Raw genomic sequence first — 285,973 nt, 5'->3', positions numbered from 1 at the left:
CTTGCACCCCAATGGGGGCTGGGGATGGACCCTAAACCCAGGTATGTGCCCTTGGCTAGAAATTGAACCCAGGATCCTTTGGTCCGCAGGCCAACACTCTATCCACTGAGACAAACCAGCTAAGGCTCCATTTATTTTTAAATGAAAACCAAGACACCCCCCCCTGCAACTCTTGGTGCTGTTTTTAAAAATCTTCTTAACTTCATGAATTACAACATATACAGGCACACCTCCTCTTTAATCATAAGCATATTTACACTGTAATATCATAATATGACAAATATCATAAGTGTAGATAGGGATGGGAAAATACATGCAATTTTTGTGGGGATGGGTGTGGGAACTCCTCCACAGGGAGAAGAGGTTGTAAGGACTCTGACTCCCACTGAGCAGTAAAATGCTACCAAATTCAATCAAACTCAGTAATTACTTCTCACTTTCTGGAAGTACTAATTTCTTCTGAGAAAAAAGAAAGGACTAAAATCCTAACAAAATTTAAGCCTTCTCAGAGAGAAAGCAACTCACCATTAGAGAACAGTATTGCTGGCTCTTCTGAGGAATGCAATGGAAATCTGTCTGTGTCACTTCCCCCCATCACTGTGCCAGTATGCGAGAATGCATGTGCCAGGGTGTACAAATTCCATGCCAGCATCAAAATAATGGCAAATGCTGTTCTGATCTTAGCAACCCGAAGTAACCTTTATACAATTTACTTATTCAACACAGATTTCTTGAGCAACTATTAAGGGCCAGGCACTGTGTTAGGAGACATAATCATATTTGCCCTGAAAAAGCTTCATCATACCTATCTCTGGAAGAGAAATGTTTCTGGAATAGAATCATAGTTAACATAATGTTGATTTCAGCTTCTGTACTCACACAGCCACTGGTGCCATCCAGTTTGGGGAACTGGAACAATTGACAGTAATTGTCATCTTTGCCAAGTCTACATTTTTGGCCTGACAACTCAAAATTCAGTGTATGACAATAATATAAACCAATGAGATTGTCAGCTATAAGATTAAGTTGTTTGGACTTCTTTATTAAATTCTATAGTCAACTAGATAATTTTTCTACAATCAGAATTTTTATTGTTTAAAGAAAAAAGAACAGATGTCCATTTCTTCTCTTCCCTCAACCTATATCCATGTTAAGGAAAGAAAAAATGCCCAGAGACTCAATGAGACATTCACAAAACCATGGATCTTCCACTGCCCCTTTAGCCAGAAATCCAGGCAGGAGGGTCTTGCTCTTGCCATTCTGCATACCCTACCTCTTCTTTAGAGGCTTTGGGCTTTAAAAAAAAAATTATATATATATATATGTGTGTGTGTGTGTGTGTGTGTGTGTGTGTGTGTGTGTGTTTATTTTTTAGAGAGCAAGGAAGGGAAAGGAAGAGAGAGAAAAATCAATATGAAAAAACATCCATCTGCTGCCTCCTGCTGGCCCTCATCTCCCCGCCCCCTTAATGGGGTTTGAGCCCACAATCCAGGCATGAGCCCCGACTGGGAATCCAATCAACAACCTTTTGGTGCACGGGAACAAGGCTCAACCAACAGAGCCACACTGGCCAGACTGGTCTTCCTACCTTTGGACCAGCCAAGCTCCTTTTCAAACTCCTGTCATTGGGCCCACGCCTTCTGTGGCAAACCAACAGCCTGTATATTTGCAGATTGCAATCTAACTATGTACAACCATATTTTTGCTAAACATTTACACTTGACTGCTCTTTTTCACTAACGACAAGGGGGTGATGATTTGCAGAAGCATTTAGTGTTTCCCCAGTCCCAAGCTCTGAAGCAGAGAAGCTCTGAAGCATAAAGACTCACACCCTTATTTTAGGTTTTCATACTGAAAGAGAAACCAAACTGTGAGGAGTGGTATAGTTATTATGCATGTGTCTGATTATCCCTCTTAGCTTGTGGCACTGTCTGTATCCCAAACAAGTGTCTTGCCAAAAAGTACTGTAAAAGCACTTGTTGAAAAAGAAGTGGTCCTTGGCTTAACCAAATTTGTTCTTATTTAATAAGATTTTGCTATTTGTTTCTTCTTATTGGCTTTATCGTTTTGGCTCCACCTGGAAAACTTTGATACTTCTTAGTTATTCAGACACTTAAGATTTTATTGAGCACCTGGTATGTGCCACGTACTGTGTTAAGTGCTGGAAACACAGCAGTGAACACACTAGACATGATTCCTGCCTTTGCTTCTGATAAACACAAGTTATCATTCCTGCTGTGTGGTTAACTCCTGCTTATTGTTCAACAAGCCTAAATTCAGCTTAAGTGTCACTTTATCTGGGCAGCCTCCACGACCTTCTCTAGGTTAAATAAGGCATCCCTATTCTCCAGGCCTCTGGCATCTTGCCCATATATCACATTGGCAACTTCCCCCAAAACTAAGATCTCCAAAGGGAGATCTCAGTGGGAGGACAAGAAAAAAAACCGACCTACTGAAGGAAAAGGTAAGGATATCTGACTACCTTCACTTTAACTGTGGATGGAACAGAAGAAAACAAGTCTCCTCTGAAAATTCCTAAACAAGTTCCCAGCATACTATGGGAGCCAGAATTCCACACTGCCTAGTGACCCAGAAAACCCTGAGCTGATAACCATAAAGGTGCTCACTTTAGTGCCCCCAGGCACCCTATACAAGCAAAAGGAAATCCTCTCTGGAAATCCTACAGGTAAGGTTCCAAGAAATATGACCTTATAATAAATTATCATCAAAAACACAAGGATATAATGAACTTCAGAATACCTGCAATGTCTGCAAGTATTCTATTATAGTTCAGATTCAGAACATAAAGTATGTGTGTTATTGTGATATAATAAGAAATATGGCCCTCGCTGGTTTGGCTCAGTGGATAGAGCATTGATCTGTGGACTGAAGGGTCCAGGGTTCAATTCCATTCAAGAGCAAGTGCCGGGGTTGCAGGCTCGATCCCCAAGAAACAACCGATCAATGATTCTGTCTCTCTTTTTTTTTTTTTAATATCTATTTTATTGATTTTGTACAGAGAGAAAGGGAGAGAGATAGTTAGAAACATCAATGAGAGAGAGTCATCGATCAGCTGCCTCTTGCACACCCCCTACTGGGGATATGCCCGCAACCAAGGTACATGCCCTTGACCGGAATCGAACCCGGGACCCTTCAGTCCCCAAGCCGACGCTCTATCCATTGAGCCAAACCGGATTCGGCTGATTCTGTCTCTTTATTGATGTTTCCATGTCTCTTTCCCTCTCCCCCTATAAAATCAATTTTTTTAAAATGTTAATATATATTTTTTAAAGATATATATATATATATATATATATATATATATATATATATATATTGTCTTTGTCCCATTTCCCTAGCACAGAATATTGTTATTCATAACAAGTCCCTTTCCATCACACCTGAGTTTATGCTCAAGAGGTTACTTAAGGTGTGGCCCCTAGAGAGCCTCAGGAGTGGGCTGGTGCCAGAAAGACCAAAGGGTTAGAGGGCTGTAACGTTCAGCCGCACCCTTGACTCCAGTGAAAGGAGGAGAGTTCTGTAAAAACAGCCTTCAGAAGCTAAGAGGGCAAGGAAATGGAGTCTGCCCTGGAAGCCCCTAGATTTTCCCCTAGAGTCCAGATTTTAGCCCAGTGAGACCCAAATTAGACTGTGAGATCATAAATTTGTGTTGTTGTTATTGTTTTGGAGTAATTATAGATTTATATAAAAGTTGCAAAGAGCCGAAACCGGTTTGGCTCAGTGAATAGTGTGTCGGCCTGCGGACTGGGGGGGTCCCAGGTTCAATTCCGGTCAAGGGCATGTACCTTGGTTGCCGGCACAGCACCAGTAGGGGGTGTGCAAGAGGCAGCTGATCCGATGTCTCTCTCTCATTGATGTTTCTAACTCTCTATCCTTCTCCCTTCCTCTCTGTAAAAAATCAATAAAATATATATTTTTTCAAAAAAGAGGCAACCAATGAATGGTTGAACTCTCTCTCTCCCTTCTACTCTCTCTCAAATCCTATGTAATAAAGAGGTAATATGCAAATTGACCATCACTCAAACAATATGGCCACCCCATGTGGACACAAAATGGCCAGCAGGGAAGAGCAGTTGTGGGCAATCAGGCCAGCAGGGGATGGCAGTTGGGAGGGACCAGGCCTGCAAGGGAGGGCAGTTGTGGGGGATCAGGCCTGCAAGGGAGGGAAATTGGGGGGGGGGGGGCGCCAGGCCTGCAGGGGAGGGCAGTTGGGGGCGACCAGACCAGCAAGGGAGGGCAGTTAAGGCCAACTGGGCCAACAGAGGAGGGCAGTTAGGGCGAATTGGACCAGCAGGGGAGCAGATCAGGCTGGCAGGGGAGTGGTTAGGGGGTTATCTGGCAGGCAGAAGTGGTTAGGGGCAATCAGGCAGGCAGGCAAGCATGCAATTGGGAGCCAGCAGTCCTGGATTGTGAGAGGGATCCCAGATTGAAGAGGGTACAGAGAGACACACACCAGCCCTCCTCCATGCACAAATTTCATGCACTGGGCCTCTAGTCAATAATAAAAGAAGAAAAATATATTTAGAATAGTTTTAGGTTCACAGCAAAAATGAGCAGAAGCTACAGAGACTTACCATATAGCCTCCCCTCTCCCCCAATATGAATGTGTGTGGTTTTAAACCATTACGTTTGTAGCAGTTTGTTAGAACAATTAAAAAAAAAACACACACACACACAAACACTATTACAATGAGAAATGGCATTTCTAGGAGGAAAAAAAAAAGAGAGAAGTAGTTTACTTAAAATGCTAAAGAAAAATGAGAGAATAATTAATCCAAAATTGAGTATAATTGTTAGTTCTAGTGGAGGTGTGGGACACCACAAGACAGGGCTGCACCAGCTTCTAAGTTGCTTCTATGGGAGCTAGAAAAAGGATCATTCTCTGGGCAGATGATTTAGAAAACGACAGCCCACAGCCTAACAGCAGACAGAGTCTTTGTACCCAAGGAGACCGCCCTCCCCTTAGCAAGGACCGCTGTGCAGCGCACAACTTGCACCACCACAGTCCCGGCAGCCGGACCAAAAACCTTCAGAGGGTTTGTAATATTCTGCTTCTCAAACTGGGTGGAGGATACGTGGATTACTTTTTCAGAATTATCCTTCAAGCTATGCATATACATTACATACTCTTATATAAACATTGTTCCAATTTTAAATGTTAGGATATCAGCGATGTGAGGAAATGTAGTGCCCACCGCACCCCATGCAGACTTTGCCAGTGTGCTGGTGCCGTTCCCCTCTGCATACAATCAAAAACCAGCAAGTTCTGAGTGATGTTTTTCTCAACTCCATGTCATCTCTCCTCAGAGTTGGAGCAAGTTACCCCTGAGCAGGAAAACAGGGTTTCCCTTCTTTCAGCCCATCCCTATCTTAAAAAGAAGTTGTGTCTGTTTTCTCACCGAGATATTATTCACAGAGGTAGGAGATGAATGTGCAAACTCCAAAGAAGGTGGTGGGCACTTGTATTCCAAGAAAGTTCCCTGAGACCTGAATTGGAATTTCATTAGCAGGAATCTGGCCTGTCTGATAAATTCAGACATGCTGCCTCAGAGGAAGCAAAGAGATATCAGGAGTCTAAGATTCTGAGATACAGCAACTCCGCGTTCACCTTGACCCTTCCAAAGAAGTTCAGGACCTTTCTTTCATTTTGTTTTTTTGTTTTGTTTGTTTTTTAACAGAGCACTTTGGGTAGGCAGAAGGCTACTGAAATACCTCTCTCTTGCTCTCAGGCAGTCCTGCCATCTTCAGAAGGATCACTCCAGTTCACTGGTCCAACAATCCAAGCCACAAACCATGAAGAGGAAGTTTTGCTTCTTACATAAGAGCTCTTCCTGCCCTTTCAGACCTAAGATGTGCTTGGCTCTACCCAGCTATTATGTTGGACATCCCGTAAATAAATACTCAGAGAGGGGTTGAGAGATGTCTAATTTATACCACCACCCTTTATAATTTTCTTCAAATATATTAAGTCCTCACTTAACATCATCAATAGGTTCTTTAAGAAAAATGATGTATAATGAAGCCAATTTTACCATAGACTAGTTGACATTAATAAGAGTTAAGTTCCTGTGGCTATTTTTGGTCACAAAAACATCACCAAACTTCTAAATAAAGATCCAAAACCCTTCTAATATTAAGTACTGAAATGTGAGCTATACATACACTTAAGAAAGATTAATAAAAACAAGTAGGATCATTATTTTCCAACCTGCTATTGCAGTTTAAGCTCACGGATGGTCAGAGCCTGACCCGGCAGACCAGGGTGGAAGGTGGGGACCCACCTGGACAGGATGCCTTTCACTGCAGGGCCACTCACACACAGACCCCCCCAGTCAGATGGGGACAGTGTGGACATGCCAGTTTACTTCATGTGCACATCTTCGGGATGTGGAAGGAAATTGGAGTAGCGAGAGAAAAACCATGCAGACATGGAGAGACCCGATTGTGGCCCTGGTGGGAATCCATTTTTTTCTCATCAACGTTATAAAATGACATTGAACAAAATGATATTGAGGACCTGCTGTACAAAATAATAATAGACATCAGGAAAATTCAAAAAATGTAGATGACTAAAGAATAAAAAGCAAAACTCTCTTTTATCCTGTAATCTTACTCCCTTTACTAAAGCTAAACTTTATGAGCTTTTAGAGTCCTGGTGCACGGAATTTGTGCACTGGGGGGGTGGGGGGGGGGGTCCCTTAGCCTGGCCTGTGCCCTCTCACAGTCCAGGAGCCCTCAGGTGATGTCTGACTGATGGCTTAGGCCTGCTCCCTGTCGTTGGCACTGATGCAGAGGCGGGAGAGGCTCCCACCACCACGGCTGCACTCGCCAGCCATGAGCCCGGCTTCTGGCGCACTGACCACCAGGGGTCAGCTCCTGTATTGATAGTCAGTGGGTGTCATAGCAACTGTCATTCCACCATTTGGTTGATTTGCATATCAGCCTTTTATTATATAGGATATCCTCCCACACCTCTTTTCACACAATTATAAAATGCACACACTCACAATTATTTTTCTTAATATAAAAAAAATTCTATATTATCAAAATCTAATATACAAACCGACAGAATGGCAAAATGACCAATCGCTATGATGTGCACTTACCACCAGGGGGCAGATGCTCAACACAGGGGGAGCACCACTCAGCCAGAAGCCGGGTTCACAACTGGCGAGCTCTGAGGCAGTGGCAGCTTCTTCCACCTCCCCAGCAGCACTAAGGATCCCTCTCAGGATGTGCGACTGCTGGCCCTGAGGGGGTCCCAGACTGCAATAGGGTGCAGGCTGGGCTGAGGCCCCCCTGCCACTCTTCCCAGTGCACAAATGTTGTGCACCGGGCCTCATGCTCATATAATGTTCTATAATGTGCTTTTTACAAATAATAATCCATAAAAATATGTCTATGTTAGTAAATTTAGGTTGTTGCCAGTTTTCTATATTAAAAACAGTAGTGCAATAAATGCTTGTACACTGGTGTATATTTGTGTTTAACAGATTCCAGGAAACAAAATTGCTAAGCTAAAGAGTAATACATTTAAAATTTAATAGATACTACCAAACTTACCTCAGAACAGGCTTTGTGAACAGTATAGGAGAATGACTATTTGCTTAAACTTTCACCACCTGTGGATATTATGTATGTTTTCACTTTCTGCCACTTTGATGAGCAAAAACAATAGTACACATTACTTAACTTATAGTTTCCTAATTACAAATGAGACTGTGTATATGCTTCCTGGCTAGTTGTATTTCTTATTTAGTGAGTTACCGACCCATCGCCATTTCCTATTTTTCTGCTTGTAACTTCCTCATTTTGATGGTGAGAGTGGCTACTATATATTGAGCACTTGGTTGTGTGCCAGCTTCTGCACTAGATGCTTTAAAATGTTCTTTTCTTTGAACGTTCTGTACATGAGAAATATGAGAAACATATGGAGATGAAATTCAAACCACGGTCTTTTTCAATGTTCTCTTTTCCTCCAATGGCCGCACTTTCTCCATCGTATCACTAAACCAAAAAGCTTCTTTTACTGAAACACAGAAACTCCAAATGGAGTGACTTACCAAACATAGCCCGTAGCTACATGCCCATCTCAGTCCAGACCACTGGGAAGCTTTTCACCACTCTGGCCTTACTTGAAAACTGCAAAAAGACTCTTCAGGCAAATTTATTAGACTTCACTGCCTATAATATCTGTGTCCTTAGAGATAAAAAAAACCAACCCGCAGGACAAGGGTCGAAGATAAAATAGAAACACCAAAAACATGGAGACCTTGGCCCCTTTCCATCCACATCACAGTCAAAGCAGAGGGCTGATGGCAGGACAAGCCAGCCCTAGAGGCTAGTGTGGTTTTCAGTCACCTCCCAGCACCCACCAGCCATGATAATTTTTAAAAATATATATTTTTATTGATTTCAGAGAGAGGAAGGGGGAGGGAGAAAGAGAAACATCAATGATGAGTGGGAAACATTGATCTGCTGCCTCCTGCATGCCCCCCACTGGGGATCAAGCCCTCAACCTGGGCGTGTGCCCTTGACTAGAATTGAACCCAGGACCCTTCCGACATTCTGTACACTGAACCAAGCCAGCCAGAGCCATATATATATATATATATTTAACACTGAGGATAAATGAACTGTCAATCATAGGCATGAGTAGCAAACAATTTGAAGTTCTGTTCTTTAAAAAATCAAGATGTTTATCTTACAGCCCTTTTATTAATCCAGAATGAAAAGTGTCCTTAAGAATTTCACCTTTTTTTCTCAAATGTGATTAACGTAATGAGACTAATGAGAGGTGTAGAAAATGTAATTTTCCGATTTTATTGTTCATATCAATCATAATCTTCTAAAGAAAAGGAGGATGGAGTAAATCATGTCTGAGAAGCTGCCAAACTTCCTTCCTTCCAAAAGCCTTAATTAAATGCCTGTGTAATTCTATATAATAAAAGCCTAATGTGCGAATTGACCGAACATCATGACTGGTGGAATGACCAGTCGCTATGACATGCACTGACCACCAGGGGGCACACGCTCAATGCAGGAGCTGCCCCAGCCCACAGGCCCCAGGCCAGCCAAGGCAGGTGTCAGTGGGGCCCTACCCCCACTCCCACCATTGCCCTGCCGGTCTCCCCACAGATCGACCCTGATTGCCAGCCAGGCCTAGGGACCATACTCATGCACCAATTTTGTGCATCAGGCCTCTAGTAAATTGATAACAGCTTGAAGTGGGGTATGTGAAGGTGCATTAAACAAGTCTTTCTTCCTTTGTATAATTAAACCTTTCCAACAATAAGAAGGTGTTTTTAAAAAAAAAAAAAAAAACTTATGTGCCAGATACTGGAGGTTCAGCAAATTGAATAGTTTTTTCCAATTCTTCTGAGGATCAAAAATCCCTTTCATTATTATGTCAACATGTTACAAAGCACTTTCACATGTGATATGAGTCATCCTATAAACATATTATGTTAGCAAATTCAGTGGAAGCTTCCCACCTTTCATTCTTTTCTTCCTGATCTTTCTTTGTTTTCTGAAATAAATCTAACCTAGGGAGGGCCCAAACTCTTAACAGGTAGGATTGTGGTTGGGGGTTGGGAGAGGTGAGTGGGACCTTTATCCTATGGGTGGAGTTAGTTTGAGAATGTTTCAGACATTTAAGATTCTAATAATATTATCGGAATCTTAAATACCATCTCCACCCTTTTAAATACTTAGGGTGAGCCTTCCACTCACAAAATCTTCCTTTAAATTCAGGTGATTCTCTTATTTCAAGACAGTTAAACTGGGTCAGAAAAAGAGTCGCTTTACCAGGATTAGATAGCAAAATGGAGTAAAATTTCATTCCCTTCACCTCCCAGAATCTCACTCTAGTGAAGTGCAACCAGGAAGGCTAGAAGCCTGAGGCTTACAACTAAATTATGTTTCAAATCAGATCTCTGACTGTTCCATGGAGCTGACCAAGAAACTCGTTACCTTTAAATTCTGTCAGCTCTCAGAGCCCACAGGATATGTTCTGCTTCAATTCTCTTCTGGAAGTTTCTACCTACTAATGTGGTTGTAGGGTCCTATTCATGTGTACAAAGTTCCATTTCTTAAGTTAGCCAGGAAAAATTCCAGAGAGGTCAGCCATACTGGGTATAGCCTCTTGCTTCTTTGTTGTCTAAATCTTTTTTGCAAAAATTGTTTAAAATATGTTTTTATTGATTTGAGAGAGAAAGAGGAAAGGAGATGGAGAGAGAAAAACATAGATTTGTGAGAGAAATATCAATTGATTGCCTCCTGTACGTGCCTGACTGGGGATTGAACCCATAACCTAGGTATGTTCCTTGACTGGAATCGAACCATCGACCTTTTCACGCATGGGATGATGTTCCAACAGAGTGTGAGTAAAGAAGTTTATGCCCAAAGATAAGCCTGGTTGTCAGAGGTTAGCACTCTCCTATTAGCCCCACCTCACCCATAATTATTACTTCACCGTCCACCCTGTCTGCACACAACCTAGAATCGGATGCTTCCTTCCTCCTTCCCAGGAAATTTAGGTAGATTTCGACGTAAAAGCACCTCCAAGGATTCTCCAGATTCTTTCAGAAACACAGCTGAGCAATCGTTTCTTCCTCAAAAGATCTACACCAGTCACTACAGTACAGACACACAATTTTCCAGAGCTGAGATAGACAAAGTAAAAGGCAATGGACATGCCGAAACCAGTTTGACTCAATGGATAGAGCGTCGGCCTGCAGACTGAAAGATCCCGGGTTTGATTCCGGTCGAGGGCATGTGCCTTGGTTGCGGGCACGTCTCCAGTGGGGGATGTGCAAGAGGCAGCTGATTGATGTTTCTAACTCTTTATCCCTCTCTCTTCCTCTCTGTAAAAAAAAATCAATAAAATAAAATAAAATAAAATAAAATAAAATAAAATAAAATAAAGTAAAATAAAATAAAATAAAATAAAATAAAATAAAATAAAATAAAATAAAGCAATGGACAGAAGTGAGAGAGCTGGAAGGAAGCCCTGGTTTCCCTCAGCACCACTCCTCCAGCTTTGTGGGGGAGCTGTAAAGGCCTTCCTGACTCAGCCAGGGCCATGCTCCCAGGATAAGAAGTGAAACACAGACATTGTATACATAATGGCAAGGAAATGTCAGAGGGCTCTCGCTGGTTTGGCTCAGGGAATAGAGCGTCAGCCTGTGGAGGGTCCTGGGTTCAATTCCAGTCAAGAGCACAAGCCTGGGTTGCTGGCTTGATCCCCAGGAGGCAACCAATCAATGATTCTCTCTCATCATTGATCTATCTATCCCTTCCTCTCTGAAAAAAATAAAAAAATAAAAAAATATATTAAAAAGTAAAATAAAGTACAATTACGTAGTTTCAAACTGAAATTGTACAGCAGAGCAATTTTACCACATTAAAACAGGACTGAAGACCAAAATCCTCTGGAGAGAATGATTCTAGCTTGGGAAAATCCTTGAGATAAATTGAATATGGAGGCTATGAGGAAAGGACTCTAAAAAGATGAATATTCTCTTTTGTGATCATGTCACAAGTACTTCGTAAAAACGTTTATATGCGACACCTTTGTTCATTCAGCTGACCTTTACTCAGCACTTCTCTGGGCCTGGTGCTATTTGTATAAAGATTTGTCGGCCCTGGGGATTCCTCTTCATTCAAGCTTGACTCCCACCACTTCCAGAAATGTGCTGTAAGAAATAGCTCAGCTGGGCCGGCGTGGCTCCGTGGTTGAACATAGACCTATGAACTAGGAGGTCATGGTTCAATTCCCAGTCAGGGCACATGCCCAGGTTTCAGGCTCCATTCCCAGTGTGGAGTGTGCAGGAGGCAACCAATCAATGATTCTCTCTCATCATTGATGTTTCTACTACCCTGTTTCCCCGAAAATAAAACAGTGTCTTATATTAATTTTTTCTCCCAAAGTTGTGCTAGGTCTTATTTTCAGGGGATGTCTTATCTTTCCATGTGCTGGGTCTTATATTCAGAGGATGTCTTATTTTCGGGGAAACACGGTAGATGCAGCCCCTGCTGTGTTCCAGTGATTTTCATTAGCCACCAGCACAGAAAGTCTTGCAGCCATGTTCCAAGTTGGTGGAAAGTTTGGTTCTAGTTGGTTGTCTCAGAATTGAAACCTGAATCAAAACAAATTGATCAAGCCGAAATCGGTTTGGCTCAGTGGATAGAGCATCGGCCAGCGGACTGAAAGGTCCCAGGTTTGATTCCAGTCAAGGGCATGTACCTTGGTTGCGGACACATCCCCGGTAGGGGGTGTGCAAGAGGCAGCTGATCGATGATTCTCTCTCATCGTTGTTTCTAACTCTATCCCTCTCCCTTCCTCTCTGTAAAAAAATCAATAAAATATATATTTTTAAAAACAACACAAATTGATCAAGAATAACAAGGAACAATCTGATATGCCAGAAGTTCCCCAGTAGTTTTTAAAGTCACAGGATGCCAAGCTAGCTTTTGCCAGATTGGGGAAGACTTCCTTGCTGCTTCATGCTGATGTCCACAGCTGGGAACAGAGGGTAACATGTCTCTGTAATGTAAATCCCTGACCTTTCAGAGTTTTATTTCTCTCTCTATTCTTTCCCTGATATCAGTAGCTTTTATTTTACCTTGACTTGACTTGTATGTGTCTGTGGTTATTCTGGGGAGGGAAAGAGCAGACATCTGACTGAGTAGAAAAACAGGAGCCAAGGACACAGAATGAACACGGTTATCTATATTCTCTCAGGACAAGCCATTTTGTTCCCGTGAGAAAATGTTGCAATCAGTGGACATTGTGGCTTGTGGCTTCAGATACCATGGCACCCACTCAAATGAAAGCTGAACGTTTCTGCACATGAGGTTCTGATAAATATTGGGACAGAAACAACTGGAAGGAAGGAAGGAAGGAAGGAAGGAAGGAAGGAAGGAAGGAGGGAGGGAGGGAGGGAGGGAGGGAGGGAGGGAGGGAGGGAGGGAGGGAGGAAGGAAGGAAGGAAGGAAGGAAGGAAGGAAGGAAGGAAGGAAGGAAGGAAGGAAGAAAGAAAGAAAGAAAGAAAGAAAGAAAGAAAGAAAGAAAGAAAGAAAGAAAGAAAGAAAGAAAGAAAGAAAGAAAGAAAGACAGACAAGACAGGGACGCTGTCTAATAGTTTTCATTTCTGACAAAGACTTTGTATTTAATTCTATTGCCAGCAAAACTCCTGTCACATTGGGAAGATTTTTTTCTTTCTGGGCCTCAATTTTTCCTTTGTACAAATTAAAGGGTTAAAATAAATAAATCCCATGGGTTTTAAAAACATCATGAATAACCACCTATCTCTTTGAATAGCTATTCCCAAGAAATAGACTTCCATTTCATAAATATTTAGTAAATGCCTGCCATGAGCTATGCTATGCACAGTGCTAGCCACTGGGAACATATAAGTGAACAAAACAAATTAAAATCCTGGGCTGAAGGACCTGACATTGAACTAGTACACTTGCACAGTGCTTACCTGAGCCAAGCAGGGGTCCTGAGCACCTCACACATACCAACTCACTTGGTCTTCATAACATCTCTATGAGATAGGTACCATTAACATTATCCCCATTTTACAAATGAAGACAGAGGTACAGAAACATGAAGTTATCCTAATTAGTTACAGAGCCGAGATGTGAACCCAGGCAGGCCGTCTGACTCCAGGGTCTAGGCTCTTATGTTACGCCATGGCTAACTCTGGAAAAGCCCAAAGGAATTATTTTCAAAATTTAATTGGTTTTTAATTTCTTGCCAAAAGATGATGACCTTATAAAGTTGGTGTAATAGGCCAATTTCAAAACAGTATGTACTTAGAAAATTTACAAGAGAGAGAAACATTTTCTATTTGACATTAATACAAAGTGAGAGACAGAAAGTATCTATCCTAATAATAGCCTGGGGTTGTCACGACCAGGACGGACAACCGAACAGTGGGCCCCTGGCCCCCGGCACGCAGGCGGGAGGGTCTGTGGGCTCTGGGCCCCTGAGGCATGGCGGGGGGAGAGATGTGTGGGCCCCTGGCCCCCCGGCACGCAGGCGGGAGGGTCTGTGGGCTCTGGGCCCCTGAGGCATGGCGGGGGGAGAGATGTGTGGGCCCCTGGCCCCCGGCACACAGGGGGGAAGCGTCTGTGGGCTCTGGGCCTCTGGGGCATGGCGGGGGGAGAGATGTGTGGGCCCCAGCCACCAAGCACACAGGCGGGAGGGTCTGTGAGCCCCTGGACATCCGAAGTACCGTGGTGCCAAGAAGGGTCTTCAACCCCAAGGCACGGAAGTGAGAAGGATCTGTGGCCCCCAGGCCACCAGGGTGCTGCAGAACTCTGGCTCTCGTGCTTTTAGGGGTGTGCCAGCCTTCAAACTGGAACGTGACAAGAGGGAGGAGGGAGCCCCATTGCTCATAGAATCCACTGTTGGGAGGAAGAAGCCTGCCTGCCTGCCTGATTGCCCTAACCACTCTGCCTTCCTTCCTGCCTGCCCAAGGGTCCCAGATTGCAAGTGTTTAGGCCAGGCTGAGGGAACCCCCTGTGCACAATTTTGTGCACCGGGCCTCTAGTCTATATATATAAAACCCTAACATGAAGATAGACCAAACAGCTAAACAACCCAACAACTGGTTGTTAGAACGTGTGCTGGCCACCAAGGGGCGTGCACAGAACATGGCAGGCATTGGCAGCAGGTGGAAGAGTGTGAAACATGGTGGATATTGGCCACAGCGAAATGTTTGACCAGTGAGTAGTGGCACCAGATCAAGGCAGGGTGCCAGTCATTGTCATCGGGGCGAGCCTCTGGTGGTTACTGAAAATTCTTTGCTTCAACATGCTGCAGTCCCTCCCACCACTTACACCTGCTGCTGGTGCTGGAGCCGCTGCTCACACCCACTGCCAGCGCCCAGCACCAATCCTGATTGCTCAGAGACATCAGTGGGTGGGAGTGGCAGCTGATGGCCCCAATCACCCCTGAGGACTTCTCCAACTCCCTCTGCTCCTGAGGGGCGATTGGGGCTGGCAGCCACCTCTCGCACCTGCTGCCAGCAACAGCCCCAATCGCTCAGCGCCATCAGCGGGTGCCAGGGCTGTCGGCGCATGGGAGCAGCAGCAGCAGCAGCAGTAGCAGCAGCAGCGGGAGAGGGGCTTCCAGCAGACAGGGGCCTGGGGGCTGTGGTGGGAGGGGCCAGGTTGGGGCATGGAGGATGGGCCAAGATCCACCCTTGTGCCCACTGCAGCCTCCCGGCCCACAGTTCCTTTTGAGGTGATTAATTCGTGCACTGGGGCCCTAGTTCTCTTATAAATTTTAAAATCTTTTTTTTTTTTAATCTTCACCCATGGACATGTTTTTATTGATTTTAGAGAGAGAGGAAGGGAGAGAGAAACATTGATGTGAGAGAAACATCAACCAGTTGCCTTCCTTACGTGCCCCAACTGGGGATCAAACTCACCACCTAGGTATGTGCCCTGACTGGGAATTGAACCCACAGCCTTTTGGTGTATGGGGCAACACTCCAACCAATTTAGCCACCCAGCCAGAGCTGTATACGCTATAATTTAAATAAATGTAGTACCAGGCCCTGGATGGGTAGCTCAGTTGGTTAGAGCATCGTCCAAATATGCCAAAGTTGTGGGTTTGATCCCCAGTCAGGGCATATGTAAGAATCAACTAATGAATGCATAAATAAGTGGAACAACAAAGTGATGTTTCTTTCTCTCTGCCTCTGTCTATCTGTCTCTCCCTTCCTCTCTAAAATCAATCAATCAATAATTTTAAAAGTAAATGAATATAGTGCCAGCTGAGAGCTTTGAGACATTTATTTTTAATTGTTTCTTATTTTTGGTTTACACATTCCTTGAAACAATATGACAATTAGGAATGATAATCCTCACATTATTTTGTAGATGACAACCAATAATTATAATACACTCTTTGCTGATATTAACTAATGTCACCCACAGAAAAATCTGTAAGAAAGGATGACCTAAGAACTTTTGGTCCCTGAACCTCTGGCTGCACCCTCTGGTGGTTCTGCCCAAGCTCAAGCCAAGCTGCAAGAGGCAGCCTGGGCACATTTGTTCTATCAGGGCTGGAAGGGCTCCTCAATACCATCTTGTCTAGGTACCTTACTTTATAATTGAGGGGGAAACTCAGGCTCAGAAGGGAAGGGATATAATGACAGGTGCAGAGCTAGAGCCCAGGCCTCCTGTTGGGATACAGTCTTATTGATTTCAGACAGAGAGAGGAAGGGGGGGGGAGGGGGAGAGAGAGAGAGAGAGAGAGAGAGAGAGAGAGAGAGAAACTTCCAACAGTTGCCTCTGTACCAGCACCCTGACTGGGAATCAAACCCACCACCTTTCCTTGCATGGGACGATGCTCCCACCAACTGAGCCACACTGGCCAGAGCACACACAGAATTTTAAAAACTATAGTCTCCGTCCTATTGCCCATTTCTCTTCATTATCTCTCCCATATTTTCTCTGGGAAAGCTGAGTTTGTGGGACAAGCAGAGTTATAGTCATTTAGGAATTAAGAGGGAGTGATTTCATCTCAAGAAAACCAAGAATTCCAACTTGTGCATATATATATATATATATAGTTGATTTTTTACAGAAAGAAAGGGAGAGGAATAGAAAGCTAGAAACATCGATGAGAGAGAAACACCGACCAGCTGCCTCCTGCACACCCACTACTGGGGATGTGCCCGCAACCAAGGTACATGCCCTTGACTGGAATCGAACCTGGGACCTTTCAGTCCAAAGGCCGATGCTCTATCCACTGAGCCAAACCGGTTTCGGCAAACTTGTGCTTCTGAATGGTCAAAATGATATCCAGAGAGTGAACCGTATCCCCCAGATCACATGGAAGGTAAGAGCTGGACTCTAAGCAGGCAGATAACTCCTGGAAAGGTGTCATTTTAGAGGCAGGGATGGTTCTGACTATCTACTCTACACTAAATGCTACTTCCTACTGATTCAAGCCAATAATTTCATCATCAGAGTTTCTTATGAAATGCAAATTTCCCTTGCAAAGGCTAATAAATCAATGGAGAGTCTCTCCAAATGAATGACTTCCATAGAAGCTCCGCCCACTTCCCTAACTTTCCAATACACTCTTCCTAACCTGTGTGTACACAGCTCAGGCTCACATGTCGATGCAATGTTGCAGGGCAGCGCTTCAACAGTCTGCACTTCATCTGCACACATCCCCTTCCGTGTCCTCCACAGGCTGGAGACCGCTCTCCATGCAGTTCTGTTAGAGGGCCACATGAGAGCAGTATCGCATAGGACTATGGTCGACAAAATGAGGCCCGAGAGCCACATGTGGATTTTTGGCCCCTTGAGTGTGGCTCTTCCACAAAATACCACGGCCTGGGCGAGTCTATTTTGAAGAAGTGGCGTTAGAAGAAGTTTATGTTGGAAAAAAAAATTGGCTCTCAAAAGAAATTGCAATCATTATACTGTTGGTATTTGGCTCAGTTGACTGAGTTTGCCAACCACTGGCCTAAACCAACAGGAACGAGCGCTCTGCCCATCTGGGTGCCAAAATCTGAAATCAGGGCGTCTACGGCCCTGCTCCCCCGGAGGGCTGGGCTCCGGGGCAGGGTCCTTCCTGCCTCGTCAGCCTCTAGGGGCTCCTGGGGCTCCTTTGCTCCTGGCCCCATCCCTCCACGGTCCCCTCCTCTTAGCCTGGCCTCTCCCGCCATCCTCACCTGACTCCGCCTCCGCCCTTACAGAAGCCCACATCCAGTTCACAAGTTCACATGTGCGTGCCTCCAGCCTATCGCGGGCCGGCCCGCTGATGACGTGCGCACCTCCGTCCAACCACATGCCCCCACCCCTGATCAGGAGCGCTCCACGTGGCCCTGCCCCTGATCACGTGCTCACCCTGGCTGTCCACGTGCCCCCGCCCCAGATGACGTGCGCACCCCCGGCCAATCACGTGGCCCTGCCCCCATCAAATGCGCACCTCCGCTCTCCGGGTGGCCCCGCCCCCGCTGTGCACCTGCCCACGGGTGAAGCTACCGGCAGCACAGAGAGGGCGAGGGGCTTCTTCCTCTGAGGGTACACAGCAGGAGAAGGACAGAGAGCAAAATGGAAGCCCTGGCTGCCCAGAGCCTCTGTCCCCTTGACCTGTGACCTCTGCCACCCACACCCGTGGCAGCATCTCGCGTCCTCCGGGCCCCCAGCCAGCACACGGCACCTTCAGCGCTCCCCTGTAGCTCCAGGGACCTGCTGGGCCCAGGCCCCAGCCGGTCACCTGTCCCCCAGGTCCTGCCTTCAGCCCCAGGGTCCTCAGACCGAGTCTGGGGATGGGGCTGGCAGTGCGGGTGGGATAGGGGGTGGAGTTTGTCCCAGCTCCTGGAGAGCTCAGCCTGAGCCCTCTGCGGCCCCCGGAGGGGATGGGTCTGCGGGGTGGCTAGGCAGAACAGGCCTTCCAGGGCAACTACTGGGTGCCCAGCCGGCTCCAGAGCCATCCTACAGCCTCCCCGTCAAGGGGAAGCAGCTGTGCTTTCCGCCCAGCCCAGCCCAGCCCAGCCCAGCCCAGCCCAGCCCAGCCCAGCCCAGCCCAGCCTAGCCCAGCCTAGCCCAGCCTAGCCCAGCCTAGCCCAGCCTAGCCCAGGGGCCTGCCTTGGGAGGAGGCAGGGGCTGTCGCCCTCTGCTGGCCAGGTCCTGTTACTGCGGAAAGTAGGAGGCACCCCGCCACCCAGCCGCTGCCCACTGGGAGCCAGCCACACATCACCCCCATGTCCCAGGTCAGAACCAGGCCTCTGCGGGGCTCCCCTCAGCCGGGATGGAGAAGAGCTGTACTGGGAATCGGGACGGTCTCTGCCACGGATGAGTGTGGTCCCCAAGTTCACAGGAGGCTCCGGGGCCTTCTGGGCATCTGTGACTGCCGCTCTATCACCACAGATCCCTTCGGGGCACAGGTTGGGGCCTAGTGGCCGGGACCTGTGAGCAGCCTCTAGGGCCGGAGTTCTCTGCTCTGTCCTCCACACGCCGCTCAGATAGAAGAGGGTGGGTACCTTGCCCACAAATGGGCAGCCGACTCAGGCCCATGGGTATGGACACAGCCTCTGGGCCTGCGGGTGATGGCAACAGGCAGCTGGAGCTGGAGCCCAGGCTCACGTGGGTGCAAGCGGCAGGAAGGGAGTGGGCTTGGCTGTGCCATCTCCCCGGGACCCGACCTGCAGCTACAGGGGAAAGGGCACCCCGGTGCCCTCTCCCAGGCGCCCTCCACACGCACAGCAGGTGCCCCACTTTGCCCCAAGCAGCTTTATTTCAAGGCCATCGGACAAGGAAGGCATTATTTGCGGAAAGGACTGGACGTGGAAGCCCTTTGAAGTCCCCCCTCCCGCTCAAGGCCAGCCCTCAGCCCCTCGCCAGCTTGCATGGCCCTGGATTGCAGAGGAGGGAAGCCTTTCTCCCAGGAAGGAGGGGACGATTTCCTGAGTCTGCTGCTCCGATGGCCACAGACTGGCGGAAACCCGTGGTGGGCAAACTGCGGCCTGAGAGCCACGTTCGGCTTTTTGGCCCCTTGAGTGTGGCTCTTCCACAAAACACCATGGCCTGGGCGAGTCTATTTTGAAGAGGTGGTGTTAGAAGAAGTTTATGTTGAAAAAAAAAATTGGCTCTCAAAAAAGAAATTGCAATTGTTGTACTTTTGATATTTGGCTCAGTTGCCTAATGAGTTTGCTGACCGACCACTGGCACAGGATAACGTGTAAATCCTTCTGCTTACTGTGCAGATCTGTCTGATTTGGTAAAGAATATTCTCTAGAGGACAGGGTCTGGTCTGCTGGTTCACAGATATAGTCCCAGCACTTAGCCTGGTACCTGGTACACATGGGAGCTAAAAATATATGTTGATCAACTGATTCAAGTCTTCCTACACACATTTATCACCTAAGACTTCCTGACTAGAATACTCACAAACTTTAACAACTCCCTGACTTTTGTATATATATGCAGTTGTCTGTTGCACCTTTGTTCCTGTGCTTTTTCCTCTGAAAACATCCTTTATCTCCACCCCCTCCTCTGCCCATCCATCAAGTCATTTCTGCCATGAGCCTTCCTGATTATACCAGGCAACGTGACTTCTTTTGCCATAAGCTACTATATCCATCACTCAGCTGGCACTCCTCCTCCCCTCAGTTTACATTGTCCTGAGGTTCTGCATTGCCCTGGTGCTGCAGTCTTACTCTTCATTACCCCCCTGCCTCTTTTGCTGCTGTCGCTTCACTGAGAACATGTCTTTTGCCCTCTGCTCTTTTCTCTCAATTCCCTCTCTCCAGTGCCTCATACAATCTCACAGCTTCTACTATTGTATTTCCTCTCCACAGTAGATTCCAAAATCTATATCTTCAGAGTTAGTCCTCTCTTCTCAGCTTCTGAGCCAAATTTCCAACTACCAATGGACATTCCAGTTGGCTCTGTTGACATCACCTTTATCATCAGAGGAAGCTCTGACTTCCCAGATGATACTACCATCTTTCTCCCTAATCATACACAGTAGAAAATGCTGAGATTGAGGTGCAGATTGGGAATAAGAGAGAAAGGTAAATTAAGTACCCAGGTTGTCAGTTCTGAGATCAATCTCTCCCCCCACTCCACATTCTCTTCTCTCTCTCTCTCTCTCTGTCTCTGTCTCTGTCTTTCCCTCCCTCCCTCCCTCCCTTCCACTCTCCCTGAAAAGCAATGGAAAATATCCTCAGGTGAGGACTAACAACAACAACAACAACACCAAAATGAGTCAGATTCCCCTGGCTCTCCACACTAACACTTAAAGCCCTGCAACCACCCAGAATATAGGGCCCATATTGTGGCAGAAGACCAAGAAGACCAAGGACGCTTCTGAGGAAGTAGGAGGGACACTGTTTAATAACGCCGGCGGACTCAGGGAACAGCCTTCCAAATCGGAGTGCCGGAACACGTATGGGGCCCTTCCTTATACTCCCCTCCCGGTGGTCTTTGTCCCACAGCAGGGATTATGCTTCCGGTCCTTTTCGCAGGCCCTGCAAGAAGGCCCTCGGGTGTTGGGGTCTCCAGGCCGTATTTGATGGTCTGGCCTGGCGTCAGAGTTAGTAGCCCTCCCTCTGGACAGTGCACTGTCCACACACAGTCCAATGGCCTCTGTAACAGGTTCTGCAAGACCAGTATCTGGGAAGGAGAGAGGGCCTTAATTATAGGTTATCAGGAATGTACACTGAGCTTGCTGACTTGGATTCAGGTCGCTAGCATCCAAATATGAGGGTTACATTGGAATTACCCCTTTTAGCCTCCTCAGTATGATCTGGCTGCAGTTGCTCCCCTCAGCTTTCTCACCTCTCTGCCTCCTGGACCCTGGACTTCAGCAAGGTTTCAGAGCATTTGCCCTTGGGGTTCCTTTGCTCGGGAGCCTTCTCCCCCTGCTCTCTGCATGGCTGACTTTTGTCTTTAAAAACCTGCTTCAGTTTGAACCTAACTCCTAAGTATTTTGAGAAATATCAAAAGGGCTACTTTTTATCTCCCATATACAAAGTTATACTTCAGTTTATACCTAAAGTGACCTGTGTCCTCCTCGCTACTCTGTTCCTCTTTGTCCTTCAAACCTAGCCAAATATCTCCTCCTCCCTGAGGCGAGGCCACTAAAATCACTCCCTGCCATGAATCCCACAGAACTTAGGGTCAGATTCATATTCAATATTTATTAGACCCTCTACCTATTTCAGTATTGCCAATTTTTAAAATGCTCCATGTATTGTTATATTTTCCAGATATAAAATTTATTCTAAGAGCAAGAACCATTCTTTTTTTATTTTATTTTATTTTTTTATTGATTTCAGAAAGGAAGGGAGAGGGGGAGAGAGATAGAAACCTCAATGATGGGAGAGAATCATTGATCAGTTGCCTTCTGCATGCCCTATAATGGAGATCTAGCCATCAACCCTGGCATGTGCCCATGACCGGAATGGAACCCTGACTTCCTGGTTCCTAGCTGAATGCTCAGCCATTGAGCCACACCGGCCATGCAACACAAAAGGGTCTTTTATAAGATTAAAGATATGCTTCACAAACCTGTTGGGAGGAAAGTATATTCTGCATGTTGGAGGGATGTGAATCATTAGGGAGCCAGAGAGCAGACTGTAGTAGGCAGCCTCTAAGATGGTCACCAATGATCTCTGCCTCCCGCTATTTATTCATACTCTTGTGTAATCCTTCCTGTTGAGTGTGAGTTGAACTTATCACACACTTATAATAACAAAATACAGGGGGGGAAAGATGGATGTCACCTCTGGGATTAGGTTACAAAAAGACAGTGGCTTCTGTCTTAAGTGCACTCACTCCCCTGACACCCAGGGGGATCCAGCTGCCATACTATGATGAGACCTTGCACCAGAAGCATCCGGCTAAGCTGCATCCAGATTCTTACCCACAGATACTACGCGACGATAAATATTATTGTCTTAAGTCACTCGTTTTAATGGTAATTTGTTACACTGGATAGCTAAAACAGACTGCCAGGACCTAAAATCTTCAACAGATTAGAGGTGGCGGAGTACAGAGAACAACTACAACAAAGAGGAGCAATGAGTAGTAAAGTTGAACACACGATGCAAAGTTTGCATTAGTGGAGGAGAGAGGAAGAAAAGTCTGGAAGTGTCACGGAGAAGCAGGGAGGTTGTGAGGGCAGGAAGTATGAGAAGTGTAGAACAGTCACTCCTTGAGAAGGTTGCAAGGAACAATGCCCCCATACTGAGCTAAGATCCAGTTAAAGCAAGCAAGAGAAGAGAACAATAGGAGAAGAAAGCTGTGCAAAATGTAGAGCAGTAACTGGGCCAGATTGAAGCAGGTCTGAGAGAAACATCCTGAGAGGTATTTTAGATTAAGTAGCAGAGTTTGGGGTGGAAAGGAGAGAAACTGATTTGCTGTTCCCCAAATCCATCCATTCATTGGCTGATTCTTTTATGTACCCTGACAAGGGGATCGGACCCACAATCTTGGTGTATTGGAACGGCTCTCTAACCTACTGAGCTGCCCAGCCAGGGCCTGAAACTTATCAACCTTATAGAATTACTACTCTTATGAGAATGCCTAATTTTGGTTTAATATAAAAATTAAGAGAAAACAAGATATATTGATATATAGTGTCACTGAAATAAGTTCATGATATAAAATGAGAAATAACAGCATAATTTTATTTTTTAAATTACATATGCAGTCCTAGCATGTTTGACTCAGTGGATTGAGCATTGGCTTGCAGACCAAAGGGTCTCAGTTCAATTCCAGTCAAGGGCATGTACCTTGGTTTCAGGTTCATCCTTGGCCCAGGTCCCTGTTTGGGGCACATACAAGAGGCAACCAATCGATGTATTTCTCTCACATTGATATTTCTCTGTGTCTTTCCCTCTCTCATCTACCATTTTCTAAAAATCAATGGAAAAATATCCTCGGATGAGGATAAACAACAACAATAATAATATTAATAAATACAATAAAATTACATATGCCAAGAAAAAAAACTGTTCATAATGGTTACTTACAAGGGAAAGACTCTCACTTTTTACATTACGTGTTTCCATGTATTTAATCTTTTTTGGTAACAAGCATGAATCACATACTTTTTTAAAAGCCTATTTATTCATGTGTGCACATCAAGTATTTGTTGCTTGGTTGATAAGTTTCTCAATTATATCTTATATCCACAAGTTTTTCAAGTACAATATCATCTTAGAAGCATTACCGTATATCCACCACAATGCCAACTCTGAGCTGGCTACCCATTAGGCAGGGGTTCAACAAAGGCTGGAACTACAGTACTGAATCCCACGTCCCATCAACAAAGAGCCTCTTGTACCACTCGCTGCCACCAGATGGCAGGTCTCTATTAGAAGTCTTCTTCCAAGGAATTGTCTCATTACTTTCAAACCCGTTCCCCCCTCGCATCCCCAACCTTTCCAGAGTACTGTCTCTCACTGGAGTATTATTATAAATTATTTATAATTTTCTGTCTCATACCAGACTGAGAACTCCTTCAGGATAAAAACATAAATTAAGGATAATTCATCTTAGACCCATTAGTGATGGGTACTGGCCTGAACTCAATAGGTAAACATTTTTAGAATGAATAAATAGATGCATAGGTAATTGAAAACTAATAAAATCCTACAATAATTACTATACTTTCTTTCCCAATGATCAATCAAGGATCAGTAATTGGGAATTTCTGTGCACTCTCCAGTGTCCAGAGATGGGAGTTGAGAATGGAGAAAGAATAAAAGATATAATTAAGGGGTTTTCGCCAACTTCTATCTCTTTTGGAGGAGCCCCTCCAACTCCAAACCTCCCTAGGCTAATGGTGAAGTTGTAGCTTCTGCCATCTGGCACCTCTGTCTGGTGGGAGGAATGCTACTATCCTTGGGTAGAGTCTCCAGTAATTGGGATTGAAAAGGCCCAGCCCCGGGGAGCTTCCAGACTGATAAAGGAAACACACCTTTGAACATGAAACGAATTTAGTCATGGCTTGCAGACACCCCCTCTAATGTACCCCAGCCCTCCAGGCCCATGTGTTCAACAGACACCAACTGTTCCCATTTTCCGCACAGGAGTGCCTTCTCCCCACAACGGGAACCCTGGGTCTGAAAGGGACACAATGTTTCTCCTCTTCCTTCTCTGGGCATGCCACTGAGGAACTCTGCAAGTCATTAAGGCTCAACTGAGGGCCAAAGAGAGGGCCAGGAGCCCAGGCTGCTAGGCATTTGGACTGGGAATCAAGTATCCCCAGGGGGTAGGAAGAGACAAGGTTCCCAGGAGGAGGGGTGGAGACCAGGACTGAAAATTCCTGAGCTCTGTTCAGTGTCACAGCTCTGCAGAATATGCAAGGAGGCTCATTCTCCCGCTTCCCACCCTTCTTATCTAATTAGCAGAGTCGTGTAAAAAGTCAGAAATCCTATCTTTTCTGGCATTCTCCAGCCACTCTCCACCCTCTCACTCCATACTCTCCCCCCCTCACAGACTCCAGAATTGTTCTGCCGACTCAAAGCCCTAGAAGGATGTTGAAAAAGAAAAGTGGGGGAACGGGGCTTTGGGGAGTTCAATGAAAGTGCACATTTGGAACGAAGTATTGGCCTGGGATGCACACCATCATCATCACAGGTGACCAGCCATCTTAGTTTGCCCAACACTGTCCTTGTTTGAGTACCTTAGGGCCCTCACCACAGCAGACTCTTCAATCCTGGGAAAAGCAGAATGGTAGGATCCAGGCTCTCTTGGGCCAACTCACTGTGTAACCCTGAGTAACTCCTGCACTTCAGTCACCTCATTGTAAAATGGAACCCTTCACTGAGACACTCTGTTTCTATGAATGGTCTCCAATGGTGTTCTGGGAGGTGGCTCCTGGCTTAGGGAACTGATTGCTAAATTTTCAGGAATTTTGCAAACTGGTTTTTAAACACAGCCATTATTTTTAAAAATATATATTTTATTGATTTTTTTTACAGAGAGGAAGGGAGAGAGATAGAGAGCTAGAAACATTGGCCAGCTGCCTCTTGCACACCCCCTACTGGGGATGTACCCGCCAACCAATGTACATGCCCTCGACCGGAATTGAACCTGGGACCTTTCAGTCTGCAGACCAACGCTCTATCCACTGAGCCAAACCGGTTTCGGCAACACAGCCATTATTAGAAACTAAATTGGCCCTTGCCAGTTTGGCTCAGTGGTTAGAGTGTTGACCTGCGGATTGAAGGGTCTCAGTTCAATTTCGGTTGGAGGCAGCCAACTGATGCATCTCTCTCATATCAATGTTTTTCTCCCTATGTCTCCCTTCCACTCTCTCTAAAAATCAATGGAAAAATATCCTTGGTTGAGGATTAACCCTTGGAGGGGTGTGGGCTGAGTCGGGGAGGGGGGGGCAAAGGGTGGGAAATGGGGGACATCTGTAACACTGTCAACAATTTTTAAAAAAAGAGAAAAAATTTGCCCTACCCAGTTTGGCTCAGTAGATGGATCATCAGCCAGCGGATTCATGGAGCATCATTCATGTTTCTCTCTCCCAGGTTAGATTCCGTCAAAGGCATGTGCCTTGGTTGGGTTGCAGGCACATCACCAGTAGAGGGTGTGCAGGAGGCAGTTGACTGATGTTTCTCATCGATGTTTCTAACTCTCCCTCTCCCTTCCTCTCTGTAAAAAAATCAATAAAATATATATTTTTTAAATGAAGAGAAAAAAATTATTTAGATAAACTTACAATTAACTAAGTTATATTAAAAACAAAGATAATAAGTAATGAAAATTCACCACTTTCAGGGGGGAGCGTGAGAGATCAATAAAAGGACTTGTATGCATGCATATAAGCATAACCCATGGACACAGTCAGTGAGGGGTAAAGGGCATGTCCTGGGGGGTGGGAACAATGTGGGGAAGTTTATATGTACTAGAACCGTAATACTTTAAACAATAAAGAATTTTAAAAAGAAAATTAATCACTTTCTAATTATTTTACATTTTACTTTATCTATACTCAAAGTTACTTACATCTATTATTTCTATGATATGATAAAAATGTTATATAAAGATGTGCTACTGTTCATCTCTTCCTAAATCCACATTGGTAGTTTGAATCAGCCATCATGAGAATACACCATGAAAATCAGTAAATACTACCAATTATGGTTTCTGTCACATTAAGCTAATTGTTAAACATTTATCAGAACACCACTAGTTCAGAGACACTATTCTGTCTGTCTTGTCACAGGCACACTCTATCTCTACTGTCATCTTCTGCTCTAATCTTTATTCCAGATTTCCATTCCAGAAAGAGATAAACCAAGAGTTGGGTCATCATTTAAAAACCAATGAGCCCTAGCCGGTTTGGCTCAGTGGATAGAGTGTCCATCTTCAAACTGAAGGGTCCTGGATTCAATTCTAGTCAAGGGCACATGCCCAGTTGTGGACTCAATCCCGAGTAGGGGATGTGCAGGAGTCAGCCAATCAATGATTCTCTCTCATCATTAATGTTTCTATCTCTCTCTCCCCTCTCCCTTCCTCTCTGAAATTAATAAAAATATATTTTTAAAAAGCAAACTAATGAGAGCCTTGGTGGTGTGGCTCAGTGGTTGAGTATCCACCCATGAACAAAGAGTTCAATTCCTGGTAGGGCACATGCCTGTGTTTCGGGCTCAATCTCCAGTAGGAGTTGTGCAAGAGCAGCCAATTGATGATTCTCTCTTATCATTGATGTTTCTCTCTCCCTTTCTCTTCTTCTCTCTCTATAAATTAATAAAAAAATTTTTAATAAACTAAAATCCTATATAATAAAAGGGTAATATTCAAATTGTCCCCTCGACCAAGAGTTTGGCCCGAGTTGAACCAGGAGCAGCCCCGCCGGCCAATCTCCTGCATCTGCTCCCCTGAGCTGGGCTGGCCCTATCAGCCCTGATTGGAGCAGGCCAGCCGGACCCTCTCACCACTCCCATGCATGAATTTGTGCACCCAGCTTCTAGTAAATTAACAAAACAACTAATGAGATAGTAGAGCTGGGGTTAAGGAAATAAATGCACAGTTTGGTTGCAAATGATCTGTAGACTCTATAGTAGAGCCTGTCTCTGGCTCTTCGCTCCTTCCAGGAAACCCCTCTGTCCACAATGCAGGATTTGGACAGTTCAGCAGAGGTCTTATGTAGACAGAACCCTATAGGACTATGAAGAAGGCATTGGTTGTCCTCCAGGTATCTATCTTACAGGTCTATCTTGATGACCAACTGAAGGATTCAAAGTTAACTAAGATGATTCTCATTCTGACACTTAGGGAAGAGAATATTTCCCCATGTCTGGCCTATACTCACCTCTGGAATTAATAAATTCTGCAAATTCTAAAATTAGAATTAAAGCATGCAAGAGTTGGGAAAATCTTTAGAGTTCATTCAACATTCAACATTTTCCCTATTCCCGAATTTTACAGATGAAGAAACTGAATCCACACAATAGTTAATAGCTTGCCCAAGGTCACACAACAGAATAGTGGCCAAAGTTTAGGGCTCCCAATACCTGGAGCAGAGGCATTCCCTTAATATCTTAAATTCCTTTTAAAAACATTATGTGATCTCTAGAGAATCTGCACAGGAGCAAGCACAAAGTTTGCACACAAAAAGCATACTAATTTCCCCTCTGCTTTCTAGAAAATAAAGGAATATTTTTATAGAGTACCAACTAGATGCCAGGTGCTATGGGGAACAAAGAAGCATAAGACCCAGTGGATCAAACACAAAAAGTGAATTTGAAGTTACTTCTAAAACTCTTTCAAGGGATGTGAGGGGACTTCCCTAGGGCTAATTCTAACCCTAATCTGACCCCACAGTGAGTAGCATGGAGATAAACCCTGCACATACCCAGGTTTCCAGTTCATTCCCTGGTTGTGATGTGTACAAGAGACAACTGATAGATGTTTCTCTCTCACATCTCTCTCTCTCTCTCTCTCTCTCTCTCTCTCTCTCTCTCTCTCTCTCATCATTTTAAAAAACATGTCCTCAGGTGAGGATTAAACAATATGTAATATGTATTGTTTAATCCTCACCTGAGGACTTGTTTTTGAACCCTGCTGACATGGCTTACTGGTTGAGCATAGACCTATGAACCAGGAGGGCATGGTTCGATTCCCGGTCAAGGGCACATGCCTGGGTTGTAGGCTTGATCCCCTGTGGGAGACATGTAGGAAGCAGCTGATCAATTATTCTATCATCAATGATGTTTCTACCTCCCTCTTTCTCTCAATCACTCTCTGAAATCAATATAAATATATTAAAAATAAATAAATTTTGGTAGAGCTATACAATAAAATATTTAAATATATTTATCCAGTGAGTGAAAGAGAGAGGAAGAAAGAAAGCATGGGTAAATTAGTGGAGATGTTTCTCTCTCTAAAATTGATCAATAAATAACAATTTTAAACAAAATTAAATTAAAAGCCAACTAATGCAATGTTTTGGAATATAAAAATAAAATGTCTCACCCTGAAATCCCTTTGGTGAGGGGATTTCTGAGCTGTTTTTCTCATCCAATCAGGCCTGGGATGCTAGGAAGCAACCCATGGGCACAGGGTAATGAGTCAGGACTGTGACTTCCTGTTTGTATTTTCCTCTGAATCTCTCTAGTCTGCCTTCCCCAGCCTTAGGAAAGTGCTTTACCAACCAAGGAAGAAAATATCTACCCCTTCACTGTAATCTTCAGTCCTACCTAACATAATGGTGCCTCAGGTCCTCCCTCCCTCCCTCCCTCCCTCCCTCCCTCCCTCCCTCCCTCCCTCCCTCCCTCCCTTCCTTCCTTCCTTCCTTCCTTCCTTCCTTCCTTCCTTCCTCCAGTTCTGTCATTTTTCATTCATCCAGGCATCATCTTAAGCACTAAGAATACTAAGCAAATCTAAAAGACAGATTCCTGCTAAGGGGCTGATGTCCTTGAAACAAAGTGGTATCAGAAAGAAAGTCTTTTCAAATACAGCGCTGGGTGGTCCAAAGGTTGATTCCCATGGATACAAACAGCTAACAAACTGGAGATCTAACTCTCAAATACAAAATGATAGACCTATTAGAAATTCACTAGAGCTTACTTTGGTAGAATGTGCTAGAAGGAAATGCTGCAGAGGTGATCTCTGCAGTGTTTCTGCTTCCTGGTCCCACAATCTCATGACTTCACAGTCAATAAGGGAGGAGGGGGGGAATAGTGTACCCTTAGTTGGGTACATTATTATTAACACCTTAGGGAGCAAGGCAGGGTAAGGGGTGGAGTCTCATTGACAGATAAGGGCACTGAAGCTCCAAGGGACAGGTGACCTACCTTCAGGGTTAGGAACCCTGCCTTCTCCATGCTACACGATTCTGAGAAATGAGCCCTCAAGCAGGAAGAGACATAAGTTTGATTTATAAAGGAAAGATATTTCCAGAGTATGGAAAGACTTCAGACCCTCTGTCTGCCTGGGAGGGAAGAAAGGCTGGAGGGGCGGAGTGGTGTGAGGTAGGGCGGGGCTGTTTTTGAGGCTTTGGCCTGAGTCCCTCCTCCCTGGTCCCCCATTGGGCCAGTGGCTCCTGCAGCCCTGCCAGTGAGGGACAAATGAGAAGGGCTGTTGATTTTCCCCTCTTGGCCATTCAGAATTTCCCCACATATATACTGAGGAAGAGCCTGCCCTCGCCTCACTTTTTCTCTGGACTTGTCCGTGGGCTGAATCTAGTCCCCTAGGGCTGGGCAGGGCCATGGGGGTCCTGTTTATGCTCAGGGTGGCTGTGGGCATATGCTCTGCCACTTTCAGTGCCTCTGCCTGGTAAGTCCTTTCCCCCACCCCTCCCTCCCTGCCAGGGAAGCCCCATTATCTCAGCCCTGTTCACCAATGCCTCACTTTTTCTCTTTGGCAGGTCAGTGAACAATTTCCTGATAACAGGTCCCAAGGTAGGATGCTCTCTGGCTTCTATACCCATTCAGCTTCCTAAGGGATCTCTTTTGGGGAAGGAAAAGAGGGGAGGGGAGATAATGCCAGAATCCCTCACCCAGAAGAACCCATGATTGTTCCTTCATGGAGAGCTAACCCATTTGAGTTCTGCCTGCTGCTCCCCAGATGACTTTATCTGAGCCAGGGCCGAAGCTCATAGCCCTTTTCCCTTTGCAAGGCCTATCTGACCTACACTACCAGTGTGGCCCTGGGTGCCCAGAGTGGCATTGAAGAGTGTAAGTTCCAATTTGCTTGGGAACGCTGGAACTGCCCTGAAAATGCTCTCCAGCTCTCGACTCACAACAGGCTGAGAGGTGGTAAGTTTGTGCACCTGGACAAGGGGGTATATGTGCATGGAGGTGGGCTTGCAGTATGTGTGCATGTGTAGCATATATGTGCACAGTGAAATGAAAAAGTTATCAATGATCTGTTGACCTGCCACTTCCTGGCTATGTGACCTAAGTTACTTCCCCTCTCTCAGCCCCAGTTCTGTTATTTTGTCATAAGAACAGCTTACCAGGAACACTGTAAGGATTGAATGATATATTTAATACAAATATAGTAATTACGCTATTTTTTTAAATGCATGCTTATATTTCTATGTTTGCACTGATTTGAATGAAATAAAAATGGGGGAAAGACTCTGTGTTTGTGAGGGAATATCCCATTTGCCCACCTACTATAAAATCCCAACAGCATAGAAGCAGAGTGATTACATTGAGATGTGCCTCAGGTGGGGTATGTGTTTGCACCTGTATGTGTTTGCACCTGTATGTGTATCTGTGCAGCATAAAAGTCATTTATATAGGAATAATAAAGAGTTGTCTGGGAAGAGTTGGGGAAAGGAGTAAAGAAGATGAAGACAAAAAGAAATACCCCACTCCCTGTGGGGTATACAGAAAGAATGGGGCGTGCATGGAAATGAAATAAGACAATGTTTATAAAGAGTTAAGATAGAAGCTCATGCCCTAGCCAGTTTGGCTCAGTGGATAGAGCATCGGCCTGTGGACCAAAGGGTCCCAGTTCGATTCCAGTCAAGGGCACATACCTCAGCTGCAGGCTCCTTCTTGGCTGGGCCCTGTTCGGGGCACGTGCAGGAGGCAACCAATCAATGTGTTTCTCTCATATCAATACTTCTCTCTGTTGCTCCCTCTCTCTTCCACTCTCTTTAAAAATCAGTGGGAAAATATCCACTGGTGAGAATTAAAAAAAAAAAAAAAAAAAAAAAAAAAAAAAAGAAGAAGAAAAGAAAAAAAAAAGATACAAGCTCAGTAAGTGGTAGCTATGATCATTATGATCATTATGATTATTACAGGGCTCTAGTTGTATGTCAGAAGGAAGAAAAGGTTTACTAAGACAGCCTCAGGGCATGAGTCCTCAATGCCAGAGGTCCAAAAGCAGTGGGTCATGACCAGAGGCCTAGGCTAGACTTCTGGAAAGAAGAGTCTTGCTCTCAACACCACAGCTGGTGAGGAAAGTGGCCTTGGTCCCATCACTCTTTTATCTCTGGGTTTTACTTCCCTTCTCTAAAGTGTGGTGATACTCATCCCTGCCTGAATGAAGTAACAGATATGTACTGTTCTCTCAAGTCCAAGAACATCCTCTTAAACTCAAAAGGGGCAGGAGACAAGGGAGAGAAACAGCATTGCTTTTCCAAAGCCTCTGTTTTGGGTCATCAGAGTCCAAGTTTCCAGTACCCTTTCTCTCTCCAAAGCCACCAGGGAGACTTCATTCATTCATGCTATCAGCTCTGCGGGAGTCATGCACACCATCACCAAGAACTGTAGCATGGGCGACTTTGAAAGCTGTGGCTGTGATGAGTCAAAAAATGGAAAAACAGGTAAGTTGGGCTCTCTAATGAGAGGAAGGGGAGAGGAGTGCAGAGCTGTGTGCCTGCCAAGATGACCATGACTCTTCTCCTGGGACTTTGTAGGGAACTGTACACAGAACTGTTCTTTTCATATGTATAGGAGGCCATGGCTGGATCTGGGGAGGCTGCAGCGACAATGTGGAATTTGGGGAAAGGATCTCCAAACTCTTTGTGGACAGCCTGGAGAAGGGAAAGGATGCCAGAGCCCTGATGAATCTTCACAACAACAGGGCAGGCAGGCTGGTGGGTATGGGAGTTGGCCAGTCAGCCATCAGACTCAGTATTGGCAACAGCTTCATATCTGTACAGCTTTTCACAACTTACCAAGAGCTATCTCATATCCATGTTTCAGCCTCACATTACCCAGCCAGGACTGAGATGGTTACCCCCATTCTCTGGATGACAAACCTAGTTAAGGCCAAGCCAAGTGGCTTAATTAAGTCAATATAACTAAGAAGCATCATAGCCAGACAATGAACTCAGATCTTTTGGGATCTAGTCCTCTTATCACTAAACCTGGTGCTCTGGCTCCTCCACAGGCAGGTTTCTGAGAGCCCAGAATCAAAGTCTTGCTTCAGTGACTTAAAATTTTTAGTCCTTTGCCCAGCTGGTATGGCTCAATGGTTGAGCACTGACCTATGAACCAGGAGATCACAGTTTAATTCCCAGTCCGGGCACATGCCCAGGTTGCAGGCTCTATCCCCAGTGTGAGGCATGCAGGAGGCAGCCAATCAATGATTCTCCCATAATTGATGTTTCTATCTCTCCCTCTCCCTCATCCTCTCTGAAATCAATAAAATGTTATTATTATTTTTTAAATATATTTTATTGGTTTTTTACAGAGAGGAAGGGAGAGGAGAGCGATAGAGAACCAGAAACATTGATGAGAGAGAGACATTGACCAGCTGCCTCCTGCACACCCCACACCAGGGATGTGCCCACAGCCAATGCACACGCCCCCGACCGGAATCGAACCTGGGACCCTTCAGTCCACAGACCGACGCTCTATCCACTGAACCAAACTGGTTTCAGCTAAAATATTTTTTTAAAATTATTTTTTTAAAAATTAGCCTGCGATATTTGGTCAAACATTTCATTAACTCCACTCTAATGCCTTGGCAGGGCCAGATCAAATGATTTCTCAGACCTTATGCAGCCTATGAGCCAGATGTTCCCACCCCTGCTAGGTATTCTGAACTAAGATCTGGAAGCAAATTGGATTTAGAGCTAAGAGCATAGAAGTTTCCCTTTGAACCTATATCTAGATGTGTTGGTTGCCCAGGGCAAGGGGAAGAGGTCTTAAACAATTACGGATGTGGGTAACTGCTTTGGGTAAGGTTCAAACTCCAGGAGCTTCCTTCCCTCTGGGAGAGGGCCCAGAACACAAATCCAGACCCCACAAATACTCTAGCCCCCAGATCCAAAACAATATCAGTGCCAATGATCATATTTTCCTTTATAATTTACAAAGTGCTTTCGGGATCATTCTTATTCCAGTTGGGCAGATAAAGCAACAAGCTCAATAAGTGATGAATTTGGGGCCTGGAGCCTTGGTTTCCTGACTCCAATAATCGATTCAACACTTGCCTACCTTTCTTTAAGAATCACCCAGGGGAGCTTTAAATTCACCAATACCAAGGCCCTTAAATATTTGAACATTCTAATTGATAAGATCTGAAGTAGGACCCAGGAAAAAAATATTTTTCATGGGCTCCCCCAAGTAATTCCAAGGATCCTCTAAAATTTGGTCTTTCCTATCCAGAGCAATTCTCTCACTTGTACTTTCTTTCTCTGTCTTTCTGTGAAGGCCGTAAGAGCCACAATGAAAAGGACCTGCAAATGCCACGGCATCTCGGGGAGCTGCAGCATCCAGACATGCTGGATGCAGCTGGCTGACTTCCGGGAGACAGGAGACTTCCTAAAGGCCAAGTATGACCAAGCGCTGAAAATTGAAATGGTTAAGCGCCAGCTAAGAGCTGGGAACAGTGCCGAGGGCCACTGGACACCCAGAGAAGCCTTCCTTCCTAGTGCAGAGGCTGAGCTGATCTTTTTGGAGGAATCACCAAATTACTGTATCCGCAATTCCAGTCTGGGCATCTACGGCACAGAGGGTCGGGAATGTTTGCAGAGCAGCCACAACACATCCAGGTGGGACCGACACAGCTGCAGGCGCCTGTGCACGGAGTGTGGCCTGCAGGTGGAAGGGAGGAGAACTGAGGCCATCAGCAGCTGTAACTGCAAATTCCAGTGGTGCTGTATAGTCAAGTGTGACCAGTGTAAGCATGTGGTGAACAAATACTATTGCACACGCTCCCTAGGCAGTGCTTGGTCCCGAGGCAAGGGCAGCACATGATAACACCCCACACAAACTTACTTGTTCAATTGAATGACAATGGAGGGGGACACAGCTTCTCTCTGGGACAGAGTAGATTGGAAAATCACAGGGTTGGTCTCGATATTTACAATACGTGGGAAAATGGAGGCTCAAGATTATATAGCATACTCTTAACAGAGTATGAAATTGGAACCTGGGCCTCCTAATTTTATCTTCCCACAAGATAAAATGGTTTTTGTGCCTGTACTTTTGGAGGTTATTTGGTTTGGTATCCATATCCAGAGAGGCCTTCAAAGTACTGTTTCCCTGTAAGTTTCAGAACATGTTCAACCTCTCTGTGCTGCTGAGAACCAGAGGGAATGGAAGCAAAAAGTAACAGCGTTCTTCCCCTACTCTAGCTAGCTCCCAAAAGACCAGCTCCAAGTTCATGCAGATGAATACAGCAGAAACCACATACCTGCCTAGTGGGAGGCTGGTAGTTGGGTTTTCACCTGTGTATGCACTTTTGGAAATTTCTTCCCACCCAGTCCTGGGGGAGCCAGGATCCAACATGACTGAGGACGTTCCCAGCTCAGAAACCACCTTTGGACCATGCAGAAGTAATAATGGTCCCAGGAAGTGGACAGGTGACTACAACTTATCTAGACAACCCCCACAAGAGAGACAATTCCCCCGCAAAGAGCTGCAAAACGACTCTGTTTTGTTTTACTCCCAGATTGAGAACTCAACTTTATTTTCCAATAAATGCTTCCAGAATGTATATCCAGCTGAGACCTTTTATTTCTCTCTTTGGAAAACTTAAGATCAGAAAGGGAATGATGTATACCAATTATGCACAAAGCTAAGGGAGAAACCAGAACTATCCAATCACTTGACATCAGTGTTTGACAAATAATAAAATTGAGACTGAGAAACTGGCCAATCCAGATTCCCAGATTAAAAGGTGTTATTTTAATGCAACCTAACCAACTTGAGGAACAAGGATGCCCTTTGAACTTGAACCATATTCAAAGTGTGTTTACTCTCTTAACTTTGGCTTCCTGGGGTGTCTGTACACCAAGGAACTGGGCCTCAGGGCAAGAGACTAGGAAAGTTGTGGATTCTACCTTCCTCATTTGCATTTCTACATCTTCCACTTGCAATCTTTGGGGGAGGAGTAGACTCCCCAAGAGTCTTAGGAGCTTAACTGATCTCCTAAATCTGAGCATCTCCACCTTGGGGGTCTCCCCTCTCAGCAAAGGCCACACCTAAGTTATTTTTAAATACCAACCGGAAATAATTTTTTTTTTTTAATGAAAAGGAAGGTGACATGTCCATTAAGAAAGTTGGCATCTCAATAGACACCATGAGTTGGTGCCTTGAGAGGCCACTCCAGTGCTTTTAAAACTATCACAGAGACCAGAGACAATTTAGCCTATGTCAAAAAAGCAGAAACATTTCCTTTACCTCGCTCCTTCTAAGGAAGGTAAAAAACACTACAATTAGTGACAGAAAGGAAGTGTGTGTGTGTGTGTGTGTGTGTGTGTGTGTGTGTGTATGTGTCTGTAGAGATAGTAGAAGGGGGAATGGAAGAGACACTAAGCACAAAATTGTGGTGAATAAATAGGCAACCAAAAGGTTATTTCCCCGTGACTTGGAGAAAAAGAAAACCAAAAACATAAAATTACCTGGTCTTGAGGTTAAACCTCAATAAACATAGATGCCAAAGAACCCATCATGAAACCTGAGTTGTGATGCTGTTAGGGAAATGAACAACATGGACTTTCTCCCTTTATTCCTAACTCAATCTCCATCCAAAGAACCCAAGTACCAGAGGCTTTGACATTTTCCCTGGGGCCTGGCTGACATTCCCAAATAACCCGAGAGGGGATTTTTAAAAAGAAAACCATCCCTGCTACCCTGTCCAAATTGTCACTCAAGAAGAACATGGTTGTATTTTCTGTGGGTTTATATCTGATGTTTTCACTAATGAAACCCAGAGTAATTGGGAATTCTATGAAAAGTTCGTCAACTTCTCCAAAAAGCTCATAGTCCTTCTTCTTCAAGACTCTTCCATCCTCATTCATCTTACCCTCCTGACAATCAATCACATCAACCAATCTTCTCACATGGGCCCTGGGCCAGAAACTAAAGAAATTTGAATTTCTCTACATCCATCACCTTCTTGGCAGGGATTCATTCCAAGGCATTACAGTGTCATTCAGATTCATTCATTTCCATCCTACACCTCTTCCCTTTTGGCTCGTCCTTAACAAACTGGCTATCATTAAGGTGCCAGAACATTAAAACCCCATGCTCAATAGGTTCAGGACCCAGGACAGGAAGATTGTCCACAATCTGGTGGTGGATTTGAAAACCTGCTGAAAAAGGAATCGACTCATTGGGGAAACCCGTTCCTGAGCCTATTTCCATATTTCAGTAAATCCAAGTGCTGTGTTTCACGTCAACTGGAGAATAGAAGCCTGTATTTTCTCAATCTAGATTAAAAAAGGAAATATGCTTATGCTCATCAGGCCCCTACAAAGGTCCCCCCCCCCTCCTCCTTCTCCTCCTCATTCTCCTTCTCTTTCTCCCCCTCCTCCTCCTCTTTCTCCTCTTCCTTCATTTGACTTTTGCTGTGTGTAGAATTAAAGACTCCTAAGAAAATCCTGAGGCCTTTCCCTAGAGTTTCCTCTGGTCTCTTGCCAATCTTCTTAGAGCTCGCTGGTGAGTTATCATACAGGTAAGGGGGGAAAGGAAGTAACTGAACACCTACTAAGTGTCACATGCTTAAAATATATTATCTCCTTTAGTCCTCAATACTATTCTATTAAAAGGTTACAATTATTCCCCGCTTACTACTGAGGAAACAGGCTCAGAGAAGTTAAGCACCCAACCTAAAATTAAACACAAGGAAATGGATTTGAATTCAGGCCTGCTGTCAACGCTGGCTTACACACCACTTACACTCTGGGAGCCCAGATATTCTTAACTGTCTTGACAGCTTTGTAGAGTGACTACCATTCATATGCAGTGAAAGGTGTCCTCTTTCTCCTTCTTCTGCAAATAGGAGAGCCACATTTCTCAGCCCTTCTCCAGAATGAAGAAACCTAACTTTTGACATGCAAATGCCTTCCTTAGAATGATAAAGCCAATAGCCTAACTCCTGCTGACTTGGGGAGGGCAGGGTCCTGGTTCTCAGGGAGTACTCAATGAAAAAGGCTAACTATTATGGTCCATATTAGAGGTCAAAGTTTCAAAAGGAATATCAAAGGAGGGGTGTTTGTTTTAGAGGATAAAGGAAGAAAAAACAGGATCCAGAGAAAGACAAATTTCTAGCCCCAGATCACAAACTACTTATAATTCTTGATCACAAAAGATAGTGACTTAGAACCAAAATAAATATGTTTGTGTTGGGAGAAAATAAAATGAAAGCAAGGACTAAAGCAAATAATTGCAGAGGAAGTTAAAGATATTTGGATAGGACTCTACACCGCCTAATTCTGAGACATTCTCTACCATAGGAGGAAAGCTGGGTTTAGCCCTGAACACTTTCCATGGCTGGTGCTCTGCCCACCCTGTCAGGCTGCTGTTTTCAGCAGGAAAGGGTTGTATTATGACCAATGGGAAGCATTAAATAAATTAGGCCAGTGCTGTAGAAAGCTTCAGACTTTACTTTGGGTAATGAATGTAAGGATGTGGGTAAGAGATGGGTGGGATGAAGGTAAGGGAAAGTCATGGTGGTGCATCATGTACAGGTAGGTCTGCACCATCTCATTTCTTCACCAAGAACTTCTTGCAGTCTATACCAGATCACCTGATTCAACCACCTGCTTCTTAAGAAAAGAGTACTGTACTTAATTCAAAGCTGAAGGAAGAGAAGCACATTGTACACTGCTCTGAAAGACAGTTAGGGAGAGGGAAGCCATTTCTTCCCAACTTGGAAGTGCTTATTAGGACATTTGCTGAATGTCTAGCCTGCTATATTATAAGCCTATCAAATCTCTCATAGAGTAAGGTCTTCAAACACTTCTTTTCTCCAAGCCAAATAACCATAATTACTCCAGTTTTCCACTAGTTCTCTCTCACACTCTTTTTCTTAGACTATCTTCAAATGCACCTTCTTTGGGTTTCTATGAGGAGTCAAGTGAGGTGTGTAACCTTCTCAAACCTCAATTGCCATCATGTCTTTGCCTTCAAGTATCTGGAAAAAAAAAAAAAAAATCTACCTAATTGGCTGTCACGGAGCTTTGATTGCCCTATCAGGCCCCACTTGCATTTCTACCTTGTCCAAGTTCATTTCTAATCTGTAAGAATTTTTATGATTTAATTTGAGCCAATTTGATGAAAACTGTCTGGAAGCAAAATCTCAATGGATTGAGAAAATGCTCAAGAGAATGGCAATTTTGTGCCTTGTTTTATACATTATCAAGGAATATACCAACCTAGAGTATGAATACCAGTGATGATTTGCTTTTAGTTAGGAAGTTTTAATTTCAGACCATTCTATTTGGATACTTTTGGTCTGAGCTTGTAAGGTGGTCATGCAGGCCTCCCACTGAAGCAAGTCCTACTTCATAAGGGTGTCTCCTACACAGCAACTCTTCCACTGTAGTCCTAGCTGGTACTTACAGCAAATTGGCCTAGAGGTCAACTCCTCCCAGTGACGCCAACAGCAATCAAGACTCAACTTCAACAAGACTGTACACATATAGCCATAGCAGGTTCGGCTCAGTGGATAGAGCATCAGCCTGTAGACTAAAGGGTCCTGAGTTCAATTCCATTCAAGGGCACATGCCCAGGTCACAGGCTCAATCTCAGGGCTTGCAGAAGGCAGCCAATCAATGATTCTTTCTCATCACTGATGTTTCTATCTCTTTCTCCCACTACTTTCCTCTCTGAAATCAATAAAAATATATATTTTTAAAAAAGACTGTACACACAGCCCACACAGGGGTGCACCTGGAGTGCCCAGCTCAGGTGACAACTGGGGAAACTGAGCTACTGGGCCCTACAGGAAACCTACTACACAAGGCCACTCTACCAATTCCAGGAGACATAGCAGCTCTACCTAAAACATAGAAACAATCACATGGAAGCAGCCAAAATGTGGAGACAAAGAAACATGTCACAAATGAAAGAACAGAAGAAATCTCCAGAAAAAGAAATAAATGAAATGGAAGCAAACAAACTACTGGGTACAGAGTTCAAAACAATGGTTATAAGGTTGTTCAAGAATCTTAATGAGAGCTTCAAGGGATGCAGTGAGAGCTTCAAGGGACTTAGTGAGGCTTTCAAGGATCTTAGTGAGAATTTCAAAGACATGAAAAAGGACCAGTCAGAAATTAAGCATACACTAACTGAAATAAAGAATAATTTACAGCCCTCATTGGTTTGACTCAGTGGATAGAGTGTTGGCCTGTGGACTGAATGGTCCCAGGTTCAATTCCAGTCAAGGGCACATGCCTGGGTTTTAGACTCGACCCCCAGTGGGGAACATGCAGGAGGCAGCCAATCGATGATTCTCTCTCATCATTGATGTTTCTGTCTCTCTCTCCCTCTCCTTTTCTCTCTGAAATCAATAAAATAATAATAACAATAATTTACAGTGATTCAACAGGAGAAGATTTGAGAATCAAACCAATGAGTTGGAAGTGCCATAGTAATAGTGATAATGATAGGAAATAAGTAGAGTGTTACAATGTTATAACAATCCTATCTAATAAAGATGAAATATGCTAATTGACTATCACACCCTCAGATGGTGGTGCCTTATCCCCTCAGCCTGCCTCATCCAGTCAGAGTCCCTCAGTCCCCTCAGCCCTGCCTCAACCAGCTGAAGTCCCCCAATCTCTTTAGCCTCACAGGGGAAGGCAGTTGGGATGATTGGGCCAATAGGGGAGCAGTTAGGCATAAATCAGGCCAGCAGGAGAGCAGTTAGGGGGCTACAGGCTGCCAGACAGAGTGGTTAGGGGCAATCAGGCAGGATGGATGGCAGGTGAGTGGTTAGGAGTCAGCCATCCCAGATAGTGAGAAGGATGTCTGATTGCTGGGATCAGGCCTAAACTGGCAATAGGAAATCCCCTGAAGGGTCCCAGATTGGAGAGGGTGCAGGCTTGGCTGAGGGACACCCCGCCCCCATGCACAAATTTCATGCACTGGGCCAATAGTAGAAAATAATTAGAGTGTTATAGGAAATGTAGAAAAATTATTTTTTGTGAAATATTAAAGAGCACAGGGAATGACCACTCTGGCCAAGCCCTAACTGCATATAAATAAGACCATAGGTGAATGCTACTCTTAGGAATGATGTATTTAAAACCTTCTGAGTGACATTGTGATTGATAATCAGCTTGTACTCTGATTAACACTGTGTAGTCACCTGGACTGCTGTGGATCAGAATAGGCTTAAAAATGGGTCTCCGACTTCAGACATTGATCATCCTCTTGGTCCAAGCTCCATGATGCCTTGCTCCACACCGGATGGCAGAAGAACAGTCGAACTCTGACCACAAGACTTCGGTCACCCTCCTCCTGCTGACTCGACCTGACCAGACAGATAACCACCCAAAGATGGATCCACTGCTGCCCGCAGAGGACATCACTGTTTCCAAGGGACTCCGTAAGTCTGAGCCCACAGCACCAGAAACCTTGTGAGTAATAAAGTGTGCTGTGTGATTTGCAACTACATATTCTTATGTGGCATAATTTCTCCAGAAGTCTTAACTATATTAATATAAGGTAGATGATAATGCCTACCCTCGATCCTGCTTGCTTAGAGTAGTATCTTCGCTAGCAATGCCTTAATGTCTGAACACTTGCTCGGTTAAATTTATCTCCAGGGATGCCTTGGATAACATCCCATATACTCTACTTGGACAGAAAGCTAAAGATACCCAATCAGAAGAGCAAATAGAAAAGAAAAAAAAAAGGGAAGATAGTGTAAGGAGCCTTGGGGACAGCTTCAGGTGTACCAACATTTGCATTATCAGGATGCCAGGAAAAGAAGAGAGAGTGAGCAAGATATTGAAAGCCTATTTGAAGAAATAACAACAGAAAACTTCCCCTACCTGGTGAAAGAAATAGATGTACAAGTCCAGGAAGCACAGAGAGCCCCCAAACAAGAGGAATTCAAAGAGGACCACACCAAGACACACCATAATTAAAATGTGAAAGTTTAAAGACAAGAGAGAATCCTAAAATCAGCAAAAGAAAAGCAGTTCGTCACCTACAAGGGAGTTCCCATAAGGCTCTGAGCTGATTTCTCAACAGAAACTTTGCAGGCTAGAAAGGAGTGGCAAGAAATATTCAAAGTGATGAATAGCAAGGATCTACAACCAAGATTACTCTATCCAGCAATGCTATAATTTAAAATTGAAGGTCATATAAAGAGCATCACAGACAAAAAAAAGCTAAAGGAGTTCACCACCACCAAACCAGTATTACATGAAATGTTGAAGGGTATTCTTTTTTTTTTTTTAATATTATTTTATTGATTTTGTTTTGTTCTGTTTTGTTTTTTTACAGAGGGAAAGGGAGAGGGATAAAGAGTTAGAAACATGGATGAAAGAGAAACATTGACCAGCTGCCTCCTGCACACCCCACACTGGGGATGTGCCTGCAACCAAAGTACATGCCCTTGACCGAAATTGAACCTGGGACCTTTCAGTCTGCAAGCTGATGCTCTATCCACTAAAGCAAAACTGGTTTTGGCTTGAAGGGTATTCGTTAAGAAGAGGAAGAAGAGCCTGGCCAGTGTGACTCAGTGGTTTAGCGTCAACGTATGAACCAAGAGGTTGCAGTTTGATTCGAGGTCAGGGCATATGCCAAGTTGCAGACTCAATCCCCAGTAGGGGGCGTACAGAAGGTAACCAATCAATAATTCTCTCTTATCGCCAAAACCGGTTTGGCTCAGTGGTAGAGCGTCAGGGGGTGTGCAAGAGGCAGCTGGTCGATGTTTCTCTCTCATCGACGTTTCTAGCTCTCTATCTCTCTCCCTTCCTCTCTGTAAAAATTCAATAAAATATATTTTTAAAAAAAACAAAAACACAAAAAAACACCACACCTCTCTCATTAATACCCACAAGTGCCCAAAGATGAAACTGAGCAACTGAACCTCATTTTGATTTTGGGAACAGATAGGTACAGACTTCTGGCAGGTAAGAAAATAGATAAGCTAACCTTTGTGGGGACCTTCATCACTCTATTCATTCAATGAATGCCTTCTATGGGTCAGGGACTATGTTAGGTGCCTGCTGGGGACATAAAGATGAAGGACATAGTCCCTCTCAATCAAGGAGGAAAAAACACCTTTGCTCAAGTGGTATGATGAACATTCTAATGGAAGTATACAGGGGCGAGGGTAACACAGGGATCAAAGTAACCATTGTGTCTGGTCCAGAAATGAAGCAAAGCTCATCCAGGTAGTGAGAGGAGCTGAATATTACAAGTGTGCTCTGAAGCCAGAGCGGCTCCTTTCCATACACACTCCTGTTTATTTGTTTGTTTTGTTTAAAAACAAGTCTTGTGCTTCCTAGAATAAATGTAAAATCATGACAGGTTGGTGGGGTTAAAAAATGAAGGCTTTGGTTCACAGACCATTGACAATAGAGAACTGCCCTTTCTAATGAGCCTGAATCAGAGGTGGGGTGAGAATGGGGGTTAGAGGAAAACATGGGAGAGTGGTTTATTGCTGTTCACACACAAAAAAGCAATAAAATACTTTGCTCTGAGCTGCATAAGGGTCATAATGGTATGATAAGCTATCATTTAACATGAGGAGGAAATTGAAGTTTCATTTCCTTGCTTTTGTGGCACCCCTTGAATTGGGTTGATGACACTATTCAGTCAGTCAGCATGAGGCCTGCCTTACCAATTTTGTTTTGCAAAACAAAGCCAGTCACGGTCAAACTCAGTTGGTCAATTCCATAGATTAACAGGAGAGCAAGACAGCTGGGATAGCTCTGGCTGGGAACGATGGGGTTAATCCTAGGCCAGCTTGGCAGGGAGTTTCATAAGATTTTTTGGGCCCCTGGCAGCCTGATTTCTTTAGACCCAGAGTATGGTGGGATAGAAAAATCTGGCCAGAATCTATAGAAACACAAACTTGAAAGAACAGATTTTCTTTAGAAAATAACAATAATACAAAATTTCCCTTAAATCCTGGTCTCCAATATACCTGCACAATTCACAAACTAAAGAAAACAGTGAGGATGAAAATAATGTTAAAGTTCTACTGAATAACCCAGCCAGTATGGCTCAGTGGTTGAGCACTGACCCATGCCCATGCACCAAGAAGTCACCGGTTGGATTCCTGGTCAAAGCACATGACTGGGTTGTGGGCTTGATCCCCAATGGGGTATGCAGGAGGCAACTGATCAATGTTGATATTTCTCTCTCAATGTTTCTATCTCCCTCTCCCTTTCTAACATCAATAAAAACATTTAAAAAAAAAAAAACACACACACACACACACAACACAAAATTCTACTGAATACCCATGCATTTTTTGTTGCCTCTGTGGCTAGATATTAGAAAATAATTATTGATTCTCTTAGAACAGTGTTTCCCAAAATGTGGTACGTGTGTACCTCCAGGGGTAAGGGAAGAGTTTGGTGGGGATATGCACTGCACCGTGCTTTGCTGCGCCTAAGTCTACGTTCTCATGAGTACAAGGGGTACTCAGTGTTACGAAAATTTTAGAAGGGGTACACATATGTCAAAAGTTTGGGAAACACTGTCTTAGAGGATGATACAAGCCATTCTGTTTCCTCTCCATGTCCAGAAGTTTCTGGAAAACTGAGGCCACTTTAGAATAGATCACAGTCTGGAGCTTTTCACAGTTTCCATTAGCTAAGAAAATTTCATTTTTCTTTTTTTTTTTTTCTTTTTTTTTTTTTTTTTATATTTTATTGATTTTATACAGAGAGGAAGGGGGAGAGAGAGAGAGTTAGAAACATCGATGAGAGAGAGTCATCGATCAGCTGCCTCTTGCACACCCCCTACTGGGGATATGCCCGCAACCAAGGTACATGCCCTTGACCGGAATCGAACCCGGGACCTTTCAGTCCCCAAGCCGACGCTCTATCCACTGAGCCAGACCGGTCCCGGCGAAAATTTCATTTTTCTCTCTTTCTGAATTCTTATGCTTCTTTAAAAAAAATACTTTTATTGATTTCAGAGAGGAAGGGAGAGGGAGAGAGATAGAAACATTAATGATGAGGGAGAATCATTGATTGGCGCTTCTGTATGCACCCTACTGGGGATCAATCCCACAACTGGGACATGTGCCCTGCCTGAGAATCTAATTGTAACCTCCTGGTTCAGAGGTCACCACTCAATCACTGTGCCACACAGGCTGGACTGAATTCTTATGTTTCTAATGAAAAACCAATTCTGCAATTAATACATAAGGACTATCAGAGAGCCAAGAAAATCTGCACATGCAATGAAGTTGCCTGAACAATAATGAGGTTCAGGTTCCAAAAGGAGATTAAGTTAAGGTTTACTTTTAGTTCCCTAAAGGTTGTCTTATATTTTCCCTAAAGATTCCTGCATCTCCTGTGACTATTGATCCAATTTAAGTTTCAGGTAATCAAAGCAATTCAGTTTTGTGGGGAAAGTGATGGTGATTTTATCACAGTTTTTGTTATAATGCCATCCAATTTACTTTCTGAGCTTCAATCTCTCTATTATTTAAAAAATTGATTGGATTAGATTGTTTTGATTATAATAACTTGGTTAGTATTTAACAATAAAGGAGTAAAGGGAAGACTAGATAATATAGGCATGCCATTTATACAACTTTGCAAATTTAACACTCTCTAAGTTTGTTCCCCACTGATCAATGGGGAAAGGGACTGGACAAAGGCAGTTTGGACATATACACAGTAAGGTCTGAGTAACATGGGAAGGTGGTTTACTTGTCAATCACACTTGGGAACAGGTAATTGGCTAGAAAAGGCATGGCCACTGCAAGGGCAAGAAACCTGAATATTTAAACTTTTGAACAAAAGGAGTTCACCCCTTTCCTGTCTTCCTGCTTGCCTGCACTCCTGTGATTCCTGTTGCAGGGGCACACACCCCTGTACCCACGTGGGACCCTCACAAAGGAGTGATGGTATTTAATTAACATGATGCTGAACTGGATCCAACTGCAACATGGAACGGAAGCTCTGGACACTGGCCCTCCTTTTGGCTCTATTGGAAACCCAGTTGCACCTTTTTCAAGACTGGGTTAAGGAACATGGGACTTTACAACCCAAGGAATATAACTCCACATCAATAAAAACCATTCTGGGGAAACTAAGATGGTAGCATAGATAAACACTTGAACTTGCTGCCTCATACAACCACTTCCAAACTACAACTAAAAGACAAAATGGACATTATCCAGAACCACAGGAAGGCTGGCTGAGTGGAAATTCTACAACTAGAAGGAAAGAGAAAAGCACACTGAGACTCACAGGAGCTGTGAAAGTATAGTGAGAAGTACTGAGGCGCATGCATGGAGAGGGTTGACAACTGAATATGTGGCCAGCTTTTTCAAGTGGGAGGGAGACACAAGCTCCCGATTGCTCTGAACTCCAGTTCTGGGTGAGACTCTGGAGACCCAGACTCATACAGGGAGAAACTGGACTGTCAGGCAGCAGGCAGAACCCAAGGGCAGCTTTCTCTCAGAGGTGCTTGCAGCAATTACTGAGGGACATTGAGACCTGGGGGCCTCTTAGGGCAGGGCTAATGGGGAAGCCATTGCTGTTTGCTCCACCCCAAAACCCCGCCCCACTCAAGCAGTACACAGAGGCTTTTGCATATGAATGGCCTGGACCTTTGAATTCTAAACTTACCTAACAAACTGCAGCTGAGTTACAGAGACCCAGAACATCCAAAAGAAGAGTCAAGGTCCCACAGCAGCCTGCATTGCTTCACAGCTGGGGAACCTCCAAAACCCAAACAAAGAAGAGGAATCTGCAGATCTCTCCATAACTTCTGCTGGGTGGCCTCAGGCAGCGGTTAAATTAGCACCTCCTTAGAGATCCAAGAGCCAGTGTTCCCAGTGGTCAGAGTGTGACCTTCAGATTACAACTACTCAGATTCATAAGGGACACACTTAGGGGGCAGAATCAGTGAGCAGCAAAGCCCCACTGAAGCAAGTCTTGTCTCATTAGGGTGTCTCCAGCACAGAAGTTCTCCCATCATAGACACAGCTGATCCACACAGCCTGGAGTTCAATTCCTCCCAGTGATACCAACAACAATCAAGGCTTAACTACAACAAGACTGTGCACACAGCCCTCAAAGGGGTGCACCACGAGTGTTCACCTCAGGTAATTAGGGAGGCTGAGCCACTGGGCCCTAGAGGACACCTAGCACACAAAGCCACTCTATCAACACTAGGAAGCAGCCAAAATGTAGAGGCAAAGAAACAGGTCACAAATGGAAAAAATGGAGGAAAGCAAACAACTGGATAAGAGTTCAAAACCATGGTTATAAGGTTTTACAAGAATTTTCTAGAAAAGGCTGATAAATTTAGCGAGACCCTCGAGGATACGAGAAAGGACCAATTAGAAATTAAGCATACACTGACTGAAATAAAAAATAATATACAGAGATCCAACAGCAGACTAGAGGATCGCAAGAATCAATACAAAGAAGCAAAAAACACCCAACTGGAAAAGCAAAAAAAAAAAAAAAAAAGAATCCAAAAATATGAAGATAGTGTAAGAAGCCTCTGGGACAATTTCAAGTGTGCCAGAGTGTGTCTGAATTATGGGGGTGCCAGAAGAAGAAAGAGAGCAAGATACTGAAAACCTATTTGAAGAAATAATGACAGAAAACTTCCCCCACCTGGTGAAAGAAACAGATTTACCAGGAAGCTCAGAAAACCCAAACAAAAGGAATCCAATGAGAACCACACCAAAATACATCATAATTAAAATGCCAAGAGCAAAAGACAGAGAATATTAAAAGCATCAAAAGAAAAACAATTACCTACAAGGGAGCACTCATACAATTGTCAGCTGATTTCTCAACAGATACTATGCAGGCCAGATGGGAGTGGTAAGAAATATTCAAAGTGATGAATAGCAAGAACCTATAACCAATATTACTCTACCCAGCAAAGCTGTCATTCAGAATTGAAGGTCTATAAAGAGCTTCACAGATAAGAAAAGCTAAACGAGTTCATCACCCTCAAACCAGTTATTATATGAAATGCTGAAAGGTATTCTTTAAGAAGAGGAAAAAGAAGAAAACGGTAAGGATAAAATTATGAACAACAAATACAGATCTATCAACAAGTGAATTTAAAAATCAAGTGAATAAAAAAATCTGATGAACAGAATAAACTGGTGAATATAATAGAATCAGGGGCATAGAAAGGGAATGGACTGACAATTCTCAGGGGGAAAGGAGTGTGGGGGTGTGGGAAGAGACTGGACAAAAATTGTACACTGATGGATGAGGACAGTGGGGGTAAGGGCAGAGAGTGGGGTGGGAACTGGGTGGAGGGGAGCTATGAGGGATAAAAAGAGGAACAACTATAATAATCTGAACAATAAGATTAAAAAACAAAAACAAAAAAACAAAAAACATTCATTTTCCTGTGGGAATCTTAGAAACTTCATTTTTCTAAAGATATTTTAAGAACCCCATGCCCATGAACAATGGAGCAGTTTGATGCTCTGATAGCAGTATTATATATTTACAACTTCTTTAAAATTCTATTCTGAGCCTCTATGTTTCTCTATCCTGACAGTTCTGGTCTTCAAAGATGCCCATGATAATTGCCATAAAGAATAAATTAGAAGTATTTTTGGTGTCTAGAAATGTATATCCTGTAAAATAGCAATAGTCCGATGTTCCTCATGTACATATAGTCTTACTATTAGGTTTCACTAATCTGAACTTTATGCTGAAAGAAGCTTATTTGTATATTATATTTTTAAAGGGTTTACTATTGTATTAACAAACTAGAGGCCTGGTGCATGAAAATTCATGCACTGGGGGGGAGTCCCTCAGCCTAGCCTGTTCCCTCTCACAGTCTGAGAGCCCTCAGGGGTGGGAGGCAAACTGGCAATCAGGGGAAGGCAATGCCCCATCACACCTCTGCTGCTCCCACTGCCGGCAGCACAAGCCTCGGCCGGCCCTGGTTACCTGAGCCTCAAGCTACCCTGGTCGGCTAGGGGGCTGAGGGGATTGGGGGACTCCGGAGGCAGATGCACAGAGTGGCCACATACCTGCCACCCCGGCAGGCTAAGGGGACAGGGTACCGCCATCTTGTGGCTGTGGGCGCCACCATCTTTGCGATGGCATGAGGGTCAATTAGCATATTCCCTCTTTATTAGATAGGATAAGACTGCAGTTTGAGGTTTTAACTACTTCTCAAGGGGCTAGTGGCATAGTGAGTAGCATTCTGGATGTGACCCAGCCATTAGATTGATGTGTAACCTTGGGCAGGTCTCAGCTAGCCTGAGCCTCATTTTGTCCAAGTATAAATAAAGGGGTTGAATTAAGTGGTTTAAAGCCTTTTTTTTTTTTTTTTTTTTTTTTTTTTTTTAAGCAGTTGGGCAAATACAAGTAGTGGTTAAGAATAATTAAAGGCATTAATACCTTTAATAATATGGAGAATGAAAGGGATTTGGAGGAAAGGAACCTGTGATTATTAGCAACAGAAAACAATAGCGTAAACTGAGTAAAGCTCCAAGTTTCATTCCCTTAATTTATACACAATAAATTCATGAAGTATATAAACTTGATTTGTACACAACATTTAGTTGGCCCTATGAGGAAAATGATAAGTTTCTCAAGTCTGGGGAAAAGCACCATAAAACAATGGAAAGGCTTTAGAGCCAAATATAATTAGTTCAAAACTTTGATGCTAGCCCTGGCTGTTGTGTTCAGTGGTTAGAGTGTTGCAGGTTTGATCCCTGGCCCTAGTTCAGGGTGCATGCAGGAGACCAATCAATGTGTCTTTCTAACATCAATGTTTCTCTCTCTCCCTCCTTTTTACTCTCCGTAAAAAAAAAGGCAAGGCAAAAAATATCAATTTTTTTAAACAAAACAAAACAAACAAAAAAAAACCTGCTCTAATAATTCCTAGATATAACCTTAAGATTGTTTTGACAATTAAGTAAGGTAACAGGTGAAAATGCTGTTTCCAAAGACCATTTCACCATATTGTCTACTACATTCTGTTAAAGAAGTATGTTATTAAGTGCCAAAGAAGTCAGATATTAAGCAAGAAGTCATAGCCGATTTGGCTCAGTGGATGGAGCATCGGTCTATGGACTGAAGGGCCCAAGGTTTGATTCTGGTCAAGGGCACATGACCGGGTTGTGGACTCATCCCCAGTAGGGGGCATGCAGGAGGCAGCTGATCCATGATTCTCTCTCATCATGGATATTTCTGTCCCTTTCTCCCTCTCCCTTCTTCTCTGAAATCAATAAAAATATTTTTAAATATTTTTAAAAGAAATTAACAAATATGTGATGCCTTAATCAATAAAGTAATTAAAAAAAATTAAGCATGAGGAGTTCATAGGCACAAGAAATAGACATGTAGTAGAGCAAGAATACAAAAAATTTTCTAGGTTAGGGATAGTACAAGCATGAAAGAGTAGGAAAGCCTTCCAGTGTTTGTGCTGTGGGGAGAAGGGGTAAGGGAAGAGGGTGTACAGAGGTAGAAATGAGTAAGGTGAACATGGATCACTCTAGCTACAGCAGTATCCAGAAAAGCAGGTTCTGGGGAGGTAATTTTGGAAAGATAAGCACTGGCCAGTCAGTCTACGGGAGCCCTGAAAGACAGGCTAACAAATATAAAATATTTTTTCACCATATTAGGTATACACTAGATACTCAGTAAGTATTTGTTGATTGTCACAAAGTAGAGAGAATTAACTTCAAACCTAGCTACCAAATGGAAGTAGGAAACCTGTTTTTGATATGGGCATTGTACTTTCAATTCAAGTTCTCTGGCTAATCAGAACAGGAAGAAAGCATGATAGCATACTATTTTTAACTCCTTTACTCTGCAATGTGTTCTATAATTTCAAAATGTTTATAGCAGATTATGTGGAGGTCAGGAATACCAAATTCACCTGAAACTAATATAATATTGTGTGTCAACTATACTTAATTAAAAATTGAATTAGTACAGTTTATCCTATGTAATAAAAGGCTAATATGCAAATCTATTAAACAGCAGAATGACAAGTCGCTATGATGTGCACTGACCATCAGGGGGCAGATGCTCAATGCAGGAGCTGTCCCCTGGTGGTCAATGCGCTCCCACAGGAGGAGCGCTGCTCAGCCAGAAGCTGGGCTCACTGCCAGTGAGCACAGCAGCAGCGGTGGCAGGAGCCTCTCCCGCCTCTGCATCAGCTGGACATCCTCCAAGGGCTCCTGGATTGCAAGAGGGCGCAGGCTGGGCTGATGAACAGCCCTCCACCCCCACCCGCAGCCCGCCACCCCCACCGAGTTCACGAATTTCATGCACTGGGCCCCTATTGATTAATAAATGCAAACGAAAATATAATGGTCTTAGAAAAAAGATAAAGGGAAATGATCAAGAAGAGGACAGTAAAAAAGATGAAGAGACTTTCAAAATAATAGAGCTGTAAAGAGGAAGAAAAGCATTATGAAAAGATGCAATGGCATGGAATCCAGTTAAAAGGCCAGCTCAGATGGCTTAGGAGAGCCCAGGATCAAGCCTCAGAAACAGGTAACTATCTCTGGAGCCAAGAGAGGGCAGGTGGGGGCACCCTGACCCTTAGGAAGATTTAAAAAAAAAAAAAAAGAAAAAAAAGGGGGGGGGGTTTGGAATCCTACATACAATGATGTGGCCAGATTGGGGCTTATTATAATAGCAACAGAAAGAGGGAAATAACAATGTGATTTCACCAATAGGATGATGCCCTAACAATATTACATTTTTACTTAATGTAGTATATTGTTTCTCACTACAGAGATCAGAGTGATTTCAAATCTTACTTTTTCTCAAACATCCCTGAGAGGCAGGAAGGAACTCATAATGGTTGGCCATTTTTTAAAAATATATTTTTATTGATTTCAGAAAGAAAAGGAAAGGGAGAGATAGAAACATCAATAATGAGAGAGAATCATTGATTGGCTGCCTCATGTCAGCCCCACACTGGGGATTGAGCCCGCAATCCAGACATGTGCCCTTGACTGAAATCAAACCTGCGACCCTTCAGTCCACAGTCCAACACTCTATCCACTGAGCCAAACCACCTAGGTCTGGTTGGCCATTTATGTGTTGAACCTGTATCTCTGAAAGGTTCAAACAAGTTAAATTAAACTAGAACTTGAGAGTCCAATTAAATATATTTTACTTTAATGGAACTTTGAAAGAATATAGCTTTAAAGTAAAAATTTTCATGTGGGATGCTTAGTCAATAGCCAGCCATCAGATGGCTAGAAGTTCGGCATGACCAATTCTTCACAGTCCATTTGCTAAGAGACACATTCTAAAAACAAGCACCGCTAAGAAGGATGTCCTTGTTTCCAAAGCTTCAACCTCATTGTAGGCTGATTGTTTTATATAGGTCCTTGTCTAACCATTTTATGGGGCAAGAGGCTCTAAACCACATATATATGTTAAAGACTCCTTGAAATGTTCTCACATTGGCCAGGACCAGAAACACTAAGTAAAGTCTAGAGAAGTTGTCATTCTAGCCCCAACATAAAGGCCACCCAGAAGGATCAGGATCTTACAAATTAAGATTTATCAGCCCTTGAGATGCTTATTCTTATACAATAGCTTAACTCTCTCCAACCCACAATTTAAATAAAAATTGTGCCAGATCCTAGTCGAAGAGTTGAGAGTGCTAATTAAGTAAGCTCAGTAGATCTGCTCCAAAATAAAAGAGTTGAACATTGAAAGAGATCCATATTAACGATAAACAGTTTAAAGAAGGATTTAGAAATTGTAGTTTAGGTGGACACATTATTAGTAATTTGTGTCTTTCAAGTGCTTTGTCTAATCAAATTTGTCAAAGATATCCACATAAAGTTGTTCATAATATTCCCTTATTGTGCTTTTAATATCTGTAAGGTTTGTAATGATTTGACAACATTGGGTTGAATGAGCAGAATTGATTTGAGGGGATAAGAAGGGAGTGGGGAATTGGAGGCTTTGATAGACTCATAGGCAACCGTATTTTCCAAGGAGCACTCCCCCCATCCAGCCAAGAAATGCAGATGAGGCAAGTAAAAACAAAGGTGTGGGGGGAGTTTATGATTCTAGTGATGAGGCTGTTGGTCTGATTAGCTGCCCATTTGTCTGCAAGCTGCTTTCTCCTCCCATTCCGTGCTCCCTGTCATCACAATGCAGCCTGCTGTCCAGGAAGCCTGAGGAAGGGGCTCCCTCTGGAGCTGATGGCAGTGGCACTTCGGGAAGTGCTGGCAGGGGGTGGGCTATAAAAAAACAATTTGGCCTAGGAACAAAAGACATCAATCACAGCAGTGTCACCAACTCTATTTGGATGAGGGAGAGTACTTTCTGGCCAGAGAAGTAGGAAAGGAACAGACAACATAATTTTACTTAGTCATTTCCTCTTTCTAAAGGACTAAAAAGTCTACTTAATTTAATAGGAAAGCTATACACGACTACTCCACAAAGGTCTTTTTCTTTAATCATGTTCTTTGGTGAGGTGGGAGAAAGCTATCTCATTTGCAGCCTCTTATGTGAAATTGCCAGAAACCACTAGACCCTAACTTTAGTAAACTTCTCTGTAAACTTGGGAGTTTTTGAGATTTAATTAACTTTTGGAAAGTAATTATGGATCTCAAATGAAAGGTGCAAAATTAGTATAAGGAATGTTATCAGTGAAAGGACTAACAAAAATAACCAAAGAGAAGTACCTGAGGTCACAGAAATAGCAAAGAAGAACAGAGCCATCCCTGAATCAAAAATCAAAGCTTAATCGAAATAATTCTTATAGTTAACTGCATAAGAGAAATTACAATAGTTCTGAGCTGGGAAAGTACTTCTCAAAAGTATCTGTGACTTTCAAATCAAGCTAATGCTTAAACCAGGGCAGATAGGCTATTGCCCTGGGTTCTTTTTTTCAAGCATGATTCTACTCTTCAAACCCCCCAAACAGAAGCTGAGGCAGGTATGCCCAGTTTAGACATATTCCTTATTTCTTGGCTAAGTATAAGGCTGGCAAGAAGCCTGGGAAGAGGGGGGCTTCACCTCAGATCTAAACTTCTAAAGAAGTAAAGAAAAATCTAAACTTCTGCTGTAGAGAGCTTCATATATATCTAATATACCTCAAATTAGTCTTCTCTATTTTTCCTCCCTAAAAAAAAAATAAACAGTCACAAATGGCAGAGATAACTTTCAGTATGAAATTTTTCTGCTATATACAATGCTACTTTTTTTTTCCCACGAGAGGAGGCTATTGTGGCGAAAATGATCTCTTGAAGCTGTCGCATAGAAATCCCATTTAAAAAACTATTTGCTTTATCCTATATGTTCTTGGCCATTGATTTTTTTAGAGAGAAAGGAAGGGGGGTGGGGGGAGAAACATTGATGAGAGAGGAAACATTGATCAGCTGCCTCTTGCACACCCCATACTTGGGATCAAGCCGAAAACACACACATATGCCTTGACAGGGACTCAAAATGGGAGTCAAACCCATGACCCCTGATGCCTGAGACGAAGCTTATCCACTGAGACACACCAGCCAGCCAGTTGGGTGATTTAAACTATTTACCTTCTGATTAGGGAGGAGTGTAAACCTCTTACTCTTTAAAAAATAAAATCTTTATTGTTGAAAGTATTGCATATGTAGCTCTTTCCCCCCAATTGACCCTTTCTATTCTACCCCTGTCCGCACTCCAGGCCTTCACCACCCTATTGTATGTGTCCATGGGTTATGCATATATGCATATAAGCTCTTTGGTTTATCTCTTCCCACCCACCCACCCCAACCTTCCCTCTAAGATTTCACATTTACTCTTAAGTATCTTTGGTTAAGCAAGATAGGATCTTGCAATTTAGTAGATAGCTATAAAACATGGTGTTTAACTATCTTAGTTTCCCTATTTCACTGCCTTTGGCTTACGAACCTGTCTCATTACCAGTCTCAGTGTGGTGTCTTCTTTAATTCCCTAGTTGTAGAACTTCCATTCAGCCAGATTTCTGAATGATGGTTGTTCTGAATGATGGTTGTTTTATATTTTAGTTCTAATTATGATGTGGTTGTGGAAGGAGGCGATGATCATGCTACCATCTTGATCAAAAGCCTCTTTTGTTTTTTGAAGCCTCTTTAGTTCTTTTAAAGCTAGAACAGTTCCTCCCCATTTCAACTTTTTGAAAAGATGAGGCCAGTTTAAGTATTTAGTCTTAATAAAAGTATTTCACAACCTGGATTTATTTAAAAAGTAAATTATAATTTATTTAATAAATAGTTTCACCACATTAAAATAAAAACTAGTACCTTATCATACTGGCCAATGTAGCCCAGTTGCTTGAGCATTGTCCCATGCACCATGAGATTCCTGGTCAGGGTACATGCCTACGTTGTAAGTTCAATCCCCATTTTGGAGCGTGCAAGAATCAGCTGATTGATATTTCTCTCTCTCATTAACGCTTCTCTCTCTCTCTCTCTCTCTCTCTCTCTCCAATAAAAACATAATAAACAACCAAACAAAATAGTGCCTCATCACAAAAACATAATTGGGAAACACTAATCTAAGGACTATTTGATAGGTTGACCAATCATTCCATGTTGCCCTGAACTGAGAGGGCTCTCCTGATGTAGGACTTTCAGTGATACAACCAGGATCAAGAATCAATGACTAGCTGAAACCAGATAGCTCTATCAGTGGATAGAGTGTCGGTCTTCAACTCAAGGGTCCCGGGTTCAATTCCAGTCAGGGGCATGTACCTTGGTTGCAGGCACATCCCCAGTAGGGGGTGTGCAGGAGGCAGCTGATCTATGTTTCTCTCTCAATGATGTTTCTAACTCTCTATCCCGCTCCCTTCCTCTCTGTAAAAAAAAAATAATATATATATATATATATATATATATATATATATAGATAGATAGATAGATAAATATATTATTATTATTATTATTTTTTAAGAATCAATGACTGGTCATCCTTGGAGAGCTCTGATTAATGTCCAGGAAATAGTTATATAAATGACTAGAGGCCCAGTGCATGAAATTCATGCATGGAGCGGGGTTTCCCTCAACTCATCTTGCACCCTTTCCAATTGGGGACTCCTTGCAGGATGTCTGACTGCCATTTTAAGCCTGGTCCCAGGGATTGGGCCTAAACTGGCAAGACATCCCTCTCACAATCTGGAATCACTGGCTTCTAACTGCACACCTGCCTGCCTGCCTGCCTGATTGCCCCTAACTGCTTCTGCCAGATACTCAGTTGCCAGCCCTCTCCGTGCACGCCTCGGTAACCTCTGCCTTCTGCAGCTCCTGTGAGTCTCAGTGTGCTTTTCTCTTTCTTTCTAGTTGTAGAATTTCCACTCAGCCAGCCTTCCTGTAGTTCTGGATGATGTCCGTTTTTTCTTTTAGTTGTAGTTTTGAAATTGTTGTGTGAGGCAGCAGTTTAGGTGTTTACCTATGCCGCCATCTTGGTTTCCCTGGTTTTAATTCTTGGTCTGGCACATGCCTGGGTTGCAGACTCAATCCCCAGTAGGGAGCATACAGGAGGCAGCCAATCAATTATTTTCTCTCATTATTGATGTTTCTATCTTTCCCTCTCCCTTCCTCTATGAAATCAATACAAATATATTTTAAAAAATCATATCCTTTTTACCTTAGATAATATCTGCTGCACAAAACACAACTATTGTTTTTAAAAATATTTTTTTTAAATAGTTTTAAAAACACACAAATAATTTATTCACATGTACTACTTAAACCTTTAAGAACTATGGTTGGATTTTAAAAAATTAATTATTGTCTAAAGTTTTACATATGTCTCCTTTTTTCACAACTGACCCCACAACCCCCCAGCCATTCCCACCCCAGTGTTTGTGTCCTTTGGTTGCTCTCTAACACCTCCCTCCTTGCCATTTCTCTCTGGATCTATTCTCACTCATCAAATTATGTTTATCATTATATCCCACATATGAGTGAGATCATGTTTGTTTTTTAAGTAGAAGCTTAGAATCATGCCTTTAAAATGAGATCATTCATGATTTGTTCTTTGAAGGATTTATTTTAATAAGGTTCTTCTACAACTGGATGGTGACAAAGTTTAGGTTTGTTGGGATTATTTTCCAACAGCCAATCAGCTAGCCAAATCTATGAGGAAAAAAAAAAAGATACCTTAACTTAGTAAACATTGAAATATTTTCTTCAATATATAGCATATCGATTTAAACCTTAAACAGTTTTCAAAATCACTCTAAAAATAATGAGAAAATGACCATTAAAAACTGAAACATTAAATTTAGATTGTCAGTACAGATCCAAATTGGAAAGAAAGAAGTAAAACTATCTCCATTCACAAATGATATGATCCTATATATAGAAAATCCCAAAGAATCCACAAGAAAGCTACCAGAGCTAATATATGAATTTGGCAAATTTATAGGTTATAAGATCAACACATAAAAGTCAGATGTTTCTATACATTGCTAACGAACAATCCAAAAAGAAAATTAAGCTGAAGCCACTTTGGCTCAGTGGATAGAGCGTCAGTCTGACCGGTCCCAGGTCGATTCCGGTCAAGGGCATGTACATTGGTTGTGGGCACATCCCTGGTGGGGGGTGTGCATAAGGCAGCTGGTCCATGTTTCTCTCTCATCGATGTTTCTAGCTTTCTATCCCTCTCCCTTCCTCTCTGTAAAAAATCAATAAAATATGTTTTTAAAAAAACAACAACAACAAAAAAGGAAATTAAGAAATCACTTTCATTTATAATAGCACTGAAAAACACTTATGTAGGAATAAATTTAACCAACTTGTATAACTGAGAACTATTAAACATAGCTGGTATCCTATTTTAGAAGTTGGCTTTTTGCAGATCTTGGTGTTAAAAGATAAAACAAAAACAAAAAAACCACCACATAGTTGAAAGAAATTTAAAGACTTAAATAAATAAATACATGCTGTGTTAATGGAGAGACTTAATACTGTTAAGAAGTTAAATATCAATACTACACAAACTGATATGCATATTCAACACAATACATATCAAATTTCCAACAATAATTTTTGCAGAAATGGAAAAGTCAATTCTCAGATTTATATAGAATTTCAAGAGGGCTCTGAATAGCCAAAGCAATCATAAAAAAGAACAAAATTGGAGGATTTTCTGACTTCATTCTTTCTCATTTCAAAATTTTCTTCAAAGCAATAGCAATCCAAGCAGTGTGGTTCTGGCAAATAAATAGACATATATAGACCAATGAAATAGCACTTTAGAGTCCAGAAATAAATCCTAACACATATATAAAAATTAATTCAAAATGGATCAACAACTGAAATATAAGAGCTAAAACCATTAAAATGTTTTTTAAATACAGTATATTTTTAAATCGATTCCAGAGACTAAGGGAGAGGGAGAGAGAAACAGAAACATCAAAGATGAGAGAGAATCACTAAAAGGTTACATTCTGCAGGCCTCACACTGGGGATCGAGCTCGAAACTGGGCATGTGCCCAGACAGGGAATCAAACCATGAGTTCCAGATTCATAGGTCAATGTTCAGCCAATCAGCCATGCCAGTCAGGCAATCATTAAGATCATAAAAGAAAACATAGAAATAAATCTTCATCACCTTGGCTTTAACAATGGGATTCTTAGATATGATACCAAAAGCATGAGCAACAAAATAAAAAAGATAAACTGCCGAAACCGGTTTGGCTCAGTGGTAGAGCGTCGGTCTGCGGACTGAAAGGTCCCAGGTTCGATTCCGGTCAAGGGCATGTACATTGGTTGCGGGCACATCCCCAGTAGGGGGTGTGCAAGAGGCAGCTGGTCGATGTTTCTCTCTCATCGACGTTTCTAGCTCTCTATCTCTCTCCTTTCCTCTCTGTAAAAAATCAATAAAATATATTTAAAAAAAAAAAAAAAAGATAAACTGATTTTCATCTAAATTTTAAAACTTTTTGGCATCAAAAAACATTATTAATAAAGTGAAAAGACAACCAACCTACAGAAAGGGAGAAAATTTTAACAAATAATATATCTGACAAAGATTTGATACCTATAACATAAAAAACTACAACACAACAACAAAAAATAAAGACTGGGCAAAAAACTTTAATTGGAACAGACATTTCTACAAAGAAAAGATACAAATGGCCAATAAGCACATGAAAAGATGCTCAACATAATTTACATTAGAGAAATACAAATCACTGATAAACTATTTTACATCTACTAGGATGATAATAATGAAACAAAAACAGAAAGGCCTGCAGCCAATTGAGTGTGTGCGGGAGGCAACCAATCAATGTGTCTCACATCAATGTTTTTCTCTCTATGGGTCTCTCCCCCTCCTTTCCACACTCTCTAAAAACCAATGGAAAAAAGGTGAGGATTAACAACAACAACAACAACAACAACAACAAAAACAATGATTCTCAGTACTTACACTGTTTCAAAGAATAAAATATTTGAGATATGAAAACTATATTCAATATTCTTTAATGTGAATAAAAAGATTTCTTACACAAGGATCTGCTGGCTTGTGCTTACAAAGCTCTGTGAGTCCTTTCAGCAGAGTTGGAATGACATACAAATTCAAATAGTCCTTCGCAGCTTGTCCCACTGGAATAGGCTCAACAATCACTGCAAATACAAATGTATCCCCATTAAAGCTAACATAAACGATGAAATATTACACAGTCATTAAAAAGGATACCTTCAAAGAAAGTTTAATGTAATGAGAAATACTTATAAAGGTTTTTAAGGGAATACAACTGATACATAGCATAACAGTTGACTCAAAAACACACAAGCACACACATAAAAAAAATAAGACTACTTAAGACTGGCAAGAAACATATCAAAATGCTAATAGTAATCATGTGTATGATTCTGATTATTTTTCAACTATATCTTTTTCTGAATTTTTATTTCCATGTTTTTTACAGTAAATGTTATAACACAATGTTATGAAAAATAAAAAAATGAACAACATGTAAAATCAGGGAGATTCGTTCAAAAAATTCCTGCAAACAAAATGAAGGCGCTTCACTAAGTGGTATATTTTTACATATACAACAGTGAATAGTATGTAGTTCTTGCTCTCTTTTAGACTACTGAGTATATATGAAGAACTTATATCTGTCTATATAATATTATATGTATTAATATTCCTGCTCTTATTTTTCAGGTTTATTATTTTAAAACTTTGGGAAACTGTTGTCTTTTCAGCCTTATTTGAACACAAAGGAGATGAACCAGATTTGCAATACAAGAAAGAATCCTATATGATAAAAGGCTAATATGCAAATTGTCCCCTTAACCAGAGTTCAACCAGGAGTTTGATCAGGGTACAGGGCCGCAGGCCAACAGCTCATGGCCCCTCCCCCTGGCCAGCCTCACCCCTGATCAGCCCCCTCCACCCCAATCGGGGTAGACTGGCTGGATCCCACCTGTGCACAAATTCATACACTGAGCCTCTAGTATATTTATATAAGAAAGAATGAATTTTATAAGGTTTAGTAGATCTTTTGAGATTGACCTCCATCAATATGCTACTTTTTTAAAAATTTATTGATTTTAGAGAAGGGGGAGAGAGAGAGAAACATCAATTTGTTAATCCACTCATCAATGCACTCATTGGTTCTTTTTTTTAATGGAGGGTTTTTTTTTGTGTTACTTAAAAATATATTTTATTGATTTTTTACAGAGGGGAAGGGAGAGGGATAGAGACCTAGAAACATGGATGAGAGAGAAACTGTGATCAGGTACCTTCTGTACACCTCCTACTAGGGATGTACCCGCAACCAAGATGCATGTCCTTGACCAGAATCGAAGGCCGACACTCTATCCACTGAGCCAAACTGGTTAGGGCTCCATGGTTGATTCTTATGTGCCCCTGACCAGGAAGCAAATCCACAACTTTGGCATATTGGGAAGATGCTCTAACCAACTGAGATACCCAACCAGTGCTCTCGGTCCTATTTTAAAAATGAAAATCAGATTAAAATTCTTCATTGGCTCTTGCTTGCATATATAGTCAAGGCACGACTCCATATTTATGGCCCATAAGACTCTGTAGCATGCCACCTATACTACCTCTCCAAACTCATTTTATTTCTCTTACCAATATCTTTTTTTTAAAAAAATATATTTTATTGATTTTTTACAGAGAGGAAGGGAGAGAGATAGAGAGCTAGAAACATCGATGAGAGAGAAACATCGATCAGCTGCCTCCTGCACACCCCCCACCGGGGACGTGCCCACAACCAACATACATGCCCTTGACCAGAATCAAACCTGGGACCCCTCAGTCCGCAGACCGACACTCTACCGCTGAGCCAAACCGGTTTCGGCACCAATATCTTTTTTGTTTATAGGATGTGCCATGTTATTTCCTGCTCATGATTTGAGCACATGCTATTCCTTCTGCTAGAACATTCTTCCCTTTACTCTGGTTAAGCACTGCTTACTCTTTGGATCTCAGCTAAAAAGTCACTTTCTCAGTCAGACCTTGCTTACAGTCCACAATTGCTTTGTATAGCACTTATCACACAATAACTATGCAATTACTTGGGTAATTCTTGTTTAATGGCTATCTTTCAAACACTAAACTCCATGGGAGAACAGATCTCATCCATTTTTTAATGATTTTTAAAGTTTTATTGAGATAATTTACATATCATAAAATTCATCCATTATGTATACAAGTGATATTTAATAAATACCATGTTTCCCCGAAAATAAGTCATCCTCCGAAAATAAGACCTAGCGCATGGAAAGATAAGACATCTCCTGCAAATAAGACCTAGCACAACTTTGGGAGAAAAAATTAATATAAGACACTGTCTTATTTTCGGGGAAACAGGGTATTTAGTTGTGTTATCATCACCATGATCCAGTTTTAGAACACTTTGATCACTCCAAAAATATTTCCTTGTGTCCATTTACAATTTCCGGCTTCCATTCCTATCCCCAGCAACCACTGTGCTTCTTTCTGTTTCTAAAAATTTGCCTTTTCTGGATATTTCATAAGTGGATTATGTAATATGTGGTCTTTTGTGCCTGGATTCTTTCACCTAGCATGTTTTAAGTTTCATCCATGTTGTGGCATGTATCATGTTCCTTTTAGTTCAGTTGAATTCTGTTTTATGGCTAACAGTTGGGTTGTTTCCAATTTGGGGTACATTAAATAACGCTGCTATAAAGATTCACATGTGTCATTATGTAGATGGATGTTTTAAAAAGTATTGGGTGGTAGATTCTGCCCGGAGTTGAATGGCTAACAGACTTACCTAGTTTCTTAATATTTTAAGAAAAGGCCAAAATGTTTTTCAAAAGTACTATAAGCCCTGGCCGGGTAGTCAGTTGGTTAGAGCATCATTCTGATATACCAAGGTTTCAGGTTCAATCCCAGTCAGAACACATATAAGAATCAACCAATGAATGCATAAATAAGAGGAACAATAAATCAATGTTGTTGTTTTCTCCCTCTCCTCTCTCCTCTCTCCTCTCTCCTCTCTCCTCTCTCCTCTCTCCTCTCTCTCTCCTCTCTCTCCTCTCTCTCTCCTCTCTCTCTCTCTCTCTCTCTCTCTCTCTCTCTCTCTCTCTCTCTCTCTCTCTCTCTCTCTCTCTCTCTCTCCCCCTAAATAAGTAAAAATACAAAAGTGGCTGTAACATTTGCAATAATGTATGAGGATCCCAGGATTGCTATATCCTTACCATTGATTACAGCCGTTCTAATGGAAATGCCATGGTATCTCATTGTGGTTTTATTTTGCATTTCTCCAATTATTAAGTTGAGCACTTTTTCATGTGCATATTAGCCACTCATATACTGTCTTTTGTGAAATACTTATTCAAATTTTGCCCGTGTTTTAATTGGGTTGTTTATTATTGAGTTGTAAGAATTCTTTATACAGGGTGAAACAAAAGTAGGTTTATGGCACTAGCTGGTTTGACTCAGTGGATAGAGAGCACTGGCCTTCAAACTGAAGGGTCCTGGGTTCGATTATGGACAAGGGCACATGCCAGGGTTGCAGGCTTGATCCCCAATGGGGGGTGTGCAGGAGGCTGCCTATAAGTTATTCTCTTTCATTATAGATCTTTCTCTCTCTCTCTCTCTCTCTCTTCCTCTCTAAAATAAATAAAAATATATTAATAAAAAGAAAACAAAAAACACATAAACTGATGTTTGAGATATGCTTCAAAATATTGTAATATGGAAGCAGGAGATATAGGAGCTGGGGTTACAGATGAAATATGATTGACCATAACTATTAAATTTGGGTGATGAGCTCATTAGGGGTTTATTATATTACTTGAGGCCCAGTGCACAAAACTCATGCATGGGGGGAGGGGGGGTGTCCCTCAACCAACCTGCATCCTCTCCAATCTGGGACCTCTTGAGGGATGTCCAACTGCCCATTTAGGCCCAATCCCAGTGAGGCAGTCAAACATCCTTCTCACAATCCAATACTGCTGGCTACCAACTGCTCTGCCTGCCTGCCTGCCTGGCTGATTGCCCCTAACTGCTTCTGCCTGCCAGCCTGATCACCCTCTAATCACTCCCATGCCAGCCTGATTAATGCCTAACTGCTCCCTGCCAGCCTGTTTGCCCCTAACTGCCCTCCCCTGCAGGCTTGATTGCCCCCAACTGCCCTTCCTTGCAGGCCTGGTCCCTCCCAACTGCCCTCCCCACTGGCCATCTTGTATCAGCCATCTTGTGTCCACATGGGAGCAGCCATCTTGTGTGTTGGAGTGATGGTTAATTTGAATATTACTCTTTTATTAGATAGAACTCTGCCTACTTTTGTGTATGTTGCAAATTTTATACAATAAATAGTTCTGAAGAAAATGACACCTTAATACAATGGATATGTGACAGAAATTAGATCAGTAAGATTAAATATAAGTAGACAAATACTTTTGGATACAAATATCTATAACACAGTTTTTAAAAAATATATATATTTTTTATTGATTTTTTACAGTGAGGAAGAGAGAGGGATAGAGAGTTAGAAACATCAATGAGAGAGAATCATCGACCAGCTGTCTCTTGCATACCTCCTACTGGGCATGTGCCCGCAACCAAGTTACATGCCTTTGACTGGAATCAAACTTGGAACCCTTTAGTCCGCAGACTGATGCTCTCTCCACTGAGCAAAACCGGTTTCAGCAAAACAGGTGTTTTTTTTTTAATAATATATTTTATTAATTTTTTACAGAGATGAAGGGAGAGGGACAGAGAGTTAGAATCACTGATAAGGAAGAAACATCGATTAGCCTCCTCCTGTACACCTTCACTGGGGATGTGCCGGCAACCAAGGTACATGCCCTTGACCAGAATCGAACCTGAGACGTTTCAGTCCAAAAGCCAATGCTCTATCCACTGAGCCAAACCAGTTAGGGCTCTAAAACAGTTTTTGTTTAAAAATCAGGACTTTTTTTTTTTAAATATATATTTTATTGATTTTGTACAGAGAGGAAGGGAGAGAGATAGAGAGCTAGAAACATCGATGAGAGAGAGTCATCGATCAGCTGCCTCTTGCACACCCCCAACTGGGGATATGCCCGCAACCAAGGTACATGCCCTTGACCGGAATCGAACCCGGGACCCTTCAGTCCCCAAGCTGACGCTCTATCCATTGAGCCAAACCGGTTTCGGCAAAAAATCAGGACTTTTAAATATCCAAGATAGTTTTCTGTTTTCTTCGAATAAATATTCAATATAAAATAGAGAGGAACAAGTCTAAATGAGTTAGAAAAGAAATAACATGCAAAAAAATTTTTAAAAAACTACCTGATACTTTGCATTTTGTCTTCATAATGAAAATCGGCAAATGTTCTTTGTCTTAAAATTACTGAAACCTCAATGTTGTCCTCATTGTGCCTACTTCTAAAAGATTTATAGCCCTAGCTGGTTTGGCTCAGTGGATAGAGCATCGGCCTGTGGACTGAAGGGTCCTTAGTTCAATTCTGGTCAAAGGCACATGCCCGGGTTGTGGGCCCCATCCCCAGTGTGGAGTGTGCAGGAGGCAGCCAATCAATGATTCTCTCGCATCATTGATGTTTCTATCTCTCCCTTCCTTTCTGATATCAATAAAATTATTAAATAAATAAATGATTTATAGCCTTCACAACAGGATGGAAACAAACAAAAAAGGCCAAGAATTATTAATTTCACAATTGCATGTGTGCTGGACAAATAGTACACTGTTAGAGAAAATGGAAAACCAATAATAATTTCCAAGGGAGATTCTTTTTGTCATGTGTAACAAATTTCACAGATGCATTATAGATAACTCAAAAGTATTACAACACAGAAGGAGAAGAAAAATCCTAAATATTTCTAGTCCAAGAGAAAAGAAAGAAAAAAATTAAACTGTTCTCAAAAGATTTCCTAGTAGGCACAATTTAGTTCTGAAGATAATGTTGAGTTTTCTATTCTTGGCTTTAAGTTAACTACAACTTGAAAATATGACAAAATATATTGGAGAAAAACCATTACTTTTTTCCTAGTTACATCCCAAAATAAAGGAAAAATCAAACAATAAGGAGATGCAATTGACTAATTACTCATCTATAACTCACCTTCAGGAAACATGAATCGAATTTCTCTTTCAGCTGCAGCAAAATCAGAACTTCCATGAAGTGCATTCCTTAGGTCATCTGTGCCATAAATTGCCCTTAGACTAAAAACAAGTTAGAGATGATGACCATCCAATCTGACATCCTTTTTCTTACTTTTTACATATGCATCCTATTTAAGTATTTTACAAAAGCTTTGCCACTTCTCACATATGGTTTTAAGCCTGAATTCAAGCTTTAATCTATCTAGATGAGAGTCAAATATCTTTAAAATCTTCAGGAGGGATACAATGGGGAAACAGTTCTCTGGATGAAAAATAGATGTTTTATGAGAAGTGAAAAAGCAGTATCAATTCAAAAGTGCAAGAACTCACCTGACTGGCGTGGCTCAGTGGTTGAGTGTGGACCTAAGAACTAGGAGTTCATGGTTCAATTCCTGGAAAGGGTACATGCCCGGATTGCGGTCTCAACCCCCTGTATGGGGTGTGCAGGAGGCAGCCAATCAATGATTCTCATCATTGATGTTTGCATCTCTCTCTCCCTTCCTCTCTGAAATCAATAAAAATGTATTTTTTTTAAATGCAAGAACTCAGTGTCCACTGTTTTCTAGACATTAATGATAATGCTGGAAATCTTGAGTTCTGGTCCTGTATTATCAATATTCTTTTAAAATACTACATCAATTTTCTTTTTTTCTTTTTTTTTAATATATATTTTATTGATTTTGTACAGAGAGGAAGGGAGAGAGATAGAGAGTTAGAAACATCGATGAGAGAGAAACATTGATCAGCTGCCTCTTGCACACCCCCTACTGGGGATGTGCCCGCAACATGCCCTTGACCGAAATCGAACCCGGGACCCTTCAGTCCCCAAGCCGACGCTCTTGAGCCAAACCGGTTTCGGCAAAATACTACATCAATTTTCTCATGATAAACCCTACTTCAGTGGTAGTTTAATTCCAGGATAAGCAAATAAGGTTAATCAACCACAGACAGACATTCCCTGAGACCTTTTGTGGTATTTGGTATTAAGATACAGATTTAAATAGTTAAAACATAAAATGAACCTCCCTGCCACCCCAAAAAACCAAACAACAACAGTTAAACTTAGGAAAACTTTAAATAAAAGAAAATCCCTATTACAATGAAATCAGATTTTTTTTTTTTTTTCATTTTCATAGTAGGATGGTATTTTTCCCTAGGAAAGTTACCTGTCTGGATGTGTCTCCTTAGCTACTAAGCTATTGCTTGGTCCCAAAAGTTCTTTCCAGTAAGAGATGGCTTTATGTCTAGCTAATATCATAGCAACAAGTGGTCCAGAACTCATATAAGCTGTTAAGTTGGGGAAAAACATTTTCCCATACTGTTCCACATAAAAGTTACTACAATGCTCAGGGCTAAGTTGTAGTTTTCTTCTCTATAAGAAAAACAAAATCAACAAAAATATTTAATATGACAGTTCAATAATACTGGTTAAGTCATTAATAACTTAAAATTAGTACCAACCTGATTATAAATTTGACATTTATTTTTGTATTTTGAAGAAAGGATTAGGTAAGAAATTTAAATGTAGGATGTAAATAAAATTATAAGAATTATTTAACCAACTTAAGAAAAACTATTCCATCAATATATACTTTTTAAAAATATATCTTTATTGATTTCAGAGGAAGGGAGAGGAAGAGAAAGAAACATCAATGATGAGAGAGAATCACTGATTGCTGCCTTCTGCACGCCACAGTCTGGGGATCGAGCCTACAACCTGGGAATGGGCCCTGATCAGGAATTGAACTATAATCTTGATTCATAGGTTGAATCTCAACCACTGAGCTACTCCAGCTGGGCAACATATGCTTTGTTATCAACAAACTCATCATATCTCCTTCTTAAAATAAAAACATTCTAACCACCAGTATTTTGTTTTTTGTTGTTGTTGTTGTTAATCCTCACCCAAGGGTATTTTTTCCATTGATTTTTAGAGTGAATGGAAGGAAGGCGCGGGGGGGGGAGAGGGAAAAAAACAACATCATTAATGTGAGAGAAAGACACACATCAATTGGTTGCCTGCAGAACATGCCCCGACCGGGGGAAGGAATCAAACCTGCAACCCAGGTAACTGCCCTTGACTGGGAATGGAACCTCTGACCCTTCAGTATGCAGGACAACACTCTAACCACTGAACCACACCAGCCAGGGCAGTATTTTGTTGATGTATACTCTGTGTACATTAAAGTAACAAAAATGAATTTTAGAATATTCCCATTCATTCTTCTTATCTACTTGTGGTATTTTCCTATTTTATTGTGAAATTTTCCTACAGTATTTTAAGGGAGCTGGTCTAACTGTGGCACTTAGAAATATGCAACTAATGCAGTAGTTTCAAGATGGCAGCAGAGTAGGTGGATCTTTCTTGCACTTCCTCCCAGAACCATACTGGAAATAAAACTAAACTGTATGTGGTATTGTGTGGAAGAGCCACACTCAAGGGGCCAAAGAGCCGCATGTGGCTCGTGAGCCGCAGTTTGCTGACCACTGCATTAGCTCATTTAACTTTAGCACCTGTCTGATCCCCAGTAGCTTTTTCAGAATTGCTATCTTCACCATGAAGCTCCATGAGTTTTCCCAATTCAAATTTGAATTTCTTCAGCATTTTGACTTTTCTTACGAAGACATTGTGGAGAGAATAGATAGGTAAGCTTTTTCTGCCTTTTCTAATGCTATCTGGAATCAGTTAATTGACCACTTCTTTCAAGTCATTTGTTTGCACCTCTTGGGTCATGATTCCCACCATCTTCTGGATTTGGTGGACCTGTTGATGCTGAGCTTAAGACTCTTCCAAATCTGCCGAAGCCGGTTTGGCTCAGTGGTAGAGTGTTGGTCTGCGGACTGAAAGGTCCTGGGTTCAATTCCGGTCAAGGGCATGTACATTGGTTGCGGGCACATCCCCGTTGCAGGGTGTGCAGGAGGCAGCTGGTCGATGTTTCTCTCTCATTGACGTTTCTAGCTCTCTATTTCTCTCCCTTCCTCTTTGTAAAAAATCAATAAAATATATTAAAAAAAAAAAAAAGTCTTCCAAATCTGATTGTTTCACTTTAAAAAAATAAAATAAAATAAAAACAACACAGATAAATTAAACAAATAACTATTGCTAACCTTGACATCAACATGAGCTTCTATCATGATCTGGCCCTTTTTTTTTTTTTTTTTTTTTTTTTTTTTTTTTACCATTTTGTCACAAGAAAGATCCATGCCATGGAAATTAGTCACACAGATTTTGCCTGAACAGCCTCAGTAATTTGCTTGAATTTTCTAAATGCAACTCATCTGTCTGCAGATTAGCTAGGCTCATTTCAAAAACATGACACTTGAGACCATCAGATGGTCTCATGACGAGTGTTTTTCCAACGTTTCTTTTTAAAAATTAATTAATTTATTTTTATTTTTTTATTTTTTTAAACATATATTTTATTGATTTTTTACAGAGAGGAAGGGAGAGGGATAGAGAGTTAGAAACATCGATGAGAGAGAAACATGGACCAGCTGCCTCCTGCACCCCCCTACCGGGGATGTGCCTGTAACCAAGGTACATGCCCTTGACCGGAATCGAACCTGGGACCCTTAAGTCCGCAGGCCAACGCTCTATCCACTGAGCCAAACCAGTTTCGGCAAAAAAAATTATTAATTTCTTTATTTATTTTTAACCCTCACCTGATGACATTTTTCCCATTGATTTTCAGACAGAGTGGAAGGGAGAGAGGATGGGGGAGAGAGAAACATCAAAGTGAGAAAGACACATCAATTGGTTGCCTCCCACATGCCCCCAAATAGAGCCAGGGATAGAACTTGCAACCGAGATACATGCCTTTGACCAGGAATTGAACCCTCAGCCCTTTGTTTCAAGGGCTGATGCCCTAACCACTGAGAAAAACTGACGAGGGTTCTATTATTTCTTATATTGAATATAGCTGCTGCTTTCACATCATATCAAGTTTTCTTAGAAAAATGGGTCAACCCCCTTTATTCTTGGGTCCCTTTTTGCCTCCTTTCGTAAGAGACTGGTTCTTGCCCACTGCCATGGTGTTGCTCAGAGAGCCTAAAGGCCAGTCCAAGTTTTTAAAAAATGGTTTACCTGGTTTTCCTAACAACATTAAAAATTTCATTTTACCTGAGTCCTTTCATTACTATATGAAATATTTCCTTATACTTTCCTGTATTATTTCCTTACGCTTTCTTTTATTTCCCTATCTTCAGCCTCCACCTATCCTAAGTTCAACTAATATCCCATTTCTTTCCTGAAGATTCTTTTTCATTTTTTTTTCCTTTTTAAAAAAATTATTTTATTTTTAAAGTATTACACATAGGAGTACATATATCTCATTCCCCCCCACTGACCTTCCCCAGCCTCTCCTACTCCCCCCACTCCCCGTCGCATGCCCTAATCCTACCCCCCAGTGTTTTGTGTCCATTGGTTGTGCTTATATGCATGCATACAAGTCCTTCGGTTGATCTCCTTTCCCCTCTCCAACACTCCCCAACCTTCATGCTGTAATTTGACAGTCTGATGCTTTACTGCCTCTGTATCTATTTTTTTTTGTTCATCAGGTTATAATGTTCTTTATTTTCCATAAATGAGTGAGATCATGTGGTATTTTTCTTTCATTGCCTGGCTTATTTCACTTAGCATAATGCTCTCCAGTTCCATCCATGCTGCTGCAACTGGTAAGAATTCCTTCTTTTTTATAGCAGCGTAGTATTCCATTGTGTAGATGTACCATGGTTTTCTAATCCACTCACCTGCTAATGGGCATGTAAGCTATTTCCAAATCTTTTTTTTAATACATTTTATTGATTTTTAACAGAGAGGAAGAGAGAGGGATAGAGAGTTAGAAACATTGATGAGAGAAAATCATCAATCAGCTGCCTCTTGCACCCCCCCCACTGGGGATGTGCCTGCAACCAAGGTACACGCCCTTGACTGGAATCAAACCTGGGACCCTTCAGTCCATAGGCCGATGCTCTATCCACTGAGCCAAATCGGTTTCAGCTGTTTCCAAATCTTAGCTACGGTGAATTGTTCCTCTATGAACATAGGGGTGCATATATACATTCTGATAGGTATTTCTAGTTGTTTTTTTATATATATATATATATCTATAATAGAAGTGGGATTACTGTGTCAAATGGGAGTTCCATTTTTAGTTTTTTGAGGAAACTCCATACTGTTCTCCACAGTGAGATTCTTTTTCATTTTTTAAAACATTGACTAAATAGGCAATATGACACAGTATAAGAGAATAAAAACAGGAATTTCAAATAAAAATGATACAAAAAAGGAAGATTAAACTTATTCAGTTCTATTTAATATTTTTTTTTACATTCATTTTCAAACCTTTACCAACTGCAGAACAAAAAAGGCTTAAAACATTAAATGTTTGTAATAATTGGGGGAAAAAAATACCAACAGTCTCCAAGTCCATCAATAGAGGACCAAGTAGCCCAGCCAGTGTGGCTGTCCTTGAGCATGGATCCATGCACCAAGAGGTCATTGATTGGATTTCCAATCCGAGAGCCTGGGTTGTAGGCCCAATCCCCAGCAAGGGGTGTGCAGGAGACAATCAATATTGATGTTTCTCTCTCATCGATGTTATCTCTCCCTCTCCCTCCCCCTCTCTCTAAAATCAACCTTTTTTTTTTTTTTTTAAGAGGATCAAGTAAATAAATTGTGGTTCATCCACACAGGGGGATATTACACAAAAGTTAGGAGGAGTAAGTTAGATTCAGATGTAATGATCTGAAATGATATTTGAGGGATTTGTAAATGTAGGTCAAGAGAAGGGGATTGTCCTATTTTACGGGAGAGGGATACTTGTGAATGCACAGAAAATCCTGGAAGAACAGAAAGTGTTGCGGAACCGGTCTGGCTCAGTGAATAGAGTGTCAGACTGCGGACTCAAGGGTCCCAGGTTCGATTCAGGTCAAGGGTATGTACCTTGGTTGCAGGCACATCCCCAGTGGGTGGTGTGCAAGAGGCAGCTGATCGAAGATTCTCATCAATGTTTCTAACTCTTTATCCCTCCCTCTTCCTCTCTATAAAAAAATCAATAAAATATATATATTTTAAAATAAAGTGTTAAGTGGTTGCTTCTTCTGAAGACTGGGATTTGGAGTGGGAGAGGAGGTAAAAGAATTTTATTTTTCATTTTACATATTTTGAAGTGTGAAAAAAAAAACCTTAAAACTATCTCATATAACTTTTATAGTTAGATGAATAAACCTAAATTTAATGCTAAATACTATGGCTCTAAATAAGTTAACACATTTACATAGACATAAAAAAGGATCAATGAGAGAAAATAACATAATCATCGTGCCCCAAAGTTACCTGAATAATGGTGAATCCAGATCTGATAATAATATCTTGTATCTCCTCCTCTTTGTCAACAATATCCGGTTTGATAATGGCCAAAGTTTTTTCTACATATATCTGAAGTGGGGGCATTGATAGTTCCATTCTGGTCTTTTGAGGTTCAAGTTAAAGAGATTCTTGACAGGTATCAACTGCAATGACATGCATTCCCCTAACCCCAATAAAATGTAATTGTGATTAAGAATGGCATTATTAGGTGCTTGATTTTATTAATTTATAAAGTTAGAAACTGCAACATGTTTTTCTATAAGCAGTGTCTGATACAGACATACATGGGAGATATTGCAGACTCTATCTCGAGTATCGAAATAAAGGGTGCAATAAACTTTTTTGCTGTGGGAGGGTCTTGCCTTCAGTTTATAAAACACGCAATACCTATGAAGCGAAGAAAGCAAGTGCAATAAAACAAGGTATGACTGTAATACAATTTCTACTCTGCGGTTGTGCCCTGGGATTTCCTGAACACTTTCTTTTCTTCTCTCCCCCCACTCCCCAACCTTCACCATTTATCCCCTCTATGCTCACTTCCACTTCCACCCCATCCCATCCCTCCACAATCATTGCACTACTGTTTATGTCCATGAGGATTGAGCAAAAAAGAAAAGGAGAGGAGAGAGGGAGGGAGGAAAGAGGAGGGGGAGAGAGAGAGAGAATGAATGAGAAAGGGAGGGAGAGAGGGAGGGAGGGAGGGAAAGAGGAAGGGGAGGGAGAGAGAGGAAGAGGGAGGGAGCCAGAGAGGAAAGGCGAGGGAGAGGGAGAGAAGGAGAAAGGGAGAGAATGAGGGAGAGAGGGAGGGAGGAAAAGAGAGAAAGAGAGAGATTCCTAAATACTTTCAATGAGGTGGAGAGGCCATGGGCAACTTGTCCCCTGGACCTCTCCCAGCCGCAGCCACAGATTCTGAGTCTGACGTAGGTTCTGGCACTCACCTCCGTGCTAACTGGTTTTATGCATCCACTGCTCGTTGCTAGGAGACGTGAAGTCCAGTTTAAGGACGGTGGCTGCAGAGAGTCAATCCCAGCAGTCCGTTTAACAACCTCTGGAGGGCTCCTCTTAACCAAGGAAGCCAGTCACAGGCATTTTTATTCCCCTTAAGAATCTTAGCGTACTAGATGTTTTCTTACATTTTAGTCATAATTTAGCTTCTTTCATCCTCCTACTCATTTGAAGTATGCTTCAATTACCCCCATTTTATAAATGAGACAAAGCCATAAACACTTTACCCACCCCACCCCCCTTCCATGTCATTTTCATTTCACCAAATGATGCTGTCCCCTCTATTCCCAGCTTCTGTAATCATTAAAAAGCAATCTAATACTTGTGAAGTAACATTTATTTATAGAGCAATCGTAAGAGGTCTAATCCAGTTACCTCTAAATTAAGCCTATGGAACAAAGATATGGGTAATGTTTATTACCTCAAATAAGTTTCCCCCTTTTTCTTAAAATTATATCCACAGGCATCTTTGACTCCTAGGTTGTGAGTTGAGGTATTATTATTATTATTATTATTATTATTATTATTATTATGAAAGACAAGAGAGAAGGTGAACAAGTACAGGGATCTTCTCTGGATCAGTCTCAATGAGGTCCAAATTCCAGAAAAGGTCAGGGTTGCAGCTCCAGGTTAACAACACGGTTTTCCATCATGCACTGGATTGGCTGGTTCTCATTCCAGACTATTTAAGTTTCTTCTTTTGTCTAGCCAAATACTCAGCACCTACAGGGTCAAGGCAGAGAGTGAACTATCAATCTTAAAAGCCAAAGAGGTTTGAGTTACTTTTTCCACAATGAAATTTGATTCTTTTTTTTTTCTTTAAAATATGATGTTACCTAGAAAATAAACCCTCAAATGTCATCTTCTGGCTACTATATTTTATCCCCTATGGATGGGATAGTGTGAACATACATTAATATTAACATTTAAAATGAACAGTGGCTCCAGCCTCTGGTTTGTATGTTTAGCCCTCTGGTTTGAGACTCTTGCAGTGGAAGCTTTCATTACCATTACAGCTCTCTTGAGAACCCTTCAGTACTTCACGTTAAAACTGGTCCTACTAAGGCTCAGAATTTTCTGAACCAGCAGGTAAAATGTTAATCATTGAATCACCTCTAAACATAAACTCTGGAACACTTCAACATCATCCACCCTTATTCTCACTTTCTAAAATCTGGTTCTGAAGATTACACTAGTTTTTCTTGCAGCTGTCTACATAAAGTACCTGAATCTGCTCCAGGACTTCTCGCTGCATCTCCACAGCCATATGATACACATGATGATCAGAGTCATTGTACATCACAGCATTTTGGAACATCAGCATCAAGTCTCGCTGGAATTGTGCCATGGTGCGAATCCGTCCCTTAGACAGATTCCTTTTCAGGGTAGTTAAATCCATGGGTCTATATGTGGCCAAGAAAAAAGCAGAGGAAATCTAACCTTCATGTGGAACATGTGGTGACATGATCTCTTGAAGAACTAACCAGTTTTGTTTTTTTTAAAGCATTTTTAAAAATTGATTTTTAGAGAAAGAAAAAAGGAGAAACATCTATGCAAGAGTGAAACATTGGTCAGCTGCCTCCTACTGGGTATCAAACCAGTAACCCTTAAGGGCTCAGGATGATGACGAACCCACTAAAGCAATGGCAATAACCAGCTTTCTTTCTTTTTCTTTTTTAAAAATATATTTTATTGATTTTTTTACAGAGAGGAAGGGAGAGGGATATTGAATTAGAATCATCGATGAGAGAGAAACATAGACCAGCTGCCTCCTGCACAACCCCTACTGAAGATGTGCCCACAACCAAGGTACATGTCCTTGACCAGAATTGAACCCTTCAGTCCACAGGCTGATGCTCTATCCACTGAGCCAAATCGGTTAGGGCCCAGCTTTCTTTTTTTTGTTTGTTAATCCTCACCCGAGGATATTTTTCCATTGATGTTTAGAGAGAGTGGAAGAAAGAGAACTATCAATGTGAGAGAGATGTATTGATTGGCTGCCTTGGGCATGAGCCCTAACCAGGGCCTGGGCCAGGGAGGAGCCTGTAACCAAGGATGTCCCTTTGACTGGAATTGAACCCAAGATCCTTTGGTCTGCAAGCCGATACTCTATCCATTGAACCAAACTGTCTAGGGCTCCATTGATTTTTAGACAGAGTGAACGGGAGGGGGAAAGACAGAGTGAAACATCAATATGAGAGACACATTGATTGGTTGCCTCCCACATGTTCCTGGGGATCAAGCCTACAACTAAGGTACATGCCCTTGACTGGAATCAAACTGGGGACCTTTCTTTTTTCTTTTCTTTTTTTTTTAAATTTTATTTTATTGATTTTGTACAGAGAGGAAGGGAGAGAGATAGAGAGCTAGAAACATCGATGAGAGAGAGTCATTGATCAGCTGCCTCTTGCACACCCCCCACTGGGGATATGCCCGCAACCAAGGTACATGCCCTTGACCGGAATCGAACCCGGGACCCTTCAGTCCCCAAGCTGACGCTCTATCCATTGAGCCAAACCAGCTTCGGCAAACCTGGGACCTTTCAGTCTTGGCCGATGCTCTATCTACCTGAGCCAAACTAGCTAAGGCAGTAACTAGCTGGTAATGAAAATGGTAGTAAAAATAATAACCCTCATCAGATAATAAAATAGCAACAGCAGTTAACATTTGACTACTATTACCTAAAATAGGCCAAGTACTAAGTTAGGTACTTTCCATATTAACTCAGTTAAACCTCCCAATAAACCTATAAGGGAGGTACCATTGTTACAACCAACTGGCAATGAGCAAGCTGAGATCTGAAAAGGTTAAGTACTAGCTCGAAGTCACACAACCTGGAATCTAATTGGGAGGCAGTCTGACTTTAGAACCTAAAGGCCCAATCACTATAGTCTACTATTGTAGGAGGAGGGTTGGCCTCAGGTATCAACGCTGTAAAGAACTCCAATGATCAATTTGTCATATGGTAGTTATTGACTGATTGTTTAAAGTGTAGAGTCATATATTAGGTATTAAATCTATGTCTATTATTGCATAATCAAAAGCTAAGAATGTTTTTCTCCTTCCATGGTGAAGAAAAGAGAATCAAGTCAATATTAAGACAAATTATATGTGTGTGTGTGTGTGTGTGTGTGTGTGTGTGTATAATTGATTTTGGAGAGAAAAGAAGGGATAGAAATAGAAACATCAATGATGAGAAAATCATTGACTGTCTCCTGCATGCCCCCTAGTGGAAATTGAGCCCACAACCCAGGTATGTGCCCTTGACTAGAATCGACTCTGGGACCTTTCAGTCCATAGGCAGATGCTCTATCCACTGAGCCAAATCAGCTAGGGCTTAAGACAAATTACTAGTGAGATACAGAGAGTGGGTATATAAGAGAAAAGCAGTGTAGAAAGAGGACTGAAGTGAGAGGTAAGAATCTGTGATTTAGCCCAATCAACATTTCTCAAAGGTTGAGCACCCACCTATGAATCAGGAGGTCATGGTTCGATTCCCGGTCAGGGCACATACTTTGGTTTGGCTCAATTCCTAGTCAGGGGCAGGAAGCAGCCAATCAATGGTTCTTTCTTATCATTGATGTTTCTCTCTCCTGCTCTCTCTCCCTCTCCCTCTCTCTCTCTCTGTCTCTCTGTCTCTCTCTCTCTTTCTTCCTCTCTGAAATAAATAAATATATATATATATATATATATATATATATATATATATATATATTTTAAAAAGAATCTGGGATTTAGTTCTAGCTCTGCTATTCGCTGTTGATCACAGGGAAGACCACCTCTGAGACTTAGTTTCCTTATCTATAGAATAAAGGAATCTGTCTCCAATGGTCCTTTCCTGTTCTTTTATATTCTATTAACATTCTGGTTTATGACAGCTTTATTTGTTTGTTTGTTTGTTTGTTTGTTTTAAATCATTGTTGTTGAAAGTATAACATATACTTTTCCCCTCATTGATTCCCCAGATTCCCAAGGCCTTCACCACCCTACTGTCTGTGTCCATGGGTTATGCATACATCCATACAAGTTCTTTGGTCGATCTCTCCCCAACCTGCACCCCACCTTCCCTCTGAGATTCGACAGTCTGTTCCATATTTCTATGTCTCTGAATATATTTTATTCATCAGTTTTTTATGACAGCATTTTAAATGAAACATGCTATAAAAATCCAAAATACTATAACCAGACAATGTTTGTAACATCATTTGGATTATCATCTTTGCCTTAGTCATACCTATAACTGTCAGAATTAATACAGTGTTCCTTTTAAAGTTCTGCTCCAAAAGAACAATGTCAAAAACTTTGGAAAGTGGAGAAACCAAGATGGCGGCATAGGGTAGACACCCGAATGCAGCCTACCACAACAAATTTGAATTTACAACTGAAAAACAGGGGACACATCACCCTGAAGCGCCGGACAGCTGGCTGAGAGGAGGCTCTACCATCTGGGAAGGAGAAAGAAGGCGGGCTGAACCTCAGGAACTGTGAAGGTGCGGAGAACTGTGCACGTGAAATGGTGGCCGCAGAGTTCACTGGCGGCTTGCTTGCGGAGCGCAGAGAGGGCAGGCCGAGTTCGCTACCAGCTTACTCCCTGCGCGTGCAGAGAGGGCGGACAGCTAATGCGCGGCTGGCTTTCTTGTTCGGGAGGAAAACAGAACCACCCTATTGCGCTGATAGACGGCCCCAGACAGGGAGAGGCCAGACTGTCAGGCAGTGGGCAGAGATCTCTCGGAGGTGTGTGAAGCCAGCGGCCATTACTGTGGGACTCAGAAACCAGACCCTCATAGGGAGGGGCTGAATAAAGCTTGTCTGCACCACCCGAGACTCCGCCCCATCCAAGCGGAGCACAGAAGCCCTTCCAGTGGCTAGCTTCCTCGTTCGCTGCCAATACGACTCTCCTAGGGAGGGGCAGACAGGAATCTAAAGCTTGTCTGCAACCAATTGTGCAGGATTCAACAAAACTTGTCTGTGCCACCCCGAGACTCTGCCCCATTCAAGCAGAATACAGAAACCCTCCTAGCTGAGACACTTCTGATCCTTATAACCAATTGGCTTGGAGATCAATGCTTCCCAGTGATACCAACAACAAGCAGGGCTTAACAACAAGACTGCACACAAAGCCCACAAAGGGCTACACCAAGACTGTCCACCTCAGGTAACTGTGAGGCTGACTCACTGAACCATATAGGACACCTTAGCACACAAAGCCACCCTATCAACTTAGGGAAGCTGTGAAAATGCCGAGACAAAGAAATAGATCACAAACAAAAGAAATGGAGGAAAAGAAGAGACTAGATATAGAGTTCAAAACCACGCTTATAAGGTTTTTCAAGAATTTCCTAGAAAAGGTCGATAAGACCTATGAGGAGATGAAAAGGGATCAACAAGAACTAATAAGGGATCAACAAGAAATAAAGAATACATTGTCTGAAATAAAAAATATCATACAGAGTCCTAAAAACAGAATGGAAGATCGCAAGAATCAAGTCAAAGATTTGGAACATAAAGAGCCAGAAGATACTCCACTGCAGAAGCAAGAAGACAAGAGAATCCAGAAAGTTGAAGATAATGTAAGAAACCTCTGGGACAACTTCAAGCAAACCAATATCAGAATTATGGGGGTCCCAGAAGATGAGAGAGAGCAAGATATCGAAAACATACTGAAAGAAATAGTGACAGAAAACTTCCCCCACCTGGTGAAAGAATTAGACTTACAAGTCCAGGAAGTGCACAGAACTCCAAACAAAAGGAATCCAAAGAAGACCACACCAAGACACATCATAATTAAAATTCCAAGAGCAAAAGACAAAGAGAGAAAATTAACAGCAGCAAGAGAAAAGCAGGTAGTTACCTATAAAAGAGCACCCATACGATTGTCAGCTGATTTCTTAACAGAAACCATGCAGGCCAGACGGGAATGGCAAGAAATATTCAAGGTGATGAATATCAAGAACCTACAGCCAAAAATAATCTACCCAGCAAAGCTATCACTCAGAATCTAAGGCCAGATAAAGAGCTTCACTAATAAAAAAAAGCTAAAGGAGCCGAAACCGGTTTGGCTCAGTGGTAGAGTGTCGGTCTGCAGACTGAAAGGTCCCAGGTTTGATTCCGGTCAAGGGCACGTACGTTGGTTGCGGGCACATCCCCAGTGGGGGATGGGGGGTGCAAGAGTCAACTGGTCGATGTTTCTCTCTCATTGACGTTTCTAGCTCCCTATCTCTCTCCCTTCCTCCTCTCTGTAAAATATCAATAAAATATATTAAAAAAAAAAAAAAAAAAAAAAAAAAAAAGCTAAAGGAGTTCATCACCACCAAACCAGAATTATATGAATTGCTGAAGGGGGTTCTTTCGGAAGAGAAAGTAAATAAAGATAAAAACTATGAACAACAAATACGTAACTATCAACAAGTGAATCTAAAAACCAAAGGAATTTTAAAAAATCTGATGAACAATATTAACTGGTGAATATAATAGAATCAGAGGTATGGAAGGGAAGTGAACTGACAATTCTCGGGGGAAAGGGGAGAAGGGGGTGTGGGAAGAGACTGAACATAAACTGTGCACCTATAATGAGGACAATGGGGGGTGCGGAAAGGGCAGAGGGTGGGGTGGGAACATGGTTGAGGGGAGCAATAGAGGGGGGGCGGAAATGAGGAATATTTGTAATAATATTAACAATAAAGATTTATTTTTTTTTAAAAAACTTTGGAAAGTGCCCTATCTGGTTTGGCTCAGTGGATAGAGCATCAGCCTTCAGATTGAAGGGTCCTGGGTTCCATTCTGGTCAAGGACACATGCTCGGGTTGCAGGCTTGATCCCAAGTAAGAGGCACACAGATGCTTCTCTCTCTCTCCCTCTCTAAAATCAATAAAAAATATATATATTAAAAAAATACGACTGAAGGCAAATGTAAGATCATAATAAATATTACCTAAAATTTAACAATTAAAAAAGCCCATTTTATCTTTTTGTTCCCCTTCATTCCTTCTCAAATAAAGACTGAGCTCACCATAACTTTACAAACTTATTCAGCTATAAAGTTTATTTTATTTTAAATTTGTAAGTAATATAAATGAAATAAATAATCTAATAGATGGAGAATAACATAAGAAAAGACAGACATAAAAGCAACCAACCTTTCTTGCCCCCTTTTCCACTGACCTTTTCACCACATCCTTGTATCCTGGGGCCTGCCTTTCTGACACTGGCTTCAGAAATGGACTGCTGAACCTGTTAGGGGACAAATCCAGAAAGGGTGAAGAAACTGTGGAAAGTCACTCTAAATGAGAAGAATGGCTATGAACATCAAGAGTGGTTTGGAGCCGAAACCGGTTTGGCTCAGTGGTAGAGCGTCGGTCTGCGGACTGAAGGGTCCCGGGTTCGATTCCGGTCAAGGGCCTGTACCTGGGTTTCGGGCACATCCCCGGTAGGGGGTGTGCAAGAGGCAGCTGGTCGATGTTTCTCTCTCATCGATGTTTCTAGCTCTCTATCTCTCTCCCTTCCTCTCTGTAAAAAAATCAATAAAATATATTTAAAAAAAAAAAAAAAAAGTGGTTTGGAGATCTACCTGTGACTAGCAATCATCTTCCATACTGGCAGGAGAGTCTTCTTAAATAGTAAGTGATCCTGAACAGGATCACTCTGGCTTAGATTAGACCTGTGAGATAAAAAAGGACAGAAAAGGAACAATAATTTCACAAATGGCATTCTGTCACCCCTAGTGGGTAATGAGGTTTTCTCAAGACAGTGTTCCTACTTAATAATACCATAAGAATAAAAACAGAATTAATGCTTCCATAAGAAACCCTAAGTTCTATAAATATTCTCTTACTAATCACTATTACTCAATAAAGTAGTTACCATTTTATCAAGTATATTACAAATCTACAATTGTCCTTGCTTTTTGGTCTCTTTGCTGATTTGTTCTTTAACACCTATGACTCTAAAATACTAGTCTATGAAAGTAGTCTTTTTTCACTGACATTTCCCAAGTGCCTGGCACATAGTAGGTGCTCAATTAAGTATCTGATAAATTAATCTGGTCCTATTTTTATGTAAAAATATGACACACTAATAACTATGTCTCCCATGTCTTAACAAAGAAAATACTTGGTTCCACATCCCAAAGAATTCTCACATTTTACCTGATTGTACACAATTTAAGTATTTTTCCTTTTCACTCTCCTCTATATATAATAGTAACTCTTAAAATACCTAAGAAAATTTCATTTATTTTCATGGCCATTCCTTCTCTGAAACTATCTATTTAGTTTTTCTTCAGAGATGAAATTGTCCAATGTTTTCTTTCTTTTTTAAAAAAAATATATTTTATTGATTTTTTTACAAAGAGGAAGGGAGAGGGATAGAGAACTAGAAACATCGATCAGCTGCCTCCTGCACACTCCTCACTGGATATGTGCCCACAAACAAGGTACATGCCTTTGACCAGAATCAAACCTGGGACCCTTGAGTCTGCAGGCCAACACTCTGTCCACTGAGCAGGCTGGTTAGGGCCATGGTTGGCAAACTGCGGCTTGTGAGCCACATGCAGCTCTTTGGACCCTTGAGTGTGGCTCTTCCACAAAATACCACGGCCTGGGCAAGTCTATTTTGAAGAAGTAGCATTAGAAGAAGTTTAAAAAATTTGGCTCTCAAAAGAAATTTCAATCGTTGTACTGTTGATATTTAGCTCTGTTGACTAATGAGTTTGCCGACCACTGGGCTAGGGCTTTTTTTTTTTTTTTTGTAAGAGAGAGATGGAAAAACATTTACCCGTTTTTCCACTTCTTCGTGCATTCATTGGTTGGCCCTTGCATATGCCCTCACTGGGGATTGAACCCATAACCATGGCATATAGGGAAGACAATGCTCTAACCAATTGAGCTACCCGGTCAAGTCTATCTATTTTTTTTTTATAATTTCCCAAGTTGGCAAGTTTTCTATTTATTCCAAAATTAAACATCATGTTCCACTTTCCACTTTATCCACTCTATTTTCTCTAAATGAATTTTCTTCAGAGCTAAGTCTTCACACCCTCATTTTGCTTTATGTACCTTGTGAGTGTACATCCATTTGAGAACAACTCACATCTCCAATTTTATATTTTTCCAATTTGAGCAGCTTCACATAACTGTTTATTTTCATGATGCAATATCTTACCTGCTTCTAAATTATTTACCACAAAAATAAACTTATCCTTAAACACAGAAGCCTATCAGAACAAGTGACTTAAAGTCCTACAAACAAACTTCTTCCTTTGTTTCTGATTAGTCAACCATAATGAATAATAACTCCTTGGTGCTTGTGCAAATTTATTCACACATCAACACAACAAATATTTAATACATTTCCATTATGAAAGGTATTGCACTAGGTTCTGTAACCTCATAATCAATTACCTTTGGAATATCTTAAGAAACAACCTGTTGCTTATCTTTATCTCCACCTATTTAGAAATACATGGCAAGCAACTACAAGTAAAAGTGTGGGAGTGGAGCCCTAGCTGGTTTGGCTCAGTGGAGAGAGCATCGGCCTGTGGACTGAAGGGTCCTGAATTCGATTCCAGTCAAAGGCACATGCCTGGGTTGCAGGATCAATCCCCAATAGGGGGCATACAGAAGGCAGTCAATCAATGATTCTCATCATTGATGTTTCTATCTCTATCCCCCTCTCCCTTCCTCTCTGAAATCAATAAAAATTTAAAAAGGAATCTAGAGAAATTAAAATAAATAACTTTAATAACAATAAAAAGTGTGGGAGTGGAAAGGAGCTGCAGACTGGGAGTGATGCTCCAAAGGCTCTACTTCTCTCTACTCTTGAGAGTCAGTACAGACTAAGGGAGAAGACAGAAAAGAGGGGCCTGGAGAATGTCTATCCCTCAAAGTAGTTTTAGGCTTCCCAATGATAGCACAAGAACTCAGTTTTCTAGTTCCCCTTAAACTATCTACCAAGCAAAATCAATTACTAATATCTATTGCCATTCAAGACACTGAAATATCTTGGAATAATAAGTCCCAGATTAGAGATTTTCTGTTTTTTTAGATAGTTATCACATGCCCTTCTGCTCACACACAGGGAGTTACCAAAAAGCAAAGGAAGCAATTCTTCAATAACATAGGTTTCAAGCGATATTCTATTTGTATAACAAAAATTTGAAATCTGCTATTTAAAATATACTTATACATGGTTCAGTTGTATAACTTAAATTTAAAAAGGCTAAAATAATGATTGGTTTGCCTTTCCACAGATATGTGGGTGGATCAGGAATATAGTGAAAACAAAACAGTATTCATGTTATCTTCTCTCAATAGACAAAAGACCAGATCCAGAAAAGAAATTATTTATTATCATAACAAAAATAACTTTGTTTTCTGATTTAGAAAAAATTCACTTTACTAAAAAGGAAAAAATTCTAAAATGTAACCTTTGGCCCCATAATTACTTATAAAAAGATGAAACAAGCATATAAACAATTTCCTAAGATTTGTGAATAATATTGCCTGAATAATTTTTCATTTCAAGTTAATAGGAGTGTCTTAGTATATTTTAAATAATTTATTGATTGATTTTAGAGAGAGGAAGAGGAGGAGAGAGGAAGAGAGCAAGCAAGAGCAAGAAAGACATCAATTTGTTGTTTTACATACTTATGCATTCATTGTTTAACTCATATGTGCCCTGATCAAGGATTGAACCCACAACCTGGTGTATCAGGAAATGCTCTAACAAACTGAGCTAACTAGGCCTGTCTTAGTATTTTTAAAAGAAATATAGTTTGTATAATAGACACGAGAGACAATCTGAATTATCAATATTGCCTGAATAAAGATTAGAGAGACGGATTATGAAAGAGATTCTTAATGTTGATAAGACAGACTTGTTTTGTAAGAGGAAAGCATATAGACTTATATTTATACAGGAAAATTATATTTAATTCTATTTCTAGTGTTTTCCAACTCTAATTTCCTTTTTTTACTTTGCAAAAGTAATCTATATTCATGCTAACAATTCAAATAGGCATAAACATAAATCCTAACAACCTTGGATAAATATCTATACTTACAGATTTGAGGAAGTAGCATGGCTGAAAAGGACATCCACCAGAGGAGCCTCCTGAATGCTAGAGCCATCATCAAACTCACCTGAGGAGGGCCGGTCTTCCATCTCTGACACATACCCTTCACCCTGGTCCTCCTCTTTGGATTCTTGCTGAACCTCTCTCTAGGAATGCCAGGAAACAATGGAAACTTTAGGGAAAAAAAATTATTATCTGCAAGGTAATTTTAGTTAATTTATTTTTATTTTTATTACTGAGAGAGATATTTATTATTCCACTTATTTATGCATTCATTGGTTGTTTCTTGTATGTGCCCTGACCAGGGATTGAAACATACTACCTTGGAGTACTAGGTTAGTGCTCTAACCAACTGAGCTATAGGTTCAGGGCCTCTGCAAGATAATTTTACATGCATGGAGTAAATGAAAGCTGATTTTAAGGTGAGAAGAGGCCATTTATATAAAGCTATAAAAGAAATTAGAGAAATATGACTTAACTAGACCTAAGTCAATTCTTGTTAACATTCTTGCTGGAGAACTTTGTACTCCAAGAAAAAAATGAAAAAGCAATATATTCAATTCTAGATGGATGCTGTATCCTTTTATTTATTTACTAGAGGCCGTTGCACCTGTGGGGTCCTTCAGCCTGGCCTCCGGGGATCCAGCAGAAACCAGCAGTCCAACATCCCCCTAGGTGGTCAGTGTGCATCATAGCGAGTGGTTGAAAGGTTGCTTAGGCTTTTATATATAGATTTATTTAGTTAGTTAATCCTCACCTGAGGATATTTTTTCCATTGATTTTTAGAGAGAGTGGAAGGGAGGGGTACAGACACAGAGAAACATCAATGTGAGCGACATTGATTGGTTGCCTCCTGCATGTGCTCCAACCAGGGCCAGGTATTGAACCTGCAACCAATGTACATGCCCTTGACCAGATTCAAGCCTGCGACTGTGATACTCTAACCACTGAGCAAACTGGCTAGGGCAAATGCTATATCTTTTTAAAATTTTCATCATTTTTGTGGTTCTGGAGCTAACTAGTCTAACTGATCAGATAATATTTAATATTATATTATAAATTCTGAATTTTACTGATTACTTACTATGAACTAGGCCCTATGCTAAGTTTTCCCCACGAATTATCATTTAACCTCACAGCAAAATTATAAGGTAGAGAAAGAACTAATTCCAGATACAGCAAAGAAAACTGAGGTTCTAAAATGTTCACTAACATAAGGTCCCATAGCTAATTGATGCTAAACCAAGATTTGGACTCAGGTAGTTGAACTCTAGAGTTACCTATGTGCTTTACCACTCTGTTCTGCCTCCTGTGCAGAGGACTAGACAGCTGGTTTAAGTTATTCACTTACCTCTTTATTCTCTGTTGGTAGTCCCAAAACTGCACAAATATCTGAGGGAGCTGGAGCCACTTCTGGCCTTCCATGTTCTCCCAGTGACTCCTCAGCTACCAATGGTTCTACCTTAGCTGAAAGCTCTTCAGGCTCTCTGCAGGGCTCCTCGTCTCCTTCAGTAGCTTCAATTTCCCTTTCCTCTTGTCTGGTATCAGGTGAAGGGCAGCAACCGTCACTTGATTCTTTGCTGCTAATGCACAATGGCTCCATTAAATAAGCTACCTGCAATCATAGTCTATTGTTAGATTAGAAACACCAATGGAAACCATCTACCTATCAATATTGCCACATGATTACACTGCCACTGTGTCTAAGCCTGAGGTGGCAAATAGATTAACTTTTTTGACCATTTAAAATTCATTAAATGTCTTATACTAGAGGCCTGGTGCACAAATCCATGCACCCATGGGGCCCCTCGGCCTGGCCAGTGGGTTCAGGCCGAAACCAGCTCTCTGACATCCCTAGAGGGGTCCTGGATTGTGAGAGGGTGCAGGCCAGGCCGAGGGATCCCACCAGTGCACAATCAGGGCTGGGGAGGGACACGGGAAGTTGGCCAGCAGGGGAGGGACTGTGGGAGGGCTCCAGGGCATGTCCAGCCCATCCTGCTCAGTCTCCATCAGCCAGAACCCAGCAGCAAGCTAATCTACTGGTCGGAGCATCTTCCCCCTGGTGGTCAGTACACATCATAACAAGCGGTTGAGCAGCCTTAGCAAATCATTAGCATATTATGCTTTGATTGAACAACCAACCAGTCAACCAGACACAGCATATTAGGTTTTTTTTTGTTTTTTAAAAAAATATATTTTATTGATTTTGTACAGAGAGGAAGGGAGAGAGATAGAGAGTTAGAAACATCGATGAGAGAGAGTCATCAATCAGCTGCCTCTTGCACACCCCCTACTGGGGATATGCCCGCAACCAAGGTACATGCCCTTGACCGGAATCGAACCCGGGACCTTTCAGTCCCCAAGCCGACGCTCTATCCATTGAGCCAAACCGGTTTTGGCTTTTTTTTTTTCATATTAGGTTTTTATTATAATAGGATACACTGGCACTGTACTAGTTGGTAAGGACATAATAATAAACAAGATATTGGCCTTGCCTCAAAGAGCTTATATTATATTATACATTTTCATCTCAAGTGTCAATTCTGATATTAAGAGTGGTAAAAATATATATGGGTAAGCATTCTCTTAGAGTTAAGACTCTTCCAACTTTGAAAATAATGACTCCCCATTACCTCAGAGAGAAAGTGTAGGAGGTTCTGGTGGCTGATTTGCTCTGTCTCTTCCTGAGATTCCTCACTGCCTCCGTCCCCCATAAGCAGCTCACTAGATTCTGTCCCTGGGCTGCTTTCCACTAATTCCTCAGACCCTGGCTCCTCAGTTTCCCTCCATCTGCCCACATCAAGATCCAGACTGGAGTCCCACGAGCTGAAGAGGGACCTGCAGTTGTTGCTCAACTCAGAGTCATTGGGATAGTCTTGTTCAGAATCCAACCAAACCCATTCACGCCCCATCTGTAAATACACAGAAAAAAAATGCATTAAATTCACTCAAATCAATATTCCTAAGGCATTTGCATCTCATCCCCCAAGTTCAATAGAAAGATAAGGGGACATAAATGTATTTCTACTCATCAATAACAATAAAAGATAGCTGAAATGAGATACCAGGAGACAAAATGATCTGTCATTGGGAATTAAGAAAAAGTCCCATGTCAAACAGTAAAATAAAGATATTACCCGATAAGTATTTTTTTTCTTGGACTTCCTCCTAACTCCAAAAGAAAAAGAACTGGAGCATAAGTACTGCATAGGAAATATAGTCAACAATATTGCAATAAATATGTATGGTGCCAGGTGGGTGACAGAAATATCAGGGGGGAAAACTTTACCAAGTATCTAACTACTATGGTGTACACCTGAAACTAATACAAAATAATATTGATTGTACACTATAAATTGAAAAACATAAAAAATAAAGTAAGCCATAGTTAGCTGAATGAAATTCCTCTATTCGAAATCATTCTTAAAATCAACAGCAAGGCAATAAATAAGAGAGATTAGTGATATTTTCCTCAGTGTATAGGTATGAAACTATCAACCATTAAATCCTCAAAACACATTTTAAGATTACCCATTATATCCAATTCTCATTATTCAGAATGAAAATTGCAACATCAAGTTTTAAAAATATCTTCCTTTCATTACACTATCCCAGTGGTCGGCAAACTCATTAGTCAACAGAGTGGCAAACGAGCCACAATTTGCCAACCACTGCACTATATTGATTTTCCTACCCCTTTGTTCTCTCCTTTTACAACTACTACAGTACTTTCAACAAATCCTTATCAATGTTCTTGCGTGGTCCTCTACTTCCTCATTGATACATACTTTAAAAAAAAATATATATATATATATATATATATATATATATATATATATATATATGTATATATACATACATACATACATACACTTTGAGGTTTCAATTTGTATATCTTTTCAGGTGGCTCCCAAATCTCTGTCTTTTAACTTCTTATGTGCATTCTGATCTCATTTCTCTCTGTACCCAAAGGTCAATTCCTTTTTGGTGCTCTATCATTTGCTTCAACTCAACATTTCAAAAACTTGGATCACTTCTCTTTCTGATTATCTCCAAAAATCATTTACTCTCACCAATTTCCTTATCCCCATCAATACTATTTCTTGATCCTGTTTTAACTCATCTTCTGCATTTGGTAAGCAAGTCCACTTCCCAGTTTTCTTCCACCATTTTTCTCAATCCCCATTCTTTGCTCCTCAATGCTATAGCCCCTTGGTCAATTTCTCTATCTTTAATCCAATCTGCTCTCAACGTCTCCCTGTGCAAGGCTTTACAACAGCTATTCCCTCAATATAAATTTCTCAATCTGCCACTCGGAAGAACTCCATAAATCAAACCCTACTTCATTATTCCTTAGATGATCCCTGTTCTAGTTAAGTCTCCCTATTGCCCCCCCATAGATACCTACACCTTTAACCTGGATTGCTAAACTTATTCATCATCTTCTCTACCAATCCAAATCTGTTCTTTTAATGGTACTCCTTGTCCATACTTCTCCAACTTTAAAGGCTTCACTGCTTATTTACATGCACATTTGTGCATTGCTTTGGTGGTACACTGCAGTTATTTTCCTGGGCTCATTAAACTCCTTTCCATCACCTCATAAAGACTGTATTCTTTTAGTTTGTTAGCATCCTAACAAACTTTAAAAAAATAAAGATCTGGCCTGGCCAGCATGGCTCAGTGGTTGAGCAGCAACCTATGAACCAGAAAATAATAATTGGATTCACAATCAGGGCACATGCTTGGGTTGTAGGCTTGATCCCCAATGTGGGGCATCCACGAGGCAGCCGATCAATGATTTTCTCATTGATGTTTCTCTCCCTTCCTTTGAAATTAATAAAAAATAAAAAAATACACACACACACACACACACACACACACACACACACACACACACATATATATATATATATATATATATATATATATATATATGATGGCCCTGACCAGTTTGGCTCAGTGGGTAGCATCAGCCTGCAGACTGAAGAGTCCCAGGTTCTATTCCGGTCAAGGGTATGTACTTTGCGGGCACATCCCCGGTAGCGGGTATACAGGAGGCAGCCCATTGAAGTCTCTCTTTCATCCGATGATTCTGGCTCTCTATCCCTCCCCCTTCCTCTCTGTAAAAAAATCAATAACATGTGCACGTGTGTGTGCGTACACGCACACACAAATTCCGACTTCTAATCATTTTTGTTGTTAATCCTCAATTTACTTTTAGAAAGAGTGGGAGGGGGAGAAACAGAAACATGGATGTGAGAAACACATCAATTGGTTGCCTCCAGCACAAGCTTTGGGGCAAGGGATCAAGCCTGCTACAACCGAGGTACGTGCCCTTGACTGGAATGAACCTTCAGTCCTTGGGCTGACACTCTAGCCACCGTGCCAAACTGGCTAGGGCCTCATCATCTTTCCTATACCGATCTTTCTCAAGAAGGCTCAAAGTATGAAGCAATACCCTATTAATCTCCATGTCTTTATAATAAAAGGTTATAACTACTTTCCACTGAGTTAATTTTTATGTAGTAAGAGAAGTTAGAATAAGCTCAAGTGATGTGGTAACTCTTAAACTCAGTTTAGCCTTCAAATAACGTTATGAATCTAAAACACATAAGAACCCCATATATGGAAATAGATAAGGAAACAGTAATATACTATCCTAGAAATACCATCTGCATAGTATTATGTATAAATGAACAAAATAAAGGTCAGCACTACCGATACATCTATGCTCAAATCTAGGACAATGACACAAACAAAACTTTTAAAATCTTTCGGTTTTCCCCAGCATTCAAGAAAAGCTAAATGAGTCCTTATTGTACAACGCAACACTTTAAAACAGCTGTCGACAATCAGTGGTCCTCGAGGTCCAAAAGGTTGGCAACGGCTGGTTTAAGAAACCTTTGGAGCAGTGGTTGCCAACCAGTGATCTCTGGACCACTGGTGGTCCGTAAGGTCCGGAAAAATTGGTGATTGCTGCTCTAAAACATTAATTACAAATTAAATCTTGGTTATTTACCTTCACTAGTTGTAACAGAGTAATTCATTTTATAAAACCACATTCCCTAACAAATGACGAAATAGTTATCATGCAGAAGAAATCACAGGTTTCATACACACACAAGAACACACCAAAGACGAGTTTTCTTTCAGAGTTTATTTTGAACACAAACACTTCACAGATTTTTTTAAAAGTCTGTACACTTCACAAGACAGTACAAATTAGCTACTATCTGTTAGTTACACATTAGGACATTAACACAGCCCATGATTTTTGCCCTAAAACAGGCAATTATGCTACTCCAACTCTCTGAGATTTTCCCAGATCATGTCACACGGCCCAGGAGCCTCCTCTTCTGTATCTCCCACTTCTGGAACTGGGCCCACAAGCCCAAACTTTAACTTGTTTATTTCTTTTTCAGGTTCAGCACAATGAGGGTACTCTGAGACTTCACTTTTTCATCTTCATATCTGCTTCAATGGCACAGCGGCGCCCCCTGGTGCCACCATCCTAAATAACAGGCAGACAAAGAAAGGGAGCATGAGTGAGTTGGTTAAAAAATAAAGGCAAGAACAAGAATGCTGGGGATTTGATTTCTTAGGGGAGAGGGGAATTAGCAGAAAAATCCAGGAAACGAGGGACATAATATGTCTTCCCATAGTGTGTAGTAAAAATCACCTGGTAGTACTTTGTAAGAGAATATATAGTACAGAGTATCTTGCTCCTGCCCACCAGAGGTTGCTGGAGTTCATCTGGGGCCCACAAAATGACTATTTGTCATCCCTCCGCAGCCCCCAAATTATGTGCAAAGAAACAGGAAGAGTAAAAGAAAGGTGGGAAAGTCAGAAAGGGCAGTGGATAGTGAGATTCTTAGCTAACATACCTGTCCAGCTGTTTGTTGGTCCCTAAAGAAAGGCCTTTCCTGCAGACTGACCCTGGCACTAGTTCCCTAGCACCACCTGACAGTTGTTTTCCATGAGATCAGGACAATCAGAAGGCTTCTTTCCATCTGCTGCTCTCTCCCTGCAGCCCAGATCCTTCCTCTTGTGCAATACATTGCTGTCTTCAATAGATAAAAGATCCTATTAACCAGCCTTGTAACAGCCAGCCAATTGCTTGGGATCCAGAGTCACTGTTGCAGGCCAATAAAAAAGAACGGAGATTATAGTGTTCTGTCTGTGGTACAGGCTGAGGCCTGTAGGCAAGATGGATGAACACTTTTGCTTGGCCAGACCATTTTTACATTTCTAACATTTAAGAACTCAAATATTTAGAGCTCACCAACACAAGCTGCCTTTGAGGCAACAGTAAAAATAAAAATACCATCTTGTATTTGTATAACATTTTAATTTTTTTCAAGCCAGTTCCATACCCCTTATCTCATTTTATCCTCACAACATCCCTGTGAGGTAGGCTGGACAGGTACATCATTATATTAGCTCCAGCAGACAGATGAGGAAAACAAGGCTCCAAGACATAATCCAGTCAATTTAAGATCATGTGGTTTTTCTATCTTGCCTAATGCCCTTTCCATTATATCATGTCTCAGCACCCAAAAATGAATAACAGTCAGAGTCTCCAATTCATGGAGAAAGGAATAAGTCTTTAGGCTAGCTTTCCTAGGCTTATCACTATTTGTACCAGCCACTATTATCTGCAGCAGTCATTGTTACCGAGATCTTTATCTTATATTTTACTGAATGCTTATGTATGTAGGCATCAGTCTTGCAACTTATTATTAGGGGAAAATATAAAAACTGTGTGTTGAGTATCTAGTATGAGGAACGCTTTTCAAAAGCCAGCTAGTAGCTGCTTCTCTGAATAATTTTCTATTTGTAAGAAAAGAATTGGCTAAAGGAGTCAGGAAATGAGGAGCGGTACATCCTAGATCCTTACCAATACCTCATTCCAGCCCAGTGAACTCATAAAAAGTCCCTACCCAGCCCACACACACACATGCAGAAAGACAGGAATGCAGAAGAAGAGACAGGTTCTTATTCAATGACCTGAATAAACAGAAGTTCAACACATTGCTACAGTCTGCATGTTGGCTTTCCCTCTGCCACCCACCCCCAGCGGGAGCAGAGAATCTCTGTGGCAACACCACCCCTTGCAGCCATTCAATACTTACAAAGAGAGAGAGAAGGAAGGCAGGAGAGCCCATGGGGACACTGTCCTGTTAGAGGACAAACAAACACTGATCAGGTTCCACAGAAACTCTCAGCCATAAGCACCCCAAACCTCAGGACAGAGAAACAAGCACCACACACACACAAAGACAAAACTTAAAAACTCAAGAACAAGAAGAAAGAGATCCAAAAGCAATCTAGCCATTACGCCTCTGGAGCAGGAACTAATGGTCTGCAATTGTTAGAAGCCAAGACATTTCCCCCACCTGTGAGCACTCTCAGAAGAATTAGGAATTTGCTCACTCAGCTCCCAATTTCTCCCATGTGACTGGGCCTTTCAGTCACAGTAGGTTTCTTCTGTTTGGATGGAAGCAAATGACCAACATTCTAAGACTTGTACTAGGTGTACCAGTTAATAATGCGGATTTTGTAATCAAAGAAAACACAGTACTTTTAAGAGAAACGTCAAAAGTGCTTTATTCATCCCTGGATGGCTTGGCTCAATAGATAAGAGGGTCTGCGGACTGAAAGGTCCCAGGTTCGATTCTGGCCAAGGGCACATGCCCAGGTTGTGAGTTCAATCCTAGTGGGGGACATGCAGGAGCCAGCCTATCAATGATTCTCTCTCATCATTGATATTTCTATCCCTCTTCTCCCTTCCTTTCTGAAATCAACAAACATATATTTTTTTAAAAAGTACTTTATTCTACAACCAATGGACACAAAACTCTGGGGAGGGAGGGTATGTATGGGGGGGGGGGCCAATGTTAAAATATGTACACAGATAATAATTTAAAAAAAAAAAAAAAAAAAAAAAAGTACTTTATTCGCCGGGACCGGTTTGGCTCAATGGATAGAGCGTCGGCTTGGGGACTGAAGGGTCCCGGGTTCGATTCCGGTCAAGGGCATGTACCTTGGCCGCGGGCACATCCCCAGTAGGGGGTGTGCAAGAGGCAGCTGATCGATGACTCTCTCTCATCGATGTTTCTAACTCTCTCTCTCTCTCTCCCTTCCTCTCTGTATAAAATCAATAAAATATATTTAAAAAAAAAAAAAGTACTTTATTCAAAGTAATGTCCATCGCTAGCTACACATTTTCCCCCATCTTTCAGATCATTTGTGAATACCATCCCAATAGAACTTTTCTTGTTTTGAGGCAAACCATTCAGAGACCAATTTTCCACTTCTCTGTACATTTTGAAGTGCTGCTCAGAAAGTATGTGTGCCATTGATCGGAACAAGTGGTAATTGAAGGAGCGAGGTCTGGTGAATACAGCGGGTGGGTTAATACTTCCCAGGCAAGATCTTTTAACGTGTCTTTAACGGGTTTTGAAGTGTGTGATGGTGCATCATCATGAAGGAAAATTACTTTGCCGTATATTCTGGCACATTCTGGTCGTTTCACGATCAAAGCATGGTTCAAATTGATTATTTGTTGTTGGTAGCAATCAGTATTAACAGTATCATCTGGTTTTAGAAGCTCATAATACACCATACCTTCCTGATCCCACCAAACACAGAGCATTGTCTTCTTTCCAAATTGATTTGGCCTTGCAATTGATGTTGATGGTTGAACTGGATCAACCCATAATTTTGTGCATTTGGGATTCTCAAAATAAATCCACTTTTCATTGCCAGTCACAATTCAATGCAAAAAAGACTTTCTTTCATGCCGTTGAAGCAAATTTTACTGATGACTTTTCAGTTTTCCATTTGTCTTTCTTTTAGTTGATGTGGCACCCATTTTCCTTCCTTTAAAATCTTTCCCATTGAGAAATGGAACATGTTCACCATAAGCTTCCTGAAGTATAGGATAACTTTCAGCAGCACTTTTCTTCAAAATAAAGTAATGAATTAAAACTTCCCACAAATGCTCTTTTTTTGGCACGAAATTCGACATTTTTAAATGTAAAAATATGGATGTTAATACCTTCAGCAAATTTGACTTATGAAGTTTTGAAGCTTGCTGTCAATACAACAAAATAGCACAGATATCAACATATGTGGAAATCCATCTATTGAAAAAAATCCGCATTATTAACCGGTATACCTAGAATGTACACCATTGGAATACTGAAGCCCAACAATACCAAGCCGTAACATAAAGTTCTTTGGATGCTTCAGACTTCTAGCACTGGAACAATGGCAAACAGGTTCTTTCTTGGTCTCCTCACCTTCTCTGAAGCATCCTGTTTGCGGGTAGAATCTCTTCCTCGAAGACTTTTAGCACTGATCCCAGACTCAGATGTTTGCATAATCAACTGTGTGGCCAGGAATTGCTGTAGGGAGAAGAAACACAGTTGGCCCTAGAGACCAGATCCAGTAGGGAAGAATTAAAGATACCTTAGGCTTTGTAAATATAGTACCCTTTTGCAATCAGCATTCAAATACTTCTATAAATTTAAAGCACTCGCTTTTAATTTTCGTTGTACATTTAAGAATCTAAAAATGCCAAATGGCTCTAACATTTTTTTTTTTTTTTTTTTTTTGGCTATAACATAGGATTGAAATTTCTATTCTCTAAGAAAGAATAAAACTAGATGAACCAAAGACTACCAAGTAATTTAAGTAATTTGGCAGACTCTGCAGAGATAGACCACATCCCTTCAAGTTTAATATCCCAAAAGGTGCCTGGCAATGCATTTATAGGTTAGAAATAAGTTTCTATTTGTTGACTGTCTACTATAGTTATACTTAATGTAATACAAAATATACATTAATCATTTTATAAGAATTTTATATTAAAATTTCAGGAAATTTGCCCAAGAAAGATGACTATTCTCTCACAACTCATTTACCATGCCAACATGAAAAAACTAACATGAGCCCAGCAGACATGGCTCAGTGGTTGAACATCAACCTATGAACCAGAAGGTCACAGTTCGATTCCTGTTCAGGGCATATGCCCAGGTTGTGGGCTTGATCCCCAGTGTGGGGCGTGCAGAAGGCAGCTGATCCATGATTCTCTCTCATCACTGATGTTTCTATCTATCTCTCCTTCTCCTTTCCACTCTGAAAACAATAAAAATATATTTAACATAAATCCAGCAAAAATAAAATTTCATATTCCTGTGTTTCTGCCTGATGCTATTCCAAGTAAAAGCCACCCTTTTCCTGACATCAATGTGAATCATTCCCTTGAGTGTTTTCATTTCATCCATGCTCAAAAACTGAGGATCCTACAAAGTACCTGGATCTGCTCCAAAACATCTCGCTGCATCTCTACTGCCATGTGATAGACATCATGATCCGAGCTATTATACATTACAGCATTCTGGAACATCAACATAATGTCACGCTGGAATTCAGCTGTGCTGCGGATCAGTCCATTTTCAATGTTTTTCTTAATAGTTGACAAATCCATTGGCCTGAAAAAGAACAAGTAAATCCATGAGCGGGGAAGAGGACTCAACTGGATCCCTGAATATATTATTACCATTTAGATCTTCTCACACATCCTGCTAATCTCAGCTGCCAGGACTTGAACACTAAACCCTCACCCTGAAACATGTACTGAACCCAAAAACGAAAGTCAGCCTGTATAATAAATACTGAGAAAGGATATAAAAGGGGTTAATTCTTTTAGACTATCATTGGTGATCCAGCTGCTGAAATAATCAGTTTAGCAGTTGATCACCTTTACTCACATCAAAAACATTTGCTTTAAACTTACCGTCTAAAGCAAAAATCAACTAAGACTGGACAACTTACAATCCAGCGAAGTTGCCATGCTGAATTGATTATGGCTTACCTCTGCACGATGCTGTGGTAGCCAGGTGCTATGTCATCTGTAACAGGCTGCAGAAACACATTGGCGTATCTGTCCAAAGAGAATAAGGTGCAATTACTGGCTTATCCCCCAAAGCAGAGGAGACAGAACCTAAGTAGCTGAAGGTTGTTAAGAGCCAATGCCTGTAGCCTCAAATAAGCCTACTGAAATATTCTTCTAGTCACCAACGAGTAGGAGAAAATATTCTTACTAATTGGTAAAACCGATACTCACCTATGATTAGCTGCAGCTCTCCATACAAGCATGATGGCTTTCTTCCAGATTTTCTGTGCTTGAATAGCTTCCTGATCCTCACTACAGACAGAGCTAAAATAAAAAAATACGAAAGTTCCACTAGGCATAAGTTTAAAAAAAAGTCCTAATTATTTCTTGTCAACTACAGGCATACCTTATTTTACTGTGCTTTGCTTTACTGAGCTTCAAAGATGTTACTTTTTTTTTTTTTTACAAATTGAAGGCAAAACCCTCCACCAGCAAAAAGATTATGACTCGCTTTATTGTGATACTCAGTTTATTGTGGTGTTCGGGAAACAAAACCAAAGTATCCCCAAGGTATGCCTGTATTTACTCCAGGCCAAGAAAGGGAAGATGAAAAAGTAAGATTTTTGCACTCCGCTGTCCCCTCTCAGGGGACCTCGGAATTCTAGCATATCACTCGGATGTCCCCTCTCAGGGGACATTGCAGTTTATTAGTGATTACGGGGAACTGAGTTAATTCAACGCACGTTTCGCAAAGTAGCGTCGAGTAGCTGGTAGCCAATGTCCAGAATGGTTCGGAGTGCAAAGGGTTAAAGAAAAGATCCTCTCCTACTTCTCACCTTCACTGCCTTGACCTCAAAGGAAGAATCTTAGATACTCACAACTGTGAAGAAGCAGGACTGCTGGGGATGGAGTCCGCCAGTGTGTGGGACTGCAGAGTAGCATTGTGTATACTAAAGCCATCATCACTCTCACTCACAGGGGGTTCGTTATCCATTTCTGACAAGTAGCCTTCTCCTTGATCTTCTTCCTTAGGCTCCTCTAGACTGGCTGCTTCACTGACTCCATCTTCCTCCTCATCCTCACCTGGGGCATCCTTAGACACAGTGTGCTCCAGTTAGCAAATGTAAGCAAAGTCATTAAGCAAGGTGTTGTTAAACATAATCTGCCTTTTGGGTTAGATCAGTTCTAGAAAATGACCTCACACTGTTTCCTCACTGAGCCCTCTACCGTTTATCCTACCATCCACTTAAAGACACTGATCAAGTAATTTAGAGCCTGGATAAAGCCAGGATCTTTTTAAAAGGAAGAAACAAAAAAAGCTACTTACTTAAGACTAAGCTAAGAGGTGTTCCTTCTTTCCCCTTGCTCTTGAGAGGAACTCTGACCCTGGGTACAAAGTTATCAAAAATAGCTTTTATTTTGTGTCTTATCTGATGGAGCAAGAACTCATCGCTTTATTTGAGTCTTTTAATACTACTTCAGTAATTCTAAAAAGATGATTTCCTCTTAATAGTGTAACTAATAACCTAATTTCTTATATGTTATCCCTATCTCTAATATCCCTATTCATTTGATATATCACTCTGAATATATCAAAGCTTCTTTGTGCACTATATGCAAAGAAAGGTCTGTATGATATTCATAAATTTTCAGATCGGAAGCACATGTTGCCATGATATTCCCACTACACCTAACTGTCCACTGCAGCTCTTCCCCATGCAACTCCTAAACCAGTCTCATCTCAGAGAATAAGGATGGGAATTTATGGAAATTTGTTAAAAATGTAGTGCTATAGGGAAATCTAGTCACACACCAAGAGGAATAAAGAAAAGTCTGAAATACCTTTATCTGGCTTCCAAAAATAGTCCCTGATTCTTCTTTCAATGAGTCTGCAGAGGAGAGAAAGACTACCTGAAGAGTTTTCCACCTTAGCCTTCCCCTTCCTATGGACAATAATCCCCTGCTGCTCTCCTGTGCATGCTGACCTATTCTATCTCCTCTACCTGCCCACAACCCACAATCCCTCAGAAGCTAAAGCAAAAAGATTTCAAGTTAATTACAGATTACAGATTACAGATTTTCTGGCCTTATTATTTACCTGACATTTCAAATTTGTGCTGAGTTTCTGCCTCTAAAGGATCTTCCATAGGATTTGAGCCATGTGATGGAGATAGCATGCTCTCGGGGGATGCCTAAAGACCAAAAACAACAAAAACCCTAAGTGCTTACACAATTTTATTCAATGATAATTTGACTATATAAGCAATTCCAAGTCCTATCCATGTAATTAGATTCTAATATATTTAATAGATGTAAGTATATGTATGTATAGCACTGATCACACTTATACACTTTAGACACATCAAACATGTTAAAATTCAGGAATGCAAAAAAAAAAAAAAACAAACAAAACAGAAGCCTAAACTTTCACTTCTTACCTAAGGTATAACCCTCCACCCTCCCAGGCTCTTATCGTAAATACCTCTGTCTTTACAGTTGTAAGTGCAGTCTCGTCGCTTTTCCCACTGGCAACATCTACTTCAGCAATCTCTCCAGCTGCAGTACTTCTGGGTTCCTCATCTAAGTCCTGATTCCTGAGTTCTGGTGGCTCCATACATGTGGCTGGAGCAACCCCAGTGACTATTTCAGCCCCTGAAATGCCTTGCTCTGGTTCTGTAGGTTCCATTTTGATCTCAACACCAGGTTCTCTGATGTCTACCAGTTCATGGATTCCTTTGTTTTCTGATTCCTCAAAGTCCAGCCTCTCTTGCTTGACTGTCAATTCTGGTGCAGAAAGAGGTACTGGCTTGTCCCGTTCCTGCTGCATAGGGTGCTCCCAGGGGCCAGGCAGAGACCGAGGATCATCATTGTCTTCACAGAACGACAATGCTGCTTCCACTGCTGCCACATCCAGCACTTCAGGATGATCATCTACCTGTCCCATAAAACATACATGCTGAAGTCACAGAAGCCCAATTACCTCAATTCTGTTAGCACTGAAGGAGATGGCCTGAATCTGCAGCTTCTCTATTTTCAACATGTATTAGAAGCAATCATGGACAGGCATCTGTCATGTGCAAATCAATAATATAGGGAAGGCTCAGGAGATAACTAGTACATCAGCACCAAAGGGCTTTGGGACTACAGAGATGGAAGTGGGCAGAGGCATGAAAATTGTTTATGTAATTGTTACTATGAGAAGCAAGGAGAGGCTGAGGAGAGAAGCCTATGTATGACCCATGAGAGATTCTTTTGGGTGTTGCTGAATAGTTACCTTGTCCTCAATGATAGCAATGATGTCTCCAACAGTCTCAAAATCAAGCTCTTCACCTGTGTAAGACACAGCTATATCCATCTTCTCAGCCAGATCTAAATCTTCCTTCCCATCTATGCTGGGAGCCTTTGATCCTCCAGAAGCCTCTGCTACCCCTGATCGGAAACACTCCTCTTTGATAGAATTGATAATCATGGAGATTTCACTGCTATCCATGGAAACAGTCACAGTATGTGGATCCCCCACAGCCTCCATGGGAACACAAGTATCAGGCTGACTCACTGAATAATAGGAAGAGAAAAGTATCTCAGAAATTTATTTAGAACCAAACAACTACATGGAGATCACATCAAGGATGTAGACAGATGGCAAGTCCCCATACACTAAAGCTCAGAAAAAGTTCTTACATCTGCCTGTTTTCTTCTCCCAGTTTATCTAGAAAGTAAGGTGAGAACATATTCTCAACCCCACTCCTATGTGTACATTTGGCCTTTTCCCCAACACATAAATGCCCACCCACCTCTTCTCATATCCTTGTTTTTCTAAGGATAAAGATGACAAATGTCCACGGGGAACAGAACAGAGGCATGTGAATTAGAGCTAATGCTCTTGATCACCTCTAACTGACATTTTGGACCTAGCAGCTGCTCAGGGCGTGGGTCAGGGACGCACCTGGAGCTACACTCTCAGGAGTGGAGACAGCCGGAGCAGAGGATGGTGCTGGTAGCGCAGGCATCATGACAATGGTAGCCTGGGACACAGACTCTACAGGGGGTGGCACAAGTTTAACTGGAGGCTCACTGGCAACAGTAGTGAAGGAAGCAAGAGGTGTGGTGAACTGTGTAGGACCAGCTTCTAAAAGCCGGGAAAGAGTGGGAGCACCTAACAGACAAAGAGGTACACAAAATGAGGTAAGAAAGAAGCACATAAATAAGAAGCAATGGCCACTTTAAGACACAACCAAGAAAATTTTAATCTCAAAGGATGAAAGCAATTCCTGTTGAATAAACTCATTACCTATAACTTTACTTTCTCTAATTTTACTTAATATCTTATACCAGTGGTTGGCAAACTGTAGTTCGCAAGCCACATGCGGCTCTTTGGCCCCGTGAGTGTGGCTCTTCCACAAAATACCATGTGCAGGCTCACACATACTGTGCGATTGAAACTTCGTGGCCCATGCACAGAAGTCGGTTTTCGGCTCTCAAAAGAAATTTCAATCGTTGTACTGTTGATATTTGGCCCTGTTGACTGAATTTGCCAACCACTGTCTTATACTAAGATAGGAATGACCCAAAGCACTAGAAGTCACAATGTATATAAAAATTGGATAGTAATTTTTCCTCAGAAAAAAATTAAACTTAACAAAAACTGGTCTGAATAAATGTCACTCTGCTAAAGTGTGTCATAAACCACCCAAAATCAAATGCCAATGTTTGTTTGGTATTTTGTAAAGGGCTTTTTTTTTGCCTTACATTTAATTCTCACTACATTTTTGCAAAGTATAAACATTGCAATTAATAAAAGAGAAAACTGAGGCTCAAGAGTTAAGTTACTTAGCCAAAGTCACAAAACCAGAGTGTGGTAGGCCTGAGACTCAAGTCCAATTCCCTGAATCTAAATCTCAATCCTCTACTGTATAAACTCAGGTACCTTGATTTGCAAGCTCCAGAGAAGCAGCTTCATTATTAATTTCTCTAGTCCTCTAATATCTATGCTGTGATCACCCAGGGCTATCAATATTTTGAAGATGAAATGGATTTAAAATCTGGGACACTACAGGATTTAACAGTTAAATAGTTCCAAGATTGGACTTTAAATCTAGGATTAACAATTGCTTAGTAACAAAGGCTAGAAACCAAGGACTATCAATGCCAAGTTCAATATCTCTAAAGTAAAATGAGTAATGGAAAAGTGATGACTTACCTGAGGCAGCAGGGGAGGCTGCAACAGTGTTGGATGTTTGCTGCAAATCCCCACCATGTATCATGGGAAGGACCCCGCCTACCTCCAGGAGGACACCTGTACTGTTCAGGTGGCCAGAAGCCACAGCCATTTCACTCTCATTGACCTATCAGGGAAGAATAGAGGTGAAGGCTACACTCAAGCTTTCCTTTACTACCACTTCCCAAAAAAGCTCCAGCAGTTGACCAAACTTTACAAAAATAAAAGTTAATATCCAAAGAGAGTAATTTCAGGCCCAAGGGAAACTCTTAATTTTGTAACAAGAGTTCTCTGGAGAAGAGAACCAAAATAATCATGGTTTCAAATACCTCAGGATCCAAGAATACTATTAACTTACTGTGTTGGATTTTTTTTTTTTTTTTTTTTTAATTAATTAACATTTAACTAGGAGATTTCTTCCTCTTTTGAATCTTTTTTTCCATGTCATATTTTAGGTCCCAGGCACTCCCTTCCAAAATGTTAAATCACCACAGCTCTCAAACACCCACAGAAGTCTCCATACCAGTCTGGGGCTAGTAGGCAGGAGGCTGCCCTTCTTCAAGAGCTCTGACAGCAGAGGGGAGGGGGGTGGAGTTGCTTTCTGTCCAAGCATCTTTTTCTGGGGTGAATCATCTGTTACTGGGGTCATGGGGGCTTCTAAGGGTGCAGAGCCTGGAGGAAGGGTGTCAGGAATCCCAGGAAACGAGGTGACTGGGGTACTCGGCAAAGTCCCAGGGGTTACCTAAGAGACAACAGAGAACCTTTATCTGACTTCTCAAACTCTGAAAGGTTCCCTATTAATCTGGGTGGGTTAGTGTGTCTAACTATTATTGTTTTAGTCCTGAGTGGAACTGCCCAGAAACCCCCTATCCTCCTGCTCTCAGCCATAACTTTCTTCCCCACAATTGTTTCTTTTACACCTACCCACAACGATCCAATCACCCCACCCAACCTACCTTTTATACAAACTCCTTACCCACTATCAATATTATATATTACAAAACAACTGTTCCTTATTTCAGCCTGAATTTCATAGGAGTAACACACTTACAAACAATTCCTTGACATAGTCTTTTACCTATCTCTCAAAAGTTCAAAGCCTCAATGTTTTTAGGTCCATCCTTATCTTAAGAGCACAGAGCAAGGTAAAGTCTTTGACATTCAGACCAAGAGAGGAAGTTGCCTCCAGGCCAAAAGTGATTTCCTCATCACTCAGCTCTCTGCTGGCTTATTGCCCCTTTGCTGATTAATTCCTGCATATGGAAATATACTCACCCCAGAGGTGGCCTCTTCCATAGTGGTTGCAGTCAAGTCCCCAAGTGGATAATCACTTCCTGGGGAGGCAGAATCTATAGGAGATCGAACCATCACAGTGGGTAACCTCCGAGGGGGTGTTTTTACTGCTTGACGAGCTAGAACATATAAGAGAACAATTTCTAAGTCTTCAAGATTAATTAAATGAAACTAGACACTTCTTGGCTATTATATAATGAAGGACAAATAGGTATAGTGCATTACTTAAACAACACTGAGTTTGGATTAGAAAGCTTTCTTTTTTGTGTCTGTTATTTTCATTTTCACTGTTATGGCCTTTTCACATTTCTAAATCTCAGCTTGATCTATGGATACTTTAGAAAGACATAAAGCAGATAGGAAGGAAAGTATATATTTATTGCACATCAAATTGATGTACATAGTATCATATGTGGTCCTTTCATGAAATTTAAAACTCACAAATTTTTTTTTCTTTTGGCCTATTCTGAGTAACTGCAGCGTTAAAGTAAGTTTTTGAAACAACTTTCAGTAACACTTCTGGGAAACAAGAAAGTTTATCCAAAAGAAATTCTTAAACAAACACCTTTTAATTTTTTATCTAAAAGAAGGAATTGAAAACTAATGTTTTTATTAATTTTAGAAATAGAGGAAGGGGGAGGGACAGAGAGATAGAAATATCAGTGGAAGAGAAACACTGACCAATCAACCGGCTGCCTACTGCATGCCCCATACCGGGGAATAAGCCCACAACCCGGGTACATGCCCTAACCAAGAATTGAACTGACGGACCTTTGGTGCATGAGTCCAATGCTTAACTGAGCCTCACCACCTGAGCACATTAAGCAAACATTTAAACTATTCAATTATCCCAAAGATCCTTGGAGTAGGAAAATGGTTTAAACATCCTTCAATATTCTCAACAACTTTTTAAGATTCTGCTTTTGCCCAGCTGGTGCAGCTCAGTGATTGAGTGTTAACTCATGAACCAGGAGATCACAGTTTGATTCCCAGTTGGGGCACATACCCAGGGTTTGAGCTCAATCCCCAGTAGTGGGCATGCAGGAGGCAGCCAATCAATGCTTCTCTCTCATCACTGATGTTATCTCTCTCTCCTCTCTCTCCTCTCTCTCTCTCTCTCTCTCTCTCTCTCTCTCTCTCTCTCTCTCTCTCTCTCTCTCTCCCCCCCCCCCCTCTCTCTCTCTCTCGGAAATCAATAAAAACATTTTTTTATTATTTTTTTAAAGATTCTGCTTTTAGCCGAAACCGGTTTGGCTCAATGGATACAGCGTCGGCTTGGGGACTGAGGGGTCCCAGGTTCGATTCCGGTCAAGGGCATGTACCTTGGTTGCGGGCATATCCCCGGTGGGGGGTGTGCAAGAGGCAGCTGATCGGTGACTTTCTCTCATCGATGTTTCTAACTCTGTATCTCTCTTTGTACAAAATCAATAAAATATATTAAAAAAAAAAAAAATTCTGCTTTTAACAAGACAGACAGACCTCATGAACTCAGAGCATGTATTCCTAGAATTACAAATGCTTAAGTTCCTCTTCTTATCCAGTGCCTGGGAAATTCTCAATCTTTTTATAGGTCTTTGACTTCTTAAATCTTAATTATGTTCAATATCTTTATTTTCAAACCTTTGTATCCTAAAAGGACACAGATCTACTGAGACTTGAGCAAAGCTAATTTTCTAAGAGTTCTTTCCAGGAAACAAAGGGACGTTTTTATTCTAATAAGAGATGACAAAGGAAAGTGCAGGTAAATTGGAATCAGTGGATTCTTCATTATAAAATAGTTTTCAATTGCTTTTAGAATGCAATACCGTATAGTCAATCGCTAAATAGTCACTAGGCTCAGCTTACCTTGATATGCAGCATCCGTAGCCTTCCTCTTTACTTCAGCCTCCTCTTCCTCCAATTTCTTTTTCCTAAAGAGAAAATTAAAGGTTAGATCCTAGCCAGCTCTAGCACCTCCACGTTTCACAGTGCCTGACAAGGAAATTATTTGCCTGGCTAGCAGTTTCTGGATGAAAGGGCTAAAAAGGAATCATTATCAGCAGAACAGGAAATTTTGAGAATACTGCCTAATTACCAGTTCTTCATCCACACAAACTAAAGCCACTTTTAAGTTAGAACTAAGTTATTTTCTCACACTGTAATGTTCTATCTCATTACTTTCTAGAACTCATTCTGCCCCACCCCCTCCCCCCAATACCAGGCCACTATGCAGCTTTCCCTTTCCAGAATCTCTCCAAGTCTTAAAGGAATGGCAGAAGGAGAAAATAAGCCAGATTATTAGAGGAGAAAAGGGGGTAAAGAGAAAAGAGTATAAGAATAATAACATAATGTAACCCACGTTGCAATGTCATTGCAAAGCTCCTCCAGTCTGCTGTCCATGTGCCCGGCTTGAATTAGTTCTGCATCTCTTTTCAGTCGTCTGTAGGAAGAAAGGGTGGTAGATAGACTTGGGTTTTTTTAATCTGCTACTTAAAAAATTCTGACCAGCCCAGCCGGTGTGGTTCTGGGGTTGAGCGTCAATCCATGAACCAAGAGGCCACAGTTTGATTCTCAGTCAGAGCACATGTCCAGGATGTGGGCCCCCAGTGGGGGGAATTCAAGAGGTGTCCAATTAATGATTATCTCTTCAATGATGTTTCTCTCTCCCTCCCTCCATCCTTCCCTTTTCCCCTCCCTTCCTCTCTCTGAAATCAAGAAAAATAAAAATAAAATCCTGCCCTAGTTAGTTTGGCTCAGTAGATAGAAACTCAGCCTACTGACTGAAGTGTCACCGGTTCAATTTCCAGGGTCAAGGGCAACATGCTCAGTTGTGGTCTTGATCCCCAGTTGGGAGCATGCAGGAGGCAGCTGATCAATGATTCTCTCTCATCGTTGGTGTTTCTCTCTCTCTCCCTTTCCCTCTCCATTCCTCTTTGAAATCCATAAAAATATATTAAAATGTTAAAAATAAATAAAATCCTGACCAATATTAGAAGTCATTCTCTTTTGTCTCCCCCAATCATTTGGCATTTCTCTGAAAAGTACCTATATTTTTCCTGGGTTTCCTTTATCATTTTCTTTAATTCCTCAACTCGTTCAGCAGTCAGTTTCCGAACAATGACATCTTCAACAGTTTCCACCACTTCTCCCTTTTCACCCCGTTTCCGTCTGTGGAAAATGAAAACATATACACATTTGAATAAGAGAACATCTATTCCCATTCCCACTTGCTTTCTTTGAGCCTTTTCAACCACCACCTAACCACAGATAACTTCTCCAATACTTTTATCACCCAGTAATATAAATAGGTATAAACCAAGACTTCCTCAGTAAACACTCTCAATCCACTAAAGAGATTTAACTTGAGTGCCTGATTTTGTACTTACTTTGGGGTCTCGGTAGTTTCTAGAAGTTCAGAGTACTGAGAAGCACAATGCTATGGAAAAAAAAGTGAAAGATGAGCAAGCCAAGAAAATTTAAACATACTAAAGTTTAGAGAAGGGAGACATGAGTGTTTCTAGGAGAGCAAATTACTTAGTGTCAAATCAGCTCAAAATAAAAAGATAACCTAATAGCCAATATTTATAGCTATTATCTACTGAGTAGTTACCATACGCAAGGCACTGTGCTAAATGTTTTATAGGTATTATACCTCAGTTGAATTTTCAAAACAATCCTGAAGCAACTTTTATCTCTATTTTACAAATGAAAACTGAAGCTCATTGTCCAAAGTTTTCAAGCAGAGTCTTTTAAACCCAGATCTATTTAATCCCAAGCTTGGGCTCTTTTGTGTGTATGTTGTTGTTTTTTTAGTTTTTTTTTTTTTTTAGATATTTCTTTTGAAGAGGGGCTCTTAACAATTATGCTACACTGACAATAGTAATTTGTAAAATGAGCATACGTGGATAGATAAGCAAACAACAGATAATGAAAAGGTACTCTCCCTCCTCATGGTGTAAAAGTCTTGTGATTAAAAGGCAGGGAACCCACTTCACATCTCAGAGACTGCTCTAAAACTTGCTTGAGAACTTACTTTTTGCGAGAACCAGTCTGGAGGGCGGCCAGGTTCTGCAAAGGGCTTGATTGCTCTGCTAACCGATACCCTATAAAATAAGAAAAGCCTTAATACACACCAAACAGAAGAAAAAAAGAAGGGGGGCGCAAAAGATGGGGGAAGGCACAGAGAGGAAAAGTACACTGACAGTTCAATGTTTGAAGTACAAACCTTGGGGGGGAAAAACTGCCACTGGGAGGTATACTCTCAAATGTGACTATGGAAAATAACATTACTTTAAAGTCATTTAGAAGGATTCATTGCTAAAGTTTTCCTAGGTGATGTATTTCCTAGGTGAAGTGAAGGTATTAGAACCTAATAAAGCATCATTTCTGTTCATTTGGGAAAATATTTTTATGTTGATTTTGACTTCTTAGAAAAGATCTGCCTTTTGAAAAGCAATTTATAATATAATACAGACCTAATAATGTTCTTCTGATCCAAAAATACAGCTCTCCTAGTAATGTAATATAAGAAAATAATGCAACAGCCCTGGCTGGTGTGGCTCAGTGTTAGAGCATCAGTCCTTGCACAGAAGGGTCACAGGTTTGATACCTAGTCAAGGGCAAGTAATCTATGCTGTAGATTCATTACCTTGCCCCCGTTGAGTGCATGTAGGAGGCAACCAATGTGTCTTTCTCATGTCAATGTTTCTCTCTCTTTCTTCCTTCCTTCCACCCTCACTAAAAATCAATGGAGCCCTGGCTGGTTTGGCTCAGTGAGTAGAACGCTGGCCTGCAGACTGAAGGGTCCTAGGTTTGATTCCAATCAAAAGCATGTGCCTGGGTTGCAGACTTGATTCCTGGTTGGGGCATGCAGGAGGCAGCCAATCAATGATTCTCTCTCATCATTGATGTTTCTATCTCTCTCTACCTCTCCCTTCCTCTCTGAAATCAATAAAAAATATTTTTTAAAAATCAATGGAAAAAATATCCCCAGGTGAGGATTAAAAAAAAAAAAATTAACAAAATAAGCAAGCACCAAGAAGTATAGTGTAAACTTGATCAGAACGGTGAATAGTTAGGTTTTCCTAAATGCCTGCAAAAGGATCTTTACCATATGACTCTTTAACTCTATGAAATATTGAACAGTCCATAAATATAACCATGGAATATATGTGGTGATATGAATATAACAATATTTAAAAAGCTGACAATTTTCTGCTATGAAGTAATTATACAACCTTTTAAAAAGTTGCAAATATAAAGATAAACATGCAAAAATGAAAAGAGTTGTACCAGAATGAGATTTTTTTTTTAAGTATATTAAGATTTTTTTTTGTCCAGGTACTGAATACATGGACAATCTAGATTGATTATTCTCCATACTTCTAAGGTTGAAATATTTCATAACTTTAAAAAGTTTTTAAAATTTGATCCATAATTTATAACTTATTCTGAGAAAAGTCCTAAATACACCAAAGATTTAAATGTTCAAAAAAATTTAACCATGAAAGTACTAGAAGAAATCATAGACTATTTTATATTTCAGACTAAAGAAGATCTTTCTATTTATGACACAAAATCAAAGAGCTGTAAAAGAAAATTATTAAATCACATTTTTTAAATATTTTATTTATTTTTATTGATTGATTTTAGAGAGAGGGAGGGAGGGGGCAGAGAGAAACAGAAACACACTGAGAGAGATGGATTTGATTTTCCAATTATTTATGTATTTACTGGACTGACCAGGGATCCACAACCTTGGCATATTGGGACAATGTTCCAACCAATGGAGCTATCTGGTGAGGGCTTAAAAGTTTTAAGGTAAAAATACCACCATAAATAAGTCAGATGGCGCAAAAAGCTGCATCTCACACCTCAAATGATTAATCTCTCCAATACACAAGGAGCCCCCCAAATTAAGAGGATATAATCAAATAGAAAAATCAGTTTATAGATGGAAACAAAATTGGCTCCTTAACACATGAAAATATTCTACCTCACTCATCACAGAATAAAATGCAAATGAAAAAAGGAAAACTATTTTTCACCTTTTATAATACTGTCAAAGATCAAAAACACAATCTATGAACCAGGGTATAGAAAACAGACATTCTGGTATATTATCAAAGGGAGTATAAATTGAAACAATCTCTGAGTAGGGCAATATATTTGTCAAATTTTATAAACTCATATAAACTCTTTGATACAATTATTTTTTAAATATATTTTGTTGATTTTTTTACAGAGAGGAAGAGAGAGGTAGAGAGTTAGAAACACTGATCAGCTGCCTCCTGCACACCCTCCACTGGGGATGTGCCCGAAACCAAGGTACATGCCCTTGACCAGAATCGAACCTAAGACCCCTCAATCTGCAAGCCAACACTCTATCCACAGAGCCAAACTGGTTTCGGCTGATCCAATTATTTTACTTTCAGTTTATCTTAGATAGAACTTATACATAACTATGCAAGATTGTATTTGTGTAGGCAAATGTCCATTAAGATAGTACAAGTTTATGATATATCCAAAAACAATATCATGTAGCTGTTTTTTAAAAAAAAGGCAGCAGTAAGATAGATCCTGATATACAGATATATAAAGACCTAAAAGACATAATATGCCCAGCTGGTGTGACTCAATGGTTGAGCATCGTCCCATGAACCAGGAGCTCACAGTTCAATTCCAGGTCAGGGCACATGCCCACTTTGTGGCCTCCACCCCAGTAAAGGCATTCAACAGGCAATCAATCAGTGATTCTCTCTCATCATTAATGTTTCTAGCTCTCCTTCTCCCTTCCTCTTTGAAATCAATAAAAATATATTTAAAAAGGAAAAAGAAAATATATTTTTGTTCATATTTACAAAATTAATGCCTAGAGAAACACACAAGAAACTGCTAACATGAGGGAGAAAGACACTGTACCATTTTGAATTTTGAACCTTGTCCTAGTACTTCAACAAATAAATACCAATTTAAAATTTCAAAGTGTTTTCACGCTATTTTTCTAATAAAATTGTGAAAAAATATACAGATTAGATTGTATTCCAAACCAGTTTCCTTGACGGTTTGTTTAAAAAAATCAGTTCAGTCCGTGTCTGTGTGGTTCAGTGGTCGGAGTGTTGACCTAAGCACCATAGTGTCTTGGGTTCAATTCCCAGACAAGGGCATGTACTGGGTTGTAGGTTTGATTCCTGGTTCCAGTTGGGGCAAGTGTGAAAGGCAACTATTAATGTGTTTCTGCTGTGGATATTTCTCTGCCCACCCACCCCCTTCCCTTCAACATAGTTTGATTCCCAATAAGCACAAATGTCTGGGTTGTGGGCTCAATCCCCAGTAGGAGGTATGCAGGAGGCAGTTGATCAATGATTCTCTCTCATCATTGATGTTTCTATCTCTCCCTCTCCCTTCTCTGAAATCAATAAAAACATTTTTTTTTAAAAAGGTGTGAGATATTCTATGTAGCAGTTGTTCTTGAATCAAAGTAAATGGTAAACCCCAACACAAAATGAACCACACTAAGTTGATAAATCTCAGATTTAACTTAAATATAACTCAACTGAAATATAAATTGAACAAATTTTTTTTTTTTTTTTTTTTTTTTTTTGGTCTGTTAGCTTGTTAATCCTAACCTGAGGTCATTTTTCCATTGATTTTGAGAGTGGAAGGGAAGCGGAGAGACAGACATGGATATGAGAGAGACACGCCAATTGGTTGACTCCTGATGCATCCTGATCAGGTCTAGAGATCCAACCTGTAAACCAGGTACCCTCCCTTGACCGGAATCAAACCGTATGCTTCACTCCAAGGGCTGACGCTCTACCTACCGAGCCAAACCAGCTATGGCCCCACTTACATCTTTGAAAAGTTATTTTTAAAATAGATAAAAGTGTCCCTGGCTGGTTTGGCTCAGGGAATGGAGCGTTGGGGCACATCCTCAGGAGAGGGTGTGCAGGAGGCAGCTGATTGATGTTTCTCATCAATGTTTCAAACTATCCCTCTCCCTTCCTCTCTGTAAGAAAATCAATAAAATTTATTTTTTAAAAATAAAAATAATAATAAAAATAAAAAAATAATATAAAGTGGCAGAAATACTAAAGGTGACCAGTAACAGTGCTTTTGTAAACTCATCTGAATGGTTAAAGTAGAAGAGACATACCATGTAAACACAAATGTGTATAGTAAACTATAAGGCTTAAGACAATTAAAATGGCCTTGGATCCTGAGGGAAAGAAGGAGGTAAAAACGTTAAAAATGAAAAAGTGTATGTCTTAGTAGCAAAAAAGTTGGAAACCACAGTCCTATTATTTGATACTTAAAAAGAAATACTGGAGTGCCAAAACAATTCAATGAAAGCAGTGTCTTTAAACAAATACTGGGTACTGGGAGAGTGGATATCTACATGCAAAAGGGTCCCCTGTCTTAGAACATACATAAAATTACCTCAAAATGGACCCAGCATATAATTGTAGAGCTAAAACTATAAAGCTCTTAAAAGAAAACATAAAATTAAATGGTTTCTTAGCTATGACACCAAAAACACAAACAGAAGAGAAAAAAAAAATACATAAATTGGACACATCAAAATGAAAAACTTCTGTGTAATCAACAATACCAATAAAAAATGTAAGACAATACACACAAAAAAGAAGTATTTGAAAGTTGTCTGACAAGGATTTGTGTCCAGGGTAAAGAATTCTTTAAAGTTAGTAATCAATATAATTAATCTAAAGTACCTGAACAGAAATTTCTCCAAAGTAGACTTACACATGGCTAATAAGCATATAAAAAGGTATTCAAGATTAGGCATTAGGTATATGCAAATCAAAACCACAATGAGATATCATTACATATCCATAGTACAGCTATAATAAAAAAAGTCAAAAAATGTTGAACCCACATTTTTATATATATAGTTCATTATAACCCATATATATAGCCCAGCTGGTGTAGCTCAGTGGTTTAATTGTCGACCCATGAACCAAGAGGTCAGATTCCCAGTGGGGGGCATGCAGAAAGCAGTCAATCAGTGATTCTTTCTCATTGGTATTTCTCTCTCTCTCTCCCTTCCTCTCTGAAATCAATTAAAAAAATAATAATTTTTCAGTTCCTCAAAAAGTTAAACATTGACTTAAAACAACACAAATGCTCATCAATTGATGAATGGATAAACAAAATGTGGTATACTCATACAGACCATCATTTAGTCATACAAAGAAAAAGTACAAATGATACAATAAGAACCTTGAAAGTATTATGCTAAGTAAAAAAAATCCAGTCATAAAAGACCACAAATATTTCATTTACATGAAATGTCCAGAATAAACAGAAAGTAAATAATTAGATGAGGTGGAGATTTTACAGTGACTGACGTTGCACAACTCTGAATATACTAAATTCTGTGAATGCATTGGGTTAATATTATGGCATGTAAATTACCCTATCTAATAAAGAGGGAATATGCTAAATGACACTCACACCATTGCAAATATGGTGGCACCCACAGCCAATAAGGAGAAAAAATGCTAATTGACTGCCCCACCCTCAAAGATGGCAGCCCCAGTGGGGTGCCTGCCTCCAGAGTCCCCTAGTCTCCTCAGCCTCCTAGGGCCAGCAGCAGAGGTGTGATGGGGCATCATCTTCCCCTGATGGTAGGGTTGCCTCCCACCCCTGAGGGCTCCTAGATTGAGAGAGGGGGCAGGCTGGGTTCAGAAAACCCTTCAGTGCATGAATTTTCATGCATCAGGCCTCTAGTATCTTAATAAAGTTGTATAAAAGAAACTTAAGAGGCCCAGGGCAAGGCCCCTCAGCCTGGCCTGCGCCCTCCCACAATCTGGGACCCCTTGGGGGATGTTGGACTGCTGAGGGATGTAGTAGTGCCTGAATTGGCAGGCAGCGGGGGAGGAGCCCAAGCCAGGCGGGCACCACTCCAGCTCATCCAGCCCCTCTCGGCCTGTGGCTGCAGCTCAGAAGCGCTGCCTCCAAGGTGGGAGAGGCTCCCGCTGCCACAGTTGCACTCGCCAGCCATGGGCCCAGCTTACTTCGGTCAGCTGAGCAGTACTCCCACTGTGGGAGCACACTTGGGGGGGGGGAGGGGGGTAGCTCCTGCATTTAGTGTCTGCCCTCTGGTGGCCAGTGCATGTCATAGCTACCAGTTGCTTAGACTTTTATATATATAATATAGGTCTGTCCCCTCAATCCAGCCGCACCCTCTTGCAATCTGGGACCCCTTGGGGGATGTCCAACAGCTTAGGCCTGCTCCTCAGGAGATCAGGCCTAAACCACAGTCAACATCCTTAGAGCTACTGAGGAGGCAGGAGAGACTCCTACCATCACTGCTGTTAAGCTTGCAGAGGTGAGCCAGGCTTGTGGCTGAGTGGAGCTCCCTTTGTTAGAGGGCACTGACCACCAAGGGGCAGCTCCTGCATTGAGTGTCTGTCCCTTGGTGTTTGGCGTGTGTCAATGAAACCTGTTGTCCCCCAGTTAGGATCAATTTGCATATTACCCTTTATTATATAGGAAGATACTGCTTACAGGTCAGTATGACTAATTACAGGAATCCAGTAATGTAAAAAAAAAAAAAAAAAAAAAAAAATCTTTTTTTTTTTTAAATCAACTATTTTGAAGACCCAAGAAACCAGACATCTGAAATACCTTACCAATTTTGATCCCCACTCCGCATGACAGAAGATGCTAAACACAGCTTCTCTCGGATGGACCATGGTTCTGTGGGGCCACTACTCAACAGCTTGTGTTCTGAAAGGAGAGAAGGTTTAGAAGCAACCCCTGAGGCACCAGTTCTTGGCCCCAAAGGGAGGTCTAAAAGCCTAATATAAAACATCCCGACTTGTAAGGACAAAGTGAGCTCCCTCAGCAAATCTTGATTTTCACCTCGCTAGTAAAATATCACCACTGGATGGGTGGTACCTATTCATTGCGTGCGAATTGCAATGAGTATCTGGCAAAATATTTAATTTCCTCATGGCTACCCTGCTTTATAAAAATATATTTTTTAAAAAACAACGTCAGATTAAGATAAAGCAGTTTTCCCAAAAGGCCGTTTTAATAATACATACTTTATCCCAATGTGAACTCCAGGACTTTATTTCATTTCCCCTCACTGCACCGCCTCCTCCTAAGCATGAACGTGTTTACTGTTTTCAGACTCTCCCCGCCCCCTTGAGTTGTCAGGCCTAAAAGATCTTGTCAGTCCACAAAACAGAGGAAAATGGCTGAGGTGCAAGAGACGCGGTTTCCCTGGCGGCAGAAAAAATCCCATTTCTCTGTGGCAGACAGCAGGAGCCCACAAACGTTGGTCCGAGCGTGAACGGTTCTTTGAGGTGCCGGCCACCCGGTACGGCTCACAACACGTCTTGGTCTGCACGCCGAGTCTCTAGAGCAGCTTTACACCCTCACTCCCCACAGTTCCCAAACGTACAAGGATTTGCTGAGCTGCTGCTTTCAAACCTCCGCGGCCGCCCTAAGACACAAGAACCCTTCTCTTTTGAACCCCCAAATAATGGCCTTTCCACGACGCCGTCGAGCGAAAGTCTCTGAAGACTCTGGGCTCTCAGGAACATCATGGGCTTCCCCGAGCGCGTGACGGAAAGCCGGGGCCCGGCCTCGGCTCTACAAAAGCCTTCCCCGCAAAACAGCGCCGGTACTTACTGCCCGTTCCGGTCGCCATCTTGGCCCGAAGTCTTCGGCCCCCGAGGGAAGACGGCTTCGTAGAGGTCCGAGACGTGGGGGAGTCTGGGAAATAGTTTGGGCGTTTGTTCGTGTGTCTCCTGGGAAATGTAGTCTCCCACCCCGAGACGAACAAGCGTCTTAAACCAGCTCTCCTGGGCGCTCCTGAGAAGGAACGGGCTAAAGGACCAAGGATGAGGGCTGAAACCTCAGGACATCCTTTGGCGTTCGTGGGAAATAAATGCTTAGGGTCCAAGAAAAAAAAAGTATTAAGCGGGAAGAATTCCACGGCGCTCAACTGCAAACTCCGACAGTTGGTAACCCGGACGCACATCAGCAAGGAAAGGTCAACCCGGAACCAATCGGTTCCCAGTTGTACCCGCCCCCTTTCCTTGCGCTCATTGGTAGATGAAGGCCTCTCTGTCTGATTGGCGGACGAAGGCAGCGCGTAATTTAAAACATTGTATCAGTAACAAAGGCGCACCTCGTGGGCGGAGTTTTGTTCTATAAAGGCCAAAGCCCGGGTTCGGCGGCCGGGTGTGAGTGGGCCGGTACCAGACGGGGAACGGTGTCGCGTCTTCGGGTGAGTATGAGGTTGTGCTGGAGTCCAGCTGGGGGACCGGCTCTTTCCCTCGCAGGACAGGCTTGTCAGAAAGCGAAGCTGCCTGCCATCACTTTTTTCTTAATTCCTCTGTCCTCACGGTGGGCCTGGGGGCGAGGTTGGAGAAGGTGCTATTGATGCCACCCTCACATCACCCCTGGGCGAGGCACCTTACGTGGAACGTGACCTTCTTCTGCTTTTTGAACCAGGTATCTGTTCATTCCAGTAGGTGGTCTTAAACTGTATTAAATGATTAACTCCTGTCATCCCCTTCCTGAGAGTGGAAGGGAAAGGAGAGTAGGGATTCAGGAGGCGATGCCAAGGTGTCCTGGGGTAAGGGAATTGTTGTTGTTTTTTACCTAGAATTTGCAACCCTTTCTGTCCTTAAGATTCTTCTCCTTACCCACTTTTTTTTAGACCTAAGTTGCCCCAGCTATGTCCCGAGGGATCCTTTCTCCGCCAGCCGGCTTGCTCTCGGATGAAGATGTCGTACTGTCCCCCATGTTTGAGTCCACGCTTGCAGATTTGAGGTCTGTGGTTCGTAAGGACCTGCTGTCAGACTGCTCTGTCATCTCCACCTCCCTGGAGGACAAGCAGCAGGTAAAAGAGTTGGAGAGTGGTAGGAGCAGAAAGTGATATCCCCAGCCTACTCTACTGAGTAGTTATAGTTAGTATGAGGTCAAAGACCAGCATTCCTCAGGGTCTGAGAGTTCGATTCAAAATTAGGAGCATGACTAGAAAAAAAATGTAGAACTATTGTTTGCATTGCATTTAATGATATACCCTCAAGTGCATATCATCAGTTAATACCTTGAGGGAAAGATAACAGTTATCTCTCCACCAAGAGGCCCAGAGGCCTTGAAGAATTTGCACGAGGTCAAACTGCCATTAAATAGGTGGAATGTACATTCAGGTCTTAATGCCAACCATAGCTTCCATTTATGAAGCCTTTGTACTTGGCTGGAGTTTCTCGTCATTTTTTTTGTTTGGTTGGTTTTGGTAGCCATATATATAACGACCAATATTTATGTACAAAACATACACCCAAACTGGGGACAGGCTGGTTCTTAATACGTAGTCCCTGATTTGTCAGAATGTCATAAAGCCTTAAAATTTGATGCAGAACTTTGATGTCAGTTGCACTGGTATATTATTCAGCTAAAACAATTCAGAGTTTGCATCAAGATCTAGAAGGCGTTCATGAATCCAAAACAGGTGGGAAACCAATGGAGCAGTTAAGGCTTTTGATTTAGGTCTCCTGAGGGGAAGCAGAATATTGCCAGGACTTGTCACAGCCTTCACCCTTCTTGCAGAGGAGTTCAGGCTGGGCATCAGGCCTGCCCGTGACTCCCTTCTCTCTACTCCTGGGGCCCTACAAGGCCAAGTTTATCCCCAGAAATCTAGGTGGGTTCTCATTGACATTTGAGACCTGATAATTCTTTGTTGTATGGGTATGTCCTGTGCATTGCAAGATGCTTAGCAGCATTCCTGGCCTCTACCCACTTGTGACAACCTAGAAACCTGTCCTGACACTGCTAAATGTTCTTTGGGAGGGAAATGCCCCTGGTTGAGAACAACTCTGCTCATAAGTCTCTTTTTAGAGAAAGGTTTATCAAAGTAGGAGCCTCAATAATGCCTCTTAGCGTTCCTGGGCCATAATAGGCAGATCTCTTAAATATTGGTTGAAAGAATGAAGTGGGTACTATATTATTAACCCCATTCTATATGAGGAAAGTGAGGCAAAGAGAGTTTAAAGAAGTTTTTCAAGGTCTTATAGTTATTAAATGATGAAATTGGACCTCAAATTCAGGTGTGTCTGCCTCCAAGGTGCTTAACTACTGTGCTTTACTATAATATGTAGTCAACCAGTTCTAACTCTGGGTGTAGTAAGCCAGGATTATAGGATACTGAAGAGACAGTAGGAAAGGGATAAAGTACTAAAGAAATCTATGTAAGTTGGAATGATTATGGAACCAAAGAGTAGCTATAGCTACAGAGAGACACTTGAGGAAGAACGAGGGTAGTGTTAGCATTATTTTCAGGAACTGTGTTATGCTTGCCCATCTGCTCAGAGATAATGGCTGAGATTAACCTGTAGTTCTGGTCTGGAATTCTGCCACAGGTTCCATCTGAGGATAGTACAGAGAAGGTGAAAGTATATCTGAGGGTCAGGCCCTTGTTACCTTCAGAGCTGGAACGGCAGGAAGATCAGGTGAGTTTCTGAGGGAGGATTCAAGGTGGAATGAAACAGTACAGAAGAGTTCTCAGGAATGCTTTCTTCTGTGCCAACTGTGTCTTCCCCTTTCTTAGGATTGTGTCCGTATTGAGAATGGGGAGACCCTTGTGCTACAGGCACCCAAAGACTCCTTTGCCCAGAAGAGTAATGAGCGGGGAATTGGCCAAGCCACCCACAGGTTCACCTTTTCCCAGGTATGAAGGTACTGGTCTGTGAACACGGGACCAACATGTAAGGGCAAACTTAGTCCCTCTTTAGAAGGAAAGCTTTTTACTTGCTTGTGAATTTCTTATAGAGGGTACCTTTATAGTTATGTGTGAAATAGAGTTTATTCTTGAATTATTAATTATATTAATTATTGTATAATTTTCTATGTTAACTGTAGACCTACTTTTGCCCTTCCCTGTATATGCATGTCTACAATTTAGGTGCCCTTGTTATGAGCTAGCCAGTGTGTCAAGTACTTTATGTGCATTAATTCCTAACAACTTTATTATAATTATCATATTGTCCCTATTTTCCTGACAAGGATACTGTGGCTCAGTGAAGGTTATGTTGCTGAAGCTAGTCAGTGGTAGGGTTAGGACTTGAATCCACCACAGGTTCCATCTGAGGATAGCACAGATGCTTGTGACCATTATGTTGCCCCATTGTATATGCAGCATTGGACTTCGTGGATAGCATACCTTAGGTCAGTGGTTGGCAAACTCATTAATCAACAGAGCCAAATATCAACAGTACAACAATTGAAATTTCTTTTGAGAGCCAAATTTTTTAAACTTAAACTTCTTCTAACACCACTTCTTCAAAGTAGACTCACCCAGGCCGTGGTATTTGTGGAAGAGCCACACTGAAGGGGCCAAAGAGCTGTATGTGGCTCTCAACGACCACAGCCTTAGGTATTTGCTAATCTGGATGAAAGATGGACTGGCAGATAGTAGTTGAGTCCTCAGTGTGTGGGGAGCAGCTGGCAGCACTGCAGGGAGAAGTGGCTTGAGCATTGTGTAGGGTCAGCCACCCAGGAAGAGATGCATCTGCTAGCTCTGCACAGGAGGCAAATGGGAGATAAAAGGTCTCTGAGAAACTGAATCTGTCTCTAGATCTTTGGACCAGAAGTAGGGCAAGCATCCTTCTTCAACCTAACTGTGAAGGAGATGGTAAAAGACGTACTCAAAGGACAGAACTGGCTTATCTATGCATATGGAGTCACCAACTCAGGGAAAACCCACACGATTCAAGGTGAGTAGTAGGCCTCACAGGATTGCTGATTGCCCTATAATGGTATTGTCATTGCTTTTGGATGCTGTCCATTGGAAGAGAAAAGCACTTGCCTCAGCTACCCATCTTTTACATTCCTCTAGGTACCATCAAAGATGGAGGGATCCTGCCCCGGTCCCTGGCTCTGATCTTCAATAGCCTCCAAGGCCAACTTCATCCCACACCTGATCTGAAGCCGTTGCTCTGTAATGAGGTAATCTGGCTTGACAGCAAGCAGATCCGACAGGAGGAAATGAAGAAACTGGCCCTGCTAACTGGAGGCCTCCAAGAGGTGAAGTGTTATTGTCTACAGATGTGGGGATAAGGGGACAAATCTCTGGAAAGTTTCATACAATACTTATTTTCTCCCTGGGGCTCTCCAGGAGGAACTGTCTACCTCCTTGAAGAAGAGTGTCTACATTGAAAATCGAATAGGTACCAGCGCCAGCTTTGACAGTGGCGTTGCTGGGCTCTCCTCCACCAGTCAGTTTACTAGCAGTAGCCAGCTAGATGGTAAGTAACGTGACTGGGCTCAGTGCCAAGTCACAGTAAGAACCCACTCCCTGTTCTCAACAACTGCCAGGAGTAGAGACCAGAGATTGCAACCTGAGCTCTGCCTCCTGAGGACCCTGCAAGCCAAAGGGGAGATGGACTGCTTTAAGATTGATGGTACATTTGCTTCTTCCCCAGAAACAAGTAACCGATGGGCACAGCCAGACAGTGCCCCCATAAGTGTACCTGCAGACATTCGCTTCTCCATCTGGATCTCCTTCTTTGAGATCTACAATGAACTGCTTTATGATCTGTTAGAACCACCTAACCAACAGCGCAAGAGGCAGATTCTGCGGCTATATGAGGATCAGAATGGCAATCCCTACGTGAAAGGTATGGGAAAGCAGAGAGGCTGATATGAACCCTGGACAGGACTTGGACAGAGACTAAGAAAAGAGTTAAGTACCCCCATCTCATGTATGCCCTTCTCTTGCCCTCAGATCTCAATTGGATTCACGTTCAGGATGCTGAGGAGGCCTTGAGACTCCTGAAAGTGGGCCGTAAAAACCAGAGCTTTGCCAGCACGCACCTGAACCAGAACTCCAGCCGTAGGTTAGTGGGCTGTGAGAGAGAGCCAGCCTTTGTTCTAGGAACTATTAATCCTCCAGTTGGTCATGGAAGAGGTGTAATGACCTTTTTCTTTTTCTTAACTTCTAGTCACAGCATCTTCTCCATTCGGATCCTGCACCTTCAAGGGGAAGGGGACATTGTCCCCAAGATCAGCGAGTAAGATTTTCCATTTAGAAATTTGGACTTCTTGGCTATAAATGGTAGTGGGGGAGGGGGCTCAGAGGAATTACGCTGATAGATTCTTGTTCTCCTTCCTTAGGCAGTGAGATTCTTGGAGGTTCTTCCTCTCCTCACAAGTATAGGAAGGGCTGGAAGGTTCCTAACATATAAGTTCTTATGTCAGATCCTGTCCTCCTTTCAAGGTTGTCATTCTGTGATCTGGCTGGCACAGAACGCTGCAAAGATCAGAGGAGTGGTGAGCGGCTAAAGGAAGCGGGAAACATTAACACTTCTCTGCACACCCTGGGCCGCTGTATTGCTGTCCTGCGCCAAAACCAGCAGAACAGGTGAGATTTTGACTGCAAGCCATGGGCTTGATGGTCTGGAACTCTGCAGTTTACTAAGAAACTTTCTGGTCACCACTAGGGATGGTGCTAGAATACTTCAAGAGCTGGAGTTCTGCTCACAGCTTACTCTTCTGATTCCCTGCCAGGTCAAAGCAGAACCTGATTCCCTTCCGCGACAGCAAGTTGACTCGAGTGTTTCAAGGCTTCTTCACAGGCCGAGGCCGCTCCTGCATGATTGTCAATGTGAATCCCTGTGCATCTACTTATGATGAGACCCTTCACGTGGCCAAGTTCTCAGCCATTGCCAGCCAGGTGAGAAGTTGGTACCTTTGGAATGGTACCTTCTTTTAAGAAAGCTACCAAGGACTAGTCCTGGATTCAATTGAGATATCTTTCCCCTGCTAGCTTGTGCATGCTCCACCTGTTCAACTGGGACTCCCATCGCTACATTCATTCATCAAGCAACACAGTCTGCAGGCATCCTCCAGCTTAGAGATAGGAACTAAGACAGACCCAGGCCTTGATGATGACATTGAAAGTGAAGCTGATATCTCCATGTATAGCAAGGAGGTGAGAATACAAGAAAGTATTGTAGCAGCTTGATGGCTGCACATTTCCTATGCTGCCTTCCAGGTGAGCCTGAATCTTTTAGGAGCATGGCCGCCTGATTACCTCTGACCTGTGTCCCTTTTAGGACCTCCTACAGGTGGTGGAAGCCATGAAAGCACTGCTTTTGAAAGAACGGCAGGAAAAGTTGCAGCTGGAGCTGCAGCTCCGTGATGAAATATGCAATGAGATGGTGAAGCAGATGCAACAGCGTGAACAGTGGTGCAGGTACCGGCTGAGTGGCCCATCTTCGTCTGACACCTGGATCAGAGGGTGGGAAGTAGGGACTAGAATGGAGTTGTTCCTCAAGATCTGTCCTCATCCTTTAAAATTCTTCAAACTGGACGTTAAACTAACTTCATGGATATTAAATTCATTTTAGTTTTATAATTTTGGGGAATTTATTGAAGAACCAGTTCAGACTCCCATGTGGGGAAGGGGAAAGAATCTCACAGCACAGTCTCCCACATGGGGAGGGGAAAATCTGTCCTCCAGGCTCACTCCTCAGAATCTTCACTCACTTCTGTTTTCTCCTCTGACAGTGAACATTTGGACACCCAAAAGGAACTATTAGAGGAAACATATGAAGAGAAATTAAAGATCCTCAAGGAGTCACTGACAAGTTTTTACCAAGAGGAGCTTCAGGTGAGTTGCCCTGAACTAGCCCCAACTGGCTAATCAGATTCCCATCACTACTTGCTTAAGGTTAACAGATTTTGTAAACTCTGGTAGGGGCGGGAATACGTAACTCACTTTTCTGTAGTACTCTTAGTGCTTTGTATGTGCCAATCTGTTTGGCAAATTGATTAAAGGTCTGGTTGGCCAGAAAACGGTATATGTGCTAACCAAAAAGCTTATGTATCAGGGAAGATTTGGTTCATTATGCAGTCATCTGTTTCTGCAGTGTTTGACTGTGGATGGAATTGTGCCTTCTCCCTCCCTCTTAGGAGCGGGATGAGAAGATTGAAGAGCTAGAAGCTCAAGTGCAGGAAGCCAGACAACAGCCAAGAGCTCATCAACAATCAGGGTCTGAATTGTCCATAAGGCGGTCACAAAGGCTGGCTGCTGCTTCTCACTCCACCCAGCAGCTGCAAGAGGTTACAGCTAAACTGGACCAGTGCAAAGCAGAGCTCAACTCGACCACTGAGGGTGAGGAAGGAGAGGGCAGTGCCTCAAGGCAGAGCTATTCTCCAAACTTAGGCCTTCTGGCACTAGCTCCAACAATAATTTCCTTATCTTGGTGCTACATCCCCAGACCTTTCACTCTAGGATACACAAAGGCTCCCTTTCTATTATATTTGCTGCAACTGTTGTTAACTCAGAGATAAGTCCAAGGTTAGAAAGCCTGCATATTAATGTTTCTTGTTTCTTCCCTCAGAGCTACGGAAGTATCAGAAAATGTTAGAACCACCACCCTCAGCCAAGCTCTTCACCACTGATGTGGACAAGAAGTTAGAGGAGGGCCAGAAGGTGATCATCTTTCTCTGTTACCAAAACTTTTACCTAAGCCCAGCCAGCGTGGCTCAGTTGTTGGGCATCTACCTGTGAACCAGGAGATCGCAGTTCGATTACCAGTCAGGGCACATGTCCGGGGTGTGGGCTCGATCCCTAGTGTGGGACGTGCTAGAGGCAGCCATTCAATGATTCTCATCGTTAATGTTTCTTTCTCCCTCTCTCCCTTCCTCTCTGAAATCAATAAAAATGTTTTTTGGGTTTTCTTTTTAAATCAATCTCTCTAAGCCAGAGAGATTTAAAAAATCAAACTTTTACTTAAGGCGATGTCCAACACTATATCCCTGGTTCATGTAAGAATAAAAGGTTTTCTGTGCACTGTCCTGGAGGCTGGCTACTTTATTCAGCTGACCAGCCTTATATTTTACTTCTCTTCAAATGGCTATCTGACTCCTCCAGATCATTATCCTGGTTGAACTTGGCCACAATTTATTACTCCTCCTCCTTTTTCAGAATATAAGGTTGCTACGGACAGAGCTTCAGAAACTTGGTGAATCTCTCCAGTCAGCAGAAAGAGCCTGTTGCCATAGCACTGGGGCAGGAAAACTTCGCCAAGCCTTGACTACATGTGATGACATCTTAATCAAACAGGTTAGGACAGCCTAAATATCCCCTTCTCTCCCATCAGCCCACACCAGGGTTATGTGACAAGGGGAATGAGGAGTAGAAGAGAAAGGTCAAGATTTTAAATATAAGGCACTGTGCTAATTTATAGGCATTTTCTCTGTTGTAACAATACTAGGGAGGTAGTTAATATCACATTTCATCCAAGATGCTTAGATTGTAAGAAACCATTTTATGCACAGACCTGAAATCCTCTAAGACAAAACACTAACAATTAAGCTCTGAAATTAAAGAGTTGCAGTTGTAATAGCAGTGGATGGCATGTATTACCTTGCCCTTCTTATTCTCTCAGACACCAGATATGATTTCTATGACTTTACTGATCTTCCTTAGGATCACACCCTGGCTGAGCTGCAGAATAACATGATGTTGGTAAAAATGGACCTTCGGAAGAAGGCGGCATGCATTGCGGAGCAGTACCATACTGTGCTAAAACTCCAAGGCCAGGCTTCTACCAAAAAGCGCGTTGGTGTCAACCAGGAAAACCAGCAACCAAACCAAGAGCCCCCAGGGAAGAAACCATTTCTTCGAAATTTTCTTCATCGAACACCCACCTGCCAAAGCTCAACCGACTGCAGCCCTTATGCTCGGATCCTGCGCTCACGGCATACCCCTTTACTCAAGTCTGGGCCATTTGGCAAAAAATACTGAGGTTGTAGGGAAGAAGAGAGCAGTCCTTGTCCTGAGGTGCGTCAGCTGCTCAGCTTAAGAAATGTGTCTTTTAAACTTCACCATATATATAAACCTTGAACTTTATGCAAAATGTAATATTCATACACTAGTTGTTTGTTTTTTTGTAATATAGTCACCTATGTAATCTCATGCTTTTTTACTTATGTTTTTTTATGCAGCACAAAAAAGAAAGCTATATTAAAGATATTGTTCACATTTTTTTAATCTGAATCCCAAATTTAACAAAACCATTCAAATTATAAAAGGAAAGAAAAATTTAAAATTATCATTCAGGCCCATGGAAACCCTGTACAGGAATGTTGCTAGACATCTAAGAAAGCTTAATAAGAAATGAATTCAAGGGACATTATATAGTCTAAACCTTCTTTACTATAAAATGAAGTATCATACATTAGGAGGTGAATAGGTAACAAACTTGTTCTGGAAACATGGACATAGGAAGGCTGGGTCCAGAGCTCAGAATAATTCGTGTCTCTACAAATTCATTGCAGCATACATAACCATTGCATATTCCTCCTAAATATGCATGCACAGGCCTAACACCCTCTAAGAGCACACTAACAATGATTCCCTTTACCTTGTCTAGCCTGAATAAAAGACAATTACATCAAAAATATTAAAACAGAACAGCTTGAAATAAGTTTATTCTTGTCTGTAGTTACAAAAAGTTATCTCCAAATGGCCATGAGATTATCTGTGATCCTGTCTCCTTTGCTTTTGGGGGAGGATATAGATAACTCGACATCTTTTGCTCTTGGAAGGGGCCTTCATGCTCCGTGAGATCGTTTGTCCCTTCTATTCAACTCTATTAAGATACCTCGAATTTGAAATATTCTAGGAAACTCTTTAAAACAAACATACAGGCAGTCTTCGGGCTGCATCAGACACGACGTACACGTTCATGCTTTCGTCACCATCTCTCATTTATTAAAAAAAAAAAAAAATTCGTCATGTCTACATATGTGCTTTGTTTTTTATTATTTATTTACCACAAGTAAAGGTCAGGAATTGTTATCCTTCTCTGTCACTTCATTACTGCTATGTGCTCCATGTGAGTGACACAGGTGCTTATGTAGTAGGTGGATTCTGACTTACGATAAAAATCATGCTGTAGGACAGATCTCCGACGTAACCCGGCGACCTACTGTATAGTTTTACTCCATTTAAACCTAATCTCTTGACAGAACAGTCACGCTCAGCAAATCCAAGAATACGATCATGTCTACCCAGCGCCCTAACCTTGCTAGGGTATCCAGTGCCCCTACTGTCAGCAGAGGATAGAATCACAAACTTTTCTCCTTTCCTCACTCCTCAGGAAACCACTCCCAGCAGCATTAAAACGGTGCCTGTAGCCTGTAGCCTTGCCTGTGCTAAAGTGCTAGTACAAGGATGTTTGGAGGTATGGTGGGGGGAATCTGGGAAGAAGGCCAGACTCTGTAGCTACTCTGAACATAAGGAAGAAGTGCTTCTAACTGGCAAGACAGTGTCTGTTTCCTGCCAGGATTCTTCTGTCAGTCTACTCTGAAAGTGATCCTATAAACTCTCCCCAAGGAGCTGTTTCCATCTGTACACACAAAAAGAGGTGAGGTCCTTGGAAGAACAGACATGGCGACTTTTTACATGGGGGTAAGGCTTAACATCAGTCTGGCAATGTGCTAGTCAACTATGGTGTGACTGAAGACAGGTTGAGTGGAGAAACTCGGCGTGTAGGAGTATTGTTAGCAGACAGTGATGCCGGTAGGAAAAAGGGTGCAGGCATCTCAGTGGAAGGAGTCTCTCCTTGGTTCCGAAGCTGCAAGATTTGCCGGAGCAAGGCCTTACCTTCTTCCCGGGTCTGAAACAAAGTCAGGCAACTATTTCAAAATATGTTCAAGGACGTTCTCAAAAACAGGTTCTAAAATACTCATGTGTAAGTTTCACAAATCAAGATAGCCTTTCCACTTACCTTATTATCTACTTTCTACTCCCAAATCATGGTAAAGATTATATGTTTGATCCCAAATCCAAACTCAATAACATACTCACATCATTGAATGCACAACACTTTTGGGCACAAGTTGAAGCTTCATCCCACAGCTTGCACTTAAAATAGTATTGGGCCAGATAGCGGAAAGCTGTGCTCTCCTCCAAGTGTTCCACTATTTCCTAAATAAGGAAAGCAGAGATGACTAAGGTGATAATAAATAAAATCAGCAACCCAGTCCTCATGTCCAGGACACATACCCCACAAGTATAGATATCTTGGATATATTTGATGTAACATTGAGCAGCCTGTTCTGACTCAGTCAACTGTTCATGAAGCCTACAAAAGAAATTGGACTTTAAGTACAAATCAGATCTCAAAGCTAAATAATGATAAATAGTAAAAGCACATTATTAAAACCAAAAAAATGACAACACAAAGACAATTACAAATTTTTACATAAATATCGTAGCACACTGGATCCAGAATAGTATTAGTGCCAGAAGCGAGGTTATTTTTATCAAATTTAGTATCATTACTCTGCTACTGGTAATGGAGGGAAGGTTAGCAAATACATAAGCTGAGTAACATACTTTTGCAGAAACTTTGTTAATATCCTGAGTGAGATTTAAAAAAAGATAATTCAGATTTTTTTCTAATAAGCCAGAAAAGAACTGGCATGAATAAAATAAAATTGTATTTAAGAAACTCTTTGCCTACTACTTCTGAGTTATTATTTTCATAGTTCTTATTAGGAGAGCAGTACTTTGTTTTCCTAGACTGCTGACATAAAATTTTCATTTCATTTCTTTCAATTCATTCTTGGTCCCTTGCCTAATAGGAAAGCAATTCCCACTTTAAAGAGAAGTGTCATTCTCTCAAGTCAAATGGCTAAATTCTTAGATCACTATTCATACACCCTGCTACATCCCCACATTCATGTAGGATGATGGATAGAAGGCTCACCCACCATACCAGAGGAGCCAACAGAAATATCAATAGCATTTTATTCCTCTCACTCACTTTGCAAGTTTCACCAGAGCCATTTTCTCCACATCTCCCACGGCGTAAGCTCTCCAGTAACACTGTCAAAAAAATAAACTTGTCACTCTGACCATTGCCCAGGTGCCATGACTAATCACTCAAAGGCTCAAGTCCTGCAAGCCTCCCAGAACTTCAGATTTGCAAGATGCAGGCATTTTTACTAAATCATAGGTCCAAGCTACATACTGACATTTCCACAGATAATGTCACCCAAGCTTTGCTTTTTAGCCTATTATGTATTCTGGCTTCCACATGTAGAGATACCAGAATGAAGAAAAGTTAGAGAGCACAGATAGCCCCACCCTTCATCCAAGCAGCAGATTCCCACTCAATTCTCAAGGGCTCAATCTCATACCTTTTTGGCTTCCACAAGTTGATTGAGTTTCTCATAACATTCTCCTAAAGCAACCAGCATACGAGAATCATTGGGCCTGAGACAAAATAGTAATAGTGTGAAAAAGTCTTATAGATAACTAAATTCCACCACCACCACTGTAGTGATCCCCCTTATTCGAGGTTTCACTTTCTACAGTCAACTGCAGTCTGAAAATATTACATGGAAAATTCCAGAAATAAACAGTTCTTAAGTTTTAAATTGCACACCATTCTGAGTAGCATGATGAAATCTCACACCATCTTGCTCCTTCCCATCCAGGACATGAATGATCCCCTTGGCCAGTATATCCACACTCTATATACTACCCACTAGTTAGTCACTCAGTGGCCATCAAAAGAGAAAGAAGTGTCAGCACTCCCCAAAACAAACACATTGTCAAGTGGCCAGACTTACCGAAGCTGATGGGCCCGTCTATAATAATAAAGGCAATAAAATGGCATCTTAAGGATTTCATAGGTCTGCCCGAGGCCATACCAGGCTCTGTAGTCCCGCTTATTAACCTCAATGGCATGTCTAAGAAATGGAAGAGAGACTGGTAAGACAGCAGAATCAAAGTTAGCAACTTGCAGGCTCAAAAAAGGCTCCTAACATCACAGCAATCTGCTCTACAGAACCCCACAACTAGGAGCTCACCTGTAAGCCTGAATAGCAGCAGATGTGTTCTTCATTTCCATGTACTCATGTCCCATTAGTGTCCAGGCCCCAAGATACCGAGGATTCAATTTCAAAGCTCTTTGGAAATATAAGGCTGCTTTCTCATGCTGAGAACGCAAACTATAATAATTGCCTGATTGAAAAACAAAAAATATGAATAATTAGAAAGGTAAAAATAGAAGTTTACGGCCCTAGCCTGTTTTGTTCAGTGGATAGAGCATCAGAACTAAAGACTCATGGGTTCGATTCTGGATCCCTGGCCCAGTCAAGTCCACTGGGGGAAGCAACCAATCAATGTGCTTCTCTCACGTCGATCTTTGTCTTTCACATCTCTCTCTGTCTTCCCCCTCCCTTCCACTCTCTCTAAAAATCAAAAGAGCCGAAACCGGTTTGGCTCAATGGATAGAGCGTCGGCTTGGGAACTGAAAGGTCCCGGGTTCGATTCCGGTCAAGGGCATGTACCTTGGTTGCGGGCATATCCCCAGTAGGGGGTGTGCAAGAGGCAGCTGATCGATGACTCTCTCTCATTGATGTTTCTAACTCTCTATCTCTCTCCCTTCCTCTCTGTACAAAATCAATAAAATATATTTAAAAAATAAATAAATAAATAAATAAAAATCAAAAGAAAAACATCCTCAGGTGAGGATTAACAAAAAATTAAATAAAAAGTAAAAGTCCACTAAAATAAGCATCATTCCACATGAAACCATAACTCCTTCCCCCAAATCCCTTGCAGACAGCCGAACTGTACATAAGAGAAATATCATTGCTCCCTGGGGAAATATATATATATATATCAAATAAATAAATATATATCATTTATCACACATTCTGGTTTTAAAAGTGTTCCCTAACATTGCAAGTTTTTCTTCATTTTATTTTATCTTATATAGCAATTATACATATATTTTGTTAAAGGGTAAGACATTTTTATTAAATATATTTTTATTGATTTTTTACAGAGAGGAAAGGAGAGAGATAGAGAGCTAGAAACGTCGATGAGAGAGAAACATCAACCAGCTGCCTCTTGCACACCCCCTACCGGGGATGTGCCCGCAACCAACGTACATGCCCCTGACCGGAATCGAACCCGGGACCTTTCAGTCTGCAGACCGACGCTCTACCACTGAGTCAAACTGGTTTCGGCAGGGTAAGACATTTTTAAAGTAAGCTTTATATTTTGGTTTTCCAACTATATTGCTAGGGTACCTCAAGGGTGAAAAAGGTAGAGCTCTGAGCTCCGCTCTTCCTCAGGAATCAAAGCAGTTATATTATCACTAGAGGCCCGGTGCACGAAATTCGTGCACAGACAGGGGGAGGTCCCCCTCAGCCCAGCCTGCACCCTCTCCAATCCAGGACTCCTTGGGGGATGTCCAACTGCTGGTTTAGGCTCGATCCCAGAGACTGACCCTAAACCAGCAGTCGGTCATACCTCTCACAATCCTGGACTGCTGGCTCCTAATCACTTACCTGCCTGCCTTCCTGATTGCCCCCTACTGCCCCCCCCCCCGCCAACCTGGTTGCCCCTCACAGCCCCCCCATTGGCCTGGTCGCCCCACGCAGTCTGTTCAGTCATCCCTCACTAATCCCCTGCCAGCCTGGTTGTCCCACACAGCCTGCTTGTTCAGTCATTTTGTCATCCCTCACTAACCCCCCTACTGATGAAAGAGAATCACTGATCAGCTGCCTTCTGCATACTCCCTTACTGGGAATTGAACTTGCAACCCCCAGGGAATGTGCCCTGAATGGAAATTGAATCGTGACCTCCTGGCTCATAGGCTCAACCACTGCACCACACTGCCCCACACTGCCCCGGCCCTATGTACTCTCTTAGCATCCTATGTTTACCTCAATCATAACACTCAGCCCATTGTATTGTAACTGTTTTCTTATTGGACTTCCTAAATAGGCAATTAGGGTAGATAATGCAATACAAAGCACAGTGCCTGGCACTCTGAGTAGAAGATGCTTGAAGATGTTTTTTGAATAAACTGGAGTTCCATCCTCACTTAATGGACTTTATACTTTATTCATAATGTTCTATATTGAGAAGATCATTCGTTCCTATTCTTACCTATGTTTTCAAAGGACTTATTACATAACCATGCCAGACTACAATTTCCTCAAGGACTGGAAATATTCACTGAATAATTGATGAATTGAAATTCTATCAGTTTAGAGCGTCGGCCTGCGGACTGAAAGGTCCCAGGTTCGATTCCGGTCAAGGGCATGTACCTTGGTTGCGGGCACATCCCCAGCAGGGGGTGTGCAGGAGGCAGCTGATAGATGTTTCTCTCTTATCGATGTTTCTAACTATCCCTCTCTCTTCCTCTCTGTAAAAAATCAATAAAATATATATATTTTTAAAGAAATTCTATCAGCCGGCACCGGTTTGGCTCAGTGGATAGAGCGTCAGCCTGCGGACTGAAAGGTCCCGGGTTCGATTCTCGTCAAGGGGATGTACCTTGGTTGCGGGCACATCCTCAGTAGTGGGTGTGCAAGAGGCAGCTGATCGATGATTCTCTCTCATCGATGTTTCTAACTCTCTATCCCTCTTTCTTCCTCTCTGTGAAAAATCAATAAAATATCTTTAAAAAAATAAAAAATAAAAAAAAAAAGAAAGAAATTCTATCAGTTTATTAACAACATCCTGATCTAGAAAGGTACAAATGCATGATCTTGATGCAGTGTCACCAAAGGCCCAGAAATAGGTATGTCCCTTTCATCTCCAAGAAACATAGACTTCCAATCACAACCAATCAAGCTTACTTTTACCCAGGAGTGGCCATTCATCTGGTTATGTCAGCTGATTATCAGGCTATACTAGTGTGGCCAAGTACATAGGACCATGGTTCATAACCAGAGATAATTCTGACCCAAGAAGTTATTTGACAATACCTGCAAATATTTTTTTTTAATATATTTTTATTTATTTCAGAGAGGAATGGAGAGGGAGAGAGTGATAGAAACATCAATACAGAGAATCATTGATCGGGTTGCCTCCTGCACACTTCCTATTGGGGATCGAGCCCACAACCCCAGGCATGTGCCCTTGACCAGAATTGAACCAGGGACCTTCAGTCTGCAGACCTACACTATAACCACTGTGCCAAACTGTGTAGGGCACCTGCAAATATTTTTTATCAGCACAACTAGGGGGAAGGAGCAGTGGGTAGATGCTAAGGATACTACTAATACCCTACAATGCATAGGACAGCCCTCCACAAAAAAATAGTTACCCTAAAATGTCATGAATGCCAAGATTGAGACACCCCAATACATAGAAACAGGTACTCTCATCTCTTTTCATAGGATTGGAAATTCTTTCAAATTTTTCTTTTTAAGAGAAGGAGGGAGAGAGAGAGAGAGAGAGAGAGAGAGAGAGAGAGAGAACATCAACCAGTTGCCTCCTGCATACCCCCAATCAGGGTTAGAGCCCACAACCGGGGCGTGTGCCCTGACTGGGAATCCAACCAGCAACCTCTTGATGCCCGGGATGACACCCAACCAACTGAGCCACACCAGCTAAGGCCTTCCAAACTTTTTAGTAGTACTAAAGTTTAAACTATATATATAACTTTTGATCCAGTCTTTTACTGCTTATTATTCAAAAATAACTGCATTAACATGCAAAAATAAATGTACATATACAAAAATGTTTCCTGAAGCAATTTTTATATTAAAATGATGGCACGTCTATATAATATTATATCACAATAAAAATAATAAAAATCTAGACCCAAAAAAAGAAAAAGATATAAAGTTTAAAAAAGGAAGTTACAAAGCAGTGTGTAAAATGATATATTTTTTACAAACTGTACACACACTTGCACACACACATTTTTAGTATTCACACAGAAAAATATTCTGGAGTCATATTCTCTAAACAATCTTGGGGATGGGGTTACAGCGAGCTTTCACATTCTATTGTACCTAATTTTGTTACTTTTGACACTTTTATACTGTTGTTATTTTTATACTTGTATTATTTACCATAAAGGTAAATCTTAAAAGAAAAAGAATAATGACTCTTACCAATTACACAGCAAGTTTCTACACGATATTTATCAATCTCACAGAGGTTGTGAGCCAGATAACTCAACTCAGATTTCATGCTCTGGAAGAAAAGAAAAAGGCAGTCTGAGCATGAAAAATGAACATCTTATTTTTCTTGTAGTTAATGCAACTGGATGACAATCCAACCCAGATGAAAGCACAAATGAGCTTAATGAAGTCCAAGTAAAGGAAGCAGCTCACCCTGACATAAAGAAGGTTGGAGAATGTATCCATATTCTCAATCCTATAAGGGTCTTGTTTCCTTAGCTCATTAAAAATAGAGAGGGCTTTATCAATATCTGCAGAAGGAACATAGTTCAGAAAACAACACAATGATACTTTCAGGTTTTGAAGAATTTCATTGTCCTTATTCACTTACCTCTGATATTGTGATAGGCAACCGCAATTTGGGAAACAATGTAAGAGCTCTTAGAAAAGCCCACATCAATGAGATTCTGATACTTTTGCAGGGCCTCCTCTATCAACTGCAATTCTGTGTATATATGAGCCAGAAAAAACTCTTTCATCCAGGTGTCTGGCAAAGACAGGAACTTCAGCTGGCAGCAGGAAAGAGAGGAACACATTTAATATATTCTGACCTCTCTTCCAAAAGAACATCAAGGAACTATTTTTATTGTCTAAAGCAGCGATTTTCAGCCAGTGTGCCACAAGAGGCACAGTGCTGTGCCGAAAGAATTTTTAAAACATGCAATACCTGACTATTTAGTCAGGGGGCACTGACCCCTTTTCCCTTACACTGTCAAATAAAAAAAGTGACAAGAGTTAACACAACAGTACCCGCCTGGAATGAATGACCCAAAATTATACCTATTTTTTTTCCTGTCAGATTGACAAAAACTGTATTTTTTTAGTGTTCCACAAAATTTTAATAATTAGTTTACATGTGCCATTAGATGAAAAAGCTTGAAAATCACTTATCTAAAGATGTTTATCATGGGAAATTTTATTATAGCACCTAATAATGGACACAGGGCATTTCAAGTTTAATAGGATTTACAAGCATAGTTAGGGAGGAAAAGCCCAGTTGGGGAAGGCTTCAAAGAATAGATAGGATTTGAGATGTCTTGGAGGGTGGGTATATTTGAATAAAAAAGAGCAAAGGAAGAGAAAAAAATGAACATTCTAGGCAAGGACAACATAAATAAAAGAAAAACAGCTATGATGAATGTGGGTGAAGAGGGAAGCTTTGTGCTCGGATGCAGTGGAAAAATAAGACTGAAATGGTAGGGTGGTTCCCATAGTGCAATAGGAAATGGTATGCAACAGGAAACCACTGAATTTTTATGCAAGAGAATCATGATGACTTGGGTGTTTTAAGAATAAATTTGGAAACCGTATGCAGGAGGGCTTAGAAATGGGAGTATAAAGATGGGAAAGCTAGAAAGTATATATTATTGTACTTATAAGAAATCCAAGTTGGAGATAAACAAGATAGCAAAAGAAGCCAAAAGAAAGAGACAGATACAAGTAGAAACCATGGCCCTAACTGGTTTGGCTCAATGGATAGAGCATTGGCCAGCAGACTCAAGGGTCCCAGGTTCGATTCCAGTCAAGGGCATGTACCTTGGTTGCGGGCACATACCCAGGACGGAGTGTGCAGGAGGCAGCTGACAGATGTTTCTCTCTCCTTGATGTTTCTAACTCTCTATCCCTCTCCCTTCCTCTCTGTAAAAAAATCAATAAAATACATTTAAAAAAAAAAAAGAAGAAACCATGGCCATGTCTGTGAATAGATAAAGGTGATAAGAGAAAGGGAAGAGGCAAATATGATTCTGAGGTATTAAAACTGGGTGTCTCGCCGAAACCGGTTTGGCTCAGTGGATAGAGTGTCAGCCTGCGGACTGAAGGGTCCCAGGTTCGATTCCGGTCAAGGGCATGTACCTTGGTTGAGGGCATATCCCCAGTGGGGGGTGTGCAAGAGGCAGCTGATCGATGACTCTCTCTCATCGGTGTTTTTAACTCTCTATCTCTCTCTCTTCCTCTCTGTAAAAAAATCAATAAAATATATATTAAAAAGAAGAAAAAAAAGAATTCTTTAAAAAAATTAAATAAAAAATAAATAAATAAAACTGGGTGTCTTGCCCTGGCTGGTTTGGCTCAGTGGATAGAGCATCGGCCTGCGAAGTAAAGGGTCCCAGGTTCGATTCCAGTCAAGGACATGTACCTTGGTTGCGGGCATATCCCCAGTGGGGGTGTGCAGGAGGCAGCTGATACATGTTTCTCTCTGATATTTCTCTCTCATCAATGTTTCTAACTCTCTAGCCCTCTCCCTTCCTTTCTGTAAAAAATCAATAAAATATATATTTTAAAAAAAGAAATGGCCGAAACCGGTTTGGCTCAGTGGTAGAGCGTTGGTCTGCGGACTGAAAGGTCCCAGGTTCGATTCCGGTCAGGGGCATGTACCTTGGTTGTGGGTACATTCCCAGTAGGGGGTGTGCAAGAGGCAGCTGGTTGATGTTTCTCTCTCATCGACGTTTCTAGCTCTCTATCTCTCTCTCTTCCTCTCTGTAAAAAATCAATAAAATATATTTTAAAAAAAAGAAATGTTATCATTTCCATTAATTACTGAAGAACAGCAAATAAACTTTATAAACCATATTTTCTAATAATGCCTACTAAAATGATTGCAGTTTATAAACCAATTTCATATATATTATTTCCTTAATTAACAAATCTCTGTATCTTCTCAAAGTTCTATGAGCTCAGCAGAGACTTAAAATGTTTTAAATATGATCCCCTTTAAAAATATAAATTTTTAATTGCTTTCAGAGAGAAAGGTAAAGGGAAAGAGAGATAGAAACATCAATGATGAGAGAGAATCATCAATTGGCTGCCTACTGAATACTCCTCACTGGGGACAGAGCCACAACCCAAGCATGTGCCTTGATGGGGAATTGAACCATGACCTCCTGGTTCATTCATAGGTGTTAACCACTGAGCCACACCGGCTGGGATAAATATGATCCTTGATATCAGAGGAACCTTTCCTATAACAGCATCTTTGAAATTAAGAAACTGCAACAGTATTTAGTCTATAAAACAAGTTTCAGTAAAACTTGAATGTGAACACATGAATATGAAAGGTATCTTCTATAATAATAAAAGCGTTATATGCTAATTAGACTAGACAGCCGAAAGACCTTCTGAACGTCATTCCAGACAAAGCTGCTGTGGCAGGGACTGAGGCAGAGGTGGTTAGGGACGATCAGGCAGGCAGGCGAGCAGTTAGGAGCCAGCAGTCCTGGATTGCGAGAGGGTTGCCTGTCTGCCAGTTTAGGCTCAATCCCGCTGGGATCCCTATGGAATCAGGCCTAGGCCTAAACCAGTATCAGACATCCCCTGAGGGGTCCCAGATTGTGAGAGGGTGCAGGCCAGGCTGAGGGCCATCCCGCCCCCTCATGCCAGGCCCGAGCACGAATTTCGTGCAACAAGCCTCTAGTCTATAATAAGGGTAATATGTTAATTAGACCGGACGACCTTCGAAACAAGCTGAGGCTACGAGGGAAACCCGGGTCCCAAGTCCCAGGTGCCCGCTGGCGGCCAGCGGGAAGCCTAGGTCGAGGTGCCAGAGGGAAGCCAGCGCTGGCAGCTGGAGGAAGGCAGGCCTACTCTTGCACGAATGTTGTGCATCGGGCCTCTAGTCCTAATATAACTGGATGCAAACCAAACAGCAACTACCAAACAAGAGCTAGACATTTGTCTTTCAAATGAAGACCTGAAGACCGAAATCCCAACTGTGAAAGAGACCAGAGAAGGAGCAAAGAGCTATCTATATAATCAAACCTCTCTCCTCCCACCCCATTACTACAGAATTATATAAAACTTGAAGACACACTTTTTCAAACAGCTCATCTTTTAAAAAAAATTTTTAGTGATTTCTCAGAGGAAGGGAGAGATAGAGAAATAGAAATGATGAGAGAGAATGATTGACTGATTGCCTCCTGCATGCTCCCCACTGGGGATCAAGCCCACAACCTGGGCATGTGCCTTTGGTGAGAATCAAACCCTGGACCCTTCAATCACAGGCGACACACTAACCACTGAGAAAACCAGCTAGGGCACATAGCTCATCTTAACTTACCATCTCTTTGTCTGTAATCAAGTTACAGAGTTCTAGCCAGGCTCCCCAATGCAAAGGCAAAACGTGGGTAGCCTCCACAAACACATCAATGGCCTCTTTCACCAAGTCCAGTTTTCGAAGCACAACACCATACCTAGAAAAGAAGGAAACCAGCACAGAAGGTAATGCTCTATAATAGCTCTCTTAGACTCAGGAGAATATGTTGTACAAAGTTCCAACTTACTCTAACACTTACAGATAAAGGCCAAAACCATCAAGTTCCCGAGCTTGGTGCTTTTTGCTGAGCTCCACTCTCAGTTCTCTAAGAGCCTCATTTTTTACTTGTCCTTTTTCCAGAGGGCCTAGAAAAGAAATAAAGTCTCTAAGAGAAGACTGCTGGTCTTCATTTTATAGACCTGACATTTCTTTTGGCATCCAACAGCTACACCTCAAACTTCCAGCAAGCACTCACAAGTGGTCAATATCTTATACAATTTTTTCCCCCGCCAAAAAAATAACAACTGATAACTGGTCTGCAGTCATATTTTGCTGAGCCCACACAGGTTTTTAAAGTTTTGAATTAGTATCAACATTTAAAAATGAGAAGCCTCAACTAAAAATCTGAATTTCTAGCTTGAGGTTGCAGGCAATGGAGTAGAGTCAGAGAAGAAAGCCTTGACAACAGCAGGCCACAAGGCAACCCTCAGCTGGAGCTGGGAGACAATCAGCCAGTTGTGCTATCCAATTTCCAATAGCCCTCCTCTGGCCACTTCACACATTTGTACTCCCTGCCTGGCTTCTACAGGCATGTGTGTGTGCTTTCATCTAAAAGGTAAAAAAAGAAATTCATACCTAGGCTATCAACTGTTTCATCATCCTTCTTCTTTTCTCCAGACTGTAAGAGAAAATCCACACATGGGTCTTTTTACCAGTGAATTTTGAACCTGTTGTAACACTAACAGCCTGATTCTACCTAAAGGGCCCCAAACCATCCAAAATGGCAGCTACTATTGGTCACTAATTTTAAGTAACTATTCACGGGCTCCCATTGGTCAAAACTGGAATAATTTGAGCACCAAATAATTAGTACCGAAATGAAGTCCATACTAGGTAAATAGATAAATGGACAGGGAAGGAAAGACTCTTGCTTAGAACAGAATGACAAATGAGCAGCAGTAAATGTGGAGAGTGCTAGAGGGGAAAATCATCATTTTGCAACATCATAGTAAAATATACTTCAGGCAAGAATTAACAATGAATTTCTTGACTAATGGATATTTAAGTTGTTGACATTTGGGGGTAAAAAAATTTCCATGAACAGAGGAATTAACATTGGGCAAGTTACTTAAAGTAGAATTGCTTGGTCATAGTATTTCAAATTAATATAATCTACCCAAACGGACCTCAAATGGGGGGGGGAGGGGAATCTACTGCCTCGCACCTTTGTCAATATTATCAGTTTTTTAAAATATTTTATTTCATAGCATTTTTTTAACATTATGACTTCTTTATTATTGTCAGATATTTATAAAGTACATTCACCAAATAGGCTATTGCTATGCTATTTAAAAGATTTAACTTTTTCCACTTGGTTCAAAGGAGAAATAGCCCTCACCAGGTATCTAGAATACATGTACAGGAAATAGGCTTTCTTGCTATTGCAGCCATGCAGGAAATGTGCTGCCCGGTCATACTCTTTAACATCAAAGTAGGCTTTGGCCAGGGTGTAAGCATCCATATCCTGGGCATCTTCCTAGAAGAGACAAATTTTTGTAAATGATTGGGAATAAGACAAAAAAGTTCAAATCCAATTTCCAGATGTAAGAAAAAATAATTTTTCTCTCCTTTTCCTCCTCCCAAAACCATCCTATATAATAAAAGGCTAATATGCAAATCAACTGAACAGTGAAACAACCAGTCGCTATGACTCGCACTGACCACCAGGGGCAGACTCTCAACGCCGGAGCTGCTCCCTGGTGGTTATGTGCTCCCATGGTGGAGCACTGCTCATCCAGAAGCCCTGAGCCGGGCTCACGGCTGGAGAGTGCAGCAGCGGTGCAGGGAGCCTCTCCTGCCTCTGAAGCAGCAATAAGGATGTCCAACTGCCAGACAGCAAGAGGGTACAGGCCAGGCTGAGGGGACCCCCGAGTGCACAAGTTTCTGACACTGGACCTCTAGTATATATAATGAAGTAAAGTCAGATAACTTTCTTTTTCTTCAAAATAAAAAGTTATGGGAGCCCATCATAGGTTGATGCTTGGTGGTTAAGCACCAACCTATGAACCAGGAGATCCCAGTTCATTTCCCAGTCAGGGCACACGACCAGGTTGAGGGCTTAATTCTGTAATTCCGGAAGGGAATGGGGGGAGGAGCAGGAGGCAGCCTATCAATGTTTCTCTCATATCATTGATGTTTCTATCTCGCTCGCTCTCTCTCCTTTCCTCTCTGATATTAATAAAAGTACATATTTTTTAAAGTTAGAGGAAAAAATAAAAATTTATAAAATATTAAACCAACACACTCAGAAACATTTATTGTTTCTGTAAATGTAGAAGTTGTATAGGCTTTAGTATTAGAGACCTATATTCAAACTCTAACTCTGATTTTCTGGCTTCATGACATCAGTAGGAAAGTTACTTAGCTTCTCTGAGTATTCACTTCTTCATCAGTAAATGGAACCAATAATTTAGATTTGCCATGAAGGTGAGAGAGAAAGTTATAGAAAATGTTTGGCATTGCCGAAACCGGTTTGGCTCAGTGGATAGAGCATCGATCTGTGGACTCAAGGGTGCCAGGTTCAATTCCGGTCAAGGGCATGTACATTGGTTGCGGGCATATCCCCTAAAGGGGATGTGCAGGAGGCAGCTGTTCAATGTTTCTCTCTCATCGATGTTTCTAGCTCTCTATCCATCTCCCTTCCTCTCTGTAAAGAATTAATAAAATATATTAAAAAAAAAAAAAAAGGAAAAGAAAATGTTTGGCATTAATGTTTGGCATTCCCTTCCTTCCCCAGGCTTTTAAATTTCTACATAAATGCAATATGCTACAATTACTTATAGTTTTTGTACTTCAAGAACATTTTGACATGTTAGTATTGCAAAAAAAAACAAAACAAAAAAAACAAAAAAAAAACACTACAATACAGCTATAATTCTCTGGGGAAAAAATGAAATAATGCATATTTAAGTTAAACGAATAATCCACAACCCAAATTCTAGGGATAAGCTGATTAAAACTTCAATAATTTCATTCTCCTCTTGCTTCTTGCCCCAAATATTACCAGCACAAAACAGGAACCAAAACATATTCAGTGTTTTCTTCACTGGATGAACCTGTCTTAAATGTGGCTCTTCAGCTTAGGATTCTGCTGGCTCTTTTCATATCCACTTACAATTTATTTCTCCCCCTGCCCCTTCTCAACCTGCATTACACCTTTTTAAAAATATGTTTTTATTTATTTTAGAGAGAAAGGTAGAAAGAGAGATGGAAGGAGGGAGAAGAAGAGGGAGAGGGAAAAGGAGAGATCAGCTGACTAAGTTAGGTATGCAATTTTACCTATATGTTCTCAAAAATTCTAGTTTAGCACTTCTTAGTTGGGATTCAGGAATCTGTGTTTTAACAACTCCACCAGGTGATTCTCATCATGAGAGAAGGTTGGGAAACACTGCTATAGATGACATAAAACATATTCATATCTCATTTAATTCCCTCAACTATCCCATAAAGTAAATACTATTTTACCCTCACTCCACAGATGAGGACACTATAGTTCAGGAGGTTAAACTGCCGAAAGTCACCAATGTGGCTGAGATTGGAGCCCAGAGCTGTGTAAATCCAAAACCAGTTTCTCACTGTTGTAAAAACCTTCGATTCTGGCTCATTGTCTAAGCTGGGCTACAAAAGCGAAAAGGCTGAAATCTTAAGCATGGATTTTTTATTTTTTCCCCCCTTATTCTCTCCAGCTTAAGTAAACGCACCACCATTTAAAACGCCCAGCTCTTTGCCCTAGCCAGCTTGGCTCAGTGGATAGAGCATCAGCCTGTGGACTGAAGGGTCCCAGGTTCAATTCTGGCCAAGGGCACATGCCTGGGTTTTGGGCTCGATCCCCAGGGGGGGCGTGCAGGAGGCGGCCCATCAATGATTCTCTCTCATTATTGATGTTCCTATCTCTCTCTCCTTCTCCCTTCCTCTCTGAAATCAATCAATAAATATATTTTTGTTTAAAAAAAAAAAAAAAGGAATAAAACGCCCAGCTCTTTAAATGATTGAATTCCTTTTTGCAAACATTCCTGCGAAGTAAGCAGTCTGCTCCCTCCATTGACAAGTCCTTCCCTCTGGTTGCAGACGGGGAGCAGTCCTTACCTCTGTCATAGGCGGAGGCGGCTGCAGCTCGACTAGAGGCAAAGCCGGGAGGGAGAAGGCCAACTCCGCGGACCTGGAACACCCGCAAACTGAGTCAGCTCCGCAAGCCCCCCAAGGCCGAGGACCCCAAGCCCGGTCCCCGTCCCACCCCGACATCTCACCATTTACTACTGTGCAGTAGGCCCCGCTCTCGGGTAAGGCCAGCGATAAGTAGCAGCTGCTTTTTAATTTTCCGCAAATTTGAGAAATCGCCACTAGCTGACAAGATGGGTACCCCCGGAGTGGTCAGGGCCACAGGAACTACAGAGGGGCTCGCGGCCATCTTTCTGCCTCAGCCGCCCCAGCCAATCAGCAGCGATGATGCTAGCTGTGCGCCGGCACCAAACAAGGTTGCCTGTTATTGGTGCGCTCTTGCTCCGGGACAACCAATCATAGATCTCACTTCTTACAACGTCACCAAGAGGCCGGGAAAGAGGAGACCATTACATCCCCGATTGGCCAAGAGCTACCGGGGCGGGAAAATTAGAAGCTGGAAAGCAGGGTGGGGAAAGCCATGATCTCTGGGCGTGGCTGAGAGGAATAAGTGGCCGGGAAAAGTGGACTGGAAAACGGGAGGTGGGAATAGGAGCAAGAAAGTGGGCAGAAGAGGGAATGCCCTGCACCTTTGGGATGATGTCATTGGACTAAAGATAAAAAGAGTGTCTTTTGTGAGCGGATCCTGTTGCCACTGATTAACCAAAGTGATGCATGTGTCTAACGAGTCCTTTCAGAACAACTTACATCTTTGCAACCACCGCCATGGTGAATAAAATCCCTTGCCGAACTCCGGGGTGACATGCTGCTGGTTGTTTAGACTCTATGCCCCAAGTCCGACCTTTTTTGCATTAGTCGAGCTGCAGCTGCCTCCGTCTGTAACAGAGGCAAGGACTACTTACTCCCCATTAACCCAAAACGTAGTGACCTGTCACTAGAGAGGAGCAGACTGCTTACTTCGCGGGAATGTTTGTAAAAGGAATTCAAGCATTTAATGAGCTGGGCTGTTTTAAGCGATTTTAAGTGTGGTTGTGTTGTGATCCCTGCACTGGCCAACAGATGGAGCCATTCCCTCCCTCCCCACACTTCCAACCGCTTAAGCAGAAAAGCCGTTGGCTTAAAAGCCATGTGATCCACAGATGTGAGGACTGTGACCATCACAACACTGGAGGCCAAAGAAGGGCGAAGACTGACTGACAGGAAGAATTTATTACAAATAAACCCAGTGAGGACTTAAAGAAGAGCCCGTTTCCCAGTAGGGTTTTGGCATTCTTAACATTTTGAACTGGTTCTTTGTTGGGGAAGGGGGGGAGGGCTGTAAGATGTTTAGTATCCCTGGACTCTACCATTAGATATTAGTAGCATGCTCCTCCCCTAAACTGTGACAACCGAAAATGTCTCAGACATTGCCAAATGTCTGGGGAAGGAGGGGCAAAATCATCCCTATTTGAGAACCACTAGTTGGGGCCAGTAATGGCGTTGGGGCAGTGGTCTATATAGACTGGGGGATGAACTCTGAGGGCCACCTGCCCTGAAAGCTCAATTCCCAATGCTTGGTAGTTGTGGGAAGAGCCTTAAAACAAGGAAACTAGCCGGCCTCACCTGATGAGTAGGAAAAGCTAAGATGGTCACAAAGAAAAGGGGAGAGAGCAAAAGTGAATTTGAAACACACATTCTTTTTTTTAAAATATATTTTATTGATTTTTTTTTTACAGAGGTGAAGGGAGAGGGATAGAGAGCTAGAAGCATCGATGAGAGAGATACATCGACCAGCTGCCTCCTGCACACACCCCACTGGGGATGTGCCCACAACCAATGTACATGCCCTTGACCAGAATCAAACCTGGGACTTTTCAGTCCACAGACCGACGCTCTATCCATTGAGCCAAACCGGTTTCAGCTGAAACATACATTCTTAAGATTGTTCTATGAGGTGGGGGTTATATATATATATAAATATAGAGGCCTGGTGCATAAAATTCAAGCATGGGTAGGGTCCCTAGGCCTGGCCAATCTGTGGGGTGACCGGCAGGGCGATGGGGGTTGTCCCCCCATATCTCCCTGGCACCCACCTTGGCTGGCCTGGGGCCTGTGAGCTGGGAGAAGCTCCTGTGTTGAGGATCTGCTCCCTGGTGGTCAGTGCACATCATAGCAACTGGTCATTCCACCAGTCATTCCATCAATCAGTTGATTTGCATATTAGACTTTTATTATACAGGACTAGTAAAAGCCCAGCTACCCTTAAGGCAGAACGACCAGTCACTATGACACGCACTGACCACCAGGGGGCAGATGCTCAACATAGGAGCTGGTGGTCAGTGTGCTCCCACAGTGTGAGAGCACTGCTCAGCTCAGCTGGAAGCCCAGTTCACAGCTGGCAAGCACCGCAGTGGTGGCAGGTGGCAGTGGTGGGAGCCTCTCCCGCCTCCGCAGCAGTGTGAAGGAGCAGCCAGCCAAGCAAGGAGCAAGCAGCAGGCGGTAAGGATCGAGGGGTCCCAGATTGCGAGAGGGATGTCTGACTGCCAGTGTAGGCCCATGTGCTAGGATATGGGCGGAATTAAAAAGTTGAAAATACAGATGGACATTAACCTGCCTCCCCGCAGCTTAGGAAAGGTTGAGTCATAGTCTTTTGGGGATGAAGAATATGAAGATGACAGGCAGCCTGAGCACTGGGGGGGAAATGTATTTTTAATAGCTGCGATGACCATTTAAGCTATTATGGCCCCATCTTTACTGATCTAAGCTCATACTTAAGTGGAAATTTACTTGAAAAGCCCTTTCTTTGCATAATGGAAAGGCAGGCTTGTCCACTCCCATCTCCCCAAGGTAATAGCCCCAGGATGTAATGGGAGACCTCCCTACCAGTTCTGCTCATCAGGGGCTTGCAGCCTGGGTACTCCCCCTTCCCAGTGTCCTTCATCCCTATTACTCAGAAAGTCCCCCTAAGGATGCCTCACCTCCGAGGTCATCGTTGAGAACTGTTAGGAAGAAGGAGCATTGATCAGGCTGACATCATTGTGTGGCTCAGCCTCTTTATCTCAGGAAGATGTTCCAGAAGGACTTCCACTGCAGGGGCAACAGGCTGAGCCTCATTGCGTCAGGCTTCCCATTGGGTGGGCAAAAATGGTGACTTCCCCCAGGACGGCCACAGGACCCCACACCAGGCTACCCATGGTTCCAAGCAGGGTGTGGCTCCATCCTTACCCAACAACTGCTTTCCTGCACTGCTCCGGGCCCTACCAAAGGGGGGCAGGGGAGGAGGTAATATTTTTTAACTACTAAAGTGAACATTTACTTAGAATAATAAAAGAAGTCATGACAAATTACACAGTTAAGGAAACTGACAAATAGGACAAGCATTACAAAGTAGGGGAGGGGGACACCATGTATTTCTATTAATTAACTGCCTGACATATCTAAATAATACACTTTCCCCCTATGTTTTACGCTACAAGCTGGTTTTTGGTTTTTTTTACAGAGAGGAAGAGAGAGGGATAGAGAGTTAGAAACATCAATGAGAGAGAATCATCGATCAGCTGCCTCTTGCACACCCTCACTGGGGATGTGCCCGCAACCAAGGTACATGCCCTTGACCAGAATCGAACCTGGGACCCTTCAGTCCGCAGGCCGATGCTCTATCCACTGAGCCAAACCAGTTTCGGCTGCTTCTTTTTTAATTGAATATTTTCACTTTACTAACCTTGACGCACAAGAGCCTCCTTTTGTTTTGTATTGTTTGTTTTATAATTGATTTTAGAGAAAGGAAGGGAGACAGACAGACAGAGAGACAGAGACAGGAGAAACATCCATTGGCTGCCTCTTACTCAAGCCCCGATGCGGAATCAAACCCGCCACCCTTTGGCATGTGAGACAACGCTCCAACAAACAGCCACATCGGCCTTTTGCTTTTCTCGTACTTGAATTTTGTTTGAGGTACAAGATGCATACAATAAAATTGGAAAAGCACACTGATCTTAAGTGTACACTTCAATGATTTTGTTATATATGCACATACTCATATAACAACCACCCAGATCAAGACATACATATGTTTTATCTGCAGTTGGGAACACATGAATGTGAACAGGTGACCTAATTTTTTTATAGGTTATTTTTTAACATTTATTTATTTTTATTTTTTTTAAGAAAAAATTTTTTTAAATATATTTTATTGATTTTTTACAGAGAGGAAGGGAGAGAGATAGAGAGCTAGAAACATTGATGAGAGAGAAACATCGACCAGTTGCCTCTTGCACACCCCCTACCGGGGATGTGCCCACAACCAAGGTACATGCCCTTGTCCGGAATTGAACCCAGGACCTTTCAGTTCGCAGACTTACACTCTACCACTGAGCCAAACCGGTTTTGGCTAACATTTATTTTTGAAAGTATTACAGATGTCCTCCATTTCCCCCCCACTTTGCCCTACCCCAGGCCTTCCCCAAACCATTGTCTTTGTCCATTGGTTAATCACTTCCGATCCCACTCCCCCACTTTCCCCACTGAGATCTGTCATTCTGTTCCATGCATCCTACCCAAACATTTTTTTAAACAAACATAAGGTGACCTAATTTTTTATTTTATGGTGGATTGGTGCCCCTAAGTCCTGTGTTCTACAAGGGTGAACTATAGAACATTTCTGACAGGTGTTTACTCTTCACCCAGTTTTATCACTAATAATACCATTTTTTTAACATTAATTTGGGTCCAGGTATTAGGCTAAGTGTTTTATGTTCATGCTGTCATTTGATCCTTGCAACCAATTACTATTATCAACTCCATCTTACAAGGAAAGAAACTGAAGCTTTGAGAATTTCAATGCCTTGCTAATGGTCACCCAAAGAAGCAGGTACAGCATGGCCCTGGAACCAAGGTCTGCCAGACTTCAAGGCCCACGTGCCTACCCACTGCCACAGCAGGGGGCTCCTACTGGCACCACTTCAAAGTAACAGAGTGTTTCCCCATTTTTGTTTTATTTTGCTTATGTTCTCCCCCTTTAAAACTGGGATGAAATGATCTCAATCTTCCATATAGCCCCTCCTGCAGCCCAGGGCCTGATTCCTGCCCCCTGAGGAAGACATCAGAGGACCCCACACCAGCCCACGTTTCTGGAAGCCACTGTGGCCCTCTGGTGGGCTCGTGGTTGGAGAAAACAGCAGAGTTCACACTCCTGCCCAGGAGTCATAAGAGTGGAAAGTTTAGACCTGCTCAAGCCTGAGAGTGTTCTTTATTTGGATTCAGAGTATAAAAGTCTTCATTTTGGAGTCAGTCTTTGGTTCAAATCCTGCTTCAACCACTTCCTAGCCAAGTGACCATGAGCAACTTATCTCTTAGAATGAGAGTTCCCTCAACTGGAATAGGAGGATATTAAGAAAAGCTTGCTCACCGAAACCGGTTTGGCTCAGTGGATAGAGCTTGGGTCTGCGAACTCAACGGTCCCATGTTTGATTCCGGTCAAGGGCATGTACTTTGGTTGCAAGCACATCCCCAGTAGGGGGTGTGCAAGAGGCAGCTGATCAATGATTCTCTCTCATCAATGTTTCTCTCTATCCCTCTCTCTTCCTCTCTGTAAAAAATCAACAAAATATATATTTTAAAAAGAAAGAAAGAAAGGAAGGAAGGAAGGAAGGAAGAAACAAACAAACAGAAAAGCTTGCTCATAGGGTGTGTTTTTTAAAAAATGTTTTTATTTCTTTTTTTTAATATATTTTATTGATTTTTTCACAGAGAGGAAGGGAGAGGGATAGAAAGCTAGAAACATCAGTGAGAGTTACATCGACCAGCTGCCTCCTGCACATCCCTCACCAGGGATGTGCCCACAACCAAAGTACTTGCCCTTGACTGGAATCAAACATGGGACCCTTGAGTTCGCAGAGCCACGCTCTATCCACTGAGCCAAACTGGTTTCGGCTGTTTTTATTTCTTTTAGAGAGAGAGACATTGATCAGTTGCCAACCGAAAACCTGGGTATGTGCCCTGACGGGGAATCCAACCGGCAACCTTTCTGTGCATGGAAGGACACTCAACTAAGCCACACCAGGTAGTTGAGTTGTTTTTAGGATGAGATGAGATCATGCTATGTACATGGTAAGTACACAAAGATGTTTGCTCTTCCAACAGGCACAGGGGCCAGTGTCCTTGTACACTTGCCAGATGACCACTGGGTTCAGGTGAGGAAAGAATCAACCACAATCAATTTGGGGTTGGTGGCAAATAAAAATGAGGGAGAGGAAGGAAGTCAGGAAGATGAAAGATCGGGGCAGAGAGACTGAAGTGTAAGCCAGGAGTCCATAGCTGGCACCTCAGTCTCCAGATTGAGTCTCTGCTGGGGCATCATGTCTGGTGAGGATTTAAGCATCTCAGACAGCGCACAGCTTGCATCTGCCTACTTGGAGGCACCACTCGTTATTGGAGGCTACTAAAACCCTCTTTCTCCTTACCCCCCTACTCTGCCCTCCAAGCGGAGGCTGGTCCCAAGCTGACCCATCTGGTAAACATGTCTCCTCGTTACCGACCTCATACTGAGGTGGCATGGCTCAGTCCATGCCAGGGGACACACAGAGACATGTATCCCATCCACTGCCCCAACCCTACCCGCCCCCGCCCTCCCAACCACCACCCCCCAGGCTTCAGCAAGAGAAACTACATCTTCTCTCCTACCTCTCTAACTTGAGGCTAAATTCACTCCTTTCCAAACTGACCCAAGAAAAATCATTAGGCTCATTTATTGAGCCACTCTGGGAGAGAGGGTGGAGATGTGCAGTGAGTACATGTGAACTGCTATGCCTAGTTTTCTCAACAACCCTGAGAGAGAAGTGTTATTTCCTCCTTTTCATATGTGTGGAAACCGAGGCTCTGAGAAGTTGACAGCCATAACACAACACCAGTGTGTAGCCAAGGCAGAATCCAAACCCAGGTTTACATCTAAAAACCTTAGTTGTTTTAACTAGTACCTTTCCATTTAAATTAGCCTTTTTTTAAAAAATACATTTTTTATTGATTTTTTACAGAGAAACATCAATCAGCTGCCTCCTGCACACCCCCCACCGGGGATGTGCCGGCAACCAAGGTACATGCCCTTGACCAGAATCGAACCTGGGACCCTTCAGTCCGCAGGCCAACACCCTATCCACTGAGCCAAACCGGTTTTGGCTAAATTAGCCTTTTTTATAGTAAATGCTAATGTTCCAAACTCACAAAGAAACCAAGGCTCACAGAAATTTAGCGATTTACCTGCAATCATGCAATTATTCCTTTCCTCATTAAGTCTGCTATTTCCCACACCCCTGTGGACTGCTCTCCTAGGGACTGTCATTTGTTGCTTCAGGTTGGAGCTGATTGGCTAAGAGTCCAGCCTCCCTGTTTGCTCTCATGGTGCCTAGTGCGTGCCTGGCTCTTGGACTCCAAGCATAGTCAGTGCTTGCTAACTGAAACGAATTCCAAAAGGCTGCCAGAGTCTCTCTGAAGCCCCTGCCTCAGAGGGTCCCTCGGGCCCAGGGGAGTGTGATGACCTCAGATTGGGCCAAAGGCAATAACCGGGAGCTTCAGGCATCCAGCCCCAGGCAGCAGTCAGAGGACCCAGAGTAAGTCGGATTTAATCCCATAATGGAATGTGACCCAGATAAGGCTTTTATCAATCCTTCCTGGGCTGTGAGCCTGGGGGAGGGAGGAGGCTTCCCAGAGTCATAGAGGGATGCTTTGCACTGTCCTGGGGCTGCCCAAATGTCTCCAAAGGCTTGGCCCCTCTGGGCAGTGGTCGGCAAACTCATTAGTCAACAGAGCCAAATGCCAACAGTACAACTATTGAAATTTCTTTTGAGAGCCAAATTTTTTAAACTTAAACTTCTTCTAATGCCACTTCTTCAAAACAGACTCGCCCAGGCCGTGGTATTTTGTGGAAGAGCCACACTCAAGGGGCCAAAGAGCCGCATGTGGCTCCCCAGCCGCAGTTTGCCGACCACTGGCCTAGGGCAAGCATGTCAAACTAGAGGCGGAGGGGCAGTATGCAGCATGTGGCCTGCGGGCTGCAAATTTAGCGTGCTTGGCCTAGGGAAAAGTGGAGATATCAAGGGACACTCTGAGGTACTTGACTCAAATTTTCATGACCAAGCAAACAAGGGGGAAATCCATATGCTCAGGCACAGAGCATATTAAAATTCTTAATAACACTTAAAATTATATCAAGAATAATAACTAGTATTTACTAGGCACTGTACTAAGCATCTAAATGCATTCTCATTAAGCCCTCACAAAATGTGCAGCAGGTACCATTATGATCCTTATTACAGAACTGGAAATCAGACTCAGGCAAATAGGAAGTTGCCTGCCCAAGGTCTCACAGTTGCTAAAAGGGAAGAGCTGGAATTTACACCTCAATCATCCTGATTCAATGCTCTCTGGCCTCTCCAGGGCAATGATTGCCCATCCACACTCACTCCTCCTCACACACTTCTCACCACCACCCCCTCCTCACCCCCGGAATCTTTGTTTGCCAACACCCCATTTGCTTCCCTTCTTCCTGGAATAATTCCAGGAAGCTTTATGTAACCACAAACTGCAGCCTCCCCCATTACTCGGAAAGGAAAGAAATAAAGGATAAAGCAAGGTGAGCTGACCAATCAGGAGCAAAGGGGCTATACAACCCCACCTCCCAAGCCCTGGGGGCAAGCCACACCAAAGGCAAAGTGAAGTCTGGCCTACTGCCAACCACTTTCCCTCCCCCGCCCCCCTCCCCCAGCACCAACCTTCCCACCCTCACTTCTCATTTTTTCTAGATCAACTTTACTTTCCATGCCCCTACCCCATTAGTCTTGTTCATCCAAGAAACTCAGTACCCACAGTTAGCAATAGACTACGGATTTACCTCCCTCGCCAGAGAGGAACACATACAATGCAATATTAATAGTCATACCAGCTAACACTGAACATTACTATATGCCAGACACTTTTCTTTCATTCTGAACTGGAAACTGAAAGCAGAACAAGCAGTAGCTTTTATGTCACTTACAATGAGACTAAGTCAGACAAGGGGAGGGATTCAGAATAAGCAGCCCCAAGATTGCGTGCCTCCATGGTGTGCCGGTTATTTTGAGCTAAAGGTAATCAAGACTCCACTGGCTCAAGAGAAACTTTCCCTGCTTAACGGTCTGGAAGAATTTAAATTAGGAGCTTGGCCTGCGATAAGAGTTAAAATCAGAAATAATTCTTTACCTATCTAGATGACAGGGCAAACTACTAGTTACTGCACACATGTCCTCCCTGCACCCTGCACTTACCTTGTGAAGCCCCTCATCCCTGCCTCAGAGAGGAAGGGGGGAAGAGAGAGAAAGAAACATCAATGTGAGAGAAAAACATCACCGTCAACTGCCCCCTGTACATGCCCCAGGGATTAAACCCAAAACCCAGGTAGGTGCACTGACCAGGAATTGAACCCATGACCTTCTGTTGCAAAGAACGATGTTCCAACCAACCAAACCACACTGGCCATGGCAGAAGGTCTTATATACCCATGCTCCTTTCTGTCTCTGAACCTCTCCCCTATGTGGGGTCTCTGACTCTCTCAGGTATAAATGGTTCCCATATATATGTGTGTATTAAATTTGGCTATTTTCTCTTGTTAATCTGTCTCATTTTTTTATTATTAAAGCAGCAAGAAGAACCTTAAGGATAGAGGAAAGTTTCTCCTCTCCCCCCACCCCCGCCCTGTCCCCACATACACACACACAATACATAATATTCCACAAGCTTTTCTATGTACTAGACCCAGTACTCAGGAGACAGAAGAGCATGGGGCCAAAGAATGTAGACACTAGACTCAGGCCAACTCACATCTGGGGTCAGCTCCATTACTGACAAGCTAGTTCTGAGTCTCAGGTTCTTCAACTATAAAATGTATATAATTATATATATATATCTTGTGCCAGGACAGCACAGTCAAGGGTTCGGTGAATCTGAGGGGGTGGGGGTGGGGGGTGCGGAGAAGGATTAAAAAAAAGACAGACAAAGATAATAAGCTGGGGCTTGGTGGATCTCCTATGCCTGGCTGAGGCCACAGAGAGAGGTCCAGCCAGCAAGGTGAGGCTTTATTTTATAGTTAGAGAAAAGCAGGGTAGTAGTCAACATAGTTACAATGTTCTTATGAGTTTCACTTGTTTTGTCCGCACTTGCTGCACCTCCCATAGCACATTAGCTACCTACCCTGTTTCCCCAAAAATAAGGCAGTGTCTTATATTAATTTTTGCTCCCAAAGATGCGCTAGGTCTTATTTTCAGGGGATGTCTTATTTTTCCATGAAAAAGAATATGGTACACATTTATTGTTAAATGAAAATAAAGGAAATTTATTACCTGTATACGGTACGATAGTACGGTAGTTGTCAACACAAACCAGACACACTGCGAATCCTACGGTATCAAGAATTTACTCATTTATTCAATGACAATCATGTCATCACCTTCTGGAACATCATCATAACAATACGATTCCTGAATTTCCTGGTGAATTTCTTGTGCCTCCATTTCTTTCAGAATCAGTGGACCAAATCTCTCATGTTTAGCCTAGGGGGGGCCTTATTTTTGGGGGGATGCCTTATATTTCACTCAGAAGGAAACCTGTAAGTAGGTCTTATTTTCAGAGGATGTCTTATTTTCGGGGAAACACGGTAGGGAAGATCTAGGGAATGTCACAATGTCAAGCTTAATTATGCTAGAGGGCTGTGCCCTCTAAGCTGGGACTTGTTTGTGGCTTTGCCGCTCCCTACAAAATCTTTATTTATTTCAGAGAGGAAGGGAGAGGGAGAGATAGAAACATCAATGAATTTTTTTTTTTTTTGGCAATACTAGTTCTGGTGTTTGCATGATTCACCACAATTTCTTGGTCCTATTCCCAGTAGACTGAGTATAGGAATCTGATTTGTCCAACTTATATTGAATGTTCACTTCTGGTCCCCATGTGGCCAAGGGGACAGGATCACATGGTACACAGTTGGTTATCCAGGTCTAGCTTTTGCGTAGGGACTATGAGTAGGAACAATTCCTGAAGAACTGGGGTATGGGATGACAAAGCAAAGCATGTATATTCATTAGTTTTGCCCTGGCCAGGGTGATCAGTTGGTTAGAGTGCCGTCCTGATATATCGAGGTTCAATCCCCCGTCAGGGCATATACCAGAATCAACTAATGAATACATAAATAAGTGGAACAACAATTTGATGTTTCTCTCTCTCCTTTCCTCTCATTCTTTCTCTCTCTAAAATCAATCAAGCAGCCCTAGCCAGTTCACTCAGTGGATAGAGCGCCGGCCTGCAGACTGAAAGGTTTCAGGTTTGATTCCAGTCAAGGGCATATACCTTGGTTGTAGGCTCCGGCCCTGGTCAGGGCATGTGTCTCTCTCACATCAGTGTTTCTCTCAGTCTCTCCCCCTCCCTTCCACTGTCTCTTAAAAAATCAATGGGAGCCGAAACCAGTTTGGCTCAGTGGATAGAGCGTTGGCCTGCAGACTGAAAGGTCTCTGGTTCGATTCCAATCAAGGGCATGTACCTTGGTTGCGGGCACATCCCCTCTAGGGAGTGTGCAAAAGGCAGCTGATTGATGATTCTCTCTCATCGATGTTTCTAACTCTCTATCCCTCTCTCTTCCTCTCTGTAAAAAAACAATAAAATATATTTTTTTTAAATCAATGGGAAAAATATATATATTTGGGTGAGGATTAAAAAAATAATAATAAATTAAAATCAATCAAGCAATAAAAAGAATAAAAACAGTTCTGGAGACTATAATGACCTAATTGGCCAAACTGCCTATTTTGTTCTAAAACCTTAGCTGATAGATACATTTGTGAACAGGTTTAATAATGGCTGCCATTTCTTAAGCTCTCACCCTCGTATTTAATTTAATCTTCACAAAACCCTTCCTGATAGGCATTTCTGCCTCACAGATGAAGAACCTGGGGCTCAGGAAGGTTACATGAGAAGCAGGCAAATCACAATGAGCTAGGATTGAAGCGTGTGTCTAGTTCAGTGATCGCCAACCTTTCAGACCTCATGGACCACCAGTGGTCCACGCATCCCTGGTTGGCGACTGCTGGTCTAGTTGACTTCAAGTCCTGTGCTCTTAACTTCTAGGCGTAGGAGGCTTATGCTATTGTGGTGAAAAGCAGGTTTCAGCTGCTGCTCTCTAGCTTAAAATCATAATATCAAATATATTTATAAGGTCTACAAACTTCCTCAAATTGCCTTTACTTCAATGACTCATATGAGCCCCCAGCCACTTGTGCAGTAGTCAGGATAGGATCAAATGAAGTGTCTTGTCCAAAGGTGGGACTCCTAGGCCCAGGCTCTAAGCCAGCCATCGCCAATCTTTCAGACCTCATGGGCCACCAGTGGTCCGAGGACCACCAGTTGGCAACCGCTACCCTAAGCTGTAGAGCCTGAAGACCTGATCTGCAATCTGCAAATTATTCAGTCATCAGGGGGAGTTTCTGGTCTCCAGGTTCTCCGGAATCATAGGAGATTATATACATTAAAGTTCCTCTCCCCAAGCCCCACTCCCACCCTACAGCACCCCGCCCCCCACCGTAAACTTTGGCCTCTACATGATAATAAATGGTTCCAGCCCCAACCCCCTTTCCCATCAAGTTCAGAAAGAAAAACACAAAAGGATTTCTGGTTCAGGGAGAAAACTACCTCCTTTACACTTGGCTTCTTTTCCATTAAGATTGAAGGTTGCAAATCAGTCAGGAGAAAACTGCCCTTGGGACTGTTGAGCAGACATCTTCGCTCAAATCAGACCTCGTGTGCGTGTGTCAAAAGAACCTCACACTCTCATTCATTGCCAGCCAAGTCTCTGGGGCAGTGCAATTGATTTAGGAGCATTCGCTGCACACATCTTCTATATATTATAACTGCCAGGCAAGCCATCTGATTATTACTCCCTGGCTCACTGGTTCAATGGACAAGGTGAATCTACAAGGAGATAAGGAGAATGCTACGGAATGACAGACAGAGCTGCTGTCCCCCACATTCCAGGATTAAAGAGCTGAGAACGCTGAGGGTACTAAAAACTCTCCAGATTTTATTTTTTTAAATTATTTTTAAAAATATATTTTATTGATTTTTTACAGAGGGGAGGAGAGAGGGATAGAGAGCCAGAAACGTTGATGAGAGAGAAACATCGACCAGCTGCCTTCTGCACACCCCCCACTGGGGATGTGCCCGCAACCAATGTACATGCCCTTGACCAGAATCGAACCCGGGACCCTTCAGTCCGCAGACCGACGCTCCACCACTGAGCCAAACCGGTTTCGGCAAATTCTCCAGATTTTAAAGGAGTCAGGGTAGGAGCTATCATTGAACATCTACCACATGCCAGGTATTTGGCATACATTAGTTCATTTAATCTTTACAACTCTAGTAGGTTGATGCTATTAATACCTTTACTTACAGAGATAAACTATTTTTTAAAATATATATTTTATTGATTTTTTTTTTTTTTTTTTACAGAGAGGAAGGGAGAAGGATAGAGAGTTAGAAACATCAATAAGAGAGAAACATAGATCAGCTGCCTCCTGCACACCCCCTACTGGGTACATGCCCTTGACCAGAATCGAACCTGGGATCCTTCGGTCTGCAGGCCAACGCTCTACCCACTGAGCCAAACCGGTTAGGGCAGATATACTATTTTAACTATGGAAAGTAGGATTCCTTAAACACAATAATAAACTATGAGTCCGTTTTATAAGTGGAGCATTTTCTTTAAAATTAATTTCTCTTACCGAACAAGGGACCTGGCAAGAGTTCTCTGAGCAGAGTGGTTTAATGGTTATCACTATCTTACTGCTTTGCCCCGCTGTCATCTTCCATAAGAAACTTTAAGTGCACTTTTGTGGTCAGACAGAACTGTATTTCAATCATGGCTCTTCTGGTAATCAGGAAAATGAATTCGCGCTCAGTACTTCAAACAGAAAGAGTTTAATCCTGACATTTAACACTGCGACCACTCGGGTGATGGAAAAACAGAAGCCCAACGCGGGGAAAGTGAGGTAACCCAGAGATCGGCCAGAGCAGGAAACCACTTCCCTCCCCGGTCTGGAGCCGCAGCGCAGGAGCCGCTGCCGGTCCAGCACGAGGCACCGCAGGATGTGCCTCTGTGGTGTGTGGATTGTTTTGAGCTAAATGCAACGAGACCATGCAAGCTCCAGAGAAACTTACCCACCGCTTCACTGCCTAGAATTTAAATTAGGAGCCTGGCCCATGATCAGATTACCACCAAAAATAACTTTATTATGGCTTATCTATACAGAGGCAAACTGCTAACTGCTGAACATGTGCTCTCTCTGAAACTATCTTCTGAAGCCCCAAGGTGCCTTTCACCTCAGCCCTAGAGCAGAATGTCACATACTCCTCATTTTCTCTGTCCGTCTCTCAACCTCTCTCTCAGGCATGTGGGTCTCTGATTCTCTCATGGATAGGCGGCCCCCACACATGTACAATTAAATTTGGTCATTTTCTCTTGCTAATTTGCCTCGCGCCTACTAGATACTTAGGCAAGGGGAAAGAACCTTGAGAGTAGAGAAAGTGTCTTTCTCTCCCAAACTGCCAAGGCTGTGGGTATCCTGGCTCCTCCTGTCCTCCACCCTCCAATCTTGTGCCCAAGGCTCACCACGGGCCAAACCCAGCCAAAAGCCAATGGACAAGGAAGCTAGGGAAAGGCAGCCTGCCGGGAGATGGGATGGAGGTAAGGAGTAGGGGTGGCCCGCCTGTGACAGATTATCGGAAGGGGATCAATGGATCTGAGGGCCAACAGTCAGAGTGATGGTCCCCACTCTTGCTAATTTCATATTTCTTCCTTATAAAATATTTGTCTCACAGGGTTGTTGTGAAAATTAGAGAGGCAAATCTAAATAAACATTAGCATAGTCCCTGGTGTGTACTACATGGAGTCAGCTGTAATGTTTCCCTCGGAGGGAAAACCAAGATTCAGATCAGATGATTTGCTCATGTTGGGTAGGTCACTTGAGCAGGTCACTTCCTTTGCCTGAGCCCAGTTCACTGGGCTGCTGAGGGGCTTCCTTCTTCCTGCAAATACTTACTGAGTGCCTGTCACGCTTGGGGCTCTGGGGGTCCAAGGCAGGCCCCCTCAGTCCTTGCTCTCCTGGGGTTTACAATCTGGTCGGGAGAAAGAGCAGACCAGAAAGCTGTACAGATGATACCGTGACACAGGCCATGAAAGAAGGTACTGGGAGGCTGGGTTATCCAGTGGCCTGGCCTAGTCTGGGGAGGTCAGGGCGGCTTCCCTGTGCCAAAGCGCACAAGGGAAAAGCACAAGGAGCACTAGGGTACGTTTGAACGTTGCCCCAGCCTCTCCAGGGTCAGGCCACGGTGCTGGCCCGCGAGGACTCCCGCACCCCACGCCTCGCGAGGACTCCCGCACCTCACGCAGGGCCTCCGAGAGCGGCTCAGGCGGGGTTGCCCTTCTCGGGCACCGCCTCCCGCCGGAGTCTCCAGACCCAGGCGCAGCCCCGCTGCTCGCAGCCCCGCGCCCCCGGCGGGCGGCCGTTGATAGTTCGCTAATGCATATCGAATTTTCGTTGAATTGGGCCCACCGCCCCCGCACAGAGCGCAGCGGCGCTGCCAGATCCTCTTAATCCCCTTTGCATCGATCCCGCCGTTAATGACATAACCTTCTCCCCTAATTAACTGACAAATGCATTAGGCGGCGAGCCTCCTCCGCACGCCGCCCGCGGCTTCCCACCGCGATCCGGCCTGCGCGGGCGCTGGGTGCGGGGCGATGCGGGCACCTCCCTCCCTGAACCCAGGGCGCAGCTACTGGGGTGGCGGCGGGGGACAATGTTCCAGGGTTTCCGTGCCCCTGCCAATCTTACCAGTGTAAAAAAAAAAAAAAAAAAAGTTTGTGTTGTTGCTCACTGTGTACTTACTAATCCTGGGCATAACACTTAACATCCTGTAGCTCACGGATTCAGCACCACAGCCCAACACCAGGCAGAGAGAAAATGGGCGCTGGCAGGTCGAAGAGCAGTCACCGTATACCCCAGGGCATGCAGCAGGTACCCCACCTGTCCTACCCACATTTGTGTCCTTCACTCCTAGGCTACCTGCCCTCCGATATGGAACTTAGACCTCACTGCATATGGGATACACTAATTGTGAAGCACTTAGCAGCAGACAACCTGGCACATAATAAACACTCACATTTTGTGTGCCAGGATAACTTGTTGAAATACTAATGTAGGCTTATTCTCCTTTTACCCGCCCTCTCCTGCATGCCCATTTGAATCAAATGGTCAGGTTTTTGTGATGCAGCAGAGAAAACAGAGGCAGCTGCCTGAGACCCCTCACCAAACAAACACAGGAGTCCTAAACATCATATAATTTACAAATGCACATTGAATGCTGGAACCAGGGCAGGACTTACCGTCGGTTTCATTTATAAAATAGAAATATTACCTTCAGTTCTATTCAAGGTACAGTTTCTAGCCCCTACTCCCTCCAAGCATGATATATTGGGTCGGCAACTAAGTAATTGCGGGTTTCACACACATATGGCTTCAGTTGAATTTTTAGGTTTGCAGACGTAGTACAAATGTAAAACACATTTTGTATTTGATAGTTGGCTATTCAGCTGTTAATCAGTAAAAAAAGTTTTTTGATCTGTTTTGTAGTTTTTGTTTGGCATTCGTTGAAAAATGGAAAATCAAAAGGAACATTTTCGTCATATTTTGCTTTTTTATTTCCGCAAGGGAAAAACGCATCACAAGCTCATAAAAAGTTATGTGCTGTTTATGGTGACGAAGCCTTAAAAGAACGGCAGTGTCAAAATTGGTTTGCCAAATTTCGTTCTGGTGATTTTTCACTCAAAGATGAAAGACGCTCTGGTCGTCCAGTTGAAGTTGATGACGCCCTAATCAAAGCAATAATCAATTCGGACTGTCACAGTACAACACGTGAGATTGCAGAGAAGCTTCATGTATCACATACATGCATTGAAAATCACTTAAAACAACTTGGCTATGTTCAAAAACTCGATACATGGGTTCCTCACGAACTGAAAGAATCACAGTTAACGCAACGCATTAGCAGCTGCGATTTGCTAAAGAAACGTAATGAAAATGATCCATTTTTAAAACGACTGATAACTGGCGATGAAAAATGGGTTGTTTACAACAATATCAAGCAGAAAAGATCGTGGAGCAGGCCAGGTGAACCAACTCAAACAACATCAAAAGCTGAGATTCATCAAAAGAAGGTTTTGTTATCAGTTTGGTGGGATTACAAAGGAATTGTCTACTTTGAACTCTTACCACCCAACCGAACGATCAATTCTGATGTCTACATTGAACAACTAACAAAATTAAATAATGCAGTTGAAGAAAAGTGGCCCGAATTGACAAATAGAAAAGGTGTTGTGTTCCATCATGACAATGCAAGGCCACACACATCTTTGGTCACTCGGCAAAAATTAATGGAGCTTGGTTGGGATGTTTTGCCACATCCACCATATAGTCCTGACCTTGCACCATCTGATTACTTTTTGTTTCGATCTTTACAAAACTCCTTGAATGGTAAAAATTTCAATAATGATGATGATGTCAAATCGTACCTGATTCAGTTTTTTGCTAATAAAAAACAGAAGTTTTTTGAACGTGGGATTATGATGCTGCCTGAAAGATGGCAAAAGGTCATTGATCAAAATGGGCAATACATTAAAGAATAAAGTTATTTAGTTCCATGAAAAAATTGTCTTTGATTTTCTTTAAAAAATCCGCAATTACTTAGCTGCCGACCCAATAGTAGGGACTTTGCGGTAATGGATCTTTTCACATGCATTACAGATTACTGAAATGATTTGGCTGTCACTCTGGTTCTCTCTTCACCCTGGTTTCCATGCCTTTGTTTTTATCTTGTTGTATGGTGTACTTTTTATATAAGTCACCTCAAATCTCTTCTGGGATAAGGCAAAATATGAAAATTATATTTGCCGAAACTGGATTGGCTCAATGGATAGAGCGTCAGCCTGCGGACTGAAGGGTCCCACGTTCGATTCCAGTCAAGGGCATGTTCCTTGGTTGCAGGCACATCTCCAGTTGGGGGTGTGCAGGAGGCAACTGCTCTATGTTTTTCTCTCATCAATGTTTCTACCTCTCTATCCCTCTCCCTTCCTCTCTGTAAAAAAATCAATAAAATATATTTTTAAAAAATAGAGAGACTGAAGTGTGGTAAGATTAAGCAATTTGCTTGAATTCATCCAGCTAATAAGGTACAGTTGAGCAACACAGGTTTGAACTGCATGCATTGGGTGCACTTATGCATGTGTGTTTTTTTTAAACTTTGGGAATCAAAGATGTTAAGGGCCAACTGTATGCATTTGATCTATACCATTTGAGCATCTGCTGATTTTGGTATGGGGGTGTGTGTCCTGGAACCAACCCCTCTGTGGATATTGACAGACAATTTGAGTTTATGAGGAATCAAAAGTTATATCTGGATTTTCAACTGAAGGGTGAGAGGGTGTTAGCGTCCCAAACCCTCCCCCCCTCCAGCCTGCCATCATTCAAGGGTCAATTGTAGTTTTGCTGGATTCACACCAAGATCAAGCTGAATTCACTTTCTATTGTGTTCTTCTCGCCATAACGTGCTTTCATTGAACAGAGGGCTTCATTTCCTAAGACATGACATGCAATTCCTAAGGAATTAAGTGTATTTGATTTGGCCTAAGAAGGAGTTCATTTCTTGGATCCTTCACCACAGATTTCCCCCAGGGGAAGAAGGTTGGGTGAGGAGCCAGCCTGAATCAGATGGTCTTTTTCAGAAGACACAAGGAGGCTTTGTGATGGAGACTGTTTAAAGGGCAAGCAGACTCTCCCTGGGGCAGTTGGGAAATGAGGCAAATCTAAATGCCAAGCCAACCAACCACCATTGAAAGGGAGGAGGAATGAGATGGCCTCCCTTCTGACATTCCACTATAAGATATGCTCATCTCCCTGACTTCCTTCCCTTCCTAAGAAACATTTCCATTGCCCATCTCTATCTACTGAGCTTCTCTTTATCCTTTGATATCTTACTGAAACTTTGCCTCTTCTTGAAGCCCTCCATGATGAATTAACTGCCCGTCCCTCAGGAGCCTACTTCAAATCCACTTGCCAGGGAGTAGCTCTGTGAATTTAGGCAAGTTTTAACTTGTAGACATGTTTCTCCATCTGTAAAATTGGGGTAATAGTGCCTGCTCTCAGAGGGCCATGAAGAAGTTTAAAATGAATTATGCATGTGAGAAGAAAATACATTGCCTGTGTATATTCATGGCCTAAATCTGTCTTCTGAGGAGCATGGGGAGAGAGAAGAGAGTCTAGCTGAGTGGCTGCTTATGTATACTATTACAGACAGAGAATGGGGAAAGTGAATTTTAAGTTTTGCTGCGCATTTTTTTAAAGACCTCATCTACATTACTTTAAATAGTTGATTGATGCAGATAGGTATCAATCTTGAAGTCGTAATGTAGATGCGGTCTTTAAAAAAAATACACAGCAAAACTTAAAACTCACTTTCTCCATCTCTCTGCCTGTATAGTGTACGCTTCAAGTAATGTAGAGGCAAGACTGATACCTATGTGCAGATGAGACCACGAGGCAGCTCAGCTTTTAAAAGGATACACATGTAAAGTTCTTAGCACAGTGTTTGAGCCACATCAAATGCTCAAATAATGAAGCCTCCACTACAAAACTTGTCCTCATCTCTGTGCCAACCTACTGTCCTACCCAGCCCATGGTGAGTACTCAGCAGGAAGAAGCCTCCATGGGAACCAGAAAGCCAGCCAAAGTCTGGGACAAATGTCCTGAGAGGTCAGCATGGGGAGGGGCCATTTGCTGCTCTGCCTCTGTGGGGGGTGGACTCTCTCTTCCTATTTGTCACTGTTCCCAACCCAGACAAAGGCTCACTTCATCTTCTGACCCACTGACCTCTGTGCCTTGGGATGTCACTGAGGGGTGAGGAGCCACGCATGCCAGGCCAGAATTCTGCACACCAGCTCCCCAACATTCCTGCCTGCTCCACAAGGCCTGCCTTTCAGGCAGCAGCTCTGCAATTAGACGTGTCCTCAGAGGAGAGCTCCCCCAACGCTGGTGGGAGATGAGTGACAGGAAGACCCGGGAGCACCTTCCCTCACAATACTCCAGTCAGAGAAGACGGCTTGTTTTCCCTCCCCAACACTCCCTGCCCTTTTCATTCTTTACATTTGCCCTCTCTTCTCTCTAGGGTGCCCTTCACCCATTTATACCTAATAAACACTATTCATTCTTCCAGACTCAGCCCAAGTAACTTCTCTTCCAGGAAACCAGCCTAAAAGAGGCCCCTCTGACTCCATAACCTTCATCGTGGCCTCTGCTATAATTTAGGAAGTGACGTCTCACCCCAACACTGGATAAAGGTGATGTGGATCAAAGACTGTGCCTGAGAGTCAAGAAGATTGAAGTTTGATTTCTGGATCAGCCACCTGTCAGTCCTATAACCTTGGACAAGTTGCCTGGCCTAAGATCCCTTGTAAAAGAAGAAAAATAAGGTAAGATAGTTCCGAATAGTAAATGAGATAATGTTCATTAAGCTATTAGCATGGATGGTGCTTTGCACACATTAAGCTCTTAATAAGTGTTAGCTATTACCTTGTTTCCCCCAAAATAAGACATCCTCCCAAAATAAGACCTACTTACAGGTTTCCTGCTGAGTGAAATATATAGCATCCCCCCAAAAATAAGACCACTACCTAGGCTAAACATGAGAGATTTGGTCCACTGATTCTGAAAGAAATGGAGTCACAACAAATTCACCAGGAAATTCAGGAATTGGATTGTTATGATGATGTTCCAGAAGATGATGACATGATTGTCATTGAATAAATGAGTCAATTCTTGATACTGTAGGATTCACAGTTTGTCTGGTTTGTGTTGACAACTACCGTACTACCGTACCGTATACAGGTAATAAATTTCCTTTATTTTCATTTAACAATATATGTGTACCGTATTCTTCTTCATGGAAAAATAAGACATCCCCTGAAAATAAGACCTAGTGCATCTTTAGGAGCAAAAATTAATATAAGACACTGTCTTATTTTCGGGGAAACAGGGTATTATCGTCTCTGCCTCTCTTCCACCCTCACACCCACCCACCCGCAGTGTATCAGATAAGGCAATGACCAACTCAACATCTGAAGGTGGAATTTTATTGTAACCAGTATTCTAGCTTCCAGATGTGAATAGGTTTCCTTCTGAGAGAAGCAGAGATGCTAAAAAGAGGCTGGAATTTCCAAGCACCAGCGATCACAAGAGAGGAATGAAGGTAAGAGCCTAGGGCTGTTGGTCAGAGGGGACATAGAGGCAAAAATGAAGATTATCAGACAAGGATATTGGCAATGCTTTTGTTGTGGAGGAAAAACTTTTTCTTCTGCCCTCTTAAAACTAGACTTAAGCTAGCAAAAGACAGATTAATGGGAGAAAAGGCACAATTTTTTATTAATATTTACCTGTAGAAAAGAAGTAAAACTTAAACAAGACTTGGAGTTAGATCGGAACCTTATATATTCTTTTAACAAGGAGTCCAAGGGACAATAAATTGTGGGGGTGTCTAGGAAATCTATGGGGGAAACTAATGGGAGGGGCTATTTAAGTAATGTCTGCTTATGCAAATTCATCTTGGTGTTAACTTTGTCTTCAGTTATGCCCTGCTATCAGGCTGATAAGGGGTGTCAGAGAATTCTTCCTGCCTCTGTTGATTCTCAGTTGCCTTCAATTAAAAACAATCCTTATGCCAAAGTGGCATATTTTGGGATGGCATATTTTTTAACATATTTTTATTGACTTCAGACAGGAAGGGAGAGGGAAGAGAAAGATAGAAACATCGATGATGAGAATCATTGATCATCTGCCTCCTGCATGACTGAGCCTGCAACCTAGGCATATGCTCTTAACTGGAATCGAACCTGGGACCCTTCAGTCCCCAGCCTGATGCTCTACCCACTAAGCCAAAATCGGCTAGAGCAGGTGGCATATTCTGATTGTCTTCACTTAGCTTTCCTCTTCAACTGCAAGGATCAGAAATCTAGCAAGCCCCATGGTAGCAAAGCCTTCTTCTGAATCCATAAAGAACCCCTCAGATCTACCTCCTGGAGTTTCTCAGACCCAAAGGAGCTGCAGTACCTTCCCTGTGTTTCTACATTCCCCTCCCTTCAGGGCATCCAAGAAGGAAGCTCAGAAAAGTCACTTCTAGGTCAGTGAGAAAGACACAAAAGCAAATCTGGACCTGAGGTGATTAAGGTTCACCCCAATTCCCTGACAAGCGCCTATGCCTTTGGGGGTACTAGTGAGCCACACTGACTTCTCTCAGAACTGCCCTCCACTAACAGGCCTGGGAGCCTGTAATCACTTTTCTGGCACATGGAACTGGTTTCTTTACCCAGCTGATAGGCCTGAGATGGACCCTCGATCCAGAAAAGCCAATCTAGAACCTGTGCATGGGCAATCAGATTTTCCATGAATCTGAAATTGGGATAGGAGGTCGTTTAGCTGAAGTTGCTACACCTGGAATGTCATGCAGAAGAAGCAGGTCTGCAGAGAGAGTGAAGTAGATGGTCTATGATGTCTAGGCCTTCAATAAGTAGGGCTCAAAACTGGACCCTGGCTTGCCAGTTCCAGATCCCCAAAGGCCTGGCTGTACTCCTGGGATTGGGTCGCATGACACTTCCCTTTTACCAAGTACAATAATTCCAATGTTTCAGTTATTGCAGCTAAAAGACCCTTGATTAAAGCATTTTCTTTGAGTCCATGGCTCGTGCAAGGTCCCTCAGGGCCTGAGCTACAGACCCAGAGCTCTGGCTTCATCCTGCAGTTCAGACCTTGAATAGTGAATCTCCCAGAATTCAGCCCATTTGGAGGGAGGGCCAGCACCATCACTCACCACCATTCCAGTGCAGGGAGTGGAATACATGGTGCCCACAGATCCTTTCCCAGAAATAATAGTAACAGCTGTCACTGATTGAGTCTTCATGCCGTATCAGGCACTATGCTGTTATAATTATTTCCAGTCATCAACACAACTCTGGTTGGTTTTCAATATTTTTATGAAGATCAAAATGAGCATAAATTCCTCATGCTTATTAAGCTTTTATAGAAATAGGAAGCCAAAAGATTGCCAACCCAAACCATTAAAATTTATATAAACATTAGTTGATATTGCCAATTAGTTTTAAAAAAATATATATTTTTATTGATTTAAGAGAGGAAGGGAGAGGGAGAGAGAAAAACATCAATGATGAGAGAGAATCATTGATCAGCTGCCTCCCGCATGCCCCCTACTGGGGACTGAGCCTGCAACCTGGGCATGTGCCCTTGACCAGAATCGAACCTCGGAACTTTCAGTACCCAAGCTGATGCTCTATCCACTGAGCCAAACCAGCTAGAGCTACCAATTCGTTTAGCTAAAACTAAAAGCCGGTTTGGCTCGGTGGTGGAGCGTCGGTCTGCGGACTGAAGGGTCCCGGGTTCAATTCCGGTCAGGGGTATTTGCATTGGTTGCGGGCGCATCCCCGGTGGGGGGGGTGCAGGAGGCAGCTGGCCGATGTTTCTCTCTCATCGACATTTCTAACTCTCTATCCCTCTCTCTTCCTCTGTTAAAAATCAATAAAATATAATAAATAAATAAATAAATAAATAAAGCAAACCCTTTAAGTTGGCATCTCCACTGTAGATGAGGAAATAGTGGGTCAGAGGAGTAAAGAATATTTCCCGTGTTCAAACAACTGACTGTTATAATCAACCAGGATAAAGAGCCTCAGCTGCCTAAACTTGAAACCCAGCTGCCAGAGTCCTGGGCTGCCCCTTCACTGAAGTGGTAGCTTGTGAAGGGGTAAGAACAGATCTTGAAAAATACAGAACAAGTACTCGTTAAAGGTTCATTGACTGACTGATTGATGGAATGAGTGAATTTGAAGATAGTTGTTTAAAAGACAGTGTGCTTCACCCCAAACATGCAGAGGTCTACAATTCAGTACTCTCCGTTTATTAATGGTGCCAGCAGCTCTTCCCACCTCGCTACCCAGAAGCTAGTCTAATGGCATTAACCATCCCAGCCAGCCAGGATACCATTAAAAGCTTCAGTCCAGTTACTGTGCCCCCACCCCCGGTCTTGGCTCTGGGCCCTGGACTGGGAGAGAGGTCTGGTTGTTTACCAGGAATTTGGACCTTCTTCAGAGAAAAGCACAGATGACCTATTAGTCTAATTCAAGCACTTAGCAAGGAGTGACTGTACCATTCACACCCCGGCCCTAGGCTAATGGAGCCAACGCAAATGGAGAGGCCCTGACAGCTCAGAGATCTTCCTGGGAGGGGAAGCAGGGAAGGTTCTTCCAGCGTCCCACTGGAGTTTTCGGGGAGGAAGGTGGTTTGTATATTTCCTGGAGATGGGGATACAAGAATGTACAGGGAGAGGTTTTCCTATTCTACCCACCACCCTGCAGCCCCTCTACGCACCCTACGCCCAAATTACCTTAAAATCTGGGTGGAGAAAAATAGGAAAACAAGCAGCTATCCATTAATACAGAACTCATTAAATAAACTATGTATGTAGAACTAATAAATTCATGCAAGTGCATGTTACAAAGCTGATAAAAAGGGTGATGTAGACCAAGCTCTACTCATGGATGCTGAAAGGTGCTATGACTTACACTTCGATATGCAGTGTCTGCCTCCCCTTATGTAAAAATTATACATACCCTTAGATGCTCATGTGTCCAGATGTGTAGGGAGCAGATTTGGAAGTTTGACCGTGAGATTTTAAAGGTTTTTCATTTCTTCTTGATAATTATCTATATCACCCGAATTCTCTACAAAAAACCTTATACTATAATTGCTAACTCTTTTGAGTTCTTACTTTGTGTCAGTCACAATGCTTTTACATGGCTTATCTCATTTCTTATGTGGTAGATTCTAGGCTTCTTCCATGTTACACATGTGGATAATAAGGCCCAGAGAGGTTAAGCCCAAAGTCACATAGTTAAAACACTGACAAAATCAAGTGTTGTTGGAGGATTAAAATAATTAATACATGTACTTGCACACAGTAGGGGTTCAATAACTGAGGTTATCATTAGGATTATTGCACAGCACTTACCACTGCATTTTTTATTGACTGTCTTGTCTACTCTCCTGCCTTGTGAGAGGCTTGAAAACAGGATCTGAGTATTATTACCTTGGAATCTCCTGCATGTAGCACAATGCCTTGCAACCAGCCTTCATCAGGTGCTTATGGAAAGGGTGAGTGAATGAGTTAATGGACAAATGTCCACAACCCTGTAAATATATTCTTCCAACTACTTTGCATAGGTGGCTGTTTCCTTATCCCAACAGGGTTGTTAATCAGATCAAGTACCAGTCTCCCCTTTCCTCAAGCCCCCATTAGACTGTGGAGCAGAACAGTAACACAAGCAGGTACCCAATAAATACTGTGTTTGACTAAGGACCCTCCCCTCTACGCTGCTGTGACAGATCCCAGGCAGTATCCCAGAAATGGCTGGAGCTTGGCCAGATACAGATCCACAGCCTTGCATAAGCTATTTTTTCTTCTTTTTCCAACTCCATGTCAAGTACACAGAGAGGCTGAGAAATTTGCCTAAGGTCACACAGCAGTTGGTGGTAGAGTTGATATGTCCCCTGATCACTGGTCTGTGCTCCTCTGCCTGTAAAATCCCAAGTTCTGTATAAATTCACAATGTGTGAAAATGGAAAAAGAGCAAAGTTTTAAGTCAAAATGTTTAATCATAATCCAAGAGGCTGGGAGGACTTTGGGGCTGTAGCAGGAGGAAATCAAGGCCTAAATACTCCAGCTCCTGATGCTCAAATGCTCTGTAGGGTTCCAGGCAGGACAGGCAGCAGGTTCCCTCCTCCATTCAGATGAGGGAGCAGGATTCTTGCTTTGGCCTTCCTAACAGTGGAGGCTGTGTTTCCAAGCTGCCTCAGAACCCCAAGCCCTGACTACCTGGAGAATGCAATAGCCACTGATTTGTTAAACCCTGATGATCCTGGGAGGAAGGGAGCAGGAGGGAGCTTAGTAGAGCCAGTCACCACCAGAAGATATGGCTAAACCATGGTGACCAATTCCCAAGGAGGGGTGGCCTGAGTCAGCTGTGGAGGGAATGAGACCTTAGCCAGTCAGCTTCGATTGTGTGAATGTGCAGCGGTAGGGGTGTCAGGGTGGCCGTGTTGTGTACTGCGCCTCCTTCTGGATGTGGTCCTTTCCCCACTTCTTGCAGGCGGCAGGTCAGGCTGGGCGTAGTAGCGGGGACGAGGGGCCCTAGGGATGTCCAGCTATCAGAAACTTGGGAGCAGAATCAAGGTCAGTGTGCAGAAGAGAGAGGGCATCCAGGGCTGTGGGCTCAAAGCAAGGTTTTTGTTCTGTGGAAGAAATGCAATGGAGTTAGCTCTTTCTCCTTCACCACCTCGGCCTCCGTCCAGGCCTGCCCCCTTCACCTAAGGTGTCCCTCAGAGGCCAAGAGTATTTGTGATAACAGGGACGTTCCCAGCTTCATCCCCCAGCCTGGCTTGTCTGGGATTCTCCAGGCGATTCAGTAAAGGTATGAGGAGTGTAACAGAGGAGGCCCTACCTGGCGTTCCATCACGGGTAAGGTGGAGTCTGACAAGTCCTGGGAGAAGAGCTGGCTGTGGAAACGCATCTTATCTGCAATAGCCTCCACTGAGGAGAAAAGAGAAGATAGTTTAGCCGAAACCGGTTTGGCTCAGTGGATAGAGCATGGGCCTGCGGACTGAAAGGTCCCAAGTTCGATTCCGGACAAGGGCATGTACCTTGGTTGGGGGCACATCCCCAGTAGGGGGTGTACAAGAGGCAGCTGGTCGATGATTCTCCCTCTATCCCTCTCTCTTCCTCTCTGTAAAAAAAATCAATAAAATATATATATATATATATATATATATATATATATATATATATATATATATATATATATATATATTTAAAGAGAGAGGGATACAGGAGGGAGGGAGGGGGGCAAAAAAAATCAATAAAATATATTAAAAATAAATAAATAAATAAATAAATAAATAAATAAATAAATAAAAAGAGAGAGAGGGAGAAGATAGTTTAGAAGCGGACAGTTGTGGGCTCTTTAGGCTCCCAAGGAAGGAAATGGAATATCTCTGGGACCCTGGGATATAGGAGGGTAGACGCGAGGAAAGGACGGCATCAAGAAAGAGGTGTGGTGTCCCTGGGCCCAGACAGGCTGAACAGGAAGCCTGGAGGTCCCTCAGGGAGCAGGAGAAGGAAGAGAGGCCCGGGCTGGGGGATGTACACCTATCCTGAGGAGGGCGCTGCTCGGCCTGCAGGAGACAGACAGAGCTGACCCTTTTCCCCTCCCTGGGACCAGATGGCCTGGCCACTGAGGAGGGAGTGGAGGGAGCACACTTACTGAGGCAGGGGTTGTGGGAAAAGGACTCTTCCAACCGCTCACACTCCTCCTGCAGATTGCCGCTGCCTCGGCAGGTACAGCTTAAGGCAACACTGGCATTGACGTTGCTGATGAAGTTGGGGGTCATGTCAGTTCCTGGGGGGTAAAGAGGGGATTGTCAGAGCCTAGGCCAACTCCAACTTCAGCTCCCACCCTCTCTCATCAATCTCAGGAGCACTCCACCTGGGTTCAGTAGCCAGAGCATTCTCACCCCAGGGCCAGCCTATATCCCCTAGCCTCACCAATCAGCCCCATGTATGCTTGCAGACATCTGGACTGTTCTGTAGCGCAGGTCCCTAGGATGTCCATGGGATGGCAATGGGTCTGAAAATCAGCCAGGCGTGATCTGGAAGAAGGAAAATTCAAGGGTTTCCTTTGAGGACCTGGCCTGCAGCCAGATCTTATGCCGCCCCTTCAGCTGACAGGCCCATCTTCATGACAAATCCTCCTCTGCCTTCAGAGCCCGGCCCAGTGGAGTCTGCTCCTGTCACAGTTAAATGCACTATCACCGCGGTCCCCACAGCATATCACTCTGAATTTGGGCTCCACAATCCCTGGTTATGAGATCTCAGGCAGCTTCTTTAACCTCAGTTTCCTCGACTGTAAATAGAGATCATGGATTTTGTGAGGATGAAATAAGCATTTAGCATAGTGCCTGGTACTTATTGCTTAATACACCTTGGATGTTATTATTAACATTCATCCTACAATAGGTAAAACTTTATCTTCAGATGATGGAATTATGAGTATGTTTTTCTGTATAAATTTCTGCAGTTTTCCTTATATTTTGCTTTGTGTTAGGTGGTGGCTTACTTCTCTGTCATCCCCACTCAAATGCAAACTCCTTGAAGAAAGGAATGATATCTTTATCTAGGCCAGCACTTGTTATGCATCAGTACTAGCTACCAGCACAATAACAGGCAATGTGTCAGAGAAGTTAGGAGCACAGACTCTAGGCCAGACTTCATTCCAAACCTTATTAACAAACCTGACTTACTACCTGGGTGAACGTGACTATGTCCTTTACCCTTTCTCTGCTGTGGCTTCTTCATTTGTAAACTGAGGCTGATAAAAACAAACAAACCCAGCATCTATCTTACAGAGCTCTTTTATTAAAAAAAATATCGTCTTATACGCCGGAAAATATGGTATATATTTTATTGATTTTTTACAGAGAGGAAGAGAGAGGGATAGAAAGTTAGAAACATCGATGAGAGAGAAACATCGACCAGCTGCCTCCTGCACACCCCCCACCGGGGATGTGCCCACAACCAACATACATGCCCCTGACCGGAATCGAACCTGGGACCCTTCAGTCCGCAGACCGACGCTCTACCACTTAGCCAAACCGGTTTCGGCCTATCTTACAGAGCTTTTGTTAGGTTTAGATGAGTTAATTAATACATGGTGAGTATTAAAACAGTGCCTAGCCCATAGTCAGTATTCCGTAAGTGTTAGTATTAGAACCATTGAGAGGTCTGACTGTAATATTTTGCAGAAGAGGAAAGTGGGACTCAGAGGCTAAACAATTTGCCCAAGGTTACTGAGAAGAAAGTGGAAGAATCAGGTTGCAAAACAAGGTTGATGGTGACTCCATTGTCAACAAATGTCACTTGAATGGATGGTAACTACATTTTGGTGAGTGTTTTCCTGACAAGGCAGAGGAAAGCCAGATCAGAATTTGGCTAAATAATGCATATCGAATACCTTTCAAATCCCCACACCCTTTGATTCGGTAATGGTACTTGTAAGCAACACATCCTAATCAATAATTAGATTTGTGTACCAAGATTAATAAATTAGAGTGATGCTTATGTAGCTTTATTTAGAAAACATCCTAAATATCCCACAATAAAGAATGATTAAATAGAATACGAGGCATCCATAAAATGGAGTAGGCTCTTAAAAATCAAGTGGTGCCCTGGCTGGTTTGGCTCAGTGGATAGAGAGTCAGACTGTAGACTGAAGGGTCCTGGGTTCGATTCTGGTCAAGGACATATGCCTGGGTTGCAGGCTCAATCCATAGTGGGGAGCTTTGTAGGAGGCAGCCGATCAGTGTTTCTCTCTCATCTTTGATGTTTCTATTTCTTTCTCCCTCTTCCTTCCTCTCTGAAATCAATAAAAATATATTTTTTAAAAAAATAGTGGTTGCCCTAGCCAGTTTAGAGTGTTGGCTAGAGGTTCATTTCTGGTGAAGGCAATACGTGGGTTACAGGTTTGAACCCAGGCCCTGGTCTGGGAGAGTGCAGAAGGCAACCAATGTGTTTCTCACATAGTTGTTTTTCTCTCTCTCTCTTTTTCTCTCTCCCCCTGCTTTCCTTCCTCCCTTTTACACTCTCTAAAAATCAATGGGGGGAAAAATCATGGGGTGAGGATTAACAAAAAAAAAAAAAAAAAAAAAAACCACACCAAAAAACAAGTTGTTAAAGGATAGTAAATGACAAAATAAGCACCACCATTTATTAAGTACTTACTTTGCACCAGCAAGTTAAGCACTATACATAAATTATGTACTTTAATTCTCACCAAACTCCTATAAGTTATTATTTCAGTTTTTATAGAGGTAAACCTGCGTTAGGCAGAAACCTGGGTTAGGTGATGGAATTTTAGGTAAAATGATTGGCTCAAGGGGTCACACAGACCCACAACTTAAATTTAGATCTGACTTCAGAGCCTGTCTTCACCACTACCCCATACTGCCTCCACCAGAAAATGCTCCTAATATATGTACCATAAATGAGGAGATACAAGATATAAACATATTCCCAGAATATCAATTTTTCTTTATCTATATACAAAAAAGGATTAGAATGAAATGCTCCCCAAAGTATGGCCGATTAGCTTCAGGTGATGGATTCTGAGTGGTATTTTTCTAGGTTTTTATATTTTCTCAAGTTTTCACACCAGTAAAATACGATGTATTCTTTTTTTCCTCAAAAAAGCTTGATTTTTACATTTATTTAGCTTTCTGACTCTGTGCTTGTGCCTTCAACACTTTCACAACCACTTTCTGCTCCTCAATAAGGAAAGCACGCTTGATCCTGTCACTGGCACATTCAGCACACACGGATCCACCAGAGGCCCTGCTGACGTGTTTTTTCGTTTTAGACAACCTCATGAGAACTTTAGGCCTCACAGCACGAGCTCCTCGGAGTCGGCCTGGGCACGCACCACACGCAGATTTGGGTGCTTTCCCAACTTTCTCGGTGTAAAGGTAGACAATCCTATTACCAGGGGTTCGGGACGGTCTAGCTTTGTTAGAGGCTGTATTGTGGGATAGCCTCCGGCGGTATGTCAAACGCTGGACCATGGTGAATACCTGAAGTCACCGTCCCCGGAAGAGAATGCGATGTATTCTTTTTGAGAAACGAGTTTCACAAAGTTCTGAAGGATAGTTACATGGTTAAGTCAGTCCACAGCCCCCGGGCAGTCAGACCCAGCACGGCCTGGAGGGAACGGTGCACACTGTGTCCTTGCAGACCCTGCCCTCCCGGCGCCCGCGCACTCCCCCACCCCATCCTCCCCATTCCTCTCCCATCCCCTCCATCCCTCCCTCCCCTCCATTCCCCCCCCCCCCCCCCACACACACACACACACCTGCACAGCCGGTCCGCGTGGCAGAGGCGCCGCAGCTCCAGGCAGTTGGGGGTCCCGGGCGGCAGCGCGCAGCTGGGGGCGATGGTGTTGCGCCGGCGCTGCCCGCAGCCCAGGTCGGAGGGCGCGCAGGGGCACAGCAGCAGGCCCTGCGCGTGCGGCTCCGGCGCCTTCTCGAAGAAAGCACGGAGCTGCTGGAGGCAGGCGGGGCGCTGGCAGTGGGGCCCCGAGGAGCAGGCCTCCCCGTAGGCCATGCGCAGCCGGCCACACTTGTCGTTGAGAGTGCACAGCATGGCGAACTTCAGGCAGAGGTCCGAGTCTGTGGAGAGAGCCGCACCAGGTCGCCAGTCCTCCTGCAAACCCAGCTTCCCTAGGAATCCTTGCAGCCCTCTGATTTAACAAGCATGGTAGTGGGGGTAGGAAGAGAGGGAGGACTGCCCAGAGTAAGCTGCTCTCCTAACTCCTCAGCTTGACCAGGGGAATCAACCCCACATAATGTACATCTAAAGCTCATTTATCTAGAATTCAAGTAGCCAGAAAGCTCACATTACCAAAACCCTGTCCTCAATCTTATGTGTCGAATGAGATCTCATGGTGGAAATAAGCTAGGGACCCTACAACAATCTGAAGCACTTTCTGACCCGAGCTGGGTTGCTCAGTGGTTACAGCCTTGTTGGCTTGCAGGCAGGTAGCTAGATTGTAGGCTTGATACACGGGCCCCTGCAGTAGGCAACCAATCCATGTGTCTCTCCCACATCGATATTTCTGTCTCTTCTCCTCCCTTCCACTCTCTCTAAAATCAATGGAAAAAATACCCTCTGGTGAGGATTAATAAAGCACTTTCTGAACTGTCCAACAAATGCAACCTAATTCTACTCGGGATTTTTGTTTTGTTTTACATCTACCTAATTCTGCTCAGTCACCCGCTTTTCTTACATTGGTTGATGCATGCATAAAAGTTTCCCATTCTCCTGAGTCTTGGGAAATTACAGTGATATTCCAATTAATAGAATATCCTAGCAATCAGAACAATGGAGTAACTGGAACAGGTAAATTCCTGGATTCCATGTAACTAAAAGTTTATGTATAAATCTCTTTGCTTTTCTCTCAAAATTCGAATACATAGGACTATATAACAAAACTCGCATCTTTCTCAAAAAGAGCGTGGATGTGTGTGTGTGTTTCCTTCCAATTAACACGACAGCTTCACTTTCCTGAAAAACATGCATCATAGTCCTTGCCAGACAGATGGCTCCCCACCCTGAGAAACCCCTGAGGAGTCATACTCTCTAACCATTTTCCCTGCCCATCCCATTAAAATGGTTGAAAACAAGCAATTTCCTAGTCTTCAGAGACAAAAAACCTACTTAAAAGGAATTTGGGGTTGTTTTTTTTAAAGAGAAAGATGGACTTGTTGTTCCACTTACTTATGCACTCATTGATTGATTCTTATATGTGTCCTGGCCAGGGATCAAACTCACAACCATGGCATATCGGGACGATGCTCTAACCAACTGAGCTACCCAAAGCCAGGGCCAAAAAAACCACGTTTGTGGCTATCTCGAATGTGGTACATTTTTTTTCTGGGACTGCTGCCACTCCCACAAACCCTTTGCCAAAACCCACCTTTTGGAACCAAGGAGCCCTAATGGGCTCACTTCGAATGCCTCCCTGATAACTATTGCTTTTTGATGGCTCTTGTGAGGCCAGACCAGGCCCCAGAACTCAGGCTCCTGCCCTGCACAATGCTGCTGGAGTTACCTGGCAGGTGAGGACTCTTCCCTCACAAGCTCCCAGCTTGGGTTCCCCACCGGGACCCAGGCCCAGCCCCCACACCACACGTAGTCTTGCCTCCACACCTGGCTTGAGGATGCTCAGTTTGCTGATATCCAGTTTCCAGGGTTTTCTGGTCACTGTGTCTTCATAGGGGGAGACATCCAGATCATAGTCACCTAGAGACAAGGAGGGGAGCACCAGAGTCCTGAGGTCCGTGCGGGGGGTGGGAGTAGGAGAAACTGAGGCTGCTAAGTCAGACCTCAAAGCTCTGTGGAGAAAAGGAAAAAGCAGTCTCTTCCTAACTAGCTGTAAGCTGTGAGGGTTAATGATAAGAATAGTAAAGGTGCCATGTTGAGCACACTGTGTGCTGGGCACTAGAGTCTAAGTGACTATATATATATATATATATATATATGGTGGTGTCCCCCTAAATATATACACACTTTTAATGCATTATTAATTCCAATGGGTTAAATCTGAAAAGAAAGAAACATCAATTGAGCTGTCAGCTGTTAAAGTGTGTATACATTTTGGGGGGACATCCTGTACATATATCCTATATATATTTGATCTCCTACGAAGCCTTTGGGTAGGTAAGAAGAAACGGGATGAGAGAAGTTAAGTCGCTTGCTCAGACTCACATAAGCTAAAAAGTGGAGCCGGGATTTCAAACCTAGACTCGCTGATTACAGAATCTCTGCTCCTAAGCACTAGACATATTTCTGAGGGTCCATGAGCAGGCTACAGTACTCTGTCTTGTTTTCTCTTCCTATTGAAGAAGGGGCAGTGGTAGACTCTGCTCCAGGCCTGCCCACTTGGCTATGGAAGCACTGCATGCCGAGGAGATGGAAGTGAGGCCAGGTCCCAGAGTGAACCTGAGGGAGAAAAGCTTAGACGGAAGAAACAGTGATCTCGAAGGAAACACATTTCTCACAGTACCCCCATGGGGCTGCGGGATCCTTAAGGGGGGCAGAGTTCATATACATGGTAGGTACTCAGTAAATGTTGGTTAACAAATCTTGCTGGAAGAGAGGCGAGAGAGGTGAGCTTGCAGGTTTGTCACCCAATAAACCTCTATGAATGCATCTTCAGGAAATGAGGAATATGGATAATGTCAGCCAAACAGGAGAGGACAGTTTGGATACATGGAAAGACCTCATGCCTCTAAGGGGGAAAGGGAGGCAAAAGGATCCAAGGAGAAGTCTCAGGGGAAGTTCTGAAACAGAAGGATTACAATGAGGAGTAAAAAGCGGAATCGAAGAGTGTGATAAATTGTATTACTGTTTCCAATTATTTACTATCCACCCTGTGGGGAGATTATACATCCCCACCTTCGCCATGTGACTTTCAGAGCCCTATCCCACTGCCAGGCTTGGCCATGTGATTTGCTTTGGCCTGTGCATTGTGAGCTGAAGTTTCATAAATAACATCCATTTGAGCAAAAGTTTTAGGAACCATTACCTGGGTCTGCTGTTGCTCTCTTACCTCTATCAGCCTGTTTCCCTGAATAAAGAAGACAGGTAGAGCAACTCATGGAAGCCTGCAGCAGGTGTGTAACATGAGAAGAAATACATTTTTGTTGTTGAAAGCCAGAGATTTTGAGGTTGGTTGGTTGTTACTGCAGCATAACATAGCAAATTCTTACTAAAAATGCGATTGGTAAGCAGAAGTGGAGTGCTGCAGGAACAACAACAACAAAAGTCTAACATATGGCATTGGCTTTGGGACTGAACAGGTGGTGAACTTGGAAGAAAGATGACATACTGAATGAGCTCATACTTTAAGGGGAGATGCTGATAAACAGAAGGTTAGTAGTATGTCTTCATTGCTATTGGCTGGATTTGGCAAGGGACTCGAAGGAAGATATAAGCTCAGAAACAAACTGGCCAGTTTGCAAAATAGAAAAGAAACAGAAAAGGGAGAATCCAGCAACTCCAGGACTTACAGGATTAAGAGTTGCAACTGCTTCTCATATTCAAATGGTAAAAGATAAAACTGAAAAATGCTTTGAGTGCCCTAGCCCAGTGGTCGGCAAACTCATTAGTCAACAGAGCCAAATATCAGCAGTACAAGGATCGAAATTTCTTTTGAGAGACAAATTTTTAAAACTTAAACTTCTTCTAACACCACTTCTTCAAAATAGACTCGCCCAGGTCATGGTATTTTGTGGAAGAGCCACTCTCGTGTGGCTCGTGAGCCGCAGTTTGTCGACCACTGCCCTAGCTGGTTTGGCTTGGTGAATAGAGCATCGGGATGCAGACTGAAGGGTCCAGGTTCGATTCTGGTGAATGGCACATGCCCGCCTTTCGGGCTCAATCTCCAGTGGGGGCGTGCAAGAAGCGGCCAATCAATAATTCTCTCTCATCATTGATGTCTCTCTCTCTTTCTCCCTCTCCCTTCCTCTCTGAAATCAATTATATATATATATATATATATATATATATATATATATATATATATATATATATGTTTTGAGTAATAAAGTCTGTTACAACTCAGCCTTGGAGCAAAGACCAAATCAAGTTTGTGGTTATCATGCCCTTTGTGGAGATCTCTCATTGATTGAGATGGTATCCTAAATCCTGCCAGTTGGACAAACAAATTTGGAGAAAAAAGAATAAGGTAATTGCTCTCCCACAGAAGTCTGATAAGGGCAAGGTATCTCTAATTCTGTCTAGAAAGAGATGGAGGTCTTAAAAATAACTATAGGAAAGGCCAGTACTGGCACAGGAGGGGACAGAAATCAAAGTATAAAAAGAAACTATATTTTGAAAGAGTTCAACTACTAACAGACACCAATTTGGATGAAAAGAGATTGTGTCTATTGGAGGCTTAAAATGCCCCGACATTCCTCAGATAAGAAGCAGGCTGAGAATGCTGCTCAGTCAGGTTCTCTCTCCAGCCCTTTTCAGATGTGACCAAAGAAAACACAGCAGGTCTTTGAATTATGTCATTTAGTTCTACATTGTTTCATTATAACGTTGGTGAGGGGGGGAAATTGATCCTCCACAGAGCAACTGTCTGTGTGGAGTTGGCACATCTCCCCATGTCTGAACGGGTTTTCTCTAGGTACCCCAGGTTCCTCCCCGCTCCCAAATATGCGCATGTTAGGTGAACCAGCATGTGCACATTGTCTCACATGAGTGAGCGTGGCTGTAGGCATGAGTGGCCCTTTGACAGAAGGGCCTCCTGTCCAGGGTGGGTTCCCGCCTTGCACCCTGAGCTGCCAAGATAGGCTCTGGTCACCCGTGACCCTGAACTGGAATACATTATCTTACTTGTTTTTATTAGTCTTTCTTACATGTGTGTACAGCTCGCATTTATTTCAATGTTTAGTATCAGAAATGTGTGGGTCTTTATTTAGAAGTTTGGGGATGTTTTGAGGCCAGAAATATGCCATAGGAACTTAACTCTAAAATTGGTTTCATTCTATGTCGCTTCACTTGAAGTTTCCAAGAATCTATCAATGATATTAAGTGACAGAAAAGGAAGGCCCCCCCCAGAGAGCTAGAGGACAATGAATAGAGCAAGTCTCCCATGGAGCAAGAACAACCCCAATTCCCCAGGAAGGTGGCCCTGTGACATTTGTCTAGCAGGACTTCAGAGTCTCCCTGAATCAAAGCCTGCTGCCTGACTCCCATTCCTCTTCTTTCTTACTGACAACGCTTGTTCTGGTTTCCCTGCCCTGTTCCATTACTGTGCATTAAGTATACATAGGAGGCAGGTGACTTGTCTTTTTAGTCCATAATTTTCTAAATCAAGAGGAGCCACACTCAGACCTGATGCAGAAATAATCACAAGATCCTGGACTTGAAGCCTGATGTCATGCATGGATAAAACTCTTAGGGCATCTTCCTAAGATGCATATAAGTATATTTTGCTTTCGGAAGAGAGGAAACTAAATATTTTGACCAAGTGGTGGACCATGGAGACTGTATTATTATTTCCAGTTAATTTTGCCCTCACTGTGAGATTATATACCCTCACTTATTGGCGTGTGATTTTCACTGTCTCCCTGCGATGTCAGGCGTGTCTGCCATGTGATTTACTTTATCTGTGAAATGTGAGCATAAGTATTTTATATATAACATCTGAGCAGGAGCTCTTAAAGCCATCACCTGGTCCTGCCATTGTTCATGTCCCTTTGCTATGAGAAGGGAACATCCCAGACAGAGGCTGTAACTTCAGCCTGGATCCTGAAATGAAGGGAACACATGGAACATGGGTAAGAACTAAGCCTTTGTTACTACGGCATGGTCCAGTAAAAACTGACTAACACTGAGTCAGAGAAAGCTCTTCTCTTTGGCTCTTCAAATACATTCTCTCTTTCACCATCTCCTGCCTGGAATGAGTATCCTTTTTATTGAAGGCTGGGCCAGCGCACCGCCTCCCAGTCTCTGCATTTATGGGTTACATTGTATTTGGAGCTTGTTTATGGGGTAAGACCGTTTTCCTCCACCCCCGCTCCAAACTCTTCTGTTCCAGCAGCTCCTCAGGTTGGACCTCAGCCTGTTTCAGGCCTCTGCCAAGAGGCAGCTACATGCTGTCAGGTAAGAACGTGGGAAGTGAGGCGGTAATGTTGGGAGACTCAAAAGGATACTGCCAGTTCCTCCCTCCACTTCTTACTGATGTCACATCCCTCTCAGAGTCTACCCTGTGGCTCCTATACTGAAGGATTAAAAAACAACCCCCTAGCCAAAACCGGTTTGGCTCAGTGGTAGAGCGTTGGTCTGCGGACTGAAAGGTCCCAGGTTCGATTCCGGTCAAGGGCATGTACATTGGTTGCGGGCACATCCCCGGTAGGGGGTGTGCAAGAGGCAGCTGATCGATGATTCTCTCTCATCGATGTTTCTAACTATCTATCCCTCTCTCCTCCTCTCTGTAAAAAATCAATAAAATATATATATTTTTTTTTTTAAAAAAAAAAAACAACCCCCTAGAGCCGTCTCCTCTAGCTTAGTCCACTCTTGGCTGGGGACCTCACCAAGGCTGCGGGCGGCGTGAACAGTCCAGTAGATGTCCAGGCAGGCAGTTTGGTTCTTCATGCGCCGGTGACACGTGCAGCTCATCAGAGAGCTGTTCCTGAGGTGCTGTGCTGCCTCCACGCAGTCCGCGGGAACTGAAGGCTCCTCTGCTGGGGACGGGGTGCTGACACTAGAAGCGCAGGAACTCAGGTGGTGGTAAGCGGCATTGCAGGTGGGATTGGCCTGGCATTTCCTCCTGGCCTGGAGACAGCTGTTCGTGAGCCGGCCCTCTGTGGGGTGGGGGTCCCCTGTGGAGGGAGAGATGGCAGGTGAGGCTCACATAAGTCAGGGTAAGCTGCCTGGGAGTACCACGTCCTCGGGTAAGTTGGGGGATTCAGGTGAAGCTTTGGGCAGGAAAGTACTGGGGTGGCACAAAAGGCCTTTAGAAATACACGTGGGGAGAAGGCAGCCCAGCAGAGGCAGAGAATAGATCAGGCCCAGGAAGAGGAGGGAGTCTGAAGAGAGGCTGCTCAGCCTCCTGGGAGGGGAACGGGGACAGTTGTTTAAACACGATCCTGTCAGGCACAGGGAGGAGGGCTCTGGGCAGAGCTCTGTCATGGTAGGACTAGCATCATAACCAGAGTTGAGAATGGGTATGGGCCTGCTAAATGAGAGTTAGCAATAATTCTGAGTTACTTAAAGTACCTTATCATGGAAACGGGTTGAGATTAGGATGGGGAGCTTTTGCTAAGGCTGTCACTGACTCAGGAATACCAACATTGGTTACAGCTGAGCTCTGGAGGAAGACCCTGCATTCTGGAACTTAGGGTCCCTATCAAGGGATAACAGAACATCATCATACCCCTGTTTTCATGGCAAAATATCTAGGCGTCATTCTTAATTCTTCTTTCCTTCACAACCTATGTCCAACCCAACAAGTCCTGTCAACTCCACCACATATCTGGCATCTGTCCACTTCTCTCCACAGCAATTACTACCTCCTTTGCTCTAGTCAACATTAAATCTTGTCCTACTGCCAAGACTTCTTACTGGTCTCCTTGACTCAATCGTCCACATTCATTCTCCTAAACCACTCACCCACCCTTTCCAGCTTTAATGAGATTTAATTGATATATAACATGAGTGTGTTTTAGGAGTACAATGTGATTTGATACACATGTATACTGTGAAGTGGTTACCACAATAACATATCCTTCACCTCACACAATTACTCTTTTATTGTTGCAGCCATCTCTTTTTAATGAAAATTTTTAAGTTGGAAAGATTTTTACTGAAGTAAAATTAAAATTAACCATCTTACAGGGTACAATTAAGTGGCATTTAAATTCATGATTAGTCTAACCATCACCTCCATCTAATTTCGGTACATTTTTATCACCCCAAAAGGAAACCCACACCCACTAATTACACCATTCTACCTTGCTCCTAGTCTCTGGCAACCACTAAACTGCTTTCTGTCTCTACAGATTTTCCTGGATATTTTATGTAAATGGGATAATAAAATATTTACTCTTTTATATCTGGCTTTTTTCATCTAACACACTGTTTTTTGAGGTTCATCCACATTGTAACATGTATTACTGCTTCATTCCTTTTTATGGATGAATAATATTTCATTGTATGGATATATGACAGTTTGTTTATCCAAACATCAGTCGATGGACATTTGGGTTGTTTCCTTCTGGTTACTTTGAATAGCACGGCTGTAAACATTCCTGTACAAGTATTTACTTGAACTTGTATTCAGTTCTTTGGGGTGTATACCTAGGAGTGGATAGCTGGATCATATGGTAATTCTATATTTAACATTTTGGGAAACTGCCAAATTATTTTCCATAGTGGCTGCACCATTTTACATTCCCACTAATAATATACAAGGGTTCCAATTTCTCCATATACTTGCCAACTCTTGCTATTTTTTTTTTTTAAATAGCTATCCTAATGGGTATGAAGTGGTTTCTATTGTGGTTTTCATTTGCATTTCCCTAATAACTAATGATGTTGCTCGACCATATTTTCATTGTAGCCATTTGTATATCATGTTTGGTAATAAAAATTTTTATTTGAAGCCCAACATACAGAAAAGCGCATAAAAAAGTACAGTTTAATGAATTTCAAACTGAATACACCTGTGTGATCAGACCCCAGGTAAAGGACAAGAACATTACCAGTATCCCATAAATCCTCTGCCAGTCATCATTCCTTCAAAGAAACCAGCATCTTCATTTCTTTATTTTATTTTTTAATAAGAACATTTGTGGGGGTTTTAAATATATTTTTATTGATTTCAGAGAGGAAGGGAGAAGAAGATAGAAACATCAATGGTGAGAAAGAATCATTGATCGGCTGGCTGCCTCCTGCACACTCCACACAGGGAAATCATGCCTGCAACCCAGGTATGTGCCCTAACTGGAAATCAAACCAGCAACCTCTTGATTTTTTACAAAGAGGAAGGGACCTGTAAAAAGTATTTGTGCCACCCCAATAGCTAGTGTAATTGATTTTTTACAGAGAGGAAGGGAGAGGGATAGAGAGCTAGAAACATCAACGAGAGAGAAATATCGATCAGCTGCCTCCTGCAAGCCCCCCACCGGGGATGTGCCCGCAACCAATATACATGCCCTTGACCGGAATCGAACCTGGGACCTTCCAGTCCGCAGACTGACGCTCTATCCACTGAACCAAACTGGTTTCAGCACCTGCACCTTTTGATGTAGGAGACAACACTCTGACCAACTGAGCAACCTGGCCAGGGTGGGAATCCAAATTTTAGCAAGTTCACTGGAAAGTAATACACACCTTATAGCTTAAGCTTTGGTGCTTTATCCAGTACATAAAAATATTACTGATTTTTCCTTTGGCTTAAACCTCCAATATGCCTCAGCATGACACTGTTAATACTTTTATTTAAAATTCCAATATTTTGCCGAAACCAGCTTGGCTCAGTGGTAGAGCGTCTGTCTGTGGACTGAAAGGTCCTGGGTTCGATTCCAGTCAAGGGCATGTACATTGGTTGCGGGTACATCCCTGATAGGGGGTGTGCAAGAGACAGCTGGTCGATGTTTCTCTCTCATCAACGTTTCTAGCTCTCTATCTCTCTCCCTTCCTCCTCTCTGTAAAATATCAATAAAATATATTTTTTTAAAAACTATACATTAAAAATAAAAAAAATAAAAAATTCCAATATTTTGTTCATCATGGATTTTTTTTGGCGTTTTTATTTTTTTAAATATTGCATTGAAATATTCTTTATCTTTACTACTGAGTTTCTGGACACTCCCTTCACTCACCTCACTTTAGTCCCAGCCCTATATAGGACCATTTAATTCACTTTTTGGGTCTTAGTTTAACAAATGTAAGATGAAGGGATTGGATTAAACCAGAATTTCTCAATGGAGGAGTGGAAGAAGAGAGAAGTTAGGCCTCTTTTTAGTGGTATATCAGAATTTTCAAAGGAATGTGTAGTTCAAAAAAAAAAGCATATTTAATCATTTTATATGTGGAAGATGAAAAAACAGCTTTTCAAGTTTCAAAATATATTTAAGGAAGGCATGAGATTTTTATCTTTACCAAAAGTGGGACCTGAATTTAAATAGCCTGAGAAATGCTAAATGTCCTGGTAGGTACCCAGTGTTTGCTGAAAGAAATATAGCAGGTCCAAGTCTCATTGCTTTCACTGGACTAAATATCCAGTTGTAACAATTTTCAAAAGTAAACACCTCTTAGCTGATAGTTCACCAAGTCTGGGCCATGGTGCATTTAGGGGCATTGAAGCTCAAGATGTTTGGTGTTTATCCTTGACCCTCACATGCAGCCAGACTGTAAAGGTTAGTGAGCTTTCCTGGGCAGTCAAACCATATGAGTGATTTCTTACTGCCCTGATTTGCTAATGGTCAGTTTGGACAAACTAGTCCTTTCCCTCCTTCCTTCCATATCTGCCTGGCACCCAATATTGCAATTCTCTAGTACGCACCTTGTGGACAGAGTCACCAGTCCATGTGCGGTCCCTGCCTCAGCGTTCCCTCCACTCAGGCTCTGGGCAGGAACCCATCCCTCACAGAGGCCAGGCACAGGCCCATTCCCTGGGACCCCACGCTGCCCTTCCTTAGGCCAATGGCATGGTCTAAAACCAGGCCTTGATCTACACATCCCACAAAACACCTACTGCGCATCTATCAATAATAGGGAAAGGCACGGTGCTGACAGATTGCAGGGAAAGGCCATTTTGCCCAAGAGCCAGCTTTCTCCTCTAATTAAAGAAAGTACATCTTTAAGGGGCGTGGGTTGATGGTGAGCAATATTCTCAGCACTACAACTAAATAACGATGTTAGCATGTTTTGGCAGCATTTTATAACCCTAGTTTGTGACAAGTCACTTCTAACGGAAACTTCCCATCATCTGTGCCTAGTGTCCACTCCCCCGTCCTTACAGGGGATGGACGAGATGATGCCCACGTGGAGCAAACGGAGTTTCCCCAGCAGCCAGAGATGGTATTGTGAAAGTTGTGGTTGTTCCGTGAGGACACAGATGCACCACAAAAGAGGAAGAGGGGAACGGGCGCTAGGAGATGCGTAAGTGTTCTGGTCATTGCATGCAACTCAATCTACAACAGTTCAGACCCTTTATTAGGCATGGAACCCAGCCCTTCCCTGGCCCCTGGGGACCACCTCTAGTTCCCCAGGCTCGGAGGAACCGATCCCCGGGACCAGGTGGCGGTGCCGAGAGAGTCCTCTCTGGGCAGTGCTGACAGGGCTCCACCTACACTCCCCCTTCCCTCTCCTCCTCGCTGGCCGAGAGGGTCCTGGGGGGCACAGGGGACACTCACCGGCTCCGAGCAGCGGCGGCAGCAGCAGCAGGATAGACAGCGCCGACAGCAGGTCCGCGCGGCGCGCCATGGCCACGGAGAGGTGCGGTGCGCGGGCGGCGTTGGCCCCGGGGCTGCTCTGCCGGTGCCGGCGCCCCGCTCCCTCCACTCCCCGCCCTGGAGCTCAGGGAGCTGGGGGCCCGCCGGCGCCTCCCACCGCGGCCTCCCTCCTCCCCTCCCCTCCCCGCGCGCCGGGCGCCAACTCTCCCACCGGGGTCCTGGGCGCCGCCCGCCAACTCCGAAGCGGACAGACGCGCCTCTCCTTTCTCGGGACGATGAGGGAGAGGACGCGGGGGTGGGGGCAGAGGGCGAGTGCCCTGGGAGCGGGAGGGGCGTGGAAGATCCTGGGGATATTGGGGAAGCCACCGCAGAGAATCACTCACCATCTGGGGGGTTCACAATAGCTATTCCCCCCCAAAAAACAACCTTTCTCACCCCCCACCTTCTCTCCCAACAAGGAATAACCAGCACAAATGAAATCTTGTAACAAAACTTGAACACAACAGCACTAGGACACTTGCGTTTCTAGTACAGTTTTTTTTTTCTTAGAAGTTGCACACATCTATGATTTCATTTTTCCCTCATTAAGTATGTTCAAGGGTAAGAGTTTGTCATTGTTTTTTTTTTTTTAAATATATTTTATTGAATTTTTACAGAGAGGAAGGGAGGGGGATAGAGAGTTAGAAGCATCCATCAGCTGCCTCCTGCACACTCCCCACTGGGGATGTGCCCGCAACCAATGTATTGTACATGCCCTGACCGGAGTCGAGCCTGGGACTCTTCAGTCCACAGACCGATGCTCCATCCACTGAGCCAAACCGGTCTCGGCCGTTTTGTTTTTAACCCCAAGATTCTGCAAAGATGGGTCTCAGACAGGGAGCAGATCTGGTCCCAGATCCCAGGGTCTTTGCCAGACTAGGCTCTTGCAGCCCCCTCAGAGTCATGAGGGCGGATGGAAGGACCAAACCCGTCTCAGACTGAACAGCGGAGATGCCCCTGGAAGAAAAGACACGATCGCGGAGGAAGGTGGCTGGAGAGACCATTTAGGTGCCTCATCATTCTCAGGTGATGTTTCCCAGAGCCAGCAGCTCGGGAGACAGCTGTGCCAGAGCCCAGGGCTTCTCTGTAGAGATGCAAAGGCGCTCCTTGGCCTGGGGTGGATTCCCACCGGCTCCCAGCACAAAGAGGGGGGCAGAAGGGCCTGCTGACTGACAATTAAGTAAGCAGTGCTTCAAGAGAAAAAGAAGGCGATGAAAGGAAGGAGAGGGCTTCATCCTCTAACCCTCTCACTGCCACCGTCCACCTGGCGAAGGGCCAGAAAGGAGGGCACTGAGCAGCACAACATAAACCTCTGAGATTTATTGGCTGCTGCTTCTGGATATGGCCATCCTGCAGTGGCCTCTGGGGGGCATTTGCCAATGTAATCAGCGCAGAAAGAGAGCCATTCCAGCCAGGCGTGTAAATCACCCTTCACAAAGCTGGGAGAGAGACATGTGGCCCTAGATAAGGAGAGAGGCTGATGTGGCCTCTTGTGCCCTTTTCCTCCCTCCTCCTGCCCAGGGGGGAGCTGGTTCCTGAGCTGTAATGCACTTTAAATGGAGTTTGTGCCTCTTTTTAATCCGTATCTGCCTTGCCAGTCCTACAGAATGGTGGAAGTGAACATCTGGCTACTCCGCTTTTGTCCAGGCCTGTTTTCCCTCAGGGTGGCCTACCTTTCCCAAGTCCGCCCCCCCCCCCCATTAAGGTTAGAAAACTGTAGCCGGGGAGCCTATGATAGCCCCCGCTCTGGCCACAGTCTCAGAACAGAATTTACAAAACAGAAGGTAACAATTTTAGGCCGAGGCCTACAAATCAACAAAGACGTGGTGTGGTCAGGGGGCATCTGCTGTCCCTCTCCTTCCGCAATAAAGCCAAATCAAGTTGGGCGTGGGTGGGTAGGTTGGGAAAAGGCATTTGTCCGGGGTGCCTACTGAAAGTGTCCACTCAATGCTATCCCCACGGAATGGACCAGGAAGGCGGGAACAAGGTCACACATGTGGGCTAAGAGCAATGCCCAGTTCTGAGGCCAGGCTTTTTGTGAGAGTAAATGAGGTGCCTGGAGCATATTTCTGGGCACAGGTGGGGTTGGGGTAGTGGTGGAGAGAGAGGCTGACATCATTTGGCCTTTATGAGGACCGATAACCAAACCACGGGAGGGTTGAGGAGCCTCTACAAATAAATGTGACTCTAAGACACTCTTCTAGCATAGCCTTCTCCCCCCAACGCGTCCTCTATGACGGCCAACACCTGCTAGAGAGCATTATCCACCTTGTGGATAATGACAAATGAGACAGTCCTTTCTACAAAGATGATGTTACTCAGCCATCATTCAATCCAATGTCTTTTGTGACAGATTATGGGTCCAGCTTTGTGCCAGATGCAAAAATTGTTCAGACACAAACCCTGCTCTGGGAGGAACTGCAACCCACTGATTGGGGCTCCAGGGTCCAAAGACCCTGCACTTCAACTCCACTTTCACTTGTCATCTTGGTTCTCTGCTTTCTACCAAGTCCTCTCTCACTCACTGTTACGCTTTAATTCCTGCTGATATCCTAACCCAGGATGTTAGCAATATAGTGAACAGCTAAGAGCACAAGCTTTACACGTTGCCTTGGATCAAACGACATTTCTAACACAAGCTGGGTGACTTGAGCAGTCATTTGATCTTTCTGTGCTTCAGGTTTTTTTCATCTGTAAAATTAATAACAGTATCTACTTCATATGTGTAATAGTTCTGAGGATTAAATAGTATATATTGAATAAAAGGTTTAACACGGTGCCTGACACATTGTATCATCCTGCTCTAGCTGGTTTGCTCAGTGGATAAGAGTGTCAGCCTGTGGAGTTAAAAGATCCTGGGTTCGATTCCAGTTAAGGACACATGCCCAGGTAGCTGGCAGCATTCCCAGTAGGGGGTGTGCAGGAGGCAGCCAATCAATGATTCTCTCTTATCACTGATGTTTCTCTCTCCCTCTTCTCTAAAAATAAATAAAAATATTTAAAAATATTTTTAAAAGTGGCATCATCCCAAGTGGCATGCAGAAACTAAACACCTGTGAACTCGACCAGCCCCCATCACCCAACTCGCTGCTTTGGGTGACTGCACACAATCCTTCCTTTTGCTGAATATACTAGTGAGCCAGGGACAGAAACAAAAATAATTTCCTACCTTGTCAGTTTTCTGAGGGCCAGGCTTGTGTCATATCTGAACATCTCTGGTACTCAGAATTAACAACTCCAGATATATGCACGTTTAAAGGAACTGGTGTTGCCCTAGCTGGTTTGGCTCAGTGGATAGAGCATTGGCATGTGAACTGAAAGGTCCCGGGTTCGATTCTGGTTAAGGGCGCATGCCTGGGTTGTGGGCTTGACCCCCACTTGCAGGAAGCAGCTGATCCATGATTCTCTCTCATCATGGATGTTTTTCTCTCTCTCCCTCTTCCTTCCTCTCTGAAATAAAAATATATTGTATATTTTTTTAAAATAAAGGAAATGGTGTTTCCTTAACACTTGCCTGAAAGAGAATCCTATATGTCTCCCACTTTATACCCCTGAGAAGGAAAGAGAAAGGCTCCTTTTTTTTTTTTTTTTTTAGAGAAACATTGAAGGGCTGCCTCCTGCACGTCCCCTACTGGGGATTGAGCCTACAACCCGGATATGTGCCCTGATTGGGAATCGAAACCAGCGACCTCTCAGTGCAGAGGATGATGCTCACGCAACTGAACTGTTTGGACCAGGCTGCTCCTCCCTTTAGTTTTCCCACTGATTTTTAGAGAGAGTGGAAGGGAGGCGGGGGGGGGGGGGGGGGGGGAAGAGGAGAGAGAGAGAGAGAGAGAGAGAGAGAGAGAGAGAGAGAGAGAGAGGAGAGGGAGAAACAGACACATATGTGACAGACAAATGGATTGGTTACCTCCCCCACACACACACCCTGACTGGGAGCAGGGATTGGATGTGCAACCCAGGTACATGCCCTTGTCCGGGAATCAAACCCACAACCCATCGGTGCATAGGCCAACACTCTAACCATAAGCAACGCCAGCCAGGGCTGCTCCTTCCTGTTTAATGGCAGAGGTCAGCCAGGTCCTAGGTTGAGATTGACAACCAGAAGCAGCTTTTAGGCCCAAAAGCTTCCAGGCTTTTTTGCTTGACTTCATGATGAATACTGGCGGTGCAAGGAGAACAGTGCAGAGCTGACCCCCTAAATAGCCTTGTGCTGAGGTCTCAGGGCCAGGGTCATAGCGTCCACTCTTAGCCTTGCAAGCCTAAGCAATCCTTACGGCCCCGACTTCTCCAGAACCTACAACTGAGGCTTACATATTTAACATGCTACACAATGCCAGCTCTGGAAAGGCACTTTGTTCTTTGATGAGGACCTGGTAACGGAAAATCCATTAAGGTACAGACTCTGGAGCCATACTGACTGGATTCAAATCCCAACTCCATCATTCACTAGCTGTGTGATCTTAAAATAAGTTAATTTCTTTATCTATAAAACATAATAATCATAATAATCAGTACCTGCCTCAGAATTAGTGTGAAAATTAGTTTACATATACACAAGTTCATAAAAAAAAATCTTGCATACAATACTTGTACCTCCTGAAAATAGCATGAATCAAACCATAATACCTATACAGTAGGAGGATGTTATAACATTTATATGGATTCTGGCTGGTGTGGCTCAATTGGTTGGGTGTTGTCCCATGCACTGAAAAGTCACTGGTTTGATTCCTGGTCAGGGCACAGGGTGCAGGCCTGGGTTGTAGGTTCGATTCCCCATTGGGGCACGTGCAGGAGGCAGCAGGTAGATGTTTTGCTCTCATGTCGATGTTTCTCTCTCTCCCTTCTCTAAAAATAAAATAAACAAATAAAAATTACATGGTAAAATGCTGCCTTTTAGGCAAATATAATTTTTCACAAAGTAGATTGTTAAGCCCTTGTTTTTTGTTTTATAACTCAGAATTTCCAATTACTAAGATTACTGAAATGTGAACACATGGGTACCAGTCTCTTCACAGGTGGGGCTTAGTTCTACCTTCCTGGGAATAACTATCAGGAAATAACCCACTAGAGTAGATAATGAGTCAGGGGCCCCTTCTCACAATTGAAAGTGGAGGTGCTTCAAGCAATTTCCTCCTTGGGCTAAGAGAGTTCTTGCTTGGTGGGGGTAAGTGTGTGGGGTGAGGCAGCAGCTTTTCTCTCCTTTTTTTTCCTCACCTCTTCTAGCTCTGTGCTCAAGGGCTCAGGGAGGCCAGAGAGGTATTTTCCCTCTGCACAGACAGGCATTTGTTAGCAGTGAAGGATTCAAGCTCCAGTGGCTGGCTTAGAGAATACAACAGTGCCCTCTGCTGTGAGGCATGCACACTACACTCCAGAGAAGCATTAGTCCAGCCCTCCTTCCACCTGCTTACTTTTAACTAGGGCTGTATCCAATTAAGCAGACAAAAGCCTACTCACCTTAAAAAACTCTAAGGGAAAACCTGGGATATTGATGAAGAATGCCATTTAAAAGGTCTTCCTTGCTCTGTTTGGGTAGTTCAGTTGGTTAGAGCTTCATCATGATTTGCCAAAGTTGTAAGTTTGGTCCTTGGTCAGGGCACATACAAGAATCAACCAATGAATATATAAATAAGTGAAATAGCAAATTGATGTTTCTTTCTCTGAAAGTAATTTTATTTTAAATATATTTTATTGATTTTTTACAGAGAGGAAGAGAGAGGAACAGAGTCAGAAACATCGATGAGAGAGAAACATCAATCAGCTGCCTCCTGCACACCCCCTACTGGGGATGTGCCCGCAACCAAGGTACTTGCCCTTGACCGGAATCGAACCCGGGACCTTTCAGTTCACAAATCGACACTCTATCCACTGAGCCAAACCAGTTTCGACTGAAAATAATTTTTAAAATATATTTTATTGATTTTTTACAGAGAGGAAGGGAAAGAGTTAAAAACACGATGAGAAACATTGATCTGCTGCCTCCTGCCCACCTCCCACTGGGGATGTGCCCACAACTGGTACATGCCCTTGACCGGAATCAAACCCGGGCTGAAGCTCTATCCACTGAGCCAAACCAGTTTCAGCTAAAAGTAATTTTTAAAAATAAAAGGTCTTCCTTAAATCTAACTGATGATCTTGCATAGTACTTTATTTTATCTTATTCCATAAATATAGTGCAAATATCTACTTCCAACCACATTAAATCTAAATTTGTATTTTGTGAGCTGTGAAATGGAGGGGAGAAAAGAGTTTGGGAAATGGAAAAAGCCTAAACTCCATTGTGACTATAGACAAGGAACTTTTTAAGCCAAACTGAACTTATCACTAGCTGTAGAGAATGACACTCATCTGGTTTTCTAAGCCTAGATACCAGAGGGCCGAGTCTGGGAAACACTTGAGTGTAACTCATACCATAAGATGGTCTTCAGGAAAGGAAAGCCTGGAATTTTGCTAAAGAATGCACAGAAGGATTTTAATTCCACAGCAGTGGATCTCAAGCTTTGGTGACCATCAGAATCACCTACAAGGGAGATTTTTAAAACTCGGGTTTCTGGGCCCTGACTCAGAGGTTCTGATTTACTAAGTCTGGAATGAGACCTGAAATTTTGTATTTTAAATGATTTCAGATGATAGTGATGGTCCAAGGTCTAAACTTTTTTTGTTTTTTAATCTTTTTTTGTTTTGTTAATCCTTACCTGAGGATATTTTTCCATTTATTTTTTATTTGTTTATTTTATTTTAGAAAGGGAGAGAGATAGATAGAAGCATCAATAATGAGAAGCACTGATTGGCTGCCTCCTGCACACCGCGCACTGAGGATCGAACCCGCAACCCAGGCATGTGCTCTTGGCCGGTATCGAACCTGGGGCCCTTCAGTCCGTAGGCCAACACTCTATCAACTAGCTGATCTTGAGAAAAGCACTGTGGTCTTAACTCTGAATTTGAAATGGTTATACCTTTTTGTCAGAAAGAGTCTAATTTGGTGACCACTTCCTCATAGAAATCTTCTAGGAGCAGACTAGGCTCACAATCACATCTCTCATTCTACAATGTTTATTTTTCCACTTAATAAAAAGAGAGGGGGGGAAACAAAGAAGGAAAATACAGAGAAAGAATGTGGATAACTCTCTTGCATAGCCGGAAGCTCAGGGAGAAAAAGAGCTAGCTGGCCTGCTAATAGTGAGAAAGAGAATGTAAACACTCCCTGAAGCAACGCACACCTCAACACAACCCCAGGCTACAGCTTACAGAGTCCGCTCCACCAGCCAGCAACTCTGCCGAAACCTAACCAATCCCCAAGACTAGGACTGCATCTGTTTGGCAGCCTGTTGACCTCTTCCTGCCCAGGTTTTCTACATTATCTTTTGGTGACTCCCAAGGAGCCAGCAGCTGATCTATTATCGTAGGTTCCCATTCTTCACCAGTAAGGCAATCTGCTCCTGCAGCTGCCGCTTCCCTTCCCATGCTTTGCTCTGGCTCCGACACCTCAGCAATTCTGCCTGATGGTCCTGGTGATGCATAGGGCAGTAGCTCTGTGGTTCGCATAGCACCTGAAAGGAAAGTCAGGGACAGAGTAAGGGATCCTCTATTATTATGCCGACCCAGAATAATAGAGAGGCTGATGGCAGTAGCTAGGAAGGATCAGCAATTTCTTCTTGGAGGGCCTTGCATGCCTTCGGAGTTGCACCCTAAAGTTGGCGTCCCCAAGTCTAGGCTCCCTCATTGGCCCACACGTCCCATCCTTTACCGGATAGTCTGGAAAGAAGTCTCTGTAGCCCCCTTTGAGGATATACAGCTCTGGGTAGTACAATGCAGGATACTGGTTCAGGGCCCTGTCCTCCTCTCTCAGAGAGCGGCACCTTTAAAGAAAGCGCAGAGACGGGTGAGGTGAAAAGAAGGTCAGGATGCCATGGGCCGCTCACTGGGGAGGGGGAGAAAGAACAGACTATTGCTAACTCCATAAGGACTTCCCGATCTCATTTTCTTTGCAAAACAAGACCTAAGAAGCACCATTCTTTCTCTTTTCCTCCACTAGTGCCTAATTCCAGTCCTTGTTCTTTCACAGCTCCAAACTTTTGAATTGTTGAAACCCCCTCTTTCGCCTCCCTATCATTCTTCAAACCACAGGAGAGAGCATTCATTCATTCAGTCTGGGAAGGATCCCTTTTAAGTCCCAAGTCAAGTTCAAATTTCTATCACCCGGCCTACCCCATGTGGACACTCACATTCGGGGGCCCCTCTCTGAGGAGAATTCACAGTGGAACACGATAACGATTCTCTTCTGGGCGTCCAAAGGGACAACAGGCATCTTCAGAAAGAAGTTACACAGTTCCTCCTGACTGAACAAGTTTAAGGCTCCCTGTAGAAAAATTTTAATAAGTATTTCCTCAAGGGCCTGTGGACAGTAAAACCAACACTTAGAAATACTTGGGATACCATACTACCTTGGGAAATTTGGGCCAGGAAGTCTAGACTATAAGCACTTTCAAAGAGACCTAACTGTATCTCTCTATCTACCCCCAGGGCCTGGCTTAGAGATTGGTATGTAGTCGTTACTCAATAAATGTTCATAGAACTAAGTACGCCTGAAGTGTAGTGTCAATGTGAGAACTGTCTATGAGCAGTAAAATGTTTGCAAAGTGCCTCTCAGTCCTTGGGTGAATGTTTTTATTTCCATGCGAGAGCCCTTGGCTCCTACTGAAAAGAGGGAGATTGTTCTAGGAGGGAAGGGGAAGTAAATTGCTCAAAGTGTACGGAACTAGAAGAGCAGTGGAGACTCACAGCTTCGATGTGCTCCAAATGTAGGTCTGCCCTGGTTCTAGAGTTCACAGAGCTGTCTGCAACCCTTTCCCTGCCAATGTCCCCACTGTAACCTCACCTGGATGTGTCCTCCGAGGTACTCATATGGATAGCGGCAATCGATGATGTAAAACTTTTCAATCAGGCCCTGGAATTTCCCCAACAGTAAGGCAGCCACCTGCACAGAAATGATGATTGAACACCCTGCTCACTGTCACTCTGAAGGAAAAAAGAGACAGTTTCACAGTTTCTGATTTACACTCCCTTTAGTCACCCAGGATTCCACTGTATGACTAGCCTCCAAAAGTTCCCCTATTTTGAAATGTGGCAACGGTTCAGCCCCACCCCACATAAAATGGAATAGCAAGTGGCCTTTTTAGAGAACCGAAATAGCTGGTATTGCCAGGATACTGGGGAAAACCATATTGAAGCTACTATTCTTGAGGCAGGCATGGCTGGAATCAGTCTTTCAGAAGACAAAGACTTCTGCAGTGGTACAGGTAGCAGCTAGAGATCCAGATTTTGCAAGAGACGGGAAATGGTTCCCCACCCTCCAATATAAAGAAAGAAAGTAAGCCTTAAGTATAAATTAGTTCATCATTTCCATCACCTGGCCTACCCCATGTGGACACTCACACTGTCAATACATATAAAAATAAAAGGCCCTGACCAGTTTGACTCAGTGGATAGTGCGTCAGCCTGAGGACTGAAGGGTCCCAGGTTCGATGCAGGTTAAGGGCATGTGCCTTGGTTGCGGGCACATCCCCAGCGGAGGTGTGCAGGAGGCGGCTGATTGATGTTTCTCTCCGATCAATGTTTTTGGCTCTCTATCCCTCTCCCTTCCTCTCTGTCAAAAATCAATAAAATAGCCGAAACCAGTTTGACTCAGTGGATAGTGCGTTGGCCTGTGGACTGAAAGGTCCCAGGTTCGATTCCGGTCAAGGGCATGTACTTTGCTTGAGGGCACATCTCCAGGAAGAGGTGTGCAGGAGGAAGCTGGTTGATGTTTCTCTCTCATCAATGTTTCCAACTCTCTATGCCTCTCCCTTCCACTCTGTAAAAAAAAAAAAAAAAAATCAATAAATATATATATATTTAAAGAAATATATTTAGCTGAAACAGGTTTGGCTCAATGGATAGAGCGTCGGCTTGGGGACTGAAGGGACCTGGGTTCGATTCCGGTCAAGGGCATGTACCTTGGTTGCAGGCATATCCCCAGTAGGGGGTGTGCAAGAGGCAGCTGATCGATGACTCTCTCTCATCGATGTTTCTAACTCGCTATCTCTCTCCCTTCCTCTCTGTACAAAATCAGTAAAATATATTTTTTAAAAAAAGAAATATGTTAAATATATATATATATATATATTTTTTTTTTTAATTGATTTTAGAGAGGTAAAGGGAGAGGGATAGATAGAAACATCAATGATGAGAGAGAATCATTGATAGGCTGCCTCCTGCACACCCCCCACTAGGGATCAAGCCTACAACCTGGGCATATGCCCTGACCAGGAATTGAAACCTGACTTCCTGGTTCAGAGGTTGATGCTCAACCACTGAGCCACACTGGCCAGGCACTGGGACATTTTTTAGAGTGAAAGAACAGTGTTAATAATTACCCTGCACTAGTAGGCATAAATGAAATCGTAACATGTAAATCAGGATGTAAGATCACTTAAATGAAGTGATTTTTCCTTTTGGGGTTTTTGCCTTTTCTTTAACTTTCCTTTCCTTCCTTTCTTGCTTTCTTTCATTTTTTCCTTTCATAAAACTTACATATCACTCGTTTAATTAAAAATGAAGGTGACAGAAGAAAGAGATAAAAGTAAGTCCTTTAACACAGCTTCAGTTGAATAAGGAATCTGTCAGTGAACACAGTCAGTGAAAGAAATACAATCGGAAGTGGGGATTTTAGGGACAGAACAGACCAGATGGTAGCTTATGTAACCAGTTACCATCTCCAGAAATCTGCTTACTGTTTCCGGGCTGATGTACTTCAGATCTTGGTGTCGCCCTGACACGGTTGGCAGTGCACATACCTAGAAATACCAAAGAGATGAAATAACAGCAATTTTCTATAACCAAATTTGAGAAAAAACTCCCATATATTGTCCTTCTTTCTTTTTTAAAAAATATATTTTTTATTGATTTCAGAAAGGAAGAGAGAAACATCAATGATGAGAATCATTGATCAGTTGCCTCCTGCACACCCCACACCAGGGATTGAGCCTTCAGCCGGGGCATGTCCCTTGACCAAACTGAACCCAGGACCCTTCAGGCTGCAGGCCAATGCTTTACCCACTGAGCCAAACCAGCTAGGGCTATTGTCCATCTTTCCAAATGAACTTTACTCCACCAATGGTCTCTATAATGTGCACTCAATTTCTAAAAACTGCAGCAGCAGTTCAATTTATATAAAAGAAACTAATTAAGAATGTGTATAAAGTTTTAGATGTAGCTACAACTATGTCCATCCTTGTATACTTCACACACAAAAAAAATATAAAATATTTTAGAAGGGATTTATCAAGCCAAAAAAATAATAAAATACTGTATTGTTAAAAATGATGGAGTGGATGCCGAAACCAGTTTGGCTCAGTGGATAGAGCGTCGGCCTGCGGACTGACAGGTTTGCTTCCATTCAAGGGCATGTACTGGTTGCGGGCACATCCCCAGTAGGAGGTGTGCAAGAGGCAGCTGATCGATGTCTCTCTTTCATCGATGTTTCTAGCTTTCTATCCCTCTCTCTTCCTCTCTGTAAAAACTCAATAAAACATAATTTTTTTAAAATGATGAAGTGGAATTTTTTCTTAAATTGATTTTAGAGAGGAAGGGGCGGGGAATAAAAACAAAAAATCACAAAACTAGAATAAAACAAAAATGGGAACAACCTTTTACAAGCAACTAATTTGCTATGTAGAAACAAATATGCAGGGGGGAAAATGCTTCTAAGATTTTAAGAAATGCTTTGACATTTTTCTGTTTGGGAATTCTAAAGATCAATTAGCCTGGCCTGTGTGGTTCAGTGGTTGAGCATTGACCTGTGAACTAGGAGTTTATGGTTCCATTTCTGGTCAGAGCACATGCCTGGGTTTCGGGCTCCATCCCCCTTATGGGGCATGAAGGAGGCAGCTGATCAATGATTCTCATCATTGATGTTTCTCTCTCTCCCTTCCTCTCTTCAACCAACTTTTAAAAATGTTGTTTTTTTTTTTAAAAAGAGTAGCCTACAGGACAAAAGTGGAAATGTTTTATTAAGCTAAAAAAATGGTAACAGAAGGGATAGCTTTCAAATGTCCAGGATAGCATGCGCATTTTCTTCTCCTTTTAATTATACCTAGTGTTCTCTGCAAGCAGAGAAGGAAAGATTCAGACCCCAAATGACTCAAATATAGAAAGGGTGCACCCACACTCACCTTGGAGAAATCACCAGTCAGGTACCCCTGGTTAGAAGCTGACTCCAGCATCTGAGTGGCATTAATGTCACAGAGAGAGACTGTCTTCTTCAGACCTAAGCCCTGAAAACGACAAGATTCCCATACACTCAATTCTCATGTTAAAAGTTTAAAAATCAGGGAATGGAAGAAGTGGAGAATCATTAAAAAATTGCATACCCTCTGTTCTAATAAGTCCACCTGCTTTCCTAAGGAAATAAAGATATGCACAAAAAAACTTGACTATAAGGATGGATAGAAAAAATTACTAATATATTAAATGTTCAATAACAGGTCTTGGTTAAATAAATCATGTACCAGATATTATAAATTACTATTATGCAATAAAACATTGTAGATTAATTTCATTGCATAAAAATAAGTTCATGAGCCGAAACCGGTTTGGCTTAGCGGTAGAGCGTCGGTCTGCAGACTGAAAGGTCCCTGGTTCGATTCCGGTCAAGGGCATGTACGTTGGTTGCAGGCACATCCCCGGTAGGGGATGTGCAAGAGGCAGCTGGTCGATGTTTCTAGCTCTTTATCCCTCTCTCTTCCTCTCTGTAAAAAATCAATAAAAATATATATTAAAAAAAAAAAGTTCATGATATCATTAAATAGGTTCGAAAAATACTTTGTAATACTACTTCAATAAAAGAAAAATTATTTCATAGGAAAGTACCTGGAAGAACATCAAGTGTTAACAGCGATTATCTCTGGCCTGTGGGACTATGGACATTGGCAACAGCTTCTTTTTGTTTATTTGCACTTTCTTTACTATCATCCTACCTAATAAAGAGGGAATATCTAATTGACCATCACTCTGTCACAAAGATGGCTGCACCCACAAGCTGAGACCAAGTTTCCTTAAGGAGCCTTAACGAATGATCAGCAGGGACCTGAGGCTACACCCTCCCCTGCCCCAAGGGGGCTTGACAGGGGACCTCAGGCCACACTATGCTCCAGCACTGGGCCAGGGGACCTGAGGCTGCGCCCCACTGCCTGGCGGGCCTGACGGGGGACCTGAGTTTGTGCCCCCTCCTCCTGGTGCCGGGCTGGGGGACCTGAGGCTGTGCCCAACTCCCACCCACCGGGGCTTGACAGGGGATCTCAGGCAGTGTCCCCCACCTAGCGGGGCTTGATGAGGGACCTTACGGCACACCCCACTGCCCTATCTGGGGGGACCTGAGGCTATGACCCCTGCCCAGCAGGACTGGCCAGGTCTGGATCTAGCCCAGTTGGGAGGGGTGCACAGCTGGGCTGAGGTGCATGTGGATGGGCAGGGACTTGATTCTGGGACTTCCTTTTAATGTGCATGAATCTCGTGCACCAGGCCATTAGTATACTTATGTTATAAAATAGCCAAATATATTTAGTTGTCTTTTTTTTTTTAAAGGAAGGAATTTTGTAAACTGAGAAGGCATCACCATTTCCTCATGGCCTATGCACTCTTCAATACACGTAGGCCAGCTACTGTCTGCACCAACCTGGTGCTCTTGTCAACATCATCAACAATCTTCATGTTCCCACATCTAATAGGCACTTCTTTAGCCATATGTCTTTCTGAACCTCACAGAGGCTTCCACTGAGTTGCTAATCGCCTCTTCTTTGGCTTCAATGACAAAACCTCCTAGTTTTTAAATTTAGTTATAATTTGGGAATCCTTATACTAAAAGAACTGTGATGCACTACTTCTCTGTTACTCCTTCTCAGTCTTCTTTGTTGGGCCTCCTAGCCTATTAAATCTCTATACATGTTGGATTCATCAGGGCTAGATACTTGTCCTTTTTTTTTTTATCTCTTCACTCTTGCCATAGGTTTGTTTTTTTTAACCCATACTTTTAAATTTATCCTTTATGCTGATGACTTTCAAATTTCTATCACCAGTTAAGACCTCTGCTCTTACTTCCAGATCTCCATATCCACACACCTGCTTAACAATTTTAGAGGCCCTACTAGGTGACATAACGGTGAGTAAGGGAATAGAAGAGACAGACAAATAAATATACTCTATGTTTGTAAGTAGTGATAAATGCTTTAAGTAAAAAATAAAGAAGAATAAATATATAAAAAGAATGTTAGGGCTGGAAAGGTTGTCAGGAAAAGGCCTTTCTAACATGGTAACATATGTGGGAAAATGAGACTGAAATGAGGGAGAAAATTATGTGTTGCTTATGGGATCAATGTTCCAGGCTGAAGGAACTACAAAGGTAAAGGCCCAGTGAAAATGGCAAGACCTAGGATGGTCACATTTAGTACAGCATTATTAGAGCAAAAACTAATTGAAGCAATATTATAAATCAACTAGACCTAATAGACATTGATAAAACACTGGACCCAACAACAAAAGAATATACGTTCTTCTCAAATATGCATGGAACATTCTCCAGGAGAGACCATATGCCAGGTCATAAAATAAGCCTCAATAAGTTTCAAAAATTCAAATCATACAAAATATGTTCTCTGATTACAGTGGAATAATTAGCAACTAAAAAAAAATCTGGAAAGTTTCACAAATATGTAGAAATTAAACAACAAACTACTAAATAATCAGTGGATCAACAAAGAACACAATGGAAATTGAAAAATACTTTAAAATAAATGAAAACAAAGACACAACGTACCAAAACTTACAGTATGCAGCTAAAGCAGTGCTTATATGAAAATATATAGCTGTCAACACCTATATAAAGAAATTTCGCACTGGCTGGTTTGGCTCAGTGGAGAGAACACTGGCCTACAGACTAAAAGGTCCTGGGTTCAATTCCAGTCAAGGGCACATGCCCAGATTGTGGTCTCCATCCCCCGTAGGGGGCGTGCAGGAGGCAACCAATCAATGATTCTCTCTCATCATTAGTGTTTCTATCTCTTTCCCCTCTCCCTTCCTCTCTGAAATCAATAAAAATATATTTAAAAAAACAAGAATACCACAAGTCAATAAGCTAACTTTCCACCAAAGAAGAAACCAAATCTAAAGCAAGTAGAAGGAAGAAATAAAAAAGATTACAGCAAAATGTAATAAAGTAGAGAATAAAAAAACAACAGAACCGAAAGTCAGCTGGTCTAGAATGACAAAGAAAAAAAAAAGAGAAGACTCAAATTACTAAAATCAGAAATGAAAAGAGGGCATTATAGAAATAAGACCATAAAAGAATACTATGATATACCAATAAATGAGAAAACTTAGATTAAATGGTCAAATTCTTTTTTTTTTTAATTTTTTTATTTTATTTTATTTTAAAATATATTTTATTGATTTTTTACAGAGAGGAAGGGAGATAGAGAGCTAGAAACGTCGATGAGAGAGAAACATCGACCAGCTGCCTCTTGCACACCCCCTACCGGGGATGTGCCCGCAACCAATGTACATGCCCTTGACCGGAATCGAACCTGGGACCTTTCAGTCCGCAGACCGAAGCTCTAACGGTCAAATTCTTAAAAAGACAAAAACTATTGAAACTAACTCAAGAAAAAAAACAGAAAATCGGACTATACGTACAATAAGTAAAGACACTGAATTAGTAATTTTATTTTATTTTTTAAAATATATTTTATTGATTTTTTAACAGAGAGGAAGGGAGAGAGATAGAGAGCTAGAAACGTCGATGAGAGAGAAACATCGGCCAGCTGCCTATTGCACACACCCTACCAGGGATGTGCCCGCGACCAATGTACATGCCCTTGACCGGAATCGAACCTGGGACATTTCAGTCCGCAGACCAATGCTCTACCACTGAGCCAAACCGGCTTTGGCTGAATTAGTAATTTTAAAACTTCCCACAAAAGGAGGATCCAAGATGGCTGTATAGGTAAACACCTAATCGCAGCACCACACTACAATTTCAATAAAATACAACTAAAATATAAAATGGAGATTGCCCAGAGCTACAGGAAAGTCAACTGATTGGAAATTCTACAACAAGAAGGAAAGAGAAAACCAGAAGGAAAATCAGAGGAGCTGTAAAAGCCTAAGGTACGGAGCTGGAGAGGAGGGGGAGGCTGAGTGCCTGACTGGCGTTCCCTAGCGGGAAGGAGATAAAAACTCCGATTGTGCTGAACCCCAGACCCGACAGCACTGAACCCCAGTTCTAGGCCAGACCCTGGGGAACCAGGCTCAAACAGAGGAAGCCTGGGCTGTGAGGCGGAATCCCAGGGGAGCAGCGAAAGGCAGAGCCCCCGGAGGCGCGGGGACGGACTGTTGACTCTGCTGCCAGATTGCCCTAGCCGGAAGGAGACAAAAGCTCCGGACTGTGCTGAACCCCAGTTCCGACTACTCTGAACCCCAATTCTAGGCCAGACCCCAGGGACCAAGGCTCATACAGAGGGAGACTGGGCTGTAAGGCAGAAACCCGGGGGAGCGGCGAAAGGCAGAGCCCCCGGAGGAGCGCACATTGCTTGCAGAGAAGGGACGGTTGGCTGTGCCGCGGGATTGCCCTGGCGGAAAGGAGACAAAAGCTCCAGACTGCTCTGAACCCCACTTCCAACCCCACTTCCAACTGAACTGAACCCCAGTTCTGGGCTCATTGGGGGAGAGACCTGTTTGGTAGCAGGCGAAACTCGAGGGCACCTCACTCTCAGAGGTGCTTGCAGCGAGTACCGAAGGACCCTAAGGAATACTGAGACTCAGGAGCAGCACAGGGCATGGCTGACGTGGCTGATGGAAGCCAAAGCTGTAGGCTCCACCCTGAAACTCCACCCCATCCAAGCAGAACACAGAGACTTTTAAGGCTACCAACTCAGGGAAGCTGCAAAAATGCCAAGACAGGGAAATAGATCACAAATGAAAGAAATGGAGGACAAAAAGCGACTGGATATAAGTTCAAAACCATGCTTATAAGGTTTTACAAGAATTTCCTAGAAAAGATCGATAAGTCCTATGAGGATATGAAAGGGGATCAACTAGAAATAATAAGGAATCAACAAGAAATAATAAGGGATCAACAAGAAATAAAGAATACATTGTCTGATATAAAACATATTATACAGAATCCTAAAAACAGAATGGAAGATCGCAAGAATCAAGTCAAAGTTTGGAACATAAAGAGCCAGAAGATACTCCTCCGCAGAAGCAAGAAGACAAGAGAATCTAGAAAATTGAAGATAATGTAAGAAACCTCTGGGACAACTTCAAGCAAACCAACATCAGAATTATGGGGGTCCCAGAAGATGAGTGAGCAAGATATCAAAAACGTACTGAAAGAAATAGTGACAGAAAACTTCCCCCACCTGGTAAAAGAATTAGACTTACAAGTCCAAAAAGCGCACAGAACTCCAAACAAAAGGAGTCCAAAGAAGACCACACCAAGACAAATCATAATTAAAATTCCAAGAGCAAAAGACAAAGAGAGAATATTAAAAGCAGCAAGAGCAAAGCAGGAGCACCTATACAATTATCAGCTGATTTCTCAACAGAAACCATGCAGGCCAGACGGGAATGGCAAGAAATATTCAAGGTGATGAATAATAAGAACCTACAGCCAAAAATACTCTACCCAGCAAAGCTATCACTCAGAATCAAAGGCCAGATAAAGAGCTTCACCAATAAAAAAAAAGCTAAAGGAGTTCATCAACACCAAACCAGAATTATATGAATTGTTGAAGGGGGTTCTTTCAGAAGAGAAAGTAAATAAAGATAAAAACAACGAACAACAAATACGTAACTATCAACTAGTGAATCTAAACACCAAGGAAATTAAAAAAAAAATCTGATGAACAATATTAACTGTTGAATATAATAGAATCAGAGGTATGGAAGGGGAGTGAACTGACGATTCTCGGGGAAAAGGGGAGAGAGGCATGTGGGAAGAGACTGAACAAACTGTGCACCTATGGATGAGGACAATGGGGAGTGGGGAAAGGGCAGAGAGTGGGGTGGGAACCTGGTGGAGGAGAGCAATGGAGGGGGGGGCGGGGAAGAGGAACATTTGTAATAATATGAACAATAAAGATGTATTAAAAACAAAACAAAACAAAAAAAACTTCCCACAAAGAAGAGCCCGGGTCCAGATGGCTTCACTGGTGAATTGTGCCTTATATATATTTTTAAATAAAGAAAAACCAATTCTACACAAACTCTTCCAGAAAATTTAAAAAGAGAATTCTTTCCAAATGATGACATCATTACACTAATAATACCAATACCAAAGACATTCCAAGAAAAACAAAACACTAAAGAAAGATCAGACCTGGCCAGTATGGCTCAGTTGGTTGAGCATCAACCCCATGAATCATTCTTTTTCCAGGTTCCATGCCTCCTCAGGGCGCATGCCCAGGGTTGCAGGCTCCTTCCTAAGTGGGGGGCGGGTAGGAAGCAACTGATCAATGTTTCTCTCTCATCAATGATGTTTCTCTCTCTCTCTCTCCCTCACTCCCTCTAAATATCAATAAAAACATTAAAAAAAAAAAAAAAAAAAACTAAAAAAAAAAAGCACCCTAAAGATCAGTAATCTCTGCCCTGGCAGGGTAGCTCAGTTGATTAGAGCATCGTCCCTATATGCCAGGGTTCAATCCCTGATAAGGACCCATGTAGAAATCAACCTATGAATGAATGCATAAATGAGTGAAATGACAAATCAGTATATGTCTGTCTCTCTCTTCCCCTTCCTTTCTCTCTAAAAAATCAACAAATTTTATAAAACATAAACACAAAAATTCTCAACAAAATCTTAGCAAATCAAATGTAAAGAATTATATAAAAAGAGTATACCATGACAAAATAAGGTTATCATAGAAATACAAAGTTGTTTTACCGTTCAAAAATCAATATATTCACCATATTAACAAGTTAAAAAAGAAAAGCCATACGATTATCATTTATTTATTTACTTATTTCCTCACCCAAAGATATTTTTTCCATTGATTTTTAGAGAGGGGAAAGGAGTGGGAGAGTCAGAGAGAAACACCGATGTGAGAAAGACACACTGATTGGTTGCCTCCTGCACGCCGCATGCAAGTGCCAGGAGCCTGCAACCAAAGTATGTGCCCTTGACTGGAATGGAACCCGGAACCCTTCAGTTAGGTAGGCCAACGCTCTATCCACTAAGGCCCAGCTATAATAATAAAAGTGCAATATGCTACTTAGACTGCAGGACCTGGGGGAGGAAGCCGGGGCTGCGAGGGAAGCCCAGGTCCTGGGAGCCTGCTGTCCACCGGAGGGAAGCCGGGTCCCAGGTGCCAGGGGGAAGCCGGTGCCAGCAGCCAGGGAAGGAAGGCCTGCTCCTGCATGGCCCCACCGCTTCAGAGGTCATTCAAACGCCACTCTCTAATCTATGAACCTATCAATTCCCAATCTCTGCCACCCCAATCCAGATATCCCTATTCTCCCTACCCTGCTTTTTTTTTTACCATAGTATTTTTATGATCTGCCATATTATAATGTTATTTGTTTACTTGTCTGTGCCCTCTGCACTAGAATGTAGGCTCTTTGAGAGCAGGGACTTTTTTGGGTTATTGTTGTCAGTACTGTGTCCCCAACATTAAGTGAATGAATTAATAGGTATATTCCATCCATTACCATTATCACTTACACCAGACTACACTGATGGTAATCCAGTCAAAGTACTAACTAGAACTTCTCACTCAGCAATTGAGAAGAATCCCATAGTGACCTGATACCATATCAGTCAGATGCCATTAGAATAGAGAGACCATAGCCAAAACCGGTTTGGCTCAGTGGATAGAGCATCGGCCTGTGGATTGAAAGGTCCCAAGTTCGATTCCAGTCAAGGGCATGTACCTTGATTGCGGGCACAATCCCCAGGTAGGGGGTGTGCAAGAGGCAGCTGATCGATGTCTCTCTCATCGATGTTTCTAACTATCTCTCTCTCTCCCTCTCTGTAAAAAAATCAATAAAATATATTAAATAAAAAAAAAAAAGAAGAAGAAGAGAGAGACCATGTCTTCATCTCTGCAGACCTACCACTTAGTACAGTGACTACAACATATTAGGTAGGCAGTACTGTTCATTTAAGAATGAAGGAATGAAAATGTAAAGATACATATGAATCGTGACTATTAGAGTATTACAGAGAGCACGTTACCTTGGACTCTTCTTGATCTTCCAGGGAAAACTCCATCAATTCATCTGAAATCTCCTCTGCCTGGTCTTTTCCTAGTTTTAGATTTTTACCCAATTTTGGAACTATAGCGATGGGACTGCCCAGATACTTCATTTCACTTTCCACCAGGTTTCCATTGTCCTGCCAAGTACATTGACAATATTACAAATTACCCAGGACACTTACACCATATAAAAAATTATGTGGTTTGGCTCAGTGGATAGAGCGTCGGTCTGCGGACTGAAAGGTCCCGGGTTCGATTCCGGTCAAGGGCATGTACCTTGGTTGCAGGCACATCCCCAGTAGGGGGTGTGCAAGAGGCAGCTGATTGATGATTCTCTCTCATCGATGTTTCTAACTCTCTATCCCCCTCTCTTCCTCTCTGTAAAAAAAAATCAATAAAATATATATATTTTTAAAATTAACTCGGAGTGAATTAAAGATCTAAACTAAAAGAGCTAAAACTATCAAATTCTTAGAAGAAAACATAGGGGGAAAGCTTCATGACACTGGATTTGGCAATGATTTCTGGGATATGACCCTCCTTAAATTTAAACAAAAGATCAGAGGGCATACATCTCCTCCCATCCCCTGTTCAAACATTCCTTCTCCGACCCCTTTTCTCACTCACGCCAGCTTAGAGAAATTCAAAGGGTCCTAATCCAGCTCTGCCATCCCCTATCCCACAACATCTGAGCTGACCCTTGATGAGGTCCAGTGACTCACCAGTGAAGAAAGGGGAGACATGTAAGGGCCCCCTGATTTCTTTTGGAACTTCAGGTTCCTGGGTGCCCCGCATTCCAAGGGCTTCAAAGTGTTGTTTTCCTGCATAAGAAAAACTACTTTGGCTGGAGGAAGACATGTGTCAGTAAGCCTGCCAAAAACATTGCATTTGATGGAACACGTAAGTTTTCCCTTCATCCCAAACAAATTATGGTTTGGAGTTGATGTATGTTATGTGGATTTGCTTTGGGGGATACTAATTTTATGTTTATAAGCCAAAAGAAGGAAGGAGCCTGACTAGGGAGGAGGTGAGAATTTTAAAAAATGAGTAAAGGGAGGTTAAAAAGGACAGTATTAAATTTTTTTTAAAAAAGCTGATTAGGACAGACAAAAACATGGGCATAACTTAATTAATGTGAGAAAAGGAAAATAGCAGCTATCTTTTATGGATAACATTGATCAGTTGCTTCCTGACCTGGAGGAAAAGAGGAGAGACAGGGAAAAGAAAAATATGGCTAGAAAAAGAGATTAGCTGGAGATATTAGAGAATTAATGATTCTGGAGAGGTCAATATCAACTTGATACTCAAAGATGGCCTGAAGCTCAGACCAAAAAGGACCACAGTTTACTAGAAAAGGAACTAAAAAGCTAGATTACAGAAGAAGTGAGAAATCAAGAACTCTTGTACATGAAACCATGCAAATAAATAGTATGTGAACAAGTTATGTACATTATTCTCATCTGGGTTTTTTTTATATCCTAAATTCCTTATTAACAGATTTTTGTTAAGGAAACCAATCAACTAAACATGAGTATAATGATGTCCTACTGTGTAAGACTTAGAGCTAGGTTTCTGTTCTAGGGTCAAATCTTAAAAGAAAAAACAAAATAAAACAAAACAAAAACCATAATTTTTTCCCTATAGCAATGCTGTTTGTCTAGCATACTGAGGCATAACAAGCTCAAGGTCTCATGATAGAGACGACTTGCTCTACTTAAAGGAAGACAACTGCTAATGTATCTATGTTTCCATTGAAGACTCACATTTTCTTTATTTGTGGATGAGCTACATATCGCATCTGTCTTCTGGTTGCCATGGTCCAAAGCCTTTGGAGTGCTACAAAGCGGCTGTCCCTACGAAAGATAGTTTTCTGAGAACATCCAACACCTCCAGCCACAGCTAGAAACCCATCTTCCACCAGAGACATCTAACTCTCCCTCAGCATGCAGGAAGGGTCAGGTGGGGTCTGGGAAGGTGGGCTGTGCCCTGAGAAACAAACCCAAACCCAAGAAAGAGGAGCTACTCACTGGGCTGCATTTTATAAGGTGCTTGTGATGATTCCTACAGATCAGATTAAAAAAGCCAGTCAGTTTAGCCCCAAATACTATTTGGTTATTCATCAGTGGTTTGGGGCATCCCAACTTTTCCTTTCTTGCATTTTAGGATCCCTATACCTAGATGCTATGTCTCTTCCAATAACAATACATAGGGTGATTTCTGTGGTAAATATTAGGATGTTGAGTGACATCTTGGAGTTAAGGCCTTCATTTTACATACACACACACACACACACACACCCACACACACACACACCCCCACACACACATCATAATATACATAAAGAGCCAGGATCCGTAATGTCCAAAACAACCGAACAAACGACCAAATACCAAGCTAGGCATGTAGCAGGCTTGGATGGGTGGGGACTGGCGAGCAAGCTGAACTGCTGACCTCTCAGTCCCTTCTGGGTCGCAGGCACCAAGGTGACCTGTTGGCATCCCTCGTTAGGGAGCCATAAATGTTGGGGTTCTATTCCAAGCCTTATAAAGGCTTGGATGCATAGATGATTAAAAAGGAGTCCAAAGATGAAAAATATTTTTGAAAGGCATTGGGGGTCAGTAGAGCTTCAGCTAAAGGAACTGAAGAGTCTCCTCCTTCACTCAGGACCCTGCTTTTATTCATTTGATTTATCTTAAGGCAAGGTGGAAATATACACTTCAAAGGGTAAGATATCAAAGGGTAGAATACAGAAGCATTATCAGTTTGGGGAATAAGCTCTTAAGGTGTTTGGCCAACAGGAGGCAATAAAATGCCCTGAGCTGTCTGGCAGCTAACAATCCTATTCAGGTTTGGTGGAAGTGCCTTAGCTGTTTCCCACAGGTAAATTACATAGGGGCTCACCCTTACTGAGTCGCCCAAGTCTCATCAACCTTTTTACGGAACTCTTGTAATTATTACATGCTGGAACTGGTTCTCGGCAGTGACCCAGCACTGACTGCTGCTGCCAAAGCAGATGTGATGTGATTGATTGGTGAGGGGGGGGGGGGGGGGGCTGTCCCGCCATCGCCCTGCAGGAGGATGCCCAGCCACTGGCTGGGGGCTCCACAATCGCCCCATAGAGGGAGGCCCAGGCTACTCAGCCAGTGGCAGTGGACGGGGCCTCCCTCTGCAGGATGATCAATCCTGGGGCTTCCAGCCTGCAAGAGGGTGCAGGCCAGGCTGAAGGACACTTCCCCCCCTCCCGCCCCCCACCAAGTGTACAAATGTCGTGTACCGGGTCTCTAATATAAAAAAATAAATAAATATGCACCAACGATGATGAGTTTGTTCTACATCTTATGTAGACACAATTTATAATTTACTAATTTTCAAGCAGTGACTATTGAGAGCAAATGTTTATTTATTTATTTTTTTAAAGAAATTTCTATCACCTCTCACAGGAGTTCATCTGATCTACATGAGTTGGGGCATTTTAAGCAATTCAAAGACAATACAAGCAATACAAAGTGAAGTTCTTTTGTATGTATTGGTAAAAATACAGTCAAATAGAAAACTTACAATAAGCTTAAGAAATTGAATTAGAATTGTTTTTCATTCCTTAAGTATTCCCTGACTGGCCGAAACTGGTTTGGCTCAGTGGATAGAGCATCAGCCTGCGGACTGAAAGGTCCCAGGTTCGATTCCGGCCAAGGGCATGCACCTTGGTTGCAGGACATCCCCGGTGGGAGGTGTGCAAGAGGCAGCTGATGTTTTTCTCTCATTAATGTTTCTAACTCTCTATCCCTCTCCCTTCCTCTCTGTAAAAAATCAATCAAATATATATTTTTTAAAAAAGTATTCCCTGACTGAATACTTTAAGATCTCCAACAAAGAATCCTCATGAGTAATAATCCTACCTAATAAAAGACAATCATGCAAATTGACCGCACATTCGCTATTCCCACAAGCCACACCCACCGGCCAGTCAGGGTGAGTATGCAAATTAACCCAACCAAGATAGTGGTTAATTTGCATATCCAGGCCAGCGCAAACACCAAAGACAGCATAGAAAGAAGCCAAGCTGCAAAAGGAAGTGAAGCTGTATAGAAGCAAGCAAGCGGGGTGGGGGAGAAGGGAAGGAAGCAAGCAGGGGGGAATGGGGGAGAAGGGAGGGATGCAGGCGTGGTGGTGACCGCAGCAGGAAGCCCTATTGCAGAAATCTAGTAAATATTATAAAATGCTTTGGTAAGATTAAATGAAAATTTAATCCTTACAATAGCTGTTTATAAGAAGTGCTATTATCATCTCCATTATCATTGTTTCTTAAGACACTGAGGTGCAATGGAGTTAAAAAACTTGTCAGAGTCATAGTTGGTGAAGTAGTAGGCCCCTGGAGTCTAGACAGTCTGATTCTAGAGCCTACACAAGATACACTAAGTCAGTGAGTTTTAAGCACTAAGATATAGCACTACTCACATGCAGGTAACAGCCTATATCTAAGTGCAATATACAGTTTTCCTCCATTTTAAAAGATAATACTGATTGTGTGTGATGGTTAAAATTAACTAACACTCTGGGAAACTTAACAACCTTTCAAGGGAAGGATTTAGGCCTCCAAAGTGAATGTCCCATAGTCTGCAGAGTTTGCATAGGATAAAATCCCTGTGCCAGCGCTGAAAGTTTATTTAGCAAAAGAATTTACCTCCAAGCTAACTGCATTTCCTGAGGTCCTGAAGAATCCAAAGGACCTGCAATTAGATATGAAATTATTCTTACCCATGCATCCTCTTTCCTTCTGATTTTCTTTATTACTACTAAGCCATATAAATTTCAAAGCTAACCTCTAAAGGCTCTTGCTAAGGTACCAATTTCATGGTACAAGGTACAAGTTATTAGATTCTTAAGAATTTACGTGTATCATTGAAAGACAAACTGCTAGGAAATAATGCAGTAAGCTACAGAGATTTTTTTCATGAATAGAAAAGAATGCTTATCACTGAAATTACAACAAATACTAAAATGACTGACTAGTAAAGCACATTCCTTTAGGGCTCAGACCCTATAAAAATGCAAGAATTCGCTGACAAAGTATTCATTTATGTGGGTTTCTTTGCCTCTGCTGATATTAGAGTAGATTATAAAACTTCTCTTTTTTTTATTCTTCATTGTTAAAAGTATTATATTTGTCCCCTTTTCCCCTGTTGTCCTCTCCCACTTCTCATCTTAATTATTATTTCCATTCCCATCATTCAGTGAGTTTCAATTTATATTATTAATCAGTCAACAAAATACTCCTTCCTGTCTAAAATTTTCAAATGCAAAGTGACATATACTAATGTTATTTTTCTCTTCCCATTGGCTTGATCATCCTCCTAAAAAATCCTACAGGGCCCTAGCTGATTTGGCTCAGTGGATAGAAGCATCAGCCTGCAGACTCAAGGGTCCCAGGTTCAAGTCCGGTCAAGGGCACATGCCCAGGTTGTGGGCTTGATCCCCAGTAAGAGGTGTGCAGGAGGCAGCCAATCAATGATTCTCTTCCATCACTGATGTTTCTCTCTCTCCCTCTCTGAAATCAATATATATATTTAAATAAATAAATAAAACCTATAGGTACCCCTAGAATTCCAACTTCAAGGCTCTCTGCTTACTTTTACCACCTTCCATGTCTATCTTACCACCCTGACCTCTCCCTTAAGTTATTTTTCCTTTGAAGCCTTTACCTTCCTTCTCTCTACCAGTTCCATCAAGGTCTGCAGGAGCTGTAAGCTGAGTGGCAGACATCTCCCCACTGCTAAGATTCGAAAGATCAAGGCAACATTTTGGGGTTCCTCTGTTGAGACATAATAGTACATCATTAATCACATTAGGATGTAATATCCTTAAAAAGCAAAGATCATTTTATCAATTTGAAACACCATGGGTGGCTCAGTGGCTGAGCATTGACCCATGAACCAGGAGGTCACAGTTCGATTCCTGGTCAGGGCACATGTCTGGACTATGGGCTCAATCCCCCCAATTGTGCAGGCAGCCAGTCAATGATTCTCTGTCATTATTGATGTATCTCTCTCTTCTTCTCCCTTACTCTCTGAAATTAATAAAGATATATTTTTAAAAAAGGAAAGAAAACACCCATCCTGTTCTGCTCCCATTCACATGAAACTTTAAAAAAAACAAAAAAAAAAACAAAAAAAAAACACTTCTCAATGATTATGACATAATTTGAAAAGTTTCCAAACAAAGCAATTGGTTTTGGAGATACTTTAGACTAGGATGAGGAAAATCTCCCCCATTTTCTCTACTCCGATAATCTGTACCTAATTTTCTTCTCACCAACATACTAAGACAGTACTTTTTTTTTTTAATTGAGAACCAAAGTTTACTGACTGAAATGGGTCTTGACCCCACATCTTCTGCTCTGAGCACACAATTTTATTTCTCTTGAGTGTCTAGTACTTCTCAAGTCTATACCTCTCCAATTATGCTAAGACATTAGTGCATGGCATGGACAAAAATTTTATTTTTAAATATATTTTATTGATTTTACACAGAGAGGAATTGAGAGGGTCAGAGAGTCAGAAACATCAATGAGAGAGAATCATCGATCAGCTGCCTCTTGCACACCCCCCACTGGGGACGTGCCCGCAATCAAGGTACATGCCCCCGACCGGAATCGAACCCGGGACCTCTCAGTCCGCAGGCCGATGCTCTATCCACTGAGCCAAACCGATCCCGACGGCATGGACAAAATTTAAAGTACAATAACACTATTATTAATAAAGTGACCAACTCATATAATGCAATAGAGGTTTCAAAGACTTTTCCAAGACATCACATCAGTTGATTCTCAATAAGATCCTAGTAAGATAAGAACAGATTATTTCTATGTCATAGAAAAGAAGTCTGAGAGTCAGTAGAGTTACATGGTTAGTCAGGGACTAAGACTTAAACTCAGATCTTTGAGCCAGGATAATCTTTAATTTTTTTTATTTTTTATTTTTTAACTCAGAACTGTTTAGAAAAACAAAAGTAGATAAGGTGTGAAAGGTGGATTTACCCAGACAAAACGCTTTGGTTTCCAGAATCACCGAAGAGTTTGTCCACTGGAGTTCCAGGGAGATCTGGACAGATGGTGAAGGAAGTGTCTCTCTCCAGGAGCAAGTTTAATATCTTCCTCTGATGGGATCTAAAACTGGGTCCTCTGCCAGGACTTCCTTCCTCTCTTGTGGATGAAGTGAGCTCAGCAGACATAGTCTCCGAGCACTAAGAAAGAAAGAAAACCTCGCTGAGAGGAGAACGTCATCTCTACCGGCACATCCGAGATGGTCCAGCTTTCACAATCTCATCCACCCTTCCGAGCGGTGGCCCAGTGGAGCGGTACTGCAGGATGGGCATCTCCAAACGGACACTCACAACTTGGCTTGAAGGTCAAACCGCACTCGCCCGAAACGGCCTGACCCGAACTTACCGAGAGGAAACCCCAAGACTTTAAAGCGGAAATAAAAAGAAGGCTTTGACTTGTTTGGAACTGCAGCTTGTGACTTGTGACTCGGGACCCGAAGGAACTCAGTTCTCCTAACTCGCGACGATACCTTGGGTCCCCTGAATTCCCGTTTGTGGGGCTCTGGTTCCGGAAGAGAAAGCTCCGGTCTTACCTCAAACTTCAGTATGAGATTTACCTTCAGGAGAAAGAGATGTGGGTGGGGATCAGTCACAAGCAAAGACGTGAGCAGAATTAAAGAAAATAGGGGGGAAAAGAAGCAACTTAACCCACACTGCAATTTCACTTGCGGCTTTGCGGCTTCTCTCCTCCGAGGGTCTAAGTTGCAGCCGCGGAGCAGAACAACAGCCGCAGGTCTGGACCATTCAAACCTTCCGCCTTCCCAAGAACCTATCCCGCTCGCCTCTACGCTGCGTCAGCCAATCCCCGCGCCCGCCCAGAACCTTATCAGCCAATCATTTGGCTCGTACATCACCCGGGGGCGTGAGCTTGCGCTGGTAGGAACCCAATTTGCCCCGCCCCACAACCAGAGCAGGATGCCGATTGGCCCACCAGCATTCGGCAGCTGCTTAGTAAGCCCCGCCCCTCACGAGTCTGGCGTACCATTGGCTTTACCTGCAGCCAATCGCCTCGCCCTTCCTGAAATTTCCCTTCGCCCCGCCCCTCGGACCCCGGGAGATTTAAATTGCACCTCGCTAGCGCTTGTGATGTCCAGTCCTTAATACTTGGAGGAATTAGTTTGGCTAAGGAGGTGTTTTAGACGTTTCTTTTTCCTTGCTTCTTTCCCGTATATTATAAGGACTTTCCCCCTCTCAGCCTGCTACCCTTCCGCTGGAGATGGAGCATTTGCCGCGAGTGTGGCAGATGCCGGGGCGAAGCAGGTGTGTGTATTTGATGCTAAGAGCCATTGGCCCCTCCCAAGAGCTTTCCTAGTAAGATCTCCCGATTAGCCCGCAGCATCTCTAAGACGCTAAATTACGTGAGTAAAGGAAATTCCTTTTCAGGGAAAGCAGGGGAGTTGATTTAGTTCTTGGCATAATTCTTTTTAAGAAATTGTATTTTTATTGATTTTTTACAGAAAGGAAGGGAGAGGGATAGAGAGTTAGAAATCCATCAGCTGCCTCCTGCACACGCCCCACTGGGTAATGTGCCTGCAACCGAGGTACATGCTCTTGACCGGAATCGAACCTGGGACCCTTGAGTCTGCTGGCTGACGCTCCACTGAGCCAAACCGGTTAGGGCTTGGCATAATTCTTGTCACAATTCAAAAGATCTCAAAATTTGGTTGCTTATGGAACTTGGAACATTAATTAGGTGATATTAAAATAATCTAATTTTTAATAAATATTTTATTGATTTTAGAGAGGGAGGATAGAAACCTCAAAGATGAGAGAGATTTTAATATACATATATTTTTTATTTTTTTTAATTGATTTTAGAGAGAAGGGAGCGGGGAAAGAAACATCAATGACAAACAGCACGCCCCCTACTGGGAATTGAGCCTGCAACCAGCGCATGTGCCTGACCCAGAATCCAACAGAGGACCTTTTGCTTCACAGGTCCATGCTCAACCACTGAGCCTTACCCACCCAGCAAGAATTTATTCTTAATTTTGGGGACTTGTTTTTTTTGTGTTTTTTTTAAAAAACATATTTTATTGATTTTTTACAGAGAGGAAGAGAGAGGGGTAGAGAGTTAGAAACATTGATGAGAGAGAATCATCTATTAGCTGCCTCTTATACACCCCCTACTGGAGATGTGCCCGCAATCAAGGTACATGCCCTTGACAGGAATCGAACCCGGGACCTTTCAGTTCCCAGGCCGACGCTCTATCCACTGAGCCAAACCGGTTTCGGCTGGGGACTTGTTTTTAAATACTCCTGTGGGAGTGGTGGTGGATCTGGATGAAACAAAATTGGCCATGAGTGTTGGGTGATGGGTAACTGGGGATCCATTATATCAGTGCTCTCAAAGTTTAATCTGTATACAAATCACCTGGGGATCTTGTTAAACTGTAGATTCTGATTCAGTAGGTCTGGGTTGAGGCCCAAAATTCTCTACTTCTAGCTCCGTGGTCGGCAAACTGTGCTCGCAAGCCACATGTGGCTCTTTGGCCCCTTGAGTGTGGCTCTTCCACAAAATGCCACAGCTTGGGCGAGTCGATTTTGAAGAAGTGGCGTTAAGAGAAGCTTAAGTTTTAAAAATTTGGCTCTCAAAAGAAATTTCAATCATTGTACTATTGATATTGCGCTCTACTGACTAATGAGTTTGACGACCACTGTTCTAGCTGATGCTGATGCAGGTGGTACAGGGACCATACTTTGAGTAACAAAACATGATGGTATTCTCTTTACTTTTCTGCATAATAAAAAATAAAAATAAACTTGGAAGCAATTTAAAATACAGGCCCCTAAAATGATGATCCAACAGGTCTAGAATGGGGCCCAGGAATTATCAGGGTCCCTGGGTGTTATGTAGACAGATGGCTTGCAGTCTACACTTCGGGAAACAAATTAGAAATGCAACCTTTATCTTTGAAAAACAACCTTTATCTAGTGTTAGCATCTTGGTTATAGTAGTGGCTTAGAGGTGCAGTATAGTCAGTTGGGGATTGTCCTAAAATACCCTTTTCATTTGTAGAATTTGTTTCCCCAGAAAGGAGCAGTGTGAAGAGTCTTTACCCTGCAGAGTAGAAATGGTGAGTGTGGGAATCAGCACAGAGCTGTGCCAGGCCAGGTGAGTTTGAAAATCACACTGGGGATTAGGGGAGCGTGGGATGAGTTTTCTGCTTTGATAATTATGATGACACTTCATGTGGCCACCATATACTTCCCCACAGGTGGGAGGTAGAAACAGATGAAATTGTCCTACAACGGCGGCAAAAGCAGATAGATTATGGCAAGCGCACACCTGGTTACCAGTGTTTTCTGCAGCAGGTCCCCAAGTGAGTGTAGTTGTGGGTAGTCAAGTGGCTTTAGTTCAATGTCAGGTGTTGGAAATATACTAGAATCTGAGTGCTCTCACAAACTTAAGTATTACTAAAACAAATTCTCCTCCAACCTAGCCCCAAGGTTAAGTCATACTTAGTCCAGAAGACCTTCTTAAAGCCTATCTTTAAAAAAACAAAACCCTCTATTCATGTTTGCTTATGAAGTTTTTTCTTTCCATTTTTATCTCATGCCGCCAGCTGACTTGGCTAACTGAAATGTATTTACCTAATTACATAAAAGTTTACATGCACACATTCAACTAACTATATGAAAGATAGAGTGTGTTTGAAAGGGATGCCAAATACTGACTTTTATTCCCTATCTTGACTTCTGAGGGAATTGGAATATCTAATTTAACCTTCCCAGAAGAAAGAATATTGGGGAGTTAGGAAGTATGATGTTTAATCTGGCTTGAAGATTTTTTTCTGGACTGAGGGCATGGATCATACCTAATTCTCAGAGAATCCCTAATAAGTCTCCTGATTCACCGTGATAAGCAGTGAGCCGTGCCCCCTACACCTCGATCTCAGTCTGACGCATAACTGTTGTTGCCAGGGCACAACGACAGCCAGGACTTCATCCTCAAACTCCAAACAAAAACAGGAGGTATAGCCGCCGCTCCTGGGATGCCCAGATCCGGCAATGGAGAAAAGCACTGCATTCCTGGGACCCCCCCAGCCAGCCTCTGCAGGGCCGGGGGGCTGAGGGGTATGTGCACTATTCTTGATTTCTTCCTAGAGTGGTGGACTCTAGGAAGAAATTAAAAATCTCTCCCATTTTGCAGAGATTTAACTTTCACTGGCTAAAAAGGGAGAGTTGGAATGAGGTGCATGCTCCTCTGACTTTGCTGCCTTCATAGGCAGGGAATGGAAACTCCTCTCTTAGAACCAATGGATTCCACCCCTTTGGATGGCCTCCTGGATGACTGGCTCCAGACCCTGGAACCCTAAGAGAATCTGCAGGGAGCCCAGGTAGTATCTTCTGCTGAAACCCACTAGAGTAGGGTCAGAGAATGGGGTTTGGTCTATGAGGTCACAATTAAGATGAGGTTCAAGCTAAGAGTCGAAGAACAAAAAAGGAAAATGGGGTAGCAAGAAAAAATACAATGACATGAGTAAAAAACAAACAAACAAACATGAGAACTAAAAGTGGCATAAGGATATTTAATTATAGTTTGTAATGGGCTGCATTGGGGGGCTATTTTATACTTGATGAAAGAGGTGTAATCTTCTTTTAAAGTGAAGCTTGAAATCTAACTTGCAGGATTTGTTATTTTTTAACTCTCAGTGTTTTCAAACAAGCCAATGTTAACTAAACTTCTTATATTCAATTATTTAACTTTAGTAAGTATGGCTAATGATAAAAAGGGGGATCTATCTAGTGATGAAAATCAAGGGCTTTAGAGCCTCAGACTGCTTTTTAAAATACCACTTTTGTCTACCACATGGGAAGTCCCTTAACCTCTCCAGCCATTTCAGGTCAGATAAGATGTTTTTCCACTTGATGATTGTAAGCAAAAATGGGAATACATATTTAAAGTATGTAGCATGGTGCCTGGCACATAAGTGTGCCACAACACTAATTATTGGAAACCATATCTCCTGTAACTTCAGGCCTCTGCCAGTTCTTTTGCCAGGGGGAAATGGGCAGGGCAAAGGAAACGTGAGGTATATCTTCCCTTGACCCCATTTTCTTACTAAGTACCTAACTTTTCCTCTTCTTTTTCAGTTTGCAGACTAGGTGGCTCTGACTCCTCCCTTCCCAGGCGCTGTGAAGATCCCACCACTGGTTCTACTTTCTAACTGATCACAGCTAGTTATCTGTCCCAGATTTGAGTGAGGTACACATTATTTAGGGAAAAGATACCTTTCAGGGGACCTGTTGCTAAATGTAGTAGTGAGGATTTAATTGCACGACTGTTACTTTCCCATCGATTACAAAAGAAATCTAAAATTCTGCCCTACAAAGAGATCACAACACAAAGACATTGTTTAAAACCACTCCTTTTCCATGTTTTCCCCCTGTCTCTCTCTAAAACCTTCTTTGACTGATGAGACTCAAAATTTACATAAGAACCAGAAACCATCTTCCTATTCCCCAACCTCTTCATCTATTGCCGTCTACATTGTCTTCAAAAACGACTTAAACTTTGGCTGTGGTGGCAGTGGTGGTGGTTTAATAAAAGGTGGTTTAACTCTACCTGAAGAGGAACTATATAGCACCATCACCATCTTTTCCCCATCTGCCTTTTTCCTCCCTCCCAATCTTAAGGAAAGTGGTCCAGGTGGAACTACCGTACCCCTCCGCCCTTCTGCCCCCCCCTCCCTCCCACGCGGGTTACTGAGCCGCCTATGATGTCATAATCACAATCCCATTACCTCATCCTGTTGAGGGGGGGGCGGTGCGTTAGAGGGAGGAAAAGGAGTGATTGGCCCTGGGCCCTCCTCAGCTTTTATAAAGTTTTTGGGTGAGGGCTCATCACAGAACCAAACGGGAACAGCCCCCAACTGTAGTAAAGTCCTGAGTTTACACGGTTCGAGTCGATCTGGCCGCTGGAAGGGGGGGTTCCTGGGACTTAGAGCAGGCCCTAATCGGCGCTTGGACTACACTTCCCAGAAGCCTTCGCGCCGCGGACGGGTCCTCTGCTGGGGGGGATGGGATTCCTTCAGAGCGGCGGCGGTAGGAGGTGGGAGAGGAGAACAGGTGAGAGGGACCTTGACTAATTCTCATCAAGCGGCCCGAGCCGATGAGAAGGCTGTCCTTGGCCCGAGGTGGACACGGAGGGCGGGAGCGGTAGCTTTGTTTACCTTCGCCTGACGCGGCCTCCCCCGCGGCTTTCGAGAGGTGCCTCCAACTGGGCCGGTCCACCTGCTGCAGGATTTTGGAGGGGGGTGACTCCATCGGGAGGAAACCGCCCTCATCCTTAAATCAAAGAACCGGCCTCCCTCCTGACGGCACCGCCTAAGAAAGACTCAGAGAGAGAAGCGACGCGAGTCCCGAGCCCCCGCGGACCGCTCGGGGGCGCTCCGTGGGCGGGAGAGGCGCCCCCGCCCGCCCGGGAGGCCCGTTGGTTCGCGCTGGCGCCTTTTAAGGACACCGTGGGGTGAACGGAGCGCTCAGAGCTGCTCCGGCGCGGCCCTGGGAGCCGGAGGCGCCGCGGTAGGTGGCGGAGGAGGGCAGGTGGCGCTCGGGCCTCGGGGCGGGCTCCCCGGCCGGCCCTCCCTCTTCCCCTCTCTCCCTTCCCCCAGCCCGGCCGCCCGCGCGGCAGGGCCTCGCCGGCCGCCTCCGCGGGGAGAGCAGGGGACCCGGTGGGGGAGGGGTGGCGGGGCGCTGAGTCCCGGACCCTTTCCATCCCCTGCGTCCCGAGTTCGCCTCCGCGGCCCGACGATGGAAGCTAATTGGGAAGAGAGGAGCGACAAGCCCCCTCCTGAGCGAGCCCTGGCGCCCCCACAGGGGCCCGCGGACGACCTGTGCCCCACCCCGCGGGGACAGGCAGGGCAGCGAGGGGGAGGTTGAAAATTGGAGGGGGGCCTAGCCTCTTGCTTCTTCATCGGGGGGGGGGGGGGGGAGGGGGCGGAGGGGGAGGGGTTCGCCCCACTTGTCACCCTTCTCTCCACCAGAGCCACACGGGGGAAGAGCCCTCAGACCCCCACTTACCTGTTCCTGCACCTCCCTGCTTCCTCCTGTTTTCCTTCAGGCTCCCCAAGAGGTTTGGGGCTGGGACCTGAGGGAAGGTCCCCAGAGGATCGGTGACTTCTCCTCCCCATTAGCCTGACTGGATGCTAGGTTCTCCAGGCTTCAGCACAACCTCAGCATCCCTGGAACCCGAGTGTCAGGGGTCACTGCCATCCAATGGGGGGTGGGGGTGAGGGTCCAAGCTTCATTTTAGGGGGCCGATGGTGGAGGGAGAGCCTGGGTCGAGTTGGGCCTGGTGGGATTGTGGGGAGGGCCTAGCGGCCTGCTGCTCCTTGCAGGGCTGAGCCCCGTGCCAGCCAAGCTGAGAAGTTTTAACTTGTTTGGTGAACGTTCAGGGTAGCCTCTGCCCCTCAGATAATACAAAATGGAAGGGAAAGGAAGGCGGCAAGAGAGGGCTGCTTACACTTTTTTTTCTTCGTCTGCCCGAGACAGAGGAGGCCCCTCGCGGAGCTGGTTTGCCTTCTTTTGTGTCCTGGTTTGATTCCTTATGGCTTCCGTTCTGTTCCCCCTCTCAGCCTGGCCTGTTTTAGGAAACTCGGGCTGAGAGTATCAGTTGCGTGGTGGTAGTTGCATTGTTCCAATTACCGCCGTGTGTGGCCACATCCTAACAATTAAAACGCAGAAGGAAAAAAAAGAGAAAAAAACCACCACGAAATCACTCTCTTCACTTGATCCCAGAGAGGACTGGGAGTTTGCTGTTTGGCCAAATGCCTCATGAAAAGCTTGAAAGAGTTTTGCTTCAAACGCTGCTCCTCATGGCTGGTCAGCCTGTTGTCAGCCTGGAGCCCAGGGCCTCTGGGGTAAACGCCTGCAGTTAGGTTTCCTCTCTGGTTGATCTTTGAGGGTAGAGTTAAGAAACCAAGAGCAGAAGTGATAGAAGCTTTAGCTTCTCCCACAAGAACATAGGAGGGGAAGTAGCTGAAGAGAGCTCTCAAGAAGCTGGAACTGCATTCAGGGTTGTAATAATTATGCATGAAAATGATACTTAACTGCACTGATAATTGACTGTTCCCACACCTTTCTTCCAAAAAGCTCCCAAGTATGTCCACGTGTGTTTCTTTGCTTTTCCTTGTGGCATGCCTCCCTCTGAGGAAGGAATGGGGTAGAGGTGATCCCTTCTTTTTTTTGTAAAAGTAGAAAGTGATCTTGCCCCCAAGGTCACAGAAAAGAGCCCTTTTGGGTGTCATTGAGGTGATGGAAGTTGGCATCTAATCAAAGAGATAAATCTGGTTGCCTTCCTCTTAATGTTATCACCACTTGTGGCAGCCTGAGGCTTTGTCGAGCAACAAACCGGAGGGATGAGAAACAGCCTATGTGGACTCCTGGTTTGTACAGGCCAGATGGTATGCTTCTTGCATTTTGGTGTTGTCTGTTATGTTGTATGCGACAGGTTAGGATTATTCGGCCCATTTTACATGGGTAAATTGAGACTAAAGTTAAGTGATTTGCCAAAACTGCCACAGCAAATAGGGTCAGGATTGAGATTTCTAAATAGTTTATTCACTTTACTTAGCAAATGCTACAGATACCCTCTGGTGAGCAGTCAGCCTGCTAGTCACTTCTGGGAATAGGCAGAATAGTATGAAGACACTAGGTTAACTTCCCCTCCTCCCTGGAGTAAGACCCCCTCAGGTAATTATGTGGGCTTAAAGCCTGTTATCTGATAGAATTGGTTTGTTTTTACCAAATTGACCTGAGAAAGAGTCCTGATTAATTGTATTGATGGTTTTTGAGTCAGAACAGGCTAAAAACTTGGTTGAATAAAGTCACAGAGTAGTCTGGTACCATTTCCTTATATTTTCATTTTATAAGAGAATATATACAGTATCTGTTGGAAAATTACATCAGCCGGTCAGGCTAAGGGAGAACTACAAACCTCATTGACTCTTGTCTGAAGCAGAAAATCATTCCAACCACTGCTGTTCCTGCTCCCTATTATTATTTCTGTAGTCTAGGTAAAGGGTACCTCTCTGCTTCTGATAAATAAAATACTGGGCTAATCAGGATGGAAATAACCATTTGGTCATTCCTCTTTCTCACCTTAGCTGTTTCCTAAGTGGTGCTTGTATTCTGGGTAGACAGCAGAGCATGAACCAGGTTAGCAGTGGCAAATAGGTTTCAATTTGCTTGCCAACTCCAGTTCATTTTACTAGGTATCTGGACTGCCAAGCTTATAATGTGTCTGAGGCTATGTTTAGGCTTACCAGGAAAAAGCTGTGATCAATTAATGATGTCTGCCAGAGGCCTGGCATAGGGATGCTGTGGTATGTGTGCCATGCATTTTCCATCCCCAGACCAGGTATATCTCTAATATCACTTGGGGCCGGTCCCTCTGTAATTGGCAGACTCAGCAGGCATGACTGGAGAGGGAAGTCCCCATGGTGCTAGAATGGTGCTGCAGTGGCAGAAGACGGCTCACGAGTGAGGTCTGGAAGAACAACAGGAAAGATATCCATCATTTGCTCCAAAGTGTTCAAGTCAGATCCCGGGGAGAATCATGATAACCCTGATCACCGAGCAGCTACAGAAACAGACTCTGGATGAGCTAAAATGCACACGCTTCAGCATCAGTCTGGTAAAAGCCCAGTCTTCCTGCTTCTCCACGACCCCTGCCCCCCTTTTACAGAGGCTGTTTGTTGCTACTACTTCACCCTTGTCCTATGCCATATGAGTCATGGTGCTTCTCCTGGAAGAGTCCACTAAAAACTCAAGAAACCCATCCCAAAAGGAAGAAAGCAGGGATTTTTCCACTGATAGAGAAGGAACAGTAAAACTTGGGTGGAGAAGGGTTTGAAATATTGAAAGTTGTGCATTATTTTACTAACTTTGGGAAGAAAGAAGAGAACACTTAAAGAGTCCCCAGCCCTGGCTGGTTTAGCTCAGTGGATAGAGTGGGGATTGATAGGTCCTAGGTTCGATTCCAGTCAAAGGCATATGCCTGAGTTGCAGGTTTGATTCCCAGTGTGGGGCGTGCAAGAGGCAGACAGTCAATGATTGATTCTCATCGTTGATGTTTCTATCCCTCTCCCTTCTCAGAAATCAATAAAGACATATTTTTTTAAAAAAAAAAGAGTCCCTAACATCCCTCTAGCCCAGGAATTGCAGGGGTGAGCTGAACAGGGCTTGGAAATCTGTGTCCTGAACCTGAATCATGATGGATATTGTCTCTCTCTTAGCCTTTGCCTGATCATGCAGACATCTCCAACTGTGGGAACCCTTTCCAGCTTGTGCCTGGTAAGGTATTGTGTGTTTGCATAGATGTGTGTATGTCCATGCTTCCATCCACATATTTCTTTGGTTTCCAGTGACCAGGACTAGGTAGCCTACCTCCACAACATTCTTGTCAGGGTCACCTTCTGAGATGAGCACTTGTCTCTGTTTCATATATCATTACTAATGTTGAACATTTCCTTGTTTTACATTATTGCACTGTAGGGGTGTACCATAGTTTATTTAACCAGTCTCTTATTAATGTGGATTAGGTTATTTCCAGACAAAACCATAATGAATAGCCTGGTACATATGTCTGTCATTTTACACAGGTGAATGTGTATCTGAGGTATAAATTATAAATTATTCCATCAAAGGGTCTGTGATCATGGGGGCAGGTATCACTATTGTACAACCAGAACTTTAACCCATGATGCTAGGCTGCTGTGCAGCTTTTTTCTTTTTTTTTTTTTTCCTAGTATACCTGGCAAGGGAAGTCAGTTGGCAAAAGCACCTTCATTTAATTTCTTTCTCTGATTTATTAAATGCTTGCTGTGAGCCAGGTATTATGTTCCAAGTGCAGAATAGGAGACAGGGTCCCTGCCCTCAGGGAGGTTAGTAGGGGGCAGAACTGTTGACTGAAAATGTTAAGTGTGGGTTTTCTCAATGATCATTATGACTTCGTATACTTATCAGTTGTTCCAAATATCTAGCTTCTGCAGGATGCAGTCAGCTAGCCAGAGGAGCTTGGGAGTAGGCATATATATATATATATATATATATATATATATATATATCTTTTTTAGTGTTTGTCTTTTTATTTGTTTTTGTTTGTTGTCTTGTTGCACCTACCATCACATATCTTTGGAATGTCAAGGTAACCATTTCCCCCCAGACTCCTCCGGGCACAACCACTGCACCAGAGCAGAGTCCATAGAATCCTTCCCAGTTGTCTTGTTTCCCCACACACTATCTCTATATGCTGTAACATTCTTAACTGTCTGTTACCCACAACATAAAAGATGTCGACCCTTTGTCTCTTAATGAGCTGCCTCCAGAAGTCATAGAGTTTTGGTTAGAATTCAGTGAGGACCATTCATTTTAGTCCATTTTCTCTTCCACCCCTCGGTTCCCCAATCTGTTTGGATTTCAGAGCAGGTCTGTGGGAAAGGAGTCAGCGTATTTGGGTGACCAGACGCAGGCACACAAGCTGCATAAAGTCTTAGGGTTTCCCAAGCATGGTTCCACTACCAAAGGCCTTTTGCATCTTGTTTGCCCTCCCTAGCAATAAAAGTGATCTCTTACCTGTTTGCTTACCTCTTACTCCTTGGCAACCCTAACTCCTATTTTGGTGCTGCTGAGACTTGGAAAGGGGAAAGGCTAAGGAAGGAGAGGATAGGCCAGCTGGGCAGTAGGTTGAGTGGAGTGAGGGATGAGCAGGGCACACTGACACAACGTTTCCATTGTTTTACCTTTGAGAGGGAGTGGCAAGGCGCTGTATGAGAGTGTATTTCCAATTTCATGTGTTTTGTCATAATGGAGGCAGAATAGCATAACTGTTAAAAGACCTAATCTTAGACAGATCAGGGTTTGAATCCTGTTTTGATCATTTGATTGCTACATGACTTTGGGCAAGTTACTGGACTTCTCTTATCTGTGAAATGGGCATAATAATACGTTTTTTTGGAAACCACAGAAAATGTTGATTACATTATGGGGACATAGTAAGCTCTTAAAAATATATTGGCTATCATTAATATCATTTTTATGATGAATGCCTTCCAGAAGGTGCTTCCTGGAGGGGCTTGCCCCACTGTTCCTGTGCCGAGTTTCAAGACGGCCTCAACCTCAGCTACCACCCGTCAGGCTTGAGCCTGCACCTCAGACCACCCAGCCGGGGAAGCTCCCCACCGGAGCAGCCCCTCTCCCAAGTTCTAAGCCCTGAGCCCCCCGACCCAGAGAAGCTTCCTGTGCCCCCCACCCCTCCACCCAAGAGGCACTGCCGTTCACTCTCGGTGCCCGTGGACCTGTCTCGCTGGCAGCCAGTGTGGCGGCCTGCCCCCTCCAAGCTGTGGACTCCCATCAAGCACCGAGGCAGTGGTGGAGGGGGTGGGCCGCAGGTGCCTCACCAGAGCCCTCCAAAGCGGGTCTCCAGCCTCAGGTTCCTCCAAGCTCCCAGTGCCTCTTCTCAATGTGCCCCAGCCCACAGACCCAGCAGTCCACCTTTCTTCAGCCTGGCCCTGACCCAAGATTCCTCTCAGCCCTGTGCTGCCTCCCCCCAAAATGGCTCCTGGGAAAGTGATGCTGAATCCCTATCCCCTTGCCCACCCCAACGCCGCTTTTCCCTATCACCCAGCCTGGGCCCACAGGCAAGCCGCTTCTTGCCCTCTGCCCGGAGCTCCCCCGCATCCTCCCCAGAGCTGCCCTGGCGACCCCGAGGTCTCCGCAACCTTCCTCGAAGCCGCTCACAGCCTTGTGATCTGGATGCCCGAAAAGCTGGAGTGAAGCGGCGCCATGAGGAGGACCCCCGGCGGCTGAGGCCTTCCTTGGACTTCGACAAGATGAATCAGGTGGGACCCGCCGGATTAAAGAAGCTAGAATGGTTGGATGGGAGCAGAGGGACTGTGTTCTCTTTCACTGCCCTAGTTCCATGCCTTCCTGGCAGGGCCTCCCCTGGAGTTCCTTTATATCTGAGCTTTCACTGGAGTGACCTACCATCCCAGTTTGCCCAGCACTGTCCCGTTTTAGCACTGAATCCTGAGGTGCCATGTCCTGGGGGTTCCAGAGGAACGGGAATGGGAGAGCCTTATTAAACGTGCCAGTAGGGATTCCCAGATTGTTTTGCTGGAGGCACTTTCCCTCCATTCCTAGAATGCACAAGCCACAGAGTGCCGTCATCGGTGCCCCAGCCCTCCTTGTGCTCAAGGATGGTTTTGCCACTTGCCCTTCACTGCTTTGGGTCTGGGAGAGCTAAAAACAGGCTGCTGCAACGTTCATCTGTTCAGCATATGTTTTTGACCTCCCAGTATGAGTGCAGTTGTCTTAAACACTTGCCCACTTTTTCATACTCCTGCTATACCACTGGGTCACAAACCTCTTTGCAAACTTACATACTTATTGACAGTCATCCATCTAACCAGTTAGCAGGTATTTTTTTTTTTTTTTTTTTTTTGATACCTACTATGTACCTGACCTTGACAGTATAAGCCCTGGCATTACAGTAGTGAAATAGACATGATATTTCTGCCCATAAATGAGTCTTTAATCTTCTGATGGAAACTGAGATCTCTCCTCAAAGAAATGTTACATGGTCACTGAATTTTCCAAATTTTACCAGTGAGTTCATAAACCTCACCCTAAAGCCTAGGATTCCTGCCTTAGAGAGTAACTAAGGGACAGGACCTTTGAAATACAGCTTGGGCCAGGGTGCTCTGGGATGTTATTCTCTCCTTTGCCTTCTTAACTTTGTTGTTTATTTGACAGAAACCATACTCAGGAGGTGCCTGTCTCCAAGAAACAGCCCGGGAAGGCAGCAGCATCTCTCCACCGTGGTTCATGGCCTGTAGCCCCCCACCCCTCTCTGCTTCCTGCAGCCCCGTTGCGGGTGCCTCCCAGGTGCTGAGTGAAAGCGAAGAGGAGGAGGAGGGGTCTGTGCGGTGGGGGCGCCAGGCGCTGAGTAAGCGGACACTGTGCCAGCAGGACTTTGGGGACCTGGACTTAAATCTGATTGAGGAGAACTAAAACTGAGAGGCTACTACTTCCTGGGGCCACACAGACTGACTCTCTTATGGCTACTAACAAGTGTCGAGGCTCCAAGACTAGGGGCCCAGCCTGGGAATGGGGATGAGTGGAGGGCTCCCATTCAGGCCAGCCGGAAATCTCGCTCCAGGAAGCTCGACCATGCCGAGACACTGGCCGGGACAAGATAAACAGAGCTGGTGGCGGGAGGGACAGCCCAGAGCAGACCCTTCCCATGGCGGCCCTGAGTGTGAGTATCCCTGCCGATGAGAAAGCACCGGGCAGGGAAGGAAGGGGTCTGCTGACCCCAGCTCGGGGAATTTCACTAGCCTCTTTGCTTCAAAGGGCACTTGTGTCTTAGAATTTGGCCAGGGTGGGGGGGTCATTCAGCCTCCTCGGAGAAATTGTGTGCGAGTGTGTGTGTGTGCTTGGGAGTGTACGTGAGGAAAGGTGTAAAGGTGTGTTTGCGTAGCCTTAGGGAAGGAAAGCAGTTGCTCCTTAATAGTAGAGCATCATGATGTCCCCAGGATCTCGAGTTTTCAATGGGACAGTGGGCTTGTTCAAGAAGTCGGAAGGAGTTATTTCCAAGTTTTTCTTTTTCCTAAGTAGCTCTGGAACCAGGCTTATAATCCATAAGCACCACTGGCTCTGCAAAGGATTCTGTTTGGGGGTACTGCAGGCTCTTTTAAGTGCTGTGACCTCAGCCAATGATCTTTTCCTCAGGCCCACCCCCCGTCCCCTAGATAGAGTTAGTATGGGGGCTGGAGAGGGCTTTTCACATTGAGTCTGAGCTGGCCTTTTCTCCTTATCAGATTGCCTAGGCTGTACACCACCTGCCTCTCTCACTCTAAGTGGATGCAAGCACATGTGGGTAACTGAGGCAGGGTTGAAGGGCTTCATCTCTTTCTTTCCCTCTTTACTGATGGGACCTTTTTCCCCTCACCCTCTGACCTTTGATGCATTTGGACTGCTGACCATTTAAAAGCAGCCTGTGATTGCTGCTTTTGTAAAGCAAGCAAGCAACCTCCCTCTACTTTAGCTGTTTGACTATTTGGATTTTCACATATTGGGCTTACCCAGAGTGGAGCGCATCTCTACGGGGCTGTGGTTGGCGCTGGGTAGACATCTGCATCTGTGTTGTGTGTGTGGTGTGGCTGACCAGTAGGTGAGTATTCCTGCGTGTGTGAGTGAAGCCACTCCCAGGCTGGTGCTCTCCTCCTGTGCCCGGTGACTGCCCAGTGGCAGCTTTAGCTGCCCTTCACTCCCACCTGCTGCCAAAGTCCCTGTGCTAATGGGATTACAAATACAAAAAGTGGAAAAAAAATTTTTCGTAAATTTTGTTTTATATTAAAAAAAAATCCATAAGTCTGTGTGTGTGTTAAACATGAGGTCCTGCCTCTGTGGCCGTGTTTGAAAAAATAAAGTTTTATTAGAATAATCCATTTTCCCAAGCAACCTTGTGTATTACAGTGTCTTCTTCCCATCACCACAAAGAAAGGAAAAGAGGAAGCAAGGAGAAGGCCACCTAACTCTGTTCCAGCCCCTTCCTATGGCATGGCTGGGCCTTTGCCCTTCCAGGGCAGTATCTGGTCTGTAGGTCCCGTGTGGCCACAGCAATCATATCCGATGGCCTGGGTTTCTGTTAAGGCCTGGGTTGTTTCTGGCAGTCTTGATTTAGTCTCTGTCTCTTCTCAACTATCACTCTCACTTCTAAGAGATTGAAGTGAACTGTTAATACATTCTAGCTTGCTGAGAATGCTTGATGGAATAGGCAGGGACTTGTCTAGACTGGTTTGTAGGCTTTGGGAAGTGGGGAGAAGTCATGATGGGAGACTTGACCTGGAATCTTTTTTTAAAAAGATGGAGAAATTGCGATTTAGTCGTCAGAATTCAGATTTCCAAGACTTAGATAACTTCTGCATCTTAAAAATAACTGCTTTTGTAAAATTATCCTACCAGCAGAACTTCTCTTTTGCCCTAGAAGGTGTTATTTCCCCCAATGCCTCAATTGAACGTTCATTTTCGGAAAGAAGCTGTGTGCTTCACTCTTTCTTTAGATCTTTCTGTTCCACCCTTTCTTCTTTCCTACGTTAGCATTCTTCCAATGCCAGTGGGTGAAGTGTAGCTGCTTAGAGATCCAGGCGGGAGCCTCTGTCCCTAAGGCATGCCCTTTCTTTACCAGTTTGGTGCTGACTTGCCGGGCAACAAGAAGAGTCAAGTTGCTTAGCCTCCGTCCCAGTTTCCTGCTTCAAATTAGTGGCCCTCATTATTGAATACCAATGAAGTGTGCAGGAGGACAGTATTGGCTTGACTACCTGGAGCAGGAACCTTTGAGGGGATGAAAATACATTCTAAAAAGATAGTACTCTTACTGCCCTGGAGGTAAAGGGAGGGGCTGAGAAGGGATGGGGCAATGGAATGCAGTTAAAGAAGCTCAGCATTATAGGTTTTTTCCTTTACTCAAAATGGCTGTTGGAGCAGGGTTAAAGTTTGAACATCTAAAATGACTCTTCCCAACTATTTTCCTTTTTGTTCAGTTTTTCTGTTGGGTTTTTCTACTGTTTATTGACTGTGATGCCAAATGTGATTGCATTTACCAGTCCTAACAATGTAGGAAAGTGTAAACTCCCTGAGGGCAAGGGTTTTGTTTTATTTAGTGTTGTGTCCCCAACACTCTAAAAAGTTACTGGCACATGAAAAGTGTTTGCCACGTTTGTTGAATGGGTTACCCACCTTTGCCTTTCTATCCCCGAGCTTAGGCACATGTCTGTTTCTGTTCTGTGAACACTGGGGTAGTAAATAGAACTGCTCATGGGAGAAAATTCTAGGGGTGAATTTTCTAGAAAAGCTGCAAGCTAGATCCTGTATGGATTCACGCTTGTTCTTTCTTAACTAACAACTTGTGGACCCTGTGCTTTAAGAGGTGTCTCTTGGCCAAGGAAAGCATTCTTGGGTCCCAGCTTGGCAATAGGAAAAGGAAGTTACAAGGAATAAGGAGAGAAAAAAATCCAAAGAAATGTTTCCTTGGTGCTCCACAAGGTTAATTTTAGATTCACTTCCCTAGATGTTTTGTACTTTTACTAAAGTCAATCCTTGGTGCCCACTCCCCATCCCTGCCCCCAATTTTTGCTATAAGTAAAGTAGGTCAAGGGTAAAGACAAGGTTATGCGCGGATTACTGGGTAGGCACATTAGTTTTGGTGAAAGAACCTGCTACTGCCCTTTCCTGTCTGTAGGGCAGATTTGTGAAAGAAAAGCTACTTTTAGGGTAACAATCATGAATTAGTACTAGACCCTGTATCTTGTCTGTATACTCAGTTTCTGCATCCATAATAACATGGAACCTGTGCTAGTAGTCTCTGACATTACCAACATTAACGATTGAGGTTTCCCATTGCCTGGAGTGAAAACAACCTAAGCAAAATATTCAGTATCTCTCCACTATATCCCCTTTCTAACAGCAGCTATAGATCTCCCACACTTAATGTGAATTCAGATTGGGGGGGTGGGGTTTTCTTTGTCCCCAGCCTCACTACTTCCATGGTAAGGTGGTACTATTACTGAACCAGAAAAAAAGAATTCCCATCATTGGTCCCTATCCAATTCCCCTAAAACATCAGTCGGCAGATGGCGGTCCTCGAGCCACATGTGGCTCTTTGGCCCCTTGAGTGTGGCTCTTCCACAAAATACCACTTACCCTAATTAACTTAATAACAATGTACCTACCTATATAGTTTAAGTTAAAGAAATTGGGCTCTCAAAAGAAATTTCAATTGTACTGTTGATACTTGGCTCTGTTGACTAATGAGCTTGCCTACCACTGCCCTGAAAGATGAGTTGAGAAACACCTGGACTTAATAACATCGTCATTAGTGGAATAATAAAGTAGGAAAGACTACATTATTGACTTAGAAGGGGAAAAGCTCTATGGGTTAAGTGAGGATATCAAGATGGAAGCTTATTGGCCTTCAGCCAGTGGCAAGAGTGGCAGTATCATATCCAATGGATGTAACACATTGGTCAATTGGAAAGGAACCCATGAAGTCATGGGATGATAACCATGTTATGGGCCAATGAGAAGAAAGATACTGTCTGATGGACCAATGGCGAGAAAGTTTCCTAAAAGACAATGGCGGCTCGTGAGCCTTGGTTGGCGGCTCTGTTGACTGAGTTTGCCGACCACTGGGGTAGGGCATGTTCAGGATAGGAAATCAATAGATATTGGGGTGTTAACTTCTCAGCTCAAAACATTCATTCTCTAGGTCCCTTGCCCCTCAGCTCCCCACTCCAGTAAAAGTCTTTGCGAGGAGGGTAAGCTAAAGCCTTCTAAGATAGGGGACCTCCTGAAATAAGGTTGGGACCCTGATGGTGCCCTGGGGGACTGAAGGACCCGCCCAGTTCCCCACCCCCGCCGAAACTGCAATTCCCCTCCTCGACGCAGGGGGCACTGCAGGCCCTGGGGAGGTTGGGGCGGAGCGCTGCGAGGGGCCCGGAGCTGCCACCCCGCTCCGGAGCGCGGGGGGCGCTGTGCGGCGCCCAGGCTGCGGCTCCGCTCCCGGCCACCGGGGGCGCTGCGCGGCGCCGGTGGTTGGTGGTGGCTGTTGGGGGGGGTGGGGGGGAAGCCGCGGCCGCGGGTGGTGCGGAGGGAGGCCTTGCGGGCGGATCGGGCGCTCGGCGGCGAAGGTGGTGGGAGGCGGCGGGCGGGAGCGAGGGTCTGGCCGGCCCTGGCGATGGCGGACGCGGCGGCCTCCCCGGTGGGCAAGCGGCTGCTGCTTCTGTTCGCGGACACCACGGCCTCGGCTTCGGCTTCGGCCTCGGTGCCGGCGGCGGCGGCGGCGGCGGCGGCGGGCGGAGATCCCGGGCCTGCGCTGCGCACTCGGGCCTGGCGGGCCGGCACGGTGCGGGCCATGAGCGGGGCGGTGCCCCAGGACTTGGCGGTGAGTGACGGCCGCGGCGGGCACTCGAGGCCGGGGCTGCGGGGCCTGCGGGGCGGCCTCCCCGGGGGCCATTGTGAGGGGGCGGTGGGGTGGGGGGTGACCCAGTTCCGCGCCCCCCCCCCCAAATCTCCTTAGCGCCCCCCACCGGCTCCTCTCAGCACCCCGAGTTCTGACCAGCATGGCTTCCGCGTCGGGGTGCGCGCCCCGGTTTCCCGGGGGTGGGGGTGGGGGGCGGCCAGGGCACCGAAGCTGCTGCCTCCAGCCGCAGGCCCCGCCTCCTGAGCGACCCTTCTCCGGCCCCCTCCCCCCCCCCCCCCCGCCTCCGGGCAGAGGCTCCAGAACCCGGGCTCCCGGCCCCTCCGAGTCCGTGTGGCCGCCGCCGCCCCTGGCCGAGCGGAGCTGCGCTCCGCGGCGCTGCCCGACCTGCTCCCCGCTCCCCTCCGGGAGCCCGAGCGGGGCGGGAGCGCGGGCGGCGGGAGCGCCCGGCCGTCGGGGGAGCCGCTCCTCCGGGCGTTTCTATCTCTGGCAGCCACTTCCTCCTCGTCCGAGCCGGGCTCAGCCCGCGGGCTCCTGCCGCCCGCTCCCGGACCCCGGGCTCGGCTCTCCTCGCCCTCCTGGTGACAGGAGCTGCAGATTGTTGCTACGATGGAGACCTGCCTGCGCTGCTCTCCACTCGGCTGCTCCTCTCTCCTAACCTTGGGAGAGGTTTTGTTTTGAAACTTTGTGTTGGGGCTTGACCGCTTTTTTTTTTTTTTTGAGTCCTTTGCCTTGGCGTTATTTCGTGATGAAAAGTTGTTCAGTAATAGAACTTCACCAGCATTCGGGAACATGACGTGCTATTTTTTGCTAATGTGGCGGTAAAAAAAAAATAAATATTCAGTCTTTGAGCTTTGGCAAGCCTCTATGAGTTCCTCATTTTTTTTTTTTTTTAATAGCAGCCCTAGCTTCTCTTTTGAAATAAGGCTATGAGAAAATAGCAGGGTTCTTTTGGAATGGAATGGGTCAGTAGGCAGAAGGTACGTTTTCTGGGTGAACTTGTGTTCGCTATAAACGCGGACTCATTGGAGGAGATTTAATAGTAATGTTGTAGGTTTCTGTTACTAATTTTTCTATTGATCAGTGGTGTTACACCTCCCAACCCCGGTATACAGGCTTTACCGGTTGCTTGACTGGTAACCGGCTTAGGCTTTGCTTCTGCTTCTTGAGTTTATTTGCTTTTATCTTTCTCCACGCTACATAAGAAAAGGCTGCTTGAGGGTATTGGTGAGGCTTCCTTGGGGCAAATTTGTAAAAGGATGTCTGGAATATAAGGGTGTGAGGAGGATTAAGGAGATTTGCATTTAAATTCCTCTATGCTTTCTTTAAAAGATTGCTGCTTTCTAGGTTGAGATGGGGGGGGGGGGAGCGGGGGGAGTGTCCCTGTGAGATCCAGTAATTTGCCCCCTTGAATGTAAAACATACTTAAGATCTTCCATTATATGCACACTTTGACCACAGGCCTAGGTTTTCATTCTGAATTTTATATTCTAGTTGTTTCCTCCATTTCATGAATTGCTAATGAGCTCTGCACCTGAAATGGCTACCCATGCAGGTTATTGTTCACTGAGCTCCCTAAGGACAGACGTTTTAGGAGCGCACTGAGATGCTGGACACCTCTAAGCTAAATACTGAATAATTTTCCTACTGGGCCCATGGAATTTGTTTCTCACACCAAGTAAAAGTTGCAGTGATTCTCAGATATTGAGGCCTTGCATGGAGCTGTATGCATTAGAAGCAAAGGCAGGTTTGGGTTTTGAGAATACACTGTGCTTGTATGAATAGCAAGGGACATAGATGAGAAAACAACCAACAAAAATGGGCTTCAGGAATTTTCACCAGTTTGCAAAATTGCTCAAGAATTGCTGTTGCTATGATGAGGTTCTGCTATTGACAATGACTAATGTAGGGTCAGAATTGGCCGTTTGTTTTCCTTTTTCATTAAAGAGCTTTCCTTTGGGCCCTAGACATGTGGGCCTTTCCAATTTGCACCACACCGTAGTAAACACAACCTTCTTCCAATCAAAAGTGTTCTTCCTGTACTCAAGGGTGGAGTTTGCAAGCCGCTGGCCTGTGATTGGGCAGCTCTTCATTCAGTTGTTTAAGATGTTTTCAGGCATGCTTGGTTTTGAGTAATGCATAGCAGGGCGCCCCCTGTTAAGTTTGAGCGAGGGTTGGATAAATGAGCTTTTGAAGTGATTGGAAACACTTCTCAATTTTAGGCTCTATTAATATCCTCTTTATAAATACTTTTTGATTCAGAAATCTTTCAAAATATAGCCCTGATCCATTTAATGGACACTTTTTGGGAAAACAGTATCAAAGCCTTGTGCTACCTTAAGATGAATTATGAAGAGAAGGAGAGTCAGGATCCTGTTGATTGGGAGATTTGTTGATGCGTTACTAGGTGAGCATCTTCATCATCAAAGCCATGCTGACAACTACTAAGATTTTTAGAGTAAGTAGGAAAACAGGCCCCCCCCCCCCCATAGTTTCTTTTATTGTAGTTCAAAATAAGCCTGTTGGGTTTTTAAGTCTTTTTTTTTTTTTTTTTTTTTTTTTTGTCTTGTTGCAAAATTAGTTTAATGGCTTTCTATGTATTTATCTCTAACCTTTCTAACTCAGTGTCCTCTTTGTGTTGCTGAATCATTATTGGTCCATATAAATCGCATAGACCTTTAGACCTTCACAGATGTTGGGATGGTTGATTAAAAAACCCCACCACCAAAACACACCAAAGAAGGTGGATTTTCCTTTTATTGTTATAAAAGCAAAACTTACATTTTGCAAAATGTCAAACAACCAAAAGTACACAGGGAAAAGCCAACAATATTAATCCTTAACCAGCTCCCACTTATCAAAGAAGGCTTCACTTGTTTTTCTTAATACTGTTACAAAAAGTATAAAACCGTTCATTCCTATACATAGGGTTGCTTTTAAAGCAAATGGCATGCTACACAATATCTAAAGCCTGCTTATTTTCTTTTTTCCATTTAACATTATATCATGGGCATCGATACCTATAGATCTTACTCTTCCTTTTAGAAAACTAATTATATTCCATAATATGGCTGTACAATAATTTATTCCCCCTTACGAAGGACATTCAAGTTATTTATAATTTTTGGCACTACAATGCTGTGATTAATAAACTTGTATTTATCTCTTTGTGTAATTAATCATGGTTTTTGTTTATGTAGTTCAATGATCCAGGAGTGGAATTGTTGGGTTGAATCTATATATTTTTAATTTTATTAGTAGTGCCAAGTTATTTTCCAATAAGATTATATTATTTCATACTCCCACCAGTAGAGTATGCATGCAATGCTTGTGTCACCTAACCCTTGCCATCCTTACTATCATCTTTGTAATTTTTGGCTATCTGATGGATGAAAAATAGTACCTAGCATTTTCTATGTCTGTTGGCCTTTTACATTTCTTTTATGGGTTATCTTTATTAAATATATATATATATATATATATATATATATATAGAGAGAGAGAGAGAGAGAGAGAGAGAGAGATTTCAGGGAAAAAGGGAGAGAGAAACATCAGTGATGAGAGAATCATTGATCAGCTGCCTCCTGTGTGGTTGTTTATGCCTGTTTTTTGTCTCTGAAAAAAATGAAAGTTATCACTTTATACAACTTCTGTGCATATTAGTGATAGTAATGCCATTATTTGTCAACTGTTTTTGCAATTTTCTCATTTGTCTTTAAATATATATATATATATATATATATATATATATATATATATATTATTTCAGAGAGGAAGGAAGAATGAGAAAGAGAGAGAAACATACTTGATGAGAGAGAATCATGGACTGGCTGCCTCCTGCAAGTCCCCCCACTGAGGATTGAACCTGGGACCTTTTGCAAGCCGATGCTTTATCCACTGAGCCAAACAGGCTAGGGCTCTCATAAGTCTTTTGACTTTGTTTTTAAGTTGCTTTGTCACACAGAAAAATAAAATTTTTATATCACCTTTTTTTTTTGTTTTGTTAATCCTCATCCCAGGATTATTTTTTCCATTGATTTTTAGGGAGAGTGGAAGGAAGGAAAAGAAACATATTTTGTTGATTTCAGAGAGGAGGGGAGAGGGAGAGAGAGAAACATCAATGATGAGAGAGAATCTTGCTGCACATCCCACACTGGGATTGAGCCCACAACCCAGGCATGTGCCCTGACCAGAAATTGAATCCTGACCTTGAATCGATCCCTGACTACCTGGTTCATAGATCATTGAACCATGCCAGTAATGGTTTTTTGTTTTTTAAAAAATATATTTTGATTCTCCCCCCCCACCCCCCCACCCCGAGGAAGGGAGAGGGATGAAAAGTTAAAAACATCGATTAAAAAACAAACAAACATCGATTAGAGAGAAACTTTGATCAGCTGCCTCCCGCACACTCCCTACTGGGGATGTGCCCACAGCCGAGGTACATGCCCTTGACCGGAATCGAACCTGGGACCCTTCAGTGCACAGGCTGACACTCCACTGAGCCAAACCGGTCAGGGCTATCTCACCATTCTTAGTGACTTCTGGGTTTACTTGCTTGGGTAGAGCTACCCCATCTTGAGTCTATACAAATATTCTTCAAATTTTTCTAATATTTTCATGTATTTATTTTTACTTTGAGATCTTTGGTCCATGTGAAATATTTTTGTAAATGACAGGTTGGGAAGGGATGATACTTTTTTCCTAAGGTGTAACCAATTGTGGCAACACCATTTTATTAAATAAACTATCCTTTTGTTGCTGTTTGGTAGAATTAAATGATGCTTTGATAGCATTGATGTTTTGAATGCATTTCTTAGCTATCTCAGCTATCCAGAACTTGCAAGAAGACTGAAAGCATATCTACCTCCCTTACTTTTTTTAAAATAGCATTTTTAATTGATTTCAGAGAGGAAGGGAGAAGGAGAGAAAGAAACAAGTGATGAGACTCATTGATTAGCTGCCTCCTGCCTGCCTCCTATTGGAGATCGGACCACAACCCCAGTCTCTGCCCTGACTGGGAATTGAACCATGACCTCCTGGTTTATAGGTAGACCCTCAACCACTGAGCAACACCTGCCGGGCTCTGCCTTATTTTTTCTCTCTTAACTAGAGGCCTGGTGCATGGAATTCGTGGTGGGGAGAGAAGGAAGGGTGTCCCTCAGCCCGGCCTGTGCCCTCTCGCAGTCCAGGAGCCCTGGCTCCTTACCTCCCACCTACTTGCTGCTCCTTAGCCTGCCTCGGGGCTGAGAGGCTCCTGCCACCGCCACTGCGCTCCCCAGACATAAGCCAGCTTCTGGCTGAGTGGCACTCTCCCAGTGGGAGCGCACTGACCACCAGGGGGCAGCTCCTGCATTGAGTGTCTGCTCCCTGGTGGTCAGTGCATCATAGTGACCCCTCCTTCTGCCATTTGGTCGATTTGAATATTATCCTTTTATTATATAGAATATTTCCTCTTTACCTGGGCAAAAAGTGGATTCTAAAATACTTCTTTCCTTTGATTTGAGATAATGAAGTAATTATAGCAGTGTCTGGGCTAGTACCATGTTTCTTCTATCTGGAGTCTTCCCAGAGGAAAGAAAGCATATCTGCCTTATTATTTATTTATTTTTTCCTTACCTGCCAGCCTTTCCTCTTTGTCTCAGGTTAGCTGGCCTTTATAATAAATACCTCTCTCCTTTGTTTCTAGATATATAATAACTATAGTCAGGTGTCCCAGGTAATACCATGTTTTCAGTGTGTGTAATCCATTAGTATTTATTCTCAACCTAAACTTCAGCCTAATTGAAATGGGAGTTTATGGCTTTTGATAATTATCCTTAAATGTTCTTTCATTGCCTATAATTTCAAGTTAAATAAATACCTGAGTGATATCTGAAATTATGCTCTGTTTATTGAACTCAATAGAATGTGTTTTTATGAATCAATGTGCAATTTAGAGAACTTTAAATAAAATGAGACTTAAATATTACAAAGGAATATTTAACATTTAAGTCTGAACCCTTCTAAGCACACTTTTCATCTTAACTCTTATAGCAGGAGGATCTTTTTGGTTTGGTTTGGTTTGGTTTTTAGAAGGGTCTATTTTGGAAACATTAGGCCGTCATTGAGTTTTTCAGGCACTCAAGTGCTTCATGTACGTGGTTAATTTTTTTAAGGTTGTCTTATAGGCGTGTGTAATTTTAATAGCTCTATTTTATTTTATTTTAAAAAAAATATATTTTATTGATTTTATACAGAGAGGAAGGGAGAGAGATAGAGAGTTAGAAACATCGATGAGAGAGAGTCATCGATCAGCTGCCTCTTGCACACCCCCTACTGGAGATATGCCCGCAACCAAGGTACATGCCCTTGACCGGAATCGAACCCGGGACCCGTCAGTCCCCAAGCCGACGCTCTATCCATTGAGCCAAACCGGTCCTGGCTTAATAGCTCTATTTTAATTTGTCTTTTCATTCTATTTGTTTTAGCGCTATGCACATTATAAACTGGCCATTTAGTCCTCTCCCTTTACTAACACAATCAAATCTCCCCTCTTAATTACTAATTTGTTTCTAAGAGTTGCTTTACTAACTCCCCACCTGACAAGGGCTTATTTCTTTCTTTAGTATTTCCTTGGTTCTCATCCCCAACTTGTTCTGATTGACTTAGTTTATCCTCTAAATGGGGGGTAACATGCCGTTTTCTGTTAGTGATTCTCTTGACAACAGCTGGGGTGGGCTTCTGTAAGCTTTGCCTCCCCACGGCCTGGGGGACACAGCACCTGTTGCTGCTTCTCAGTTTTCCAGTGCCTTTGACAGGTTGTGGTTTTTAAGCTCTCCCCCCACCACCCCTCTCGCCAGAACATCTTTTACTGTCGTCTGTTAATGGGAAAGTCTACTTGTTTGTTTAGTGGTAACTCATATAGTGTGATCTTGGTTTTGCAAGAGCAGAAACTCAGTTTTTTGTGTGTCTTCGGGGATAATCAGGCCCTGGGAGACTTAGTCTTACTAACCAAACTCTCTGGAGACTGATTTGTAAATCCATATGTAAGGTTTTTAATTTACAGTAGGAAATATACCTATCCAGAGATATTCACAGAGCCCCCACTCATAGTCTACTCAAGAGACCAAATTACAGATAAGAAGGATCCCTACTGTGCAAAGATATCAGACAAGGAAAATTGGGTATTGCTAAAAGGACATTTAGAACAAGCAGCCCTGATCTGGTAATCCGCCACTTTCCTAGTTCTCTCTGGTTTCCATTGCTTCCTTCCCCCTTTTCACCCTAGGCCAGTGGTCGGCAAACTCATTAGTCGGCAGAGCCAAATATCAACAGTACATTGATTGAAATTTCTTTTGAGAGCCAAATGTTTTAAACTTAAACTTCTTCTAACGCCACTTCTTCAAAATAGATTCATGCAGGCCGTGGTACTTTGTGGAAGAGCCACATGTGGCTCTCGAGCCACAGTTTGCCGACCTCGGCCCTATGCTTTTAATGTCATCCATCGGAATCCTATAAAGAGAAAAGAAAGCTTCTCTATTCTAGGTTCCAACATTTCTATAAAGCTTTTCTGAATCCCCACTATGTCCTTTTTATTCTTTAGCGCTTTGTGGATATCTCACTTGGAATATTTATCTTTTTTTGTGTGTGTTATATAACAAAATATATAACTATCTCCCCTATTAGATTGTAAGTTCACCAAGAATAGGGAGCACAGACATTTTTCTTTCTTTTTTTCTTTTTGGAGAATTTTATTTTTTCCTTTTAAAAAGTTGTGTGTTTTTTGTTGTTGTTTTTTTTTTGTTTGTTTTTAATTTTCACCTGAGGAGCGAGGATATTTTTCCATTGATTTTTAGAGTGGAAAGGACAGCGGAGAGGGAAAGAGGGAGAGAGAGACATCCATGCATTAGACACACTGATTGATTGCTTTCCTCAGCTGGGGATTGAACCTACAACCGGGTTTTGTGCCTTGGTCCAGGAATTGAACTCAAGACCCTTCAGTCTGTAGGCCAATGCTCTAACCAGAGAAAACTGGTCAGGGCTCTTATTATTTTAAAAGGCCTTCTCTGACCACCCTATCTTAAAAAATAAAATATTTAGAAGCCAATATTAGGTTAACTTTCAATGCTGATTTATTATAGGATTTCTACTCTAAAATCCCCAGTTGTAAGATATTTATGATTGATCTTTAAGCTGCTTCTTATGTAATTTTTCTTAATATGGACTACCAACTTTCTTATCTTGACATTATTGGACTTATATTTGGGACCCCAGCCCATCCATTGATTTTTTGTGATTTCCATTTGGGTTGTTAAATTAGAAGCTATAGATACTTTGTTTTTCTGATTCTCAAGTAATGCATGACTATTATACAAAATGTAGAAATTATTTTAATAGTAACAAGAATATTTCCTGCAGTGTTGCAACTCATTAAGAACTGTTGTTTTTATTTTGATACATATTCTAACTAATCTTTTCTTTTTTAGAATTGTAAAAAGTTGAATACTGTAGTTTCAATTTTGAATTTTGCTTTTTCATTTAATATGGCAATTTTTTTCCTGTATTACTAAAAACTTTTATTATGGGTGATTATAATTTTCTTGGTGCTTCTGTATTTTTCACAGGTAATATGTATTGTTTTTGTAACTAAAAGGAAAACAAGTGCTCAATAGCAAAATCTTTTAAAAAAAATATATTTTACTGATTTTTTTACAGAGAAGAAGGGAGAGGGATAGAGTTAGAAACATCAATGAGAGAACCATTGGTGAGCTGCCTCCTGCATGCCCCCGACTGGGGAGGTGCCTACAACCAAGGTACATGCCCTTTTCTGGAATCAAACCCAGGGCCAACGCTTTATCCACTGAGCCAAACCGATTAGGGCAGCAAAATCTTACAATTTTTATTGGCTGAGTAATTTATTTAATTGTTCCCTTCTCGTTGGATATTGAAATTGTTGCAGATTCTAGGCTTAATCAATAATTCTGTGATGAACATTTTTGTGAATAAAGTTTTTCATATGTTTAGAGTTATTTCCTAGGATTGATGCCAAGAGTGGTATTATGGAAACATATATACATATTTAAGATTCTTGTTATAGCAATAGCAATTTTTTTTTAATTTTTAAAATTTTTTGTCATAACAGGTTATAATCTGACCAGTATTAATGAGTTTGCTTAAGGAATCTATGCTTATTAGGAACCCATGGTCTGCTAGGTGTTTTGTGCTTTAATTTAATCCCATGACAATCCTTTGAGGTACTTAAACTGTCCCTATTTTTAGGAAAGGAAGTGAGACTCAAAGAGGCTAAAGTGGCGCCTGGCTACATGCTAAGAGTGGGGAAGTTGGGATGCAAATCTAGAACTTTATGATTCCATACACAGCCCCTAAAAGTACTATATATGCTTGAAGTTTGATTCAGGTCATCCCTGTGCTATTCAAGTACTTAACATTTAATTTATTGAGAATGTTAGAAAGTAGAAAAAAATTGGGGATAATTGGTAGAAAGCTATCTCTCTTCTCTAAATGTACTGTAGTGAAAATGCACTCTCAGAAAGCTACCTCTTGATTAAGAACCCATGGAAACTTACTTTAAAAAAATTATATATATATATATATATATATATATATATATATATAAAATTGATTTTTTTTTTTTCCACAGAGAGGAAGAGAGAGGGATAGAGAGTTAGAAACATCAATGAGAGAGAATCATCGATCAGCTGCCTCGCAACCAAGGTACATGCCCTTGGTCAGAATAGAACCTGGGACCTTTCAGTCTTCAGGCCGATGCTCTATTCACTGAGCCAAACCGGTTTTGGCTTGTTTATTTTTAATTTGAGCCCAGTTAGCCTCTAGGAGCCCATCTTAGTAGTTGACTTTTATTTCTCCCCTCCATTCAAGCTCTGCTATGCCAATCCTCTTCCTGTGCCCCAACCACCCCTCTCCCTTCCTAATAATCTGTAACTTGTTCATTTTTCTTTTTTAAATTTAAATTTTTAAATATATTTTTAGGCATTTATTTATTTATTTATTTATTTATTTATTTAATATATTTTATTGATTTCAGAGAGGGAGAGGAAGAGAGAGAATCACTGCTTCTTGCATGCCCCCTTCTGGGGACTGAGCCCAAAACCCGGGCATGTGCCCTTGACTGGAATTGAACCCAGGACTCTATCCACTGAGGAAGAGAGTACTACTAAGTAAGCTGTAAATGGCTCTGATTGGCATGTTAAAAACAATTAAAAGGATGCAAGGAGGCAGGTGATCAGTGTTTCTCATCATTGATGTTTCTACCTCTCTCCCTCTCCCTTTCTCTCTGAAATTAATTATTAAAAAATACTTTCAAGAATTCATTTGAGTTTAATGTCACTGAAATGAATGTGAATCACATATAGGCCATGAAAGGAATTTTGAGATGAAAGCAAGTTTTTTTTGTTTTGTTTTTTAAATATATTTTATTGATTTTATACAGAGAGGAAGGGAGAGAGATAGAGAGTTAGAAACATCGATGAGAGTCATTGATCAGCTGCCTCTTGCACACCCCCTACTGGGGATATGCCCGCAACCAAGGTACATGCCCTTGACCGGAATCGAACCCGGGACCCTTCAGTCCCCAAGCCGACGCTCTATCCATTGAGCCAAACCGGTCCCGGCTGAAAGCAAGTTTTATCACTAGCTCTCCATAACTAATGAAATATTTTACATCTCATCCTTGGGTTCTAGCTATAGCATGAAGTGCTATATACTACTTATACTATTAATAGAAAAAAAATGTAAAACTTAAAAAACATTTTTTAAATTGATTTTTAGAGAGAGAGGAAGGGAGTGGGAGAGAGAGAGTTGTGAGAAACATTGATGAGCTGCCTCCTGCACTCCTTCTGGGGATCAAGCTGACAACCCAGGCATGTACCCTGACCAAGAATCTAACTAGCAACCTTTCAGTGCATGGGATGACCCCCAACCAACTGAGCCGGGGCTTAAGACTTTTTAAAAAATCAACTCAAACTGTGTTAGTCCTGTTCTGTACAGATTATCAACTTTCCTTGACCACCTCTGACTCAATCCAATCACTACCATTGATTTTTGTTAGTTTATATCCCTTCTTCCTGTTATGGGGCCTGGTCACAGCCATTTTACCAGTTTGCAGTCTATGTACTTTGATCTGATATGATTCCTTACCTTACATGTTTTAACTCTTTCCATTAATCTAGTTGGAGGTGAGGCACAGTTCTCGGGCCAGAAGTAAGCCTCACTGTTGGGAAAACATGTTTACATATGTCCACATTCCATATTACTCTCAAAACAAAGTCATTATTAGCCGGGAACTGTTGTTTGATCCCAGAGCAAACAGTACTGTGATTGTTGTCAAGTTAAACACTTTGTTCCATATCCTTTGCCCAGACAGGTTAAGAGATAATTGCCCTTAAATTGGGTGAAATCTCGCTTTCAGATATTTCTGCTTTTCCCTCATGTTTTCAGTTATGTGATGATAGGATTCCTGAATGTTATTTATTTAAATATTTTTAATTGACTCAGAGAGGAAGGGAGACAGAGAAATAGAAACATCAATGAGGAGAGAGAATCACTGATTGGTTGCCTTCTACACACTCCCCACTTTGGGAATTGAGCCTGCAACCCAGGTATGTGCCCTGACCGGGAATCGAACAGTGACCTCCTGGCCCATAAGTCGACCTTCAGCCACTGAGCCATGCCAGCTGGGCATGAATATTAATTTTTTTAAATGTTTAAGTTGTTATATACAAAGAATAAGAATTGTGACAGTTTTATTAGTACAATGACTTCTTTTAGTGTTGTTCTTATATCTGTGTGTTGGTATGACTTAGAATTTTGTGACTCATGTTGACTTTTTAAGTGGTTGGCAGGTTAGAACTGTAGCGTGACACCTAGCTGTTGGTCACCATGGAGCCTCAACCTCTGGTTTTCTTTTTTTCTTTTCTTTTTTTCTTTTAAAAAAAATATATTTTATTGATTTTTCACAGAGAGGAAGGGCGAGGGATAGAGAGCTAGAAACATTGATGAAAGAGAAACATCAACCAGCTGCCTCCTGCACACCCCCCACCGGGGACATGCCCGCAACCAATATACATGACCCTGACCTGAATCAAACCTGGGACCCTTAAGTCTGCAGACCTACGCTCTGTCCACTGAGCCAAATCGGTTTTGGCAACCTCTGGTTTTCTAAGTGATGGCCAGTAGAACACTGTCACTCAGGGTCAGATTTAGCATGGGCATTGAACACTCCCTGCTCCTTTTCATGGCTTGCCTATTGCCATTGCCTTCTGACAGTTATGTCCGATGCAAAAATCCAAGTCATTTAAAAAAATTTCCCTTTTCCTTATATCAAGCCAGTCTTAAGTCATCAATCTTTATGTTAAGAGTCATGGAGCCCTAACCAGTTTGGCTTAGTATTATAGATAGTCAGCCTGTGAACTGAAGGGTCCTGGGTTCCATTCCGGTTAAGGGCACATGCCTGGGTTGTGGGCTCAATCAATAATTCTTTCTCATCATTGATGTTTCTATCTCCCTCTCCCTTCTTCTCTGGAATCAATAAAAATATATATATTTTAAAAAAGAGTCACAGATTCTCACAGGCACAAATCATTTCCCTCCTAGCCTCACTGCTCCCACTCTAGGTCATGATAGTGAAGAACACTCCCTGAGAGGAGGCGTGGGCAGGTAGAAGAGGGTAAAAGGAGGGTAAATGGTGATGGAAGGAGACCAAACTATGGGTAGTGAACACACAATACAATACACAGGTGATGTATTATAGAATTGTACATTTGAAACCTATTTAATTAACTAATGTAACCCCAATACATTCAATAAAAATCTTTTTAAAAAATATATTGGCACTAACTGGTTTGGTTCAGTGTATAGAGCATCAGCCTGCGGACTAAAGGGTCCCAGGTTTGATTCCAGTCAATGGTGTGTACCTTGGTTGCAGTAGGGGGTGTGCAGGAGACAGCTGATCGATGTTTCTCTCTCATTGATGTTTTTTTTTTAAATTGATTTTTCACAGAGAAGAAGGGAGAGTTAGAAACATCGTTGAGAGAAACCGATCAGCTGCCTCCTGCACACCCCCTACTGGGATATGCCTGCAACCAAGGTACATGCCGTGGATCGGAATTGAACCTGGGACCCTTGAGTCCACAGGCTGACCATCTTATCCACTGACCCAAACCAGTCAGAGCAAAAATTTTTTATAAAAAGAAAAAACACTCCTTATTCTCCCTTCCCTCTAATCCATCTGCACATACTGCCAGCTAGCCGAGTTTTCCTGTAACCAAATGCTCTGTTCATATCTTTACCTCAATTTGACCTCTTTTAATGGCACTTGCCATAAACACACTTAAACACATTCACATCTCCTTTTGGCAGCTGAATGAAGCCCAATTTTTTTTTTTTTTTTTTTTAATCCCATTACTCAAGATCTTTCCCATTGGCTCTCAGTCTTTTTAGCCTCAGCTCCCTCTCCTTCCCCACAGTGTGCAGTAGCTCCTGGCCTCCTAGAACTTGCTGGGACTTTTTTGGCTTCTGCACTCCTGAAGTGATCTCTCCTGCCTCTGAACATCCCCACATTGTATTGTATTTTACTTTATTTCTGTTTACCTTATGGCATGTTGTCTGAAATTATGCTTTACCAAACTGCTTTTGAATCCACTTATTTAATTTTCACAACCAGTATATCAGGTAATACAGGTGTGCCTTATCACAAGGGAGGAAACCAAGACTTGGGGAGGGAAATGTGACCTGCCCAGGTTTTGCAATTAATATAGGGTGGAGGCAAGACTCAAATCCAAGCCTCCTGGAACATAAGCCCCAAGCTTAGTTCACTGTGCTAACTACCTTTCTTGGTGCCTGAGTCTGCCCTTAAATACAACTTTTCTAGTTGCCTGCAAGCTACTTAAATTGTTTTATTCCCTTAGAACATATATATGTATATGTTATATTAAATATATTCATATATTAAATATAGTGTAGTTCAGTGTTCTTTGTAAAAATCATGCTCCCCTTTCTGAGCCTTGTTTCCCCATCATGGTTTTTATTTTTGTTAATCCTCACATGCGGATATTTTTCCATTGCTTTTTAGAGAAAGGGAAAGGGCAGAAGTGGGAGGAAACAACAATGTGAGAGAGACACATCAACTGGTTGCCTCCCATAGAACCAGGGGCAGGAGTGAACCTGCAACCCAGATATGTGCCCTTGACCAGGAATCCAACCCCTGACTCTTCAGTGTGCCAGCAGATGCTCTCTAACCATTGAGCAATACCAGTTAGGGCTTATTATTTTTTTAAGTAGAAGTGATGCTTATGTGGTATATTACAAGTTATAAGACTAAAGCTTTACATAATTAATTTAATATCTGGGATAACTTTTCAGCAATGCACTTCATTTGCATGTGAGAAAAATTAAACCTTGCTTGACTACTGAGCAATGAATTGTTCCATACTTTTTAAATATAAGTATCCTGATTTGTATATAGTTGAACTAATTTTTATGTTGACTGGATGGCAACATACGTATATATATCAACAAAAGCTGCTTTGAACTCAGTAGCAATTGTAATGGCTTTGAATTTTATTCATTACATAATCATGTTTAAAAAATAATAATACATACATGTACAGACATCTAGAGTTCAGTCTGCAGGAAATGCTTTGTGTCCTTAATACTTATGATCTTCCTGGTAATTCCATGGTTCCCAGTTGGGAGTCACTGTTGTGGGGATTCTGACATTGTCCTCCACCCAGAACTAGGAGGGCAAACCCCTTCCCGTGTTTATCCTTTTGAATTTTGCATCATGTGCATATGTCACCTGTTCAAAAGTTAATTAAGTTCATGGTTGCTGAAACCAGTTTGGCTCAGTGGATAGAGCGTCGGCCTCTGGACTGAAAGGTCCCGGGTTCGATTCCGGTCAAGGGCATGTACATTGGTTTTGGGCACATCCCCAGCGGGCAGTGTGCAGGAGGCAGCTGATTGGTGTTTCTCTATTATTGATGTTTCTAACTCTCTATCCCTCTCCCTTTACTTTCTATGAAAAATCAATAAAATATATATTTTTTTAAAGTAAAAAAAAATAAAAACAAGTTAGTAGAATTTTTCTTAGTCAGTGTTCAAAATGGGGTTTATATTTGTTTATATGTAATAATGTGGGATTTTTCCAAACTGCTCTTTATCTCTTTTTGCAGATCTTTGTAGAATTTGATGGCTGTAACTGGAAGCAGCACTCCTGGGTTAAAGTTCATGCTGAAGAAGTCATTGTTCTTCTGCTGGAAGGCTCCCTGGTATGGGCACCCCGGAAGGACCCTGTCCTTGTCCAGGGCACTCGGGTCTCAATCACGCACTGGCCGGCCCTGGTGAGTTACTTTGTTGGCTAGAAATATATTTGGACTTTATTCTTACACTATGAACTATGGTTGAACTCTTTAGAATTCCCCACACTCCAAGCTTTGTTCTTAACACACTTTTATTCTGAAGTTAGCAAAGCAGAAATTGGGAGAGGCCTTTTCTCTTGTTCTCTGGAAGTTTGTATATTACATAATATTTTATGGTTTTTGTTTCTCAATTTTTTACCTCTTGTTTTTTCTCCTATGAAACAATGTTTGTAATCCTTAAAGTATACTCTTTCCATAGAAACTTCCCTCCCAGCTTTGTTGAGATGTAATTGACATTTAACATTGTAAGTGTTCTACATGATTTGATATATATTTTGAAAAGATTACCACAATGTTAGTTAATATGTTCTCATGTTGTTACTTTTGTGTGTGTGGTAAGAATTTTAAGATTTATTCTCTTTGAAACTCTAAAGTATACAATACAGTATTGTTATTTATAGTTACTATGCTTATATTAGATTCCCAGAACTGACTCATCCTATAACTGAAGTTTGTATCTTTTGATCTTCCACTCCACCCCACCCCAGTTCTGGCAACCACCAGTCTACTTTCTGTATCTGTGAGTTCAGTTTTTTTAAAAGATTTTGCATAAGTGAGATCATACAGTACAGGCAGTCACGGGTTATGTCGGAGATCCTTTCCTACGTAACTCGATTTTCGCTGTAAGTCGGAACCAACCTACATAAGCACCTACGTCAACTCAACATGGAACACATACACAGCAGTAATGAAGTGAAACAGTAAAATAATTTTAAAAGAAAGATAATAATTCCTGACCTTTACTTGTGGTAAATAAATAATAAAAAACATAAAGCACAGCCGAAACCAGTTTGGCTCAGTGGTAGAGCATCGGTTTGTGGACTGAAAGGTATCGGGTTCGATTCCAGTCAGGGGCATGTACGTTAGTTGCGGGCACATCCCCAGTAGGGGGTGTGCAAGAGGCAGCTGGTTGATGTTTCTCTCTCCCTTCCTCTCTGTAAAAAATTAATAAAATATATTAAAAACAAAAAAACAAAACATAAAGCACATATATACATATGTTGAAATGGTGGAGTTTTTTTCTTTTTTTTATAAATACTGTAAATGGGAGATGGCGACGTAACCATGAAACAACGTAAGTCAAGTCCAGCGTAACCTGAGGATTGCCTGTATTTGTCTTTCTCTCTCTGGTTTATTTAATTTAGCCTAATGCCCTCGGGTTTCATCCATGTTGTTGCAAATGGCAGGATTTTCTACTATTTTTTTTAAAATATATTTTATTGATTTTTTACAGAGAGTAAGGGAGAGAGATAGTTAGAAACATCAATGAGAGAGTGATCGATCAGCTGCCTCTTGCACGCCCCCTTCTGGGGATGTGCCCACAACCAAGGTACATGCCCTTGACCGGAATCGAACCCGGGAGGGACCCTTGAGTCCACAGGCTGACGCTCTATCCATTGAGCCAAACCGGTTTTGGCGATTTTCTACTATTTTATGTATAATATTACTTTGTATAAACACAAACACCACATTTTATTTATCCATTCATCCAACACTAGACACTTATGTTGTTTCCATGTCTTGGCTGTTGTAAATAATGCTGATATGAACATCGAGGTACAAAAATCTATTTGAGATAGTGATCTACTTTCCTTCCGATATTTACCCAGAAGAGGGATTGCTGATCATATGGTAGTTCTACTTAAAAAATTAAAAATATATATTGGTAGTTTCTTTTTTTAAATAAATAAATGTTTTTATTGATTTTTAGAGAGAGAGGAAGGGAGAGGGATAGAGAGATAGAAACATTAATGAGGAAGAACATAATCTATCTACTGCCTCCTACACATCCCTCCTGGGGATCTAGCTGGCAACCCCGGGCATGTGCCCTGACTGGGATTCATTTTGTCTTTGGCTGGAATTGAACCTGGGACCCTTCAGTCCACAAGCCATCTCTCTATCCACTGAGCCAAACCAGCTAGGGCCAATTGAACTTTTAGAAGAAGCTCAAACAGTTATGGGTTCCTTGGTGACTTTGTAGGCTATTTATTTATGAAACAGTAATATGAATTTGCTCATGTATATTTATACCAGTAATTATTTAAGAAATCTCACAAAGATTTCAGGAGTTCTAGAGATTATAACGGTGTAACTCTTTATTCTGGGAATTTAATGTTAAACTAGCCTTCTTGAAGCCAGGCTTTAAGATTAGTCAGATCCCTGGAGAAAATGAGGAATTTCTCATTCTTCTTTTCCTTTTTTGCTATAAAGAGTATCAAGCTGACTTTCTGCTCCAGTTTGCTTCCTAGACTGGGGTTCCATAGAACATGATAATTGGAGGGCCAGATACTGGGTTAGGAATGTTTCCAAGGACTTACGCTCTAGCTTATCTGTATTTACTGCTGTGAAAGATTTATTAATAATGGATATTTTCTCTAAAGTTAGAGATTTGGTTCAATTATTATTTTCTTTCCTAAGTTCTAATAAATTTCTTGTCATTGTACTTCACAGACTTTCACTCCCTTAGTAGATAAACTCGGTTTGGGCTCTGTGGTTCCAGTTGAATACCTTCTGGATGGAGAGCTTCGTTTCCTGTCAGATACTAATGGGTTGCATCTGTTCCAGGTACTTAACACTTGCTCTAGTCCTAAGCTTATTTATTTCTCTCCTTGTTAATTTCTTCATTGGTTATAAATATGGTATTTCCGTTTTTTCTTTTAGCATTGAAATAAAATACTTCCTCTCAATAATTCCCTGTGCCTTTTAGTGTTTTTCTGCTCCCTTAAAAAGTACATTTGGTAACTTGAAGCTTCTTTCTTCTACACAACTCCGCTCTACACTTAAATCACTTAACACTTAAGACCACAATTCTCCTGGCTTTCTCCGAAGAGGCAGCTTCCCAGAAGTGTCTACACTTGTCGTGTCAGTGGCGTGGAAGCTGGTTCTGAGCAGCAGTAAATGTTGAAGAGCTTAGGTCTATCTTTAGTTACAAAGAAAAGGGATAGTTAGTCGTTTAAACAAACTAGCATCTGAGCGAGAGTTTCAGAATTTATGGATGCTAATATTTATTTCTCATTAGTAAGGGGTACTGTCTGAAGATTATAAATTAGGAGGCCTTATAATGACTAGCATAAACTGATGAACTAAAATAGATCCAGGGACACAGAAGTATTATACAGACTGTCGAGCCTGAGAGGGTGGGGTAGGGGGTGGGGGAAAGAGATCAACCAAAGGACTTGTTTGCATGCATATAAGCATAACCAGAGGACACAGACAGAAGAGGGGTAGAGACATATGTAATACTTTCAACAGTTACGAATTTACATTAAAAAATAAAAATTAGGAGGCTTAGAAGAATTTTGCTGTCTTATTGAGGCAGCTAAGAGAAGTCTTTTCTAAACTATATTTTGTGATATATTAATAATGATTTCTTTGTTGATATGTTCTTTTTTCCCCTCATTAAGGCTTCACTCTCTTATCAGCCTTGCTTTTTCCATCTTTTAATATTTTTGCTTATATGGGTAGGTTCTTGGTAAATGTTGGACAAATATCAAAATAAGGAAAAAGATTTATATGCAATAAAATGTTTTGTGGTCATATGAGTATGAGAAATACTGACATACAGATTCTTTTCCTATATGCCTTCTTAGAGCTTTTAATATACTGTTATATGTAGAAAGATATATAATATTTCCGAACTTAATTGATCTTAGCATCCTTATTTTTTATAGAGATTTCATGAGACTAGGGTTCTGTAGAATATTCTTTGATAAGTCATACCCTCATGGGTATTATGATTTTTCTCATCTGGTTAGTTATTGCTATTTATTTTAATATTCAATTGTTTTCTTCTCTTATCTTTACCAGATGGGAACAGAGAGCCAAAACCAGATTCTTTTGGAGCATGCTGCACTGAGAGAAACAGTTAACGCTTTGATCAGTGACCAGAAGCTACAAGAGATATTTAGCCGAGGTAAGAACAGGTAGCCTTCTGTTCCTGAACTCTGAATCAAGTGTATGGTCACTGGCCAGGGCTGTAATGCATAGTCTTGTTGTTATGTGAGTTTTGTTGTTTCTTCATTTCCTTTGTATGTGTTTTTTAAATATGTTTTTATAAGTTTAAGAGAGAGAGAGTGTGAAACTTCATTGATGAGAGAGAATCAACCATGTTCTGCATGTCCCCTGCAGGGGATGAAGTCCACAATCCTGGCATGTGTCTAACCAGATCTAACTGTGACCTCCTGGTTCATAGGTCAACAATTGAGCCACACTGGCCAGGCTTTCTCCATTTCTTAAATATTATTATTAAGGATTAATCTTGTAGTAGACACAGTGTTAAGGTAGTGAGGATATAACCATGACCTAGAGAATATCTTTGCTCTTCTTGAGCTTACTGTCTGTAAGGATCTCAAGGATTAAAGACCGTTGATACCAACAAATAACAACTTAGAGTGCAAGATATATTCATAAAGGAAGATGTCCACACACTCATTTCCATTTGTTATAGATGGCAGGAATGGCATGATGTGTCAGATCAGCAAGGTCAGACCAAACCTGGGTTCAGCAATCTCGGTAGTTGGGTTCTAGCTAGGAAAGAATTCAGAATAAAGACCAAAACTGTAAGAGAACACTTATTTTGTAAATCACAGAAGTAAAAAGTAATTCCTAGAAGAGATGGTTTTAGAAAATAAGTTATAGAGATAAAGGAAAGGCCCTTGGAGCTTGGAGTGAAGTAGCTAATGGTAAGATGCCTTGAGCAGGGTTGGGGTGGGAGAAGGGAAAGGCAAGGGTGTTCCCCCCCAGAAGGGAGTCCAAAGGGCTTTTAGGGTAGAGATTTTAGGGGAGATCTCAGGAAAAGATCTTAATAGAATATTAAGCAGTTTTCCAGGCACTGCTTGGAAACCCTGTCCTTTAGGGTTCTGGTCTACACTGATTGGCCAACACCAGGGCAAGGAGTCCTTATTCAGTGCAGTGGGGCCTGGTGTTAGCAGTGGCTAGTTTTGTTGCTTATCTGGACCTGGAGCTAAAATATAACTGAGGCATAGATGTTATCTCTAGGGAGGAAAGAGAAGGAGTCACCACGTGACCAGCGGTGTGCATGGGGAGGAAAAGTCACCCTGGGGGTGAGGTCCTACCCTATAGTTGATTGTCTATTGCTAGACACTTGTGGCTTTTCTCCCTTATGACCTTCTATACCTGCCCATCATCCTTGCTCTGCTGTTGAAACTACCTGCAACGCATTAACAGCATGTTATTTTTAAAAATCAGGGGTTGTGGGCTCGAACCCAGTGTGGGGCACACAGGTTGCGGGTGGAGAGGATGTGGCCAATCAGTAATTCTCTCTCAACATTGATGTTTTTATCTCTCTCCTTTTCTCCCTTCCCCACTGAAATCCTATATAATAAAACCCTAATATGCAAATCGACTGAACAGTGGAACAACTGGTCACTATGACTCAGGAGCTGCCCCCTGGTGGTCAGTGAACTCCCACAGGGGGAGCACTGCTCAGCCAGAAGCTGGGCTCTAGGCTGACAGCACAGTGACAGTGGCGGGAGCCTCCCTCATCTCCACAGCAGTGCTAAGAATGTCCCAACTGCCGGCTTAGGCCTAGGCCTACATTCGGACATCCCCTAAGGGCTCCTGGACTGTGACGGTGCAGTCCGGGCTGAGGGCCCTCCCCCTCCCAGGACAACGAATCTGGTGCACCAGGCCTCTAGTTAATAATCCTATCTAATAAGAGTAATATGCAAATTGATTCACTCCAACACACAAGATGGCTGTCCCCATGTGGTCAAAGATGGCTGCCCCCGTGGCCACCATAAGATGGCCAGCAGAGGAGGGCAGTTGTGGGTGATCAGGCCAGAGGGGTGGGGCAGTTGGGAGGGACTAGACCTGCAAGGGAAGGTAGGTAGGGGGACCAGGTTGGCAGGGGAGGGCAGTTAGGGATAACCAGGCCAACAGAGGAGGGCAGTTTAGGGACACTTGGGCTGGTAGGGGAGTAGTTAGGCGTCGATCAGGCTGGCAGGCAGAAGCAGTTAGGTAAATCAGACAAGCAGGCAGGTGAGCCATTGGAGGCCAGCAGTCCTGGATTATGAGAGGGATGTCTGACCTGACCCTTTAGGCCTGATTCCACCAGGATTGGGCCTAACCGGGTAGTAGGACATCCCTTGAGGAGTCCTAGATTGGAGAGAGTGCAGGCTGGGCTGAGGGAAATACCCCTCCCTGTGCACAAATTTTGTGTACCGGGCCTCTGGTGTTTAATAATCAAGGAAAGGTATGTGGAAGAAAGAATGTATGGAAAAATTGATAGCAGAGAAGAAAATCAAATGAATAGAATAAGAGATGGAGGTGTATATGAGAATGTATAGAAAAATTAAGGAAGCTTAATTATAGCTCAAAGATCATTTAAAATAAGTAGTGATTTAACTATATAGTCTCAAATGTATAAGATATGCAAGAGAGAGAAACAGTTCTTTTTTGCAGGCCAGCAGGGTAATATTACCAGCTGATAAAGTAATATGTTTGAAACTGTGTTCCTAGAAGACAGGTGCTATATTTATTCAGACTATTATTAGGGTAGAGGTTGGTGACCTCATAAATTGAAAACTCTACCTACAGTTATTGAAAACCAGATAGCAGAGTATAAATGGTTATATATCATTCATGTGGTCACTTAACAAAAATAGTACATTCAACTTATTTGCCTCCAACTTTTTTTTATGTGTCAGATCTGAATATATTTTCTTTTTTAAAAATATATTTTATTGATTTTTTACAGAGAGGAAGGGGGAGGGATAGAGAGTTTAGAAACATCAATGAGAGAGAAACATTGATCCGTTTCTTCCTGCACTCCCCGCCTGGGGATGTGCCCACAACCAAGGTACATGCCCTTGACTGAAATCTAGCCTGGGACCCTTCAGTCTACAGGCCGTCGCTCTATCCACTGAGCAAAACCAATCTGAATACATTTTCATACTACCTATAGTTTTTTATTTATAAGTTTCCTTTCTCTTCCTTATATTTTAGAATGGGGAGATTGAGATAAGGTGAAATCAGAGACCTGGGGGATTCTAAGAAATTTTCTAAATAAACTAAATTTATAAAGGTCACTGGGAAAACTTTTATTTTTGTTTGTTTGTTTGTTTGTTTTTGAATATCCTCACCCGAGGATATATTTTTTTTAATAATAAAAAACTTTTATTTTTGTTTGTTTGTTTGTTTTTGTTAATCCTCACCCGAGGATATTTTCCCATTGATTTTTGGAAGAGAGAAGGAAAAGACAGAGAGAAACATTGATATGAGAGAAGCACATCAATTAGTTGCCTCCTACTGCACCAACCAGGGGAGGAACCTGTAACCCAAGTATGTGCCCTTAACCAGAACTGAGCCCGGGACCCTTTATTCTGCAGGCCGGTGCTCTATCCAGTGAGCCAAACGGGCTAGGGCTATGTTTTATTTTTAAATTGATGAGTATGGTAAGTCTGAGATTGCTCATTCAACTCCATACAAGAAGACTAACAGTGCCATATATCTGCACCAAATAGTTTTCCTTCTGCTTTTAAAAACAATTATGAAAGATAGCATAGCCAAAAATATTTTATACTGACTCATCTCTCCATTAGGTCTCTACAGTGTTCAAGGTCACAGGGTCAAAGTATATCAGCCCGAAAGGGAACAAAGTTGGCTTTATGGTATTGTACACCATCAAGATTCCATTACTCGTCTTATGGATGTGTCTATAACTGAGGTAAGGCTTTGTGTTATGTGTTATTTCATCTTACAGGTGAAGCAAAAGGGAGCATCCTGAGGAAGAAGACTTGGGTTCCATATGTGGCTCTATTGCTTAATGACTGACCTTGAGAAGAAAAGCTGTTCAACTTTCTTAAACGTTGTTCTCAACCCCTTCCTTCCACATTGATCTCATAGCACTGTTGGGAAGTGAGATAATGAATTTGAAAATGCTTTGAAATCTGTAAAACAATATACAAATGTGAAATGCTATTATAATTTTATCATAAAGGTTAGTAGTTAAAAATCTTATTAGCATTTGGTTTTATAATACTTACGCCACTCTCCCTTAGATATTGGAAAGTTGTTTCTAATGAAGGAAACAGAAAAGCATGGCATCTAGAGCAACCTGAAAAATTGTGTCAGAAAAACATTAGATGAGTGTTTTGAAGCAAACAGATTTGTATTTACATACCTTTGAATTGGTTTCAGACTTGGTCTTGGCAGTCACATGTAATATAAGCATAATTATTTTATTTATATTTTTGAGTTTTTAAAAAATTATTAAATTTTCATTTTAGAATTTTAAGCAATATTCATATATAAAATAGATATGAAAAGCCATTTCCTCCCCTAGGCAAATATCACTACCCACAATAGTAACCACCATTAACTGTTTGGTATATATAATATTATATATTCTTCTATAATTTACTTTTGTGTATTTAATTGTAAATTAACATCTTTCTGTGCAAATATATAGAAATCTGCCTTGTTCTTTTAGAATAGATACATATTATTCAACTGGATGGATGTTATTATGACTAACTTAATCTAAAAATAATGGACATTTAAATCATTGCCAGTATTTTCAATAATACATGTAATGCCACATGAATATCCTTGAATATATATCAATGTACACTGTTTCACATTATTTATTGGGATAAATTCCCAGCTGTGGAATTGCTAGGTCAAAGTATATGCACATTAAATCTGACAATGTCAAATTGGCCCTTTCCAAAAGCTTTTATTCTTTAATAGTAGAGTAGTACTTTGAATGATAATTGGTTCTGAAGGTTTTTGGTTTCTGTAATGTACAGCATATGAAGGTTTTAGAGATGCAGAATTTGAAATTAACATCCCTGAAAGAGACCCAAATTCTTAAAGCTTATCATAGTCCTGACTTTGTTTCAGTTGCTATCTAGTAGTAAGATAATAAAATCCCTGCTCTGGTAGAGTTTTTATTCTACCCTGTTTCCCCGAAAATAAGATAGTGTCTTATATTAATTTTTTCTCTCAAAGTTGCGCTAGGTCTTATTTTCAGGGGATTTCTTATCTTTCCATGCACTGGGTCTTATTTTTGGAGGATGTCTTATTTTCAGGGAAACATGGTACTATGGGAATAGAAATGCAAAGATAATTACATAGATTAGAAAAATAAATAATTGTGTCCTTGGTGGACAATGTATTAAATCTTTTTCCCGCTTTTTCATATTATCTGTTATCCTGCTCCTACTATAGACTGGTGAGATCAAGTCTGTAGATCCCAGACTGATTCATGTGATGCTGACAGATAATTCAACGTCTCAGAACGAGGTACAGTAATGGACTGAGTCTCTGAGTAGACTCATGACCTTGCATTATGTTATTATGTAGATTTCTTATATGTGTATTATCTATGAATACCCTTTGGACTTCAGCTCTGGCCATTGTACATTTCTTTTTCTTTTTCTTTTTCTTTTCTTTTTTTTTTTCATGGTCTTGTCTAGTTAAGAAAGAATAATCTCAAGAAAAGACCTAATCTGAGCAAACTCTTAATCATGGCTATGTTGCCCAGCCGTTTTGAACTCCGTAGCCTAACTATTTCTTCTTCTATTCTTCCAGGACAGGTATATTTGAAAGATACAGTGGACAGTTAGAACTATAATAAGCAGCAGTTCTATTCATGACCTACCCAATAATAAGAAATGGAAGAGAAGTTACATTCTCTTTCTTTCCATTAGGTGGTATTGAGCTCCAAAAGAGTCTGATTTTCCTTATCCCAAGAAGGTCAAATAAAACAGGTATCTAGTTCAGTGCTCAGCACACAGTGGATTACTCTATAATTACTATGAACTAGACCAACTCTTGGTTCATTCAAAATTATCATAGTCCAAAAAAATATACATTGTAAATCAGTGCCTGAACCAATCAAGGAATTCTGTATGATTTTCCTTCAGTAGAACATTGACTAGGATGGCCATCTGTCCCCATATTCCTCATCGTCTCTTAGCACTCCTGTAATATTGCTGTTTTGGCCACTCATGCTAAGTATAGTTCTTTCTCATCTTTATTCAGTCATTTTTTAAATATATTTTATTGATTTTTTACAGAGAGGAAGGAAGAGAGAGAGAGAGAGAGAGAGAGAGAGAGAGAGAGAGAGATAGAAACATCGATGAGAGAGAAACATCAATCAGCTGCCTTCTGCACACCCTCCACTGGGGATGTGCCCACAACCAAGGTACATGCCCTTGACGGGAGTTGAATCTGGGACCCTTCAGTCCGCAAACCAACGCTCTATCCACTGAGCCAAACCCATTTAGGCTATTCAGTCATTTTTTACTTCATAAAACAAGATGAGGGTAGAAAAAGAAAAATCAGGGTTAAATTTAATAACTCTTTACTACATATAATATTGCCACAAATAGGATAAGTCTCTTTGTTTACATGGTTGAAAACACATTACTTTTATGGTATTTTGGGCCCCTTTTTTATTCCCTTCCTTATTTCATTTATTCGATTATTATGTGCCAGGTACTGTTCAGTTGGCTAGAAATGTAGCTGGAGAGTACTGGTTTCATGTGAGTAGCAGCTCACTATAAGTAGGACATACATAAAATTGTTGCTCAGGGATACTGCTGTGAGCCTAGATGAATCAGAGGTAAGATTGATCTGTGGTTTTCGGCAATAGATGTTGATTCTGTTCAGCTTTGCCATGATGTGACTATCTTCTTAGCTAGCAAAGAATAATTATTATTGACAGTTCTGCCACATTTTACAGTAATCGTCCTTAGAGATCCATCTCATCTCTTGAGTGAGTGAGCAAGAAAGGAGAAAGGTCGCTGATCATACTTCTGTAGTCTACAACAATGAAAACTGGGTGGTGATAGAGGTTGAAGAAGGGCTAAACAAGTCTTAAAAGGATCAATGAAAACGATTTCTAGAAAACAGAAACAGTTCTTAAATGAAAGATTTAGAAACTTAGATGAATATTACCAGAAGTATAGGTGAAACAGAAAGAAATCTTGGGTTTTGGTTAAAAATTTGGTTAAGAAATTAAAGAAGAGAAGATGGAATTGAAGGCAGGAAAGGGAAGGAAGGAGGGAGGGAGGGAGGGAGAGAGGGAAGGAAGGAAGGAAGATGGAGGGAGGGAAGGAGAAAGAAAAATAAAGAACTAAAACTGACTAAAGAAATATAAAATTTGAAAAAGTTACAACACCTATAATAATGATTCAAAAAAAATACAAATCTGCACAAAGAATATATAAATATTCAATGGCAATAAGTAGATTTATTGTTAGGTAATACTAGTAGCTAAAGAACTATGTTACTGGCTTATTGCCACCCTACCAAATGTTATCACTGAATTAAACTATCTCAAAGTTATCTGAATAAAGCTAAAATGAATACCTGCTTCTTGGTGGGATACCAATCTAAGAATGTTTCATATACTAGTCTTTGCTGCACAAAGATTGCTTGAAAGAATGTTAGCTGTGTCCCAAGCCCCCTTCCCTTTGTCCTTCTCAGAGAAGAAGATAGGAATTGCCCCTTCTAACCTCTATCTTTTAAGGTTATCCGGCCTCTCAAGTAAAGCACAAGTAAGAGTTCATGAGCTAGGCTGAAATTATTGAAAGACCTAAGAGATTTGACTGTTTGGTCTATGGGAGCATGCCTTTTTTCCTTTCCTCTGTCTAATGCTTTTAAATAAGATCTGGAGATTGCATCTTTTTAAAGTCTGTAAGAGTAATCCAAACCTGCCTCCGTTGGTCTCACTTTTCCTTTAGTCACAGACTCACAAATGTCTGTTTTCCTATTGTCACCAGTTTTTAGTGGCTTCTGGAGGAGGAGATTTTATATTTCAATATTTGAAATGCCAGTTTCTGTCAAACAAGGAATTAAATATGGAATAAAGCCGATTTTTTTTTTCATCAAGGGGCAAATGAGCTCCCAGGCTAGCTTTGGCAGTCTATTTTGTAAAAGAAACTCCACGGATTTTTAAAACCTTCCTTCATTTGAGGAAATACTGCATTTTATTTAAGAGAAGGTTTGCCGAGTGAGTTAATCTCTAGTGACCATTATCTTGTACGTGTGTGTGTGAACTGAGTCACAGGAAGATTGGAGCTTTTTGACACGGGCAATGTTTTAGAGCTGGCATTGGAACTTAGAGATGGGAAAGAGCTAATGATTTATGATTTTCACAAGATGGAAAGTCCCTTGTAATAAATTTTCTTTGAATTTTGTTTTGTAGGGGGGTACGTTAAAAGCAGTAAAGTCTTCCAAAGGCAAGAAGAAGAGAGAGAGCATAGAGGGGAAAGATGGCCGGAGGAGAAAAAGTGCTTCGGACTCTGGGTGTGACTCTGCATCAAAGAAATTAAAAGGAGACAGGGGTGAAGTAGACAGTAATGGGAGTGATGGAGGTGAGGCGAGCCGAGGGCCCTGGAAAGGAGGGAATGCCAGTGGAGAGCCAGGGCTGGATCAAAGAACCAAGCCACCACCGACTACATTTGTCCCCCAGATTAACCGAAACATTCGCTTTGCCACTTACACCAAAGAAAATGGCAGGACTCTGGTGGTGCAGGACGAGCCTGTCGGCGGGGACACGACTGCATCTTTCACTCCGTATCCTCCGGCCACAGGGCAGACACCTTTGGCCCCAGAGGCGGGGGGAGCTGAGAGCAAAGAGGCAGGAAAAACACTGGAACAAGCTGGTCAGGGCCTGGTGGCTTCAGCAGCTGTGGTCACTACCGCCAGCTCTACCCCAACCACGGTGAGGATCTCAGACACTGGCCTTGCAGCAGGGACTGGGCCGGAGAAACAGAAAGGCAGCTGGTCGCAGATCCCAGGAGAGGTGAGTTGTTTCAGGGGCAGATTTGCAAGATTTGGTTTCATTCTTTCACTCTTTCTTTCTTGGTAACACATTAAAAGGCATCTCAAATGCTAGCTGGAAGAAGTATATCTAAGATGTGCTTAAATTAAACACTGTGGGTGGACCTTTATTGCTCAATAGACAAATGTGTATATTTTAATAATTTTATTAGCTCTTAAAAGTCACCTGAACAACTAGGCTAATCAAAATTGATTATGTAACCCAATTTAATGATATATTATGATAGATTTTTTAATGCAATTATCTTTTTAGTTCACATAGTGGTTGAGCTGCCACCAGGCCTGTGAGAGGCAAGGTTAACAAATTACGGTGTTGGTAATAGTGGCACTATAATTAAGGCTATGTGGAAGCCACTGTTACCAACCCATGTTTTCAGTTTATCATTTTTTATATTTTCCCTTGAAGATGAGCTTCTTTCCCATGATTAGATATGGCCATAAAATTTTCTTTTCCTAACTTAATCTTTTACTTGATTTTTTATTATTTATTGATTTGAGAGAGAGAGAGAGAACATTGATTTGTTGTTCTCTTTGTTCGTTGGTTGATTCTTGCATGTGTGCTGACTGGAGATCAAACCCATAAACTTGGCATATCAGGATGATGCTCCAACCAACAGGGCCTGGCTTAATCTTTTAAAGTCTAACCTGGAAAATTTGATGGAATTAATCATAATATCCAGTTTACTTTTTCTTTTAAATCCTCACCCAAGGATATGTTTTTTCTTTCTTTTCTTTTTTTTTTTAATATATATTTTTTATTGATTTCAGAGAGGAAAGGAGACAAGGAGAGAGATAGAAACATTGATGATGAGAGAGAATCATTGATCGGTTGCCTCCTGCATGCCCCCTATTGGGGATTGAGCCTGCAACCCAGGCATGTGCCCTTGACTGGAATCGAACCCAGGACCTTTCAGTCCTCAGGCCGACATTCTATCCACTGAGCAAAACCAGCCAGGGCAAGGATATGTTTTTTCATTGATTCTAAAGAGAAGAAGGAGAGGGAGAGAAGGAGAAACATCCATGTGAGAGAGAAACATTGATCGGTTGCCTCCCTTACATGCCATCCCCAAACAGGGACCAAGCCTGAAATCCGGGTATATGCCCTGACTGACCATCAAATCTGAGACTCTGCTGCACAGATGACATTCCAACCACCTGAGCCACACTGGCCAGGGCTACTATTGTCTTACAAAATGGGACTTTTTAAAAATATAAATTAACATTAAGTTGGCTCCCAAATCAAATTTGAAGCAGTATAAAAAACAGTTCTCACAATCTTCGGACTCTTATTTTGGTCACCAAAGTATGATTTATGATGCTAGTCATAGTTTTTTCAAGCTGGAGTATGAAATACTAAGATACTAAATGATCTTTTTAAAGTATGTATAGAAAACTACTGTGTGCTAAGTACCATATATTATAAACAAAGAATTGAAATCCCTATTTGAAGGAGCTCACATCTTAAAATGGAATCATTTTAGGTATAACAATGCCAGATAAAGCATGGCAAACACATTTCATCTGATTTCTTCCTCTCAAAATGCAATTTGTTAATCCCTAGTGTGCAGGGATGAGGAAGGAGGTGAAATGTCCAGGCAGACTGTAAATGCAAATTTTACACTGTTCATGGTTTGTCCTCTATTAAATTGACCAGCATTCCCAAGAGAACTAGGTGAGAGTCTCTATGTGGATTTCTAGGTAGTACATCATCATATTGCTCAAATTAATTAAAATGAATTCCATGTCAAAGGCAGTGTGGACAAAAATGGGGAATTAAAAAATAGATCAAATTTTACATGGTACAAGAAGAGCTCCACAGAATGCCGTTATTCTTAGAAGAGTAGCAAAGCTTACTAGATGAAGTGTGGATTCTAAACAGGTTGGAGAAATTTCTGTGACTGCAGCAGTAATTTTGCTAAGGTGTCAGCCTAGGTATTCTCCTTGGGCTAGGATTTTAAAATACAGAAAGGGATGTTTCCATTATGATACTGAATCTAAAATAGGGACACAACCCTATCCAAAAAAATGTCTTGCCCTTAAAATTGAGTTGAAATCATCTTATCATCACTTTAGTATAAGAAAAGGATTTGGAATTTAATCACTTGAAGGAAAATAAGACCATCCACATTGTTCTTCATTCATGTGTGTATTTATTTTTAAAGGGTAACTTTAGTAGTGAAACCTGAGCTACCCATGCTGGTTCCTTGCAGTCATGCAGGTGTCAAGGATCCTGGCCAAATCCTGCTGGTGAAGCAACTGCAAGCGTCAGTGCTATGTCTGTCTATTCTTCTCTTTTTAGTTGATGGGGTTTAAGTCAACAGTTGTTGGTTTGTGGAAAAGAAAAGAAAACAGAATTATGAATCCTAAAATGCCCTGAAACTGTCTCTATAGCAAATGTCAAAGGAAGGCAAACCTACCTGGTTCTCTTGCCTCTGTGCTACCCTCAAGGAAAGTCCTAATGTAGACTCCTCTTGAATATTTAAAGAATACTTTAAGTAAATTGAAACACCATCTTTTTTCTTTTATTTTCTTTTCTCTCTCTTTCTCTCTCTCATATATATATATATATATATATATATATATATATATATATATATATTTGTGATAAAGTAACATAAAACAAAATTTACCATTTTAATAATTTGAAGTAAACAGTACTGTGGCATTTAGTGCTTCCACCATGCTGTGCACCCACAGCCACTGACTAATTCCAGAAATTTTCATTACCCCAAAAGGAAGCATCATATTTATTAAGCAGTCATGGAATAATTTATTTCCAGTGTTTTAAAGTGAATGTTTAGGGTTATCATCATCTACTACCTGTGATTTGTTAGTCAAGTGCTAGGATCTGGGTTTTATTCAATTAAAAAGTATTATGTAAGTGCTCATACCTACATATGGATATTTCTGTTAAGGTAAATGGATGTGTAATACATATGAAAGTGATCCTACTTTATGTACATGCATTCTTTATTGTCCAATTTGTTATGCTGAATGCTTTTGTTTAGTGGGCATATCAATATCTTTTACTTTTTCTTGGTTGGAGACTTGTTAGCCTAATGATAACACAAGTGTTCAGTAATCAGTATGCTCTTTTTAATTTAGTATCTTTAGGTTTAACTTTAATTGAAACAATGTTAACTTTCAGGTTGACTTGAACCCATAGATAAATGGCCAATTTCTAAAACTTTTCTTTAATGTACAATCGGCTTGTTATGGAGCTGAAGTCACTTTTGTAAGATGAAAAATTTGTAATAGCTTAAATTAAAATTTTAACAATAGCCTCTAATTGAGGTAGATTAATATTACATGATCACTTGGTATGTTTTAAAGTAAAAGCTGATGAATGTTTAAGAAGCCTTTTCACCAGTTCCCTGGTAGAGTCATTATTTCAAAATAGATACCAAAAAGCCTACACAGACTCCTAGTGCTATGACAACCAAGGGAGTAGAAGGATGATTGACATCTTGCTATCTCTAGCTTACCTTGCTAAAGATTCTCTCTGTGTGGTCTGCGGCAGGTTTCTTCCCTAATGCTGATGAAATCTAGTTATAAGAGTAGCTTTCATGGAATTGTAGGAAAGAAAAGTTGATTGACTGAATCATAAGAAATGTTGGCCTAGGTCCAAGAAAGAGATCATAAGGTTTTCAAGAGAAGTCAACATCACTAACTCAGGCTTTCTTCTTTTCAGAATTCAAGAAATTCTGTTCTGGCCTCTTCTGGATTTGGAGCGTCTCTCCCAAGTTTATCACAACCTTTGACGTTTGGAAGTGGAAGGAGCCAGTCCAATGGGGTTCTAGCCATGGAGAACAAACCTTCGGGCTTCTCTTTTGGCAGTAGCTCTGCACCAGAGTCTCAAAAAGACTCTGATCTCTCCAAAAACTTGTTTTTTCAATGCATGCCCCAAACTTTACCAACCAGTAACTACTTCAGTACCGTTTCAGAGAGTTTGGCTGATGATTCCTCCAGTCGAGACTCATTCAAACAAAGCCTTGAGAGCCTGTGTAAAGGCAGATCCACTCTTGGAGCAGACACTAAATCAAGCTCTAAGGCTGGCAGCTCTGTGGACCAGAAAGTGCCTACAGAGTCCATGCCCACCCTCACACCAGCCTTCCCACGGAGCCTCCTCAATGCCCGCACCCCAGAGAGTCATGAAAATCTATTTTTACAGCCCCCTAAACTGTCCCGGGAAGAGCCCTCGAACCCTTTCTTGGCGTTTGTGGAGAAAGTCGAACAAAGCCCTTTCAGTGGCTTTGCATCTCAGGCATCAGGTAGCTCTTCCTCTGCTACCACTGTCACCTCCAAGGCAGCACCCAACTGGCCCGAGTCTCACTCCTCTCCAGAGTCAGCATCTTTAGCAAAGAAGAAAACCCTCTTCATCACAACTGACTCCTCCAAACTGGTGTCGGGTGTTCTCGGCTCAGCGCTTACCACTGGGGGTCCCAGCCTCTCCGCTATGGGAAATGGCCGCTCCAGTTCACCCACCAGCAGCCTCACCCAGCCCATTGAGATGCCTACTCTCTCCTCCAGCCCCACAGAGGAGAGGCCAACTGTGGGGCCTGGGCAGCAGGACAATCCCCTCCTCAAAACCTTTAGTAACGTCTTTGGCAGGCACTCAGGCAGCTTTCTGTCCGCCCCAGCAGATTTTTCGCAGGAGAACAAAGCTCCTTTTGAAGCTGTGAAAAGGTTCTCCCTGGATGAGCGAAGCTTGGCTTGCAGACAGGACTCGGACTCCAGCACCAACAGTGACCTGTCAGATTTGAGCGACTCTGAGGAGCAGCTGCAGGCCAAAACTGGCCTGAAGGGGATTCCAGAGCACCTGATGGGGAAGCTGGGCCCCAATGGGGAGCGCCATGCTGAACTGCTGCTGGGCAAAGGCAAAGGGAAGCAGGCCCCGAAGGGCCGGCCTCGGACTGCACCCCTGAAAGGTGATCCTGCTGGGGCTATAGAGCGGCGTGGCTTGACACTAGCCTGGAATGCCTGTTGTGCTCTTGGGTAGCAGAGGCCCTCGCTTTGATAGAAAGCTTATAATCTCATAAAATTACATAGCCAAGGGCCTAACAAAGGCCCCTCACTAGACCTGTTTCAGGGCAGGATTGCATGTAAATCAGCACTGTCAGAGGGTATCTGTTAGTATAACCGTAGTTCCACAGAGGAAGTCCTTGACCTTCCTTAGTAGTCTTTGTTCAGGAACTCTTTCTTTGTGTTCTTCTCATCCTTTTCTGCTCTCCTTTGGCCCGTTCTCTCTACTCACCCCTCACTTTGCTTCTCTCTGACACATATGTAAGGTTTTATGTCATTGCCAAAAGCCACTGTATTCTGTGGTATTAAGTTATTGTCCAGAAGTGTAAGAGCTGATGATAAAAAAAGAAAAAAAAAAGAAAGTCTGGTAGTAAAAGTAGCTGTTGTCATTAGGAATTGGTATCCCATTGGGAGCTCAATTAGAAGACTCCTCGATTAGAAATAGTCATATCCCTAGGGGCCAGAGACAGGTGGTGGCTACCTTCTACCTTCTGCCTTCTTGAGTTTTCCTCCTTCATGACCAGAGTTTTTTACTATAATGAGGTACTTCCTTCAAATTCTCCACGGTCCTTAGCCCCCAGTGAAGCCTTTTTGCTCCCTCTGCTCCCTTTCTGTCAAGGATGAACTTGATGGGCACACTTATACCTGTCACAACCAACCACTTCTTCTCTCTCCCTTGACACAGTTGGCCAGTCAGTCCTGAAAGATGTAAGCAAGGTGAAGAAGCTGAAGCAGTCCGGAGAGCCCTTCCTGCAGGACGGGTCGTGCATCAATGTAGCCCCTCACCTGCACAAGTGCCGTGAGTGCCGCCTGGAGCGGTATCGGAAGTTTAAGGAACAGGAGCAAGATGATTCCACCGTGGCTTGCCGCTTTTTTCACTTCCGGAGGTACCAGACTTCTCTCTTTGTCTCTTTCCAGTTTCCATTAGTGAGACATAGTTCCCACTTTTTCTGAATCTATAAGTGTGTGTCACCATCTTTCTCTTTGTTTTCCTTACCCCTTTACTCTCAAGTGTGTGCTGAGGCTCTGCCACAGTAGCTACGTTTAGTGTGGATGTGAAATGACATGTAGCCTTGTCCTTAGAGAACTGAAGCTGCCAGCCCCTGACCTGTTAGTGTTATTCCTAACTTGGGTTCCTCTTGAAACCAGTGGTATAAGCAGAACTCAGTTTTGGACTATGAATCTGCCTGGCCACTTACTCCCCCTCTTCAGTGCTAGAGTAACTTGAGTTCCCTAGAAAGGAAGAGAAATAAGAGTAGGAGATAATGAGCATTGTTTTTGAAATAGAGAAAACTGGTGAAAATCCTGGGGATATCCCCTGCTTTTCACCAAACAAAACCTAATAAACGTAGAAGGGGAATTTCTTCTAAATAATCTTTCAAGAAGCCTTAATTTTTAAAATAAAGAAATCCAAATAATTTATCCATTTGGATAAATCCAAATAATTTATCCAAATAATTTATCCACAAGTGGATTCACTTAGCAAATGTGTATAAAACACATAATGTGTACTAATCATTGTTCTAGGCACCAAGAATTAAGCAGTGCACAAAACCTTCAAATTCTAGCCTTTGAGAGGTTTGCTTTGTAGTTGGAGAGGCAGACAGTAAGAAAAATAAGCTTAAATACATTGTATGTCAGCTGATATTAACTATGAAAAAAATAAAGGGAAAGAGGATTGAAGTGTGGGAGTGAAGGGCACATTTTTCTGGGAGACTAGTATTCCAGGAAGAGGGCATACCAAGAGCAATTGTCCTGAGGCTGGAGTCTGCCTGGTGTGTTTATGGCGGTAGGGTGACTAAAATAGAGTAAGCCACGGAGGAAAAGAGTTGAGGTTAAAGAGTTAATGATAACCCTGGCAAGTGTGGCTCAGTTGGAGTTTTCTCCCATATACCAGAAGGTCGTGGGTTCAGTTCCCAGTCTAGGTTGCAGGGTCTATCCCTCTCATGGTACAAGGGGAGGCCACCGATCCATGGGTCTCTCGTATTGATGTTTCCATGTTTCTCTCTCTCGTTCCTTTCCTCCCTCTCTAAAAAACAAAACAAAAAAAAAAAAACACACACACACACAGTAAAACCTATAACTATAGGGGGTGGGGGGAGAGTTAATGATGGGGCCAGATTTTAAAGGCTACTCTAAGGGCCTTGGCATTCATGCTGGAATAAGTCATTAGAGGTTTTGAGCTTATGAGTGATGCTGATGAGTGTTTTATAGGAGCACTCAGACTCCCTGTTTGAGACTAGGTTACATTGAGGCAAAGGCAGAGAGAAGAGCCTGTTACAATTATCTAGATGAGAAATGGTGGTGGTTTGGTGTGGGGAGGTAGCAGTAGAGGAGATGAAAGTGATTGGATTAATGATATGTTTTGAAAATAGAGCCTACATGATTTTCTGACGGGTTAGGTGTGGAGTATGAAAGAAAGGAGTCAACGGTTAATTCTACAGCTTTTGGCCTGAAAACTGGTAGAATGGAATTTCCATTTACTGATAAGGAGATTTCTTCGGAAAAGCAGGTTTGGGAAGGAAAATAGGGAGCTTTAACTTGGATATGTTATATTTGAGAAGCCTGTAGATTTCCAAATTGGAATTGCTGAAAGGGTAGCTGGATAGACAATGCTGGAGCTGAGAGAAGAGGTCCAGGAGATAAAAATTTGGATGTCACAAAGTATTTAAAACTATGAGTCTAATTACGATCACTTAATGAACGTAATTAGAGGACTGAGTTCTAGAGCTTTCCAACATTTTGGAGATGGGAAAGATGAGGAGGAACTGGTAGAAGAGGCTGAGAAGGAGCAGCCAATGGGTTATCCTAGAAGAGAGCTGAAGAAAGTATTTCCTGGAAGGAATAATGAACTGTGGCAAATGCTGCTTGATTGGGCCAGGTAAGATAAGGACTGGACTATGACCATAGGATTTAACAAGGGGTAATGACCTTGTCAAAACAGTTTTGGTAGATTGGTGAGGGAATACTTGATGGGAGTGGATTAAGAGAAAATAAAAGGGAAAAGAACTAGAACTGGTGACAACCAGTATAGACAACTCTTTCAAGAAACTGTTCTAACAAGCAAATAAATAGAAGAGTGTGGGATCAAAAGGACATCTGAGATATAAACTGTTAGAATGTTTTTGAGATAGCAAGTTCAAATACTGACAATGATTCAGGAGAGAGGAAAACATAACTTAAGAGAGAGAATTTGTGTGTAGAGCAATAGGCGGAGAGATTGTTCTTCACTAGGACGTGGTTCATTCATAATAGCAGATCGGATGATGTACATGGAGTTCAGTTGCAGGAAGGTGTGGTGGTGAGAGTTTGTTGGAGTTCTCTTCTGGCTCCTTGTATTTTCTCAGTGGAATGCTTACCAAGGTCCTCATGGGGAAAATAATATTGGAGGATTGAAAGAAGATACGAAACAGGCATCTGGAATGTGACTGCCAGGCAATTTTAAGAACTCACCTAATTTAGGTAGACATTAATTTAAAGGATGATGGCATGGCTCTGTGTTTTCCTCTGCTTACATTTAATGGCAAGGGTATATATGGTAGAACAAGTAGGCATTTCTTGGGACAGCTTTTTAAAGAACCTAGGCCTGCCAAAACCAGTTTGGCTCAGTGGTAGAGTGTCGGTCTGCGGACTGAAAGGTCCCGGGTTCGATTCTGGTCAAGGGCATGTACCTTGGTTGCGGGCACATCCCCAGTAGGGGGTGTGCAAGAGGCAGCTGGTCGATGTTTCTCTCTCATCGACGTTTTCTAGCTCTCTATCTCTCTCCCTTCCTCTCTGTAAAAAATCAATAAAATATATTATAAAAAATTTTTAAAAAAATAAAAATAAAGAACCTATGCCTAGTAAATGTTAACAGAATTTATTATTAGTGCAGAGAATACATACTACATTGATCAAATGTGATGACAATTTTTAACTCAGTCTAATTCCTCTTAAGTTTCATTTTTTTTCTTTTAGGTTCTAGGATTTTAGGAATGTATTAGTTTGCATTGGCTGCTGGTATTTACTATGTATTTGACTGTCTACCTTTTTGTCTCAGGCTGATCTTCACTCGAAAGGGGGTACTCCGTGTGGAGGGGTTTCTGAGTCCCCAGCAAAGTGACCCTGATGCCATGAACCTGTGGATTCCCTCTTCCTCCCTAGCAGAAGGGATAGACCTAGAAACCTCAAAATACATCTTGGCCAATGTTGGGGACCAGTTCTGTCAGCTTGTGATGTCTGAGAAGGAGGCCATGATGATGGTAGAGCCACACCGTAAGGCACCATCTTCCTCACTGAAACTTTCATTATATTTTGCTTAAGGGAAGGAGTGGAAGGAGTGGCAGATGGCATATTCTATAGATGAATTAAGACTGATGAATTAACTTGAATTATATAACTTGAGGCCCTAACAATTATATAACTTGAGGCCCTAACAATATCCAGCAGACCTCATTCTTTTAGTCTTTGAAAGTTGACAGACCAAAAACTTGCCTTTTTCATTTTTGTCTCAGAGCTTCCATAATAAGTATTATGATCTCTACTTGGGTTTGGTTCACTGAATATTTTCAGCTTGCTGTGAACCCACTTGTATTAGTAAATGATATTCTATTGTATGTGAATAGATGAAGTGCTAAGGAATGCTATGTTACACTGGAACTCACATTATTCAACCATATATGATATTCCCATGCCTGTGAGATACTGGATCCTATTTCTAGGCCAAGGTAAATTGTACTATGAAATTATTCCCTACATTTCAAGAGAAGAATCCTCTTATTTCAAACTACCTCAAATTGACAATTTTACAGTATCATAAGTAATAACGTGTGACATTTATTCTCTGTTGACACTTGTCAGAAATATTAGAAATTCCATGTGTTTTGTTTCTCTTGCAATTATTGAAAGATGTATTTCATAAATCTTTGAGCTTTATTGCTGGACAAAATGACTTGAGTAGGAATCAGTGTATCTAGGGTCTTTTGCTATAGTTTAGTATATCTAATGCCAACAATATTTCTCTTCCTCCTCCCACCAGAGAAAGTGGCATGGAAGCGTGCAGTGCGTGGTGTACGGGAAATGTGTGATGTATGTGAAACAACTCTCTTCAACATTCACTGGGTTTGTCGCAAATGTGGATTTGGGGTCTGCCTTGACTGTTACAGGCTCAGGAAAAGCCGTCCACGCAGTGGTAAGCAAATACTGTCCTTTGTAGTTCGACAGGTAACCTGGCGCTTTGAAATTGAAGCAGGGATGGGTTTATGTGCCCTTTTTATTTATTTACTAGAGATCCAATGCACGAAATTCGTGCAAGGGCCTTGGCGCCCCTCCCCCACCACCACCGTAGCTGCCTCTGCCTCAGCCCCACCCGCTGCAGCTGTGGCTTTGTCCGGAAGGATGTCTGGTCTGATTAGCATATTACTATTTTATTATTATAGATTTTCTTATATGTATATTTTTATTGACTTCAGAGAGGAAGGAAGTGGGAGAGAGAGATAGAGAGACTCATTGATCAGCTGCCTCTTGTACACATGCGCGAGCGCATACAACATATGCATACATACACATGTTCCACCCCACCCCTAGGGATTGAGCCTACAATCTGGGCATGTGCCCTGATTAGGAATCGAATTGTTACCTTCTAATTCATACATAGGTCGATGCTCAATCATTGAGCCATGCCAGGCTAATATATATATATTTTTTAATTTATTTTTAATTTTTTAAAAGTATTTTATTGATTTTTTTACAGAGAGGAAGAGAGAGAGATAGAGAGCTAGAAACATCATGAGAGAGAAACATCGACCAGCCGCCTTCTGCACACCCCCACCGGGGACGTGCCCACAACCAATGTACATGCCCTTGACCTGAATTGAACCTGGGACCCTTCAGTTCACAGACCGACACTCTATCCACCGAGCCAAACCAATTTCGGTTATATATATATATTTTTTAAATAGACTATAAATACTATATTTTGGGTTATAAACTAAATCTTAATAAAATTAAGATGATTCATATAGAGTATATTTTTTTACCACAAAAGAATAAATTAGAAATAGAAACTTATCTGGAAAAATCTAATATTTGTAAAGTGAACAACATACTTTTGGGGGTTTTTGGTTTGTTTGTTTTTAAATATTTTTTTATTGATTTGAGAGAGAGAGAAACATCAGTGTGAGAGAAATATCTATACACACACCCCTACCGAAGACTGAACAGCAACATGGACATGTGCCCTGACCAGGAATTAAACCGATAACCTTTCAGTACATGGATGATCTCAACCAACTGAGCAACACTGGCCAGGGCAACAACACAGTTTTAAATATCCAGTGGATCAAAGGGAGGAAAATCACAAGAGAAATGAGAAGATATTTTGAAATAAATAAGGTTCAAACACAGTGGATTGACATTTGTGGAATACAATTAAAGCAGCACTTATAGGGAAATTTAAAGCACTAAACACTTATATTAGAAAAGAAGCAGTATTTCAAACAGCTAAACTTCTGCTTGAGAAAACTAGTTTTAAAAAAAAAAGGGTGAGAAGATGCACTTTACCAATAGTAGGAATGATAGGTCATTACTACAGATCATTATACTGAAACATTTGACAACTTAAATATAATGGACAAATTTTATGAAAGACACAAACTGTCAAATTCCTCAAGAAGAAATACAACCTATATAACCTAATATTAAGAAATTGAATTTGACCGAAACCAGTTTGGCTCAGTGGTGGAGCGTCAGTCTGCGGACTGAGGGGTCCCGGGTTCGATTCTGCTCAGGGGCATGTACGTTGGTTGCGGGCACGTCCCCAGTTTGCGGGCACGTCCCCAATGGGGGGTGTGCAGGAGGCAGATGGTCGATGTTTCTCTCTCATCGACATTTCTGGCTCTCTGTCTCTCTCCCTTCCTCTCTGTAGAAATCAATGGAATATATATTTTTTTAAATTATTATTTTTTTTTTAAAGAAAAAAGAAATTGAATTTGTAGTTTAGAAAATCTTCCAACAAAGAAAACTTTAGGCCCAAAGTTGTATCAAACATTTAAGGAGGAAATAATACCAGTTCTACACAAACTGAGGAAATAGGAGGAAATGCTTAGGAACCCATTTATGAAGGCAGCATCACACTCATATCAAAGCCAGATGAAGGCATAGCATCCCACTTCTAGGTATTTACAAAAGAAATTAAAACATGTCCTTGTACCTGAAAATTTATGATAGCTTTATTCATAATAGCCAAAATTTGGAAACCAGCCAATGAATGGGTAAACAAAATAGGGTACATTCATACCCTAGAATTCCACTCAGCCACAAAAAGGAATGAATTACTGATACATGCAACAATATGGATGAATTTCAAGATCATGATGCTAAATAAAAGAAACCCAATGCAAATGACTATATACTGTATACTTCCAGTTATATGAAATTCTAGAAAAAAGCAAAACTTTAGTGTTAGAAAGTTGATCATTGGTGGCCAAGGGTTGAGAAAGGGCTCCAAGGGAACTTTAGGAAGGGAGATGGAAATGTGCTATGTCCTGTGACCTCCTAAGTGAAGGCATTTTACTTATTTCAGAAACAGAAGAGATGGGTGATGAAGAGGTTTTCTCCTGGTTGAAATGTGCAAAGGGGCAGTCCCATGAGCCAGAGAATCTAATGCCCACACAGATTATCCCTGGCACAGGTAAGGAAATGCCTGTTTTAGACTTGGTGTGTGGAAGCAGGGAAGAGGAGGGATTTAAAGATAGAATTCATACATTATAAAGTTGGTGAAATAGTTGATGCCGGCCTTATATATTTTTTAAGCCTCACCAGATTTCTCCAAGGATTTGAATATTTAGAGAGGTGTTAGCTTGTGTGCAGCCACTGCACACATTTTGCTTCACCTTTCTGATGGGAGAGGTTGATTACCTTTCTACATATCATTTTACATTTTTATGGTTGGCAGGACCAAAATAGAAAAATCCAGTTCCATGCTGTCAGAAAGACCTTTGGTTTTAGGTTTTTAAAAATCCAGCTGAAGTTAATCAAAAATGAAGCTAATCAAACTGAGGAAGGCAATTTAACAGCAGGAGTAACTGGTCGTGTTTGTGTCAAAGTCCCAGTTTACTTCATTGATTCCTCTTGACAGTCTGTTTCCAGCTTGCGCACCTCCACTAACCCATATGCATTAGCGGTGGTGAGCCTGTAAAACTCCTGCTTATATTTTTCTTCACAAAAGAAAGCTTGGGGCTCGGGGAGCACACCTGCACCCTTATACCCCAGTGCTTCCAAGCAGAGGGCTCCCTGAGTGCAGTGGTAGGGTGCTGCTCCCTTCTGGTCTAAGCATTAGTTAAAGGTTTGTGTCAGTTTCACATTGGCCTTTTTTTTCTCCCCACTTTTTCTAGTGTTTTTGTTTGTGTTTTTTGGGGGGGACTTTAAGTAAGGTCTTTAGCACAACACCTGAACATACGGGAATTCTAATGTTATTGTTATTATTACTGTGTCTCTTTTCCAGCTCTTTATAATATTGGAGATATGGTACATGCTGCCCGGGGCAAATGGGGAATTAAAGCAAACTGCCCTTGTATTAGTCGGCAAAACAAATCTGTGTTGAGACCTGCTGTCACCAATGGGATATCACAGGTAAAGTGGGGTTTGTGAGTGAAACTTTAATATGAGTTATTCAAGAGATTTTAATTCCCTCTGACTGGTACAAGTTTCTCTTGATTCATCTTTAAAGCCAATTCACATTTTAGTTGATAAATAATACAGAGATTCTTTGTATCTTGTCAAGATTTATACCTCAGGGTCCAGTGTAGGTGAAGAGTATAGAAAAGGTTACTAGGAATACAGTCCTCTCTGTGCATGGATCCTGTCCTTGTCATGTTAGGTATAAAGGACAGAGATATAAAGATTGGCCTGCTGACCTGAAAGCAATCCCAGCCTCCAAAGAGGGTCTGGTTTTCTCATTGCTGTGTCAGAGGTAGAGGTCATTCCTATTTATGACTTTTGAACAAGAGGCTGGGGTGTGATATGTGTGTGTGTGTGTGTGTGTGTGTGTGTGTGTGTGTTTAAACTCACATATACACAACTAACTGATTACATTTGGAGGCCCTTCCAGGAATGCTACTATTAATATCTGGTCAATAAAAGGCTCAGAGATTAATGCTGAGGGACCTCAAGATATATTTTCAGTAGAGTTGCCATATTAAAGCAAATCATATGGAAGTTTCAAGAATAGAATAATAAACATTTATTGAGTTATGTATGCCAGAAAATAAGCTAAGCTCCTTGCATATACTATCTCATTTAACTTTAAAACAGCTCTATGGGGTCAGATTCTGATCACCAATTTGCCATTGCCCAGTTTGAGCCTTAGACATGCTAAACAAAACCATGTTTTATTTTCAAGCCTTTTTCACTGCTCTTTCCACAGAACCTAGCTAGTTTCTGTCACATCATATGACTCTATGAATATATATTGGCTGAATGAATGAACAGTTTACGGGATAGTTTCAGACTGTTTTCCCTGACTTAGAGTCCTCTAACTAGACCTATGTAGCCATTATTTTTGCTCCACAGGACAGCACTCTAACGATGTTGGCCTTCTGTGCTTTAGCTTCCTACCAATAACCCTAGTGCCTCTTCTGGAAGTGAAACCACCTTCTCAGGGGGAGGAGGAACTGCAGCGGTAACAACTCCAGAGACCGATCCCAAAGCTGACAGCATTGACATCAGAGCTGATGAGCCTCCAAAAGCGGACAGTTTGGCATCAAACAGCAGTAGTGAGCTAAAAGCCATCAGGCCCCTTTGTCCTGACACAGCCCCACCCTCCTCTGCCCTGCACTGGCTGGCGGATTTGGCAACTCAGAAAGCTAAAGAAGAAACAAAAGGTGAGATGGACAGAAGCCTCTGCCCTGCATGGGGGTGGATCACTTGAGTTATTCTTGGATTCTTCAAACTCACACATTGCCATCAACATTTATGAAACATGCCACTTGCTTTCTCTGGCTGATCACATAAAACAAGGGGATCTCATGTGACTTTTTCTAGAAGTGGAGCTTTTTAAAAAAGGCACATGCCTGGTCTCTACCCCAGACCTCTTTTAGACAAAATTGATGCAAGATTTTTTTAATAAGCTTCCCAAATGGCTCTGTTATGCAGCCAGGGGTAAACAGTTTTCACTGGGGAATCATTAAAAATGCAGATTCCATGTGCCCCACCAGAACTATTAAATGAGGACAAGACCAAGAATCTCCATTTTTAACAAGCACTTCAGGTGATCTGGAGACCCACTGGAAGAAACACTGTCTTAGAAAGTGAGGGAAATGAAAGGTGGATGGGAACAAAAGAAGTGTGAAATCCAGATCTGGAAAAGAAAGGAAGAAGTAGGAGAGCTTCACTTTGGCATGAAACCTACCATAGTTCTAGCTCATCAGGCGTGGCCCAGACAAACCATGCATAGTGTGGGGGGCAGGGGAGAGGAGAGGAAAGTCTTTCCTCCTCCCCCTTGCTGATTTTTAGGAGTCATTTGCCTGCTGGTGTTCCTTGTTGTGCTAATGCTGTTCCCGGTTATGTTCTTACAGAAGCAGGGTCCCTGAGGTCGGTGCTCAGTAAAGAGTCTCATTCACCCTTTGGGCTGGACTCGTTCAACTCCACTGCAAAGACTCCAAAGCTTTTTAACAGTCTGTTACTGGGTCCCACTGCCTCCAACAACAAAACCGAAGGCTCTAGCCTTCGAGACCTCCTTCACTCCGGTCCCGGAAAGCTTCCTCAGACCCCCTTGGACACAGGCATACCCTTCCCCCCGGTCTTCTCTACATCCTCAGCAGTAAGTGTCCTCTCCACAACTCGCGCCGTTGCTGCTTTTCCATGCGAGAACCATCAGAAATCTGATAGCTGGGTTCGAGGGTAGGCGGGTGACTTGTGTTGGCTACATTGTCCAGCCAACAATCCTTCTTCACATGAAGTTTGGGGTCCTTTTAAGTAATGAACCTTTTGTGCCATGTTAGGAAGTCAGTGGACATGAGACATTGAAATTATCTATCATCAGTAGAAACTACTTTGTTTTCTTGACAGGCATTCATTTTTATTTTTTTACGTAAGCAGTATATTGGTATTGTATTCTTTGGACATCTAACAGATGCCCCAAACCTAACACTTCTTAAGACTACACTCCTGATCTACCTGTAAGCCTGCTTGCTTCTCCTTCAGTTTTTCTCTCTTGGCCAGTTGGATCTCCATTCTCCAATCTTGCAATCATTTGGGACTCCCCTCATATTTCATATCTAATCTGTCAGCAAATTCTTTCAATTTGATCTTCAAAATGTATAGAGTCCACTCATTTCTCATCAAGTCAGTTTCTTTCCCTCTGGTCTGAGCCAACATCCCCTTGTGTGCATTTTTGCAATAAATTCCTTTCTCGGGCCCTCTTTATTGCTTCTCTTTTCACTCTGCAGTCTATTTTACACAGCAGCTAGGTAATCCTTTTAAAATACAGGTCAAGCCGAAACCGGTTTGGCTTAGCGGTAGAGCTTCAGTCTGCAGACTGAAAGGTCCCAAGTTCGATTCCGGTCAAGGGCATGTATGTTGGTTGCGGGCACATCCCTGGTAGGGGGTGTGCAAGAGGCAGCTGGTCGATGTTTCTCTCTCATCGACATTTCTAGCTCTCTTATCTCTCTCCCTTCCTCTCTGTAAAAAAATATATATATTTAAAAATAAATAAATAAATAAAATACAGGTCAAGCTGAAACCAGTTTTGCTCATTGGATAGGGCGTTAGCATGCGGACTGAAGGGTCCCAGGTTCGATTCCGGTCAAGGGCATGTACCTTGGTTGAGGGTACATCCCCAGTGGGGGGTGTGCAGGAGGCGGCTGATCGATGACTCTCCCTCATCGATGTTTCTAACTATCTCTCTCCCTTCTTCTCTGTGAAGAATCAATAAAATATATTTTAAAATAAATAAAATAAAATACAGGTCAAACCCTAGCCGGTTTCGCTCAGGGGATAGCGTGTCAGCCTGCAGATTGAATGGTCCCAGGTTCAATTCTGGTCAAGGGCACATGCTCAGATTGCAGGCTCGATCCCCAGTAAGGGCTGTGCCGAAGTCAGCCAATCAATGATTCTCTCTCATCAATGATGTTTCTCTCCCTCTCCCTTCCACTCTGAAAACAAAAATATTTTAATTAATTAATTAATTAATTAATTATAGGTCAAAACATGTCACCTCTGCCTAAAATCCTTTATAGACTTCCTGTTTCTCTCATAAGCAGAATCCTTTCAGTGGACTTTAAGGCTCCACCCCAGCTATATGTCTTCTCACTTCTCTGACTTCAACTACCACTCTCCCTCTTGTTCACCCTCTTCTGGCCTCGCACAACTTCTTGCTATTCCTTGAACGTGGTCCGGCATGCACCTCTTCAGAGCCCTTGCACTTGTCCTTTTCTCCACTAGAGCTTTCTTTCTCGGGTAACCACATGGCTTGCTTCATCAACTTCCTCTCCTCCCTCCCAAAATGTCACCTTCTCAGTAAGACTTCTTAGACCACCTTTTATTTATTTTATTTTTTTTTAATATGTTTTATTGATTTTTTACAGAGAAGAAGAGAGAGAGATAGAGAGTTAGAAACATCGATGAGAGAGAATCATCGATCAGCTGCCTCCTGCACACCCCCTACTGGGGATGTGCCCACAACCAAGGTACATGCCCTTGATTGGATTCGAACCTGGGACCTTTCAATCCGCAGGCTGACACTCTATCCACTGAGCCAAACCGGTTTCGGCCTTAGACCACCTTTTAAAAAGTCCATCTCACACCCATCCTCCACTCATATCTGTTTTTTCTACACTTACTATTTTTACCATTGCACTAAACTACCACCTGGCTTAATGTGTGTTTTATTTATTGTCTGATCGCCTCTTCTTAAAGGCATTTTTTATTGTTTTACTCATCACTATATCCCCAGTGCCACAGTGTTTGACACATACTGGTGCTTAGTAAGCATTTGCTGAAGTGAATTCACAAGGTACACAACTTTAAAGATACAGTGAAAAGTCTTCCTTGGTGTCTCCCAGCCACATGTTTCCTTTCTAGAGGTCACTATTGTTTCATGAGTGTCCTTTCAGGGCTACATAGTGTTTTTCTGTTTCCAGTTTATACATCTTGAAGATCATTTCAAAGTAGTACATAAACATGTTTCTCATTCTATTTTATGATTAATAGCTGAAATTTGATGAACTGTGGATGGTCGAACTTTGTACAGTGTGGGTTATTTGTCTCTTTTGGATAAATGACTTTAAAGAAATTACTTTGCCACTATTTTTTTTTTTTTATATACTTGTTCTTAGCTTCCCCTTCCAGTTTTTATTTTTATTTTTAAACTTTCTCAGGATGTTTTATGATTTCATGTACTCAATAGAGACAATGATTAGTAACACTTTAGCCATAGCAGGCATAGGATTATTTATTATATAAAATAAAGCCCAATTATTTTATATATCCCTTGGGCATTATAATCACAAAATTTATAACCCACAAAGTAAATTATATTTTTCACTCATTTACAGTATTTTGTGATTCCTCTGGTCTACATGCATATGCTTAATACAAATTAAGGGCTGAATGCAAAGATATTAATTGAGTATCAAATCTCTTGAGGCACAGGGGATCTTTCTGTACTTTCCATTCATTAACGTGAAGCAAATATGAAGGATAGGGAAATTTAAGATACTGACTTAATAGGTTCCTTCTTCCAATTATAAAAGACATTTAAACTTATGAAATCTAATCAAGTAAGCAGAACTTCTTATGAATACAACTATTAGACAAATTTGTGAATGCTCTTTTCATGCTGCATCCGTCAAACTTAACCTGTGGATTTGTGTCTGGCAGGGAGTAAAGAACAAGGCCAGTCTACCTAACTTCCTTGACCACATTATTGCCTCAGTGGTAGAAAATAAGAAAACCTCAGATGCTGCAAAGCGGGCCTGCAACGTGACTGACACCCAAAAGGAGGTGAAGGAGATGGTGATGGGGTTAAATGTGCTGGACCCCCACACCTCTCACTCCTGGCTCTGTGATGGGAGGCTTCTCTGTCTCCATGACCCCAGCAACAAAAACAATTGGAAGATCTTCCGAGAGTGTTGGAAGCAAGGCCAGGTAAGCGAGAATAAGCAGTTCCCTGTGCTGCCTATCTGCCGCAGCCACCGGAGAGCTGCAAGTCTCTCTGAGAGACACACAGAAGTTCATTATAGACAGTCTTGCTACTTCGAGTTTTCTTGGATTTTTAAAAATCAGAGATCCCTGAGAACACATTATGGAGTCTTTTATTTCTAAGCTGTGGACCTCTGTTCTTAATAGGGCTGTTGAAATTCCTGTTAGGTGGTTAGCTAGCATTAATGACACCTTTAGGGGAAAATCCTTAAGTGTGATGTGTGGTAAGACCAAGATGGGTGGAAGTGGGTGGTACTTTTTCTAGGTAAAAATTTTAAAGACATACAAGTTTTTGTGATAGTGTGATAACACTGCCTAATTTTTTTTCTTCTTTATTTATTTACTAGAGGCCCAGTGCACAAAATTTGTGCACTAGGCCTGGCCGGTAATCAGGGCTGATCAGGGCCTTCCTTCATTCTGCACCACCCCCTGGTAGTCAGCACACGTCATAGCGAGTGGTCAAATTCCCTGTGGGTCAAACTCCCAAGGGAACAATATGCATATTAGCCTTTTATTATATTAGCCTCTTTCTTTCTTTCTTTCTTTCTTTCTTTCTTTCTTTCTTCCTTTCTTCCTTTCTTCCTTTCTTCCTTTCTTCCTTTCTTTCTTTCTTCCTTTCTTTCTTTCTATAACGCTGCCTAATTTTTATACTTTACAAGGTGCTTGAGGAAGGGAAAGATTATGGAATTGTCTGGATTTTTTTTTTTTTTTTTTCATTCCCACAGAAGTATTCTAAAAGCTTCATTTGTCACATTTTTTCCTCTCACCTAAAAATAGTGATAGATATCAGGGCAACAGACGTGATTTCCATGGCACATTCCCAGGGTGAGAGTGAAGTCTAATGGAGTAGGAATGGTTTTTATTTGCTGTAGGTGACAGGTTGAAATCAGAGATTCTGAAACTGGGAAGGAACGGTAAATCATCATGGACAAGAAACGTTGGCCCCCAGGAAACCCTTCTATTATCTCCCTTCGCCCTGAGCTCAGAGTATTTCCTAAGTGGGATATTTTTCTTTCCACAGCCAGTGCTGGTTTCAGGGGTACATAAAAAGCTCAAGTCTGAACTCTGGAAGCCAGAAGCCTTTAGCCAAGAATTTGGAGACCAGGATGTGGACTTGGTGAACTGCAGGAACTGTGCTATAATTTCTGATGTGAAAGTTCGGGATTTCTGGGATGGCTTTGAGATCATATGCAGTAAGTAGCTCTTATATCTAGTTCAGTAATGACAAACTGGGAAGTAAGCATCTCTGTGTTCAGTTATGCCCACAGAACAGCAACATATAGCCTCTTGGTGGGAGGAACATTTTTGCCTGTTGCTAACCGGGTAGCTAGCTTGGCAATTGCATACCTTCCAGACCTCATCTGAGCTTAAGCATGTGATCCACAGAGTGTGTGAAGCACACTTTCACCCTAAGGAAGAAGGGGGATAGAATTCATCACAGAACAATGAACTTTGCCTCTTTGCCTTTCCTCTGAGGTAGAAAATTATAGGTGTACTAAAGCAGTGGGTGAGAAAAACAGCCCATCTAGTCCATTATGGGAGTTTACAAGTCTGAAAATAAGAGCTTAGTCTTCTCTTAGTCTCCTAAATTTTGTAGTCCCTGGAAAATCATACAACAGCCAACCCAGCAGATGTTTGCAAAAGTGTTTCTGTCTTCCAGAACGATTAAGGTCAGAAGATGGACAGCCAATGGTGCTCAAACTCAAGGACTGGCCTCCGGGGGAAGATTTTCGGGACATGATGCCAACAAGGTTAGTGAATTACAGTGGGTTGTCTTGAGAGACTTTTCCTTGCTGAAGCCGTCATAAAGTCATCACAGAAAAATGAACTTTGCCTCTTTGCCTTTTTCCACCAGTTAACAAATTAAGTCATCTTTCCTGCTTTTTTTGTAGGTTTGAAGATCTGATGGAGAACCTTCCTCTGCCAGAATATACCAAACGAGATGGCAGACTCAATCTGGCCTCTAGGCTACCCAGCTACTTCGTAAGGCCTGATCTCGGCCCCAAGATGTACAATGCCTATGGTATGAGAGTGAGGCCATATTGCTCTTTTTGGACATTATTGTTCCCATTCCACCTATAAAGGGCGTATAGAGATGATAGAGGGCAGTGTCAGGTGCTAGAAAAGTTAATAGTATCCAGGATGGTCTTGAATACGTTTGCTTTCATCGTACTAGTTTGCATAGTATCCATATGGGTCCAGTCAGTTTGTATATCTGTGGTAGTTAGAAAGTATCCTCTCAAAAATTCTATACAAGGAAGCATGAATCTTGGTTTTTAAGAGACTGATAAAGTAACAGTGAAGAAGCTGAGTACTATGCTACCCAACCAGCTCTTTGTGAAGTTTCAATAACATCCTAAATCACTGTGAAAACCAAGCTGTATTTATTTTATTAATTTTTTTTTAAATATTTTTATTGATTTTTTACAGAGAGGAAGGGAGAGAGATAGAGAGATAGAAACGCCGATGAGAAAGAAACATCGACCAGCTGCCTCTTGCACACCCCCTACTGGGGATGTGCCCGCAACCAATGTACATGCCCCTGACCGGAATCAAACCTGGGACCTTTCAGTCCGCAGACCAACGCTCTACCACTGAGCCAAACCAGTTTCGGCAATTTTTTTTTAATCTTCACCCGAGCATATTTTTCTATTGATTTTTAGAGAGAGGGAAAGACAGAGAGAAATATCGATGTGAGAGAAACACATCAATTGGTTGCCTCCTGCATGAGCCCCGACCAGGGCTCTGGGCCGGGGAGGAGCCTGCAACCAATGTACGTTTCTTGGATCAGAATTGAACCTGGGGCCCTTTGTTCCACAGGCTGACACTCTATCCACTGAGCCAAACTAGCTAGGGCCAAGCTATATTTGGTATGTGTCCTAATGCCCATATCTGTTTTGCTTTTGAAGAAGAAATCATTTTTGCCCTGACTGAAGTGGCTCAGTTGGTGTGGCATCATCCTGTCCACAGGAAGGTTGCCAGTTCAACTCCTGATGAGGGCACATGCCCAAGTTGTGGGCTGGATACCCCAGTGGGGGCATGCAGGAAGCCGCCAATCGATGCTAGTAAAACAGTAGTATCAACCAAGCTAGAAATCAGTCTTAAAGAGATGAAAGTCATAAACAAGATATTCTTCCAATGTTATTCAATTAAAAGTATCTTTGAGTATGTTTTCACTTGCAGGGTCTATATGGATTCTTCAAAATATTCTCTTTCATCTTTTGCCTTCAGGCTTGATAACAGCGGAAGATAGAAGAGTTGGCACAACAAACCTTCACTTGGATGTGTCTGATGCAGTTAACGTGATGGTGTATGTTGGGATCCCCGTCGGGGAAGGTGCTCATGATGAAGGTACGATTTCTAGAATCCACTGTTTGAGGCATGGCCTTGGGCATAGAATTGGGTGTCTTCCCCTCAATCAGGGCCAGTGGCTTTTTCTTTTATTTATTTATTTTAATATATTTTTATTGATTTCAGAGAGGAAGGGAGAGAGAAATAGAAACATCAGTGATGAGAGAGAATAATTGATCGGTTGCCTCCTGCACACCCCACACGGGATTGAGCCTGCAACCCAAGCATGTGCCCTGACTGAGAATCAAACCATCTCCTCCTGGTTCATAGGTCGACGCTCAACCACTGAGCCACGCCAATCAGGCAGTGGCTTTTTCTTAAATTTCTTCCAGGCCTAATATGGTGCCCTGCGTATGTTTTTAGACAAAGGGAGGTTTTAGCAGAGAAGAGGCTACTTGTGTATCTGACCAGTCATTCTGGGAGAATGTGTAGCACCACAAAGAGGAATGAAGAAGGAATGGCAAACCAGCCTACTTGGTCATCAGCCAGATCAGCTGTGGATGACAGATGATAAAGATAGGTCACTTGCACAGAAATGAAGCATGAAAGTGTATTTTGCTGCATCTATACTCCCTGCTTTCTCAGTATAAGATTAATATGTGTTAATTATGGAAGTTTTAGAAAACATAGGCAATTTTAAAGAAGAAAATAAGTAACTCAAAATCTCAAGGTTCATAGATAATCAGTATTATTACTTTGGTATATGTCCTGCCATACATTTGCTTTTGATACTGCACATCTACAGATCCTTCCACTGTGTTGTCCTTTGAGAGGTTGTAATATATAAGCATTAGAAGCCAGCCCCCGTAACTTGCCAGAGAAGCTTTATATGTCATGACTTTAAACCATATCATTATCCATAGCATTTAGAAGAGGTCTGAGAAAGTATAGAGTTCATCTACTTGCAGCAGGAGCTAACCTGCAGTTTGAACATAAGATATGATTGCACAGTTTGAACAAGAGGTATGTCTTAAAGGGCTCAGTGAATAGAGGGTAGGCCTGCAGCTAAAGGGTCCCAGGTTCGAGTACAGTCAAGGGCACGTGCCCAGGTTGTTAGCTTACTCCCCAGTAGGGAGCATGCAGGAGGCAGCCAATTGATGATTCTCCCCCATCATTGATGTTTCTGTCTCTCTCACCCCCTCCTTTCCTCTCTAAAAACAATAAAAATATAGTTTTTTAAAGAAATACGTTGTAAATGAAAGCAGCTATGCCTCCAAAAAAATGCCCAGTGTCTGTGAAATAAGAAAGATTAAGATTGCTCTTCCTGTGTTTAGGAAGCTTAGACCTATATGACTTTTGATTCTATCTTGTATTATTCCAGAGACATAAGAACAGTAGAGACTAAATTTTTTTGAATTAGACATTTTGCTTCACTCCGAAGTATTAAAATGACTGGTTATATTGAAAAGTGGCATTTTGCTCTTTTCAGAAGTACTCAAGACAATAGACGAGGGAGATGCCGATGATGTGACAAAGCAGAGGATTCACGATGGAAAGGAGAAGCCCGGTGCTTTGTGGCACATCTACGCAGCCAAGGACGCAGAAAAGATCCGGGAGCTGCTCCGCAAGGTGAGGTGGGCACCCAGGTCACAGACTGCAGGTCCGAGAATGCAGAGACAGCCTGCCTAAGGTGTTTCATGTGGGGTTTCTGGCATTACAGACCTGTGCCTCTCGTCAAAATGCCCCGAAGGCCTGAATCTACACCGAGAGGATGTTGTTTAGAAGAAAGCTTTGGCCCACGAGAGACACTGCTACAACAAGCGGAATATATGCTGTTCGTAATTTATTGATCTTTCCGTCTTTGTGTTTTGGTCATGGCTTCAGGTTGGAGAAGAGCAAGGCCAAGAGAATCCCCCTGATCATGACCCAATTCATGACCAAAGTTGGTACCTGGACCAGACCCTCCGTAAGCGACTCTACGAAGAATATGGTGTGCAAGGCTGGGCCATCGTTCAGTTCCTGGGAGATGCCGTCTTCATACCTGCGGGAGCCCCACACCAGGTGGGTCCATTTTGGAACTGGGCCTCATAGTCCCATGAGCTTCCTTATTTCTTTCTTGCTGATCTGGCAATAAATATAAATGGCTGGATTAGACAGATTGCTCTTAAACTACAATTTATGTTTGGTTTTTAATTTTCTTCTATGTGATTTTAAATGCTCATTTAGAATTTTTCAAACAATGGAAACTATTAAAGAAAAAGTGAAAGTCTCAGCTCAACTCCCATTACCCTCCTCCCCCTTTTTAAAAAAAATATATATATATATATTTTTTTTTATTTCAGAGAGGGAGAAAGAGATAGAAACAGTCAATGATGGAGAAAGAATCCATGGGCATGTTCCCTGACTGGGAATTGAACCGTGACCTCCTGGTTCATAGATAGACGCTCCCATACCCCTTTTTGATCCCCTCATCCTGCCTTCCTCCGAGGTAGCCTGTTAATAGTTTTGTATATATTTTTCTAGATACTTTTCTATGCATATACTAATGTTTTATATTTATAAATTTATACTTACAGTTTTTCCACAAGTGTTGTCTTTATAAAAATGAAATTATTATAAGTATTCCTGAAGTTGTTTTTTTAACTATATAATTTTGCATATGTTACTAAACTCTAATGCCTTATATTTTCCCTCCCAGGTGCACAATCTATACAGCTGCATAAAAGTAGCAGAAGATTTTGTATCTCCAGAACACGTAAAGCACTGTTTCCGCCTGACGCAGGAATTCAGGCATCTCTCTAACACTCATACAAATCATGAGGATAAACTGCAGGTAAATAGCTCCTCCTTCACTTCTCATCTCCTACTCGATTACACACACAGGAGGCCCATCCTGTTTCCTGAGGGTATGCTCTGGGAGGTAAAACTGTGGAGAGATGATAAAGGGAGCTATGTCTGGGGATATGGAGTCTTCCCCAAGGAAGTATTTGATCAGTCCTCTTCAGATTTGGTTTTAGAGAAGACTCATGTTTTAACCTAATAACTTACAGTGTAACAGTCTTCTCTTTCTCCGCCCTGGGATATAGACTGTTACAGTGTTCACTGCCACTAGACTGACTTCCCCAGTCAGGTGAGAAAAGCATTGTGACAGGTTTTTTTTTTTTTCTGAGAAGGGATATTTCTCTGGAGTGGCTTCTCAGAGCAAATTTCTGTGCAGACTCAGTTGCTTAGAGCTCTGCTAATGACTCAGTCCATGGCCTAAGAGGGTGGGGGTGGTTTTCCCCTGTAGATCTAAGCTGGACAATCAGATTCAGTTTTCCTCTGTATCTAAAGTGGATTAGAACTTTAAGGGCAGAATTTCATTGTTAATACATTCGGGTGCTTAGTAGCATAGAAGAAGAAAGAAGCAAGATTGCCTGAGCAGAACTTCAGCGTTCTGAGTACACACTCCAGCCTCTCACTTAGTGGCCTGTTCGCCTCCATCACCTGTGGCTCCGGTGTGTCTTCTTTGGTCAGAGGCCAGTGCGGTTGGAGGTTTTTCTTGGTTGGTATTTTCAGTCACCTTCAACCTGTTCCTTTTTCAAAATTATAAACCATTTCAACCATCAAATTCTTATACAGAGTATAATCATATTGATAAGTAGATAACATTGACATTATAGACATAATGCAAATATTCAGGCATACATATTTTCAGATGTCACCTCCGTTAGGTTTCAACTTCTACCAGGTTATGTCCCATCCTCTGCTTTATATTTTCTGTGGTATTTTTTTTACCACCTAACATTGTATCTTATCTGTTGGTTTCTATCCCTACTATAGTATAAGCTATTTAAACTATGAAGGCAAGGATTTTACCATTTTATTCTCTGCTTTTCCCTAGCACAATATTGGTTGTATAGTAGGTACTCAGTAAATATTTGTTGAATTAATACAAAAATTTAGTAGAGAGTAGCACAAGGGGGCTTGTGTGCCCATCACAAAGCTTAAGAGGTAAAACACGTATATGCATTCATATATACAGCATAAACATTGTTGAAGTCTCCATCCCATCTCCCTGCTTTCCTTCCTCAGAATACTCACCATCTTAGTTTAAAACTATATTTAAGATATTCACTTTATTTCAGTAACTTTTACTCTATCTTCTTACCTCATTCTAGACAAATTAGAAAATACATATCAGGAAAAATACCCAATAATCCTACCTGCCCGCTTTGTTTGAGTGTGTTCCTATTCACTACAGGGCCTTAGGCGAGGTTCTTAATCCTGGAACCTTGATTTCTTCAGTTTCTCGTCTATAAAATAAGACATAATAATAAAATGTACCTCATGGGATTATGGTAAGAATTAAATGGAAGTCCACATAAAGAACTTAGTAGTCATGCACAGCACATAGAAGCACATAGATGGTGGTGATTAGATAGCCTTTCAAATGATTTCATTATTCCTTTTTGAATAGACCTTATGTGCTATGTGACTTGTAGGTCTGCTTTAGGACGGGTATGGAAAGTACACAGTCCTGGTTGAGGGCCTTCCTCACTAACAGCGGGCGTATAGGCAGCCTAGAACACACGTTTTCATTTGCAGAGACAACGGGCTGCCATGCTCTGACTGCTGTTCGCTCTCCCCAGGTGAAGAACATCATCTATCACGCAGTGAAAGATGCCGTTGGCACCCTCAAGGCTCATGAGTCCAAACTGGCCCGGTCGTAGGCGTGGAGAGATGGCAGACTCCCCTGTGAAGCAGGTCTTTCACTCCCACAAACCGGGAACGGCAGGGCTCTCTGCTGGAGCAGAGGTGCTTCACCTGGAGCCAGTGTGGTCAGTATTACAAACTCCAGCCACTCTTCTACGCTGCCTCAACACTGAAGGCTGTGACACAGGAAAGCCGCACAGTTCACACACAGCTTCGGACTCCAAGCCGAGGGTGCCACATTCCCATCCTGTGGTCTTTGGGACTGAATGGCCTGAACATCGCTGGCTTTCCTGAAGTCTTATGATCTGGGATTTGTGGAAACCAGGAATGTGGGCACACCTTTCTTTTTTTTCCTTTTTTTTCTCTCGTGCCTAGTTAATTGGGAATGTTTGGAGGTATGGGGAATCACATAACTGGTACAAGTAGGGGCTCATTGCTTAAACATGCCTGGTGGAAGCCTCACAGTGTCTCTGCACGTGACCTCTGACAGCCCATCCCAGGAGACAGGGTGAAGCCATTCCCCACCATCTCCCCCGTGAACACTGGGGTCTTGCAGGACCCAGGGAGGACCCACTGCTTTTCCCAGGAGGCTCCAGGATTAGGAACGTGTGTATTTAGTGAAAAATAGGTTTGTAGTGAAATAGTTACTATTTCATGAAAGTAGATATTTTTAGAACTTTTGAAATACCACAGTTGTTTTCCTGGATTATGAGGAAAGGCACATTACATTTAGTCTTCCTTTCGATAAAACACTTTGAAGAAATATGATTTTTTAGAAATCAACTGCCCATTATAGCACAAAATCAGCCAAAGCAGAATTTAAAAGAATTGGCGTTTTGGGATTCTTTTTGTTTCTCCCCCTCCCATCTCAGTCCTATCTTGAGGGAACAGCCATCTGAGAGAGCGTTGTCCTGTCTGAGCTGTCGTGTGCTCCACACACAAACACATGGTGACTCCAGGAACATTTCCATCTGTTACCAGCGTTCCCTGGGGACGGACTCCTTGTAACAGTTCCAAATTTGAGGGAAAGTGATTTTCCTACATGAGGCTTTTTTGTTTTTTGGGGGGTTTTTGTCCAGAAATATTTTCAGTGAAACTTTCCAACTCAGTGGAGTTTTATTAAAAATTTATTTGAAAATAATGGAATTCATTGGCCCATGGGTACATTGGATAATGTATCTTCTTTCTGGCTGTACTGTAGTGCCCTGAAGGCTTGTTTATATGTTCACAGTTTTTTTTTGTTTTTGTTTTTGTTTTTTTAATAAAAGTCATTTACTGTAGAATACCTTTAATTTCACTTTCTGTATTTTAATTTTGTTGAAGGGCTGATTGGGATTTCCATGTTCTTATTAAAAATCTAACAAATCTGTTTTGAGTGGACTAAATTCTTCTTGTGCCAGCCATTCTACGAACAAGACCAGCCTGGCTATTGTAGCTCAGTGGTTGAGCATCAGCCTATGAACCAGGAGGTCACGGTTCAGTTCCCAGTCAGGGCACATGCTGTGTTTTCAGGCTCAATCCCCAGTAGGGGGCATGCAGGTGGCAGCTGATCAGTGATTATTTTATCATTGATGTTACTATCTCCCTCTCCCTTTCTCTGAAATCAATGAAAATATAAAAAGAAATAAAAAGCAAGGCCAGGTGGAGGGGGGTTGGAAGTGGAGGATTTGTTTTCAGATCTT

At 42.5% G+C, this 285,973-nt stretch overlaps 12 protein-coding genes across 28 annotated transcripts; 5 read left to right on the top strand and 7 right to left on the bottom strand.

Annotated features, from left to right (window-relative positions):
* The first annotated feature begins 24,973 nt into the window (after window positions 1-24,973).
* Window positions 24,974-34,755, top strand: WNT8A (Wnt family member 8A). Of its 2 annotated transcripts, none has more exons than XM_084885439.1 (6): window positions 24,974-25,152; window positions 30,398-30,431; window positions 30,650-30,788; window positions 32,186-32,311; window positions 32,442-32,584; window positions 34,149-34,755. In XM_084885439.1, exons 1-6 carry the CDS (start codon window positions 25,094-25,096, stop codon window positions 34,692-34,694), a joined length of 1,047 nt encoding a protein of 348 aa, XP_084741565.1. In that variant the 5' UTR covers window positions 24,974-25,093; the 3' UTR covers window positions 34,695-34,755. The 2 variants fall into 2 exon arrangements, with proteins under 2 accessions (XP_084741565.1, XP_084741564.1); XM_084885438.1 differs by lacking the exon at window positions 24,974-25,152 and adding an exon at window positions 30,224-30,306.
* A 22,094-nt stretch (window positions 34,756-56,849) lies between these two features.
* On the bottom strand, window positions 56,850-72,786 carry NME5 (NME/NM23 family member 5). Its single transcript, XM_084884566.1, has 6 exons — window positions 72,747-72,786; window positions 71,776-71,951; window positions 66,605-66,810; window positions 65,398-65,498; window positions 59,330-59,448; window positions 56,850-56,952 (listed from the first exon to the last, which is right to left on the bottom strand). Exons 2-6 carry the CDS (start codon window positions 71,902-71,904, stop codon window positions 56,869-56,871), a joined length of 639 nt encoding a protein of 212 aa, XP_084740692.1. The 5' UTR covers window positions 71,905-71,951; window positions 72,747-72,786; the 3' UTR covers window positions 56,850-56,868.
* Window positions 72,787-73,259: 473 nt separating this feature from the next.
* Window positions 73,260-87,975, bottom strand: LOC311622655 (bromodomain-containing protein 8-like; the record flags this gene model as incomplete). The annotated part of the gene is made up of 8 exons (XM_084883894.1): window positions 73,260-73,536; window positions 74,039-74,216; window positions 79,975-80,043; window positions 80,381-80,470; window positions 83,873-84,030; window positions 85,236-85,499; window positions 86,518-86,796; window positions 87,958-87,975. The coding sequence occupies 8 exons, from the start codon at window positions 87,973-87,975 to the stop codon at window positions 73,486-73,488; spliced, it is 1,107 nt and encodes a 368-aa protein (XP_084740020.1). The 3' UTR covers window positions 73,260-73,485.
* Window positions 87,976-90,029: 2,054 nt separating this feature from the next.
* BRD8 (bromodomain containing 8) lies at window positions 90,030-114,294 on the bottom strand. 9 transcript variants are annotated; one of them, XM_084884508.1, is made up of 22 exons: window positions 113,944-114,294; window positions 112,935-113,031; window positions 106,313-106,382; window positions 105,666-105,715; window positions 105,325-105,447; window positions 104,639-104,719; window positions 104,146-104,210; window positions 102,283-102,419; window positions 101,531-101,749; window positions 100,990-101,134; window positions 99,736-99,945; window positions 99,064-99,344; window positions 98,272-98,724; window positions 97,888-97,981; window positions 97,632-97,678; window positions 96,668-96,882; window positions 96,021-96,113; window positions 95,769-95,837; window positions 95,208-95,385; window positions 94,192-94,323; window positions 92,020-92,064; window positions 90,030-90,398 (listed from the first exon to the last, which is right to left on the bottom strand). In XM_084884508.1, exons 1-22 carry the CDS (start codon window positions 113,960-113,962, stop codon window positions 90,339-90,341), a joined length of 2,883 nt encoding a protein of 960 aa, XP_084740634.1. In that variant the 5' UTR covers window positions 113,963-114,294; the 3' UTR covers window positions 90,030-90,338. The 9 variants fall into 9 exon arrangements, with proteins under 9 accessions (XP_084740634.1, XP_084740635.1, XP_084740636.1 ...); XM_084884509.1 differs by having other exon boundaries at window positions 94,192-94,296; window positions 113,944-114,292; XM_084884510.1 differs by lacking the exon at window positions 92,020-92,064.
* A 202-nt stretch (window positions 114,295-114,496) lies between these two features.
* Window positions 114,497-123,313, top strand: KIF20A (kinesin family member 20A). Of its 3 annotated transcripts, none has more exons than XM_084884527.1 (19): window positions 114,497-114,544; window positions 114,980-115,162; window positions 116,685-116,774; window positions 116,873-116,992; window positions 117,899-118,037; window positions 118,160-118,347; window positions 118,439-118,568; window positions 118,746-118,940; window positions 119,048-119,159; window positions 119,265-119,333; window positions 119,540-119,683; window positions 119,830-119,995; window positions 120,089-120,253; window positions 120,378-120,517; window positions 120,832-120,934; window positions 121,237-121,438; window positions 121,668-121,759; window positions 122,255-122,392; window positions 122,759-123,313. In XM_084884527.1, exons 2-19 carry the CDS (start codon window positions 114,998-115,000, stop codon window positions 123,074-123,076), a joined length of 2,676 nt encoding a protein of 891 aa, XP_084740653.1. In that variant the 5' UTR covers window positions 114,497-114,544; window positions 114,980-114,997; the 3' UTR covers window positions 123,077-123,313. The 3 variants fall into 3 exon arrangements, with proteins under 3 accessions (XP_084740653.1, XP_084740652.1, XP_084740651.1); XM_084884526.1 differs by lacking the exon at window positions 114,497-114,544 and adding an exon at window positions 114,565-114,771; XM_084884525.1 differs by lacking the exon at window positions 114,497-114,544 and having other exon boundaries at window positions 114,976-115,162.
* A 1,335-nt stretch (window positions 123,314-124,648) lies between these two features.
* CDC23 (cell division cycle 23) lies at window positions 124,649-140,046 on the bottom strand. Its single transcript, XM_084884538.1, has 16 exons — window positions 139,837-140,046; window positions 139,676-139,748; window positions 136,929-137,066; window positions 136,166-136,208; window positions 135,570-135,675; window positions 135,335-135,467; window positions 131,612-131,789; window positions 131,434-131,531; window positions 131,212-131,293; window positions 127,156-127,309; window positions 126,916-127,035; window positions 126,481-126,556; window positions 126,105-126,166; window positions 125,342-125,420; window positions 125,144-125,263; window positions 124,649-124,952 (listed from the first exon to the last, which is right to left on the bottom strand). Exons 1-16 carry the CDS (start codon window positions 139,995-139,997, stop codon window positions 124,782-124,784), a joined length of 1,794 nt encoding a protein of 597 aa, XP_084740664.1. The 5' UTR covers window positions 139,998-140,046; the 3' UTR covers window positions 124,649-124,781.
* Window positions 140,047-165,503: 25,457 nt separating this feature from the next.
* On the bottom strand, window positions 165,504-182,604 carry GFRA3 (GDNF family receptor alpha 3). The gene is made up of 8 exons (XM_084884758.1): window positions 182,404-182,604; window positions 177,577-177,864; window positions 172,676-172,768; window positions 170,820-171,135; window positions 167,465-167,568; window positions 167,184-167,318; window positions 166,365-166,453; window positions 165,504-166,155 (listed from the first exon to the last, which is right to left on the bottom strand). Exons 1-8 carry the CDS (start codon window positions 182,471-182,473, stop codon window positions 166,072-166,074), a joined length of 1,179 nt encoding a protein of 392 aa, XP_084740884.1. The 5' UTR covers window positions 182,474-182,604; the 3' UTR covers window positions 165,504-166,071.
* Window positions 170,179-170,562, bottom strand: LOC311623059 (large ribosomal subunit protein eL34-like; the record flags this gene model as incomplete). The annotated part of the gene is made up of 1 exon (XM_084884759.1): window positions 170,179-170,562. Exon 1 carries the CDS (start codon window positions 170,530-170,532, stop codon window positions 170,179-170,181), a length of 354 nt encoding a protein of 117 aa, XP_084740885.1. The 5' UTR covers window positions 170,533-170,562.
* A 6,608-nt stretch (window positions 182,605-189,212) lies between the features above and the next one.
* CDC25C (cell division cycle 25C) lies at window positions 189,213-210,637 on the bottom strand. 2 transcript variants are annotated; one of them, XM_084884661.1, is made up of 15 exons: window positions 210,520-210,637; window positions 210,214-210,424; window positions 209,803-210,008; window positions 208,469-208,578; window positions 207,451-207,496; window positions 204,797-204,830; window positions 204,533-204,622; window positions 203,492-203,590; window positions 202,748-202,906; window positions 194,694-194,795; window positions 193,254-193,316; window positions 191,360-191,458; window positions 190,707-190,840; window positions 190,229-190,340; window positions 189,213-190,031 (listed from the first exon to the last, which is right to left on the bottom strand). In XM_084884661.1, the coding sequence occupies exons 3-15, from the start codon at window positions 209,994-209,996 to the stop codon at window positions 189,879-189,881; spliced, it is 1,395 nt and encodes a 464-aa protein (XP_084740787.1). In that variant the 5' UTR covers window positions 209,997-210,008; window positions 210,214-210,424; window positions 210,520-210,637; the 3' UTR covers window positions 189,213-189,878. The 2 variants fall into 2 exon arrangements, with proteins under 2 accessions (XP_084740787.1, XP_084740786.1); XM_084884660.1 differs by lacking the exon at window positions 194,694-194,795 and having other exon boundaries at window positions 210,520-210,622.
* A 297-nt stretch (window positions 210,638-210,934) lies between these two features.
* Window positions 210,935-215,425, top strand: LOC311623020 (oocyte-specific histone RNA stem-loop-binding protein 2-like). Of its 5 annotated transcripts, none has more exons than XR_014795087.1 (6): window positions 210,935-211,225; window positions 212,902-212,982; window positions 213,086-213,190; window positions 213,792-213,944; window positions 214,096-214,207; window positions 214,965-215,425. XR_014795087.1 is itself a non-coding variant. In XM_084884663.1 (6 exons), exons 1-5 carry the CDS (start codon window positions 211,084-211,086, stop codon window positions 214,184-214,186), a joined length of 489 nt encoding a protein of 162 aa, XP_084740789.1. In that variant the 5' UTR covers window positions 210,935-211,083; the 3' UTR covers window positions 214,187-214,207; window positions 214,965-215,425. The 5 variants fall into 5 exon arrangements, 1 of the variants encoding a protein (XP_084740789.1); XR_014795089.1 differs by having other exon boundaries at window positions 212,887-212,982; XM_084884663.1 differs by having other exon boundaries at window positions 210,935-211,127; window positions 212,887-212,982.
* Window positions 215,426-216,142: 717 nt separating this feature from the next.
* FAM53C (family with sequence similarity 53 member C) lies at window positions 216,143-225,318 on the top strand. The gene is made up of 5 exons (XM_084884662.1): window positions 216,143-216,395; window positions 219,278-219,507; window positions 220,109-220,166; window positions 221,928-222,712; window positions 223,626-225,318. Exons 2-5 carry the CDS (start codon window positions 219,430-219,432, stop codon window positions 223,881-223,883), a joined length of 1,179 nt encoding a protein of 392 aa, XP_084740788.1. The 5' UTR covers window positions 216,143-216,395; window positions 219,278-219,429; the 3' UTR covers window positions 223,884-225,318.
* Window positions 225,319-228,520: 3,202 nt separating this feature from the next.
* On the top strand, window positions 228,521-285,660 carry KDM3B (lysine demethylase 3B). The gene is made up of 24 exons (XM_084884659.1): window positions 228,521-228,816; window positions 244,044-244,211; window positions 246,741-246,854; window positions 248,097-248,202; window positions 251,852-251,976; window positions 253,482-253,556; window positions 256,468-257,067; window positions 260,797-262,033; window positions 262,813-263,014; window positions 266,167-266,381; window positions 267,145-267,297; window positions 269,689-269,796; window positions 270,610-270,737; window positions 271,714-271,987; window positions 272,681-272,925; window positions 275,985-276,251; window positions 277,327-277,498; window positions 277,966-278,056; window positions 278,198-278,328; window positions 279,537-279,656; window positions 281,086-281,225; window positions 281,481-281,657; window positions 282,295-282,429; window positions 284,228-285,660. Exons 1-24 carry the CDS (start codon window positions 228,610-228,612, stop codon window positions 284,306-284,308), a joined length of 5,271 nt encoding a protein of 1,756 aa, XP_084740785.1. The 5' UTR covers window positions 228,521-228,609; the 3' UTR covers window positions 284,309-285,660.
* The last annotated feature ends 313 nt before the right edge of the window (window positions 285,661-285,973 follow it).

Source organism: Pipistrellus hanaki (assembly GCF_964339955.1).
Source record: "Pipistrellus hanaki genome assembly, chromosome: 5".
NCBI classification, from domain to species: domain Eukaryota; kingdom Metazoa; phylum Chordata; class Mammalia; order Chiroptera; family Vespertilionidae; genus Pipistrellus; species Pipistrellus hanaki.
This window is presented reverse-complemented; position numbering and strand designations above follow the sequence as displayed.

What these genes read in the sequence shown, in the direction of transcription:
- WNT8A (XM_084885438.1), top strand. Translation starts at nt 30,239, where the DNA reads ATGGGGGTCCTGTTTATGCTCAGGGTGGCTGTGGGCATATGCTCTGCC. An exon ending in ACTTTCAGTGCCTCTGCCTG is followed by an intron (nt 30,307 to 30,397) that starts GTAAGTCCTTTC and finishes TCTCTTTGGCAG; the next exon opens with GTCAGTGAACAATTTCCTGA. An exon ending in ACAACAGGGCAGGCAGGCTG is followed by an intron (nt 32,585 to 34,148) that starts GTGGGTATGGGA and finishes CTTTCTGTGAAG; the next exon opens with GCCGTAAGAGCCACAATGAA.
- NME5 (XM_084884566.1), bottom strand. Translation starts at nt 71,904, where the DNA reads ATGGAACTATCAATGCCCCCACTTCAGATATATGTAGAAAAAACTTTG. An exon ending in AAGGAGACACATCCAGACAG is followed by an intron (nt 65,499 to 66,604) that starts GTAACTTTCCTA and finishes ACTTGTTTTTAG; the next exon opens with TCTAAGGGCAATTTATGGCA. An exon ending in ACAAGCCAGCAGATCCTTGT is followed by an intron (nt 56,953 to 59,329) that starts GTAAGAAATCTT and finishes TTTTCCTCATAG; the next exon opens with ATTTGGCTAGCTGATTGGCT.
- BRD8 (XM_084884508.1), bottom strand. An exon ending in CTTTGCAATGACATTGCAAC is followed by an intron (nt 104,211 to 104,638) that starts GTGGGTTACATT and finishes TTTTCTCTTTAG; the next exon opens with GAAAAAGAAATTGGAGGAAG. An exon ending in TACCACAGCATCGTGCAGAG is followed by an intron (nt 95,386 to 95,768) that starts GTAAGCCATAAT and finishes GTTCTTTTTCAG; the next exon opens with GCCAATGGATTTGTCAACTA.
- KIF20A (XM_084884527.1), top strand. Translation starts at nt 114,998, where the DNA reads ATGTCCCGAGGGATCCTTTCTCCGCCAGCCGGCTTGCTCTCGGATGAA. An exon ending in TCTCAGCCATTGCCAGCCAG is followed by an intron (nt 119,996 to 120,088) that starts GTGAGAAGTTGG and finishes TTCCCCTGCTAG; the next exon opens with CTTGTGCATGCTCCACCTGT. An exon ending in ATGACATCTTAATCAAACAG is followed by an intron (nt 122,393 to 122,758) that starts GTTAGGACAGCC and finishes GATCTTCCTTAG; the next exon opens with GATCACACCCTGGCTGAGCT.
- CDC23 (XM_084884538.1), bottom strand. Translation starts at nt 139,997, where the DNA reads ATGGCCGCGAGCCCCTCTGTAGTTCCTGTGGCCCTGACCACTCCGGGG. An exon ending in TGATTACAGACAAAGAGATG is followed by an intron (nt 131,790 to 135,334) that starts GTAAGTTAAGAT and finishes TCCTGCTGCCAG; the next exon opens with CTGAAGTTCCTGTCTTTGCC. An exon ending in GCTGCTATTCAGGCTTACAG is followed by an intron (nt 127,036 to 127,155) that starts GTGAGCTCCTAG and finishes TCCATTTCTTAG; the next exon opens with ACATGCCATTGAGGTTAATA.
- GFRA3 (XM_084884758.1), bottom strand. Translation starts at nt 182,473, where the DNA reads ATGGCGCGCCGCGCGGACCTGCTGTCGGCGCTGTCTATCCTGCTGCTG. An exon ending in TCACGCCGCCCGCAGCCTTG is followed by an intron (nt 172,769 to 177,576) that starts GTGAGGTCCCCA and finishes CCTTGTCTCTAG; the next exon opens with GTGACTATGATCTGGATGTC. An exon ending in ACTGAGCATCCTCAAGCCAG is followed by an intron (nt 171,136 to 172,675) that starts GTGTGGAGGCAA and finishes CTCTCTCCACAG; the next exon opens with ACTCGGACCTCTGCCTGAAG.
- CDC25C (XM_084884661.1), bottom strand. Translation starts at nt 209,996, where the DNA reads ATGTCTGCTGAGCTCACTTCATCCACAAGAGAGGAAGGAAGTCCTGGC. An exon ending in AACCAAAGCGTTTTGTCTGG is followed by an intron (nt 208,579 to 209,802) that starts GTAAATCCACCT and finishes ATGTCTCAACAG; the next exon opens with AGGAACCCCAAAATGTTGCC. An exon ending in AGTACATCAGCCCGGAAACA is followed by an intron (nt 191,459 to 193,253) that starts GTAAGCAGATTT and finishes ATTTCTGTGCAG; the next exon opens with GTGGCTGCCTTACTGTTGGG.
- LOC311623020 (XM_084884663.1), top strand. Translation starts at nt 211,084, where the DNA reads ATGGAGCATTTGCCGCGAGTGTGGCAGATGCCGGGGCGAAGCAG. An exon ending in ACAGAGCTGTGCCAGGCCAG is followed by an intron (nt 212,983 to 213,085) that starts GTGAGTTTGAAA and finishes ACTTCCCCACAG; the next exon opens with GTGGGAGGTAGAAACAGATG. An exon ending in TTTCTGCAGCAGGTCCCCAA is followed by an intron (nt 213,191 to 213,791) that starts GTGAGTGTAGTT and finishes TGTTGTTGCCAG; the next exon opens with GGCACAACGACAGCCAGGAC.
- FAM53C (XM_084884662.1), top strand. Translation starts at nt 219,430, where the DNA reads ATGATAACCCTGATCACCGAGCAGCTACAGAAACAGACTCTGGATGAG. An exon ending in CACGCTTCAGCATCAGTCTG is followed by an intron (nt 219,508 to 220,108) that starts GTAAAAGCCCAG and finishes TCTCTCTCTTAG; the next exon opens with CCTTTGCCTGATCATGCAGA. An exon ending in ACTTCGACAAGATGAATCAG is followed by an intron (nt 222,713 to 223,625) that starts GTGGGACCCGCC and finishes TTTATTTGACAG; the next exon opens with AAACCATACTCAGGAGGTGC.
- KDM3B (XM_084884659.1), top strand. Translation starts at nt 228,610, where the DNA reads ATGGCGGACGCGGCGGCCTCCCCGGTGGGCAAGCGGCTGCTGCTTCTG. An exon ending in GGTCGCAGATCCCAGGAGAG is followed by an intron (nt 257,068 to 260,796) that starts GTGAGTTGTTTC and finishes TCTTCTTTTCAG; the next exon opens with AATTCAAGAAATTCTGTTCT. An exon ending in AGTGTTGGAAGCAAGGCCAG is followed by an intron (nt 276,252 to 277,326) that starts GTAAGCGAGAAT and finishes TTCTTTCCACAG; the next exon opens with CCAGTGCTGGTTTCAGGGGT.